This window comes from Balaenoptera musculus, chromosome 6 (genome assembly GCF_009873245.2).
Source record: "Balaenoptera musculus isolate JJ_BM4_2016_0621 chromosome 6, mBalMus1.pri.v3, whole genome shotgun sequence".
Lineage (NCBI taxonomy): Eukaryota > Metazoa > Chordata > Mammalia > Artiodactyla > Balaenopteridae > Balaenoptera > Balaenoptera musculus.
In genome coordinates, this window is record NC_045790.1 from 32208609 (window position 1) to 32496966 (window position 288358).

The window sequence follows — 288358 nt, forward strand, 5'->3', positions numbered from 1 at the left end:
AAAGTGTAGGGTAGGTATGAGGAAGATGACCTATTGTGTTTTTATTGTTCTTGAGAGATTGAGAGTCTATCAGGCAAAGGAATGGCTCATTATGTATCAAAATGTTGCCTAACTTAATCATCCAGTAGTTTAGGACTAGGATATGGTCTGCCCTTCTGCTCTCTTGTAAGATTGCCAGAAGAATCACGAGGTGACAGATAAACTACTGGCCAGGATCATTTTTTATTACTTCTTTCCCTCACCTCCTTCTTTTTAGTAAGGGAAGTTTTGAGTTAAAATGTGAATAAAAAAATAAAACCATAGACATTAATTTGCTGAATTCTGAACCAAATCAATGCACAAGATGATCTATTTTGGGTGTAAAACAAGGATTTCAAACTTTGATCCTTTAAAAATTATATTTTTGTGTGTATGTTTCTCTTTGTATATAAATATATACGGTAGTATAACATTAATCTATGAAAATAAATATTTGCTGTGCAATCAAAAGAATTTTAAAACTCTTTGGTCTGACTTTTGTAACTTTGTTCATTTCCATGAAATTTTATAACTTGAAGGTTTTTAATGGAAGAGTGCTGCATGTAAAAGTATTTAATGTCTTGACTCACATTCTGGATATGGATATAGATTGTTTTAATTTACTGTTGCCCTAAGGTCTATAGGTTCCCATGCCCTGACACTAAACACACATTATTATATGCCTAGTATTATTATTTTTCTCTCTTCTCCCTCACTTTTACATTAATCCTTATGTCTCTTGACAATTGCATTCCTCTGCCTGCCTCCATCAGTATTTCTAATTTATTTTGGGCAAGGAAACTAGATGAGCAGGTGTAATAGAACTGCATTTAAATGAACCCAATAGGCTCTAAGTAACAGGCCATCCTTCAATTATGTGAGTACAAGAGCTGAGAAGCAGGGCCTGAGGCACCTTCTGTGTTTCTTTCTAGAATAAGAATTTTGTTTTGGTGTGGATGTTTGCTCTTTGGATAAGTACATGTGACTGCAGTGATTAAAAAATGACTTTCTAAGAGTTACAGAACACATAGTACTCGTTTTAGAGAATTTGGAAAATACAGAAAGGTACAAAAAAGAAAATTAAAAACTTATAATTTCAGTTTGGAATAACCAGTATAAACATTTACATGTATTTCTTCCTTTCTTATTTGCATATATATGTCATATATTTATTTTGTGCATGTTTTACAAAATTTGGTTTATACTGCATTACGAGTTTTGTATTACGGTTTTTCATGTGACATGTTAATAAGCATCTCCTATGTCATCACGTTTTTTTCAAAATCCACATCCATGTTAGTGTCTAAGTTCCTCAAGTGAATGCACAATACAGTAACTTATCTAACTATCCCCAGTTATTGGAAGTGTTTGATATTTTACAAAACACTATGATAAAAAAACTTGTAAATAAATATCTGTCTACATCGTAAATCATTTTTTAGGCTAAATTCTCAAATGAAAATACTGGATAAGAGATATGAAATGTGATGAGCATTCTTACAGCTAAATTGTTGTGCACGTCCTTAGTTATTTCTGTACACGAATTCTGTGAAGTGGAATTGCTGTTTAAAGAATATGCAGGTTTTGTTTAAGTATGTGTGTTTTGAAAATGGGACTAGGTCTTTCTGTCTTTTTTTTTCCCATTGTGAAAGAAACACATGCTCACTGTAAAAAATATTCAGACACAGAAAAGCATGAAGAAGAAAGTAAAAGTCACCTGTCTTTCCATAATTCCTGTTGACATTTGGATTCTGTGCCGACATACAGAAATATGTGCACCGATGTGAGAAGTCACGTATACCTCCATCATTACAAAAATGGGACCCATACTCTGCAAACTCTGTTATATACTGATATTTTAAGAAAACACATTAAAGCATGGCACACTTAGAAAAATATGCACAAAACAGAAGTGTACAGCTGGATGAATGTTCACAAATAAACACCTAGATTAAGAAAAAGAAAAAATGTGGAATACTTCACCAGGTTGTATGTTATCCTTAGCCAGGTGCCATGCTAACTCTGTATGATTCTAGTCTTAGTTTATGTGCTCCTGAAAGGAACACTTAAAATGTATCAGGGATACATTTTCTTGTTAACATTTGACTATAAGACATCATTGATTGTTAGTGTCCCATTGTTTTAGGTACTACAGAGAAAGAAAGAGAGAGAGAGAGAGAGTGAAAGGAAGGAAGGAAGAAAGGAAGGAAGGGAGGGAGAAAGAAGGAAGAAGAGGGAGTAAGAAAAAGGAAGAAAACAAGCAACAGCCGCCACCTAAACTATAGCATAACACTTTGTTGATAGGACAGTCCTGTGTCATAAGCAGCTTCTTTTTTAAAAAATTGAGATATAATTGACATAAACATTATATTAGTTTTGGGTGTACAACGTAATGATTCAGTATTTGTATATTGCAAAATGATCACCACAATAAGTCTAGTTAGTATCCATCACCACACATAGCACATTTTTTTCTTGTGATGAGAACTTTTAAGATCTACTCTCTCAGCAACTTTCAAGTGTACAATACGATATTATTAACTATAGTCACCATGCTGTGCATTACATCCCAGGACTTACTCATCTTATAACTGGAAGTTCATACCTTTGGGTCCCCTTCCCCCATTTTGCCCACCCTCTATCCCCATCTCTGGCAACCATCAATTTGTTTTCTGAATCCATGAGTCTGTTTTTTGTTTGTTCATTTGTTTGTTTTAGATTCCACCTATAAATGAGATCATACATTATTTGTCTTTGTCTGTCTGATACAACCAGCTTCTTGATGCTTTGAAATTTCCTTCATCTATTCTGAAGTTTGCCAGTTTCTCCACCCTTCAAGCTGGATTGTACGGTGTGTGAAGGCAATCTCTGCATTCTCTTATCTTTAGTCACTTTGGGTATCTTCTTTCTTGGGTCCCATCAAGCACTGGTTGTTTCTTCCCCAGAAAATATGAAATTATGGTCATTCTTCTCATGAAGATTATTTGCTTCAGTAATATTACATTTGTACTCTGCTTTTCTGTTTCCATATCTTTCTGCATACATTATATGATTTTGTTTCAATGCTGGCTATGCTGAAATCTTTTGAAAGACATTTTAAATAACAATTAAACTCAACATGCGTGGTACCAATGAAGTGCATAACTCAATTTGAAATGACAACTATATAAAATCTTTGCTGGCATTCATGCATGACCAAGCAGTTAGGAGGATAGCAGAACCTATGTGAAAAATGTAGGTCTAAGAGTCAATGAAATATAATATATACACACCATCACTTTTCTTATAATTGAGATTTTATTGGTTTAGCGTCTGGTCTGTTCACAGATGATATAAATAATCTATACACAATTTTTATGCAAGTCCTAACAAATCTAAAAAAAATGTGGTTGCAGTCCTATTCTAACAAGTTACCCAGTCACTTCAGTTAAAATTTGGAGGCAAATTGTCCTTTGGAAGAGGATATCAAGTACTCATATGATAAAATATTGATAAATTGTTAGGTTAAAATCCCACTAATTCATGACTTAATAACATACTTACAACATACTAAAAAAAAGTCCAATCTTTCACAGTGTATGATTAAAGCTGGAGTATAAACTGGGCTACTGCTACCAAAGATGTCACAGATGGCACTCAAGTCTGACCAAGAGCACCAAGATCAAGGAGCAGTTTGCTTAGAAAACTATTCTACCAAAGAGCAGCATGAAGTATAGAAGATCAGCAATGAAATGTTTGAGACATGCTAAATGCATGATTATGACTGTGAATTGCATTTAATTATGCTTCATGTTAAAGGATATAATCCTCCCTACCCCCAGCCTATGGAATGGTAAGTTGGAGCACAAGATGTCAAAGATTTCCTTAACTCAATATTCTTTGAATTCCAGGTTGTGCAGAAAAATAAACAACAGCACCTGATTTTACCTTTTAAGGAGAAGCATTTACACTTATCTAAATAGATTAAAAAATTCGTAATTATTTTTAGGGTGTCTAAAAAGCATGCCTTTACAAGACAGTTGAACAGTAAGGGGAGAATGGAGACCACGGACAAGAGTTGGAATAGGATATTCATCATCAGACTTGGCTTCTTTTGCTTCTGCTTCGCCACAGGGTGGACTCTCCTCTTTGTTCTGTTTTCTGCAGTTACATCTTCTTTAGTGTCATCCTGACCCACTTTGGCCTGTTCCTTTTGCTCCTCTTTCACTTTTTTTGGTTTCCACTCTGAAGATCGATTCTTCCCTGTTGCCTTTTTGTAGCTTAGTTTCAACGTTTGCAGATACAGTTTGGTGGACCATTTCGCTCATCCCTCGGGGTTTCTTTGCTGCCCCTTGGGCTGAATTGCTCTGCCTCCTGGGCATCTTGGAGGACTGCTGCCACTCCTGTTGCTGCATTGCTGGAAACTGCATCATCGTTTTTCATGGTTGCACAATAGTCCATCTCATGGGAGTGCCGTACTTTATTCATTAATCCTGAAAATGATGGAAATTCAAGTCTTCTCTAATTTTTCACTGTTTGTAAAAGTCAAGACAGTAATTCTTTTACTCGGATCATTATACTTTTTTGTATAACTATTACCTTGTACTACATTGGTCCCAAAAGTCCACTGGTCCTGAAAGAAGGACCAATAACCCAAATGTTATTGTGCATTTTATGGATTTTATGTGTACTTTTAAAAAATTATTCAGATTGACAACTACTGATGGTGTCTGAGAATGCGTAATTCCTGAATCCTCGAGAATACTTTCCTGGGTAATACTTCATGTTTTACTGGCCTTATTTTATTGATTAAAAACACCTCTTCCAATATATCAACTTTTTTTCTGATTTGTATGTTGTAAATTTATTTTAGATTATCATTTACCTTTTCACTTAAAAATTTTTTTTCATAGCCTTTTTTTTGCCATTCAGAAATTCTAAATTTTTCTGAGTTCATTCTATTGATATTTTCCTAGACGGTTTTTGGATTTTATTCTCTTCTTCTGGGGCCTTCTTCTCTATGAGATAATATAAGTACTTTATTAGTCTATTTATTTGTATTGTTTCAAATTTAAAAATCCAATTGTGAATTTGATTAGAGTTTCATTCCATTAGATGTTAATTTGTGGATAATTGTCATATTTACAATACAAAATCTTTTAATCTGGGCTACAGTATATCTCTCCACTTTTTGTACCTTTCAGGTACCTCAGTAAAGTTTTGTAATTCTTTTCATATGAATCCTGTGCATTTGGTTTTGATTTTACTTTCAGTTATTTTGTCTTGGTTGCTGTGTGAAAGGAAAATATTTCCTTAATATTTCTAACAAATTAATGCTGATATGTAGAAAAAATGTAAATGAGGTGAAGAATATTCTAGCATCTCAGCAGTTGATATTAACTTTTGTTTGTATGAAGACCTTGGTTTTACTGCAAAAAGACCGTAATAGTTGTGAAGGATAGAAATGATCATGTGGCTGACATTTAGGTTTCATGAAATGAAAAAGAAGCTTTAAAAAAGAAGAGAGTAGGTGAGGGACAAAAGAAAAGTTCTAGAATGTGGGCTCTGGAGAGCACAGCTCCTTGACCCCACTGACCCCAAATCATAGGTGTGTATTCAGCTGGAAGAAGTCAGAATTGGGCCTTTTAATTCTGGGGCCAAGAGCTGGGGTCCTGACTGCCCATGTTGGTACTGTTGGCAAGAGCCACTTAGGGAGGAATTGTCTGATGGAAATAACGTGTGCTATTTTGTGTCAACTTTTCAATTTGGCTACATGGTTAGCAAATTCTGTTCTCTTAATTAATAAAATTTAGTTTTAGGATCACAGTAAAATTGAGTGCAAAGTACAGAGAGTTCCCATATTCCCCCGTCCTTCAACTTCTCCCAATGTCAACATCCTAGCAAATTCTAGTTTTTTTCAATATTTGTGGTGCTAGAGGATTATTTGTTGGGAAGTGGGATTTGTAGCGGTTTGAATTTTACATCAAGCTTGGCATGAAGCAAAAGCAGAATCTGCAAACGGGTATAATTGGATATCAAGGTTTTATTTATAATGGTGTTAGAATACATATGCATTTGATGTACATGAATTCAGATGTCTGCTCTGACAGGAAAGAAAAAATGAGGAAGAGAGAAAAGCAAAGAGATAATGATGTGAATGTTAGAAAATTCCATCCCCTATTCCATTTAATAAAGTTATATACAAGAGTGAACATCACAAAGGGGATATTGGACAAATTGTCTTTGCTGTACACATGGACAAGTGGTATGTATATCTGTCTCCTTTCTGTTGAAATTTTTCAATGGTAATTTTACAATACTAGATTTTTAGTCTTTTGTTATCTAGGTGAAAAATCATCTCCAAATCATATCATCTCCAAATAATTTTTCTCCTTTCTAATTTTTGTCTCTTTTATAATATTTGTAACTCACTTTCTCTTTCTTAATACATAGATTAGAAATTCCAGTTTGAATAATGGATGTGAAAGCAAGTTATCTATTCTTGTTCCTAATTTAGTTACTGAGGCTATTTTTCATCATGTTAAGAATCTATTTTTCTAGTGTTGATTCATAAGGGTTTTTTTTAAAAAGAAAAATAGATTCTGAATATTATCAAGTATCTTTTCAATACTGATTGAGATGATCATATACTTTCATGCTCTGACTAATTTTATAAATTATATGCATTTTTTTTCTTAACATTTAATCATGCTTGCATTCATGGAGTAAAGTCAACTTGGTAATGATATATTACTACTTTGGACTTTTAGATTTGAATTGCTTATATTTTATTTATAATTTTCACATCTATATTCCTAAATGAGATTGGTCTGTGTTTTTTTTTTTTCTCTATCTTTGTCAGATTTTGGATTAAGTGATTTTTATCTCATCTTTTCTGTCTTGTTTCAAGTCTGTGATTTCGATATCTAAAAAGTTCCTTTTAATACTATTATTATTTTTTTAAAATATAATTTTCATAAAGTTGAACATAAACATACCCTATAATTCAGCAATTCTTCTATTAGGTAGAAACTGTTTCAAGTCTAAGCCTATTCCAATTCAGGTCGCTATATTCCCAAACAGTGCACATGTGTATTAGGAGACATATAAAGAATGTTCATGGTACTATTGTTTATAATGGAAAAATATTGGGAAGTAGTGTGATTAGTTGTAAAATGAAAAAATGTATTGTACAGGCAATATTACACATCATCATGAATTACTTTCAAAAACAAAATACTGTGTAAAAAACACATAAAGAACAATATGTAAAGTATAACTCAATTTACATAAAAGCTCAAAAGAAGCAAAACTAAACAATATATTGTTTGGGGATTTATCCATATGTATGTATAAAGAAATTACAAATAAAAGGAAAAAAAGCTTAATATAAAATCCAGATAGTAGAGACAAGGAGTGGGGGCTGTGAGTTGGGAGGGGCGCTCTAGGGGTTTCAAAATTACAAGTAACGTTTCTTTCTTAAGTTAGATTGTGGATAAATGGGTGTTTATTTTATTGTTATTGATTATGAACTGTCCATTTACATATATATACACCCTTTTGTATATCTCACAGTATTAGTTTCCCAGGGCTACTATAACAAATTGTCACAAAGGAGGCATCTTAAAACAACAGAAATTTATTCTCTGTTGTATGAAATTTAGTTCTGGCAACTAAATCAAGGGGTCAACAGGGCCAGGTTTCTTCTGACGGCTCTAGGGAAGAAGACTTCCTTGCCTCGTCTTAGCTTCTAGTGGCTCCCAGCTATCCTTGGCTTGTAGGTGCATCCTTCCAATCTCTGCCCTCATCTTCACATGGCCTTCTTCCCTGTGTGGGTCTCTGTGTGTCTCTTTTTCCTTTAAGGACACCACCCTATAAGGCCTTTCTATAAGGCCCACCCTAATCCAGTATGACTTCATCTTAATTTAACTAATTACATCTGCCAAGATCCTATTTCCAAGGTGACCAGTTCTGAGGTCCTGGGTGGACATGAGTTTTGGGGGAACACTATTTAACATACTACCCTTATTTATTTCATTTTTTAAGGAAATAAAAAAATTTTTTAAAAGCAGAGTAGTATAGGGCTACGAGTTTTGGGAATAACTTTGCAGCTTAAGTTGAGTGTTTCTCATTCTTTTTTAAAAATAAATATAATGGATTTTAGCTCTTAAAAAAAGTGTGTTTTTCCTCTGCAACCTGAGTTTACTGTTTCCATTTTCTCCAGTTACGTTACATTGTTTCCTAGGCTCTGTGTTGCTTTTTCCTATTTATTGACATTGAAGCAATGGAGGGCTAGTCAGGCTTGGTTCACCTGGCTAGGGACAGGGGTTGGCCTCAGTCCCCCTCATTGTCACCAGAATGCTGTCAGTGTACTCTCAGATCTTAAGGGATGAGGGTGAGTGCTTGTGCATCACACCTGGCTAACTGTGCAGGCATTTTCTCTCCTTGTAAGGACTGTTGAATAACTGGATGCAAATGTAGTTCTTTTGAAACAATCTATCATTGTTTCTGCATCAGAAACAGTCAAGAAAAAATTGCAGTCTCTTCAGGACACTACTCCAGTGGCCATTCCTGACTCCGTCCCTCTCTCCTCCAAACCTCACACCTTGGAAGAGATCATTTTCTGCCTTGTCTAATTCAGCTCCTAGCCAGATTGCTTTCCATGTAGTTACAACCTCAGAATGGTGCAGGAAGCCAACTGACAATGCAGTTTAGGGAAGGGATGCCAGGGCCTAGTATGAAAAAAATAGTCTGATATTTTTCCTTCTTGTTTATTAAATTTTAAAAAATATTAAAAGAAAAGTTATAAAAACATTTGCCTTGATCATTTGAAATTTTCTTGGCCTCAGTTTTCAGAAAGCTTCATGGTTAAAGCTGGAACATAATGCAATTCTAAAACTGCTAGAAATGTGTCCTAAGGATGTAAAATTGTCCCTTTGCATTTATTTTTGTCATTGTTTACTTTATATACATATTCAAATACACACATGTACATTTTAAGCTATTGGGTAACAAAAATTTTAAATCTGTGTTATTGTGCAGCAGTAGTTTCTTCATTTTCGTTGTTATATATTATTACATTATATAGAATATATCCAATTTGTCCATTTTACTCTTAAAATTTTGTTTATATTTATATATATTTTTTCTTGTGGGATTGCTTTCTTTTTCCCTTCCTTCTTTCTTTCCTTCCTTTCTTCTTCCCTTCCCTCCCCCCTCCCTCCCTCTCTCTCTCTCTCTCCCTTTCTTTCTTTCTTTCTTTCTTCTTTTCAGTTTTACTGAGCTATAATTGACATACAGCACTGTTTGTTTAAGGTGCACAGCATAAGGATTTGACTTACGTCATGAAATGATTATCACAATAAGTTCGGTGAACATCCATCATCTTGTACAGACACAAAATTAAAGAAATAGAAAAAAAATTTTTTCTTGTGAACAGAACTCTTAGGGTTTACTCTCTTTCATATATAACATATAGTGGTGTTAAATATATTTATCATGTTGTATATTACATCTTTAATACTTATTTATCTGATAACAGGAAGTTTGTACCTTTGACTGCCTTCATCCACTTCCCCCTCCCCCACCTCCCGCCTCTGGTAACCACAAAGCTGATCTCTTTTTCTATGAGTTTGTTTGTTTTTGAAGTATAATTGACCTACAACACTATGTTAGTTCCTGTTACACAACATAGTAGTTGGATATTTCTATATATTTCAAAACGATCACCATGATAAGTCTAGCTACAGTATGTCTCCATACTAGGATATTACTTAGTTATTGACTATATTTTCCACATTTCATACCCATGACCCATTTATTTTGCAACTGGAACTTTGTACCTCTTAGTCTCCCACAACTATTTCTTTCCTCCCCTCACCCCTCTCCCCTCTGACACCACCTGTTTGTTCTCTGTATCTGTAACTCTGTTTCTGTTTTTTTACCTTTGTTCATTTGTTTTTTAGATTCCGCATATAAGTGAAATCATACAGTATTTGTTTTTCTCTGTCTGACTTATTTAGCATAATATCCTCTAGGTCCATCCATGTTATAACAAATGGCAAGATTGCATTCTTTTTTTTTATAACTGAGTAATATTCCATTGTATATATATACCACATCTTCTTTAGCCATTCACCTATTGATGGGCACTTAAGTAGCTTCCATACCTTGGCTATTGTAAATAATGCTACAATGAACTTAGGGGTGCACGTATCTTTTCTAATTCATGTTTTTGTTTTCTTTGGAGAAGTACCTAGAAGTGGAATTGCTGGATCATATAGTAGTTATATTTTTAATTATTTGAGCGATCTCCATACTGTTTTCCTTAGTGGCTGTACCAATTTAATTTCCACCAACAGTGCACGATGTTTCCTTTTTCTCTACATCCTTGCCAACATTTGTTATTTGTTGTCTTTTTGTTGATAGCCATTCTGACAGGTGTGAGATGATATCTCATTGTGGTTTTGATTTGCATTTCCCTGATGATTAGTGATGTTGAGCATCTTTTCATGTGCCTGTTAGCCATCTGTATGTCTTCTTTGAAAAAATGTCTATTCAGATCCACTGCCCATTTTTAATTGGGTTGTTTGTTTTTTTGATGTTGAGCTGAATGAGTTCTTTGTATATTTTGGATATTAACCCTTTATTGGATATATCGTTTGCAAATATCTTCTCCCATTCAGTAGGGGGCCTTGTTGTTTTGTTGATAGCTTCCTTCACTGTGCAAGAGCATTTTAGTTTGATGTAGTCCCATTTGTTTACTTTGCTTTTGTTTTCCTTGACTGAGGAGGCATAGTCAAAAAAATATTACTAAGACTGATGTCAAAGACCATACTCCCTATGGTTTCTTCTAGAAGTTTTATGGTTCAGGTCTTACAATTAAGTCTTTGATCCATTTTGAATTTATTTTTGGGTATGGTGTGAGAGAGTAATCCAGTTTGATTCTTTTGCATGTAGCTGTTCAGTTTTCCCAACACCATTTATTGAAGAGGCTATCTTTCACTCTATGAATATATCACAATTTATCCATTTTACTCTTAAAATTTTTTATTGTGGTAAAATATACATAACGTAAAATTTACCATTTTAATCATTTTAAAGTGTACAGTTCAGTGGCATTAAGCACATTTATACTGTTGTGCAACCATCACCACCATCTATCTCCAGAAATTTTCATCATCCCAAACTGAAACTTCATACCCATTAAACAATAATTCCCCATTCCCCCTTTTCCCAACTCCTGCCAACCACTGTTCTACTTTCTGCCTCTGTGAGTTTGACTACTATAGGGACTTCATATAAGTGGAATCGTATAATATTTGTCCTTTTGTGTCTGGCTTATTTCACTGAGCATAATGTTTTCAAGGTTCATATATGCTGTAGTATGTATCAGACTTTCCTTCCTTTTAAGGCTGAATAATATTCTATTGTATAGATATACAGCATCTTGTTTATCCATTCATCTATTAATGGACACTTGGCTTGCTTCCACACTTTGGCTATTGTGAATATTGTTCATGGGAACATGGGTGTACCGATATCCACTCAAATTTCTGCTTTCTGTTCTTTTGAGTATATATCCAGAAGTGGAATTGCTGGACCTTGAGATAATTCTATGTTTAATTTTTTGAGGAATCACCATACCATTTTCCACAGTGGCTGCATCATTTCACATTTCTACCCCTCCATTCTACTCTTGATGGACATTTGGGGGTTGTTTCTAGTTTGGGCCACTATGAATGATACCAAAAGCATGTTTATACATGTCTGTTGGTACACTTATGTACACGTTTTCATCAAGTATATGCCAGGAATATGTATGTATGCATATGTTCACCTCTCACAGAGAATCCCAGACTTTTTCCAAAGTACCAGTACCAACTGACACTACTGCCAGCACTGTGAGAGTTCCATTTGTTTCCATTCTTGCCAACTTAGCATTGTCAGTTGTTAAAATGATAGCCATTCTGATGAGTACGTAGTGCATCTCATCGGGACTAATGATGCTGAGTATCTTTCATATGCTTATTGATTTGGGATAGCCTCTTTCATGAAGTGTCTGGTTTAAATCTTTTGCTTAAAAAAAAACTGGATTGTCTGTCTTTTTCTTATTGATTTGAAAGAATTTTTTATATATTCTGGATATAAGGGTTTTTTGTTGGATATTTGCTTTGCAAATAGCTTTTCCTACTTGGTGGCTTGCCTTTTCACTTACGTACTATAGCTTAAAGAAACATACTTGTTCCTGGAACTTCCCTGGTGGTGCAGTGGTTAAGAATCCGCCTGCCAATGCAGGTGACAAGGGTTCGAGCCCTGGTCTGGGAAGATCCCACATGCTGTGGAGCAACTAAGCCTGTGCACCACAACTACTGAGCCCACGTGCCACAACTACTGAAGCCCATGTGCCTAGAGCCCAGGCTCCGCAACAAGAGAAGCCACCTCAATGAGAAGCTCGCACACCGCAACAAAGAGTAGCCCCCGCTCACCTCAGCTAGAGAAAGCCCATGTGCAGCAACAAAGACCCAACACAGCCAAAAATAAATAACTAAATAAATTTATATTTGAAAAACCATACTTCTTCCTATATATTATACAGTTTTGATCACAACTTAGAATTTTTTTCACTTACATTTCTGATTGGTTATCGTGAATCTGGATAAAAGATGTTAATTTATATATATTTATTTTGTAATTAGCCTCTTTACCAAATTAATTGTGTGTTTTATTAAATCTTAAGTTCTCTAGGAATTTAATAATGTCACCTATAAGGAAAGAAAGATATTTATCTTCTTTTTCATATTCTGTTTATTTTGCTTTTGTGCATTAGCTAAATGTTTCTAAACATTATTGAGAAGTAGTGGTCATAGTATACATTCCTATCTTGGTCCTGATTTTAATGGAAATGACTTCAGTAATTCACTGTTTAGCATATAATTTGCTGTGGTCTTTTCCATTTTTAAATAATGTCTTTCTATTTTACATTATGTGTAGTTATGGTCTCAGAATGATGCAGAAAGTAAAGTGCTAATTACAATTTGTAGAAGGGTCCAGTGTTAAACTAGAGCCAAATATTTGATTCCTCTGTTTCTATTAAAATAAACTTCCTTTAAGGCAGTGGCTCTCAAAAATTTTTAATAATTTCTTTTTTTTTAACATCTTTATTGGAGTATAATTCCTCTACAATGGTGTGTTAGTTTCTGCTTTATAACAAAGTTAATCAGCCATACATATACAATTTTTAATAATTTCAACATCACATTTCAGTCTCTGTTTTTCCCATATATATTTGTGACACAATGTTTACCTTTTTATGTATGAGACAATCTGATGTTTTCTATTCTATTTTTCGTTTAAAATATATTGGTTGAGACCTACTTAATTGATTTTGTGATCCATTAATGGCTTGCAATCCATTGTTGGAAACATTCCTTCCTAAGTTAATAGGAGTCTCTTTTCTAGCCCTTGGGCTGAGAAAAGGTCCTAGGGGTAATAATTCATTGAAACACAGGGAATAGTTGAGGACACATATGTTAGTACTTCAAAATGCTATCCTTTCATGTGTTTGTTGGCAATCTGTATATCTTCTTTGGAGAAATGTCTATTTAGTTCTTCTGCCCATTTTTGGATTGGGTTGTTTGTTTTTTTGATATTGAGCTGCATGAGCTCCTTGTATATTTTGGAGATTAATCCTTTGTCAGTTTCATTGCAGCACTATTTACAATAGCCAGGACATGGAAGCAACCTAAGTGTCCATCGACAGATGAGTGGATAAAGAAGATGTGGCACATATATATAATAGAATATTACTCAACCATAAAAAGAAACAAAATTGAGTTATTTGTAGTGAGGTGGATGGACCTAGAGTCTGTCATACAGAGTGAAGTAAGTCAGAAAGAGAAAAACAAATACCGTATGCTAATACATATATATATATGGAATCTAAAAAAAGAAAAAAGGTTCTGACGAACCTAGGGGCAGGACAGGAATAAAGACGCAGATGTAGAGAATGGAGTTGAGGACACGGGGAGTGGGAAGGGTAAGCTGGCATGAAGTGAGAGAGTGGCATGGACTTATATATACTACCAAACGTAAAATAGATAGCTAGTGGGAGGCAGCCGCATAGCACAGGGAGATCAGCTCAGTGCTTTGTGACCACCTAGAGGGGTGGGATAGGGAAGGTGGGAGGGAGATGCAAGAGGGAGGAGATATGGGGACATATGTATACCTATAGCTGATTCACTTTGTTATACAGCAGAAACTAGCACAACATTGTAAAGCAATTATACTCCAATAAAGATGTTAAAAAGAAAAAATACTGTCTTGCTGCGCTATTTAAAAATTAGAAAAGTTCAGAGGTTTTTGAAAATGGTTATGTGAAATTATTAGGCTTAATCACACTTGATGGCTCAGTTTCTTGAGTGAGTTGAAACATTTTTACTGAACTAATGACTATTTATTTACAAATTATAATTTTTCATATGGCATTGTGAAAACATTTTTTGGATTAAGTAATAAAAAATGGTCAATAATAGCTGTATTAGTCAACTATTGATGTGATAATACGGCATAACGAACAACTTCAGAATCTCAATGGTGTACAACAACAAACATTAATTTCCTCACCCACAGATCTGCAGGTTAGTTGGAATGGTTCAATTTTAGGCTAAGAGTTGGGTTCAAGTCTGTTCCTTGTTTTTGGACATCACAGAGAGCAGCTGCAAATCACCTGTTTTCCTCATGGAAGATGGCAGAAGTGCAAGATGGGGAAGCAAACTTATGAGAGGTCATTAAAGGCCTCTGCTCTGAAATGCCACACTGTCGTTTTGTTGACATTCCATTGGCCAAAGCAAGTCACATGGCTGAGCCCACCATCAATGGGATGGAGAGGTAAACTGTGGAGTCTGTTGACAGGATGAGGGAGAAAGAAAGAACTCTGAGCCAGTAATTCACCCTCCTACAATAGGCAACAGTTCCAGAACCATGTCTATTCTGTTCACTTATATGTGTACTCATAACAGTCACTGCTCAAAATAAGAAATAAATTGGCCCTTTATTTCATTATGAGAAAATTTAATTCCTTGATATGAGAAATTGCTTTTTGAAAACAGGGTTACCTCTGCATTGTACAAGCAATTGTTTTCCAGTATATTTATTGAACATTTAAAAAAGAAGTTTTAAATATTTATGCAAGGTAGCCAGGGAAATGGGTCCTTTGGATAGTTTGTATATTGCATTTTTGTAACCTCAGTGCATGCTGCATTTCTAGTAATAAATATCCAACCATGGATGAAATCAGAAAAATTTAATGACTCTCACATAGGAAAAAAGAAGGCCTCTTTCCTAATTCCCTTTATGATGAAGTTCTCACTTTAACTATATATTTCTTTCCCTGTGGGGCCACACAGTTATTTAATTAATAGAAGCTCTAAAATTGTGAAAATTAACTTCTCCTGCTTTGATTCCTGTCCTGAATGCAGTTGTAGAAAGATTTCTCAGTGTAATGAACAATGTGTAAGTCAATAAATGGAGCTGAATGATGGGAGAAGCCAGTGTAAAGTCGATTCTGTTCCCTCTTCAATGCTCTCTACCAGGGGTTGGCAGAACCATGGCCTGTGGACCAAATGTGGCCAACCATGTGTTTTTGTAAGTGAAGTCTTATTGAGACACAACCATTGGCATTCACTTAAATGTTGTCTATGACTACTTTTGTGAGACATTGGCAGGGTTGAGTACTTGTGACAAAGACCATATGGCCCACAAAGGCTAAGATATTTGCTATCTGGTCCTGTACAGAAAAATTTGCCAACTCCTGCTCTATATAGTTATTATAGTTAAAAGAACAGTTTTTAAAATGTAAATATTACAAAATATAAATGCTTTTGATTTCTTAAAAAACAAAATGCATAGCTTTTTAACATCTTTATTGGATTATAATTGCTTTGCAATGGTGTGTTAGTTTCTGCTGCATAACAAAGTGAATCAGCTATATGTATAAATATATCCCCATATCCCCTCCATCTTGAGCCTCCCTCCCACCCTCCCTATCCCACCCCTCTAGGTTGTCACAAAGCATTGAGTTGATCTCCCTGTGCTATGCAGCAGCTTCTCACTAGCTATCTATTTTACATTTGGTAGTGTATATATGTCAATGCTAGTCTCTCATTTCATCCCAGCTTCCCCTTCTACATCTGCGTCTTTATTCCTGCCCTGCCACTAGGTTCATCAGTACCATTTTTTTTAGATTCCATATATAAAATGCATAATTTTCACCCTTGCATCCACTGAGATTCTGATATTTGTAAGGAATATCTGACAACCCTTTTTTAGGGTAGATGAGTAGAAGTCAGCATGGTGAGGTCATGCTTCAGTAACAAACAACTGCATTAACACAGTAGGTTTGTTTTCTACTCCTGCTGAATACTCATCATGGGGCAGCAGGGCTCATCCAGGATCCAGACTGTTGGAGCAGCCACTATCTGGAGAGCTTCTGGTCACCTTTGCTGAGGCAAAAGGAGTGTGGCTACTTGTGCACTGGGTGTTAAAGTTTCCATCCAGAAGTGGCACACATCACTTTTCTCAGGCCAAAGCGACTCATATGGCTATATCTAATCTCAAGGGATTGGGGAAGCGCAATCCTATCATATACCCAGGAAAGAGAGAGAAATACTTGGTAGGCAGCACCAGTGACTGCTACTGTATGAAACAAACAATGGTCATTTCAGAAACTGGTTTCTTTACGTAGGAAAGTGGCTACTAGCTTCATGGGCAGCAAAGGCCTAATGTCTCTGAGGTGGAGGTTTGCAAGGAAATGGTGGGGGCGGGGCAGGGGGGGCGAGTAACATAAATTCCTTTTTACTTCCTTTCTCTGCTCTTCTGTTCCAGGGCTTCACCTATGCTTTGGTTAGTGTAAATTTTGTCTGGAGAACATTGGATTATTAATTTCCTTTGTTTCCGGTTTTATAGCAACTTTGCATCTTTTAGCCGTCATAAGTTTTTTTTTTAAATTAATTAATTAATTTATTTTTGGCTGCGTTGGGTCTTCATTGCTGCACGCGGGCTTTCTCTAGTTGTGGTGAGCGGGGGCTACTCTTCGTTGCAGTGCGAGGGCTTCTCGTTGCGGTGGCTTCTCTTGTTGTGGAGCACCGGCTCTAGGTGCGTGGGCTGCAGTAGTTGTGGCTCATGGGCTTAGTTGCTCCGTGGCATGTGGGATCTTCCTGGACCAGGGCTCGAACCCGTGTGCCCTGCGTTGGCAGGCGGATTCCTAACCACTGCGCCACCAGGGAAGCCCCGTCATAATTATTTGATGTGCTGTTGGGACATTGAGATCTGGAGTCACTAGCTGGCCTGCACTTACCTTGAAAACTTTGCTACTCTTTTTAAACTCTACATTGTGCCAAACAAAAACATTTTAAAGTACATGAAAAAGCAAGCCAACGAAACCCACCACCTAGTGGCTAATTTTCAAACTGGTACTGGAAAAGAAGCTATTTATTTTTTAACCTCAAAGTATTGTTCAGGGACAGAGATAAAACATCAAAATGGCCAGAAATTGAACACAAGTAAATTTGGTGTTTCAATTACTTGGAACTTCTGTTTTGAAGAAGGTACTTTGTTTTCTCTTCCTTAACCTTCTAAATGGTTCCAGAGAGAACAGCCCTGTGTGGCATAATGAACACATCCAAGACAGTTTTCGAGGGAAAGGGATCCAGCCCAGTGTCTCAGTCTAGAAGAGGATGTCAAAAGGATCTGAGGTTACCTTGACCATTTTCTGTTGAGAGTCCATGGAAGGAGGCTGACGGGAACTGAAATGCCTATGTTTTAAGGGTTTGTGTGCCAGTTATAGATAACTGGGTTTTATTGAACCTGGTTTCTAGAAAGTTCCATGTGACGTTTATGTTCAATTTCTCCTTTTCTTGATGATGGAATTAACATCTGAGTCCCAAGGGGATAAACCATGCCAGGTCCAGACAAGTCAGAACCCATTAGAGGAAATTAAGATTCTAACATGAGGAATCAGGACTAAACTGGACCATGAGCCCCGGGAGGCCCCAGGTTTTTGATGGTTTTGTTCAAGGTGAACAAGCAGTGCCGGGCACATGGTAGGAACCCAAACATTCTGAATAAATAAGTCTCCAAGTCCAGAGGCAAGATTGAAGTTGGAATTAAAGACCCAGGAGATCAGTGACAGGCAGGGATGAGATTTGGAGGAGAGAAAGCAGGTGAAAGAGAATTTCAGAGTATTTCCTGTGGCTGAATGGGGTGTCGGCAGCTCACCTGAGTGTTGTGTGTCCTCAGCTCAAAGATGTGTCAGGTTGGTTTCAAAGGCCAGAGGTAAGGCAGACAAAGCAGGTTTTCAAAAAACTGAAGTGAAATGGATTTTATTTTGAGAATTTATACATTAGGAGTAAGCAGCATTGATGTAACGGGTTTTTTAATATCATACCTTCATTTTTTTAAACAAAAAAGTGCATGTTTAATTCATAAATGGAGATGGCTCGGCCCTTGCAGGAGCTTAGGGAAGGAGCTTCTCCAGGAAGAGAATAAAGAAGACAGGAAATGGAGATCCTACTCTGGCCCCATTTCTGATGACTGATCTGCAGTTTTTACTGACATTAGCAATTGTTATTGTCTCTTTGCATAATCTGCCGGTATGCATTTCTTCATTTCAACAAGTATGTCTTTAATCCCTGTGTTTATGCTGCCAGAGAATTCAGCACACTTCATTTTATCTGCAGATAAAAACCTACAGTTTCAAAGGACTTTCATATACCAATATCTAATCCTTGAGGGAGGTATTATCCTTGTTTGGTGGTCAGCAAGGATGAGAAAGGTTACGTGACTTTGGTTCTCATGGAAAGTCATGAAGCTGTGGCTTGAACCCTAAACTTCTACAATTCAGTATTGTTTCCACGGTGCTAACCGCCATGACACCCCCCAGTGGAGGAAGACTCCGGGGTTAGCTCCTGAAGACCACGTTGCACAGCCTGGGCGAGCCGTCCAGGGCAGGGCTCAGTTCCTGGAGTGCACAGAGGTGAGTGCCTCACCGGTAACCTCTGCTTTTCTCTTGCTGCTCTGACAGGGAGGTGGCCATTGGGAGACTGCTGTCCTGTGGCCTGAGGAACAGCAGCAAAGTTTGTCTAAAGGGAGCCACTGAGAGGAAAGTAGGGATAGTCTAGCAATAGCTATGAATATGGCTTCATGATGAATGCTTTGGTGACTGAATTGGTATGTTTAGTCTTTTTGTTTTTCTCACTCTTGAGAAAAGCTGAAGAAAAAATGATGGAAGATGAGATCCTAAGTGTACAGGAGATGCTGAGAACTTATCTAAAAATGATCCTGGGACTTCCCTGGTGGTGCAGTGGTTAAGAATCTGCCTGCCAGTGCAGAGGACATGGGTTCGAGCCCTGGTCTGGGAAAATCCCACGTGCTGTGGAGCAGCTAAGCCCGTGCACCACAACTACTGAGCCTGCACTCTAGAGCCCGCGAGCCACAACTACTGAGCCCACATGCCACAACTACTGAAGCCCGTGCGCCTAGAGCCCGTGCTCTGCAACAAAGAGAAGTCACCGCAATGAGAAGCCCACGCACAGCAACGAAGACACAATGCAGCCAAAAATAAATAAATAAATTTATAAAATAAATAAATAAAAATGATCCTGACCAGCGTGACCTCAGGGGTGCCCATTTAATGCAGTATATCGAGACAGTAGCTATGGGACAGTATCTTTCCTGGCAAGGGATACATTAAAAATTAAAAAAAAAAATTTTGTGGGTGTTTAATTTGACCTGCTTCTGGTGATTCTGGGCTGTTGAATGGTAAGGTGGAAATGCAGAAGATTCTCAGAGTACCTTCAGGGGCTTAAACATCCTGAGATGTGTAAGTGCTCAGGGACCACTTCCTCCTGGGTAGATGTAATTGTATTTGTGCTCACTTTTTAAGAAGCCTCCTTCCGGTGTCTGTTTTAAAATTTATGGTGGGGGACAAAATAATCTAGTCTGTCTGATGCCCCACTGATTTGGAGGTGTACCCTTCACTGGGCAAGGCCTGGAAGGGCTCACATGTCTGCCGTTTGGAGCTGTGGGCAGAGAGCCTATTTCTTCAGGGAAGAAGGAGGAAAAAAGGGGCGCCTTGGGGCTCTGGAAACCTGGTGGGCAGAGCCATGTGAAAGAGTACTCAGTGACAACTGCTCTGTGGCTGTTTCCCAGAGAATTCTGACCTGTTGTGGAAATCGATCATTGGAAAATGACTGTTGCCATGGATACTTACTGGTTTAATCTATCCAGTAAGCTACCTGTTTACAGGAACCACCTTTCTCTCGTCCTGTCCACGTGGTTCAGCTGGCCCTGCCCGCCTGGACATACCTGATTATCCCAGTGTCAACATCTGACTAAGCCAGACCAATGAATTTCTTCCTGGTGTTTCCTGACTCTGAACCAGAGGGAACATCTGGTCACTCTCTCTCTTAGGTTGCTGAAGCGGCCAAGTGGAAAGCTCAGAAGCTGTTGGCAGCCCCCTTATCCTCTCCATGAAAAGAGCAGGCCATCAACAAGAAAGATACACATGCTGAGAGAACGGGAGACTGCACGGCTTTGCAGGGCCTGCTCCTAGTCCTCCGGAGGTCCAGACACATTCTCCCGTCCTAGACATCGATGAGATCATCTATGATCTTTCTAGTAAGTCCCTGTTTTTGCTTAGACCAGTTGGGTTGGGTTTCTGGCTGTCGTCAACCATGGGCTTTGGGGTTGTAGTGGCTTCTCATGAGAAATGAAGAGGAGAACCACAGAAGAAGGTAAGCTCCTGAGTCTAGGAGTGTGGTTCGAACTACTCCTCCAGGCCTTTAATGTGGCCGTACATCCAGGAGCATGAGATGTGTTTGTTGGATAACTTACCACAAGGGCCTCTGGTTAGCTCAGGCCTTCCAGAAACTTCCTGGCTCCATGTAGTTGAACCTGTAATTGAGGACAATTCCAAATGTGTCACCTGGCAAAAGTGATGTGGAAGCAGAGTCAAAGTGTAAAAGACATGGGTGCAGAGTGCTGGTTTTCCCTAAAATATACCTTTCCTGCTTCTAGAACCCCAGACTTTAAGCTGGGAACCTAGTGGCCCAGCATAAAGACTTCATTTTCCAGCCTCCCTTGTTGGTTATATGAGCAGAATTGTTGTATGGAAGCTCCTAGCAATCTTCTTTAAAAGGCAGGCAACTAGCACTCTCTGTCTCCCTATTCTTTGTCCCTTCTCCACCTAGCTCTGGGGAATGTGGTTGTGAGAGCCAGTGCTTTAGCTGCCCCGGTGGACCATGAGGATGAGGCCAGGCCATGAAGATGGCAGAGTGGTGAGCTGGGTCCTTGAGGACACCATGAGCAGAGCGCCTGTACCAGCTTGTGCTGTCTACCTCTGGAACTTTACTTGAGGGATAAATCCATTTTTACCTCATTTTAGCCATTGTTCATTTGGGATTCTATTACTTGAAATGTTACACAACCCTAACTGATGGTAGATACTGAGCAGTGGACACTCTTCCCCTATTTCCAGAATTGATGGGTGATCCATGGGAGTTATATGCAGTAGGGGAGCAATGTAAGAGTGATAGTTCTCCCCAAATATGTCTTTGGACTTTAAAGAATATGAATTCAGGACAGTGGCTGACTATGGCCATGAATTGAATAAAGCATTTTCCTCTATTATTCTCACCCATTTCCTGCTTTTAGAGGGCAATGGATGAAGTCTTTAGAGTTTGAATAGCTTTAGAAAAAACTCCTGGTGATTTTATTGACTCAGTGCCCTTCCCATAGACAGCCATACTCGAAGCCGCTAGGCTTCCATTTTTAATGGCCATGACCCATTCTAAAAAGGGAAGGCCTTTGAGAAAAGAAGCTTTCCAAACTGCCTGGGCTTCCTTATAAATGAATCAACACAGGCAGGGCTCTCTCCATTAAGGCAGCATACAACCGCAATAAAATAGGGTGAAAACACTTTTAGGCTATAAAATAACATACAAATGGAAGGTATGATTATGATTAAGTTTATGATTATGATTATTATTGGGCATTCCTGTTATTAATATCTTCTGTGGATTATTGACAAAATCATTCAACTTGAAGATAGGGGGTTTGATTTTTATTTAATTTAATTAATTTATTTATTTTTTGTTATATTTTATTTTTGGCTGTTGGGTCTTTGTTGCTGTGCGCGGGCTTTCTCTAGTTGTGGTGAGTGGGGGCTACTCTTTGTTGCGGTGCGCGGGCTTCTCTTGCTGCGGAGCACGGGCTCTAGGCGCACGGGCTTCAGGAGTTGTGGCATGTGGGCTCAGGAGTTGTGGCACATGGGCCTAGCTGCTCCGTGGCATGTGGGACCTTCCCAGACCAGGGCGCGAACCCATGTCCCCTGCATTGGCAGGCAGATTCTTCCCTGCACCACCAGGGAAGTCCCAAAGTGGGTTTGGGTCCGTTCTTCAGAGAGTCCAGCTGTGTGTGACAGACTTTACAGTTTGCCAAACATGTTCCCTTCATTGTCATTCTTTCGTTTAATCCTCTTAACAATTTTTCATTGCAAAAGAACGGAGGTTCAGAAAGCTTAAGAAATTTGCTGAAGCTCAAGCCCCATGGTTGGGATGGCTGTGATTGCGCTTCGACATGAAGTCTGGGAGTGAGGGGTAGGTGGGAAGAAGGAGGGAGGAGACCTGCAGGCTTTAGAGGAGTGGGTGGCATGGGCAGCCCACCCTCAGACAGCGGGTACAGTCCATCCCACCGAGCCCGAATGGACCTTTTCAGCCCAAAGCCACATTTCCACCCCGTTTGCCTGGACACACCCCTCTCCTCTGAGGGCACTTTGCATCCTGACCAACCCCTGGCATTCTGGGCACATCTGCAGAGCTTGCAGGCAGAGCCTCTCCAGGCAGCTGAAGTGCAGCCGCCTCTTAGCAGATGCTGGTTAATAAAAGGCTTTGTTCTCCAGGTTCTTCTATTTTCAGCCACTGAATACAATCTATAAAGAAAAAAACCACACACACACACCCCCCAGCCCTTATCAGATCTCTTATAATTATAGAATAAGGTGCCTGCCAACTCCCAGGGAGCTGGTTTCCATGGCGATGACAAGCTATTATATTCTAAAGGCCAAGCTAGAGCTCCGCCCCCTCGTCCTCCAGTGCTGTGTGTCTTGTTATTGCAGTGTTCCAAAATAAACTTGCTGCCTAATCGTAAATCCCATATAATTAGAGATGAGCTAATCGTTGCCCCACTACCTCTGTGCGGCCCACTCATCATGCCAGCAGTTTCTGGAACAGAGATGCTGACAGACTGTTTGATGTCAGAACAGACCTTCCCCCTGCAGGAAATGGGTGCAGCATAAATCCATGTATGGCTGGATTTGGTTCTCCACCCGGAAAGGCGCTCCGAGCTCTGTAAGCTGTCCCCATGCTTCAGCAGACGAGAGAGAGACCATGTAGGTAGTGGCTGGGCTGCCAGATTGGAGACTCTCTTCAGCTCTCCATGAAGGATGGCAGAGAAAGCCCTTTGGAGGTGACAGAGAGCCCCAACTCTCATACTTTTTGGCCACCTGCTGTGACCAGGGCAGAACACTTGACCATGTGACATTTGGCAGGAAAGAAGTTTTCCCTACTCTCCCTCCCATTTCCTGCCCTGCTCCCTAGCTCCTTCGTAGACTTGAGTTTGCTCTTAGCACAATTTATGTCTTGGGCTTGTATGTTTTGTTCTTGTTCATGAGTGATCATTGTCTAGGTTTCAGCAGGTGGGGACCCCGACAGGCATTGTTCTCAGTGAGAACAGTGACAAACAAGAGAAGTTCTCGGGAAAGCTAATTCTCCTGGGGGCAGACAATAAAAGACCACAAAGGGAACAGGATAATTTCAGATGAGAGCTGCGAGGGAAATAAAACAGGGTTGATGTGTTAGAATGTGTTTGGGGTTTGGGGGCCTCATTTAATATCTGAGCAGAGACCTGGGGGACAAGAAGACCGATTGCAGTTCACCTGTTCATTTAGCCTAAATGCCCATCATGTCCAACCTGAGTTGCTACAGGACTTGGTGCCACTGCTTCCAGGTGATTCTTTGCTGGCTCTCTCTCCCCTGTGCCCCTCCTGAGTTGCTCTCTGCCCCCCCTCCATCCAGGTGTCTGCTGGTTATCTTTAGAGCCACCGACGGGTTCTCTGGTACCTGTGTGGTCTCAGCCAGTGCTCAGCACGAGACTGGAGCATGGCAGGTGGCAACTGGTCAGGCTGGGCCTTCCCCGGCTCCCTCCCTGTGGGATCTCTTGGGGCGGGACTGGCTCCCCCTACAAAGACTGCAGGTGTCACCAGGTGGCCCCCTGCAGAGAGTTGCCCTCTCTGGGTCCAGGTATGGGCTCTCTCCCCTTGTTCCTCTAGGGTCAGGGCTTACAACAGCTTCCCACCATTGCTGGTGCAAGGAGACCTCGCCACCCTTGTGGTTTCTTACATCTGCCATCACCTGTGCAAACCGCGCAGTTGATAAACCTTGTTCTCCATCCTTGAGCAGGTTGGCCTCTGCCTTCCTGGCCCCTCATTCTGCCTCCCCGCCCCCCAAGCCCTTATCCCAGCCTCCTTTCTATCATTTCTCTAATTGCTCACCCACTACCCAAGATGCTTTCCTGTTCCCCTCTGCCTGTTTTTAATCCTGCTCATTCAAGGACCAGCTCAAGTCTCACCTCCTCCAGATGCCGCCTCCGACCCGCCTTCACTTCTCCAAGAATCAGCCCCCAGGAGCTTAGCAGCTACTTCCTTGTTCCCTCCCTGTTTCCTGTCTGTGGGTTTTACTTCTCCAGCTAGACTTTCACCTTGTGCCAAGGACAGGACCATGTCAGGATGCCCTTCTTCAAGACTCACAGAGTGCCAGGTGCATCTTTCTGCTTGAGGAATTCTCCCTGGGGGCTGTGTTAGTCTGCTGCTGCCTGGGCCCCACCTCAGTGTGGTGGGTTGTCGGCTTGTGAGTGTCAGGGCAGGGAAATAGATTTAGCTATTTCATCTGGTGTCCTGCTGGGTGGGATCTCGGAGAAATAGCACTACCTGGGGGTTGCACTTCTTTTTTATTTCCTAAGACATGGTAGGTAATTCCAAATACTTCATCTGTTTTCCTCCTGAAAATAGGAAACAAAAGCATGAAAGCTGTTTAGGAAAATTCATTGCAAACCCTGTCTACACAGAAAGGAGCAATTAATAGGGTGAAGAACAGTGGGACTGGAAATCCCAGAATGAAAGTGTGCATGGTAACTGGGTAGTAGGGAAAATGAGGAAGTGAAGATAAAGAAATGCTTCCAACAGATCATAATACCTGGTAGCAGGATCACGTAGGGCTTGCATTCAATATTTTTAGACTCTTTAGAACCCCGGGAGATGTCAATGAAATCAACAGATTTTTGTTGCTTCTTTGGACTGAGTAAAAAATGTGAGGCTGTTTTTTTAAAATGCTACTAGAGAATAATCTTTTGAAAAAGCAATACTTAGAGGATTGCCCAGGATTAAAGTCAGGGGAGGAAAAAACAAAAGACAAAACCCCTAAATCCATTCAGATCAACAAGGAGTATGGCTTCCCAGCATGCTAATACATGGATATTTTTTAAAAAAATTAATTGACGCAATTGTCTGTTAATTGACTTTTGGGAATACCTTTGCTGCTTTATTATGATAAGGAGCTTTGCAGCATTCTGTCCTGTTCTGATACCTGCCCTGCGCTTGGGTTATCTAAAGCAAAGTGGGATTAATTTCTCTGGCCTCTGGCAGCCAGGGCAACTTGAGGTTTTGCTGGGGTGGGTCCGGTCACTACAGGTTGAGTTATAAAAGCAGGCTCCAGTGTGATTTTGCTCTAGGTGACATACAGCAAAGAGCTTGGATGATTTGTCCATCAGGATTAAAAATGGTGCATTGGTGATATTTCCTTTTATGAAAGGCAGGCACTTTGTTTGGTGGTCCTTCCAGGTAGAAGGTCTTGTTCAGACAACATCCTTGGATTTAATTCTGGATTTCCTTCCATGGGGTGTGGGGAGGAAGGCAGGACTGATTTGAGACTTTCTTAACAATGTAGCACATGAGAAGGGAAAAGAGAACTCTCCCACTTCAACCTAGAACAGCACACAGCTCTGGCCCTCTGAGTCCTCCGTGTACCCACAAAGATGCCTGGGTGGGCCGCCGTGTCCAGAGGACACATAAGTATCCGTCAAGAGCAGAGTGCCATTTGGTAAAGGAATGACACAGTGGGAGTGGTGATCTGTAACAAAATGGTGATTGTATGGCAAGGATGAGGTATATCTGATGGAGGGGCTTGGAGCAGCAGAAGATAAAAATGGCAGATGCCATGTGACATCTCAGATGTGACCTCTCAGCTTCATGCTCCAAGAACTGATAAGTCATAATCTCTGGAATTCCCCAGAAGTACTTGGAGTTGGAGGACTCTATGAGCGGCTGAGACCTATATTAGCAGATGGGATCAGGTGCCAGAGAAACATGGATGACAAGCACAGTTAGGAAAGTTAGAACGGGGAGATACTTGACCAATTGGAGATATGATAATAATGGGTTTAGATTTTGCTTGCTGATTTTGACGTAACTTGGACATCCAAGTGAAGTGGTCTGTTTTGTTCCTCAGCACAGAGGGCATGATTGAATATTTGGAGTTTTAAAATTTCATATTTCCTTCAGAAGGGAGACCCTTTAAACATAAATCAGACATTTACACATTAGTATAAACAAAAGTTCTGCAAATAGGTTTTGGTAGGAAGGTAAAAATAAACAGCCATATATAAACACTACTGGAAAAGTGGTTATCACTGAGTAGAAAAATTCAGCCACAGAGGAAGCCTGAAGTAAGCAAGTCTATCTTCATGATAAAGCCCCGGACCTGCTCTGCTGTGGGCAATTATCTCTCCATCAGGACTACCCTTAATTTTATTTCCAAGCTTATGGGAAAACAAATCTATCCAAATGTATCTCCCTTAGACTCATATTCTATTATTATTATCATTCTACTTTTGGTTTCAATATATTATTCTTTTTTACATTATATCTTTATTTGCTTTATTAAAGTATAGTTTATATATCACAAGCTTTACTCATTTTAAGTGTACAAGACAATGATTTTTAGTAAGTTTACTAAGTTGTACAACTATCACCACAATCCAGTTTTAGAACATTTTTATTACCCCTATGAGATAACTCATGCCCATTTAATGTTAATCCCCATTCCCAGGATTATTTTTTTGTGTGTGGAAAATGGAGTTTCAAGACATGTTTCAGGTTCTTCAGAGAAGTGAGTATCAGAGATTACCCTTGAATGTTGGAGTCTGAGTCCTAATCCTACCTCTTTCACTAAGTACTGGTGAGTTTTTTTTTTTTTTAACTATTTTGAAGATCAGTTGCTCATCTGAAAAGTATGATTCATAATATCTAACTTGTAGAAGTTTTCAGATGATTAGAGATAATATATATGAATGGCCTGATATATAGTAGGTGTTCAAATTATGAAATTATCTTATCATGAATACACAGATGCTTGCAATCAATAGAAATTGATTGGGCACAGGGACTGAACTACGGGGTTCATTATTTTCTATTTTGTAATTTAATCAGTGAGACGGGGTAGGGAGGAGAAAACACAATTTATTTGTCATAGATATTGGCTGCTTTGTGAAATCAAATGCATTTTAAAAAATCTTAATTTCTTTTGATTTGCTCAAAAGTTTTCCCTCTTAAAACTACACAGAGGTTTTCTTTCCAAATGTCTTCAGTCCCCCTGACCTCACCCCAACTCAACCCTGTGTTCTACGCGTCTGTCTTGCTTTCTTCTGAAATGGATTTGAAAAAAAATAAGACCCTGGCTTTAGCTCTTCAGAGCCCGTTAGGGATTTTCTCTTCTGGTATGAAATTTAAGATCCATAAGATTCAGTTGCCGTTTCCTGCGGATGTTCCGTTTTTATGTTCCGATTTCATATTTATTGCCATGTGAGTCAAGATCACAATAAGTTGCTCCATTGCCCTGTGTTATCAATATAGTGCCATCCATTTATGTGGGGCTGGTTAGCTACTGGCTGGGTGTCAGTTGCTCGTTACCCGGAAAATTAAACATGGCCACCAGGGGGCACCTTTCTCCCAGAGTCTAGTCCAGGGTCCTAATTTGGAAAAGGTGAGAGAGGGCCAGGGGTGAGGCTGCTTCAGCCTTGCTCCTCTCCTTCCTCGAGGGATGCCACAGGTGAGGAGCATCCTTACGCCCAAACTCTCCCACTTGAGCCAATCCCCACACTGGGACAGCTTCCCAAGTGGGCAGGGGAGGAATGGGGACCTCCTTGCCAACTTTGAATTTCGGGGTCCCTCCATGGTTGCTTCTGCGGAAGGGTTTTTCTATTTGCTTCTCCAGAATCACTAGAAGGTGCTTATTCAAGATACAGGTTCTTGGATTTTGTTCTCTAGACAAAGTGAATCAAAATCTCTAAGGATGGGGTTCAGAAGTCTTGACTCTCTACATGATTTGAATGCACACCAGTTAGGGCCCTGAAAACGTAGGCTGTTCTTGGAAAAACCTTCTAAAAAAATCAGGCTTTTCCCTTCCAAACCAAAGCAGAAGTCTTCAGAGAATATGCCGTCACCCTAAGTCTCCATGTTCACCTTGGTCCCCGCTGTGGCAGAGAACAATGCTTCCATGTCTGCCTGAGTTTGAGGGGCCCTCCAGGACTACTTTGAATTTCAGAAGTGGGATGAAGAAAAACAGTGTTGAAATCATTATCAATATTAATTAGGAAATGTAACTACTATCTTTGAAAAAGAAATGGACTTTGTGGTATTAGTTACCTGTGGCAACCGTAACAAAGTACTACAAACTGGGTGGTTTTAAACAAGAGAAATTTATTCCCTCAGAATTCTGGAGGCTGGAAGTTGAAATCCAAGTGTCAGCAGGGTCAAGCTTGGCCTCTAGGGCTTTCCTCCCAGGCTCTGTGCCTTTCTCTTCGCTTCTGAATTGCAGGCAATCCTGGGCTCCTTGGTTTGCAGCCACATAATTTCAATCTCTGCCCCTGTCATCACATGATCATCTTCTCCTGCGTGTCAATGTCTTCTTCTCTTCTTATAAGGACACAGCCACATTGGATTAGGGCTCACCCTAATGACCTTATATTAATTTGATTACATCTGCAAAGACCGTATTTCCAAATAAGGTCACATTCACAGGTACCCAGGGTTAGGATTTCAGTCTATTTTGGGGGGGGGACATAATTCTACATATGTTGTTTCCTACAACGATCTATCATCCTTTTAACTTTCCAGCCCACTGAGTCACAAGGAAAAACTAATTTAGTCCAATCCAGTAATATCAGTACAATCAAATAATTTAAAATGGCCTATTCATTCTCTGTAGGTATGACTCAGATAAATGCCCAGCCTTTCTTTTCTTCTTCCTTCCTTTCTTTCATTCCTTTCCTCCCTCCCTCCCTCCCTCCCTCCCTCCCTCCCTCCCTTCCTTCCTTCCTTCCTTCCTTCCTCCCTCCCTCCCTCCCTTCCTTCCTTCCTTCCTTCCTTCCTTCCTTCTCCATAGCATGCTATCTGGAGCTGTAGGTGATTGGGGTACCTGACTTCATGGTCCTAGGGGAAGGGACAGACTTACTCTGTCCCCGGCTCCTGGCTGATCTCTGCTGCAGGAGGACTTCTCTGTTCTGCTCCAGCAATAGATCCCACTGAGTTAAGACAGGTCTTATCTGACTTTTTGGGTCTTATCCGGCACGCTCTTCTGGAACCCCATAATTTTGACCATTAGTCCCTGAAATTTAGAAATCTTCCTCATCATAAAGACCGGCTTTCAGGCTATTGTTTTATTAAAGAAACTGAGAAAATAAGCTTTGAGATTCCAAGTTGATCTATGGTCTTTTTGTTTCCAATAGCAGCCAACCTCTTCATCTGGTAGGCAATGACCCTGATGGTTTTAGATCTCTGTCTGCAATGGGAACAAGAATAAGACCACACAAAACCCATGTGGTGTGTTAATTATTACTGGTGTAACAAACCACCCCAAAACTCTGTGGCTTAAGACAAGGGTTGGCAAAACTATGGCCCATGGGCCAAATCCGGCCCATGGCATGTTTTTGTATGACTTACAAAGGTAGTGAATGGTTTTTCTATATTTTATTATTTTACCTTGAAGTTTTTAAAAAAAAAAATACATAAAAAGAATACGCAACAGAGACCATATGTGGCCTCTAAAAACCTAGAATAGTTACTATCTTGTGCCCTTCCATGGACAAAGTTTGCTGACCCTGGATTAAAACAATAAGCATTTATTATTGCCCACAAGATTATGGGTTCTTTAGCTCCTGGACAGACTCTTTCATGTCTCTGAGGTCAGCTGTGGGTCAGACGGGCAACTCTGCTGATCTTGGCTGGTCTTTCTCACATGGTTGGAGGTTGGCTGGCTGTAAGTTGATCTAGGCTGGCTTTGGCTGAGATAAATGGGCTGTTGTCTATGAGCTCTCTTATCCTCTATCAGGCTAGCCAGGCCTTGTTTACTCCACAGTGGTAATGTTCTGAAAGAGACCAGAAATGAGCAAGACTTGGACTTGACACATTGTCACTCCTGCCACATTCTATTGGTCAGAAGTGCTGGCCCAGATCCAGGCTGGAGAAATAAACTCCATCTTGATAGAAGGAGCTGCAAAGGCACATGATAAAGGATGTGGGTACAGAAAGTGGTGAATAATTGAAGCCATTTCTGTAATCAATCTACCACATATGGGCTATTATTATTATTATTATTTTTTTAACTTTTCAACCTAATTTATAGGCAAAAAATATAAAAAGTTTCATAATACATATGAAGGAACACTTTTATAGATTGCTGGTAAAACCTTATATTGGTACAACTTCAGGAAGAATAGAAATTCTTATTAATTAAAAACCCAAATAAATTATGACTCAGCATTTCAGTTTTAGGAAGTTACTCTACAGATAAACTTTCACATATGGTCAACAATATTCAATGCTGCTTTTTTTTTTTAACATCCTTTATTGAATATAATTGCTTTACAATGGTGTGTTAGTTTCTGCTTTATAACAAAGTGAATCAGTTATACATATACATATGTCCCCATATCTCTTCCCTCTTGCATTTCCCTCCCTCCCACCCTCCCCTAATCCCACCCCTCTAGGTGGTCACAAGCACCGAGCTGATCTCCCTGTGCTATGGCGCTGCTTCCCACTAGCTATCTATTTTACATTTGGTAGTGTATATATGTCCATGCCACTATCTCACTTTGTCCCAGCTTACCCTTATTATTATTTCTAAATATTCTTCTAGTAGCAAAAAATTACATTTATCTATCTTCCCAAATACTCCTTGTGATCTCAAGGACTCACCTGTGTAGAAGTAGGTTTGATTTGATTTAGAGCATGGTAGAAACTTGTGCACCTTCCTCATAGGACTTGTAGGTTCTAAAACTCTAGGATTAAGATTTTTAAAATTTTATGCTAAGGATGTTCTCTTTTACCTACAGTAATGTCTTCTCTTTCCAGTCCCAGATTCCCGCACCTGAAGGAGAGGAGGATTAGTTTAATATTGTTAGTTTTATAATTAACAATAGTTACAAATTTCCTATCCCTTCTGTTTATCACTTCTGAAATCTGAGCTGGTTTGGGGAAGCCCTCCAGAGACAATCACCAGATACCTATCACCCTCATGAAAGTTGCTGTGAGGTACCTCTTCTCAGGAGATTTTTAAGAAAAATTCTAAATTGGTGCCCAGGAGAACCATCTAGAATTTCATCCCAGTCAACCACAAGATGAGTTTACCCTCAAACTTCCCTTAACCCAGTTTTGAAACTCTGTGACTCATCTTTCCCTTTGTCTGGAGCCCCACAATTTTTGCTTGATGCTACTTGAAGAGGGAAAATAAAACAAACCACAAAGAGCCGAAGCACTGAGTTTTGGAGCCAGAGGGAATGTCCAATCTTTGTCTGAGACACGCACACTCTGCTGCCTTGAAGAAGTGGCTGGCCAACTTCTTGGCTGTTTCTCATATCAGGGAGCTCACTACCTACTAAGACAGCTTTAATTAGACTAGGTTAATGTAGACTCTGCATATGGCTCCCAGATACCTGAAGAAATATCTAGGTCATGGTAGCCATTTTGTCTGTGGAACATGACTTAGAGGTCAGCATCTGGTTGGCAAAATAAAACTAAGCAAACCCAGGGACCTGCCTGAGGGAATGGTGGCCCCTACTCAGTCAGAGAAATGCTGTGATCTTGAGCATTCTTTCTAAATTCCAGTCGTAAAAATCAAGCCCTCACCGAAACTCTAAAAATGAGGCCTGGGAGGTAAATTCCTTGGTGGTTTCCCTAAAGGCTGACAGCTAGTGGAGGGAGTGAGGGGTGTGCTGAGGACAGAGACCTGTGTTTGTTTAGTGCACCATTGTGAGAGCAAGAGAGAGAGGCTGGGGCCAGAGAGAGAGAGCTCTGCTTGCCGGGAAGAGGCTGGTGTGTGTGGAACAGGCTGCCTAAAATCATGCGGGTCCTGGTGGGTTTGAAAACTCTTTTCAAGGTTGCCGTGTGTGAGAGACACTGCTGATTACCTGTCCAATTACCCACTATCCAATGTTCCCTTCTTCCTTCCTAGCAGAACCCCGTTTTTGTTTGGGGCAGCTCTGTGCCCAGCTACGAACGCTCACCTTCCCCAATTCCCTGGCAGCTAATGGTGACTATGTGATGTCGTGAGTGAGGGCCAGCGAAGGTGTTGAGAGGATGTCTGCTGGGAATGTGGGGGGAAGACTTTGCTTCCTGTTACAGGTTCTGCTACCCCCCCATTTCCTTTTCCCCTTCCTTCTTCCTTCTGCCTGTCCCGTGGAGGGGACACCAGGAGGTGCAGCATGGATGGAAATCGACACCCTCAGGATTCACCCCACAGCAGCTGTGCCAGCTCAGGACTGCATCCCTGGACTGCATCCCTGGACTGCATCCCTGCTTTCTTTGTGAAAAATAAACCCCTGTGTGTCTAAGCCAACATCAGTTGGGCTTTTCTGTTACTTTCAGCCCAGTTCTCACTGATGTAGAACTTATACAGCATAACTCTTTGAAAGTTTTTCTCTCTTTGGGTGATACCTGAGGGTCAAGTGTTGGCATCAGGCCTGGGTGACCTCAGAGATAGTCTTCTTCACAGTGTTGCTGGGTGGAAACTACAGAGACGAGACAAACAAGAACTGCTGTGTCTATGATCTGGGAGACTTCGTCTGGGCAGGGGGAGCTGTGAGTTGGCATGCGCGCACTGAGCCTACAGGAGGAGTGTGGTGTAAAATGTTGGTGGGAAACCAAGGTGTTCTGTGCTACTGTATCTAGATGACCCCACACACCCAACTCCCACCCTTGGTGCCATGCATGTCCCATGTGGGTGAGGGGGCAAAGGAAGCTGCGCCCTTGAGTGGCTGCTGGGTCTGCTGATGAACTGAAAAGGCCATACCTGCTGTATTCCTGGTTCTGCTTCCTCCCACAAAGCTGAGTGAACATGGTACAAGGTTGAAATCTCTCTGTGTTTTGTGAGTCTGAATTGCCAACCCGGACCCATGACCACTTCTGGGCCAGACCAAGACCCTGCTGATTTCGTTAAGACTAATTAGCCACATCTTTCTCCCCCATTAACAATAATTATTTTATTAACCTTTTATGTAGTTTTCTGTATTGCCTCAAATATATTTTTTGGATGGGCCGGGGTATAAATGATTTTAATAAGTACAACTAAAAAACTTTTCTAATCAATGGTGATCACCTCCTGTTAGAATTGAAAATGTTGGCTCTTCAGGAAGAGTTGATGTGATGGTAAAAGGGCCATTCCACCTGTCGTGGGTGGGAAGGTGGCACTGAGAGATGAAAGGGGTCTGGGCCTGGAGGTCAGGGAGACTGGAAATGAAGTTCAGATGCTACCTTTACAGCTGCAAGGTCTTGGGAGATTTATTTAGCCTTGTTGAGTCTCAGTTGCTGTATCCATACATTGGGAATAAGTCTCTGCATAGATGAAATGAAACAATATAGATAAAATTGTCAAACAAAGTCCTGATCCAGGCACAGACATAGGCTTCCCACCAATGTTAGCTCCCTCCTTTCTTTCAAGTCTATAATAATAATAATAACAACACCATCTGTGTCATGCTTTCCTCTTACAGTGGAGTGGGGTTAAGTGCCTGGATTCTGGTGTCAGACTTCTGGGTTCGAATCCTTGGTCTGCTCTTTGTAGCTGAATAACTACAGCTACATATGGTGAGATATTTGACTTTCTGGTGGTTCATGTGCTTCATTTGTAAAATGGGGATAACAATAGTACCTACTTATAGGGTTGTTGAGAAGGTTAGAGAAATTGAATAAAGTGTCTGGCACAATGCGTGGCACATGTTAAGAGTTCAATAAGTGGTTACAAAAAAGAGAATGTTTACAAGAGCTCAGGTTTTGTCCCTTGGTTAGTACCACTTGCATGAAGCTGGCAGAGCTGGGGCTCAAAGCCTGGACCCTTGACATTGAGCTTGTTCTGTGCCTGGCGCTGTGCTCAGCATGAGGCATATTGACCATGAATAAGACACAACTTCAGCTTCTGTTTTCAAGAAGTTCAGGGTCTACAGACAGTGGTGTTTAGGAAATGAGAAAGTCATGGTTCCTAGTGCTTTACTACCTTAAACTGTTTGGATTTCCCTCTCCCTAGGAACAGGGAAGGTGCCCTGGAATCTGAATAAATGGTCACCCGTGACAAGATGGTGGAGGCTAGAGGCAAATCCAGGAGATCCAGCTTGTTGTTTTCCCATCTCTGCTGCATCCGTGTGCGCTGGCGAGGTTCTTTCCCTCACAGATTTATGTAACTTATCATCACAGTCATGTCTGTGTGTTTTGCTGATGCCATTTAAATTCTGTTACTATTTAATACCAAGAACATCGAAAAAGAACATTTTGAGGGACTTGAAAAATCCAATTGGTCTCTTAGTAATTTGATTTGTAGGAAATTGGAGAAGATCGTATTCTGAATAGAGTGCTTTTAAATGAATCATCATGGCTTTCCTGCACAGGCACTAGATGGGCTCAGATGGGGAGCCCTGCTAAATCTCTCATTAGGTGGAGGATGCAGTCTGTGTTGGTTAGGAAAGGCTCAGCTCCATGTGGCAGAAAATCCAAAATAATAACAGCTTAAACAAGATGGATGTTATTTGTCTCTCGTGAAAAAGAGCTCTGGAGGAGGCAGTTTGTGGCTGACAGGTGTCTTCATGGAATCACCAGGGAGCCAGACTCCTTCCATCTCCTCATTCTGCCGCGCTTAGAACGTGGCTTCCTCCTGATGGACAAAGAAACCATTCAGACTCCACCATCACCACTTATGCCTGCATTCCAGGCACAGGCAGGGGGGAGGGATAAGAAGGGAGTGCAATCTTCTTTTAGGGCATTTCCCAAGAGTCATAAATTATACTTTTGCTCACACACTATTGGTCAACACATAGTGACATGGCCACATCTACCTGCCAGGAAGGCTGGGTGGCTTATAAACAACAGAATTTTATTTCTCATAGTCTTGGAGGCTGGAAGTCTGAGATAGGGTACAAGCATGGTCAGGTTCTGGTGGGGACCTTCTTCCAGGTTCCCAGCTTCCTGTTGTGTCCTCACATGCAGGAGAGCAGAGAGGGGAAGCAAGGTCTCTCATGACTCTGACAAGGGCACTAATTCCATTCACAAGGGCTTCACCCTCATGACCTCATCTAATCCTAATTACTTTCCAAAGATTGTACCTCCTAATCCCATCACATGGAGAGGTAAGGTTTCAACATATACATTTTCAGAAGACACAAATATTCAGTCCATATCAGCTGGGAAATTTACTCTTTATTCCGGGTACCCAGGTACCCAGATAAAATAGGTGCTATGACTAGGGAACGAGGGGAGAATAGATACTGGGGCTTAGCCAGCAGGCTTTGCAACAAATTCTTTTGGAGAACGGACAATACCTCTTTCTCTGCCAGCTAAGGTTTATTTGTTTGAGAGGAATAGCAGGGACCAGCAGCAGAGAAATCCCTCGTGCAGATGGAACTGCAAAAAGGACGCATGGGACTAGAAAAACAAAGATACAGTTATGAAGTAGGGTGTAAGACAGAGTTGGAGAACCCTTGGAAATCATGGACGGCTGCAGGTCAGTTCCTTCATGTAACACATGAAGATGCCGAGGGCCAGAGGGGTGAGTTGGCTGGTGTGTTGGGGTCACTAAGTTCACACTGTGGCTCCACAATTCACTAGAAGGACTCACAGGACTTGGAAAAACTATTATACTCATAGTTTCAGTCTACTACAGTGAAAGCATACAGATTAAAGTCAGCAAAAGAAGAAAAATAGACTCAGGATAGAGTCCAGGAAAAACCAGGTGCGAGCTTTTAGTTGTTGTGTCCTTGTGTGGTCAATGGACAGGGCTTCATTTGCCTGGCTACGAGATGTGACAACATATACAGAGTTTTGCTAACCAGGGATACTCACCTGAGCCTGGGTGTCCAGGGCTTCTACTGGGGAGTTAGTCCCATAGGCAGGCAGTGCCTACGTGGCTGACCCCAGTTATTCAGTCTCCAGCCCACTTCTCAGGTCAAACTGATAAAGAGTGGCAAAGACCCCCACCATAAATCACATTGTTAACAAAAACTCTCTGGTGTGGCCCCAGGCATTCAGAGACACTCTTATCAAGCAGGACTGTCCCATGACTCAGAGGTTATCGCCCAGGAGCTGGTCAAGGGCCAGTCTTGAAGACCTTTACAATATGCAGGGTTTGGGCAGCCCAGGCCTGCTGAGCTAATCCCTTACTGCACACTTGCCCACGGTCATACGCCTATGGCAGAGCCAGGTCTAGAATATTCATCTCCTTGGAGGACAGTCAAGGGAGTTGGCTTGCCCATGGCAGAAGCAGGTCTAGAGTGCACATCTCCTGACCCGCATGCAGTACACCAACAGGGTTGAAAGCATGATCGGGACAATCTCCATTCAAATTGGCTCTGACACTTAGTGGCTGTTTGATTTACTCAGATTGCTTATCTGCAGATGTGGTGAGGAGAGAAACGGCTACTCAGCATTTCTGTGAGGGCTAAATACATTCATTAACACAAGGTTCTCAGAACAGTGCCTGGCATAGGATATGTGCTCAACAAGTGAAAGCTAGTATTGTTATTACCATTCACATCACGTTGCTATTCCTCAGTCTCCTCTTATGTATGCAGAAAGCCCCGGAGCTGGTTCAGAACCTGGCTCTTGACAAACACCTGCTTGGCCAAGGCAGGATCTATTCCTGGAAGGTCAGCCACTGAGCAGCAAGCTGCCCAGGACATTCCGGGCCCTCTGCATCACTGAAGACTGAAGTCTCATCCATACTTGGCATTGCCCATGTTGCAAAGATTCCCTCAACATTCACTCTAATCCTGTTTTCTATAAGGTAAACCTGCTGTGTATACATTCTAAAAAATCTGTTTTTAAAGTGGGTGCTCCCTGATCTTTTTTCATTTTCAGAATCATCTCAGATAAACTTTTTCCTTCTGAGGTGATTCTCTGCAATGCTTCAATGTTCTCTGTGTTTCTGTAGAGAAAGCATGCCTGATTAGTTTCTGTTGTTTGGTCAAACTCAGCCCCAAAGACAGGAGCAAAGGATTCTGGGATCCCTTCCCTTATTTGCCACTATCAGGCTTGCAGTTCTGGGAAAGTCACTTCTCTGGGCTTCAGTTTGCTCATTCCTAAATTGAGGGGGAGGGGAGAGAGGGATGCTAAGGGTCTTCCTCTTCTGTGCTCAGATGCTGAATGTGAACATGCTTAATCTATCTTGGGCCATTTAGTCATCACAAGTATACATAAATCATGTGTGTGTGTGCGCGCGTGCACACACATTCCTGGAAGACAGGGACACAGCAGGGACTCAGCTAATGCTGTTTATTCCCCCATGTTCTCTGTTGCTGAGCAATCCTGAATCACAGGCCTGTCAAAGGTGTGGCTGTTTGTGCTGGGGTAAGAAACTCTCAGCTGTGCTCCACCCCCTCTCTCCATGCTGTAAATGTCAATGCACTTGGAAGGGCTGGACGAGAGAATCTCCAATTTTTTCAGAAGCTATGAAGTCGCCTTGGAACAAAGACCCTCAAGTTGGTGGGCACCCCCCTACAATCCTGACAATGAAAAGCTGCATTTTACCCAGGGCCATTAAGCTGGATTTGCAAAGATGTGTGCTGGGTGGTGTTTAAGAAGAGAAGGACCCCAGAAAGGAGAAGACAAGACTCCCGTTGGTGCCTTCCCTCTCCCTCCCTCTCTCTCAAGGCTGTTCTTTTCAGAACCCAGGCCCCTGCCCCACTGGCTTCCTAAATTCTAGAGGAAGTGCCAGCCCTAGCAGGTACGGAGCGTGCCTGCATGCCTTAGCACCCCTCACTGCCCTGCGTAGCAGGCACCTTGCTCACTTCATTTTCAAGAGATTTAAAAAAGGAAACAGATGCTCCCCATGAAGCCTGAATAGCAGCATTTCTATCACTGGTTGTCATGACATGGGCTGACATGGGAGCAGCCTTGGAAACGGGGCTGACAGTTTGATGGGTTTTATTTCGGTGCAGATTTCTGCAAAGAGGCAGCTGCTAGAAATGCACCCCTGGTGGCTGGGGAGGCTGAAGGGGAAACAGGCAGGCGGTGGGAATCTAATGCTGCAGCCCATCTTGACAGCAGCAGCCCAGTGGGGCTGCCCGTAAGGGCTTTGCCCAGCACCAGCACCAGCACCACTGATGGCTGATTTCGGGATCTCAGTGCACCTCATACTCACTCAGCATTCTCCCTGCTCACCACTCTCCCTCTGGAGGGGCCCATCTTTGGTATCTGTCTGAGAAATGGAGGCAGACATCAAATAAATTACCCTGAGATGAGGCTGGTCGAGGCAGCAGAGGAATCTGCAATCCCTATTCTTGGTCCTTGGTGCCAATCACTCTGAAGCAGAAAGAGAAGACAAAGTAGCATCATTTCCTCTTCCATTCTTAACCCCACTTGATGTTCTAACATGAGGTACCTGTGCATGTGACAGAGGACTTATTGACAAGGAAAGCAAAACGAGGCAGGATTCCTTCCTCCCAGCTCTGTGCTTCTATTCCCTTGTACCCTCTCCCGCCAGGGTCTGTGAGATCTAACTTGGCAACAGATGGAATCAACCAACCATCCGCTACCCTTCTCTCTTTCACACTCTGGCATCCTATTTTGTTCCCTCTGAGCCTTGAGGATTGGGAAGCCCATGAACTACCATCACATATTCATTCCACCCACATTAGTTGGTCCTGTGTGCTAGATACACCCTGCTACATGCTGGAGCCACCAAGCTGAATGATGCATGCTTCCTGCCTTTCAGGATCTGAACATCTGGTAGGGAGGACTGACATGCAAAGAAGTACTCTTAGGAAATACAAATTAAAGACCAGTCTGTGATGCCATTTTACACACCCCAGATTGGTAACATTTAGAAAGTCTGAACATATTAAGTGCTGCTGAGGGTGTAAAGCAACCTCTCTCATACCTTGCTGGTGAGAGAGTAAATTAATACAAGTACTTGGAAAATCATTTCATATTATTTAATAAATGGGAAGATGAATATATGCTATGTCTAGGCAAGTGTATGATTAAGTATGTACCCAGGAGAAATTCTTGTGCACATACTCACAGTAGCAATGTTTCAAACAGTAAAACACTGGAGACAACCCAAATGCCTATCAAGAGTAGGATGAATAAAACCATTTTGGAATATTATTCAGCAGTGAAAATTAATGCACTACTACTACACACGTCAGCATGCATGAGTGTTACTAACAAACTGTAGAACAAGAAAAGCAAGTCACAGAAGAATATATTGAACATGATGTTATATAAAGGTCAAACATGGACAGAATTAAGCTACATATATAATAAATGTATTTTTAAAAACAACAAGGGAATGATAACCACAAAACACAGGAGAGTGCTTACCTCTGGAGTTGGTGGGGTTCAGAGGGGCACAGTCATAAATGAGTTCATGGCCGAGCCTTTGCACAAGCCTACATCTAGAATGTTCATGATATCCACATGGAGATTTCCCTCATTAAAAAAAAGTTTTATGCAGCTGCTTCCAACTAGCTATCTATTTTACATTTGGTAGTGTGTATGTCAATGATACTCTCTCACTTCATCCCAGTTTACCCTTACCCCTCCTCGTGTCCTCAAGTCCATTCTCTACCTCTGCCACTAGGTTCATCAGAACCATTTTTTTTCTTTTTTTAGAGTCCATATATATGTGTTAGCATACAGTATTTGTTTTTCTCTTTCTGACTTACTTCACTCTGTAAGACAGACACTAGGTCCATCCACCTCACTACAGATAACTCAATTTCATTTCCTTTTATGGCTGAATAATATTCCATTGTATATATGTGCCACATCTTCTTTTTTCTTTTTAACATCTTTATTGGAGCATAATTGCTTTACAATGGTATGTTAGTTTCTGCTTTATAACAAAGTGAATCAGCTATACATATACATATATCCCCATATCTCTTCCTTCTTGCATCTCCCTCACTCCCACCCTCCCTATCCCACCCCTCTAGGTGGTCACAAAGCACTGAGCTGGTCTCCCTGTGCTATGCGGCTGCTTCCCAATAGCTAAGAGTTTTACATTTGGTAGTGTATATATGTGTCCATGCCACTATCTCACTTTGTCCCAGCTTACCCTTCCCCCTCCCTGTGTCCTCAAGTCCATCTGCGTCTTTATTCCTGTCCTGCCCCTAGGTTCTTCATGACCATTTTTTTTCTAGATTCCATATATATGTGTTAGCATACAGTATTTGTTTTTCTCTTTCTGACTTACTTCACTCTGTATGACAGACTCTAACTCCATCCACCTCACTACAAATTACTCAATTTCGTTTCTTTTTATGGCTGAGTAATATTCCATTGTATATATGTGCCACATCTTCTTTATCCATTCATCTGTCGATGGACACTTAGGTTGCGTCCATGTCCTGGCTATTGTAAATAGAGCTGCAGTGAACATTGTGGTACATGACTCTTTTTGAATTATGGTTTTCTCAGGGTATATGCCCAGTAGTGGGATTGCTGGGTCATATGGCAGTTCTATTTTTAGTTTTTTAAGGAACCTCCATACTGTCCTCCATAGTGGCTGTATCAATTTACATTCCCACCAACAGTGCAAGAGTGTTCCCTTTTCTCCACACCCTCTCCAGCATTTATTGTTTGTAGATTTTTTGATGATGGCCAGTCTGACCAGTGTGAGATGATATCTCACTGTAGTTTTGATTTGCATTTCTCTAATGATTAATGATGTTGAGCATTCTTTCATGTGTTTGTTGGCAATCTGTATATCTTCTTTAGAGAAATGTCTATTTAGGTTTTCTGCCCATTTTTGGATTGGGTTGTTTGTATTTTTGATATTGAGCTGCATGAGCTGCTTGTAAATTTTGGAGATTGATCCTTTGTCAGTTGCTTCATTTGCAAATATTTTCTCCCATTCTGAGGGTTGTATTTTCATCTTGTTTATGGTTTCCTTTGCTGTGCAAAAGCTTTTAAGTTTCATTAGGTTCCATTTGTTTATTTTTGTTTTTCTTTCCATTTCTCTAGGAGGTGGGTCAAAAAGGATCTTGCTGTGATTTATGTCATAGAGTGTTCTGCCTATGGTTTCCTCTAAGAGTTTGATAGTGTCTGGCCTTACATTTAGGCCTTTAATCCATTTTGAGTTTATTTTTGTGTATGGTGTTAGGGAATGTTCTAATTGCATTCTTTTACATGTAACTGTCCAGTTTTCCCAGCACCACTTATTGAAGAGGCTGTCTTTTCTCCATTGTATATTCTTGCCTCCTTTGCCAAAAGTAAGGTGACCATATGTGCATGCGTTTATCTCTGGGCTTTCTATCCTGTTCCATTGATCTATATTTCTGTTTTTGTGGCAGTACCATACTGTCTTGATTACTGTAGCTTTGTAGTATAGTCTGAAGTCCAGGAGCCTGATTCTTCCAGTTCCGTTTTTCTTTCTCAAGATGGCTTTGGCTATTCTGGGTCTTTTGTGTTTCCATACAAATTGTGAAATTTTTTGTTCTAGTTCGGTGAAAAATGCCATTGGTAGTTTGATAGGGATGGCATTGAATCTTTAGATTGCTTTGGGTAGTATAATCATTTTCACAAAGTTGATCCTTCCAATCCAAGAACATGGTCTATCTCTCCATCTGTGTGTATCATCTTTAATTTCTTTAATCAGTGTCTTATAGTTTTCTGCATACAGGTCTTTTGTCTCCTTAGCTAGGTTTATTCTAGACATTTTATTCTTTTTGTTGCAATGGTAAATGGGAGCATTTCCTTAATTTCACTTTCATATTTTTCATCATTAGTGTATAGGAATGCAAGAGATTTCTGTGCATTAATTTTGTATCCTGCTACTTTATCAGATTCATTGAGTAGCTCTAGAGGTTTTCTGGTAGCATCTTTAGGATTCTCTATGTATAGTATCATGTCATCTGCAAACAGTGACAGCTTTATTTCTTCTTTTCCAATTTGGATTCCTTTTATTTCATTTTCTTCCCTGATGCTGTGGCTAAAACTTCCAAAACAATGTTGAATAATAGTGATGAGAGTGGGCAACCTTGTCTTGTTCCTGATCTTAGTGGAAATGGTTTCAGTTTTTCACCATTGAGGACAAAGTTGGCTGTGAGTTTGTCATATATGGCCTTTATTATGTTGAGGTAAGTTCCCTCTATGCCTATTTTCTGGACGGTTTTTATTCTAAATGGGTGTTCAATTTTGTTGAAAGATTTTTCTGCTACTATTTAGATGATCATATGGATTTATTCTTCAATTTGTTAATATGTTGTATCATTGATTGATTTGCATATATTGAAGAATCCTTGCATTCCTGAGATAAAACCCACTTGATCATGGTGTATGATCCTTTTAATGTGCTGTTGGATTCTGTTTGCTAGTGTTTTGTTGCAGATTTTGCATCTATGTCCATCAGTGATATTGGGCTGCAGTTGTCTTTCTTTGTGACACCTTTGTCTGGTTTTGGTATCAGGGTGAGGGTGACCTCGTAGAATGAGTTTTGGAGTGTTCCTCCCTCTGCTATATTTTGGAAGAGTTTGAGAAGGATAGGTGTTAGCTCTTCTCTATATATTTGATTGAATTAGCCTGTGAAGCCATCTGGTTCTGGGCTTTTGTTTGTTGGAAGATTTTTAATCACAGTTTCAATTTCAGTGCTTGTGATTAGTCTGTTTATATTTTCTATTTTTTCCTGGTTCAGTCTCGGGAGGTTTTGCTTTTCTACGAATTTGTCCAATTCTTCCAGGTTGTCCATCTTATTGGCATAGAGTTGCTTGTAGGAATCTCTCATGATCCTTTGTATTTCTGCAGTGTCAGTTATTACTTCTCTTTTTTCATTTCTAATTCTATTGATTTGAGTCTTCTCCCTTTTTTTCTTGGTGAGTCTGGCTAATGGTTTATCAATTTTGTTTCTCTTCTCAAAGAACCAGCTTTTAGTTTTATTGATCTTTGCTATTGTTTCCTTCATTTCTTTTTCATTTATTTCTCATCTGATCTTTATGATTTCTTTCCTGCTAAATTTGGGGTTTTTTTGTTCTTCTTTCTCTAATTGCTTTAGGTGTAAGGTTAGGTTGTTTATTTGAGATGTTTCTTGTTTCTTAAGGTAGGATTTTATTGCTATAAACTTCCGTCCTAGAACTGCTTTTGCTGCATCCCATAGGTTTTGGGTTGCTGTGTTTTCATTGTCATTTGTTTCTAGGTATTTTTTGATTCTCTCTTTGATTTCCTCAGTGATCTCTTGGTTATTAAGTAGTGTATTGTTTAGGCTCCACGTGTTTGTATTTTTTACAGATTTTTTTCCTGTAATTGATATCTAGTCTCATAGCATTCGGGTCGGAAAAGATACTTGATACAATTTCAATTTTCTTAAATTTACCAAGGCTTGATTTGTGACCCAAGGTATGATCTATCCTGGAGAATGTTCCATGAGCACTTGAGAAGAAAATGTATTCTGTTGTTTTTGGATGGAATGTCCTATAAATATCAATTAAGCCCATCTTGTTTAATGTATCATTTAAAGCTTGTGTTTCCTTATTTGTTTTCATTTTGGATGATCTGTCCATTGGTGAAAGTGGGGTGTTAAAGTCCCATACTATGATTGTGTTACTGTCTATTTTCCCATTTATGGCTGTTAGCATTTGCTTTATGCATTGAGGTGCTCCTATGTTGGGTGCATAAATATTTACAATTGTTATATCTTCTTCTTGGATTGATCCCTTGATCATTATGTAGTGTCCTTCTTTGTCTGTTGTAATTGTCTTTATTTTTAAGTCTATTTTGTCTGATATGAGAATTGCTACTCCAGCTTTCTTTTGATTTCCATTTGCATGGAATATCTTTTTCCATCCCCTCACTTTCAGTCTGTATGTGTCCTTAGGTCTGAAGTGGGTCTCTTGTAGACAGCATATGTACAGGTCTTGTTTTTGTATCCATTCAGACAGTCTATGTCTTCTGGTTGGAGCATTTAAGGTGATTATCGATATGTATGTTCCTATTACCATTTTCTTAATTGTTTTGGGTTTGTTATTGTAGGTCTTTTCCTTCTCTAGTGTTTCCTGCCTAGAGAAGTTCCTTTAGCATTTGTTGTAAAGCTGGTTTGGTGGTGCTGAATTGTCTTAGCTTTTGCTTGTCTGTAGAGGTTTTAATTTCTCTGTTGAATCTTAATGAGATCCTTGTTGGGTAGCGTAATCTCGGTTGTAGGTTTTTCCTTTTCATCACTTTAAATATGTCCTGCCTCTCCCTTTTGGCTTGCAGAGTTTCTGCTGAAAGATCAGCTGTTAACCTTATGGGGATTCCCTTGTATTTTATTTGTTGTTTTTGCCTTGCTGCTTCTAGTATTTTTTCTTTGTATTTAATTTTTGATAGTTTGATTAATATGTGTCTTGGCGTGTTTCTCTTTGGATTTATCTTGTATGGGACTCTCTGCTCTTCCTGGACTTGATTAATTATTTCCTTTCCCATATTAGGGAAGTTTTCAACTATAATCTCTTCAAATATTGTCTCAGTTCCTTTCTTTATGTCTTATTCTTTCTCTTCTTCTTCTGGGACCCCTATAATTCGAATGTTGGTGCATTTAATGTTGTCCCAGAGGTCTCTGAGACTGTCCTCAACTCTTTTCATTCTTTTTTCTTTATTCCACTCTGGAGTAGTTATTTCCACTATTTTATCGTCCAGGTCACTTATCCGTTCCTCTGCATCAGTTATTCTGCTATTGATTCCTTCTAGAGAATTTTTAATTTCATTTATTTTGGTGTTCATCATTGTTTGTTTGCTCTTTAGTTCTTCTTGGTCCTTGTTAAAAGTTACTTGTATCTTCTTCATTCTATTTCCAGGAATTTGGATCATCTTTACTATCATTATTGTGAATTCTTTTTCAGGGAGACTGCCTATTTCCTCTTCATTTGTTTGGTCTGGTGGGTTTTTACCTTGCTCCTTTATCTGATGTGATTTTCTGTGTCTTCTCATTTTGCTTAATTTACTGTGTTTGGGGTCTCCTTTTCACAGGCTGCAGGTTCGTAGTTCCTGTTGTTTTTGGTGTCTGCCCCCAGTGGCTAAGGTTGGTTCACTGGGTTGTGTAGGCCACATCTTCTTTATCTATTCATCTGTCGAGGGACACTTAAGTTGCTTCCATGTCCTGGCTATTGTAAATTGTGCTTCAGTGAACATTGCGGTACATGCCTCTTTTTGAATTATGTTTTTCTAGGGGTATATGCCCAGTAGTGGGATTGATGGGTCATATGGTAGTTCAGGGAGATCAGCTTGGTGCTTTTTGTCCACCTAGAGGAGTGAAATAGGGAGGGTGGGAGGGAGACACAAGAGGGAGGGGATATGGGGATATATGTATACGTATAGCTGATTCACTTTGTAATACAGCAGAAACTAACACAACATTGTAAAGCAATTATACTCCAATAAAGATGTTAAAAAAATGTTTTATTGAAACATAATTGAAATAAAATGAGCTACACATATTTAAACATTTCAATTTGATATATTTGATCTATTTTTCAAATTTGTTTTGGTTATTCTAACTCCTTTGCACTTCTATACAAATTTTAGTTTTAAATGCTTGAGGACTGAGCACACGTTAAAGTTTCTTTTATAGGGTGCTTCCAAGTACAATGATATTTATTTGGTGAGAGAGGCGGTGGTGCAAAAGAGGAAGCAGAGGATCCCAATGCTAAGTAGGTATGAGGACCTGATGCCTGATGCCATCAATCAGAGGAGGGACAAATTCCCTGCACTCCTGAGCCATCATGGCAGTGGTGTCCATCCACAAAACTTTGGGAAACTCCCTATGCATCCCTAGGCACTGAATGGCACCGTTGTCCTGAATATTATCCTAAACATTCTCTCTGTTAGCCTCTTTGAGGATGTGGTGGTGACAATACAGTGAGAGCCAGATAGAGCCAGAAAGGGGATCTCAGTCTGTACTTCTAGATTCTTGAGTAGCTTCTTCATGGCTCTGTCTCTTGTGAGAACATTATGGAAAATGAAGTCAAAAGCAATTGATCCGCTAGTATGAGAGACCCCTTGGATTCAACTTCTCTCTGCCTCAGCCAGAATCATTAGTGAACAGGATGAAGGTTATGGTTCCTCTCTTGCCCTCAAATGCATGTATGCAGTCATGCACTGTGTGTCAGAGAATCCAGGAAGGCAGCTGTGGAGGATATGTGTCATCTTTTGGGTGTCTAACATCCAAATCCCTCTCTTCCTTTAATACCCTTTAATACCCTGATTTCCTAACAAATGCTGGAGAGGGTAAGGAGAAAAGGGAACGTTCCTACACTGTTGGTGGGAATGTAAATTGGTGTAGCCATTATGGAGAATAGTATGGACGTTTCTTAAAAAACTAAAAATGGAGTTGCCATATTATCCAGCAATCCCACTCCTGGGCATATATCCAGAGATACATACACCTTAATGTTCATAGCAGCACTATTCACAATAGCCAAGACATGGAAACAACCTAAATGTCCATGGGCAGATGAATGGATAAAGAAGATGTGGTATATATACACAGTGGAATACTACTCAGCCATAAAAAAAGAATGAAATAATGCCATTTGCAGCAACATGGGTGGACCTGGAGATTATCACACTAAGTGAAATAAGTCAGACAGAGAAAGAAAATATCATATGATATCACTAATATGTAGAATCTAAAATATGACACAAATGAACTTATTTATGAAACAGAAACAGACTCACAGACATAGAAAACAAACTTATGGTTACCAAAGGGCACAGGGTGGGAGGGATAAATTAGAAGTTTGGGATTAGCAGATACACACTACTATATATAAAATAGGTAAACAACAAGGTCCTACTGTATAGCACAGGGAACTATATTCAACATCCTATAATAAACCAAAATGGAAAAGAATATGTAAAGAATATGTATGTATATGTATAACCAAATTTCTTTGCTGTACACCAGAAACTAATACAACATAGTAAATCAACTATATACTTTAAAAAAGAAAGAAAGAAAGAAATAACCTGATTTCCTACTGGAGCAACTCACTACTATGTGTCATCTTGGTGGTGGGCAATTCCTGGTGACAACTACTCCCTTAGCTTACCTCCATGAAAGTCAACAGAGGCCAGATTCTTTCTCTACTTTGTTGGAGAGCCTGGGGACAAGCATATGACCTAAGCTTGACCTGGAGGACATGGGTTCCTGGGACACTGGATCTGGAGCAAATGAAGCCAAGATGAAGAGAAGTGTGAGGTGAGAACCCGAGCTGTGGCAGAGGCTGGGGCAGGCCTGTCTATTCATGCATGGTCACATTTTGGTGTCCCTTACGCACTGCTTGCTGCATAGAGGATGCTCAGTGAATGTTAAGTGAATCATTGCATAGATAATAATACTGTCAGCAGATCCCATTTCTCCAAAACAAAAACACTGTCTAGAATCACAGACTTGTCAAGCTGGAACAGAGCTTTGTTTTTCATTCTCATGTAATTCAAGCCCTTCATTTTGCTGGTAAGTAAAGAGATACCCAGGAAGTCCGAGGGACGTGGCCAAAATTGCAACCCTACAACTGTTCCCCAGGTACAGGCAGAGCTGGGCTCTAAACATTCAGACTCCCAGTTCATTTTTCTTTCAACTACTCTATCTCCAAGCCTTTAAAACTATATTTAGATATTGCCTATTTAACTAGCATACCCAGACATAAACATATTTATAGCAGAATCATTGAAAATGGGGCCAGTGGAGGGCAGTCTTGATACCAGCTGAGGTTCAGAGAGGAGTGACTCAAGATATTAATTAATAGGACTTGAGCTGGTTATTAGTCTAGGTGGGTTATATTTAGCATGAGTTACAGGATCCCAAAGCATCTTCACTTTCTTCATTTTCAGATCAGAGTGTGTTATAAGTTGACTTTCCTGAGTCACTTAGGGGGCTTCCTGAAACTGGCCAACACCTTGACTCTTTTGATGAGACCACTGGGTTTGTGGGTTCAGGATGAGCTTCTAGAACCTAGAACACAAGTATGGCAGTTTTCTAAAGACATATGTGCTGAATGCAGATTTGCTTCAGCAAATGTAGCCTGTATGAAAAAGGCTTTATAGTTGGTTGTTAAACAAACAGCCTAGTGACCAAATGTCCATACTTGTTACCAGGTAAATAGGATAGAAGGTTTAGAAATGTCCAAGACTGTATTTACCCAAAAGTGTTGTCATCAGTCTTAAACAAATTGTATTGTGTTAAATCTCTGTGAAGTTTGTAGCAGCTTCTTTTTGAGTTTGGTATTGATTAGGGAAGGTAAAATCAGCTGTGAGAGAACAGGCCCTGGAATCTGCACACAGATATCCTCAGTGTGAGCATCTGAATTTGGGTCCCTCCAAATATAGACCCTGAGACAAGGAATTGGGTCCAAGTGGTTTATTTGGGAGATGGAAAGAAGGAGAGGGGAGAGAGAGACAGGAAGGAAGGAAGAGCCAATAAAAAGTGTGACCATGGGCAGATTAGTGCTGCAGGCAACCGAGGTTCAATCCTGCTGGGGACCCTTTGAGAGATGGTGCAGATTACACCTCAAGTTCATCCCACAGCCTGGGAGGAAGATGCTGGAAGATGGAAGATGCCATAGCCAGCAACTCTTGTGCTTCCTTGCTAGAGGGTTGCTCCTCAGGGGGTCAACTTTCTGGCATTCTGCCTGAAGGTGACCTCTGAGGTTGGCCAATCCTGGAGGTAGGGAACCAATGGCCTATGCTACACTAAGGAAATACTATTCCAGTGGCTTGGAGAACATAGGATCTTTGTATAGCACTTTACAATTCTCCTTTTCTTTAAACATCACCATGACGACCACCACAAAATAGAACACCTAAAGTTAGTAATAATTTAAAATTTCAGGGAACGTGGACTATACAGGAGATTTGCATTTCCATTCAATAAGAAAGCTTTACAGGAAAAATTTGATACTCTAAGTTGATTCTGGCTCTTTATAGTCCATATATGTGCTATTAGTATTGATTTCTCTCTCTTAACATCTTGCATAATTATAGTAAATATCAAAACCAGGAAATTGATATTGATGATACTGACACAATCCAGTTACCTTATTTGGATTTTACCAGTTTTACATGCACTCATCTGTGTATAGCTAGTCCTATGTAATTTTATCAGCTGGGTAGATTTGTGTGACCACCACCACATTGAAGGTACAAGATAGTTCCATTCCAAGTATCCCTTTATAGCCACAACAACGTCCTTCTCCTCCCCCTCCCCACTGATCAGTGCTGGCAACCCTTAATCTGTTGTCCATCTCTATAATTTCGTCCTTTTGAGAATGTTGTATAAAAGGAATCATACAGACCTAGAATGGAAGAGAATATGAATCACTTTGCTGTACACCTGAGACTAACACAATATTATAAATCAACTATAGTCCAATAAAATTTTTTTTAAAAAAGGAATCATACAGGTGTAACCTTTGAGATTTTTTCTCACTCAGTATATCTCCCTTCAGATCCATCCAAGTTGTCATATGCATCAATAGTTTGTTCTTTTTTATTGCAGAGTAGTATTTCATGGTTTGGATATTTCACAGTCTCTAGCCATTTACCCGTTGAAGGACACTTCAGTTGGTTCTCGTTTTGGGACACTGTGGATAAAGCTGCTCTGACCTTTCGTGTACAGGTTTTGTGTGAACATCAGTTTCCATTTCTCTGGCATAAGTGCCCAAGAGTGCACTAGTCAGGCCGTGTTAAGTGCGGATTTAGTTTTGTGAGAAACCGCCTCACTCTTTTGCAGAGTGGCTGTGCCATTGCACATTCCCACCAGTGATGTACAGATGAGATGAGTGGTCCACACCCTCTCCAGTATGCAGAGTTAGTATTGATCTCTTTTGTCTTGGATCAGGGGGTCAGGAGAGTCTTATTTTGGTTTGAGAACAGTGTTGTGTTTGCAAACTTTACAGGAAATTAGGCCAATTCTTGGGCCACCTAGGTGATATCTCTTATCATTCTTGCTCTTCTGTTTTCTGACTGCCTCTCTTTTTACTTTGAAATAACAACATATGTGATAAGTTGTAATAAATCAAAACATTTCCAATGACTAACTTCCCTCAGGTTAAAAAAAATAATGGACCCATCCCCAGTCTGCAGAGGTAAATAAGTGACTCCCATGTAGCTTGAATCAATGAGGGATGGATGGAACAGGGGAGAAAAATGAAGGACGGAGAGAACAGAGGAAAAGGACCATCTATTATCATAGGACATAATGAATATGGAATTGTTGAGAAGTAGGCTGAATATCTTCGGTATACACAGCAACAAAGAGAAATATATTTGTAGTGATACTGGGCTGTGAGCTACTTTAAGGGGGATTGGCTGATTATACAGAGTTAAAGGATTTGTTACAGTAACACAATTTGGGTTAAAAGGACATGAAAGCCCATCAGTTTAGATTCACCTTAGAAATGATGCCATAGTTTTAGAAATGATGTAACTGATGCATGAAGCAATTAAACTGCTTGTCCAGAGTCACACAGGGAGCTGACTGCAGACAGGGGTCAGAGCCCTACAAGGCGTGGGGTTGCAGTATGCTTCCTATACAACAGTGTGAGGTGATGCATTTTTTCTTTTTAACATCTTTTTGGAGTACAATTGCTTTACAATGTTGTGTTAATTTCTGCTGTACAACAAACTAAATCAGCTATATGTATACATATCCCCTCCCTCTTGTGTCTCCCTCCCACCCCTCTGGGTGGTCACAAAGCACCGAGCTGATCTCCCTGTGCTATGCAGCTGCTTCCCACTAGTTATCTATTATACACTTGGTAGTGTATATATGTCAATGCTACCTTGACCTGTGTCAGGTATTTTCATACCCTACCAGGGCATGCCCTGCTTTCCTGGGCACACCACTGCTCTGGGTTGGAAGCTTCTAAGTTGTTCCATTTTGCTTTACACACCTATCAGACTCTAGAGAATGGGAACAGAACAATGGAGTGACGTTGACAAAGATCCCCTTGTTCTCAGAGATGTCTGAAGGCTCAGAAGTAAAAAGAAGCGTTGGCCGTTTAAAAAAAACAGATTAGCTAGAGCAGGTTTTTAAAATAGCAAGACTTAAAGTGATTCAATGTTAATTGAATATTGAGTAAGGAAGAGGTACAGAGTTAATTGAATGAGTGAGCTTGGGGTTTTGGATAATTTTTTCATGATGTGAAGGAAATTATTACAGAGTTGGATGCAGATCAGGGCAGAGAGAGAGAGGTAGCATGATCTTTGGAAGCAGTAAATGAAAGCCATTTAGTTTGGTGGGAGACACAATCTTGCTGGATTGTTGATTTTTCCTTTAAGCTCGTAAAATTCTGCTTAAAAAACTTTTTTTTTGTTATAAAAAGTTACATGTTATTTGAAAAAAATGTAGAAACTATGAAAAAGCAAAAAGAACAAAATAAATATCATTCATGATCTCATTATAGATACACACAATTGACATTTTAGTTATATCCTTTTAGTCTTTTTCTATGAATATATATCATCTATGTATTTATACATGTACTAAATGCTTTTAAATAATGGATCATATTGTTTAATAACCTACCTTAAAACTTAACAGTCCATAAACACCTTTCCAATGTAATTTTAAACCACTGCCTAGTATTCTATTGTATAGGTGTTCTTTGGTTGATATTCCCAACATTATATCCCTCTTACAAACAACACTGTGACAGGTGTTGTAGCTTCATTTTTGTGTTTATCCACAATTATTTCCTTAGGTTAAGTTTGGAATTCCAATGTCAAATGAAATGTAAATTTTAGGACTTTCAATTCCTAGTGCAAAATTATGAACCTGGAAAAAACTGTATCAATTGCCATTCCCAGCCACAGTTTATAGGATTCCCCACATTCTTCTCCAAAATGAGTTCCATTATTTCTTTTTAAATTGCCAATTTGATACATGAAAAATTATATATATTTACATTTTTTATTTCTTTGATTACTAAGGACGTTATACTTAAAAAAACTCCAAATATTTGGGTTCTGTGTTTGTAAATTATCTGAACATGTCCTTTGACTATTATTTTTTCTATTGGGTTGCTCATCTTTTTCTCATTAATTTTTTAAAACTTTCAATTAGATTAAAACTTCAATTTAAGAAATAAAATAAAATAAAACAAAATAAAACAATTCTTCCCCCAAAACAGAGATTAGTAAAAATAAAGATGTCATTATCTCACTCAAAAAAAAAAAAAAAAGGACAGCCAGATATCTACTGTTACAAAAATGAGATTAGGTGGAAAACTTTAACAAACTGTTTAAGCTATTTTCTTAAAAGAGACTTCTTCCACACCTAGAGATCTTGAATAGCCTCCTGGTCAGTCATCCAGAAGAAATCCTTCATATAATTGATGAACTTGGCTTCCACTTTGGGAAGAGAACCACCCTTTTCTATACTTGCTTGCATTCTTGCTTTAATGTCTTCTATAGAACTAGCTCCTTTTGGTGTTTTAGGAGTTTTTCTATGTTTTTCGGATTCTCGACCTTTTGATCTTTATGTTGATGTTTTTGAGTCTTTGTCATTCTGATTTGGTTTTTGTGTATTTTTGGCTGGAGTATCTCATATGGATTCCTTTACTGGAGATTTTTCTTCAGCTTCCTCATTATCTTCATCATCACCATCATCCAGTTCACAGCAAGTTTGACTTTTTTCTGTGGAAGCTTGCCACCACTTCCAGGGGCAGATCACTTTCCAGATATACTTAGGAGTTTCAGCTCCCCTTCATATTCTGACTCTGCATCTTCCCTCACACCAACCAAGTGCTGTCCACTAATATGCATGGGCCCTGAACCACCCTTCAACTCTAAGCCACAGTTGGTGTTATTTCAAAGCCCCCAAGGGAAACCATTGGGTATACAGATATTTTCAAATTTGCCAGTGTTCCTTGAATAGGACTGCCTGCATAATTCATTGCTACTGTTTCAATGATGTGCAATTCATCCTTTGTATCAGCCCTTAAACTGACTGTTCTTAAAGATAACTGGAGCTCATCTTCCATTATTATCCATTTTAAAATGACAATTTTTGTCAGCCCTTGGTTTACAACTGAAAAGATAGTTCTGGGGCCTCAGGGGCTCATGTTCGTGTCCATCAAATTGTCCATGGGGTGGTGACTAGTACTTGGGTAAGAGAGAAAGTGGATGGAGATACACGGCTACTCTTCTAGGGAACAGCTGTGCAGGAGGGAATCACATTAGGGTTTTTACTGATTTATTTTTTTTTCAGAAGTGGTGGCTGAGCACACATGCATTTATTCATCCATTTTTCAAATACTGATGGAGCATTATTACGGGTTAAATTGTGTTTCTCAAAAGAGATGTCATGTCTGAACCCCTGGTACCTGTGAATGTCACCAATTTAGAAATAAGGTCTTTGCAGGCACAATCAAGTTAAGATGAGGTCATTAGGATAAGCCATAGTCCACTATGAGCAGTGCCTGTATAAGAAGAGGGAAATTAGGACATACATACAGACACAGAGGGAATATGGTCTACTGAAGACAGAGGCAGAGACTGGAGTTCTGCTCCCACAAGCCACAGAATGGCTGTGGCTACCAGAAAGTAGAAGAGGAATGGAAGGGTCATCTCCTAGAGGTTTCAGAAGGGACCTGGTCCTGTCAACACCTTGATTTTTTTGTTTGTTTTTTTAAAATTAAATTAAATTAATTAATTAATTTTTATACAGCAGGTTCTTATTAGTTATCTATTTTATATGTATTAGTGTATATATGTCAGTCCAATCTCCCAATGCATCCTACCACCACCACCACCACCCCCCACCCCAGGTTCTTACTGACTTTTTAATTACTTTGTGTACATTAAGTACACTCACTCTTTATCTGTTTTCTTTGTTGTCCACATTTTTTTCTCTGTTTGTTTTAGGCTTTCAACTTTGTTGATGTACTTTTCTATGTTAGTAATTTTTGTTGCTGTTACTTTTTTTTCTTTTATTTGTTTGATTGCTTTTAGATTTTAGACAGCTAAATCTATTACTGTTATGATTTCTGTTATTAGTATCATACTTAGAAAGGCCACCCCCATCCTTAGATTATACAATACTTCTCTACATTTTCTTCTAGTCCTTTGTCATTTCACTTTAAGTCTGAAAGGTCTTATTTCAGGAAACAACTTCAGAATATTACATTCTAATTTAAGTTTGTATACAGCCATTAGGATGGTTACTGACCAACACTGTTATATTTCTATTGTGAATGCGTTTGTATGCATTATGTCTATACCTGCTAAATGCTGTTATCCACACCTGGGCCCGGGGCCCCACTGTTACCATCACCTTTTCATTGCTTGAAGGTCAGGATAGGTCTTGGGTTCCACATATACTAAGTAAGAGGGCCATCACTGTAATGTTGGTTGGCAAACTCAAATCTCTTTTTTTTTGGCTTCTCAAACACTTAAAATTATGGTCATGTTGTGTTTTCCTTGAGATCTGTGAGAATAGCTGTTATATTTCAGTCATTGGTCAGAGTCCATGGGTTGTGAGAAAAGCTCTCCTGGAGGATGGTGAAGAGGAGGGAGTGGCCGGTCCTCTCAGGATTCCACGATTCAGCGTCCACACGAAGGCACTCCAAGCTGGGTGGATTGCAGCGCCGCAGGCACCTCTGAGCACAAACAACATCATTCCATGCAGCCCAGTTCTGAATGCTTCCAGCTGCAGAATGGATTGTTTCCTACTTTAGAATTAAACTTTGTCTTTTCTTTCTTTTTCTTTTGCAGAACTTCAGATGTGAGAACACATGCCAGTTGTTGGATCAGAGGACTCTTCCTACAGCACAAAAATGCATGCACTATACCAGATTTGCAAATATACAAATGATGGCACATCTCGTTATTTCTGTTTTTGAGGTTCCTAAGCTCAAGTCTAGTAAAATGCTGGTTGCCAGTAGACAGGGGCATTTTGCAGGTAGGTGACCCAGGCGAGGTGAAATAAGTGGGAAGAGAGAGGCATGAGGAATTCCACAGATTTGGGAAATGCTTCCATTAATATTTTGTATTTGTGTTTTAAATTTTGGGAGTGACTCACAGGCACTGAGGAAAACTAACTGATTAAATTAACCTTGCCAGTAATGAGGTTGCCTGGCCTCTGTGTTAGCAGACACTCAGCTCATGGGCTGGTATTTAATTGGCTGCTTGGCGGCTGGTGAAAACAATGTGGGTTGAGTCCCACTTTAACAAGTGTTACAGTACATCAACCTTGTCATATTATATCCAGACGTTATTAAAATTAGGAAGTGATACACCGAATTGTTTGTTTTCCTTATTCACACAAAACAGATGTTCAGGACTCACTTTACTTAGATACAGTAAATTAGGGGTGGATGTGTTGAGTGAAGTAAATACTTTGTCTGTTCTAGAAGGATAAATGTTGTAGCCATTGTCCTGCTCTGGCGGCATTTGAAAACAACAAGTGATATTTTTAAAACAATTTGATATTCTTCAAATGCCTAGTTGGAGGTCAGGGGTTATAAAATCAGCTTCTTGAGTAGTGAGAAAGTGCTATGGACAGAATCGTGTCCCCCCCATCCCCCTCCAAATTCATATGTTGAAGTCATAACCCCTATGTGATTGTATTTGGAAATAGGGCTTTTAGCAGGTAATCAATGTTAAATGAGGTTGGATCCTTATCTGATAGAATTAGTGGCATTACAAGAAGAGGGAAGATCTCTCTCTCTCTCTCTCTTTCTCTCTCCCCTTCTCTCCACATGCACACACAGAGGCAAGACCATAGGAGAAGACAACCAACTGCAACTCAAGGAGAGAGCTCTCACCAGACACCAATGCTGCTGGCACCTTGATCTTGGAATCCTAGGCTCCAGAACTGTGAGAAAATAATTTTCTGTTGTTTAAGCCACCTGGTCTATGATATTTTGTTATGGCAGCACAAGCAGACAGAAAGAAAGGAGATATTGCTCCTAAGGAGACCTGTGGAAGCTAAAGACTGAAAGCAGTGAGTGCTTCTTTGTGAATGACCCTTAACAACCGTACTCGGTGAACCTAGTGTGATCCAGTGGGAAGAGGACCTGCTAGAAATATGAGGCTGGGTTTACCTCTCAGCATTGCATCTTTCTGGGTCTCAGATTTCCTCACCTGTAGGAGAGGTCATTGTGTTAACTTTTTTTTAGGTCCATTCTATCATGTTGAAAAGTCCAAGGGGTGTTGTATTTTAATTATTGGAATATTCTGGTAGACCTCAGATGATTTAGTTTTCTCTCATGAATGGATTCTTGAGTTTTTTTCAAATGAGGGATACTAGCCAATGGGAAGATATTGTTTCACTCCTCATCCTCAAACTCAAAGTTCATTTTGGGATGGGAAATGGCAAGATTGGGAAAGATCCTCCCACCACCACACCTCTGAATTAGGAGTCTTCTCAATCAATACAGATGATCAAATAGCGAAATTTTTGGATATCAACCTCTGTGACTTGTGGCAGCTGGGTAATCAAAACACAACTCTATCTTCATCTCTACCATCCCTTTAAAATTTTTTCAGTGGGGATCTCCAATAATTAAAACCATTACCATCCTTTCTTTAGAATGAGAAATTGAACACTTTGCAAAACTAGTTAATGCCAATAAAATTTCAACAAACTGCAAATGCTCTAATACATCACACACACAAACTTATACACAATCACTTATCACATAGTTGTTTTTCTTTTTAAGCACCTTGTGGGCAAACATGAACACTTTCAACAATATCCGTGAGTTACCAGGTTGTTGGTGGTGAGGATTTGGGGCTAGTTCCAGGTGCACTGGGAGTTGTCTTACATGGGGTGTATGTCACAACTGCAGAGGCCACATCCTTCACGGAGATTGGGGGCCTCAAACACAGATTTGCACACAAGATGTCCTGACCTCCTACCCAAAGGTCAGTACATCTCTCCCAGCCACACTTAGCTTTGTGTGAAAGCTCCTGGAGGTCATATGATAAGCAGCTAGTGCCTGTGAGTAGAACCTGTAATTTACTTCTGAGGGTAGTCTGAGGTCTTCTTGTTTCCCAAGACACCATTGAATGGGGTCAGGGGAAGACAGTTCCATGAGCGGCTTAAAGGAATGTCATATGAAAGAGAGGCAAACCAACAGAGAAGGTATGGAGTTTCAGAAAAGCTGACTAGTGCTCAAGGTGTGGCCCTTGAGAGGATTATCTTCTTTCATCAGGGGTGAAAAAACATATACCTCTGTGGTGTCTAAATATGGTAAGGAGAGTTTGGGGAATGAGAAGTCCAAATAAATGAGCTAATGTGGATATAAGCCTTGCAATGCATAAATGGAGTTCACATACATGACCTTATTGATTCTTGGCACAATTCTGCATGGGGTTCCATCTTTATTTACCAACTGGGTTCCATGTTCTGGTTGCCAATGGGAAAAATGTGATTCAGAGAGGCTAAATTACCACCTGTGTCACAAAACTCATATGCGGCAGATTGGAGGCTTAAATCCATGGCTTCTGACCCCAAAAATTTGGCTCTTGGAAGGAATAGAATAAAATGGAGTTCAGCTGGTTTGGGTAGAAGTGGAGGGAAATGTTACATGTTATTCACCCTGTTTTCTCTCCACTCCATCCTGATTACCTTTTGTCACTAGACAAAGATCCTTTTCCAGATTCTAGGCTGAAAGATGTCCCCAACTCACAAGCACCTATTTATTCTCCCACTCCCACAAAACACAGTCTGTCTCCACTCCCTGATTCTTTTGGTTGAATCACATGATTTAGATGTGAATGTGGGAACAGATAAATCCTTGTGACCCAATGACTGAGAGAACCATTAAGAAAGGAAGAGCACCTTTCCCTTGAGGAAAGACTTGACCTTTTCAAACTGAGACCCTCTAGATCAAGACACGTTTTCTGCTGGTTCTTTTCCTTCTTTTCAATTTTATCCATTTACCATTTTTCTAAGTCATATGATGAGGGGGGTGTGAACTGTGAGGGCAAGTTCCCACGCAGCCTCTTTGTCAGTTGGTGGCTTGACTCAGTATCCACAACCCATGTTTGGGTAGTGCCTGTTAGGGATGTCTCAGATGGAAGGTTATTTGGAATAAAGGACTCCCACACCTTCGCTCTCCAATTGGATCATATCCCCAACACAGGCTGTAAGTCTGGATTAAGTTCTAGTCAGGGCCACCATCTCATAGCTTGGCCTCAGCAGTTCAGACTGTGTGCCCACTCCACACCACTGCCTAACCCAGGCCACCCAGGCCTCAGAGGAAGTAGATCCTGAAATAAATACCATGAGTGAGATGGTAAAGTTTTGTGATTCATCAAATATTTATGGCCCAGTAAAGCTCAATAAATTTTTGATATTATCTCAATCATATTATTATATAGTTCTATTTTGTTTAGATAATATAATGTTTTTTTTTTTTAATTTTTTTTTTTTTAGCAGTTTGGTTTTTTTTTTTTAATTTTATTTATTTTATTTTTGGCTGTGTTGGGTCTTCGTTTCTGTGTGAGGGCTTTCTCTAGTTGCGGCAAGCGGGGGCCACTCTTCATTGCGGTGCGCGGGCCTTTCACTATCACGGCCTCTCTCGTTGCAGAGCACAGGCTCCAGACGCGCAGGCTCAATAGTTGTGGCTCACAGGCCCCAGGCGCAGGCTCAGTAATTGTGACACACGGGCCCAGTTGCTCCGCGGCATGTGGGATCCTCCCAGACCAGGGCTCAAACCCGTGTCCCCTGCACTGGCAGGCAGATTCTCAACCACTGCGCCACCAGGGAAGCCCCTAGATAATATAATGTTAATCATCAATTATTTAGGGCCTGGCTGATTGAATGGGCTATTTGCCTTTCTTCCATTCAATCCTTGTTCAACAAATATTTATTAAGAACCTACTATGTGCTGGGCATAGTGTCAGGCATGGAGAATGCTATGCAAAGACAAAACAAAAAATCAGAGAACCTGCTCTCAAGGACTTACCATTAAAGAACTAATCCCACTAAGGATGCATAATTACAACTAGAGATTCTGAAAAAGGGAAGCTGGTTGTGTGGCAGTGTTAAAACAAAGGATCTTGTACTCCTGAGCTGAGTCACAGAAGAGTTCTCTGAGATTGAGAAGCCAGGACTGTGTTCTGGATGAAGAAGAGGAACTTGCCAGTAGTCAAGTTGCAAAGGGTAGGGGCAAAAAAGAACTTTCCGGCCAGAGGAAAGTCTGTGCAAAGACCTCATAGAGGAGGGAGTAGGGTGCTTTCTTACAAATGAAGGTCTGGGAAGCTGAAACTCAGAGGAAGGCTAGCACGAGCTGAGGCTGGAGAGAAGAGCTGGGATAAATCCCAAAGGGCTTTTTAAGCCATATTAAATATTTGGATCATGATCACAGGATATATGGAAAGCCACTGAAGGCTTTCAAGCAGGGGTGTGTGTGTATGTGTGTGTGTGTGTGTGTGTGTGTGTATGAATGAATGATTACATTTGTATTTTGAAAAGGAAAGTGAATACAGTGAGGACCTCATGTTGAAAGGAGACAAGCAAGGAGGCTGTCATAGGCACTCTGATGAGGGACAGTGGTATCTGGAAAGATGGTGATTGTGGTTGGACATTTAGGCAGTGATAGGTTGGATATGGACATGAAGGAGGGAACAGTGTCAAGAATAACTCCTAGATTTCTGGCCTATGTGTTCAGGAGGATGGAAGTGTTATTTACTGTGATAAAGATACTGGAAAAGGGGCCAGGTGAGAAGGGGTTTCATGAGTTCAGTCCCTGTCTTTATATTAGTGATCAGCTACAAAGAACAGAAGGACTCACTGGAATGGCTGAACCAGCTAGGGGTGTGTGTGATTTGCAGGACAGAGAGTCCATGGCTATACAATCTAGGATTTATAAAGCAGCTCAACAATTCAGGGATAGTAGAGTTCTTTTCAGCTTTCTGGTCTACCTACTGTGGTGTGTAGCCCTTTACCCTTTTGCTTATCTCCTTATGGTTCAAGATGACTGCTGTGACCCTCCCCTTGTACCTGCTTTATAAGTATAAAATTGGATGAAGGGCCAAGAGGTGAAGGGCTGTATCCTAGCAAAATTTTCCCTTTTATTTGGGAAGGGACCTCTCCCCAGGAACTTTTCCTACATCATATTGGTCTGAACTAAGTTTCATGGCCACCCGTAGCTAAATGGAGGCTTGGAAATCCAGTATTTTAGTTTTCTAGCCTCTATGGGTAGAGGAAGACCAAGGAGAGGGGCATGTGAATAGCTTTTAGGACTTGCATATGTGGTGTGGAGTTTGGGTGCTTTGTGTCATTCAAGTAGAGATTTCAAGAAGAGAGGAGGTATATTGGCCCAGAGCTATTCTTTCTTCTCCTCTTCTTCCTCCTAAAGGGAAGTAGGTGATTTGGTGACAGTTTTAAAATATGGCAGTTAAGGCATGTATCCCATCTCCTCAAAATAAAAGGAAAGCAGAAAAGCTCTGTAAGAAATTTGATCAGCCAAAAGGATGATTCCTTAATATTAACTACTATTATTGGAAGTAGGTGGCTAAAACGACCTTAAAATATGGACCCAATAATTCTGTGTGGGTCATGCTTGAAAATGACATCTTGCATCAACCCAGCCAGTCTCTTTGATGGTGCATGAATCTGTAGCATTAGCTTTTAATAACCTGGTCAATCTGGGCCACATTATAAACTTTAATGCACCATTTATAATGACAGTAATAACCTTCCTGCTTCATCGGCCAAATATCATTCTTCCCCATACATTTTTTCATTGAAAGGAGATGATGAGAGCAAGGGTAATGTCATTTCATAGGGGATTGTCACTGAGGAGGTGACAACTGAGCAGAATCCTGAAGGAAGTGAGGGAGGGTACCATGAGGACCTGTAGGGAAAGGAATTCAGGCAGAGGTGGAAGCAGGCCTAAGGGCCCAAGCTGGGTTAAGGAGTTTGTTACTGCATAGAGAGGGTCTGTAGGGGAGTATCCAAGGAGGGAAATGGAATATTAACATCAGTCTCTTTCATTTTAAACGTTTTAAGTGACCTATGAAAATGATATACAGGAAAAGTATAATATGGGACTTTCTATTTCCACTGATATTTTGAATCCTTTTCCTTGCAAACCATCTTTCCTCATTGAACTGGTTTCTAGAATTGCATCGGTATCAATCAGGATAAACTGGGTGTAGGTAACAGAAATCTTGACAAATATTTATCTTACATAAATGAAGTCTGGATGTAGGAAGTTCTAGGGTTGGTTGAGCAATGCAACAACCTTTCTTTCATGGGGATAAGATGACTACAATAACTCCAGGCATTCCCCCAGTGGTGCCCCAAACAGGAAAGAAGGTGAAGGCCAAAAAAGAAGCTCTTTACCTTTCCAGCTCTCTGTGTATCCATGAGAAAAAGAGCTCCTCAGCACATTTCTGCTTATGCCTCATGGGCACTCAGTCAACTGCTCTCCCCTAAAGATAATCAACAAATGGGAATGGAGCAATCATGCTTGACCTGCACGGAGCTTGGCTCATCCTCAGGGGCCAAGGGAGGGGTTTAGCTACTCTGAGCTTGTTGTGGCCAAACCAAGTTGATTTATATTGACTACGGAGGGAGGAACAATTGCTGTAGTGTAGGTAACCCGCAGTGTCTGTCACACCAGCACATCCATGAATCTTTTCAAGCTTAGTCACAGAAGAGTTGACTATTTTCCTCTCTTTATTCTGTCTGGATGTGGACCCTCACTGATGCATTTCCTGACCAATCTAGAGGGTGGACTCACCTTGTCCTAATTTGGGTTACCTCCAGAAGCTGACCTGAAGCAAAGATTCAAGTGCAAAGAACTACTTTGGGAAGTGCAGGGAACACTGACAAGGATGTGGAAAGTGATACAGGGATGGGAAGGCAGTCAAAAAAGGGTGAATTTGTACATAGTTATCAAGGTGAGCAACTGGAGCTTAATCTTGGGGAAACTGGGAAATAGAAAGTACAGGCCTCAGAATAATTCCACTTGAGAGATGAAGGAGCTGAGGAATTTATCCTCCAACTCCCATTGGTCACTGGTTGAGGGCTGCTCCTGAGATGTGCTGATTTCCCAGCACTCCTGGCCTGCACACACTGGCAGGGTAGTCTATGGCTCTGGAAAAAGCTCTCAAGTCCAGAAATGCAGATAATTGCTGGTGGAGGTCATCGAAAACACAAAGAGATGGTAGGGTCTAAGGCAGCCGTCCTCAACCTTTTTGACAACAGGGACTGGTTTTCTGGAGGACAATTTTTCCACAGATGGGGCGGAGGATGGTTCATGCGGTAATGTGAGCGATGGGGAGCGATGCCCGCCACTCACCTCCTGCTGTTCGGCCCGGTTCTTAACAGGCTGCGGACCAGTACTGGTCCTCGGTACTGGAGTTGGGGATCCCTGGCCTAAGGGGCATGGGAAGGGCTCTCACAGCACTTGCTACACACCCTACCTCTAACTGTCATGAGCCTCTTCCTTGATATGCACTAAAATGCTTTGGTGGAGTGTTACTAACTTATGTCTGTAACTTTATCAGTGTTCAACAGAAATTGCATGCTCCTCAAAATAAGGATGGACCAGACTTGTATAATTTTATTGACACAGTATCCTGCTCAGTACTGTGTATAAGTAACTACTCTCTTACATGTATTTTGTTGGTGTCATGTTGAGGATTAGAATGACTTCATATACATCACAACATTTGGGCCAGCAGTTATCATCATGACTAGTTTATATGTTGATACAACTTTTCCAGTCAGGCAAATGAGTCAAGTGATAAAGTCCTTAAGGAGCATAACTTATGTAATATGGGGTGAACCTACACCACACCAAGGAAATGGAGACTGGATGGATCCATATTAATTTGATTACGGTAGTCAGCCCAGTGAAAAAATTCAGTACTCCAAATTCCAGAACCATAGTCACATTTTACACCTAGAGATTTCCTTGTGTCTCCTTTTCAAACAAAAAGAACCATAACAATTTTTAAAGTCTACATGGAGCATAAGCTGTTTTTATAAATGTGGAATAATTCATTGAGGATATAAGTAATGTTGAAGAGGCATCCCAAAGAAACCTTGCTTTTGATGTAATCTAGTCAAATGGACTTTTTTTTCTTCCTGCTCCCCCCCCACCTTCCCTAGTTCATTTTTGCCCAAGTGAGTTTCCATATGTTTCATCTAAATGAGTCACATTCAGAGAAATCATTCAAATTATCTGTGGGCACAGATACTCTTCTTTCATTTGTGGCTTGAAGGTGGGTGGTTATAAGGAGTGGAAATGATGGTGGGCTTTTCTCCAAACCCCAAATCTTTGGCTTGCTGTGATTCTCTGAGCTCTCTGCATCTCCAACTTTATTCTATACCAGAGGGAAATAGCCAAGGTAAATTGCAAAGATTATTCAATTTCAGTCCACTTTAAGTGCCCTCATAGGGAGACTGCACTCATGACTTCTCAGGGGATAGGCGATGCATCTTGCCACGAGTAAAGTGCTGGCTGAGAGGTTTTAAATCACATTTGTAGCTTGGGAGACTAATATTAGAGGCAGTCCTCTTCCTAAAAAGTAATGCCATCTGTGTCCTGACTGTATAGAGCACAAAGAGGTAGGGTGGGGGACACCAGAGCTAACTTGTTTAAAGAATGATAGAACCATTCAAAGGGTGTCTTTCAAGGGACATAAATGCCTTACCCAGGTTAATAAAGACTGCCATTGCATTTCACACTTTTAGCCTCAGGGATGCAATTGTTCTCTGGGTCTCCCTAAGTCACCTTATATTAGTCAACCTGAAATATACACAAATCTGAATACAAATGAAGCAATGCATTTGATCTATGCTTGAAAAAGAAATCTCTGTCGACTGTATTTATTTAATACTTTGTTTGATTTTCACCCTTCTCATCAAAGGTCATCGTTATGAGTGACCATTTATGGAGCACTCACATCTGAATGGCCTAGGTACGGAATTATTCTTGACTTTTCCCCCCATTTGGTTGATATTTTCAAATGAATGGGTACATCGAATGTTTTGTAGATTTCATTGCCATTTGGGTTCCATAATCTCTATGGTCTCTTGGAAAAAACTCGATTCAATCCCACACACCCTTGCTGAGTGCAGACTGTGCCTGACACTGGGGTAGTAAGCCAGCCAGCCCGTCTGGAATCCTGCACAGCTGCCAACCTCTCATGTAGACCACCCACAGCCTATTCTCACAGATACTTGGCTCTGTCCCAGGAAAGACAGAGAGGAGCAGGGAAGGAAGGAAGGGAAAAAAAGAAGGAAGGAAGGAAGGAAGGAAAGAAAGAAGGTAGGAAGGAATCAGGCCTCTAAAAATTTCAGATTGTTCCAAGCAGAGATTATCGTGTGTGTGATAGGAGTGCAGCCGAGCTGGAGGCAAGATCTTGTCTTTCCCTTTTGCATCTGTGAACATTACTCTGTTGGACACATTCCACATTGTGGGCAGTGTGATACACCCGGACTCCTTCAACTTCAGCTCTTTAAATGTTTCTGAAATCGGTGAATCTGAAATCCTTCCATGCAGTTGAGGTGGCTCATGTCCAACCCTGGCTGTTCCCTTTCTGCTTCAACAGCCAACCTTGGCTTGGGTGGAAATCTGTGCTGCTCTCCCTTCCTTTTCACTCACTCCCCTTGCTGGCTGAGCAGGATTCCTGCAGCAACCAGCTAGCTAGCCCTGTTAGATTGACTTATTTCAAGGGCCAACGTGTGTGGAGCTGATTGTAACCTGCACAAACAACAGAGTCTGGAAGTAAGCTGGGGTTAATGTGTCTCTTAGGTCATCCTTATTAATTTTTTAATGTATTTATTATTTAGACTCTACCTATTTCTAAAGCACCTTTGAGATGACCAACAATAAAAGAAAGAAAAGTAAATAGACTCATATAACAAGGATAAAAATGAAAACTTATATATAAAATGATAAACCTAGGCTAAAAATAGTTACTATTATTATAACACTAATTTTAGTAATGGGTTCCTAGGCAATCAAAATTTAAAATATAGTGAGGGACTAAACTTTAATTACCTGATGATAAAAAGGATACATACTAATTCACCAGGAGGTGAGTTTTCTCCTTAGATCACTAACTCTTAATTGAAATTTATTACATGGACCCTTGAATACAGGAAGGGACTAACAACATTTTTAATGGTGATATTTTTCAAGTTGCAGAAATATTCTTAATGTGTCTGTCTCTCATAGAGTGAAGAAAGTTGATTGGTCCATACAGAAGAATGAGAATCCTTTTTAGTTTTTCAGTTTTACTTCATCTGAGCTGTATCTTATCTATGCCAGAAACATGGACATGAGCTTTTTTGGTAGGAAGCATGACAGTTGGCCCACTCTGTCTTGAGCCAACGTGGTTTACATTCCAGGCTCTTAAAGAGTTCACCACATGCTTTCCCTGCAAGGGTATCTTGCCATGCTTACATAGTTACTTGTTTACACAGTAAAGCCTTCATCAGGAATTCTTTTTTATTTCCTAAAGGAAATTCTTCTTTATTTTTTCCTTTTTAAATTTTTTTCTCTTTATTGAGATATAATTGACGTATAACATTGTATGAGTTTAAGGTGTAGAACATGATGATTTGATACACCTATATATTGGGAAATGATTATCACAATAAGGTTAGTTAACACCTCCATCACCCCACATAATTACCTTTTTTTTTTTTTGGTGGTGAGAACATTTAATATCTACTCTTTTAGCAACTTTCAAGTATATAAGACAGTATTGTTAACTATAGTCACCAGTTAGCTTATAACTGGACGTTTGTACTCTTTGACTTATATCTTCCCATATTCCTCACCCCCCAGCCCTTGACAATCACCACTTTACTCATGTTTCCATGAGTTTGGCATCTTTAGATTCCACCTGTAAATGAAATCATACAGTATTTGTCTTTCTCTGTCTGGCTTATTTCACTCAGCATAATGCCCTCAAGTCTATCCAAATGGACAGCATCCAATGTTGTCACAAATGGCAAGATTTCCTTCTTTTTTGTGGCTGAATATTAATCCTTTGTTCATGCATTTTCTTTATTCATCTATTGATGAACACTTAAGATTTTTCCATGTCTTGACTATTGTGAATAACACTGCAATGAACATGGGAGTGGGGATATTTCTCTGAGGTAGTGATTTCAATTAGAGATTCTTGAAATTTCCTCTTTTGGCTCACCCTCAGAGGTCATTTGAGTAAGAATTGGTGGCCTCTTTAGTGTTTAGGTCTGTTCCTAAAAGTCTCTGTTTCAGGGAAACTCTGGGCCTGCTTAACATCTTTTGCATCCTGCTAAGAGCACAATACTCTGTTACCCAAGGGGTCACCTCTGATGTGTGCCGATACTGAGCGCTGGTGCTCCAATCACTCGGGAGATGACAACCAAGCTTTTGGACTGATCCTCAGAATTAGGTATCACTTCATTTCAGCAGTCAGTGCCACAACTAATTTTGGTTATCTTTAGTATTTGACAAAAATGTTCTTCATCATGAATAGAGTATTTAACTTCTAAAATTCTGCCTAGTGCATTGACATCACAAATGAGTAATACTGCATGTCCCAACTTCAAAGGGTGACAAATAGTTTGATGAAAGCAGCAAATCAAGTCTGGCTCAGAGCCATTTATGCAGCAGACATAGATCCCAGATGTCAAATGTCAAATATCATTTAAGAACATCAGAACACTAAAGCAGCAGAACATTTTACCAGGGTAGGTGATACTGTCCCAGTCAGCAGAGAACACAAGAAGGAAATGATATCAGGGATAAAAACACATGAATAACGTTTAATAACCCTCAGAACATATGGAAATTAATGATATTCAGAGCTTGCAGAATACTAAGATTTTTCAGCTTAAAATAATCTTCCTGCCGATGCGCAGTTACTGGAGGGCTCCCAAAACGCCACAGAGAAAATTAGATGCAAGCAAAAAAAAGCAAATCTTTGAGATTCAGGGAAGGGTTAGAAATAAAGCAGAATTATTTTTGACTAGTTGAAGAGACAGTGATACGGAGACAGCACCAGATTGAGACCTGGGTCCATGCCCGTTTTCTCCTTACCCATTCTAATTGGTCTTGGACAAGATTCTTGTCCTTAATTTCTTTATTTGTAAGGTGGAATTTTGTTTTATTAACATTTAAGGTCCTTTGTGTCTTTAAAACTGTATAATCTATGCATATGACAAAGACCCAGTAGCCAGAATAACTTCTATCTGTATTAAATCTGTACTGAAGTAGATAAAGTTTTCCCCCGACCACCCAGTGCTTGGAAATCTGATAGAATTTGTAGCAGAAGGAAGGACTGCTCCACTTCCAAGCTCAACTACCACTATATCATGCTGCCCCAAGAATAGAGCATGGTGTGGGGAAAAGACGGGTGAAGAAAACGGAGGGCTAGTTCACCGGAAGCCTGTATGTAACCACATTATCCATTCATTCTCAGCTATTGCTGCTTGAAATGGGGATTAAATTGAGTAAAAGGGTCTGTACAACCCTAAATCCCAGGAGTGAGGTTTCTCCAATGACAGAGTTCTTCAGCTGAAAAAAAAAAGATGTCCCCAAGGGCTGGGTGAATGCCCTCAATGGAGACATATCTGAATCTCTTACACTCATTTAGTATAATTGAATCAGAGCTTCAAAATCCTTGAACTCTGTCTTCCTTTTAACCCCAGCACCTTATTGGCAAGCAGGATGCCTTCTAGAGAGTAGACCAAACCAGAAAGCTTTTAACTGACTCTGGATTCAAGAGTGACAGACTTTCAAAGAGCTCTGAGGCCTGCAAAGATCACAAGAGTGTGGGGAGGTCAACAGCAGATTTTTGAATTATTAACGCATGTTTAACAATTAAAGAAAGACATATTGCTAGGCTATCAAGGCAATTAATTATTTAGTTGTACAAGGTAAAGAGTGGAAAAAAAGATTAAGTACAGTGAATATGACTCTTAGGCTGTGAAGGCAGATATGCATGAAATGCCTGTCAAAAAATTTACTTATTTGAAATCAAATCACATCTGATTGCACGCCTCCATTCCACAGGGCTGGTGCAAAGTTTAATCTCAGGTGAGATTATTAGCCTTCTTTTCCCACCTATTTCCAGAGTCATGCATAAGTCTTTATTGAGAAAGGGTAGGTCTTATATAGAGCTGATGATCAGAATCCAACACTACATAGTGGGTCTGGCTTCCAGGGGCTTTGCACGAATTCTGAGATATGCTTGGGGACAGAACAGATCTTGTTCAAGGCTTGGACTTCTTAGGTGTACCCCTCCCTTCCATCATCTCTCAAGGGAAGTGAGGGAGCCAGCTGTGGGTGGATACACAGCAGCCCTCCAGTCAACTCAGGGCCATCTCTTTTCTTCTCTGCTGCACTTTTTTTCCTGCAGAAGCATTAAGTTCTCTCCAATTCCATTTGGAATACCTGCATACCTGCCACCTTCCCCTCTGAACTGCTTACCACAATCTCCTCAAAACTAAGGCTTTCATAAGAGGATGAAGGAGAGGCTGTCTTCCAGAAGGTTTTTTTTTTTTGCCTAGCAATACAAATTTCTCTAGATTCAGGAAGCACAAAAACCCAGCTACCTGCATGGAATTGGAAGTGGGAGATGGATGTGAAGGAAAAGACATTATAAGAACAAGCCCAAATTGGTGCATCAACAAGTCATCCCATACCCTTCCACGCCTCCAACCCCCATAAATCTTTGTGTTCTTTTAGCTCAGTTGTCCAGGGATCTTTCCTAAGTAACTCTCCCACACAAAGCTGCAGGGGTGTGATACTTCCCCAGACTTTTCAAGGGTCAGGTATGTGGGCCCAGGTTCAAGGCAGCACTTTTGTCTTTTGACATGAGGAGGCAGCTCTGTGTAACAATTAAAAGCAGATGTATTGATAGGGTATCAGGACGACCAGTGATTCATAAGTACAACGGCGTGAGATGAAGGAAGACTACAGTTCCAAGTCTCCTGGATGAGGAGGACTCTTCATAAAAGAGTTTGTAACTAGCACTCAGGATTAATTGATGCAGAACGTTGCAGCGCCATGGCGGCCATCTGGGAAGTGACCGAGGACTCCCTGTTTGCTGTGTAACTGAGAGGATTGAGGTTATGACAATTAAGTACAAGATAAACTGCCTACCTGAATCCCTAAGCTAGGAATGACCTCCTCTTTTTTTACTCCTCTAATGAAATTCCCTCTGACTTCAAGGGTTTTTTTTCTTTAATTTGAGCCGTTAGTAAAATAGCAATTAAATAATTCTTATATTTATTTATATAAGGTTTGTCTTCCTTGCTAGCTCTACGAGCACAAGGACCAGTATTTGACTTGTTCTTCTGTGTATTTCCAGCACCTAGCACAGTGCTTGGGGCACAGTAGGTGCTCAATAAATAGTTTGGTTGAATGAATGAATGATCAAGGTAAAGGGCATTTGTATTCTAAAGATGTCCGTAGCCATTTCGCCCAGAGAGCAATCTCTTTCTTCCTTTGAGTGCCCAGAGCACTAATTACTTGTGTGACTGAGTTGTCACAGAACATAAAAAGCCTTGTATCACACATTTGCCCAGCACAAGTACCTGCAAGCCCCCAATGGCAGTTTGTAAGGTTGTAGAGGGCAGAGTCGATGACTCGCAATGCTCTGATTCTCTCTGGCAGTAGCACTGAGCTTTGAGCTCAGTGGGAACCTGATATATAGTATTTACAGATAATTGTTCTGTTTAGAAGTAAATATTTGGCACTCAGCCTTTTCTTGCAAATGGTGTTGTTCATATAATGAAAATCCTTTTGCTGGAAATCAGTTGTAGATCCTTCTGCTACAAAACGATATATGCATTTCTGGAAAAAAATGCATTTTGTGTATTAAACATAAGAGGGTTTATGGAGAAATTAGGATTGGGAGTAGGCAGTTCAAAACCTTTGCAACTCTGTAACCACAGGCCTCACGAAAACAAGAATTGCTACCTTGAGAGAGAATTTAGCAGGGGTGGTGGTAGCTGGAGAAGGCCCCATGGATACTAAAATGCATGTAACCAGTAGGGCGCAGATGGATGGTCTGGGTGGCACTGAGACGATGTATTGGAAGTGAGCCCCGAGTGCACCTGTCACCAGCAGAGAGCGCTGTGAGGCTCGGGTGGTGGGAGGGGAGCCCTCACTGCAGGCACACATCTTAAGTTACTTAAAATTGAGCTAAAAGGCTCTGCTTATGCAACAGCCAAACTTCAGGCTCTTTCCTTTGGTGCTGGAGGTTTCTTTCTGTTCTGTCTCCCATTCCCAAGAAAACTCACCTGTGAACCGACAAAACTCACTCATTATATAGACATCATTCACTATTTAACAACCATGTGTGAGCTACCTGTTGTCAAGATAGACTGTACTTGTGTTTGAATCTCCATCTGCTTCTGATGTTCTAGGATGTAGTCCTACTCAGGACTATGGGTTTAAATGGTTACTTTCACACCCTTTCCTAAAAATAATAACAATGACAATAATAACCACAACCATACCTTTCCACACCTGCAGCCTTTGGGATAAGCCATTTATGGCCAGAGTGTGGTCTGTCTTGGTGAATGCTCCCTGTGAGTTTTTGAAGAATGTGTATTTCTGCTGCTTGGACAAGTAGTCTATAGATGTCAATTATACCCATTGATTGATGGAGGTGTTGAATTGTGACTGTGTCCTTACAGATTTTCTGCCTGCTGATCCATCCATTTCTGAGTAGGCTGTCGATATTCCAACTATGATAGTGAATCCATCTATCTTCTCCTTGCAGTTCTATCAGTTTTTCCCTCTGTATTTTGATGCTCTGTTGTTAGGTGTATACTCCTTAAGAATTGTGATGCCTTCTGGAGAATTGACCCCTTTATCATGATTTAAAGCTCCTCTTTATCCCTACATAACTTTCTTTGCTCTGAAGTCTGATCTGTATGAAATGATACTCTGCTTTCTTTAGATTACTATTGAGGACCAAGATGGCTGAGGAGTAGGAGGATGTGCAGTCATCTCTCTCCACAAATGCATCAAGAATACATTATACATGTACATATCCATATTCTCACAGAACACCAGCTGAACATTAGCAGAAGGACCTTGGACACTGGAAAGGACTAGACAGATCCTTGCATAACCTGGTAGGATGAAAGAAAGAAGCAAAAAGAAGAGGAGAGGAAGAGGGATGGGATCTGTGCTCCTTGTGGGGAGGTGAAAAGTTCCTGCACCTGGGGAAGCCCCATCACTGATGGGAAATCAGTTGGGACAGAAGGGGAATATCTGTGGCTGTCAGAGGAGGGTGAAATGGCTGGTCTGTGGCAGACAGGACAGAGTGAGACCTACACAGACAGTCCGTGACACAGCCTTGCATGCCCCAGACTGGGACATGTGTCCACTGGGGCTGAGAGCTTGAACGTGAGGACTAGAGAGAAAACCCAAGGGTGGAAATGCTGTTGGTTGTGAGGAGACAGCCTGAGGGGACAAGAGGGAGGAAATCTACAACTGGAAATGCTTGTGGAAGAAACCCAGACTGCCATAGAAGCAAGGTGCCACTGTTGAGTGACACACAGGGGTGGAGCCACCATTGCAGCCTCTCTCTCCAAGCACTGGCCCCCTGCCCTGCCAGGAGCTAATAAAAGGCTGACCTTCTCACACCTGCTGCCAGGTGTTAAGACAAGCCCCCACCAGGGCTGATCTTCTTGTGACGGCTGCCAGGTGCTAGGGCTGGATCTCTCACACCCATGGCCACCAGCTTTCCTGCACAACTGTTGCTGCCAGGGCCCCCACGACCCAGGCAGTCATGCCACCTCCATGCCCTATAATCACTGGGGCAGACCCTAGTACTCCAGGACAGCCTGGGGAACAGACTCCTGTGGGTGGCCCACATGCAGAGGTGGGGCCAAAACCACAGCTGAGCCCCAGGGGCAGGGTGACTAAGGAAGAGGGAAAAAATTTTTCTGTGCAGCTGCACAAGTCGCAGATTAAATCCCTGTGATCAGCTTGGTAAACCCTGCATCTAAGGAATATCTGAATGGACGAGTGTTCCCACAAATGACACCAGTCTAGCTCTAGCAGCTGTGGACTTTGGGGACTAGTACCCATGGGAGTTGGGCCAGGGCAGAGTCTGAGCTGTCCCCACAGTGTCCACAGAGGGACCAGAGACCTACCTAGAGATTTTGGAGGGCCTCCTGGGGAGGTGGAGGTTGGCTGTGACTCATGGTTGGGGCAAGGGACACTTGACAGCTGAGACCCCAGGAAAATATAATTATTACTATTTTTTAATGTTTTGGTTTGCTCTGTTGCTTTTTTTTATTATTATATGGTTTTTATTTTTATTTAGTTTTTAAAAAATTTTTAATACATTAAAATTTTTCATATTTCTATTTCTATATTACTTTTTTTTTTTTTCTTCGGTGTTTTTTCCTGTTTTTTTTCTTTCCTTTGCTCTGTTTGTTTCTATCTCTTTTCCTTGTTCTATTGTCTTATCTTTTTTAAATCTTTTTAAATCGTTTTTGTGTGTTTGTTTTGTTTGCTTTTTCCTTCGGTTTGCAGTCTGCTTTTGGTTTGTTTGTACTTTTTGTTTTTGTTAGTTTTGTTTATAATTGTTTGATTTCATTTGGGGGTTCTTTTGTTTGTCTGGTTCTTCTTTTGTTTTTTTGTATTCCCTGTTTTTGTTTTTGGTTTTGGTATGTGTGTGTGTTTCTTTGTTTTGTTTTGTTTTTGTTTGCTTGGTTTTGCTTTTACCATTTGTCTGGGGTTTTGTCTGTCTGTTCGGTTGTTTGTTTTTAATTGTTCTTGTTGCTGTTTGCTTGTTTTTGTCTTTGCTTTTATCTTGGGGTTTTTTGGTCTATTCATTTTCATTTTTTTTCTTCCTGCTCCCTTTTTCTTTCTTTCTTTCTTTTTTTCCCCCTTTTTTGCCAGGCCATGTGACTCGTAGGGTCTTGGTTCCCAAGCCAGGAGTTGGGCCTGAGCCTCTGGGGTAGCAGCACAGAGTCCAGGACACTGGAATGCCAGAGTATTCCCTGCCCCAGGGAATATTAAATGGTGAGAGCTCTCCCAGAGGTCTCCATCTCAACTCCAAGACCCAGCTCCACCCAACTGCCTGCAGACTCCAGTGCTGAATGACCCATGCCAAACAACAAGCAGGATAGGAACACAAACCCACCCATCAGCAGACAGGCTCCCTAAGTCATACTAAGCCCACCCCAAAACACACCACCTGATGTGGCCCTACCCATCAGAGTAACAAGATCCAGCTCTACCCACAAGAACACAGGAACAAGTCCCTTCCACCAGGAAGCCAACACAAGCCACTGGACCAACCTCTGGTGTCTGGTGGGGTCAGACACCAGAAGCAAGAGGAACAACGACCCTCCAACCTGCAGAAAGGAGACCTCAAATACAGTGAGTTAGACAAAATGAGAAGACAGAGAAATATGTTGCAAATGAAGGATCAAGATAAAAACCCACAAGACCAAATAAATGAAGAGGAAATAGACAGTCTACCTGAAAAATTATTCAGAGTAATGATAGTAAAGATGATCCAAAATCTTGAAAACAGAATGGAGAAAATACAAGAAACGTTTAGCAAGGACCTAGAAGAACTAAAGAACAAACAGTGATGAACAACACAACAACTGAAATTAAAAACACACTAGAAGGAATCAATAGCAGGATAATTGAGGCAGAAGCATGGATGAGTGAGCTGGAAGATAGAATGGTGGAAATAACTGCCACAGAGCAGAATAAAGAAAAAAGAATGAAAAGAATTGAGGACAGTCTGAGAGACCTCTGGGACAACATTAAATGCACCAATATTCCAATTATAGGGGTCCCAGAAGAAGAGAGAGAGAAAGGGTCTGAGAAAATATTTGAAGGGATTATAGTTGAAAACTGCAATAACATGGGAAAGGAAATAGTCAATCAAGTCTAGGAAGCACACAGAGTCCCATAGAGGATAAGCCCAAGGGGAAACACACCAAGACACATATTAATCAAACTAAAAAAAATTAAATACAAAGAAAAAACATTCAACAGCAGCAGGGAACAAGCAACCAAATACCATACAAGGGAATCCACATAAGGTTAACAGCTGATTTTTCAGCAGAAACTCTGCAGGCCAGAAGGGAGTGGCAGGATATATTTAAACTGATGAAAGGGAAGAAACTACAACCAAGAATATCTACCCAGGAAGGATCAGATTTGATGGAGAAATCAAAGGCTTTACAGACAAGCAAAAAGTAAGAGAATTCAACACCACCACTAGACTGGCTTTTTGCAACAAATGTTAAAAGAACTTCTGGTACAAAAACAGAAATATAGATAAATGGAATGGATAGAAAGTCCAGAGATAAACCCACGCACATACGGTCACCTTATCTTTGATAAAGGAGGCAAGAATATACAATGGAGAAAAGAAAGGCTCTTCAACAAGTGGTGCTGGGAAAACTGGACAGCTACATGTAAAAGAATGAAATTAGAACACTTCCTAACACCATACACAAAAATAAACTCAAAATGGATTAAAGACCTAAACATAAGGCCAGACACTATCAAACTCTTAGAGGAAAACATAGGCAGAAGACTCTGTGATATAAATCATAGCAAGATCCTTTTTGACCCACCTCCTAGGGAAATGGAAATAAAAACAAAAATAAACAAATGGGACCTATTGAAACTTCAAAGCTTTTGCACTGCAAAGGAAACCATAAACAAGACCAAAAGACAACCCTCAGAATGGGGAGAAAACATTTTACAAAACGAATCAATGGACAAAGGATTAATCTCCAAAACATACAAGCAGCTCATGCAGCTCAATATCAAAAAAACAAACAACCCAATCCAAAAATGGGCAGAAGACCTAATAGACATTTCTCCAAAGAAGATTTACAGATTGCCAACAAACACATGAAAGGATGCTCACATCACTAATCATTAGAGAACGCAAATCAAACTACAATGAGGTATAACCTCACACACCGGTCAGAATGGCCATCATCAAAAAATCTACAAATAATAAATGTTGGCAAGGATGTGGAGAAAAGGGAACCCTCTTGCAGTGTTGGTGGGAATGTAAATTGATACAGCTACTATGGAGAACAGTATGGAGGTTCCTAAAAAACTAAAAATGAACTACCATACGACCCAGCAATCCCACTACTGGGCATATACCTGAGAAAAACCACAATTCAGAAAGAGTCATGAACCACAATGTTCATTGCAGCGCAATTTACAGTAGCCAGGACACAGAAGCAACCTAAGGGTCCATTGACAGATGAATGGATAAAGAAGATGTGACACATATATACAATGGAATATTACTGAGCCATAAAAAGATATGAAATTATTTGTAGTGAGGTGGATGGACCTAGAGTCTGTCATACAGTGAAGTAAGTCAGAAAGAGAAAAACAAATACCGTATGCTAACACATATACATGGAATCTAAGAAAAAAATGGTTCTGATGAACCTAGGGACAGGACAGGAATAAAGACGCAGACGTAGAGAATGGACTTGAGGACATGGGGAGGGAGAAGGGTAAGCTGGGACGAAGTGAGAGAGTAGCACTGACATATATACACTACCAAATGTAAAATAAATAGCTAGTGGAAAGCATCTGCATAGCACAGGGAGATCAGCTGGGTGCTTTATGACCATCAAGAGGGGTGGGATTGGGAGGGTGGGAGGGAGATGTAAGAGGGAGGGTATATGGGGATATATGTATACATATAGCTGATTCACTTTGTTGTGTAGGAGAGACTGACACAACATTGTAAAGCAATTATACTCCAATAAAGATGTTTAAAAAAAATAACTTCTCTAGGCAGGAAATACAAGGGAAGAAAAAGACCTACAAAAACAAACCCAAACACTTGAAAAATGGTAATAGGAACATACTTATTGGTAATTACCATAAATGGGATTATATGCTCCAACCAAAAGAACAGACTTGCTGAATGGATACAAAAACAAGAGCTGTATATATGTGTCTATAAGAGACCCACTTCAGACCTAGGGACAAATACAGACTGAAAGGAGGGGATGGACAAAGATAGTCCATGCAAAACGGAAATCAAAAGAAAGCTGGAGGGGCTTCCCTGGTGGCGCAGTGGTTGAGAATCTGCCTGCCATGCAGGGGACACGGGTTCGAGCCATGGTCTGGGAAGATCCCACATGCCGAAGAGCAGCTAGGCCCGTGAGCCACAATTACTGAGGCCTGCACGTCTGGAGCCTGTGCTCCACAACAAGAGAGGCCGCGATAGAGAGGCCGCGCACCGCGATGAAGAGTGTGCCCCCACTTGCCACAACTAGAGAAAGCCCTCGCACAGAAACGAAGACCCAACACAAGCCATAAATAAATAATAAAATTAAAAAAAAAAAAAAAGAAATTCTGGAGTAGCAATAGTCATATCAGACAAAGAGACTTGAAAATAAAGACTGTCCACAAGAGACAAGGAAGGACACTACATAATGATCAAGGGATCAATCCAAAAGAAGATATAAAGAATTGTAAATATTTATGCACCTATCACAGAAGCACCTCAATACATAAGGCAAATGCTAACAGCCATAAAAGGGGAAATTGACAGTAACGCAATAATGGTGGGGACTTTACCACTCCACTTACACAATGGAGATCATCCAGACAGAAAATTAATAAGGAAACACAACCCTTAAATGATACATCAGACCAGATAGACTTAATTGGTATCTGTAGGACATTCCATCTGAAAGCAGCAGAATACACTTTCTTCTCAAGTGCACATGGAACATTCTGCAGGATAGATCACGTGGTGGGTCACAAATCAAGCCTTGGTAAATTTAAGAAAATTGAAATCTTATCAAGCATCTTTTCTGACCACAATGCTATGAAATTAGAAATCAATTACAGGAAGAAAAAAAACTACAAAACACACAAACACATGGAGGCTAAACAATATGCTACCAAATAACCAAAAGATCACTGAGGAAATAAAAAAATACCTAGAAACAAATGACAATGAAAACACAATGACCCAAAACCTATGGGATGCACCAAAAGCAGTTCTAAGAGAGAAGTCTATAGTGATACAATCCCACCTCAAGAACCAAGAAAAATCTCAAATAAAAAACCTAACCTTACACCTAAGGCAACTAGAGAAAGAAGAACAAACAAAACTCAAAGTTAATAGAAGGAAAGAAATCATAAAGATCAGAGCAGAAATAAATAAAATAGAAATGAAAAAAACAATACCAAAGATCAATAAAACTAAAAGTTTGTTCTTTGAGAAGATAAACAAAGTTGATAAACCTTTAGCCCTACTCATCAAGAAAAAAAGGGAGAGGACTCAAATAAATAAAATTAGAAATGATAAAGGAGAAGTTACAACTGACACTGCAGAAATACAAAGGATCATAAGAGACTACAAGCAACTATATGCCAATAAAATGGACAACCTGGAAGAAATGGACAAATTCTTAAAAAAGTACAACCTTCCATGACTGAACCAGGAAGAAATAGAAAGTATGAACAGACCCATCACAAGCACTGAAATTGAAACTGTGATTAAAAATCTTCCAACAAACACAAGCCCAGGGTAGATGGCTTCACAGGCAAATTCTATCAAACATTTAGAGAAGAGCTAACACCTATCTTTCTCAAACTCCTTCAAAAAATTTCAGAAGGAGGAACACTCCCAAACTCATTCTATGAGGCCACCATCACCCTGATACCAAAACCAGACAAAGATATCCCCAAAAAAGAAAATTAGAAGCCTATATCACTGATGAACATAGATGCAAAAATCCTCAATAAAATACTAGCAAATCCAACAACACATTAAAGAGATCATACACCATGATCAAGTGGGATTATCCTAGAGATACAAGGATTCCTCAATATATGCATATCGATCAACGTGATACACCATATTAACAAACTGAAGAATAAAAACCATATGATCATCTCAATAGATGTAGAAAAAGCTTTCAAAAAATTCACACCGATTATGATAAAAACTCTTCAGAAAGTAAGCATAGTGGGAACCTACCTCAACATAATACATGCCATATATGACAAGCCCACAGCAAACATTATTCTCAATCATGAAATATTGAAAGCATTTCCTCTAAAATCAGGAACAAGACAAGGGTGCCCACTCTCACCACTATTATTCAACATTGTTTTGGAAGTCCTAACCATGGCAATCAGAGAAGAAAAAGAAATAAAAGGAATCCAAATTGGAAAAGAAGTAAAACACTAACTGTTTGCAGATGACATGATACTATACATAGAAAATCCTAAAGATGCCACCAGAAAACTACTAGAGCTAATCAATGAATTTACTAAAGTCACAGGATACAAAATTAATACACAGAAATCTCTTGCATTCCTACACACTAAAAATGAAAGATCAGAAAGAGAAATTAAGGAAGCAATCCCATTTATCACTGCAACAAAAATAATAAAATACCTAAGAATAAACCTAACTAAGGAGGCAAAAGACCTGTATGCAGAAAACTATAAGATACTGATGAAAGAAATTAAAGATGACACAAACAGATGGAGAGATATACTATGTTCCTGGATTGGAAGAATCAATACTGTGAAAATGACTACCTAAAGCAATCTACATATTCAAAGCTATCCCTATGAAATTACCAATGGCATTTTTCCCAGAACTAGAACAAAAATTTTTACAATTTGTATGGAAACACAGAAGACCCCGAATAGCCAAAGCAATCTTGGGAAAAAAATGGAGCTGGAGGAATCAGGCTCCCTGACTTCAGACTATACTACAAAGCTATAGTAATCAAGATAGTATGGTACTGGCACAAAAACAGAAATATAGATCAATGGGACAGAATAGAAAGCCCAGAGATAAACCCACACAACTATGGTCACCTAATCTATGACAAAGGAGGCCAGAATATACAATGGAGCAAAGATAGCCTTTTCAATAAGTGGTGCTGGGAAAACTGGACAGCTACGTGTAAAAGAATGAAATTAGAACACTCCCTAACACCATACACAAAAATAAACTCAAAATGGATTAAAGACCTACATGTAAGACCGGACACTATAAAACTCTTAGAGGAAAACATAAGCAGAACATTCTGACGTAAATCACAGCAAGATCTAAAAACGAAAATAAACAAATGGGACCTAATTAAACTTAAAATCTTTTGCATAGCAAAGGAAATCATAAACAAGATGAAAAGAGAGCCCTCAGAATGGGAGAAAATATTTGCAAATGAAGCAACTGCCAAAGGATTAATCTCCAAAATATAGAAAGAGCTCATGCAGCTCAATATGAAAAAAACAAACAACTCAATCAAAAATGTCGACCTAAACAGACATTTCTCCAAAGAAGACATACAGATGGCCAAGAAGCACATGAAAATATGCTCAACATCACTAATTATTAGAGAAATGCAAATCAAAACTACAATGAGGTATCACCTCACACCGGTCAGAATGGCCATCATCAAAATATATATAAACAATAAATGCTGGAGAGGGTGTGGAGAAAAAGGAACTCTCACACATTGTTGGTGGGAATGTAAATTAATACAGCCAATATGGAGAACCATATGGAGTTTCCTTAAAAAACTAAAAATAGAACTACCATACGACCCAGCAATCCCACTACTGGGCATATACCCTGAGAAAACCATAATTCAAAAAGACACATGCTTCCCAATATTCAGTGCAGCATTATTTACAATAGCCAAGACTTGGAAGCAACCTAGATGTCCATCAACAGATGAATGGATAAAGGAGATGTGGCACATATAGAGTACTGTTAGCACAGTGTATCTTTCTCCATCCCTTAACTTTTTACCTATGGTGTTTTTCAATTTAAAATGGGTTTCATGTAGATAATATACAGCTGGATCTTGTTTTTTTTTTTTTAAATTAATTAATTAATTTATCTTTGGCTGTGTTAGGTCTTCATTTCTGTGCCAGGGCTTTCTCCAGTTGTGGCAAGCGGGGTCCACTCTTCATTGCGGTGCGCGGGCCTATCACTCTCGTGGCCTCTCCCGTTGCGGAGCACAGGCTCCAGATGCGCAAGCTCAGTAGTTGTGGCTCACGGGTTTAGTTGCTCCGCGGCATGTGGGATCCTCCCAGACTAGGGCTTGAACCTGTGTCCCCTGCATTGGCAGGCGGATTCCTAACCACTGCGCCACCAGGGAAGCCCTGGATCTTGTTTTTTGATCCACTCTGACAACATCTGTCTTTCGATTGGTGCATTTAGATCATTGACACTCAGAGTAATTATTGATATAATTGGATTAATATCTTCCATATTTTTACTGTTTTCTATTTGTTGCCCTTGTTCTTTGTTCCTTATAGTCTTTTTTTGCCTTTCCTGGTTTTCACTGAGAATTTTGTATGATTCCATTTTCTCTCCTTTGTAAGCATATCAGTTAAAGTTCCTTTCATTAAAGTTTTTAGTGGTTTCCCTAGAGTTTGCAATATATATTTACAACTAATCCAAGTCCACTTTCAAATAACACTATACCCTTAGTGTTATGTGTACATAAGCATACATAATTGAATACACACTTACCATTGTTATTTTGCACAAATTGTTATCTGTTAGATCAATTAAGGATAAAGAAAATGAAGGGTTTTTGTTTTACCTTCACTTGTTCCTTCTTTAATGTTCTTTCTTTATGTAGACCTGAGTTTCTGTCTCTATTGGTTCCTTTCTCTGTAAAGAACTTTTGTTAACATTTCTTGCAAGGAAGATCTACTGGCTACAAATTCTCTGAAATTTTGTTTGCCTGAGAAGGTCTTTATTTCTCCTCACTTTTGAAGGATAATTTCAGAGAGTACTGAATTCTAGGTTGGTGGGTTGTTTTACTCTCAACACTTTAGATATTTGACTCCATTCTCTTCTTGCTTCCATGATTTCTGAGGAGAAGTCAGGTATAATTCTTATCCTTGTTCCTCTATAGGTAAGGTGCTTTTTCCCCTCTGGTTTCTTTCAGGGTATTTTCTTTTTGTTGTTGTTGTTGTTTTTCCTGCTTTTTTTTTCTTTCTTTCTTTTTTAACATCTTTATTGGAGTATAATTGCTTTACAATGGTGTGTTAGTTTCTGCTTTATAACAAACTGAATCAGTTATACATATACATATGTCAGGGTATTTTTTTAATCTTTAATTTTCTGTGGTTTGAATATGCAATACCTGGGTGTAGTTCTTTTCTTGGCATTTATCCTACTTGGTGTTCTGAAAGCTTCCTGGATCTGTGATTTGGTGTCTGACTTTAATTGGGGAAATTCTCATTCATTATTGCTTCAAATATTTCTTTTGTTCTTTTCTCTTTTCTCCTTCTGGTATTTCCATTACATGTATTTTGCACCTTTTGTAGTTGTCCCACAGTTCTTAGATATTCTGTTCTTTTTTTTTTTTCCTTTTCAGTTTTTGTTGTTTCAGTTTTGAGGATTCTATTGACATATCCTAAAGCTCAGAGATTCTTTCCTCAGCTGTGTCCATCAAGAGCATATTTTTTTTGTTATTTCTTTTTGGTTCTTTCTTAGGATTTCCATCTCTCTGATTACATTGTCTATGTCTTCTTGCATTCTGTCTACTTTACCTATTAGAGTCCTTAGCATATTAATCATAGTTGTTTGAAGTGCCTGGTTTGATAATTCCAGTATTCCTGGCATGTCTGGTTCCATTGTTTGTTCTGTCTCTTCAAACTGCTTTTTTTGCCTTTTGGTATGCCTTGTAATTTTTTCTCGATAGTTGGACATGATATACTATGTAAAAGGAACTGCTATAAAAAGACTTTAGCAGTGTGGTAGTAAGGCATGCAGGGGAATTCTGTGTATGTGTGTGGTAATCACTGTCCTGTGATTAGGTCTCAGTCTTTTAGTGAGCCTGTGCCTCTGGATCGTGAACTACACAAGTGCGTCTCAGTTTGTTTCCCACCCCTTAGATAGACTGACTAGAGTTTGCTGGATTTGGATTTTTATTTCCCCCCAGGTCAGTTAGGCTCTGATAAAATCCCAGCTGGTTAAGCTCTTGTTAAATAGTTTCTCCTTGCTAAGAAGAACAGAGTACTCTGGTATATTTGAAATGGTTCATTTTTCTTTCCTCCTTCCAGAAGCATGAGGTAATTTTTCTCTGATATTTACATGGGAACCTAGTGGAGCCCCAGGAGGTAATACAAAAGTGACTAGGTTTTTATCTCTGCAACTTGTCCACACTGAGCCTTGAGCAATTCATCATTTACAATTCTGGTTTTCTTACCTGGCCCTGGTTCCCAGAGATATTTCAGCTCCTGAGTTTTTGCTCCAGTAAGTTGTGATTTTTCTGTTTACCTGTTGGTCCCTTCAGTTTTGGGGGTAGCAGGTTGCCTTGTAACCTCACTTCTTTATGTATCCAGGAAGAGTTGTTGATTTTTCAGTCTGTTTAGCTTTTTACTTGTTAGTATGGAGTGGTGACTTCCACACTTCTTATATGCAGAACCAGAAACCAAAACTACCTGATAAGCATTTTACAGATTTTGTCTATTTAATGCTCAAAGCAACCTTACAATGAAGATATCCTTGTGCTCTTGTTACTGATGAATAGACTTCCCCTTGGAGCAGACCACGGTCTCATGGGGGGTTAGGGATGGTGCCTGGATATTAAGCTGGTCCACTGGCCCTCAAGCCAAGCTGTGTAGTGAAGAAGGTCTGGAAAAGCATCCTAAAAGCTCTGACCTTTCTCCTCTCCTGGTCTCAGTGAGGTTACACTAACTTTCAAAGGGAAGAGTGGCTGGTCATTTCTTTTTTTTAAAATTAATTAATTAATTAATTAATTAATTAATGGCTGTGTTGGGTCTTCGTTTCTGTGTGAGGGCTTTCTCTAGTTGTGGCAAGTGGGGGCCACTCTTCATCGCGGTGTGCAGGCCTCTCACTATCGCGGCCTCTCTTGTTGTGGAGCACAGGCTCCAGACGCGCAGGCTCAGCAATTGTGGCTCACGGGCCGAGTCGCTCCACGGCATGTGGGATCTTCCCAGACCAGGGCTCGAACCTGTGTCCCCTGCATTGGCAGGCAGATTCTCAACCACTGCACCACCAGGGAAGCCCCTGGTCATTTCTTTTTGTTCACCATCCATAGGTAACTGACTTATCTGGTATCTGGCTTAACAGGCAAATGGTGAAAGTCTTTTTAGATTGGCAAGATGAATCATTTGTTTTCAAGCTGACGTTTTCTCTCCTTGAAGCTTCCCAACCCCTTGTTTTATAGTCAGTCAATTCTGCTGAGAATTTTCAAGAAAGATTTCTTCCTTTATTATTCTGGAAATACTGTATCAGTCTCTCCCCCTAAGCACTTCTGAACTCACCAGGGGCTGACAAAAATTAAACTTCTTGAAGACAGAAGGTAATTAAGTTTCTCCTCTAGTGCCAAAAATGTAATTGAAGACTTTAGACAACGACTTACATTTTTTTCTTTTCAGTCTACCTACAACATCTATAGAAACATAGCTTGTTTTTAAATAGATTATCACATGACGCCAACCACTTCTAGTACTTTAATGGAAAAACATTCTAGATTAATATGCTTAAGATTGTTGGCTATGGTATTTACTGAAGGGTGTACTGATAGAGTAAATGTGTTAAGTCAATAGCATCAACCAGAAGTATGAAAAAAAAATTTGTAAAAATCTAATGGTGTTATTGTTTATAAATTGATCAGGTACTGGAGCAGGGATCTCCAGAAAAGAGCTCTCAAACTTACTTAAAATAAGTTTTATGCCCATTAGCTAAATCAAAATACAGTGGAGAAAGAAATGGTTGAGGTCAAGTATCAATCAATTGCTTATAAAATCCTAAGCCTGTTGAAGGAGATACTTTTAGTTTCTCACATTATAAAAAAGGGAAGCTTGGAACACAGCAGAGATGAGCAATGTGACCTTAGTAAAACAATGAGGTGAGAGACCAGGAGCAGAGATATAGTGTGTAGTTTTCTGAATTAGTGAGCTAGCATGGGAACAAGCTAGTGATACGCACCAAAATGCCTTCTGTGCACATTGGGGTCAGTGTCTCTCTGGTCCCTCTTCTGAATTCCAACAAAGATGTTAATGCAAGATATTTAGTTGGTTTAAACTTGAAGCTGTCATCTTCCTCTGTGTCTTATTATAAAATAATTCTTATGGGCAAAGAGAAGCCCATAAATAACCCCTCAAAATCTCACTATATTTCATCCATCTTTTCTAGATCAAATTTGACTCCTACTGCTTTTTCCATGGGTCTGTTTGGTATGTATGATGGCAAGCAGAGCATGTTGTCTTCTGGGCTATCACACTGGAACTGGGTTGTAGATTGCACTACAGGAAGGAAAATAAAATACATTTTATGGTGGCAATACGGTGCCCTTTTGGTCTGGCTATTGGGACAAATCAGGGCACGTCTATGTGGCTTTACTTCTGAAAGACATCTTAAATTCGTTATATGGATTGATAAATTATTTAACTTACAACATGAACTGACTACTATCAATTTTTATGGCTGAGGTGCTCTGGAGTGACATATGTCTGAAGTCTGAAAAACGTGAAGTCATTAACTGGCAACCTGAAAACTGTAAAGGTATGTTCTCAGCCCCAAGAGAGCCTGAACTCTTCATAAGATGCAACTTTACTTTGCTCTCCTTGATATTCGGTGTGGCAAAGGAAAATGGCACATATAATTCACACAGTGCTGTAAAAATTCCCACCTTATTATTTTTATTTTTTTATTTTGTTTATTTTTATTTTTTAAGAAGGCACGCTTCAAGGCAGTTTTCTCAGCATTTGAAAAGGTTGGTCAGCATACCATTTCTCCTTTACAACCGAGTGAAATATATTAAGATTTGTTCCACAGCATGAGAGACAGGGTAGCATAATGGGTAAAAACATGGATTCTGGAGTCAGCCAACTGAGGTTCAAATTCCGGCTCCATCAGGCACTATCTCTGTAACTTTGGGCAAGTTCCTTTACTTCTCTGTGTCTCAGATTAAATGAGTGTGTGTGTGTGTGTGTGTGTGTGTGTGTGTGTGTGTGTGTGTGTGTGTGTGTGTGTGTGTGTAGTAGTCAGCTCATGATAAATACTATGTGTTTGCTATATATTTCATAAGCCAAAGTAAAGTTTTGCATGTTTAGTTCAGAAATTTTAAAGACTGACTTTGAGTTACTGTACATAAATTTCTGAGCAAAATCAGTGATCATAAATGAAACATAAATGACTCTTAACTGGAAGATAAACAAACATCGGAGAAAGAATTTCAATGTCCTATGTATGTTGGCAATTCACTTCTGATTCCTTGAAGAGATCTGCTCATTTCTGATATATTTATCTTCTAGAGGAGTTAAATCTTTTCTAAGTATAGATTCAGCGAACTCAATTATAACATATAAAAACTTTGCTATAATAAACAAGTTTATCTTCTCTTCCAATTGCTACTCATATTTCTTCTCCCACTTCAGCAAATTAACAGATCTTAAAATTTCATCATGTTTCTCTAACTTTGTTTCTTAACTTTGCAAACACAGAACTACTAAAAAAACAAAACAAAACAAAACAAAACAAAGAAACAACACATTGCCACAAAACAAAAACAAATGAACTTTTAGTGCTTTCCATTCACAAAACTGTATTTTTCTCTTTCTCCATTCACTCTCTTTGGTGTGTTAAACACCTAGCATGTTGCAGATGTTGACCAAGAAGCTACTACAAATGTTTCTCATGAGGCTTCTTATAGAGCTCGCAAGCTGAGAGATTACCTTAGGAAAAGAAATATGGGATTTGATTTCTCCAAGAAGCCTCAATTCCTGGAGCATACGGTAAGACACCAAACAATTGATATCTAGTCTCATAGCATTGTGGTCAGAAAAGATACTTGATACGATTTCAATTTTCTTAAATTTACCAAGGCTTGGTTTGTGACCCAAGATATGATCTATCCTGGAGAATGTTCCATGAACACTTGAGAAGAGAATACATTCTGTTGTTTTTGGATGGAATGTCCTATAAATATCAATTAAGTCCATCTTGTTTAATGTATCATTTAAAGCTTGTGTTTCCTTATTTATTTTCATTTTGGATGATCTGTTCATTGGTAAAAGTGGGGTGTTAAAGTCCCCTACTATGGTTGTGTTACTGTCGATTTCCCCTTTTATGGCTGTTAGTATTTGCCTTATGTATTTAGGCGCTCCTATGTTGGGTGCATAAATATTTACAATTGTTATATATTCTTCTTGGATTGATCCCCTGATCATTATGTAGTGTCCTTCTTTGTCTCTTGTAATAGTCTTTATTTTAAAGTCTCTTTTGTCTGATATGAGTATTGCTACTGCAGCTTTCTTTTGATTTCCATTTGCATGGAATATCTTTTTCCATCCCCTCACTTTCAGTCTGTATGTGTCCCTAGGTCTGAAGTGAGTCTCTTGTGGACAGCATATATATGGGTCTTGTTTTTGTATACATTCAGCCAGTCTATGTCTTTTGGTTGGAACATTTAATCCATTTACATTTAAGATAGTTAAAGATATGTATGTTTCTATTACCATTTTCTTAATTGTTTTGAGTTTGTTATTGCAGGTCTTTTCCTTCTTTTGTTTTTCCTGCCTAGAGAAGTTCCTTTAGCCTTTGTTGTAAAGCTGGTTTGGTGGTGCTGAATTCTCTTAGCTTTTGCTTGTCTATAAAGGTTTTAATTTCTCCATCAAATCTGAATGAGATCCTTGCTGGGTAGAGTAATCTTGGTTATAGTTTTTTCCCTTTCATCACTTTAAATATGTCCTGCCACTCCCTTCTGGCTTGCAGAGTTTCTGCTGAAAGATCAGCTGTTAACGTTATGGGGATTCCCTTGTATGTAATTTGTTGTTTTTCCTTTGCTGTTTTTAGTATTTTTTCTTTGTATTTAATTTTTGATAGTTTGATTAATATGTGTCTTGTACGTGTTTCTCCTTGGATTTATCCTGTATGGGACTCGCTGTGCTTCCTTGACTTAATTAACTATTTCCTTTCCCATATTAGGGAAGTTTTCAACTGTAATGTCTTTTAATATTGTCTCAGTCCCTTTCTTTCTCTCTTCTTCTTCTGGGACCCCTATAATTCAAATGTTGGTGCATTTAATGTTGTGTCAGAGGTCTCTAAGACTGTCCTCAATTCTTTTCAGTTTTTTTTCTTTATTCTGCTCTGCAGTAGTTATTTCCCCTATTTTATCTTCCAGGTCACTTATCTGTTCTTCTGCTATTGATTCCTTCTGGAGAATTTTTTATTTCGTTTTTTGTGTTGTTCCTCATTGTTTGTTTGCTCTTTAGTTCTTCTAGGTCCTTGTTAAACATTTCTTGTATTTTCTCCACTCTATTTCCAAGATTTTGGATCATCTTTACTATCATTACTCTGAATTCTTTTTCAGGTAGACTGCCTATTTCCTCTTCGTTTGTTTGGTCTGGTGCGTTTTTACCTTAATCTGCTCTGTGTTTCTCTGTCTTCTCCTTTTGGTTGACTTACTGCATTTGGGGTCTCCTTTTTGCAGCTGCCGGTTTGTAGTTCCCGTTGTTTTTGGTGTCTGCCCCCAGTGGCTAAGGTTGGTTTAGTGGGTTGCGTAGGCTTCCTGGTGGAGGGGACTAGTGCCTGTGTTCTGGTGGATGAGGCTGGATCTTGTCTTTCTGGTGGGCAGGACCGCACCTTGTGGTGTGTTTTGGGGTGTCTGTGACCTTATTATGATTTTAGGCAGCCTCTCTGGTAATGGGTTGGGCTGTGTTCCTGTCTTGCTAGCTGTTTGGCATAGGATGTCCAGCATTGTAGCTTGCTGTTTGTTGGGTGGAGCTGGGTCTTAGAGTTGAGATGGACATCTCTGGGAGACCTTTCACCATTTGATATTACATGGAGCCGGGAGGTCTCTGGTGGACCTATGTCCTGAACTTGGCTCTTCCATCTCAGAGGCACAGACCTGACACCCAGCCCGAGCACCAAGACTGTCAGCCACACAGCTCAGAAGAAAAGGGAGAAAAAAAGAAAGAAAGAAAAATAAAATAAAATAAAGTTATTAAAATAAAATAATTATTAAAAATAAAAAATTAAAAAGTAATAAAGAAAGAAATAGAAAGAAGGAAGAGAGCAACCAAACCAAAAAACAAATCCACCAATGATAACAAGCGCTAAGAACTATCGTATAAAAAACCAACCAACCAAACAAACAAAAAATGGACAGACAGAACCCTAGGACAAATGCTAAAAGCAAAGCTATACAGACAAAATCTCACAAAGAAGCATACAGATACACAGTCACAAAAAGAGAAAAAGCAAAAAAAAAAAAAAAAAAAATTTGTATATTAAAATAAAAAGGAGGAAGACAGGAACCAAATCAATAAACAAATCTACCAATGATAATAAACTCTGAATACTAAACTAAGGTAACCATAACACGAGAAACAAATTAGATGCAGAAAGCAAACCCCAAACCTACAGTTGCTCCCAAAGTCCACCGCCTCTATCTTGGGATGATTTGTTTTCTATTCAGGTATTCCAGAGATGTAGGGTACAATAAGTTGACTGTGGAGATTTAATCTGCTGCTCCTGAGGCTGCTGGGAGAGATTTCCCTTTCTCTGCTTTGTTCACACAGCTCCTGGGGTTCAGCTTTGGATTTGGCCCTGCCTCTGCTTGTAGGTCTCCTGAGGGCGTCTGTTCCTCGCTCAGACAGGATGGGGTTAAAGGAGCGGCTGATTAGGGGGCTCCAGCCCACTCAGGCCGGGGGGAGGGAGGGGTACTGAATGCGGGGCGAGCCTGCAGCAGCAAAGGCCAGCATGATGCTGCAGCAGCCTGAGGTGCGCCATGTGTTCTCCTGGGGAAGTTGTCCCTGGATCACGGGAGCCTGGCAGTGGAGGGCTGCACAGGCTCCTGGGAGGGGAGATGTGGATAGTGACCTGTGCTTGCACACAGGCTTCTTGGTGGTTGCAGCAGCAGCTTTAAAGTTTCATGCCTGTCTCTTGTGTCTGCACTGGTAGCCGCGGCTCATGCCTATCTCTGGAGCTCGTTTAAGAGGTGCTCTGAATCCCTGCTCCTCTTGCACCGTGAAACGATGGTCTCTTGCCCTTAGGCAGGTCCAGACATTTTCCTGGACTCCCTCCCAGGTAGCCGTGGTGCATTAGCCCCCTTCAGGCTGTGTTCGTGAAGCCAACCCCCCCACTCCTCTCCCTGTGATCTGACTTCCGAAGCCCAAGCCTCAGCTCCCAGCCCCCACCCGCCGCAGCGTGTGAGCAGACAAACCTCTCAGGCTGGTGAGTGCTGATCGGCACCGATCCTCTGTGTGGGAATCTCTCCACTTTGCCCTCTCCACCCCAATTTTTGTGCTCTCCCCCGTGGCTCCGAAGTTTCCCCCACCACCCCCGTCTCTGCCAGTGAAGGGGCTTCCTAGTGTGTGGAAACTTTCCCTCCTTCATAGCTCCCTCCCAGAGGTGCAGGCCCTGTCCCTATTCTTTTGTCTCTGTTTTTTCTTTTTTCTTTTGCCCTACCCAGGTACGTGGGGAGTTTCTTGTCTTTTGGGAAGTCTGAGGTCTTCTGCTGGTGTTCAGTAGGTGTTCTGTAGGAGCTGTTCCACGTGTAGATGTATTTCTGATGTATTTGTGGGGAGGAAGGTGATCTCCACATCTTACTCCTCCGCCATCTTGTAGGTCTCCCCTCTATGCTCAATATCTTGTAATAATCGATAATAGAAAATAATCTGAAAAAGAATATATATTTATATGTGTAACTGAATCACTTTTCTGTACACTTGAAACTATGACAGCATTGTAAATTAACTATACTTCAATAAAAGCACACACACACACACATACACACAAAATCCAGTGCTTCTAGTGTAATAGGCATTCAGGATTGACTAAAAGTCCTATAAAAACTGGAGATGAATATATTAAAAATAGTTTTTAGTATTACTTTCCAACATAGGTTTGAAGCAGTTTATGAGGTATTGACAATCTGGTGGGATTCCACAGAGGATGACCAGCAAAGACTGAAGTTTGGAATCTTGTCACCTGAATGGTTAGAGGGAGGCAGAGATGTTAAGCCTGGTGAAGAGGAGGGGAAATCAAAGCTGTCTTGTTATATTGGAAGTGATGATTTGGAAAAGAGGAAGTACATTTGTTCAGTGTTACTTAAAGAGCATAATTAGCATACAGGTGGAAGTTATAGAAAATTAAATTTCAACTCAGTATAAGAAAGAACCAAGTAACAATTAGAAGTACCCAGAAAGTAGATTTGTGTTGCTTTGGGACATAGTTAATGTTCTTGTCAAATTAGCTAATCTGACTGACATTGTTTAGTCATTTACCAGGGATTCTTTACTAGATCACATTGAATGGAAGTTAAGTCTTGCTAATCTCTCAATTCCCTTGCAACTATAACATTCTGTGCATTAAAAAATCATATTAAAAAAATCAAGATTCTAAGTCAGGAACAAACACATTGCAGCCCAAGTTGCACAGAGGAAAAAAAAATGCATATGGCTCTCCAAAAGAAGAATAGAAAGAAAGAAGTTGAGTGTATTTTCCCGGACTTCACTGGGAATGTGTAGACTTCCTCTATGACCACTTATTAGACATGTGTTACATCATAGCACCATGCTAGACTCTGTACAAAACCTCCTGCAGGGGTCAGGAGTCATGCTTTTTGGGTGACCCCGCATCTGAACTCCTTCTGTATGTTTTGGAGGATTCCTTCACTTTATAAGCCTGGGAGAGAGGTAGATCTCATTTCTTTTTACATAATCTGTTTTCAAGTATTTTCAGGCTTACCTGTGACTAAGTCATGGGGATCCATAAATTCGAGGCATCTGTTGGACTTGCAAGGGTTGTGAGGATTCTCCTCCAGGGGAGTAATAGTTTTGGGAAGAGGTACTGGAGCAGCAGAAGCTGTGGTGCTCAAGGTAGCATCCAGGATCCAGGCTGGAGATCTCCATGGGGCATGATTTAGCCTCTAATGTCTGGTGGCCATGGCCGGGGCATCCTCACCAGCAGTTCTACAACATGATGTCAGGCATTGTTCCTGATCACATATTCCTAAACCTTGTTCTCTAGCCTTCTTAAAAATCCTATGAAATGTGTAATATCTTTTTTTAAATTTATTTTTGTTTTTTTAAACATCTTTATTGGAGTATAATTGCTTTACAATGGTGTGTTAGTTTCTGCTTTATAACAAAGTGAATCAGTTATACATATACATATGTTCCCATATCTCTTCCCTCTTGCATCACCCTCCCTCCCACCCTCCCTATCCCACCCCTCTAGGTGGTCACAAAGCACCGAGCTGATCTCGCTGTGCTATGCAGCTGCTTCCCACTAGCTAGCTATTTTACATTTAGTAGTGTATATATGTCCATGACACTCTCTCACCCTGTCACATCTCACCCCTCCCCCTCCCCATATCCTCAAGTCCATTCTCTAGTAGGTCTGTGTCTTTATTCCCATCTTGCCACTAGGTTCTTCATGACTTTTTTTTTTTTCCTTAGATTCCATATATATGTGTTAGCATACTGTATTTGTTTTTCTCTTTCTGACTTACTTCACTCTGTATGACAGACTCTAACTCCATCCACCTCATTACAAATACCTCCATTTCATTTCTTTTTATGGCTGAGTAATATTCCATTGTATATATGTGCCACATCTTCTTTATCCATTCATCCGATGATGGACACTTAGGTTGCTTCCATGTCCTGGCTATTGTAAATAGAGCTGCAATGAACATTTTGGTACATGACTCTTTTTGAATTATGGTTTTCTCAGGGTATATGCCCAGTAGTGGGATTGCTGGGTCGTATGGTAGTTCTATTTGTAGTTTTTTAAGGAACCTCCATACTGTTCTCCATAGTGGCTGTATCAATTTACATTCCCACCAACAGTGCAACAGTGTTCCCTTTTCTCCACACCCTCTCCAGCATTTATTGTTTGTAGATTTTTTGATGATGGCCATTCTGACCGGTGTGAGATGATACCTCATAGAAGTTTTGATTTGCATTTCTCTAATGATTAAGGATGTTGAGCATTCTTTCATGTGTCTGTTGGCCATCTGTATATCTTCTTTGGAGAAATGTCTATTTAGGTCTTCTGCCCATTCTTGGATTGGGTTGTTTGTTTTTTTGTTATTGAGCTGCATGAGCTGCTTGTAAATCTTGGAGATTAATCCTTTGTCAGTTGCTTCATTTGCAAATATTTTCTCCCATTCTGAGGGTTGTCTTTTGGTCTTGTTTATGGTTTCCTTTGCTGTGCAAAAGCTTTTAAGTTTCATTAGGTCCCATTTGTTTATTTGTGTTTTTATTTCCATTTCTCTAGGGGCTGGGTCAAAAAGGATCTTGCTGTGATTTATGTCATAGAGTGTTCTGCCTGTGTTTTCCTCTAAGAGTTTGATAGTGTCTGCCCTTACACTTAGGTCTTTAATCCATTTTGAGTTTATTTTTGTGTATGGTGTCAGGGAGTGTTCTAATTTCATACTTTTACATGTAGCTGTCCAATTTTCCCAGCACCACTTATTGAAGAGGCTGTCTTTTCTCCACTGTATATGCTTGCCTCCTTTATCAAAGATAAGGTGACCGTATGTGCATGGGTTTATCTCTGGGCTTTCTATCCTGTTCCATTGATCTATATTTCTGTTTTTGTGCCAGTACCAAACTGTCTTGATTACTGAAGCTTTGTAATATAGTCTGAAGTCAGGGAGCCTGATTCCCCCAGCTCCATTTTTTGTTCTCAAGATTGCTTTGGCTATTCGGGGTCTTTTGTGTCTCCATACAAATTGTGAAATTTTTGGTTCTAGTTCTGTGAAAAATGCCAGTGGTAGTTTGATAGGGATTGCATTGAATCTGTAGATTGCTTTGGGTAGTAGAGTCATTTTCACAATGTTGATTCTTCCAATCCAAGAACATGGTATATCTCTCCATCTATTTGTATCCTCTTTAGTTTCTTTCATCAATGTCCTATAATTTTCTGCATACAGGTCTTTTGTCTCCTTAGGTAGGTTTATTCCTAGATATTTTATTCTTTTTGTTGCAATGGTAAATGGGAGTGTTTTCTTAATTTCACTTTCAGATTTTTCATCGTTAGTGTATAGGAATGCAAGAGATTTCTGTGCATTAATTTTGTATCCTGCTACTTTACCAAATTCATTGATTAGCTCTAGTAGTTTTCTGGTAGCATCTTTAGGATTCTCTATGTATAGTATCATGTCATCTGCAAACAGTGACAGCTTTACTTCTTCTTTTCCGATTTGGATTCCTTTTATTTCTTTTTCTTCTCTGATTGCTGTGGCTAACACTTCCAAAACTATGTTGAATAATAGTGGTGAGAGCGGGCAACCTTGTCTTGTTCCTGATCTTAGTGGAAATGGTTTTAGTTTTTCACCATTGAGGACAATGTTGGCTGTGGGTTTGTCATATATGGCCTTTATTATGTTGAGGAAAGTTCCCTCTATGCCTACTTTCTGCAGGGCTTTTATCATAAATGGGTGTTGAATTTTGTTGAAAGCTTTCTCTGCATCTATTGAGATGATCATATGGTTTTTCTCCTTCAGTTTGTTAATATGATGTATCACGTTAATTGATTTGCGTATATTGAAGAATCCTTGCATTCCTGGAATAAACCCCACTTGATCATGGTGTATAATCCTTTTAATGTGCTGTTGGATTCTGTTTGCTAGTATTTTGTTGAGGATTTTTGCATCTATGTTCATCAGTGATATTGGCCTGTAGTTTTCTTTCTTTGTGACATCTTTGTCTGGTTTTGGTATCAGGGTGATGGTGGCCTCGTAGAATGAGTTGGGGAGTGTTCCTCCTTCTGCAAAATTTTGGAAGAGTTTGAGAAGGATTGGTGTTAGTTCTTCTCTAAATGTTTGATAGAATTCGCCTGTGAAGCCATCTGGTCCTGGGCTTTTGTTTGTTGGAAGATTTTTAATCACAGTTTCAATTTCAGTGCTTGTGATTGGTCTGTTCATATTTTCTATTTCTTCCTGGTTCAGTCTCGGCAGGTTGTGCATTTCTAAGAATCTGTCCATTTCTTCCAGGTTGTCCATTTTATTGGCATAGAGTTGCTTGTAGTAATCTCTCATGATCGTTTGTATTTCTGCAGTGTCAGTGGTTACTTCTCCTTTTTCATTTCTAAATCTATTGATTTGAGTCTTCTCCCTTTTTTTCTTGGTGAGTCTGGCTAATGGTTTATCAATTTTGTTTATCTTCTCGAAGAACCAGCTTTTAGTTTCATTGATTTTTGCTATTGTTTCCTTCATTTCTTTTTCATTTATTTCTGATCTGATCTTTATGATTTCTTTCCTTCTGCTAGCTTTGGGGTTTTTTTGCTCTTCTTTCTCTAATTGCTTTAGGTGCAAGGTTAGGTTGTTTATTTGAGATGTTTCCTGTTTCTTGATGTAGGCTTGTTTTGCTATAAACTTCACTCTTAGAACTGCTTTTGCTGCATCCCATAGGTTTTGGGTCATCGTGTCTCCATTGTCATTTGTTTCTAGGTATTTTTTGATTTCCCCTTTGATTTCTTCAGTGATCACTTCGTTATTAAGTAGTGTATTGTTTAGCCTCCATGTGGTTGTAGTTTTTACAGATCTTTTCCTGTAATTGATATCTAGTCTCATAGCGTTGTGGTCGGAAAAGATACTTGATACGATTTCAATTTTCTTAAATTTACTAAGGCTTGATATGTGACCCAAGATATGATCTATCCTGGAAAATGTTCCATGAGCACTTGAGAAAAATGTGTATTCTGTTGTTTTTGGGTGGAATGTCCTATAAATATCAATTAAGTCCATCTTGTTTAATGTATCATTTAAAGGTTGTGTTTCCTTATTTATTTTCATTTTGGATGATCTGTCCATTGGTGAAAGTGGGGTGTTAACGTCCCCTACTAGATTGTGTTACTGTCGATTTCCCCTTTTATGGCTGTTAGTATTTGCCTTATGTATTGAGGTGCTCCTATGTTGGGTGCATAAATATTTACAATTGTTATACCTTCCTCTTGGATCGATCCCTTGATCATTATATAGTGTCCTTCTTTGTCTCTTGTAATAGTCTTTATTTTAAAGTCTATTTTGTCTGATATGAGAAATGCTACCCCAGCTTTCTTTTGATTTCCATTTGCATGGAATATCTTTTTCCATCCCCTCACTTTCAGTCTGTATGTGTCTCTAGGTCTGAAGTGGGTCTCTTGTAGACAGCATATATATGGGTCTTGTTTTTGTATCCATTCAGCCAGTCTGTGTCTTTTGGTGGGAGCATTTAATCCATTTACATTTAAGGTAATTATCGATATGTATGTTCCTATTCCCATTTTCTTAAATATTTTGGGTTTGTTATTGTAGGTGTTTTCCTTCTCTTGTGTTTCTTGCCTAGAGAAGTTCCTTTAGCATTTGTTGTAAAGCTGGTTTGGTGGTGCTGAACTCTCTCAGCTTTTGCTTGTCTATAAAGGTTTTAATTTCTCCATCAAATCTGAATGAGATCCTTGCTAGGTAGAGTAACCTTGGTTGTAGGTTTTTCTCCTTCATGACTTTAAGTATATCCTGCCACTCCCTTCTGGCTTGCAGAGTTTCTGCTGAAAGATCAGCTGTTAACCTTATGGGGATTCCCTTGTGTGTTATTTGTTGTTTTTCCCTTGCTGCTTTTAATATGTTTTCTTTATATTTAATTTTTGATAGTTTGATTAATATGTGTCTTGGCGTGTTTTACCTTGGATTTATCCTGTATGGGACTCTCTGTGCTTCCAGGACTTGATTAACTATTTCCTTTCCCATATTAGGGAAGTTTTCAACTCTAATCTATTCAAATATTTTCTCAGTCCCTTTCTTTTTCTCTTCTTCTTCTGGGACCCCTATAATTCGAATGTTGGTGCATTTAATGTTGTCCCAGAGGTCTCTGAGACTGTCCTCAGTTCTTTTCATTCTTTTTTCTTTATTCTGATCTGCAGTAGTAATTTCCACTATTTTATCTTCCAGGTCACTTATCCGTTCTTCTGCCTCAGTTATTCTGCTATTGATCCCGTCTAGAGTATTTTTAATTTCATTTATTGTGTTTTTCATCGTTGCTTGGTTCCACTTTAGTTCTTCTATGTCCTTGTTAAATGTTTCTTGCATTTTGTCTATTCTATTTCCAAGATTTTGGATCATCTTTACTATCATTACTCTGAATTCTTTTTCAGGTAGACTGCCTATTTCCTCTTCATTTGTTAGGTCTGGTGTGTTTTGACCCTGCTCCTTCACCTGCTGTGTGTTTTTTTGTCTTCTCATTTTGCTTATCTTACTTTGTTTGGGGTCTCCTTTTCACAGGCTGCAGGTTCGTAGTTCCCGTTGTTTTTGGTATCTATCCCCAGTGACTAAGGTTCGTTTAGTGGGTTGTGTAGGCTTCCTGGTGGCGGCGACTAGTGCCTGTGTTCTGGTGGATGAGGTTGGATCTTGTCTTTCTGGTGGGCACGTCCACGTCTGGTGGTGTGTTTTGGGGTGTCTGTGGCCTTATTATGATTTTAGGCAGCCTCTCTGCTAATGGATGGGGCTGTGTTCCTGTCTTGCTAGTTGTTTGGCATAGGGTGTCCAGCACTGTAGCTTGCTGGTCGTTGAGTGAAGCTGGGTCTTGATGTTGAGATGGAGATCTCTGAGAGATTTTTGCTGTTTGGTATTACGTGGAGCCGGAAGGTCTCTTGTGGACCAGTGTTCTGAAGTTGGCTCTCCCACCTCAGAGGCACAGCCCTCTTGCCTGGCTGGAGCACCAAGAGCCTTTCATCCACACGGCTCAGAATAAAAGGGAGAAAAAATAGAAAGAAAGAAAGAAAGAGGATAAAATAAAATAAAATATAACTATTATAATAAAAAATAAGAAAAAAAATTAAGAATAAATTTATTAAGAAAAAAATTTTTAATTTTTAAAAATAAATTTATTAATTTTTTATAATAAAAAATAAGAAAAAAATTAAGAAAAAATTTATTAAGAAAAAAATTTTTTTAATTTTTTAAAAATAAAAAATATGAAAAAACTTATAAAAATTTTTTTTAATTTCTAAAAATAGGAAATGAGGAAAAAATTATTAAGAAAACATTTATTAGGAAATAAAAAATTTTTTAAGTAAAAAAAGAAAAAAAAGAAAACAACGGACGGACCTAACCCTAGGACTAATGGTGAAAGCAAAGCTATACCGACAAAATCTCACCCAGAATCATACACATATACACTCACAAAAAAAGGAAAAGGGGAAAAATTAATATATCCTGCTCCCAAAGTCCACCTCCTGAATTTGGGATGATTCGTTGTCTATTCAGGTATTCAACAGATGTAGGCACATCAAGTTGTTTGTGGAGCTTTAATCCTCTGCTTCTGAGGCTGCTGGGAGAGATTTCCCTTTCTCTTCTTTGTTCATACAGCTCCCAGGGTTCAGCTTTGGATTTGGACCCGCCTCTGCATGTAGGTCGCCTGAGGGCGTCTGTTCCCTGCCCAGACAGAACGGGGTTAAAGGAGCAGCTGCTTCGGGGGCTCTGGCTCACTCAGGACGGTGGGAGGGAGGGGTACGGATGTGAGGTGAGCCTGTGGCGACAGAGGCCGGCGTGGTGTTGCAGCAGCCTGAGGCGCGCCGTGTGTTCTCCCAGGGAAGTTGTCCCTGGATCACGGGAGCCTGGCGGTGTCGGGCTGCACCAGCTCCCGGGAGGGGCGGTGTGGAGAGTGACCTGTGCTCGCACACAGGCTTCTTGGTGGTGGCAGCAGCAGCCTTAGTGTCTCCTGCCTGTCTCTGGGGTCCACGCTGATAGCCACGTCTCATGCCCGCCTCTGGGGTCCGCGCTGATAGCTGCGGCTCGCGCCCGTCTCTGGAGTTCGTTTAGGCGGCGCTCTGAATCCTCTCTCTTTGTGCACCGCGAAACAAAGAGGCAAGAAAAACGTCTCTTGCCTCTTCGGCAGCTGCAGACTTTTTTCTGGACTCCCTCCCGGCTAGCACCGAAGCCGGAGCCTCAGCTCCCAGCCCCCACCCGCCCTGGCGGCTGAGCAGACAAGCCTCTCGGGCTGGTGAGTGCTGCTCGGCGCCGAGCCTCTGTGTGGGAATCTCTCCATTTTTCCCTCTGCGCCCCTGTTGCTGTGGGATCCGCGCTGATAGCCGCGGCTCGAGCCCGTCTCTGGAGCTCGTTTAGGCGGCGCTCTGAATCCCCTCTCCTTGTGGGCCGTGAAACAAAGAGGCAAGAAAAAGTCTCTTGCCTCTTCGGCAGCTGCAGACTTTTTCCCGGACTCCCTCCCAGCTAGCACCGAAGCCGGAGCTTCAGCTCCCAGCCCCGCCCGCCCCGGCGGGTGAGCAGACAAGCCTCTCGGGCTGGTGAGTGCTGCTCAGCGCCGAGCCTCCATGCGGGAATCTCTCCGCTTTGCCCTCCGCACCCCTGTGGCTGCGCTCTCCTCCGTGGCTCCGAAGCTCCCCCCCTCCGCCACCCGCAGTCTCTGCCCACGAAGGGGCTTCCTAGTGTGTGGAAACCTTTCCTCCTTCACAGCTCCCTCCCACTGGTGCAGGTCCCGTCCCTATTCTTTTGTCTCTGTTATTTCTTTTTTTCTTTTGCCCTAACCAAGTACGTGGGGATTTTCTTGCCTTTTGGGAGGTTTGACGTCTTCTGCCAGCGTTCAGTGGGTGTTCTGTAGGAGCAGTTCCACGTGTAGATGTATTTCTACTGTATCTGTGGGAAGGAAGGTGATCTCTGCGTCTTACTCTTCCGCCATCTTGCCTCGTCCGTAATATCTTTTAATAATTTTCTTTTCTACCTATATCAGTCAGAGTTGATACTGTTTCTTTCATATGAGAACCCTGAATGATACCTGAACTGGTACCAGGAATGATTGAAAGCAACTGACTTTACAGGAAATGGAAGAGTCTGGAATTTTTTATATGCTCTGGTTGGGGCTGAAGATTGTGAAAATCCAGCTAAATATTAAGGCCTAGACTCTTGCAACTAATGACACATAGTTGTAAAACAGTTTTGAAACAATTGTGAATCATGTAATATCTGGGAAAAGCACTGAAAGACTTTGCCAAGTTATAGATCTTCCAAAGTCTGAAAATGCAGGAGTGCATTTTTAGGTAGTTAGATAAAGGAAGAAAGAATATAATATTAAATAAAGTTAAATCTATTAATATGGGAGCTCTGAGCAAGTATTCTTGATTTAATGTGCTAGCTCAAGTGGTGGGGACTAGTTCCAATTGGTTGCTTGTTTTAGTGTCTGGATTCTGATTAAGCGGTAGCCATGTTAAATGAAGTTGAGATGCCAAAATTCCATGGGTACTATGTAGAGGAAGAAATCCCAACTCTTGCAAGATGAGGATGTTGGAGTGGATTTATCATGTTTAATCTGCAAATGCTAATTATGTACCATTGATAAATACATTGGTAAAGGAAGCATCAACACTTTTATCAAGTCCTTTACTGTCTGTTCTCCATAGGCTGAAGATTTAGAACAAGATGTAGAAGTGTAAATGAATCCTCTGTTTTGAATGTGGAAACCAGAAGGTGGTCATGTAGGTACCACACTAGACAACAGACATGGCATTGGAACTAGAATTTTCTGATCCACAAGAATATTTGATGGTAGTTAATTGATCCTGGGGCAGTAGGATAGAAATGGATGGGTAGCCCACTGAAATAGAATTTGATTTGTAGTACTGATAAAACAGTAAACCTGGAGAAAGGAGGTTTGAATTGAGCTACCAGAATGAGGCATAGCCCTGTTCTGTGCCTGGGTCTTAATTTAAAAAGCTGACTGTGTGATGGCACAGAGAAGTCAGCACCATTGAGAGATTTTCATCCCATAACATTTCCTGATAGAAGGGGATGCCACGCAAAGCCATGGGGGAAGCATGAGGCTGTTTTTCTTTTTTTCCTTTTAAAAATTTTTAAAATTGAAGTATAGTTGATTTACAATGTTGTATTAGTTTTTGGGGTACTGCAAAGTGATTCAGTTATATATATATATATATATATATATATATATTCCTTTCCATTATGGTTTATTATAGGATATTGATCAGGAGGCAGAAGCTGGGGTAAGGGGGAGGCCCAGACCGTGGCCTTTATTGGGGTTTCTGTGGGAAGGGAAAGGCAGGCAGGGTAAACAGTTTGAATAATGTCATCATTATTCAATGGCTCTGGACTGTAGGGGTGGTCTCTAGTTGTCTGGTAACCTGCCCTGTGTTGGTTGGGGTGATTTAGGGCAGAAGAAATCTTGGTTTGGTTTGTGAGATTTAAAGGGCTAGGAAGGGGTATAGACTCACTGGGATTAGCTGTTTTGCATATGAAAGACTACTCCAGGCTGAGCCCTTTGCTATTTCTTTCTTTTTTTTTTTTTTTAAACATCTTTATTGAAGTATAATTGCCTTACAATGGTGTGTTAGCTTCTGCTTTATAACAAAGTGAATCAGTTATACATATACAATATGTTCCCATTTCTCTTCCCTCTTGCATCTCCCTCCCTCCCACCCTCCCCATCCCACCCCTCTAGGTGGTCACAAAGCACCGAGCTGATCTCCCTGTGCTATGCGGCTGCTTCCCACTAGCTATCTATTTTACATTTGGTAGTGTATATATGTCCATGACACTCTCTTACCCTGTCACATCTCACCCCACCCCCTCCCCATATCCTCAAGTCCATTCTCTAGTAGGTCTGTGTCTTTATTCCCGTCTTGCCACTAGGTTCTTCATGCCCTTTTTTTTTTTTCCTTATATTCCGTATATATGTGTTAGCATACTGTATTTGTTTTTCTCTTTCTGACTTACTTCACTCTGTATGACAGACTCTAACTCCATCCACCTCATTACAAATACCTCCATTTCATTTCTTTTTATGGCTGAGTAATATTCCATTGTATATATGTGCCACATCTTCTTTATCCATTCATCTGTCGATGGACATTTAGGTTGCTTCCATGTCCTGGCTATTGTAAATAGAGCTGCAATGAACATTTTGGTACATGACTCCTTTTGAATTATGGTTTTCTCAGGGTATATGCCCAGTAGTGGGATTGCTGGGTCGTATGGTAGTTCTATTTGTAGTTTTTTAAGGAACCTCCATACTGTTCTCCATAGTGGCTGTATCAATTTACATTCCCACCAACAGTGCAAGAGTGTTCCCTTTCCTCCACACCCTCTCCAGCGTTTATTGTTCCTAGATTTTTTGATGATGGCCATTCTGACTGGTGTGAGATGATATCTCATTGTAGTTTTGATTTGCATTTCTCTAATGATTAATGATGTTGAGCATTCTTTCATGTGTCTGTAGGCCATCTGTATATCTTCTTTGGAGAAATGTCTATTTAGGTCTTCTGCCCATTTTTGGATTGGGTTGTTCATTTTTTTGTTATTGAGCTGCATGAGCTGCTTGTAAATCTTGGAGATTAATCCTTTGTCAGTTGCTTCATTTGCAAATATTTTCTCCCATTCTGAGGGTTGTCTTTTGGTCTTGTTTATGGTTTCCTTTGCTGTGCAAAAGCTTTTAAGTTTCATTAGGTCCCATTTGTTTATTTGTGTTCTTATTTCCATTTCTCTGGGAGCTGGGTCAAAAAGAATCTTGCTGTGATGTATGTCATAGAGTGTTCTGCCTATGTTTTCCTCTAAGAGTTTGATAGTGTCTGCCCTTACACTTAGGTCTTTAATCCATTTTGAGTTTATTTTTGTGTATGGTGTCAGGGAGTGTTCTAATTTCATACTTTTACATGTAGCTGTCCAATTTTCCCAGCACCACTTATTGAAGAGGCTGTCTTTTCTCCACTGTATATGCTTGCCTCCTTTATCAAAGATAAGGTGACCATATGTGTGTGGGTTTATCTCTGGGCTTTCTATCCTGTTCCATTGATCTATATTTCTGTTTTTGTGCCAGTACCAAACTGTCTTGATTACTGAAGCTTTGTAATATAGTCTGAAGTCAGGGAGCCTGATTCCCCCAGCTCCATTTTTTGTTCTCAAGATTGCTTTGGCTATTCGGGGTCTTTTGTGTCTCCATACAAATTGTGAAATTTTTTGTTCTAGTTCTGTGAAAAATGCCAGTGGTAGTTTGATAGGGATTGCATTGAATCTGTAGATTGCTTTGGGTAGTAGAGTCATTTTCACAATCGGAAAAGAAGAAGTAAAGCTGTCACTATTTGCAGATGACATGATACTATACATAGAGAATCCTAAAGATGCTACCAGAAAACTCCTAGAGCTAATCAATGAATTTGGTAAAGTAGCAGGATACAAAATTAATGCACAGAAATCTCTTGCATTTCTATACACTAATGACGAAAAAACTGAAAGTGAAATTAAGAAAACACTCCCGTTTACCATTGCAACAAAAAGAATAAAATATCTAGGAATAAACCTACCTAAGGAGACAAAAGACCTGTATACAGAAAATTATAAGACACTGATGAAAGAAATTAAAGATGATACAAATAGATGGAGAGATATACCATGTTCCTGGATTGGAAGAATCAACATTGTGAAAATGGCCCTTTGCTATTTCTAACAACCTGGGTATCCCTGGAAAGGGCAGTCTCTCCAGGCCAGCCAAATATTTTAAGATCTCAAAACAACAGAAAATACAGAAAAAGAAAAAACAAAACCTTGATTAATGTAAGCCCCTTATCCAGTTTTCAGACTTGAGTCTGTGCACAGACATAGAGATTGCAGAGTAAAAGGGGGACAGCTGCTCTAAGGGAAGAACCTGCTAGAGTTTGTAGCGTGATGCTTCTTCCGAGACTTCAGTGAAGGCACCAGCAGATATTTATTGGGGCAAATGGATTGTGTAAATGAAAATACCCTAACACTTTGTGGGTTATTGGACACTGGACAAAGCCAACACTGATTCCTGGGGACAAACCATGGTCAAAATAGGGCTTAGGGGGAGGTGGAAAATAAGGAGAGCTCCTGTCCTAGTTCTTCTCTGTTGTACACTTGTTGAGACCTCAAACACACTTGGTGGTTATGTACCCAGTTATATCTGTAATACACATGTCTGTTGGCAGAATTTCTATAATGGCCTTTTGTCCTGGAGCAGTGGCTATGCGGTAGAAAGAGCAGAAAGGAAATCCTTACAACTCCCTCTCCCTGCCCAAATAGCAAACCAATACACTACCTCTGGAGTAAATTAGAGTTGAAGGCCATCATAAAATCCTAAAAAGTACAGAGATAATAATTCTATTACATACCCACCTAACTAACTAATTTGGTTTCTGCTGAAGATGGTTTGTTGATTAAGAATAGTCACTTGCAGCTCTGTCCCAGATGAGGTCTCCTAATATAATCAATCAATGCATCTTCTAATTATAGATATGCAATTATTAATACAGTGCAATCATTTTTTCTCACAGAACACAGCAAACTTTTTCTTAAAGAACCAGATAGCAAATACTTTAGGCATGTGGTGCCTTACGATATTTATGGCAACCACTCTCATCTCTGACACTATTGTGCAAAAGCCACTGTAAACAGTGCATAAGTGAATGGGTATAGCTGTTTCCAATAAAGCTTTATTTATAAAAACTGATAGCCAGACCCTGACCACAGTTTGCCAACCACTACTCTATCTCAATAGCCAGGGAACACCAAAAATAATTTGCTCTAATCAGGATAAGACAGTGGTACATTATTACCAGTGAGGCTAGGACAGGGGGTGTTTCAGTAATAGATGCACTGAAACCAGAGCAAATCTCCTCCAAGATAAATTTGGCCCTAAGAGTCCATGAGTCTTACACAAATATTTCTACCCCTTTTTCATCATATCCCAAGGGTGAAGAAAGAGACACTACAATACCTCATTTGCTTACTAAGAGTCTCAAGCTTCCATCACAAGCTAAAAAAGTCCAATTACTGACTTATCTCACATTATTGGGTGAAAGTTACATTGCATCAATATAATTAAAAGATTCAGTGACTTTCCCAAACAAAAAATTAACCTGATATGAGGTGACTCAGTAAGTTCATATCTAGAAACAAACTTTTAGCAACTCATTCTCCTAAAATTAAAATAATAAAGTTAGCACTTCACACCACATCCACAATTCTTTTTCTGTGCTTTTCAATAGGGTAAAGATAGATCATAGTCATTCTGATATTTCCTCGGAGGACATCAGATATGCTTTCTTATTAGTAGACCTCAAGACTCAGGTTTGAATGGGGATAAAGTGGAGTTTTTATTTAGCTATGCATTTCTATTGATAAATTTCAGATATGAGAGTTTTGCTCTGTAAAGGAATGCCCAGGCTATCACTGCCTTCCTAATAACTTTTGTCTGTTGAAATCTGATCTCTCCCCACACAGACATGCCACGGGTTCTGAATTACCGTGTGGCAATCCTATCAGTCACCGTAAAACTGCTAATGTGCCCCATTTAAACAGGCACAGTGGGTTTCAGAGCGGCACAGTGATAGAAAGCAGAGCTGACAGCTGTGCCGTCAATCATTTTTCTAGGCTGTGCCCTGCAGCTGTTTACCATTATCACTTATTTACTGTTTAAAATAGATGCTTTATAACCATAACTCAAAAGCCAACATAGCCACAAAGGGGAGAAAACTGTCCCTTGAGATCTGGGGAAACTTTGTGGTTGGATATATATTTAAGCTTATGTTGTTTGAGTACATCTCATTTCTCACTCCGAGTGACCCTTAGTCGGCCACATTAAAGTGATCAAGCTCACCGCAGAGTGACTAAATGGAAATATACACCGCATTTTGCCTTCAAACTCTTCTCATGAAACTAAAGTGCTTAAATACCTAAGAGAGATTTCCCGGATTCCAGAACTCAATGGCTATAGCTTAACTGGTTTAGCGTTCAGTCTTGGTCTTTATATCTTAATTAAGTTTGCTGAATGCTGGATCCTTCCACAAGAAGTGTTGTGTCAACCCAGTAAATTTTTCTCTTAAGCCAGTTTGTGGCAAAATGCAGCAAGTAAATTATACACAGAGAGAATGAGAGAGAGACAGAGTGCTGACAATGACAATAATTAAGGTTTGGTTTATGTATAAGCTGGCTTAGGAAATTCGAGCATTTCAGTCATTGTCATGACTGCTATAAGTCAACATGGGTGAATAGGTGGTAGTGAGATCCATTTTTCTCATTAAAATCGCTCTGCCCTAGTCCAGCATTTTCTGAATATAAACTGGACCTCATATATGAATTGTTTTTGCAGGCAGACTTGTTAATGATGTAAACTGCAACTAGGTTATGGAACCTCAAATAAGATATTCTAAAGATAACTTCCCATTCATTGACCAAGGTAGGGCAAAGGGAAACGTAATGGAAGAAAAATAGAGAGAAAATCTTCTCTTAATCTGCTCCAGAGCCAGAGAGCTTTGCCTGGTTTCTTTCAACGACAGGACTAGAAATGAAAGTGCACAAAAATTAAGGGAAATTCCATGGCATTATCAGGCAGTCACCCTTGCTCAATCTATGTGAACTATAAGAATAAAATAGAGATTTGTGAATTTTACATATAAAAGTCAGCTGTTTGTCATCTGAAAAATTATTTGTGAATGGGTCAGACAAGGATTTATGGTATCTATTATCTATGAAATGTGGTTTAAATTACCTTCTCTTTACACTTCAATGAGATATCTGTTTTGTTTTTCTCAGTGGATTTAGTTGTCATCAGATGGTTTTCTTTTGTACTCTGAAACTTGAACTTAAAAAAAATGTAAAGATCCTCAAGAAATCTCTTGAAAGTTGAATATTTTTCAAATTAAACCTATGAATATTTTCAGAAAGAGGAAATTTACTTTGAAAAAAAACTCAAATGAAATAAACATGTATAAATATCCAGGGTTTTAAAACACATTCTCATTTGATGACAATCTAACATACAATTAGATGAATATTCAAGCTCTTTTGGGTGGGGTTTTGGGAAGCCATGGAAGAGGGAGGACTAGGGGATGGGAAGTTTTGTGCTCACTTCCCGGAGCCTTGTCAACACACTTCCTCTCATACTTCCTATTGTCTCGGGAGTAGAACTATCGGTGGCTAAGGAAAAGAGTATAGTTGCCACCCCTGTACTGAAAACAAACTTAAATGTGTGGCCAAGGGCAATTAGGACTGTTGAGGGTGAGAGAGAACAGCAAGATGAGAGAGTAGTGGGGTCACAGCAAAAAGGAAGTCTCTGCCCCAAATTCAGCCTTTCTGTGAGCCAGGCCCCTCACACAGTTACCAAGTTCAAGTTCATACTGCTTGCAGCACGAAGGTCAATAAATTGAGAGATGAGTTGTTGGGGGCAAGGAATAGCAACTTTATTCGGAAAGCCAGCAGATGGAGAAGATGGTGGACTAGTGTCCCAAAGAACCATCTTACCTCAGTTCGAATTCAGGATTCTTTTACACTAAAAAGGGGAAGGGATGTGATTGGTTGCTGCAAATTTCTTGGTGTTGGAATCCTTTATACTTGCAGCTTTCCACCTAGGTCAGGTCACGATGTTCCTGTAAACCTCCAACAAGACAGTTATTCTTTGTTTTGCAACGTTTTATCTCTATATGAATGGAAAAATCTTATACCTTTAAAGGTCAGAGCCTTGAGAATGGGCTATCCTGTATATTTCAGGCTATAGGCAACATTCTTAACTTGTAGCAAACCAATAAAATGCAAATATTAAAGTAAAAGAAACAGACCCATTATGGAGTCAGATTTGTTCTTCCCTATTACAGCACATCAGATGTGCAGCTTTAGTGCTCCAGTGAGGACCGAAGTGATCACATGGCATGTTCAGGACTCATGGATCCCATGGTCATGTGATCTACGACCTCTGTGCACAGAGGGTCAGAACCACTCTCGAGCCCATTTGTCTGCCTCCACACAGAGAGGTTCTTGGTTAGGCTGCAAAAATGGACCCAGGAAAACATCTCCATCCTTGAGTGCCTTGGAAAGGTGGCAGGACTCTCCCCTTTCACAGGCAAGAAAATTAAGGCCCAGAAAAATGGCACACACCAACCTAGCCAATGGAGATGAAGAGGACTATTTGGGGATTCTGAGTCCTAGCCAGAGATGGCTGGCAGGGGGCAGGGGCACATGGGGTGGCCCAGACTGTCTGTTGCCCTGGATTGGCTAAGACTCTTTGAATCTGTTTCCCTCTCTGGAAGTGGCTGGAGCTTGTCATTCTAGGAAGCCCAGAGAAAATAGCCTCAGAAAAGGCCTTGGATGAGGTTGGGAAGGTCCAGACCTGGGTCGAATTGCCTGATATTCTATCTCCAGATTCACTTCAGATCTCTCCCTCTCTGCTTCTGAAAATGACTTTGACTGCAAATGGCTCTTCTGAGGTGCAAGGAGGTGTGCAGTTCCCTCTAGAACGTGACTGAGGTTTGGGCCATCCCTAATGTTTGTGGGGTCCCAGGCTAGAGTGCAAATGGCAGCCCAGCAACCTAATACCTGTGTGCTCACAATGGAAACATGAAGCTACAAACTATAAAGTAAAAGACTGAAATTAAAATGAGTCAGGGAAAGATCTGGCTGTGGTCTATCTCTCGTTGGTGCTGTACTCCTGGGAAAGACATATCCTTCACATCTGCAGTGTGTAGATTAGCATTCCTCCACCCTGATTGCAAATAAGAATTACCTGGGGGCACTTTAAAAATTACTGTTGCCTGGGCACCAATCCAGAACAATTAAATACAAATATTGTGGGTAGAGTTTGTGTAAGACACTTAAAAAAAAAGACTTAGGGGATTCTAAGGTGCAACCAAGAGTGATAACCTTTGATCCATGAAAGAAGGTATTTGTTTGTTCTCTCAGAACACTTTTGGATTATAATATGTCAGATTCTATGAAAATTTCATTTCACTGTATCAAAGCTTGATTTGTTCATATGCTTCTCCCTGTAGCTAAATCATTCTGTATTTTAGGGCCACCTTCGTACTCTAAAGGCCTTACAATTCTTTTGGAAGAAATACTGTAGCCTGATGCTCTGTTCATCTAGTTTCACAGAATCTGTGTATACTTTTCTTGCCAAAATTCACTTCATCTACTTAAAATCCAGCCTCTCTTAAGTCAATCAATATATTTTTTCCTCTCTAAAGTTTTTTTCTCATTCTGCCCTAAAATGCATTCCTCACTCCTGTCTGGCCAGGCTCCTCCTTGTTAAGCTTAATCAATAAAATTAATTCATTTGTTTATTTGTGCATTGAACATATATTTAGACAGGGTCCCATCTATGTTCATAGTTGTCTCTGAGGGTGATTTCAAATGCTTGATACACATATACATACACTTCATACCTGTCCTTCTAATTGCCTAGGATGTTAGTCTGCCAACTTCTGTAAGCAGGAAAATGGCCGTTATTCTCAGCTCAGAGATGTAGGGGTGGTGTTTTGGCAAAAGAACAAGAGCAAAGAAGTATTACTCTTCTGGATTCTTCTATGTTTTGTGTTAATTGGAAATAACTTCCTAACTTCCATTCCCCTCTTGCTTTCTAAGAACTGGAGGAACAGTTTATCACAGGTCCATGCAGATTAATAAATAAGGGTCCAGGTGTCTTTGGAATGGCAGCCTTTTGATTCTTCTGAAACCAAAAAACTGGTTAATTCAAAGAAAGTGTTGCTTAATTCAAAGAATTAAGATCAAGGGTGAGTTTGCTCCCCTACCCATCTCAGCAAAGCACCTTGAAATCCCAGTTTGGCTGTGCTCTACCAGATGGGTCTTGGGCTTTCAGTGATTGTATAGCAAAAGCAGGAAGCAGCAGGAGCTTGGAGTGGCTCTGAATCTGCCAATACTGGGACCTAAGCTTTGATGATGCACGGTATTCTTGTTGGAAGAAGTGTTTTTATGGTTAAAGACAATACATCTCTTCTTCCTTAAGTGGCAGTTTGTTGGCATTACTTCCTTTGATTTTTATTAAATTCATAAGAAGAAAAGCAAATCCACGTGGTCTAGAGAAGAGAAACTTGGTTAACTGCTCAGACTTAGAGTGAGAATCTTGAAAGGTACATAAGAATTAGGAATTGAATACAACCTCTCCTACCATAATATAATGTTAGCAACTGTCTACAGAGATGATGCAAGACAGTGAGACATAGTTCCCAGACAGTGAGCAACTTCACGTTGAGTGGGTGAAAAAAAGAATACTGTTAGCAGATCATCTCAGAACATGGGAAGGGAGAAAATGAGGTGCACAGGGTACTTAGAGATCAAAGGGCTGGGCACTTAGTCTGTTGTGTGTCTTGAAGGATTAAGTGGATAGGTGAAGTGGTGGCAGTTGGGGGACAGCAAGGGTACCCATTCCTACTGAGTGCTCAATGTTGTTGCTTCTAGGACCTCTCAGCTGACAGAGCAAGGCAATATATATGTGTATATATACTTATGTATATACACGCATCTGCAAATATTTTTAATGTAAACATCTATATCCATTTTAAACTAAACATGAGTTCCTAATGATGTCACCAACTCTAATTGACTGATACATGGATCAATCTATTCTTCTTCCCTCGTTTGTCCATAACCTCCCACTCTAAAAGGGAGAAACCTGGCTCCCACCATCTGCCAATCATTTACTTAACTGTCCAATCCAGTACACATGTATAGTACTTTCAGGATTGTTAACCCATATCCTCATGAGAAACAACCTTGTCTACTAGAGTACAGTGCTGATGTACAGTTCTTTTGCCTTTTGTGTCTTAAAGACACTACTCTTTTCCAAAGTGACTTAGGTCAGCATTTTCTCCCCATCTCTTTTGGTGAGGTTGTTTCATACATTTTTAACACAGATTATTTTGTCACATTTGGTAATCCATCCTGGTATCCTCTGACAACCTAAATGATTTTTTTAATATTTTCATATATTAAGACTCACTCTTTATACTATAAAGCTCTATGCATTTTAACAAGTTCATAGAGTCATGTATCTGTCATTGCAATATCATATGGAGTAGTTTCACCAGCCTAAAAATTCCCTGTATTTTATGTATTCAACCCTCTCTTACCCGCCTCCCCTCCAGGAAACTTGGCAACCACTGATCTATTTACTGTCTCTGTAGTTTTGTCTTTTCCAGAATGTCCTAGAAATGGAATCATATAATATATAGCCTTTTCAGGCTATTTCCTTTCACTTAGCAATAAGCATTTAAGATTCATCTATGCCTTTGCATAGCTCGATAACTTATTCTTTTTTATTGCTAAATAGTAGTCCGTTACATGGATGTACTAGCTTGCTTATCCATTCCCTATTGAAGGACATCTTGGTTGTTTCCAATTTTTGTAAAGTATGAATAACACCGCTACAAACATTCACATGCTGGTTTTTGTGTGGCTATAAATTTTCAAATCAATTAGGTAAATAACTAAGAGTGTGATTGCTGGAATTCATGGTTAGGTTATGTTTAGCTTTGAAAGAAACTGCCAAGCTGTTTTCCAAAGTAGCTGTTTTGAATTCTTACCAGCAATGAATGTGAGTTCCTGTTGCTCTACATCCTTACCAGCAATTAATGTTTTTTTTTTGATTTTAGTTTTTTTAATAGATGTGTAGTTGTATCTCATTGTTGTTTTAAGTTGCAATTCCTAATTACAAATGATGTTGAACTGTTTTTCACATACTTTATTTACCAGCCGTATATCTTCTTTGGTGAGGTTTCTGTTCAGATCTTTTGCCCTTTTTTAATTGTATTGTTTGTTCTCTTATTGTTGAGATTTAGGAGTTCTTTAATTATTTTGGATATGAGTTCTTATCAGATATGTGTTTGCAAATATTTGTCACAATATTTTTTCAAAGTTTTGTCCTTTCATTATCTAAGTAGTGTCTTTCTTGGAGTGACAGTTTTGAATTTTAATAAAATTTACTTACCACTTTTTTTCTTTCATGGATTGTGCTTTTGATGTTGTATATAAAAATAAGGTCACATATATTTTTCCATCTTCTAGAAGTTTTATAGCTTTGCATTTTAAAGTTAGATCTATGATCTAAGTTGAGTAATTCTATTTTGTGGAACATGTGAAGTCTGTCTAATTTTACAGTTTTTACATATGGACATCTAATTTTTGTAGCACCATTTGTTGAGAAGATTATCTGTTCTCCAAACAATTGCCTTTGCTCATTTGTCAAAGATCACCTGACTATATTTATGGCAGCCTGGTTCTAGGCTCTCTATTCTGTTGTATTGATCTATGTGTCTATTATTTTGAGAATAGAATGCTATCTTGATTGCTGTCTCTTATAATAAGACTTGATATCAGGTAGTGTCAGTCCTCCAGTTTTATTTTTCTTTTTCAATATTATGTTGGTTATTCTAGGTCTTTTGCCTTTCCATACAAACTTTAGAACCAGTTTGTCAGTATCTACAAAATAATTTACAGAGATTTGGTCGGGATTATGTTGAATTATAGTTAATTTGGTAAGAATTGAATTTTAACAATATTATGTCTTCCAATCCATGAACGTAGGATATATTTCCATTTATTTATATCTTCTTTGATTTCTTTCATCAATGCTCTATAGTTATCTGTACATAGAATCTTATAATATTTTGTTAGATTCATGTCTATTTCATTTCTTTGTCCTAGTATAAACGGTATTCTGTTTTTAATTTCAAATTTCTTATTTAATTTTAGTAAATTGTGTCTTTCAAGGAATTTGTTCATTTAACTAATTTGTCAAATTTATTGGCATGCAGTTGTTCACAACTGTTTTTACTATTTTTAAAAATGTCTGTGGAATCTGGAATGATGTACTCTCTTTCTTTCATGAATGAAATTTGTAATTTGTATTTTCTCTCTTTTTTATTGATAAATCTAGATAGAGGCCTATATTTTAATAATCCTATCAAGAGACCTATTCTCAGTTTTGTTGATTTTCTATCATTTGTCTATTTTTTATTTCACTGATTTCTACTTTGCTTCTATTTTATTGTTTTGTTCCTTTGGCTTTAATTTCCTCTTCTTTTACTAGCTTCTTAAGATGAAAGTTTAGATCAGTGCTTTTAAATTTTTCTTTTGTCTTTTCTAGGTATTTCCCTTTAAGCATTGCTTTAGCTGCATTCCACAAAGTTTTGATGTATTTTGCTTCCATTATCATTCAGTTCAAAATATTTTCTAATTTCCTTTGGAATTTCTTTTTTGATCCATGAGCTATTTAGAACTTTGTTGGTTAGCTTCCAAATGTTTAGGGATTTTCCTGACATCTTTTTGTTATTGACTTGTTGTGTGAAAGATCATATTTTTATTTGTTTTATTATTTTTAGAGAATATGCTTTGTATGAATTCAGTTCTTTAAAATGGATTGAGACCTTTCATGGCTCAGCAGCTGATCTATCTCATGTATATTCCACATACACTTGGAAAATATGTGAATTCCACAGTTGTTATGTGTAGTGTTCTATAAATGTCAATAAGGTTAAAATTGGCTAATAGTGTTGTTCAAGTTTTCTATATATTTATTAATTTTTAACTTTTTGTGGTTCTATAACTTTATTTGACAATCAACAGTTAGTTCTCATCCACATTAAGTGTCTGTAGATTTTTGAAAGTGGTGACAGGTATATAGGTGACCAAGGTATAGAGCTCGTTTGGTGAATCTTCATGTTCATTACGATTTCTGCACATGGGCATGAGATGGGACATTCCTTATTCCTTTGGCCCAGACAGCTTTGCTAAGCTTGGTGTCAATGCATACATCTGGAGTTCTCATCTCCTTCATGGCAAATTTCAGGATTTCTTTGAGTGCCTGAGGGACACGTTTCTTGAAACCCACTCCATGGATGCTCTTGTAAATGTTGATAGTGTATTCTCTGGTCACCACCTCATTGATGGCGGACCGGCCCTTCTTCTTCTCTCCACCCTTCTTTGTGGGAGTCATTCTGCCGGGCTCTGGTTGGAAAACAATCTTTAATATATATGTTTTAATCAATTACTGGAAAAGAAATATTAAAATCTCCAATTTTAATTGGAATTTGTCTTTTTCTCCCTTAGCTCTGTCAGTTTTTGCATTATTTTGAAGCTTTGTATTAGATGCATGCACATTTAAGATTGTTATGTTTTCTTAATAAATTGTTTATTGCATCGTTATGAAATGCCTACCATTATCTCTGGGAATACTCCTTATCATGAATTCTACTTCTTGTGATATTAATGTAGCCCCTACAATTTTCTTCTGATTAGCTGTTTGCATGGTATAATTTTCCCAACCTTTTATTTTTTAAGCTGTGTCTATACTTGAAGGCCATTTCTTGAAAGCAACATATAATGTGTGTTTCCTACTTGTCTAGTTTGACAATCTTTACCTTTTAATTGTAGTTTTAGTCCACTCACAGTTGAAATAATTATTGATATGTTTGAATTTAAGACCACCACTGCCTTGTCTGTTCTTTGTTCCTCTTTTCATCATTTCCTTCTTTTTAAATTAACCAAGTATTTGAAAAACTTATTCCATCTTAACTCATCCATTGGTTTTTAGCTATTTTAGTGATTGTCATAGGGATTACAATACGTGTCCTTATATTACCATAGTCTTCCTTGAATTAACATTATACTTCTTTAAGTATAATATAAAAAACTTATTATAGCATATTTTAAACGATCTCTCCCATTCTTAGTGCTATTATTGTCTTTCATTTTACCTCTGCATTTTTATAAACCCCACAGTACATTTTTATGTACTTTGAATAGTAAATTGTATTTTTAAAAAAGAAATGAAGGCTTCCCTGGTGGCACAGTGGTTAAGAATCCACCTGCCAATGCACGGACACAGATTCGAGTCCTGGTCCGGGAAGACCCCACATGTCGCTGAGCAACTAAACCTGTGTGCCACAACTACTGAGCCTGTGCTCTAGAGCTCATGAGCCACAACTGCTGAGCCCATGTGCCACACTACTGAAGCCATGTGCCTACAGCCCATGCTCTGCAAAAGGAGAAGCCACTGCAATGAAGAGCAGCCCTCGCTCGCCGCAACTAGAAGAAAGCCCATGCGCAGCAATGAAGACCCAATGCAGCCAAAAATAAATAAATAAAAATAAAAATAAAAAAAGAAATGAGAAAAATACTTTCAGTTTACCTGCATATACATACTTCCTGACATGCTTCATTTCTTTATTTATGTTACTGTTTCTATCTGATATCATTTCCCTTCAGCACAAAGAGTTTTCTCTTATATTTCTTTCTGCTGGGGAAAATTCTCTTGGCAATTGTTTTTGTCATTTTTCCCCATTATTTTTAGAGAATATTTTCACTTGATATAGAATTCTAGGTCAACAGACTCTCTTTTTCCCTTTAGCACTTTAAAGATGTCTTGTCATTTTCTTCTGGCTTGTACTGCTACGGGTGAGCTGTCTGCTCTCATTCTTCTCATTGCTCCACTTTAGAGAACATGTCTTTATTTTCTGGTTGCTTTTAAGATTTTTCTCTTTGTCTTTGGTTTTCAACAAGTTGAATATGATTTGCTTAGGATTTGTTAAGCTTCTTGGGTCTGTCCACTGGTATTTTTCATCAAATTTGGAAAAAAAATTTAGTCATTATTTCTCCAAAATTAGTTTTACTCCCATGCTTCCTCTCATTTTGGATCACCTGTCTTACATATGTTAGACCACTTGATATAGTTTTACCATCACCGGTACTTCTACTTTTTTCTTTTTCTCACCCAATCACTGAGGCTTGGAATATTCTGCACTGGCAGCAAAAGCTTGCACAGTTAGAGTCAGGACCTAAAACACTGGAAAAGCTAACACATAGATTTGGAGTCTCATCAAGGTATAAGTAACCCCAGATGTTTTTATGAGGGTAAGCTATTGTGGAGAAGGATGAAGATGAGCTGAAGCTATTTTAGAGAGGAGGTAGAAAGAGAAAAGGCAGGGAGTAAAGGAAAAGACCCTATGATTAGCAAAGATAAGCTTTGAGGATGTCACAAATTGGCTTCCTAGTGTTTATTTTCTGAGTGGTAAAGGAAGGAGTAGAAATATTTGACAAACAATCTTTTATATTGTCCACCCATTTCTGGTGAATAAATTCAAAGAGGCAACTGAGCAAAGTTTGAGAGAGAAAGTGTATTTTCCACCTCCAATGCTCTCGTTTGGCTAACATAGGTTAGAAAAAGAGTTACCAGAGGAACTGATACCCTGACTTATTGTATCAGATGGGGACTTCTCTGGGTCTCCCAAGATTCACTCCTCTGTCAAGTCTCCTGACTGGAGTCTCTTCAAAAATCTGTGAAAGACCTCCAGCAAGTCAGGTAGCAATGACTTTTAAAGTTAAACAACATGTAGTCTATTTACATTCTCTTATCAGGGGTAAATCAGAGCAATTAATGAAATCAATAGATTATTTTTTTAACATCTTTATTGGAGTATAATTGCTTTACAATGGTGTGTTAGTTTCTGCTTTCTAACAAAGTGAATCAGCTATACATATACATATATCCCCATATCTCCTCCCTCTTGCATCTGATTATTAACTAATTAACTAGCTTAAGTTAATTAATTAAAATTAAATTGGAATGTAATTAAAATTTTCTCCTTGGAGGGAAATTAAAAAAAGAAAACACAAAAACGTTGAGAAACTTTGCCTTGAGCCTCCTCAGATGACCCATAAGAAGGCTTGTTCGATGATGCTCCACAATTAATTTTAAAGAACTCCCAACCATGTTTTTGTCTTATTTTAAAGTAGTAGATACTTTTTCTTAAACTAAGAGAGCCATAGAGTAGAAATGGCTGTCCAGCACATCTATATAGAGAGGGCCAGAGGCATCTAGCTTCAGACTCCCTGGAAAGGGTGGGAGCAGAAACATATCTTCTGCAGAATTCAAAGACCCCAGTATTCAGCTGAGGGGTAGTCAGACCTGGGGTAGACCAGAAGCTGGAAGTGAGAGATGCAGTGACAGCAACCATACTCAGCCTAATGTATGCCAGAGCAGATGGACCACGTCCAGTCCAGCCATGTAGAGCATCCCAGCATTCTCACATCCTTTTGGACTGTACCTGCACCCGTAGTGGTAGGGTCAGAACTGGCTGTGAATTGAATTCGATTACATTTCCAGCAGACGGCCCAGTGGGAACTCAAAGTGGAAATAAAGTTCAGGTAAAGAAGAATATAGCACATCACATTTCTTATATCCCTGCATTTTTGGCCTGGGATTTTTTCTACTATGTGAACTTATGAAGAAACGCACATCCGATAATGTGATGCGGACAGAATGCTGGATCCCCTATATTTCTTGAGAACCTAAAACAGCTGATGAGCAGAGCCGCAGAAGAACATACACTGGGTATAGGTGGAAATTCTTACACGTGATATGGGTTCATAGGAATTGTTAACTTCTTCAAGCAAAAGCTAAAAATTCTAGTGTTGAATTGGCAGAGATGGTGGTCTTTCTCCAGAAATTTCTGCTGGCTGCCTCTTCTCTTTTCCCCACTTGTCATATTTCCAGGTGGTAAAATCCTGTCTGAATTTTAGTGCTTAGCATTTTCCTTCATGAGCTGCTTGAATCCCAGAAAAAAAGCCCTGAGCACTGTAAAGTGAGCTCCCATGAATAATCCTGCAAAATTTTATTGCCAAATAAGATATTCAGTTCTGTGGGTGAGTTAACCAGCTCTGCATAGATGACAACGATGGCCCAGGGCCCGTGTCAGCCCCTGCTGCCCTCAGTTTCTTACCCCCAGGAAGTTCCACTGGAGTCTTTGTAGTGTCAAAGTGTAATTTTTGAAAAGTTGAAAATCTACCTCTCATAGAAATATAGAGGAAGCTTGTATCAAAGATTTACTCAACTCATTAGTGAGGAAGCCAGTAAGAAAGAAGCTGGTTCAAGGAGAATTTGAGGAACTGAGTATTTACACGCATTTTAAAAATGTTAGAATGAATTGCCAGGTTAGATACAAGACTTGTTGATACCCTACAGGACAAATAAAGCCAAATCTTTGGGGTTATTTTATATCACAAACAGAAATCATTAATAGTTTTCTTGGACAGAAATCTATAAGTTATGAAACTTCACAGGACCTAATTACTAGACAACAAAATCAAACACAGGTATGTTCTCCTGGATAACTGAATAATCTTTTGGTCAGCTTATTAAGCCATGTCCCAGTATGACATTGAAAGGACATGATTCCTCCCCCTTTGCCTTATTTCCATGTTTTAGATAGTATATCTTAACAGCAGCTCTTTGAAATGCTGGTGACAGTGTCTAGAACTTATCTCTGAGCTATGAGCCCTGCTTAATCAGCATTTTGGGACATGAATATATATACATCAGAATTGAAGAAAACAAGCACATTGCAGGAGGGCTCTGGCTTGGAGAGGAGAAGGGGACAAAATGGGTGGTGTGGGGAATTAATTTTTTAAAAATATTTTCTGTTGTTAAACATTTTTTTAGTCACTGAGCTTCATGTGATTAGTACTTTGGATTCAAAAAAAGATTTTGGCTCTGTTCAGGTTAGGATGTGGAGAAAAGGGAATCCTCTTGCACCACTGGTAGGAATGTAAATAGACACAGCCACTATAGAGAACAGTATGGAGGTTCCTTAAAAAACTAAAAATAAGATTACCATATGACCCAGCAATCTCACTACTGGGCATATACTCAGAGAAAACCATAATTCAAAAAGGCACATGCACCACAGTGTTCATTGCAGCACTATTTACAATAGCCAGGTCATGGAAACAACCTAAATGCCCATCAACAGATAAATGGGTAAAGAAGATGTGGTACATATATTCAATGGAATATTACTCAGCCATAAAAAGGAACGAAATTGGGTCATTTGTAGAGCATGCATGGACTTAGAGACTGTCATTCAGAGTGAAGTAAGTCAGAAAGAGAAAAACAAATATCATATATTAATGCATATATGTGGAATCTAGAAAAATGGTACAGATGAACCTGTTTGCAAGGCAGAAATAGAGGCACAGATGTAGAGAACAAACGTATGGATACCAAGGGGGGAAGAAGGGGTGGGATGAATTGGGAGATTGGGACTGATGTATATAAATTAATATGTATAAAATAGATAACTAATGAGAACATGCTGTATAGCACAGGGAACTCTATTTCATTTGGCTGTACAGTAGAAACTAACACAACATTGTAAAACAACTATACCCCAATTAAAAAAAGAATAAAAAGGGAAAAGAGAGTGAAGAAAACAGGTTGCTTGAATTCTGGTTCAGCCACTGACTAAATGCATGACTTGGTCAAGTCACCTAAGATTGCTGTAGGTGACAGCTGGTCTCCAAAGATGGCCCCCAGTGAACTCTGCTTCCACTTTAATACCCTTGTGCAATCCCCTTCCAGGGTGGCTTGGACTGGCCCTATGCCTCCTTTTTAAGCAATAGAACATGGGCTAAGTGACACCGCCTAAGCCTTGGGAAGTCCTGACAGCCTCTGCTTTTGTGGTCTTTTAGAAGTCAGTCTGTACATAAGAAGTCTGACTGTCCCACCGGAATGAGAGGCCATGCGAAGGGGCCCTGGAGGATGAGGGGCACGTGGGGAGGGAGATCTCAGTGGGAAGCTCTCTGGTTCTGGACATGTGATTGATGACAGCATCCTGGACACTCCAGCCTACATGATGTTGAAAGCACTGGAGTTAAATGCCTTAAAAACAAGTAAACAAAAAACCATTTAAAACAAAGCTAAAGATGACATTGCCAAGCAAAGGTAGACTGTGTGTGGGGCTTCCTGGTGGGAGGTGAACCTAATGAGAAAGGAGGGGTTTAGGGAGGAAAGTAAGCTTAATTGCAATGTTCAAAAGTTGTGGCATATTCTTTTAAAAGAAGCCAAAGATGCGCCATTTTTGAGTTATTGCAAAGTTGTACAAATCACTGGAGAAGATGTCTTAGGGAAGAATCCTGTGTGATAGGTAGGGAGAGAAAGGGAGACCCCAGATAACCAAATAGGTCTTTTTCATCCGATATGAATGGTTTTATAGATGCATAGCTGGGAGCTTGGAGTAAACCTCAAAATGAAAGAATTACTTAAGGATGAGATTTACTATAGCAACAGAATATTTGTCATCTAAGGAGACCTAGTTGAAAACAAGGTTTACAAGACTTTAAACAGAAACATACTTTATTTTCAATAGTTTCATGATTGTTTTAAAACATTTGAGCCTACCCTAAGATAAACCATACCCTCCATAAGTCTTGTCTTCAGAGTAATTTTTGAATTCAGAAGAGCTAACCTTTGAAAATGTGTAATTCAATGTAAAGGAAAACTTAGCTTTCTTTACCTTGAATTCTTTAGAATAGTGAATTTTAGTATATACTGACTTTGTAAATACTGAGGGTTTTCAAGTTCTCCAATATGATGTCAATAAAGAACATAAGTATCAAATGCAGCCTTAGATGTGGTTCTTAGTTTTTCCCCCCAAACTTGAAAATGTCCAACCTCAAGTGGTTTCTTTATGTACACTACTCGTTTCTGTGTTAGGGACTCCGTTTATGTCCTATGAGCATCTGCAGATCCCATGGGGTGCATGTTGTATCTCTCTTTTCTTGAGATCCAGGAGCAAGGCAGGAAAAGATTTCAACAAGTCCTGAAATAGGGACTGTTTTATATTACAGGGATATAGAAAATGAGAACAGAAGGTCATGGAACTGCATACAAGAAGAACAGCTGTTGCAAAAGAGATGCAAACACAAACTCTATTCTGAGCTGACTCTTCTTCTCAGCTCTCAGCACTTTTAATCTGGAAAGCTCTTCAGAAATCATTAAATCTCCATTCTGATAGCCAAAGACAAAGATGGAAATAATATCCGATGTTGGAAGGAATCTTTTAAAACTGTCTAACATTATAGGTAAGGACTCTAAGGCTCATAGAAGTGAAGCAACTGGTCTAATGACCCATGATGGATTAATGGTAGAATTTGGAAAAGGGTGTGAATAATGTTCGGGTAACACTTAAGAAAATATTTTTCGGGCAGGGACATCATGGACAATGTTTACGTCATGGCATTATTTGTTTCTGTATATTTGCCTAACTGCAAAATGTTTTGTACAAAAAAGCATTTAGGTGCTTTCAAACTATTAGGATTTTTTGACTCTGAGTTGAGAAAATAGACATAAAAGGACTTCTGTACATATGAAAACTAGTACATGGGTGTCTCTTTTATAGCTAATTTTATTATATGATAGATTTATACACATAGTTCATAACAATAAAAAAATATTCTCTGTCTTACTTATCACCATGTCATTTTTTTCCCTAAAGGAACCAGTTTGCTTCTATTTCTTCCACAATTTACACCAATGTTTCTATATAATATGCTATTTTATATCAATAGAAGCAGCACTATAAGCTAACTCTCATTGATTTTAGACATTATTTATTAACTTTCTATTGTGGCATTAGAGGATTTAGCTTAGTCCAAATGTTACTTATAACAGAACCTGAGATTGAATTTTTCAACCCCTGGTGAGTAGGAACCTGGGATCAGATTTATTAGTTTTGAAAAATCAATGACATTTCTTTCAACCATGACATTTCTTGCAACTAAGTGTTGTGAGGAAGGTTCATGTCTGTCCCACTATTATGTGCACAGGTTGGAGTTCTTTACAGATGCAAAGTCACTTATGACCCACATCTTTTGAGATATGTATTATTCCTGTTTTCCAACATTCTATAATGAGCCTAATCCAAGGTTATATCCCGTGTAATTAGAAAAGCCAGGATTTAAACTCAATTCTCTTCGATTTCAAAGACCAATCTTTTCCTAATGTTTCATACTCTCCCTAAAAGAAAGTTTCCTTCCAACAGAACTTTCTCTGTACCTTTAGGTGCTGTGACTGCTGCTACCTTCTTCTTGTACAGGAAACCTTCGAAAAAAGAGTTCTGTGGGTCTTGAGGAGAAATATAGTGTCATGAAGAGGTATGAGTGGAATAGAAGGGGGCACCTGGCATCTGGTGATTGGAGGAAAGGATCAGGCTCCCAAGTTGATTTTGTGAGAGACGAGGACAAAGCTGAGTCCAGTAGGCAGCAGATCTCAAGCATTTTGCTCCTGGTGCAGGTTGATTTTCTCCCCAAAATCCTTTGAATCCAGCTGATTGGGGAGAACTCCAGATATAAGAGAGGTTTCTCCAATAAAGGAGAGAAAAATTCTTTTCGTGTTGTCCTGTATTTTCAGTAGCAAGGATGAGGAAATGTTATGATGGGCATTTGTTAGTGTTAGTGTAACTGGAAGAATGAAAGTCACTTCTACTCTTCCCTTCTTTCCCAGACTGGAGAGGAAGATGGCCCTTGACTAAGAACATGATTGCATTCCTTAAAAGAGCTATTTCAAAGTTTTGGCAGCATCTTTGGTCAGCTAAGGGAAGGGCGATTGTGAAGTGTCTCTCTCAGTGACAGGCTGTTTTCAGCACCAGCAGGTCTGTGTGTGTGTGTGTGTGTGTGTGTGTGTGTGTGTGTGTGTGTGTTTTGGTCTGTTTGATTGACTTAACAGTTACTTCTTGGGCAATCAGAAGAACACAGAAGCAAACCTGCAGCTCATATGGTGGAAAGACTTGGAAGAGCATGGTGCTTTGGGCACTTCTACCCACCAAACACTGAATATACATTTGTTCTTGGTTCTGCTGGAAACCTCATAGTTTATGCTAACATAAATATTTGAGCATTGAAGAAATGTAGCTCTGTGAGGCCACTGGAAAAATTGATTGCTTTGGGTAGAGTGTGAGGTTTTCTATAATGTTAGTGGAAATTCACATGAGGATTAGAAGAAGTTACTTTTGTAAAAAGGTACAAAATAGCAAAGTTAGGAACCGGAAGTATCCATGGAAGCTCTTTGTGAAGTTTTGACTTCTTGGGTGCTGTTTTCTTTTGACCAACAGAAAAACCTTAATTAGGATACTGTTCTGTAATTCCCTTGGTAGTTCAATTCTTCAGCCCTGTGTGTGATGTTGGTGGAGAAAAGAGGGTCAGAACAGTGAAGGTGGGTGTGTTGTCCCCTCATTCAGCCCTTTTGTGGAGTCCTGCTGAGGAAGGAGGCATTCTGGGAACTGACAGGCCACGGGGTTGGAGGTAGCAGGGTGAAGGACAGAAAGGACTGATTGCCAAGTGAGCAACTCAGAAGAGAGCCACATAAATCTCCTTCCTTTCCTTTCTTACACTGTGTTAAAGGAAGGTGAAGGGAAGAGAAAAGAGAAAAAAGAAGAGGACAGGAAAGAAAGGAGGGAGAAGAGAGGAGAAGACAAAAAAAGAGAGTTAATAATGAACTGTGGCTTTCCCTTGAAGAACCAGAGTTAGGCAAGCACCCTACTGTGGGTTTGTTAATGTCAATATCTCCAAATCAATCATTGTGATACACCACATTAACCAACTGAAGAATAAAAACCATACGATCATCTCAATAGATGCAGAAAAAGCTTCTGATAAAATTCAACATCCATTTATGACAAAAATTCTCCATAAAGTGGGCATAGAGGGAACATACTTCAACATAATAAAGGCCATATATGACAAACCCACAGCTAACATTATTCTCAATGGTGAAAAGCTGAAAGCATTTCCTCTAAGATCAGGAAAAAAACAAAGATACCCACTCTTGCTACTTTTATTCAGCATAGTATTGGAAATCCTAGCCAGAGCAATCAGACAAGAAAAAGAAATAAAAGAAATCCAAATTGGAAAGGAAGAAGTAAAACTGTCACTGTTTGCAGATGACATAATACTATACATAGAAAATCCTAAAGATGCGACCAGAAAACTACTAGAGCTCCTCAATGAATCTGGTAAAGTTGCAGGATACAAAATTAATATACAGAAATCCATTGCATTTCTATAAACTAACAATGGAGTATCAGAAGGAGTAATTAAGGAAACCATCCCATTTACCATTGCATCAAAAAGAATAAACCTACCTAAGGAGGTAAAAGACCTGTACTCAGAAAATTATGAGACACTGATGAAATAAATGAAGACAACACAAATAGATGGAAAGATATACTGTGTTCTTGGACTGGAAGAATTAATATTGTTAAAATGACCATACTACCAAAGGCAATCTACAGATTCAATACATTTCCTATCAAATACCAATGGCATTTTCCACTGAACTAGAACAAATAATTTTAAAATTTGTGCAGAAACACAAAAGACCCTGAATGGCCAAAACAATCTTGAGGAAGAAGAACAGAGCTGGAGGTATCATGCTCCCTGACTTCACATTATATACAACTCTACAGTAATTGAAACAGCAGTACTGGCACAAAAATAGACACATAGATCAATGGAACAAAATAGAGAGCCCAGAAATAAACCCATGCACTTATGCTCAATTAATCTACAACAAAGGAGGCAAGAATACACAATGGAGAAAAGACAGTCTTTTTTTTTTCATTTTTCTTTTATTTTTTGGCCACACAGTGCAGCATGTGGGATCTTAGTTCCCTGAACAAGGATCGAACACATGCCCCCTGCACTGGAAGCATGGAGTCTTAACCACTGGACCACCAGGGAAGTCCTGAGGCAGTATTTTCAATAAGTGGTGCTGGGAAAACTGGATAGCTACATGTAAAAGAATAGAATTAGAACATTCTCTAATGCTATACAAAAATAAACTCAAAATGGATTAAAGACCTAAATGTAAGGTCAGAAACCATAAAACTCCTAGAGGAAAACACAGGCAGAACACTCTTTGACATAAATCACAGCAATACTTTTTTGGATCCCTCTCCTAAAGCAAAGGCAATAAAAACAAAAATAAACAAATAGGACCTAATTAAACTTAAAAGCTTTTGTACAACAAAGGAAACCACTGACAACTTGAAAAGACAACCTACTGAATGGGAGAAAATATTTGAAATTGAGATAACAGATAAGGGCTTAATATCCAAAATATATAAACAGCTCATACAACTCAACATCAAAAACCAAAACCAAAACCAAAACAAACAACCCAATTAAAAAAAGGGCAGAAAACCTAAATAGGCATTTTTTCCAAAGAGGAAATGCAGATGGCCAACAGGCACATGAAAACACGCCCACCATCACTAATTATCAGGGAAATGCACATCAAAAACACAATGAGATATCACTTCACACCAATCAGAATGGCTATCATCAAAAGGAGCACAAATAACAAATGTTGGTGAGGATGTGGAGAAAAGTGAGCCCTACCACACTGTTGGTGGGAATGTAAATTGGTTCAGACACTGTGGGAAACAGTATGGAGGTTTCTCAAAAAACTAAAACTAGAACTACCACATGACCCAGCAGTTCCACTCCTGGGTATATATCTGAAAAAAACAAAACCACTAATTTGTAAAGATACATGCACCCCAATGTTCATAGAAAAGTTATTTACATTTGCCAAGATATGGAAGTAACATAAGTATCTATTAACAGATGAATAGATAAAGAAGATATGATATATATATGTAACATTTTACATATATATAAAATGAAATACTCCTCAGCCATGAAAAAGAATGAAATTTTGCCATTTGCAGCAACATGGATGTCTTGGAGGACATTATGTTAAATGAAATAAGTCAGACAGAGAAAGACAAATACTGTATGATATCACTTATATGTGGAATCTGAAAAATACAACAAATAAGTGAATATGACAAAAAAGAAGCAGACACAGATATAAAGAACAAATAGGTGGTTACCAGTGGGGAGAGGGAAGGGGGGAGGGGCAATATAGGGGTGGGGGAGTAAGAGGTACATACTATTATGTATAGAATAAGCTACAAGGACAAAACAGAGAATATAACAAATATTTTATAACTATAAATGGAGTATAACCTTTAAAAGTTGTGAATCACTATATTGTACACCTGTAACATATAATATTGTACATCAACTATAACTCAATAAAAATAAATAAATAAAATGCATTGCTCCATTAAAAAAAATGTGTGTTGCCTCTTGGTCTCAGGTCAGTCTTCAAATTGCTTCCTTATAGTGCTGACTTGGTGAGATAGCAAATCTTCTCTTCATGTCACCATGACCCCATGATCTATATTCTGGTAGTTGTACTCATAAGACAGGAGAGGGACCTGGGGAAGGGTTTCTTAAGGCTGAGACAGTCTTCATTTCCATGTGGACCCCCAGTGGGGACAGATTGGTGACCCTGCATGCACAGCTATGAGAGGGTCAATTCAGGGCTGAATATGCTTCTGCTTGGCTCCCTACTACACTCAAGAAGATTATTTCCCTTAAGAATTCAAGTTCCTGCATTTCTATCTTCCCTGTTATTGATGTCCTGACCACTCATCTTGTCTCCTTTAAAATCTTTGATGTTTTTGTCGTTTCTGTGAGTAAAAAACTAATTCTGGACTCTTCCTGTCTCATGTTATTCCTGACCATTGTTTGTGTTTTCTCAGTGGATGACTCACATCTGTTCAGTTACAGGGAGGAAATAATTCCTCAGGATATAATTGAAAGAATTTGGTGGGTACAGAGTGGGGTTGAAACACAGATTAATATTTAGAAAGATTGCCCCACTGCCCTGACATTATACAGACAGGGTCTTTGCTCCATCACTTCTTTACAAGTGGGAGCCATTTACAATTCTCGATAAGAGAAGGTGATAGCATCACCTTGATAAACTGAAGATGGATCTAGAAAAACAAAGGAAGCCAAAAAATATGTAACAAGAAGGTACATCTGGGAAAATTCCCCATATATGTGCAATACCTTTGCTAAGTGTGCACAAGAGATCCAAATTTGTGATGTTGGCAGAACCCACATCTTGACCTCTGAGGCTAACATGTTTGGGTTACTACAGAGTTTGCAAATCTAAGTTGCTCTAAGTTGGTACACTCTGGCTGCTGGCCAACCTAAGGTCTCAAGTCCAGACCTCCCAGTGACTGAGTACAGAAAACTCTTAATGCTTTGGAAGTGTTTCAAATCTTTCAGGCCATTAGGGGACTATTTGGTATTCTAAGAAGGACAATTTACTAAAACAAATTGTGATAGTATGAAATAGCTAATGCAGCTCTCCCAGGCAGTTTTTAATTTCTTATTCCCTAGCAGGCTAAGGGCACCCCAGGTGGCATTCATCTCTTCCCACCAACTCTCACATTGTCCTTTGAGTGTTACTGTATTGTCACACTTGGACCAATCTGCCTTGTGTTAAAGTTGTTTGGTACTGAAGGAAAATAAGACTGTGTCATAAGGGTGTCATATGAAGAAGGCTGAGCTGGAGGAGGAGGTGGGCCCAAGGAGACAGCGAGACAGAAATGGGCTCCCTGGTTGAGGCAGGAAGAACAATTGAGGGAAGGGAAGTTAGATGGTACCTGCTACCTAAAGTATTTCAGCTCCTCTCTTTTTTAGTAATACCCAGCAGAGTTTGGCATCATGTGTACACTAGGTAGCAAATAGCTTAGACAAGCAACAGCTAACACCTGACATTGGGATTTCAGGAAGGAGGGCAATGAGGAAACTGGTGTCATAACAAATAGGGAAGGGACAGAGAGGAGGGATGATGGTGTGGCAGGGGTTGAATTAAGAAATACTTTTCTAAAAATTTCAAGAGTCATGACACACTGTTGAGCCAAGAAGCCTGGGAATCTAACTAAGAGCACGTCTCAGGGTCTCCCATGTCCCTTCTAGAAAACTCTGAAGAGACTTGTCTAGCATACACATTTACCCCAACACTTTGGAGAAGTCTCTAAATCTGGATTGATTTCTGGCGGTTTCCCAACCTTGTTGCTGTTTACATTTTGGGTCAAAAATTTCTTTGTTGTTGGCTGATATGAGCACTGAAGGATGTTTAGCAGCCTCCCTGGCCTCTACTCACTACACACCAGTAGCACCTCCCCATTGAGCTGGGCTACTGCTGTTCCTTCCTCCTGCAGGCCCTTGAGATGTCCAGGTGAGGCTGTGGCCTCTGGACACCAAGTTTGGAAGCCACAGTGCTCTGGACAGGAGTGGAAATGCTGCGCCTCCTTCTTTTTTATACCTTATCATCTGAGGCATAAAGCATATTGTGGTACCTTATATTTTTCAGAAGAGTTCAAGAAATATTGCACAGAGTCCAATAAGTTCATTATCTCTCCTTGATCTGGAATACAACTTGAGCCAATTGGGGCTGCCCCATAGGACCACTTTCAGTGACAGACACCATTTTGTTCTTCTGATCTCCTTCCCCTCTAAGGATCTTGTACTAGACCATACTCTTTCTGTTATTCTCCCCACCCTTCCTTCTCAATCTCAAGAAAACAGACCTTGGTGTTCCCAGGTCTCAGGGGGTTGCAGAGCAGGAAAACAAGTTTCATGAAAACAACCTTCTTCCTGATTTTTTAAATTAATTTTTATTGGAGTATAGTTGATTTACAATGTTGTGTTAGTTTCTGCTGTATAGCACAGTGAATCAGTTATAAATATACATATATTCACTCTTTTTTAGATTCTATTCCCATATAGGTCATCACAGAGTATTGAGTAGAGTTCCCTGTGCTATATAGTAGGTTCTTATTAGTTATCTATTTTATACATAGTAGTGTGTATATGTCAATCGCAATCTCGCAGTTTATCCCTCCAGCCTCCCCTTTCCTCCTTGGTAACCATAAGTTTGTTTTCTACACCTGTGATTCTATTTCTGTTTTGTAAATAGGTTCATTTGTACCATTTTTTTAGAATCCACATATAAGCAACATCATATGATATTTGTCTTTCTCTGTCTGACTTACTTCACTCAGTATGACAATCTCTAGGTCCATCCATGTTGCTGCAAATGGAATTATTTCATTCTTTTTTTATGGCTGAGTAATATTCCATTGTACATATATACCACATCTTCCTTATCCATTCCTCTGTTGATGGACATTTAGGTTGCTTCCATGCCCTAGATATTGTAAATTGTGCTGCAATGAACATTGGGGTGCATGTTTCTTTTTGAATTATGCTCTTCAAAAATCTCAACCCATGGAAGAGAATATGCTGGGTCCTCTTGAGAGAAGGGAGAAATATTTCCCAAGCCAGAAGAGCAGTAGAGATCTGTGGTTTCCAGGGGCATTCTTTTCCCTGGCAATGCCCCCAGGGAGGTTGGAGAATCTCAGAAAGGAGGTGTGCCAGGTGTACCTAAAGAGTTTTAGATTCTACACACCAGGATTCCTGCCTTGACAGTGATTTCCATGCAAGTGTAGCGCCACCTGCCTTCAGAACTCTGGCCATGTGACCTTCAGGGGCAGATTTTATATTCCAAAGATGGTCACAATGATATCTTCTATCTTGCACACTCTTCTACAATGTGGCCTTGCCTATGCCCTATCAAAAAGTGGGATCGATTTCCTCGCCCCTTGAATCTTGGCTGGCCATATGACTCTACTGTAACCAACAAAATGTGGCTGAAGTGATGCTGCCTGATATCCAGAGTTAGGTCAGAATAGGCTGTGCAGCTTCTACCTGGTTGCCTTGTTCAGTGCGAAGTTCGTGTAGAACGCCCAACTACCTTGTGATTTCCATACATGGAAAGACACATGTAGATGTTCCAGTGGACATCCCTGCTGAGCTCCCCGCCACAACTGCCTGCGGCATCTTGGAAGTCCAGCTTGGAAGTCCATGCTGTGGCATCTTGGGAGTCCAGCCCAGTGGAGTCTTCAGATGCCCAAAGCCCAAGTCAACGTTTGACAGCAGCCACGTGAGAGAAGAAGAAAGAATGGCCCATCTTAGCCCTTCCCAAATACCTGAACCACAGAATCATGAGCAAGAGAAAATGGCTGTGTTAAGCCATGAAGTTTTGGGGTCATTCATTATGCAGCTATAATAACTGGAGTAACCTCCCTGAATTTCCAGCTCTCTTCAACAACCCTAGAGTTTCCCCATGGCCCTTAGGGTGGGAAACAGGAACCTCTTTATAACTCACTGGCGTTTCCCAGCAGCCCATGTAGGACAGAAGTCTGAGTCAGATTGATAAGATTTTTACTTTTGATGTAATAATGGACCTCTCCCTGCATACATAAGCTTGTGAAGAAGAATTCATACTTGCTATATTTACTCAACTCTCTTTTCCTTTAAGATGAGTTCTTCCCTTGCATCTCCTCATCCTTTCTGTGTATGGGCTGCTGGATGGCAGACATATCTGAAATATGCACTCAACACCACTGAGACTCCAGCTGGAACCTCACCTGCTCTCTCCACTCATGGGTTAAATAAAGAACTGGCACAGTTAGTCTATCTTGGGATGCCAGAACCTGCGTGCCCAGTGGGTCACTGAACCAGACCACAACAGGGTCTCTGGCCATCATCACCCTGTCCACTGAGTGTTGTCTGCCCCTGGCACAATGTCTAACGCTTAGTCGCTACTCAGTAAATATTAGTTGAATGCATAAACTAATGTTGAGAAAGAGAGCAGAAAACATGGAATAAGGAATTTAGGTTAAATTGAGGATTTAGAAGTGAGGGCAAGAGAGTTAACAAATGCTATATTTTTTAACTTGCAATTGCTTTAGCACAAAAAAAAGTTTTAGATCTCTGTACTTCAGCCTAGAAGAACTTTAGTCTTCATCTGAAAGGGAAAAAAATGAATCCTTCAGCCTCTAGGATTAGTCATCAGTTGAGTGATCCAGAAGTTACTTCAGATTTGTACTTCCATTTCTATTTCTATTTCTCCCTCTGTAAAGCTGATTGCTTTACCAGGTCCTTTCAACTGAAAGATCACGTTTCCCTTTAGAAATTGCCCTTGGTCTTCATATTTATTATCAAACTTAATTGAAAAATAATACACCAGGCTTCTGAAGAGTTCTTGTTCCTACTTGTATGAAATTTAAATGAAATATTTAAGTTTTCTCTATATAAATTTCCTGCTTAGCGAATAAGTCTGGGTCAGTCATGTGCTGCATTCAGATCAGGTTCCTTTCAGAGTGTTGATTCTAGGTCTGGAAATAAAAGTTAGCATTTATGCAATGAAATGTTATTCACCTAATTGCTCAGAGTTTCCTAAACAATTCTGTACAAACTTTTTACAATCATGGCTTTCATCACTTCTATTATTGTCAACAATAGTTCAGTTGGAATTCCTACTATTGCCTCTTTATTTTCTTTCTTTTTTAAAAAATAAATTTATTGGGCTTCCCTGGTGGCGCAGTAGTTAAGAATCCACCTGCCAATGCAGGAGATACGGGTTCGAGCCCTCATCCAGGAAGATCCCACATGCTGCGGAGCAACTAAGCCCGTGTGCCTCAACCACTGAGCCTGCGCTCTAGAGCCCACGAGCCACAACTACTGAGCCCGTGTGCCACAACTTCTGAAGCCTGTGTGCCTAGAGCCCGTGCTCCACAACAAGAGAAGCCACTGCAATAAGAAGCCCGTGCACCACAACGAAGAGTAGTTCTCGCTCGCCACAACTAGAGAAAAGCCCATGCGCAGCACTAAAGACCCAACACAGCCAAAAATAAATAAATAAATAAAAGAACCACTGCTATTAAAAAAATATATTTATTTATTTATGGCTGAGTTGGGTCTTTGTTGCCGTGCGCGGGCTTCTCATTGCAGTGGCTTGTCTTTGTTGCAGAGCACGGGCTCTAGGTGTGCGGGCTTCAGTAGTTGTGGCACGGGGGCTCAGTAGTTGTGGCTCACAGGCTTAGTTGCTCTGTGGCCTGTGGGATCTTCCCAGACCAGGGCTCGAAGCCGTGTCTCCTGCACTGACAGGTGGATTCATAACTACTGTGCCACCAGGGAAGTCCCCTCTTTATTTTCAAGTTGAAAGTAAATTAAGTAAGTCAAGGACAGGTTTAAGACAATAGCTACAGGGATGCCCTCTGTATGAGTAGAATTTGCATTATAGTATTTTCATACTTGATATTTTGTGTATATTCTATCAAGAATGGGGATAATAATACCTCATTCATAGGGTTGTGATATTTGTGTATAGAAGTTAATTTCTTGATATTCTCTGGCCAATGTGCCAGATAAATCAAATTTCTGTCCTTTGAGTTCTTTGCATTTTCCTGTCCTCATTGGTCTTACGCAATGCATTTATAGCCAGCATTGCACCATTCTATGCTTAATTAGATACCATTTTGTATTGTTTGTAATATTTTAACTTCGTCCATCTTATTTTTGCAACTAGATTATAAAGTTTTAGACTTCTATAGTCTCAGGATGGCCGGTACATTGATGAGCAATGTCAGGCCTCAATAAATACTTGCTGGTTTTTTTTTTTTCTATCTTTTCGCTTTCCAATCTGTAGGCTTGAAATCAAAAGATATTCTTGAATTAACCAATGACTCACTTAATCAGACCATCTTTTATTTTGGTAAGCCTGGGGGAGGCTGTGCCTTGTCTCCTAGCTCTTAAACACATGTTAAAGAGAGGACATTTTCCAGTGGAGTCATTGGTATGCTTCACAAAACAAACAGAATTTTCATTAGGAAGGTGTTTATTAAATGAACATGTTTTGAAGAAAGCTGAGGAGACATATGAGCTAACTCTCATCATTAGTAACAAAACCTCTGGCCCTGGAAGGGAGGAGCCAGAGCCTTCAGCCTGCCAAGAAGTGCTGAAAGTCAGCTCCAGAGCAAAAAGTTAGAAAGGAAATGTGTGAACAGTGTGTGCAGCCAGACCCATTTCCAGATGACGAGACTTCTGAGGAAAACACGTGTGGTGAATTTAAGCACATCTTGACATAAAGAAACAGACCTTTCACTTGCTGTCTGATGGCGGGGACTCTCTCATAGGGATGGTCTCGGGGACATGGTGGCAGTGGTGAGTACTGAAATCAGTGTTGTTACACTGCTGCATTTTCACTTGGGCATATCACCTTGTGATATGATATGATATTCTCCCCAGAATATCATGTCTGATTTGAGACCTGTTCCCATGGCACAAATCAGTTTTCTCACGCAGTGTCTCCAGTCATCAATCATCAATTTTTTTTTTAATCAGTCATCAATTTTATACACATCAGTGTATACATGTCAATCCCAATCGCCCAATTCAGCACACCACCATCCCCACCCCACCGCGGTTTTCCCCCCTTGGTGTCCATACGTTTGTTCTCTACATCTGTGTCTCAACTTAATTTCAATTTCTTATTCAGACTTTATTACCCAGAACACCTGCATGGAAATAAGCATTTGAGTTTTAAAAGATGGGAGCATTTAGTCACTAAAGCATTTAGTCACTCCCACTCAGCCTCCATGGAACCACAGATATAACTCCTTGGAGGGAAATCCCATCTCTTCTTAATTCCCAGGCAGTTTAGCAGGACAAAATGGTGCCCTCCTTTTCTCTGAGTTTCAAATATAAGCTCCCTGTTTTCCTTTTCATCAGTCTACAGAGATCATGGGCAAGCAGGTGCTGGGTACACTCTCTGGGGAGATACTGGAAGTCTTGGTAATGGGTAGACTAAACCCCAAGTTTGTAGGGCCCTGGGAGGGGGAAGAAAGGAGGCTTTCTGTCTATGCAGACTCCTTGTCTTTGGTAGGTATACCCTATGGAGTTTCAGGCAGGGTGAAACCACATTAACTTCTTTAGAAAATGAGGAGGATGCCATTAGAGCAGGATGACTTCAGAGTGAGAAGATGTGGGGAGAGTAATGGGCCAGTGGAGGCTATGGGTCATTCTGTGTGTACTCTGGAGGCCCTCCTAAGGCATTCTGGAGAACGTTTTATTGTGCTTCATGAAAGCAGCATCAGTTATTGATTCCTGCTTTCTCTTGGGTAGAGAAGACCCGCCATCTTGGCTCACATTATTTTGTTTTCAGCCTTTGCTCAAGTGTAAAAAGCCCTGGATGTCTCTTTGCTCTTCTGTCTCTTTCTTACTAACTCCACAAGCCTCCTTATGCTTCTCTGTCCCAGGTATTCAGGGGTCTATAAGAGACATTGACTGGGGGAGTGGTCATCTCAGAAAGCATTTATGAAAGAAACAAAGCCTCCCCAGGACAAGGCAGGAGGAACCCGGAGCTTCCCTGACTGGGACTCAGATTGTAGAGCATCTTGGGTCCTCTGACCCAGCCCAAGCTCTTCTTCCAGCTAAAACATAGTCACTGACCTATTGATTATTGAGATATGTTTTTAAAAGCATCTGGAATCGGGCAATTAGTTCCTGCTTAATGCAGAATGTTAAGTCAGAGCCTCTGATTCTTTCTTTAATTGATCGAGGATTCATTATTTCCCTTACATAGTTGTATGTAGACTCGGGCCAATGGGAAAAATAAAGTAGAAGAAAAAGTTGAGAAAGTGAATCCAAAGATTTATTAGCCCCACAAAGAAATGCATTGTTTATCCATTTCCCAGTAATTGCTTGTTTATTAAGGTGACCACTCAAACAGAAAGCCAATAGCAGAGATTGTCAATAATAAAGAGGGGTTATGTGTTTACTGTAAGTAGATGGTGTTGTGTTTCAGATATTAGAGCTCCCGGATCAGGAAAAAAACACAGTGAGAGTGCTTACGCTACAAAACTAAAGGTGGGCTATAGTCCATTATGAAAGGGAATTTCACTAGAGCCTATGGGCTTTCAGAGAAAGCTGCTCTGGGTAAGGGGGGTTACCAAATATGACAGTTATTTTCTGGAACTTGAGAGATAGTGTGTTGCACTGCAAAGAGTGCAGGCTTTTAGGTCAGTCAACCATGGTTTCAAACATAAGTGTGTCATGTATGAATTGCATTAATAGTTGTGTAACCTTGGACTTATTTTTTATTCTTATCTGAGAGGTAAAATAGCATCCTAGTTAAGAATGTGGATTTTGCAGCTAGGATGCTGAGTAGGACTCCTAGCTGCAAAAAGCTCTAAAATCCTGGAACACTCTGCCCCTTTCCAGCTATGTGATCTTGAGCAAGTTATTTTACTTCTCTGTGCTTCTGTTTCCTCCTCTGGTCAAATAAGGGTGACGGTGGGTAGCAGAATTGATACACAGACCCAGATTGCCCTGGCTGACCTAAGTTTACCTGCTGGTGAGCTTCCTGTGCACAACTTCCCATCTCAAGCACCTGGTCTTTCTTCCCTAGAAGGCTGAGGGCTTTTTTCTGGTACCAGGCAACATGCTCCACTGGCCTTGTTGGAGCTGATGACCTTCGGGCAACCTTCATGCAATGGGAATGGGAGTCTTGGATAAATATTCCAGCTGCCTCGCTCTCTGGTGGAACAATTCTAAGAGCATCTTACTAGGTTTCTCCGAGGGTCCCCAGGAAGATTGAGCCCACTTTCCCACAGCAGTGACATTTCCTTTGTTGAGCAATCTCCCATTTGTTTGTTCACCTCCCTAAATCAACTCCCTCCACCCAAGCCCTCGTCTCCAGTACTGTTTTCTAAGGTAACTGTACCAGTTTATATTCATACCAACAGTGTACAAGGGTTTCCTTTTCTCCACAAGCTCACTGGCATTTCTTATCTCTTATCTTCTTGATAGTAGACATCCTAATAGGTGTGAGGTGATATCTTGTTGTGGCTTTGATTTGCATTTCCTTGATGATAAGTAATATTGAGCACTTTTTCATGTACCTATTGGCCATTTGTATGTCTTCTTTGGAAAAACGTCTATTCAGGTCCTTGGCCCCAAATTGGGTTATTTGTCATGTCATCTACAAACAAAGAACATTTTATTTTTTCTTTCTGATTTGGATGCCTTTTGTTTTATTTTTTTCTTGTCTATTTGCTCTGGCTAGGATTACTGGTACCATATTGAATAAAAGTGATGAGAGTGGAGTGGGCATGCTTGTCTTGTTCCTGATCTTAGAGGAAAAGCTTTCAGTTTTCATCATTGAGTATGATGTTAGCTGTGAGCTTGTCATATATGGCCTTTATTATGTTGAGGTAATTTACATCTATACCTAATTTGTTGAGAGTTTTTATCATGAAAGAATGTTGAATTTTGTCAAAGTGTTTTTCTGCGTCTATTGAGATGATAATATTACCCTTCATTTTGTTTATGTGGTGTATCACATTTATTAATTTGTGTATGTTGTGCCATCCTTGCAAAACAGGAATAGATCCTACTTGATCATGGTGTATGATCCTTTTAATATATCACTGAGTTCAGTTTGATAACATTTTGTAAAGGATTTTTGCATATGTTCATCAGGAATAGTGGCCTGTAATTTTCTTTTCTTGTAGTGCTCTTACCTGGCTTTGATATCTGGGTAATTCTAGCCTTGTAAAATTAGTTTGGATGTGTTCCCTCCTCTTCAACTTTGGTAATAGTTTGAGAAATATTTATATAAATCTTCTTTAAAGGTTTGGTAGAATTCACTAGGAAATTATCTGGCCCTGGACTTTTCTTTGTTGGGAAGTTTTTGATTACTGAATCAATCTCCTTACTCATTATTGGTCTGTCCAGCTTTTCTACTTATTTATGATTCAGTTTGATAGTTTGTATGTTTCAAAGAATATATCCAGTTCCTCTAGATTATCAAATTTGTTGCCATATACTTGTACACAGTAGTCTCTTATGATCCTTTATATTTCTGTGACATCAATTGTAATGTCTCATCTTTCATTTCTGATTTTATTTATTTTAGTCTTCTCTTTTTTTCTTAGTCTAGCAAATAGTTTGTCAATTTTGCTTATCCTTTCAGAAAACCAGCTCTCAGTTTCATTGATCTTTTGTCTTCCCAGTTGCTATTCATTTATTTCTGCTCTGCTCTTCATTATTTCCTTCCTTTGATAACTTTGGATTTAGTTTGTTTTACTTCTTCTAGTTCCTTGAATTGTAAGTTAGGTTGTTTATTTATGATCTTTCTTCTTTCTTGATGTTGGCATTTATTACTATAAACATCCCTGTTAAAGCTGCTTTTGCTGCATCCCATAAGTTTTATTGTGCTTCAATTTTCATTTGTTTCAAGATATTTTTTATTTCTCTTTTGATATCTTCTTTGACCCATTGGTTGTTAAGGAGCGTGCTGTTTAATTTCTACATATTTGTGTATTTTCCAGTTTTCCTCCCGTTATTGATTTCTATTTTCACACCAATATGGTCAGAAAAGATATTTGGTCTAATTTCAATCTTCTTAAATTTGCTAAGATTTGTTTTGTAACATATCATATGATCTTCCCTGGAGAATGTTCCATTTGCACTTGAAAAGAATGTATATTCTGCTGTTGTTGGATATATATGTCTGTTAGGTCCATTTTATTTATTTATTTATTTATTTTTATTTATTTTAAAAAATTTTTGTCTGCATTGGGTCTTCGTTGCTGCACGGGCTTTCTCTAGTTGCAGTGAGCAGGGACTACTCTTCGTTGTAGTGCATGGGTTTCTCACTGTGGTGGCTTCTCTTGTTGTGGAGCATGGGCTCTAGGTGCACGGGCTTCAGTAATTGTGGCATGGCAGGCTCAATAGTTGTGGCTTGTGGGCTCTAGAGCACAGGCTCAGTAGTTGTGGCACACAGGCTTAGTTGCTCCACGGCATGTGGGACCTTCCCGGACCAGGGCTCGAACCTGTGTCCCCTGCATTGGCAGGCAGTTTCTTAACCACTGAGCCACCAGGGAAGTTCTAGGTCCATTTGATTTAAAGTATAGTCCAAATCCAAAGTTTTCTCATTGATTTTCTGTCTGGATGATTTATCCATTGTTGAAAGTGAGGTATTTTAGTTTCCTATTACTATTGTATTGTTGTCTATTTTTCCCTTCAGATCTACTAGTATTGCTTAGTATGTTTAGGTGTTTCAATGTTGCGCGCATGTATATTTATGATCATTATATCTTCTTGGTGAATTACCTCTTTATCACTATATAAAAACCTTCTTTGCCTCTTGTTACAGTTTTGGACTTAAAGTCTATTTTGTCGTATATAAGTATAACTACCCTTGTTCTCTTTTGGTTTCCACTTGCATAAGATATATTTTTCCATCCTTTCACTTGGAGCCTATGTATGTCCTTAGAGCTGAAGTGAGTCTCTTACAGGCAGCATATAGTTGGGTCCTGTTTTTTAAGCCATTCAGCTACTCTGTGCATTTTGACTGGAGAATTTAAATCCATTTACATTTAGAGTAGTTATTGATAGGTGAGGATTTACTAATGCCATCTTATTAATTGTTTTCTGACTGTTTTGTAGTTCTCTTTTTCTAATGAGATATTTTTCATTTGTTTTCATACTAGTGTTTGAAAATCGATAAGCTTTACAGTATGTCTCAATTCACAGTAGCCACATTTCAAGTACTCAATAGCTACAGGTGGCTGGTGACTATTGTATTGCATGATTATATTGCAGATCGCTACCTTTGTATGTGTTGTTCCCTCTTCCAGTAATACCTGTCCCCTCTATGTCTGCTCAATGAGCTTCTTTTGTCCTTCAAGAGAAAGTTCAAGTTTGTTCTCTCTAATTTATTCATTAATTGACTTAAGAAACAGAATCAAGAGTGTATTCTTTGGTACCAGACCACCAGATTCCAATACCCTGGGAGAGTTACATTAGTGTCTCTGTGTTTTATCTGAGGAATCTAGATTGCAATGGCACCCACTTAAATAAGTGAGTTATGTAAATACAGAACATACAAATAAATGCCTAGTAAGTGTCAGCAGTTATTTCCATCATTGTTATTTACAAGACTCCATGTTAGATACTACACTGATAAGGACTAGTAAGACCCATGACCTTCACTTAATGAGCTTTGAACTAAAGGCGGTATGACATAGGAAGAAGTGTGAGGAAGTTTGCAGGCTCTTTTTACTTATTCCCCCCACCCAGCATTGTGTCTGGCACATAGCAAATCTTCAATATATATTTGAGGAATTAGTGGATCCACTAAACAAAAGATTTTCAACTGTGAAAAATATGATTTCTTTGTCACTTGTTCCCTCTTCTTTCTAGGAAGAATAAACAAATTCAGATATCAGGAAGCATGTTTAACTTCAATTTTGTATTCTTGGCTAGAACATCTCTATTTTTTGTTTTGCACATATGCAGTAAAAATCACATATTTCATAGAGGTTTTCATGATAAATGACAGTGATGCATTTACTAATAGAAAGCATTATCTCCAAAAATTAATAGTAAGAGAGTTCTTACTATTCCAAGAATTAACTTTTAAAAAATTAAAAGGACTATCTCCACTTAATTATTGCCGGCCTGTTTGCTCTTAGGCTAAGCAATTGCCCAGCAACTCATATTTATTTCTGGTTAAAACACACTTCAATAGTAGCAGCTTGTTCCTGACTGGAGACCAAATGGCTATGCTGTATGTATGTAGCTAACAGGTGACTCTCAGAGAATAAATATGCAGAGTGTGTTTGGAGGGAGGGAATGGAGGAAAAGAGGAACTGGCTTAAGCCAATTATAGAGAAAACATTTTGCTGGTTCAGAGACACATCTGCCTGTGGCTGTTAACAAGTAAGCTGTGACCCTGTTTAGTCTTCAGTGAGACTTCTGCCTCAGTTCCCCTTCTAGAACAGGCCAGGTGAGTCTGAGAAGGAGATTAGGAACAAGGATTGTACACAATCATGAAAATATTTCTGGAGCCCACACCTGCTGTCTTGCAATGCTTTACTCACTAGTCTTGCAATACAAGCACAGTTTCCTGGTTGTTGTCAGAGATGACTAACATGTGGTTTTAGTAGCCCTCCCCCTGGTCATTTGTGTCATATTCCTTAGAAGGAAGCTATTTAACATATGGAAATACTTCCTCCCTTTGACACTCTGTAGGGTTATTGAGTTCAGTTATCTTGAAGGCAAATAACTCCGACCATGGGGTAAAAAAATCTCATCATACTTCATTAAATGGCTTATGAGATAATTATTTAATGGTATGGAATTTTTTATAGCATGCATTCTTGCAAAATTGTCCCACGTTTTTGACTTAACTATAGATGATTATGGAAATACTATTCTTAAAAGTCAAGAGTTAGTACAGTAGATAATAAATTACAGTTTTTAAAGAGAGAAAAGACCTTTTTTCCCCCTATGTGGCTTGTTATAATTTATTGCATTTAGGTTGAGATAATCAACAATTATGACCAAGTTTACATCTTTACAGTGAGTTCCATTGAGTAGTAGCCATTTAAATATTTACAAAAAGCTATATGCTCCAAGGCAGTGTTCCTCAGGTATGTCTATGGTGGGCCATGAAAATCTGCCGATGGACCATAAAATGAATCAAAATATTATTATGTTTCCTGTGTAAGTCTTGTAAGTGAAAGTGTACAATTCCATTGATGTTTTTTTCTTTTCAATGGCAATTGGGAATAGATAAGTAAAGTAAGCCATTGAGGTCTTTTTCTTTATTATTTTGGCTCTGTTGATATGTGTTACAGTCTATATTATTTGAGAATCACTAGTCCGGGGTAGCATTTCCAACCAAAACCACAAATAAGTCTGGGAATGCTGCTCCATGTGTCCTTACTTGGAGATGCCTTATACATCTGAGACTCCAAATGGTCGAAACAAGGTTTTAACATCGTTTAATTAATCCTTTTCTCTCAATTACTTTGAAGCAAAGCCACTTTTGTTTTTTGTTCATAAAACATCTAATAATACCTTAGAGATTACTGTGGTTCCAAGGAAAGCAGTTTGGGAACTGGGTGCTTTAGGGGAACTGAAGAAAACACAATCTAAATCTGTGTATGATCACAGCCAACCAGTAACAGACCTGCAAACATGGCTACATTGACTGTAAAATGTGACTGCCCCCTTTTCAGTCTGTTGTTTGGTGATTTTAAACTATGATTATTTCGACTGTGGTTATTAAAGAATATGTACTGAAACCTCAGTACTATAGTGGAAGACCTATAAATGGCTATAATACACATGGCAATTTAAACACAGACACACACACATGCATGTGATTTCTCAGGGGAAAAATTCATGTTGTATTCTATGTGAAAGTCACCCCCTAGAGTAAGTCATATATGTGCAAGTGTGCATCAATTAACACATGTGTGCACATACACTAAAGGAATTAGGAATTAAAAGTGAATTGAATGAATATTCCTGACCAGAGTAGGGGTTGAAACAGAAGTACAGCTTCATCTTACCCCAACAGGTGAGGGTGAGGGAAAACATTTTCTCTCTGCCTCTTTCCACTTCAAAACTCTTTTCCATATGAAAAACCTCTTTCTGGTATGCAGCGCTGTTTAAAATAATTTAATAGATTTTTTTTGTATCTTTGGGAAATACACCTTTAAGATCCACTCCATTATTAAGGCAAGGAGAAGCTTCTGATGGTGGTAATCATGAATTTAAGATAGTCTTAGGTTTCAAGATTCCTTGAAAGAGGGTTTTAGAACCTGGAGTAATCTAAAGCATTTTTTTCACCTGGAGATAACCAATGCCCTGACTTTCATGTAATTTCTTTCTTGCTTTACTTTTATTATGCATCCCTAAAAAATAGAGTAGTTTTGCGACTTTGACTTTAATATAATTGGAATAATTCTATATGACTTCTTTATTTCTTGCTTATTGCGTACAACATTGTTTGTAAGATTCATCAAGATGTTGCATGTAGTTATAATTTGTTCATTTTCATTGCTATGTATTATTCCCAAGTATGAATTTACTATAATTTATTTACCCATTCTACTATTGATGCATATTTTGGTTTTTCCACTTTTTAAAAGCAGCCTGAATCAGGGAGTGGCAGCTTGGAGGGTAGCCATCAAAAAGATCTGCCCAGCCTGTATTCAAGTGTGATATGAGGGAGAAATAAGCCTTTGCTGTCTTATACCACTGAGACTTTGAATGTACTTGTTACTATAGAAGAGCCTATCTTATCATGAACAATATTACTAGTCATAAAAACACAAAAACATTTTCGCTAAGGAAATTCTAAACTCCTGTGGCTTTGCTGAAAGTTTCATCGAACATTCAAGGAAGGAAAAAAACATTAACAGTTTCAGAGACTAGAAGAAGAGAGTAAACTCCCTGGTTTACTGGTTGTAGTGGGCAGAATAATGGCTCCCCATGGATGTCCATGGCCTAATCCTTAGTATCTGGGAATATGTCACATACTTGGCAAAAGGGACTTTGCAGATATAATTAGGTTATGGTCCCTGAGAAAGGAGATTGTCCTAAATTATCCAAGTGGGCCCAATCTACTCACATGACTTTAAAAGCTAATAAGCTTTCCTGGCTGTTGACAGAGCAAGATGTGACCAGGAAGAAGGATCAGAGAGATGTGACAACAGAGGACTCTGATTGGCATTGAAAATGGAGCATGAAGGTTTCCAGAGGCTTCTAGAAGCCTCTAGAAGCTGGGACTGACTCTTTGTTTACAGCCAGCAAGAAAACAGGAATCTTAGTCCTACAACTTCAAGGAACCACATTCTGGCAACAATCTGAATGAGTAGGAACCAGACTCTTCCTTAGAGCCTTCAAAAAGGAACATAGCCTTGACTCCTTGATTTTCCTTTAGCCCAGTGAGATCTGTGTCAGAGTTTTGACCTCAAAACTGTAAGAGAATAGATTTGTGTTGTTTAAGCCACTAGATTTGTGGTGACTTGTTATGGCAGCAACAGAAAACTAGTACACTTGTATAACCTTGATATCAAAACCTGGCAAGGACATTATGAGAAAGAAAAATATCAGGCCAATCTCATTTATGAACATAAATGCTATACTAAAAATATTAGCAAACTAAATCCAAGAATATATAAAAAGAGAAAAGCATTATGACCAAGTTGTGTTTATGCCAGGAATGAGAGGTTGCCTGAAAAGCAATCAAATCATCACATTGACACATTTAAGGAATATATCATGTGATGTCCTCAGTGGATAAAAAACAGCGTCTGATATAATTTAACATTCATTTATAATTAACTTCTGAGGTATTAATGATGTGTTCTCCTACTAGAATTGCCACACTGAAGAAATGATGAAATTCTAAAAATGGAATTTCAAGGGGGAGGATGAGGTGATGTGGGGAAGGTGAGAAATTCTTACCGCGGATGCCCTTGAAATCTTACACGTCAGTGACCCAGACCTGTCCATACAGTTTGAGAATCAGTGCACACCTCTTTATTCTCCACTGTTCAAACACCACTGTACACCCTGGAACAGACCAGAACTCCTTTTATCAGGGCAATCTGTTGTTGACACCTGCAGCGGCCTGGATTCTATACCTCCTGTGATTTTAATCTTTTCAGAAGCCTGCAAAGTTCATTTCCAACTCTGAGTCTGACTCATTCTTGAGCCAACAGTTACAATTAGGAGCAGTGTTAGAATACACCCCCAGCCCCTCAAATTTCCATGCCATCTCACTTGTTTAAAAAACTAAAAAACAAAAAAGAAACTCCTTTCCTTTGTCTTGTCCAGTGCCTCCTTTTGACCTGTTTGCATGAGATGCTGTGGCATTGATCTTCCTTCTTTAACAGGCATCACTATTTCTTTTAGGATGGATAGATAGGCAAGCAGTTGGCCACTGACTTTCTTTCTAATTACACACCGTAGGGCATTATACATCATTCTGAGGGTGAGCAAGGCTGCCACTCTGCTTTTATACTTTATACTTTACTTTCAATGGAGTCGAAGACTTCCAATGTCTAATTCCTTTCTCTTTTCCTTATTAAGAAAATAATTGATGAATCAAGTTGGGTCCTTGGTCAAAACCTTAACTAACGAGTTCTTATAAAATTCGGGAGTAATTCCTTCTATTTATTTTGGACACACCATGGAATTTTGTAAAATTTTTTGTCTCTAGGTGTTTCCAATTTTCCTTGTCCTAAAATTCTGAAGTTATTTATTTCTTGCATTCTTTCCCTTTAGATAAAAAATATATGGTGCTGCCAAAAGGTGGGAGGGGGAGGCAGAAAGGGAATGGCTATTATACCTAACTTTGTCTTGATTTGGCTTTGACATGTCCTTTGGTCATTGGAATCCTTATTGCTTCCTTGTGGGTGAAGAGGCAGCAGGCCCCAGTGTCCACAGTGCTGGTTTTGGAGCTGGTTTGGGGGTCAGTCTGGATCTTATCCCAAATCTTCAGCTTCCTACCTTTGCACCTTGAGTAAGCACTTTATCTCTCTGATCCCCAGTTGCATCACCAGGGAGAAAAGTCCGTGTCCCCCAAGGGACTGATGTGAGGAGGGCCTATGTGGTGTCCTGGGTACAGAGTCTGGAAAAGTGTAGTCTCCATCAATGCTCACTCTCATCCCTTCCAGCTCCTGTCTCAGGGCTGGAAGTGAGGACACCTGCATTTCAGTCCTGGCAAACTCACCATCAGCCAGGGCTCTAGTAGGTCATTTTACTTCTCTGAACTTTTGTTTCTTCCTTGAGAAAATGGAGGGGAGGGCTGAGCTGTCAGGAAGGCCACTCCAGCTTTCAGAGACCCAGAACCACAGGCTACACTTCATTTCCTGTCTGCCTTTCTGCGTCTGTGATCCATGACTGTTTCCTTTGCACCTGGCACAACTACCTGTTAATCTCTTCTCCAACTTCTCTCCACCAAAGTCAGCCTTCTTCTTCCTCCTCAGCTACACCCACCTCTTCTTCAACCTCACCCCAACCCCTTAAAGTGATCTTTCTCTCTCCTTTTGATTCTCTCCTTGGTTGACCCATATGTACCAGGCAGAATTGACGGGACTGGAAGATCTAATTTTCCCCACTGTAAAGCATCTTAGTTCTCCTGGCAACTGAGACCAACAGAACGGTTTTCACAGGAGGACACTGAATGGAAGTGCTCTCTCTCCTTACCAGCCCCTTACCTAGAAGTTCCCTCAGGCATGTGTTCACCCTTGGCTCTTTATGTCCAAATAGCAGTGATCAGCCTCTAATTGTCACCTCTGATATTACAGGATCTGGCAACTAAGCAAACATCTTCCTTAGAGTCCCTATTAAAGTTTCAGTAAAAGGTTCTTATTTTGGCTTCTCTCTGAATTTTAAGATAAGATCTCTAAATACTTTCCCCCATCTGTAGTGTATTTTGGCATTTCCCCTCCCATCTGTCAGACAGTTTTAGTCCCTTCCCCTCTCTAAGGTGTGTGCAGGAAAAGGCCTCCTGTGTCCCCACCAACCATCTTTTTTCTTATCTTTTTTTTTTTTTTTTTTTGCTTACTTAGATTTATAGTAATTGTCATCATTTATGTGTTTGAATTTTAAAATCACAACTTTCCAACTAGGTCAAAGAGAGATAGGTAGGAGTTTTTCAACTAAACAAAAGATAGAGAGAATTCCAGACAAAGAGATCACAGTTAGAATTGGGGATACATCTCTGCTATTACTTAAATGTGATTTGATCCTGTACAAATTACAGGACATTTGGAGCTTTCATATCCTCATCTGTAAAATCTTTTCCATGTCTAAGCTGGGAAGAGTAAATGAGATAACATAAAAATATAATTTGGTAAACTTGAATATGGATTCAAATGCAGGCTCTTATAATTGTCACAAAGGAAATTGGAGATAGGCTGTATCTATAGTGAAGTAGGCCCTGAGGATTTCACTTCTAAACATTAATGTCTGCAAAAACCCTCCTTGCCTAAGAGCTTGTTTCTGGCTGCTGGACCATAACAAATAGGTGAGCAGGGAGACATATGAGTAAACCTAGCCCAGATTAGCAGAAACACCTGGTCAACCCACAGATGTGTGAGCTGAATTGTTGTTCTTTTAAGGCACCAAATTTTAAACCATTAAATATTATGCAGCAACAGATAATTAATGTACCATGTCTCTATTCTCTTGCTGCCTCTGACAGCCACAACACTAAGAGGTATGATCAGGGGCCCCTAGGTCTGTATATTTTCTCCTCTGAAGGCCCACAAAGCACTCCCTTCTCCAGAGCCACTCCTAATTGTGTATTAGGGAAGGAGATGATAAACAAAATGTTAGTAGAGGTTACTTTTCTTTTTGGAGTAAGCTCAGGCAGAAAATTGTGAAGCATCTGAGGGGTAAGGCATCATAGAATATTCCAATCTATCAGACAGGCTATAAATTTGCTTCCTATCACTCCAAAATGTTTTAAATAGGAAAAATTGGAAATTAAGTGAATTGTGGAGCCAAACGACTTGAATGGATCTGATGGAAATTTAACTTTTTGGTCCAACTAGAAACAGATAATTAATAGTTATAGTTGAGGCTAGTTGCAAACTCATAACCAGTTGCAAAAATCATAACCATATGGGTTCAATGTAAACAGAATCTAATTCAATGTCTGAGTGTGTTGGCCACTTACCTCTTCCCCATATGACAGGGTTGGGAGTGGGGGCAGCAAAATTTAAATGACCTCTGAGGACAACATGTGCATCAGAGAAAAATGGACATGGTTATTGAAGCAGGCTTTATCCCAGGAATGACCATTTCTCCTTCTTTCTGGTGAGCTATCCACTTTCGGGGCATAAACCAAGCTAGAATTTGTAGGAAGGAGTTATATTTTCTAAGCGCAAACCAGCCGGCATTCAGTGTTATTGTCACCATGGGATGAGGAGGTGTACGCATTTGTTGCTTTATCAAGTTCAGTCATGGCCTCTAATTCTACAGCAGGAAAAGTGTCAAGTTGTTTCCTCCCTTTTCATAGGCATGTCACAGATTCTCTCAGAGAGATGGAAACATCTTGCTCTATTGTACCTAACCAGATATATGCTTCAATTGGAGGTTAATACTTTCATAAACCTTATGATTCTTTTTATTAGTGTGATCTAATCTAGAGGCATTCTAATTTCTGAACAAGTAAGTATATTTAGTAGTTCCAATATGGTTTTCTTAAAGCAATAGGAAAAATCAGGCTGGACAAAACATTTTAAAAAACATTACAGGCAAAAGCTGGAATAGAGCTTGACAGATGAGCAGCAAACAACTTCTATTTCTCAGATTCCTCAACTATCCTTTGTTAATCCTTTGTAGTTATTCCAAAATACTTGGGAAAGAAAGGATAATGGTAAAAACATTGTCTTATTTTTAAATACTTGTCTACATTGACATTTAGTTTTCATTTGTAAACAACTGTTCATGATAATTGTCGAATCACTTATGATCAGCACTGGCAGAGAAAATCAAAGATTGTATAGATCAACCACGTAATGTTTAAATCCCTTCTGTAAATTCCAACTAAATTGTCATTCAATTTGTGCTTGCATGCCTGCCAAGACAGGGAGCATCCTACCCTGCATGAATCTCATTATCTCTTTGGACTTCCCTAACCATTTGGAAGGCCTTTTATATATTAAATGAAATAAGTTCCTAGAAATTTCCAAAGATCAATTACTGTTCACAGAATTATCAAAGGTCAGAATTGTAAAGGACTTTCTAGGTGTCATATTCCAATGGTTTCCAAACTGCAGAAACCACTAGTGGATTATAAAAAACAAGTTAGTAGGGTTCAACCAGCATTTTATAAAAGTGAAATAGAATAACATATCAGAGTACATCACCTGTAGCAAGGACACATTTTGTTTTGTAAAACTTTGTTATATATGTGTGTGTGTAGTGTGTGTGTGTGTGTCTGTTGGGTTGCAATGTAAAATTTATTTACCATTGATACTTTTAAAGACTTTAAAAGATACTGATATAGTTTACACTCATTTTGTAGATGGAAAAAGTTAGGCCCAGAAAAGCAAAATGACTTGTCCAAGATCCCACAACTGGCCAGCAGAGGAATCTAGCTGGAATTCTCTTGACCTATATCTAGTATTCTTTCTGCTATAACATCAATGCTTGAAAACTTGCTGAACAAATCTAGTTCCTTTTTCCATATATTGGTCCTTCAACTATAAGTAGCCCTCTTGCCTCCCCACTCAGTTTTCTCTTCTTCATGAGATACATTCCAATTTTTAAAAATAATGCCTCAAATTAAATCATTTTGAAGCCCTTAATCATCTTCATTTGCCTTCTTCTACAAATGCTTCAAATAGTTTCTATCCCATTTTAAGTATGGTACTTAGAACTGAAAAAAAATTCAGATGTGTTAGTGTGGCCATCATCTCCATTATTCCAGACATGCTGCTTCTATAAAGGCAATCTGAGTTTGCATTATTATTTTGGGAAGCTATATCATATTATTGAGTCTTACTGAGTTTATTTTCAATTCTACCACCTAATTCCTTTTACTCATGATGGGACAATAAGGAAGGAAAAAAGAAACTAGCATTTATTAAATGCCTACCATACCCCAGGTATGGTATTACATTTTCACAAGTGTAAATTCCTCTCAGAATAATTTTGTGAGATGTTCATTAGCATCATTTTTTAAATGAATAAACTGAAGTTATGGATGGAATATCAAGAACTTTCCAAGATCACTTAAATTGGCAGAACCAGGGATTGAGAACAGAGCTGAATGCGGTCTGTCATTCTACTGTAAATCTTAATTATCTCCACTGGGAACTTAGAAGGTCAGTTTCAGGAATAAACATCATGTCTTATTTTTCTCACTATACCGTGGTGGATGGGCTGGAGATGCCCCACCACTCAGTGTTCTGGTTAACGTTGGGTAGAATTCTAATTCTGTAACCTGGTACTGTCTTGATAACTCCTTAACAGTACTTTGCTTTCCTAGGCCCAGCTTAATCATGCTTTCTCCCACTATTGTATTCCCACACTGTGTGAACTATCACACTCTACCTGGGCCTTACAGACTACATAAATCAGGCTTTTCATTGGTTTAAACTAGAAATCCTCTCAGTGCATTTTATCACTATGGATATTTTAATGCTTTAATGTATATTAAAGTCCCCAGAGTGATAATAGGAAGGGTATATATGGTCTACATAGTCTTCTCCATTTCACTAGCTTTATTTCAGCTTCCCCCTTCCCTAGCACAATCTAAAAAAAATTACGATCTTTGCCATGTAAGGAGGTTCTACCCACAATCAGGTCCCTTGGGGACCTCAGCTTCTTTCTCATGGAATTTATTCTAAACAAATACAGCATTCTCCTTTCAAAATTTCTAGTGAATATAATTTTCTCCCTCTCATTAGGCCATCATTAAATTTTATATTATTATACAGTATTTAAAAGGAGACCTTTTTTGTTTCAGTTTTGGCCGAGTCTACAAAAGCTGTGAATAATAAAGTAGGCCCCAAACACCCAAATTTCCTAGACAGAGCGATTAGAGCACACATGCAGAATGCAGACTACCCTAAGGTATTATAGAAGTCTGGCCAGCACTAGCCTATCATCCATTACCTGGACACAAAAGAGGCAAGGTGGAGGAGTGTTGTTGCAATCCTTGGGCACTGACTTTCTGCCCCCATGGAGAGAGGTGTGGACTTATCTCTCTCAGTTCAAACTATGTGAGAGGAACTTTAAGGCATCCCATGGAGTTTGGGAACCCAAGGACTGGGGTTGGACTCTTGCCAGGAAAATTCTAAGGGCAGGAGGGCATGTGCAGATAAATGGGATGCAACAGAGCTACATGTGGAGAAAGCTACTCATTCAGTGAGCAAGGGCTAAGTCCATGTTTCCATGGCTCAGGTGTGGACCCTGCAATAGGAAATTGGTCTGGGTTGTCTTAAAAAGTGTCTTGTCCAATTGAAGTCCTAGAGGGTGAACAGAGGGACTAACACCAGAATGCCCTGGGGATGGGGGAGGAGTCTTAACAGATAAGCTGTGAGAAAGGCATTTCCTAGTCGAGGGACCTGCCAAGTGGAAGTCCCCAGCAGAGAATCTCTGAGGAACCCACAAAAGAGAATTAGCTTTGAACTTCCCTCATGCTCAGAGAGCAGCAATGACAATAACCAATTGCCAGTCACGACAGAACTCTTAGCCCACATTCCTCTTTTCATTCCACCTGCTCCATCCCCAGAGGGGCCAGAAACTAGAGGGACCATAGTCACTGAGTGGGAGTGAAGCTAGAAAATAGTGAAGAAGCTGACCCACTCACTCCCTCATTCTAGACTTCTAAACCCAAATCAGACCTGAGCTGGGTGGAGGTAGGGAAAAGCTTTAATTGGATAAGAATTCAAAGCTTTGACAATTACCCTGGATTGGACTGAGAATTTTGAGGTTATTAAACTGGGTTGGACATTTTCATACCCTAGTCAAGTAACTATTTGATTATTTTCTAAGAGCAATCTGAAATGCTACAGGACAGGTCCAAGATTTCATCCATAGACAGTAAAGAATGAGTTAATGGAACAAGTTTAGAAGGGAGTGGTGAGGACAATTTAAATTGTTTGTTTTTGTTATGCATGATCAATGCCAGTTGTTCAGTTAGTAATGAACATAATAGGAATATTATGATAGCCAATAAAGATCTTTCGTGGTTTTGTTTTTCCTCTTTCCACGTATTTGCTCTCCCATCTAGCTTCTTATCACTCACAAATTTGATAAGCCTTTTCCATTAGAGTTGCAAGGAGTTATTTCATGAGGCTGGCCATTGGCATTGCATGACATTGCATTCTGGTTGGGTTGTAAGGACAGGCTGCCTAGTGACAATGAATAAATTCCATTGGAGAGATCCTATGTTTGTGTAACATACTGGTCACAGAGGTCTACTTGTTAGAGAAAGTACTTGCTAAATTAAGAAATGCTGTAACAAATGTTAGTACTAATGTGATTTTTCTTGTCATTGCTGCCACCATCTGAATGTAATTTGAAAGGTATATAGTCATTACTTAGTCTGTTTTGGCTGCTATAACACAATACCAGAGATTGGATAGCTCATAAACAACAGAAATATATATCTCACAGTTCTGGAGGCTGAAAGTCCAGGATCAGGGTGCCAGAATGGTTGGGTGAGGGCCCTCTTCTGGGTCATAGACTTCTCATTGTATCCTCACCTGGAGGAAGGAACTGGGGAACCATGTGGATTTTCTTTTATATAGGCATTAATCACATTCATGAGGGCTTCACCCTCATGACGTAAGCACCTCTCAAAGGCTCCACTTCCTAATACCATCACATTGGACATTAGGATTTCAACATATGACTTCTGGGGGGACACAAACATCCAGAACACAGCACCAGGATGCATTTTTATGAACTCTCCATTCCTTTATGTGAAGCAGTAGTAGTGAAGTGACTAAGATACAATCTTGATTATTTTTTTAGCTGAAAGTATAAATTTGGAGGAATAAGTGGCTATTTTAAGTCTATTTTAGAGTGAGTATTATATGCCTATTTCTTCAACTACAAAACTATTTTGGCAAGAATCACAACTCTTATTTAACTACACTTAGTACTTGGCAGTGCTCTGGGCATGCCTTGAAGACGTTAACAGGAATTCTGCATTGAAATTAAACCCTTAGCTCCCAGCACTATCCTGCCTTACTCAGAAGTCTCTCAAGCTTGTGTGCCTATTTCCTTTAAATCATGTCAACATCCCATTCCAGACAAACTACAATATTTAAAACTGTTGGAAGTTCCATTACCAAGGGGTAAGAGTTCTTCTTTAAGGAAACATTATTACTGAATTTCAGAAGGGTGCTGTTCAACTTCAAAGACCAGTCTTGCACAAATACAGTATTAGAAGACATGATCCTAAGAAATTGCAAACATCACTGGAAATTGTAACAGAAGCTCAATTTTATTTATTTATATCTCGTTTATATATTTGTTGTCTTAGTTGGGTTCTCTCAAAAGTAGACACCAAGACAAGGACTCAGTCAGAAGTAGTTTATATGAAAGTAGACCCCAGGAGACACCAGAAGGTGGGGTGATGAGACTGGGAAGGGACAGCAATCGAACAAGACTGTGTGACTGAGCAGGTCCCTGGGGAGTTTAGGGAGTCAGTAAAGCACACCTCAGCCTGATCTCCACAAGCTGGTGTCACCAGGTGGGGTCTGCTCCTGGGACGCTAAGTCTCTGGCAGTTCTGGCCTGCCCTGGGTCGGCTGAGGGGACTCCCACTGTCAGAATAAAAGAGGCCCAAGTCAGTAGCAGGTCTTTGCTTTAAGCAGACTTCAGATTCTTCAGATAGGGGAAGGAAATGCCCAGGGAACATAGGCCAGACACTGACAGCATCTGCTATGCCTGGGCTAATAAGAAACGAAAAGCCACTGCTGAAATTGGCAGTGGTTCCCACTAGAAATCAAGAGACCAGGTTAGTTTCCTATCAGTATCACCTTTCTTGACGTGAATAGAATGGGCAAAGGTTATGTTCAGAAACTACTACATTTGGAATAATGGAGGTCATTGAGATCAGAGGGTACTGTGTGAGGACATTAAATCTGTGCAGTGAAACGTCACATGACCCCAAATTAAGGGAATAAAGGGGATAAAACCAGAACTAGGGTTAAGTATGGGCATGGAGGAAGATCTGTGAATGCCTGAGTGAGTGTGTCTGTTAACCCTACACTCAAAAGAGTTTGAAAAATCTGAAAGATTTTGTGTCCTATTGTGAAGAATTTTGGGAGAATATTTTTTATTTTAAATATACATTTAAGAATAGGACAAATTATAAACATGTTGGAAGTATTATGACCTGAGAATTTGAATCTTGACTACCTTTACAAACTAACAAATATCCACAAGCAATTGCTCATTCATTGCCAAGTTAACCTCTAGAAATCTCTGTTCTGTCCTCTGAACAACTGTAGCAACCCAAGAATCTAATTTGGTGCCTCATAAATGATTGTGTTCCATCTCCTGACATTTATTTTTAAATTCTACGAAAACACCAGCTCACAGGATGTTGTGTTTTTTTTTTCCTCCAGTATTTCTGCTGTTCCACAGATGTTTGAAACATGTTGTGGCTTTGACTTCTTCCAACTACCTCCTGTGATGAAGATTACCTTAATTGCTTGTTTGTGGAACATTCAGTCAGAGACAGAATATGCTGTAACAATTACCAATAGATGAAGGCTGACATTTCACATTCCTTGTTATTCCATTAACAGTTTCTTGTGAATTCTTGTTTGGCTTTTTTTTTTTTTTGCCTTGAAGCTAGAATATCCTTTGAAGTCTTGTGGTCACTGTTCATCATCCATCTACAGGGTGGGTCACATTATAGAGAAAAGGCTTGTTTCCTTTCAAACAGCATTCTACGAGCATTTATTGAGCACCTATTGTGTGCCAGACACTAGTTGTAGAGAATGCAGATGTGAATTTATCAGACTGAGTCTTGCCCCTCTGATGCCTACGTTCTAGTGGAGGAAACAGAAAATAAACACATAATTGAATCAATATGTGAGGTAATTTCATGTAATGACAATGCTATGAAGAAAATAAAGGAGCAACTAATGTTATCTTTTTCTGGTGTTTTCTCTCCCCACAGCTATTTTATGCACATATAAAAAGTGCAAATACATATTCTATTTTCTTTCTTTTTATGCAAAAATGGTAGCATACTATACATACGTTTTACTGCCTTACCTTTTTTTCTTTCTTAAAAAAACTGAGGTATAATTGACATATATTATATTGTTACAGGTGTGCAGCACAATTATTTGATATTTGTATATTTTATGAAGTGATAACCACAATAAGTCTAGTTAATATCCATCACCAAAATAGCTACAATTGTTTCTTGTGATGAGAACCTTTAAGATCTACTCTCTTAGCAACTTTCAAATATAAAATATAGTATATTATTGACTATAGTCACCTTTTCTACTTAGCCATGAGTCTTAGAGATCATTCCTCATCAGTTCTTAACGAATTTTCCCATTCTTGTTTACAAGGCTACACAGTATTTCACTGTGCAGTGGTACAGAATTTATTTCACCATACTCCTTTTGATGGATATTTAGATCATTTCTAGTCTTTTCCTTTTACAACAAATGCTGCAACAAATATTCTCTTACATGATTTTACATATGCAAATGTTAACTATTGGATCATTTCTGAGAGGTTGAATTGTTGAGTCAAAGATATGTATATCTATCATTTTTAAGAGAATGCGTTTTGTGTCACAACTTTTATGAATAGGTAACATGCACACATAGTAAATCTCTAAAAGGAACAAAATCATATAATGCAAATTAAGTCCTTCTCACACCTCTTTTCTCCTAGCACCAAATTTGTTTCTCCAGAGATAACAAATGTTACTTGCTTCTTGTTTATCATTCAGAATTATTGTATATATGTAAATGTATTATATAAATATAGTATGTGTATATATGTTATAATATATGTACTTATACTTTATTGCCTCATCATTGTATTTCAGCCATATAGCATCATCTCTTGGACATCATTAGTAAAAGTGATGGTTCCATTGATTCTCCTTATGCCTTTCTTTGTTCTAGGGGAAGGGCAGCTATAGGTATGAAGTCTTATATTGTCCTTGGTCACAATTTTTGAACTTGTTCCACTATGTCATTTCCTTTTGTGCTTGATGCATATCAACCATCCTGGGAACCTCTTTATCATCATCCTAAAGATTCCCCTAGCTCTTGTGTGTGTGTGTGTGTGTGTGTGTGTATGTATGTGTGTTGTTTCTTCTAACACCTGTGTTCTATGAATTCTTCTTTAGTGGTTTATTCTCACCTTTAGGTAATATACATTCTTCAATAGCTCCCTGAGAAAGAGTTTGCGGGAGGTAAATTTTTTGAGACGTTGAACACCTGAAAATGTTTTTATTCTATCTTCTCAAATCATTATCTGTTGACTGTTTGGGTAGGTGTAGAATTCTAGGATAGAAAATAATTTTCTTCAGGATTTTGAAGATATTCTTCCACTGTCTGTGAACTTCCAGTGTTGCTCTTGAAAATCCAACTCAGTTTTAATTACTAATACTTTTTAAGTGAATTTCTATGTCTTCTATTGAACTCTTAGGACTTCTTGTTGATCCCAGTGTTTTGTAATTTCACAATGATGTACCTTAGTGTGAGTCTGTTTTCATCTATTGTGCTAAGCATTAAGGGGCTCTCTTAATGTGAAAGAATATATTTTTCAGGTCTTCATAATATTCTTGAATTATTTTATTGAATATTTCCTCCCTACACTTTATTTATTCTTTCTGGATTTTCTATTATTCAGATGTTTCAGCTTCTGAACTAGTGATCTTCCAGTTTTGTTAACTTTTTATTCTTATTTTATATGCTTGATTTTTACGTAGGTTAAGGGAGATTTTCTTAATTTTACCTCCAAAGCTTTCCACTGATATTTTTCTCCTCTGCTCACATGTTTTTAATTTCAAAAACCTGTTTTTTTAAATTTCTGAATGCTTCTTTCTTATATCATTCTCTTCTTGCTTCATGACTGCCATGCAAACAGATATGCCACCATCTCTTTGCCCTCTCTACCCATGGAAAGATGAGTGTGACACAGTCTGAAACTATATATCTATAGTCTGAAACTTATATCTAAGAGGAAATTGAAGTAGGGGATTGTGATGGGAGACTGAGAGCTAGAAAGCTTGGAACTGTGATCAGTGACTGAGATTTTAACAAGCAAATTAAAAAATTACAAGGCTTGATTTAATTCACTGGAATAGAATAGACCAAATTTTTTCTCTAGTTGGGTTATTGGTTCAAAGTCAAGAAATTATATGCAATCATAAAACCAAATATAAGCCTAATATTTATACATATATGAGGAGTTATTCTCTGATCACACCTGTTTTTTATACTATCTGCCTATTTTGCAGGTTTTTGAGCGATGTTGAAGTTCTCACATCTCTATCATTGAGCAGAGGTGCTCCAAGAGAGTCCTTATTTATGGACAACTGTGACAGAAATAGGTAGTTGACCACCAAGTGTCACTGTTTTCCTTTCCAGTGGTTGCTCAGCCAGAGGATATATATCCCATCTCCCCCTTGCATCTAGGTAGGGTCATGTCATTAATTCTCTTCCAAAGTGTGTGAACAGAAGTGATACATGCCATTCCCACCTGAGATGTTAATATTGGGTGCATATTCTCCGTACTCATCCCTCTCTGTGAAATCTTAGCTACAGGAAGGAAGCAGCCTGGATCCCTGTGTCATCACTTGGAGGAAAACCTCATTGCAAACTGAGTCATCAGCAAGAAATAAATTTTCAAAACTGTGTTAAGCCATTGAAAAGTTAGGGTCCTTTGTTATAGTAGTGAATACTGATAAATACATATACAGACACATTTTGTCTACTTAGGTGAAGAGCTGAAGCTCATGGGAATGCTTTTTGTGTTACCAAGATTGCCACCTGTGACAAAGATCACAAATATTCTTACATCTAAGTGCACATTAAATCTTGGAGGCACTTTTTATGAAACCACTACATTAGAGCTTATTAGAGCTTCACCAAATCATTGATCTTATCATTTAAAAAAAATCAGGCTTCCTTAGAACATTTGGAAATATAATTTAACTTAACAAGATGAGTATTATTTCCATGCAAGGACCCCAACATCATGCTTCCCATGATCCATCCAGGTCATTTGGAATGTGGTATATCTGGGAAATATTTCCCCAGAAGTCCAGGAATGGCCATTCCTGCTCAGTTGAATTCCTTCCAAACACTCTTCACATTGGCAAGTAACACCAAGTGGAATACACTTCACATGAGTGCAAACTGGGAAGGACCAATGAAAATTCCTGGGCCATCTCAGGCTCAGAACAGCCTTTTACCTCCTGTGGGACTTTAGGCTCTAGATCCCTCCTCGGGATTGTCCCTGGAAGCCCTCTGATATATGTCACTTCAGTTCCCTTCAAGAGTCACCCAAGACACACTCGCTTAGCATTTGTGTCCACTCACTCCCATGGGCTTGCACTTTGTAGAGATAAGAGAAGTCTTTTAGAATCATCTCATCTCTCTTCTCTACTTTTTGACACTCATCTTGGGAGAGGCTGAAGAATTAAAAGGAATTTCCAAATTCCAGCGGGTCAGTGGACATTCCAACTTTTCTGAGCCTTAGCAACAGATCAAGGTATTTGAGGATAATGTTTGAGTCTCATGATATTTCTAGAAATATACCTAGTATAAAATATGTACAACTATTAATAGTAACAGCTAATATTTATTGAGTACTTACAATGTGCTAAGTACTGTTCTAGTGCTTTGACAAATATTAACTCTTTCAATCCTCACAATTATTCTCTATATGTTTAGAGAGCAATGATTAATTGCCAATAAGTGTTGACTGTTTTTTTTATCCAATCTACTTATCCAGATGGTCTCATCTTGTCATTGTGATTCTTCTGTCCTGGGGAATCCATCGCATTTCTGGGTTCCTGGCTTACAGGCCTTGTTCATCTGACCTCTGACTAAACCAGGTTTGTACAATTAATAATACATGTTTTGATTCTCTGTCTGCAGTCTCTACCATATTCTCTCCCACCCCACACCACCCCACTCTCTTCTACACATCTTTTCCCTCAGTTGTAATAAAATATATATATATCACATTCATGATTTGGTATTTGCAGAATAATTTTTAATATCATAGAATCATAAACTTTTGGAAGTGGGAAAAAAACCTCATAAAACTTTTTGCTTTCTGCAGATATGGAAACTGGGCCTAGATATATGAGGTTACTTGACCAGGATTATGGAATTGGTTTATTTGTTTAGCTGGTACTATTCTTCAGAAAGGCTGCTTTCAACTCCCTTCTCATCATTCTATGCCCAGTAAAAGTTTTTTTAAGGGAAAAATCTTTCATCTTAAATCTTGTTTCAAACCATGAAGTGGATAAAAGGAAAGTCTATCTCCTTCTCTTCCTCTTTTTCTATTCATCCATCTGTCTTTCCATCATCTAAATTTCCTAGGTAAGTTTTTTCAAAGTGCAGCTGGGCATAACTTTCATGTGATATACCTGTATATTGCCAATTAATAAGAAGGTATTCATTAGTCAAGTGAATACCCTGTCTGTTTACATATAAATGTTACAAATGATGGAAAATTCAGCGACTATTTGTAAGAATTGAATACATTTCTGTGCATGTGGTTATTTAATCACAGAATTTTATACATTTGGTGGACATTTATTCACCTTTTTGAAGGGTAAAAGTTTTAAGATATATGAAAATGGTTGAACTGTGTACAAGAACTCTAAGAAGCCATAGATGAAATGCTAATGAGGACAGATCAAAAGGACTATCAGACTGAAATTAGACTCAGTGTTGATGATGATGAAAATGGATAGAAAAATTGTATAATGAGAAATAATTAGAAACGTTAAGAAGAGTAAAGTGCAATGGGTTGGTCAAGAAATATACAAGCTTAAGAGCTTGTTGGAAATTTGTTAAAACAGAGAGCTTGAGAATGGAAGATTTTGGGAACAACTTTTAAATATATTGAATAAATTCCCTCAATGCTGTCAAGATGAAAAGTTTTCTCTGAGTCTACTGCCTGAGACAGCCACTCAATAATAAATTTGTATATATGTGAAGAAAATAACCCACAAAGTATATATTAAAGAGCACAACTCAGCAAAGACTTTCACGTTGCAGGATTCCAAGATGAAGTCACCACCTGGAAATGGTCCAGGCTATTTTCAAATATTTGGCCAGATAAACAAATGCATCAATATTTTATTAATAACTATTAAGTTCTGCTTAATGCATATGTTATACAGTGGATGGCTAAGTTATTGTTAACTCCCATATGGAGAAACAAAAACTCTGATAGGTGTTTGGCAGAGCTATCAACCTATTAGGGTCCTACATTCTGGAATTCTGACCAAGTCTGGAGAGACCTCAGAGTAAGAGGAGCTGAAAGAGGGATAGCTGGACCTGAAATACAGGTCACATACAATTTTAGATTTCTTTCCTATCATTATTTCCTCCATCTATTGACCTCAAGATCAAGGCTGAATTCAGGAGTCATGTTTTAGGTGGAATACTGATAAAAACCTGGGGCTATATAGGGTGGTAGTGGAGGGGAACAACCAGGATCGTGGATGATCTAGTGACCAAGTCATATGAGGAAAGACTGAAGAAGCTGGATTCATTATTTAACATAGAATAATGATATTCCTGAAATATACCAGGGACTGAACTATACTCTGGGGATACAGCAGTAAGCAAGGCAGTAGAATGCCCTTCTTCACAGAGCGACATTTTGGTGGTGGAGACAGACAAGTGAATAGATGATTTTAATGCAGTGCATTAATATTTAGAGTATGGATTAAGAGCAGAGTGCCATGGGAGGGGTGCCTGGTTCAGCTTTGTGAGGGGGATAGTGAGAGAGGAGCCTGAAAAGATGAGTAGGAATAGTCCACTTGACAGGTAAAGAGGACATTACAGGCAGAGGGCATGTATTAAGGACCATGTGGGAGAGCAAGTTGGGTTTGGGAACTCAAAGTCACTCAGAGTTTAATACATATTGTGTGAAAGGGAAGGAATGATGTGTGATGAGCCTGGAGAAAGAAGCAAGGAACAGACAATAAAAGGCTAACAGGGTTTAGAAACTGAGCTTTATCTTGAAGGCAGTAAGAAGCTATTTGAGTGTTTTTGTTTGTTTTAAAGGATGAAAATTTTGGAAACATTTTTCAGGTTCATGTATTAAGAATGGATTGCAGAATCAAAACCACAATGAGGTATCACCTCACACCAGTCAGAATGGCCATCATCAAAAAATCTGCAAACAATAAATTCTGGAGAGGGTGTGGAGAAAAGGAAACTCTCTTGCACTGTTGATGGGAATGTAGATTGATACAGCCACTGTGGAGAACAGTATGAAGGTTCCTTAAAAAACTAAAAATAGAACTACCATATGAGCCAGCAATCCCACTACTGGACATATACCCTGAGAAAACCATAATTCAAAAATAGTCATGGAGGAGAATTACTGGTGGAGATTAACCAAGATGGCGGAGTAGAAGGACGTGCTCTCACTCCCTCTTGCGAGAGCACCAGAATCACCACTGGCTGCTGGACAATCATTGACAGGAAGACCCTGGACTTCACCAAGGAGGATACCCCGCGTCCAAGGACAGAGGAGAAGCCACAGTGAGACGGTAGGAGGGGCGCAATCAGAGTAAAATCAAATCCCATAACTGCTGGGTGGGTGACTCACAGACTGGCGAACACTTATACCACAGAATTCCACCCACTGGAGTGAAGGTTCTGAGCCCCACGTCAGGCTTCCCAACCTGGGGGTCCGGCAACGGGAGGAGGAATTCCTAGAGAATCAGACTTTGAAGCCTAGAGGGAATTGATTGCAGGACTTTGACAGGACTGGGGGAAACAGAGACCCCACTCTTGGAGGGCACACACAAAGTAATGTGTGCATCGGGACCCAGGGGAAGGAGCAGTGACCCTGGGGGAGACTGAACCGGACCTACCTGCTGGTGTTGGGGGGTCTCCTGCAGAGGCGAGTGGTGGCTCTGTTTCACCGTGGGGATAAGGACACTGGCAGCAGAGGCTCTGGGAAGTTCTCCTTGGCGTGAGCCCTCCCAAAGTCTGCCATTGACCCCACCAAAGAGCACCGGTAGGCTCCAGTGTTGGGTTGCCTCAGGCAAAACAACCAACAGGGAGGGAACCCAGCCCCACCCATCAACAGTCAAGTGGATTAAGGTTTTACTGAGCTCTGACCGCCACAGCAACAGGGAGGGAACCCAGCCCCACCCATCAACAGTCAAGTGGATTAAGGTTTTACTGAGCTCTGACCGCCACAGCAACAGTCAGCTCTACCCACCACCAGAGCCTCCCATCAAGCCTCTTAGATAGCCTCAACCACCAGAGGGCAGACAACAGAAGCAAGAAAAACTACGATCCTGCAGCCTGTGGACCAAAAACCACAGTTACAGAAAGATAGAGAAGATGAAAAGGCAGAGGGCTATGCACCAGATGAAGGAACAAGAAAAAACCCCAGAAAAACAACTAAATGAAGTGGAGATAGGCAACCTTCCAGAAAAAGAATTCAGAATAATGATAGTGAAGATGATCCAGGACCTCAGAATAAGAATGGAGGCAAAGATTGAGAAGATGCAAGAAATGATTAACAAAGACCTAGAAGAATTAAAGAACAAACAAACAGAGATCACCAATACAATAACTGAAATGAAAACTACACTAGAAGGAATCAATAGCAGAATAACTGAGGCAGAAGAACGGATAAGTGACCTGGAAGACAGAATGGTGGAATTCACTGCTGCAGAACAGACTAAAGAAAAAAGAATGAAAAGAAATGAAGACAGCCTAAGAGACCTCTGGGACAACATTAAACGCAACAACATTCGCATTATAGGGGTCCCAGAAGGAGAAGAGAGAGAGAAAGGACCAGAGAAAATATTTGAAGAGATTATAGTCGAAAACTTCCCTAACATGGGAAAGGAAATAGCCACCCAAGTCCAGGAAGCGCAGAGAGTCCCATACAGAATAAACCCAAGGAGAAACACGCCGAGACACATAGTAATCAAAGTGGCAAAAATTAAAGACAAAGAAAAATTATTGAAAGCAGCAAGGGAAAAACGACAAATAACATACAAAGGAACTCCCATAAGGTTAACAGCTGATTTCTCAGCAGAAACTCTGCAAGCCAGAAGGGAGTGGCATGATATACTTAAAGTGATGAAAGGGAAGAACCTACAACCAAGATTACTCTACCCGGCAAGGATCTCATTTAGATTTGATGGAGAAATCAAAAGCTTTGCAGACAAGCAAAAGCTAAGAGAATTCAGCACCACCAAACCAGCTCTACAACAAATGCTAAAGGAACTTCTCTAAGTGGGAAACACAAGAGAAGAAAAGGACCTACAAAGACAAACCCAAAACAATTAAGAAAATGGTCATAGGAACATACATATCGATAATTACCTTAAACGTGAATGGATTAAATGCCCCAACCAAAAGACATAGACTGGCTGAATGGATACAAAAACAAGACCCATATATATGCTGTCTACAAGAGACCCACTTTAGACCTAGGGACACATACAGACTGAAAGTGAGGGGATGGAAAAAGATATTCCATGCAAATGGAAATCAAAAGAAAGCTGGAGTAGCTATACTCATATCAGATAAAATAGACTTTAAAATAAAGAATGTTACAAGAGACAAGGAAGGACACTACATAATGATCCAGGGATCAATCCAAGAAGAAGATATAACAATTATAAATATATATGCACCCAACATAGGAGCACCTCAATACATAAGGCAACTGCTAACAGCTATAAAAGAGGAAATCGACAGTAACACAATAATAGTGGGGGACTTTAACACCTCACTTACACCAATGGACAGATCATCCAAAATGAAAATAAATAAGGAAACAGAAGCTTTAAATGACACAATAGACCAGATAGATTTAATTGATATATATAGGACATTCCATCCAAAAACAGCAGATTACACGTTCTTCTCAAGTGCGCACGGAACATTCTCCAGGATAGATCACATCTTGGGTCACAAATCAAGCCTCAGTAAATTTAAGAAAATTGAAATCATATCAAGCATCTTTTCAGACCACAACGCTATGAGATTAGAAATGAATTACAGGGAAAAAAACGTAAAAAGGACAAACACATGGAGGCTAAACAATACGTTACTAAATAACCAAGAGATCACTGAAGAAATCAAAGAGGAAATCAAAAAATACCTAGAGACAAATGACAATGAAAACACGACGACCCAAAACCTATGGGATGCAGCAAAAGCGGTTCTAAGAGGGAAGTTTATAGCTATACAAGCCTACCTAAAGAAACAAGAAAAATCTCAAGTAAACAATCTAACCTTACACCTAAAGAAACTAGAGAAAGAAGAACAAACAAAACCCAAACTTAGCAGAAGGAAAGAAATCATAAAGATCAGAGCAGAAATAAATGAAATAGAAACAAAGAAAACAATAGCAAAGATCAATAAAACTAAAAGTTGGTTCTTTGAGAAGATAAACAAAATTGATAAGCCATTAGCCAGACTCATCAAGAAAAAGAGGGAGAGGACTCAAATCAATAAAATCAGAAATGAAAAAGGAGAAGTTACAACAGACACCACAGAAATACAAAGCATCCTAAGAGACTACTACAAGCAACTTTATGCCAATAAAATGGACAACCTGGAAGAAATGGACAAATTCTTAGAAAGGTATAACCTTCCCAGACTGAATCAGGAAGAAACAGAAAATATGAACAGACCAATCACAAGTAATGAAATTGAAACTGTGATTAAAAATCTTCCAACAAACAAAAGTCCAGGACCAGATGGCTTCACAGGTGAATTCTATCAAACATTTAGAGAAGAGCTAACGCCCATCCTTCTCAAACTCTTCCAAAAAATTGCAGAGGAAGGAACACTCCCAAACTCATTCTATGAGGCCACCATCACCCTGATACCAAAACCAGACAAAGACACTACAAAAAAAGAAAATTACAGACCAATATCACTGATGAATATAGATGCAAAAATCCTCAACAAAATACTAGCAAACAGAATCCAGCAACACATTAAAAGGATCATACACCACGATCAAGTGGGATTTATCCCAGGGATGCAAGGATTCTTCAATATACACAAATCAATCAATGTGATACACCATATTAACAAATTGAAGAATAAAAACCATATGATCATCTCAATAGATGCAGAAAAAGCTTTTGACAAAATTCAACACCCATTTCTGATAAAAACTCTCCAGAAAGTGGGCATAGAGGGAACCTACCTCAACATAATAAAGGCCATATATGACAAACCCACAGCAAACATCATTCTCAATGGTGAAAAACTGAAAGCATTTCCTCTAAGATCAGGAACGAGACAAGGATGTCCACTCTCACCACTATTATTCAACATAGTTCTGGAAGTCCTAGCCACGGCAATCAGAGAAGAAAAAGAAATAAAAGGAATACAAATTGGAAAAGAAGAAGTAAAACTGTCACTGTTTGCGGATGACATGATACTATACATAGAGAATCCTAAAACTGCCACCAGAAAACTGCTAGAGCTGATTAATGAATATGGTAAAGTTGCAGGATACAAAATTAATGCACAGAAATCTCTTGCATTCCTATACACTAATGATGAAAAATCTGAAAGAGAAATTATGGAAACACTCCCATTTACCATTGCAACAAAAAGAATAAAATACCTAGGAATAAACCTACCTAGGGAGACAAAAGACCTGTATGCAGAAAACTATAAGACACTGATGAAAGAAATTAAAGATGATACCAACAGATGGAGAGATATACCATGTTCTTGGATTGGAAGAATCAACATTGTGAAAATGAGTATACTACCCAAAGCAATCTACAGATTCAATGCAATCCCTATCAAATTACCAATGGCATTTTTTACGGAGCTAGAACAAATCATCTTAAAATTTGTATGGAGACACAAAAGACCCCGAATAGCCAAAGCAGTCTTGAGGGAAAAAAATGGAGCTGGAGGAATCAGACTCCCAGACTTCAGACTATACTACAAAGCTACAGTAATCAAGACAGTATGGTACTGGCACAAAAACAGAAACATAGATCAATGGAACAAGATAGAAAGCCCAGAGATTAACCCACGCACCTATGGTCAACTAATCTATGACAAAGGAGGCAAAGATATACAATGGAGAAAAGACAGTCTCTTCAATAAGTGGTGCTGGGAAAACTGGACAGCTACATGTAAAAGAATGAAATTAGAATACTCCCTAACACCATACACAAAAATAAACTCAAAATGGATTAGAGACCTAAATATAAGACTGGACACTATAAAACTCTTAGAGGAAAACATAGGAAGAACACTCTTTGACATAAATCACAGCAAGATCTTTTTTGATCCACCTCCTAGAGTAATGGAAATAAAAACAAAAATAAACAAATGGGACCTAATGAAACTTCAAAGCTTTTGCACAGCAAAGGAAACCATAAACAAGACGAAAAGACAACCCTCAGAATGGGAGAAAATATTTGCAAATGAATCAACGGACAAAGGATTAATCTCCAAAATATATAAACAGCTCATTCAGCTCAATATCAAAGAAACAAACACCCCAATCCAAAAATGGGCAGAAGACCTAAATAGACATTTCTCCAAAGAAGACATACAGATGGCCACGAAGCACATGAAAAGATGCTCAACATCACTAATTATTAGAGAAATGCAAATCAAAACTACAATGAGGTATCACCTCACTCCTGTTAGAATGGGCATCATCAGAAAATCTACAAACAACAAATGCTGGAGAGGGTGTGGAGAAAAGGGAACCCTCTTGCACTGTTGGTGGGAATGTAAATTGATACAGCCACTATGGAGAGCAGTATGGAGGTTCCTTAAAAAACTAAAAATAGAATTACCATATGACCCAGCAATCCCACTACTGGGCATATACCCAGAGAAAACCGTAATTCAAAAAGACACATGCACCCGAATGTTCATTGCAGCACTATTTACAATAGCCAGGTCATGGAAGCAACCTAAATGCCCATCAACAGACGAATGGATAAAGAAGTTGTGGTACATATATACAATGGAATATTACTCAGCCATAAAAAGGAACGAAATTGAGTCATTTGTTGAGATATGGATGGATCTAGAGACTGTCATACAGAGTGAAGTAAGTCAGAAAGAGAAAAACAAATATCGTATATTAATGCATGTATGCGGAACCTAGAAAAATGGTACAGATGAGCCAGTTTGCAGGGCAGAAGTTGAGACACAAATGTAGAGAATGGTCATATGGACACCAAGGGGGGAAAACTGCGGTGAGGTGGGGATGGTGGTGTGCTGGATTGGGCAATTGGGATTGACATGTATACACTGATGTGTATGAAACTGATGCCTAATAAGAACCTGCAGTATAAAAAAACAAACAAAACAAAACAAAACAAAAAAAAAAAAATAGTCATGGACCACAATGTTCACTGCAGCACTATTTACAATAGTCAGGACATGGAAGTAACCTAAGTGTCCATCGACAGATGAATGGATAAAGAAGATGTGGCACATATATACAATGGAATATTACTCAGCCATAAAAAGAAATGAAATTGAGTTATTTGTAGTTGAGATGGATGGACCTAGAGTCTGTCATACAGAGTGAAGTAAGTCAGAAAGAGAAAAACAAATACCGTATGCTAACGCATATATATGGAATCTAAAAAAGAAAAAAAAAAGTTCTGATGAACCTAGGGACAGGACAGGAATAAAGACGCAGACGTAGAGAATGGACTTGAGGACACGGGGATGGAGAAGGGTAAGCTGGGACGAAGTGAGAGAGTGGCATGGACATATATACACCACCAAATGTAAAATAGATAGCTAGTGGGAAGCAACAGCATAGCACAGCTTGGTGCTTTGTGACCACCTAGAGGGAGGGTGGGAGGGAGGCTCAGAGAGAGGGAATATGGAGATATATGTATACATATAGCTGATTCACTTTGTTATACAGCAGAAACTAACACATCAATGTAAAGCAATTATACTCCAATAAAGATGTTAAAAAAAAAAAAAAAAAGAATGGATTGCAAGAGGTAAGACTGGAGGCTGGAAGATTTCCCAGGACACTAGGAGTAATTCACAGGAGAGGTTATAATGGAAATGAGAATGGAGAGGAATGGGCAGTTACCAGATGTATTAAGGAGGTGGACTTGACACAACTTGATGTTTGATAAGATGACAGGCAGATATCTTCATATATTTGAAAGACCGTCATTAGGAGGTTCTTCTGACTCCAAGGCAGAAGTGAAACCATTGGGTGGAATCGAGATTTACAAGTAGAGAGCTCACACAGTGAGCATGATTCAACAACGGGTTGGGCTGATTAAGGAGACCATGGAGTCCTGGTAGTCACTGGGCTCCATGGAGGTTTCAAGTACATGTCGGGATAAATGCTTGTCAGGGATGTTGTAGAGGATATTCTCATATGGCACTTGGTCTAAATGACATTGAATGTCTCCTCACATTTTGAAATTCACTTGTCATGTTTGACATGACTCCATGTGGCATTCCTCAAGATTGTCTCCAGGAAAGCAGTTTTGTCCTGATATTTACTTATCACTATTGACTTCTTAGATCTGCACTTCTTGTTCTGAAATGCAGGTAACAAGGAGTGTAAAAAGGAGGGAATTAAGGAAACAAGGAGAGGAACAAAGAGGGAATTAAGATATTAAAACTTGTTTTTCTCTACCAAAGCCATTTCCAACTTAAATGTTCTAAGTCTGCCCACCATGGTGCAGTGATGCAGTGATGAGGTCAAGAATGACCTCTAAGCTTCTAATTCACTGTGCTTTGTCCACTGGATTTATTGGTTCCAAATGTTAAGATATGGTTGGAGCAGACATTAACAGCATATAATCCATGAAGTTTTTTAACTCTGGTATCCTCCAGGTATTGCTGAAACAACATAACATAAAGTAGATAAAACACTAAAGGAAATTCCACAACAGTCAAACCACAGTGTAGATACATCAGTTTAGGCAAAGAGTTCTGACCTGAGGAAAAGAAAGTGAGTTCATCCTTGCATTTAACGTGCATGTTTTATTTCTTCCCTAAAGAGTCTCAAGTCTCCAACTCATCAACTCTAGTTGGGCTTTCTTCATTATTAGAAAAATTAGGTTAAATTCTTTCCCATCCCCACCCCCCAGTTCATAACAGTTGCCTTGCCCAGTGCAAGGTCTTTGAAGGTATGAACTTCTCTGACATTTATTTTGACTTGGGTATAAATACACACAGATTTTGGGGATATATCAACAAACTTACCAAAATGGGAATATTCCATGGCAGAAACCTAAACTTTAGAGGATATTATAATCTTTAACAATTTTTAAGAAAATGTCACTATCTTTACTTCATGAGTCTTCATTGGAAGCAGAATTTGCCTTCCATGTCAGGCACCAAAATGGCTTTCTGAGTCACCTTTGCTGCTATTGTGCAGGCACAGGATGAAGTCTACCAGGAGAAGGGGCCCGAAACTTTGAAATGGGAGCTAGTGGAGGCCAGAAAATGCCCATTTTGGTGGCAGTAGCAGAGCAGCAAGACTGAATTTCCAGGGAAGTGGTGACAATGAGGGTCATAGTAGTCTACAGTACCCCTACCAGCAGGCTGGTGGTATAAATGCAGCATCTAGAACTTGAAGGCATTGACAGTGGTGACCTCACTGGTTCCTTGGCCTGATTTGAGGTGTTCCTGCCCACACTGTTGGAATTTTTTTTTTTTCATTCTCTTTTGGTGATTATGTGAACTGCTCAGTATTCTCATAGTAAATTCAATTTCTGCTTCAAATCACCCAGAGTTGATTTCTGTTGCTGCAACTAATAATCCTAATCAAAAGAGGACAATGTAAAGGAATATATTTATGCTCTAATGATCTAATTCTAGTAAACATAAAAAAAGTCACATGGACAAATGCTTTCTCTGTTCACTGTTAAACTCTCTCTAGTACAATAATTGTTCACATACTATATAGGAAACAAAATAAGAAGTGTTGAATATAACTGAGTTGCTTACTATTCTGTTATTCTAAGTGGGCAAAGGATTCAGGAAAAAATGCATGGTATAGAAACTAATTCATACTGAAGTATAAATTACTCTATGATTAATTATATTTGAAAATAGAAACTTGTATTTCCACCAAATATTTAATTAAGGCACAGTGAAAAGATTTTTAACAAGTTAATGGGCAAGCTAGCAAGTTATTTCATCGTACTTCAAAATCCTAGTTACCCAGAAAAGAATTCTACATAGGAACAGACATGAAGAAAGAAATGGTGAGGTAGGGAAGAGCCATCTCATTTCCTCCAGAGTTTCCTTTGTCAGAGCTTCTTCCAAAGAATAGAGTCCTTTGGTCGACTTTGGTCTATGGGATCAGAGTCAGGTGAAACATTTAAATATCCCAGGGTAAATTCTTGAAATGTCTATGGCCACAGGGAGCCTTATGCTATTACTACCTTGACTGCTTAGCATGAACTGTGGAGTTAAGGAAATAGTGTAATCACCATTCTTTTTTAGATTTAAGTATTTGTTTTTCATTGGTTTCATTTGCTTGCTTAATTAGTATCATCAGTTGCTGAAAAATATTGTAAGAATTATTGTCACATGTTCCTAGTCTTCTGGTCACAGGTCCATCATCTGTTTAAATAGAGGTTTTGGTCTTTATCAGAGTTGTTAATGTGTCAAAAGATACTGGCAGAATGGGGTTCCTGGGATGATATAAACACATTTTCAGGGTTTAATGGTTCGTCAGAAACTCTTAAACAAAGAGCCTTGAATAGAGCAAGGGACAAATTTGTAATTATATTTCTCCCATAGGGGTCATTAACCAAGATTTGGTCTTTAGTTTCTTCTAAGTGAAGTAATTAAAAGGAAAGCTTTGATTCCATTCATTCATGCATTCAGCAAAAACCATGTACTGAGCCCTTGCAATGTTCCAGGTTCTATGCTAGGACTTGAGGATTCAAAGAGGATGAAATTAATCCCATATCTTCAGGAGCTCAAGGTCCAATTCTGGAAAGGTGTTTAGGCTCACATGTGCTCCAAGGTAGTTGGTATTTTTAAATTACATACACTAGAATAGCTTTAAATTCTTGCTACTACTTTAGAAAGCACTGAAAGGACTTCAGGGGTTGTGTTCACTATGGGGAAATTACTCATGTAATTCTCATTAGTGCAAATGGGGAAGAAGTGTAAACCCACAGTGATCTAGCTGAGAAAACACTCCTTCTTTGAGTTCTGTTGTTTGTTTCTATTTGTTCCTGGTTGAGTCAGGGAAATAATCAGGAAAATTATACGTGTTCATTTGCCCGGTTGCTCCAGAACCCTTGGAGTATCTAATCACAGTTAATAATTAAAACAAAGCAAAGAGACTCACATGCTGGATTTAAGTACTATCAAGAGGGAAAGAAACCATTTGAAGGGGAAAGGATGAGGAGTGCTTTGTGGTAGATGGATTTTTACAGACAGAAACATAGGCTATTAAGGAGGAATATTCTTTCAGGATGGATGTGGATTATGGTGGATCAATAAATAAATATATACTAAGCTTCAACTGTTTCCCTAGCTCTGTGTTAGATCATACCGGGAACAAGGGATATGTTCCACATTTCATCAAGGAAGATACAATCAACAAACTGTGTGTGACTGACAGAGAAATTGGGACTTGTGGTTTAAAAATGGGACAGGATATTTGAAATAAGATACATTAACAGAAATTGCAGGACATGTGGTCATAGTTTCAGGTAATATCAGTTATCCTGATATTATTCAGGTAATACAAGCTATGCTGCAGTCAAATAACCACCAAATCTTAGTGGCTTGTAGCAAGACAGGTTGGGGACCCTTTTTATGTCTCTTGGCTCCAAGATCCAGGCTGATGGAGCAGCCACTGTCTTGAACATCACTATGAAGGGAAAGTCTGAGGCACCATGGCAAGTTTGTGGTCCCATTCAACCAAACGGGGGCCAGGAAATATAATCCCACTATGTGCCCAGAGAGCAGATAGCTAGAAATATTAGCTGAACAGCAAAATGACTATGCCTCTGACCTCAACAGGCAGAGTGTTCAAATGAGGACACACTAAAAGTGATATTCTACATAATGCTCCTCACCTGGGTGAAATTTTAAGAAGACCTAGTGGTCCTCATACTCGGGTGTGCATTGGAATCACCTGGAGGGCTTGGTAAACCATAGATTGCTGAGCCCCAGTCCCCCTTCAGATTTCTGGGTTCAGTAATGTAGGATGGGAACTAAACATTTGTATTCCCAGGGGATACTGATGCTGCTCAACTGGGAGCTGCACTTTGAGAACCACTGGTCTAATAAAATCCAATGAAAGGTTCCTCTCTCAAGCCTTCAGTGAAATCATATTAAATGTTAGAGCCTGACTTGTGTTCCGGGAAATGGATGGAAGGTTTGGATACTCCAGGTGGAGGGACGACTGTTTTCAGAACCCACAGGCTCTGGCCCAGGCTCAACAGGTGACTTTAGGTCTGCCTCTCTCTGTTTTCCCTTGGATGCCTCCTTGTGGCAGAAGCCATCGTTCCCTCACTGGCTGGAAGATTCCAGAAACATGCTTTCAGATTCCACAACCAACAAAATAAGGCTCAAAGAGAAGAAATTGTTCCTCTTCCTTCTAAGGTCAGTTTTCTAAGTCTTAATTTTCTCCTTTGGACCCTCCTTTTCCTGGGATCATTGACGATTTAAAAATATCTGTGTCCCTGTTGGGACACACTGACCCAAACTCACAAATGTGTGGTCCCCACAGCACAATCACAATAATGCCACATCCTTAAAAAAGATAAACAAAATGTCAGGATGAAAGGGGTGGGAAGTAATTTCCACTGCATCTCTCCCTACATATTACAAAGAAAGCATGATTCCTTTCATTTAAAATACTTTCTTGAATCTGGGTTGTTTAGAGTGAAGTAGGACCATATGTGGGTCATTAGCTCTTCAGTTCAGATTGAGCTCTACCAAGCCCACCCAAGATTTTTTTTTCCCCCTGCACTCTTCTGATTCTCAAACTTCTGATTTCCCATGAGCATCAATTAAAATGAGAGTGTTCTTCACTTCTGGGAAACAAGCAAGGATGAGGCATGGCACCATCTAGAAGAGACATCAGAGAACCTGTAGAAATGTCAAGTGCCTACAGCACACACCCTGCGTAATTACATGGAGCCCTCGGCTTTGCAGAGTCAGTATTTGACTGGTCTCTGCTTGATATTTGAGTTGACTTCCAGAAAAAGGAATACCTGCGTTGGAGGTGCCTTCAAAGCTCTACCTCCTGAAACTCAGAAAACTGTAGGTTAGAAGTGGCATTTTTTCCAGCTTCTGTCATTCCTGCTAAGATTTCAAAATCTTAAGGCTGTTTCAAGTCAGAGCTCAGGCTCAAGGTACAACGTGCCCCCTTTCTTAATAGTCTTTTCAAATATAATATATAATAAATATAATAAAATAAAATAAAAACAAAAACAGCTTTTATTCTGAACATAACTTAGAAATAGTAGCTCATTCCTGTGATGTCAGCAGGGAAAGGACCACTTATATTTTCTAGCATTTGATTAATTCTTTCTCCCAGGATTCCCACTAGCATGGTACATTCGTTAGAATTGATGAACCTACACTGACACCTCATTATCACCCAGAGTCCATAGTACATATTAGGGTTCACTCTTGGTGATGTACATTCTGTGGGTTTGGACAAATGTGTAATGACATGTACCCACCATTATAGTGTCATACAGAGGAGTTTCAATTGTTCCAAAAATCTTGTGTTCCACCTATTCATTCCTTCCTCCTCCTCCAACCCCTGGCGACCACTGACCTTTCTATTAATACTATCTACAGAGTTTTGTCTTTTCCAGAATGTCCTGTAGTTGGAATCATGCAGTATGTAGCCTTTTCATATTGGTTTCTTTCACTTAGTAATGTACATTTCACTTTCCTCCATGTCTTTTCATGGCTTGATAGCTCATTTCTTTTTAGCACTGAATAATAATAGTCCATTGTCTGGATGCACCAGAGTAAAATTATGCATTCACCTACTGAGAGACATCTTGTTGCTTCCAAGTTTTGGTAGTTATGAATAAAGCTGCTATAAACATCTGTGTGCATGTTTTTGTGTGGACATAGTTTTCAACTCCTTTGGGTAAATACCAAGGAGAGTGATTGCTTGATCATATGGTAAGAGTATGTTTAGTTTTGTAAGAAACTGCCAAATTGTCTTCTAAAGTGGCTGTGCCATTTTGCATTCCCAGCAGTAGTGAATGAAAGTGCCTATTGCCCCACATGTTCGTCAGCATTTGATATTGTCAGTATTTTGGATTTTTGCCATTCTGATAGGTGTATAGAATGTTATTCTAACATTTAAATTTTAATTGTTTTATTTTGAATTTCTCTGATGACATGTGATGTGAAGTGTCTTCATGTAAAGAGTGACAGTTTTGTTTGTTTCTTTCCAATTAGTATATGTTTATATTTCTTCTTTTTTCCTGCTGTGCTGGCAAGAGCCTCCAAGAAAATACTGAAGAGAAGTAGTCATCCTTGTCTTATTTCTGATAGAAAAGAGAATGCTTTTAATATTTCTCTATTGCATATGATATTTATGGTAGATACACTTTATCAGATTTGGGAAGATTCCCTCTTTTTCCACTTTAATGTTTCTCTCATGAATGAACATGGATTTTTGAATGCTTTTTCTTTGTCTATTGAGGTCATACTTTCTTCTTGTTTTCAATCTTTTGATGTGGTGCATTATAATATTGATTTGTATAATGTCAAATCAAACCTAAATTTCTGGAATAAATCAATTCATTCACAGTGTGTTATTTATAAATTATTGGATTCAGCTCAATAATACTTTCATTTAGAATTTTGTGTTGCTATTCTTGAATGAGATTGGCTTATAATTGTCCTTTCCTGTACTATCTGTGTCTTGTTTTGATATCAAAAGTATAAAAATTCACAAAAGTGAGTGTTTATGAAAGATATACATTGACTGTTAACAGTGATTATGACTGATTAATTGAATTAAAGATGATTTTGTTTTCTTCATAATTTTCTGCACTTTCAACTTTTCCACAATGAGAAAGGATTATATCTGATCACATGTTATTCATGCAAATACAGACGTAATCACAGACACACACATACAGCCTAACACAGGGTTTGACCATTGGTGCCAAGACACTGGATTGTCTACATTTTGTCCTGAATTTTAAGGTGCTCCCTGAGCACATAGAATAAAGAGAGGTGGGCAAAGTCCTTTGGGAATCCTCAAAACTAACATGGAATGTTAAGATGTACTACAATGAAATTCAGCAGACTTGGAGGCCCAGGTTTGAATATGTAGTAACAAGCTTTAATTTTCTCACTTGTAGAATGAGGAAAATAATTCATACTCATGTTTACCTGGTTGGTATTTTGTAAGTATAGTGAATCTGAAAGTGCTTTATAATTTTAACTTGTCTTTGTACGCATCACAAGTATATGAATATGTATATCTGCACATGCGTATGTAGATATACAGAGTCAAAAGAAAATGATTTAAGGGAGCCAAAGGAGTTTGGTAAGGCTTTATCCAGATAATTCCTAGATTCAGGGAACAGCTGAGGACCTGGAAGCTCCCCAAGGAAAGCAGGGGCAGAGTTTCACAACATAGGGGAAATGAAGGCCCTGTCTTAGCCATTTTGCCTTACAGTTTGCAACTATAACTGAAACTCATAGCTGGGAGTCATTCCTATTTTATGCTCCTCACTCAATAACTACCAGAACAGTATTCTCCAAGAACTGTTTATGCAAATCTTGCAGTTTATTGCCTATTCAACATTCATGAGATAGAAGAGGTATTTGGCAAAAAGAAAGAAAAGAGGGTGAAGGTAGAAGTCAAGAGGAAATGAGGAGCTCTCTATTATGTTTGTTTTAGTGCTTTTCCAATAGACAGATAGATATAGGTAGATACAGACTGATAGACAACAAACCAGTATTCACTCCCTTCCTTCCTTCATATGTACACCCTCCTCACTGCCCCTAGCACACACATATCTCACTATGACTCCTTGAGGGAAGAAAAGATGTTTCTGGATAGCATTTGTTGTAGAGATTACATGCAATAGAAAAAGGAACAACTACCAAAAAACCCCAAAATGATAAAGAGTCTTAATTGATCTTACAAAAAAAGGCAGGCAGTCAGGGTGAGGAGAGATACAAGTTGTGAGGACTGAAATTTGGAGAATTTTGAGGTATGGGAAATAAAGAGTGGGAAAAAAAGCTGTTGGGGAACAGCTATCATTCCTGCAAATGATACTGAGAAGGCAGAGATGGGGAGAGAAAATTATAAAAATGGTTTCCTGTGCACAAAGGTCCAAAGGACTCAGAAAAGATTTGAAGTGTTTTAAGTTACTTTTTGTCTGATCAGAACCAACTGTTTCTTTTAATATGACACCATCCCGAGACTGGACCACATGGGGCCCCAGTTAAATTTAGGTTACTCATAAATTTTTTTCCTTTAGGAATAGAAGCCTTAAGTAAAACATAGTGTGTAAATTAACTGATTTCTCTTTTTTTACCTGGGACATTAAGCAGGTATTTGTCAGTGATATGACAAGAAGAAACAAGTCTCACTGAATTATTCCCACTGGTCATTATTGTTAATCAAAGCAGAGTTATTTAGTACAAATACAAGACATGAATTTCTGCCTGAACTCCCACCAGTTCCCTTCCCTGTGGTCCAAACGTCATCAAAATAATTCTTATTCAGATCTTTTAATGTCACTACATGCTCAAGTGTTCTCCCCCATACTCTCCCCCCACACACAGAGTAAAAGATATCTAACTTTAAAATGTTTGGAGAAGGAGGGAGAGACATGCAGAGAACATGGTTTGGGAATGCTGAGCAAATACAAGATGGGATGGTGCAGCAGACTCTGTTCATATCCTATCCATATAACCGTGGCACAAACCATTCTAGTGCATACCCACAACCTCCTACTGCAAATCTGCAACTGTCCACATGAGGACTTTCTCTTGACCACCTTTGGGGAGGGCCAGAAAAGTTGGGTAGTTAATGCCTCTGGGAACAGCCCAGTCAATAGGGATGAGGTTGGTGGACAAATACCCCAGCTTCCTTGTTCTTTGCTGGGGGCGAGGGTTTCTGCTTCTGGGGGCAGTCATCCTGAGACAGGTGGGTATGGAGGGCATTTGAAAGGGAAGTAAGGTTATCAAAGACAAATGGCGCCTACTTCTTCACTGTGCCTCTGTTCAGATCTTCTCTTTCTCCCATATTCGTTTTCCATGGTGAGGTTTTGCAAGCACAGCACTGTTGTCCTGTAGAAGCAAGTTGAAATAAAAAGACAAATAATTGCATGATGAGCTTCTAATGGATGAGATGTCACATTTAAAAAGACAGAGACTTGGAGGGAAGTCTGTGCTTTCTCTAGCACTCTGAGAATAAAAATCCATTTCTGATTGATTTCTTTCTTAATGGTCTCCCCTCCTCCCACCCCACTCTCCAGTTGAATAATCTCGGCAGTTATCTACCTCATGTTTCGGGCAATGTGACTTTGACCTGGATTGTCTTCCAGAAACCTTGACAAGAGATGCATTTTTATAGATTTTGTACCATGTCAGCACTATATTTAGTGTTCCAATAGTCTGTCAGAGATTCTTTTACTAGGATATTGAAGATAGCAGTCAGAAAATGAATACTTAGCAGACTGCCCATGACAGTTAACATCCAATACTTTGAGACCCCAGAGATAGTAAAGAGTGATTTCTAATAATTGCTGGAAATTATGACGAAGTGGAATGTCTTTATATGTAAAATGAAAAATAATATCCTTTTGAACCTCCCTGATTTTGGGGTGTGCAATTTTATTTATTTATTTATTTATTTTAATTTTTTTTGGCTGTGTTGGGTCTTCGTTTCTGTGCGAGGGTTTTCTCTAGTTGTGGCAAGCGGGGGCCACTCTTCATCGCGGTGCGCGGGCCTCTCTCACTATCGCGGCCTCGTTTGTTGCGGAGCACAGGCTCCAGATGCGCAGGCCCAGTAACTGTGGCTCACGGGCCTAGTTGCTCCGCGACATGTGGGATCCTCCCGGACCAGGGCTCGAACCCATGTCCCCTGCATCGGCAGGCAGACTCTCAACCACTGCGCCACCAGGGAAGACCCGGGGTGTGCAATTTTTTAGAGGTACATTGGACCGAAGTTTACCTTCCTTGCATTTTCTAGAACAAACAAAAAGGAATATGCACATCTGGATTTCAGGATGCACAACCCACCATTAACTCTGTGTCTAGGTGGAATTTAAAAGTGGTACCATAATAATCATTTTCTGAGGATATCCACAGGTGCCCCTCTAGCACTCCCCTTTCTCTACCAGCCCCATCATCATTACCTGTACTCTTCGTTTCTGTATCTCTCTCCTTTTAGCAGTGAGCTTTTCTAAGGACATGGCTATATCTTTTAGATTTGAGACAGCAATGGATAAATAGTCTGTGCTCAGTAAATGGTTGTTAAGTCGAATTTTTAAGACTTTCATGCTCTCATTGGAAAGCAAATAATTAATACCAAATGATTCTCACCTTTTCATGAAAGCAACTGTCTATAGATCTTGGCTTTTGCAAACTTTGTTAATTTTTCGTTTGTGCAGTGGTTTAAAAAACTTGCAGCTCTTCAGTTCTTAGTAATTATTGTATAATTTGGACTTGTCACTATTTCATATTGTCCTTCCTCTATCTCTTTTCATATTTAATGGTATTTTACTGTACTTCCAAGGAAAGAAATGTTTGGAAGGCCAAAAGGAATTAAAATGAAGGATAAACTGATGATTAAAATTACAAAAGAAGAGAATTTCAAGGGCAACATATGTTTGTGAAAATTTGCATAAATTCAGTACCATATAGTCAACACTAATTTAACACTTACTTTTTACAAAGAACAAGTATTCTGAGGGATTAATAGGTTAATAATAGTTCTCAAGATGCAACAAAAACCTTTAAAAAAAATGATCATCTTTACATAGCACAATGATTGATGGGGGTGAATTGGATAGGGTTTTGGAAATACACCTGTTGCTCAGTATCCATGGGGAATTGGTTACAGGCTCCCCTGTGGATACCAAAATCCTTGGATGCTCAGGTCCTTTATATAAAATTGTGTAGTATTTGCATATAACCTATGCACATCCCTTTGTATAATTTAAATAATCTCTAGATTACTTATAATACCTAATATAATGTAAATGCTAGTGCGTGGCATATTCAAGTTTTGCTTTTTGGAACTTTCTGGAAATTTATTTTTCGAATATTTTCCATTCGAGGTTGCTTGAATTCACAGATGTGAAACCACAGATATGGAGGGCTAACTGTATAATGTTTAAAAAATGATATTATATTTGGAAAATATATTTTATATGTATTTATATGATGTAAAGAGGAGACAGGGAAAGAGAAGCTTAAGGAGACCCTGGCAATGGGAGGTGGGATTAGGAAGGAAGTTTACTTTGTATTTTATATCCCTCCCTTTGATACAGTTATAGTTTGCAATTTTTTTCTGTGTTAACATTATTTTTATAATAAGAATGTTTTAAAAAGTGGAATAAATAATTCTCAGTCCTCAGAGAACTTAAAATGACTTCCCAGAACATATGATTGTAGCATGATTACTTATAGTAGATCATTTCCAAATATGGCCGCATGATTTTCTACTATTCACCTATGTCCATGCCATCAAGAGCTGCATCAAGGGAGTATATCTTAGAAGCTCTCATCACAAGAAAAAAAGTTGTGACCATATATATTGATGGATGTTAACTAGACTTATTGTGGTGACCATTTCATAATATATACAAATATTGAATCATTATATTATATACCTGAAACTTATAATGTTATGTGTAAATTATATCTCAAAAAAAGAGAGATGGAGATGATTTCTCCTACACTTGTGACTTGCAATGAATATCATGTTGTTCTGGATGCTCAGTACATAGTAGGGTCTTAGTATATATTAATTCTCATCCACTCCTCCACTCCTTGTGTTACGGAACAGAGTAAACTTCCTGTTCATGCCAAGAAGCAGCAGGAATGGAAGAAAGAATGGGAATTAGCTGGAAAGAAAGGAGACTCAGAGGGACCTGAGAAATCTCAAAGCAGTGAACAAACCAGTGAAGCCTGGGTCCTGTGTTAAACACAGACGTGATGGTCCAGGGCATTCCTGGGCCCTACTTAGATTTTGGCATATTCCCTCCATACTTTTGTCCAGGATCTTGTTTTTCTGAGACTGCAAAGACTTAATATTCCCCTCACTCACCACCTCTCCCTTACATCTCTCCCTCTTTGATCCATTTCTTATCTATTCCCAGCCACCCAAGATGGGAAAGGAAATGACAGGGAGCCCACTGCATGCGTGTGTGCCCAGGCACGCATTCCAGAGCCTGAGGCTGGGGGCTCAAAGGACAGAACTGCTGCCTTATTTAGTTTTGTTGGGGTAAAGGGAGATCCTCAAATAAGATGTGTTGATTTTTTTCAAGTACATCTGACACACACAATGATCTGTAAATTTCCAAACACTTGCCTTTCAAGGGGAGGAGACTCATGTAGTATCTTCAGTGAGACTTGGAGCAGGGGAGTCATGCACATGAGGACAGTCTCTTATTCTGACTGAAAATGAAGTACATCACGAGGCATTCATGGAGATATTATTCAGGGACCGAAGCAAAAAAATATAAGAGCTCTTGGCCTGTAAACTACTGCAACAGGAGGTTTAGAATCCTGGGTCTACCCTTTTGAAGCTGTACAACCCCACTCAAAATATTTGATTTTTGGGCTTCCCTGGTGGTGCAGTGGCTAGGAATCCGCCTGCCAATGCAGGGGACACGGGTTCGAGCCCTGGTCTGGGAAGATCCCACATGCTGCAGAGCAGCTGGGCCCGTGTGCCACAACTACTGAGCCTGCACTCTACAGCCCGTGCGCCTAGAGCCGATGCTACGCGACGAGAGAGGCCCGTGCACGGCAAGGAAGAGTAGCCTCCCCCCTCACCGCAACTAAAAAGAAAGCCCACGTGCAGCAACGAAGACACAACGCAGCCAAAAATAAATTAATTAATTAATTAAAAAAATGATTTTTGAACTTTAATTTCCTCATCTGCAGAATGAGAATAATATCTACCCCACAGTGCTGCTCTGAGTGTTAAATTAAAACAAGTATGGAAAGCATCTGGCACATGGTAGGGGCTCTAAAAATATTTATAAGATAAAGTAATGGTGTGTGGGCGGCACTCAGTAAGTACTGTCCCCTCACTCACATCCAGGGAGGGCAGAAAGCAGAGAGGCGAGGGGAAGAGGAACAGGTGTTCCTATCACTGTTCATTCAGGCCCCAGGTATCTATATGCAAAAGTCTACAGGATCCAGGCAGCTCAAGTAAGACTCAAGTTCTTTGACACATCTCACCTTGAGAGGTGGTGTCTAGGTCCCTTCAAGGTGAATCTGGATGGGCTTATTAATGCTTCAGCCAACAGGATATGACTTCTGAGGCTACATCATAAAAGATCGTGCAGTTCTGCCTGGTTCTCTTAGGATGCTTGTTACAGGGGAAGCAGCCACTACAGAAGAAGTCCCACTCTCCTCACTCGCCACGCTGCAGAGGCTATGTATCGGTGTTTCAGTCCCCAGCTGGGCCCCCAGCCATCACCACCTGCATCACCTGCAGCCTCGTGAGTGGCCATCTTGGGCCTCCAGCCCCATCAAATCTTCAGATGACTGCAGCTTAGCCAACACCTGCCTGCAACACTACAAAACCATGAACAAAATAAAATGGTTGTTTTAAACCACTGACTTTTGGGGGCAATTTGTCACTCAGCTGTTGATGTCACAAGAACAGGAGAGTAACTGGGCCCATGTTGTAGTGGAGGATGTGCCTTATCTAAAGGGGCTCATGCAAGCATTGTGCTGGAGTGTTTCAGGTCCTGGACAGCCAGCTGTGATCTAACAAAGAGATGTTAGATCCAGACTTTTGTAAAATCTCCAAATGTTTTAGCTATCAGTTACTAATTAAAAAATTTTGAAAACACCGTGTGCATCACACAAAGCTGTCTATGTACCAGTAAAGCCTGTGAGCTGCCAGTTTGCCACCTCTGTTGTCTTTAGAAGTGAAGAGAGTCTGCTTGACCCACCCTAGCCAAGGCCTTCTTGTAAACTGGGGCTATCAGTCCCAGCTAGTGGCCTCCAGCCCAGCAGGAATGCTTCCCTATAATGTATTAGCATATGAAAACCTGCATTTAAGCAAGGTTTGTACATTCCCACATCTAAACCAAACAAACTGCCTCTTGTTTCACCAGTGATTGGAGCTCTGACCCATTTAAGCATGACAGCAAAATAGGGATTAGCAGGGGGTGTTGCTAGTGGTGTTTTGATTGGGAGGGGATGAAAGAAGTTGGAGGGAGAAGGGTGGGAGGAGGGACGATGAAGGAAAACTTCCTGGAGGACAAAAGTTCACCAGTTTTCCCTTGAAATTAATTTAAGGGCAATGACATCAATAAAAATTGCTGTGAATTGTTAAGTGTTTTTGAAAAAAACAGCCCTACTTATTGGTTTTGGCTTTTGCTGAGAATATTTGCTCTGGGCCCTAAAGGAGTTCACCTTTAACTGTGGAGGGTAGAATTGCATATCATTTTTTATCTACTTCTTGTGGAATTTCTTTAGGATGTGGGTGAGGCAAAAGACAGCGCAACTGAGCTGACACAGACATGCTCAGTGCCAAGGCCCAGGGGACATTTGTGGCCTATGGGTAGGGGACCTAAGAGGTGGGAACAGGTGAGCATTGCAAAGCCAAAATATGTGCAGTCATGCAGGGAGAAAGGCAGCACCAGGATAGGGGCAGCTTTACAAAGAATTGTGGAAGGGTCCCTGGCCATTGGGGTGTCTGTGGCCTCAGCCTTCATCAACGGAATGAATAACTATATGACTATTTCCCAAAGCTCTGATAACAAGAAAGTATTCTACAGTGTGTTTAAAAACTATTAATGTTTAATCTTTTATATTGAACTTATTTTTGAAATGGTCCAAAGGGTAAATAGTAAAATGTCTCTCTCCCATCCTAATACCCTCATATTGTTTTGTTCCCCCATATAATCAATATAATCTAGTGTTTGTGTATTTTTCCAGAGATACTTATGCATATACACAGTAGAAAAATTATTTTTTTCGCTCAAGTAGAGGCATACTATAAACACCGTCTTATGCTTATCTGTTTTCTCATGACTGTGTAACCTAAAGAACATTCCATATTTCCATAGCTGTTCATGGGTGTGCCCTCATTCTTTCCTACAGCTGCACAGTACTTTGTTTTACGGGTATATCATAATTTATTTAAATAGTTCTCTATTGATGGACAAGCATATTGTCTCTATTGTAATTTCCTTATGAAATAATTTAGAGTAAATTCTGTGATATGTGTATAAGTGAAAACTGATCTGTGACATGTGAGTCAGCCTTTGAAGTAGCCTGAGTAATAGCGCTTCAAGGGTAAATACTTAGAACTTCAAATATCCTTATTGTAACCTACCTCAGAGGGTTTGCTAATTAACATAAGGGCTGAAATGAGTGGAGTTGAAAATAGTTGGTTAGTTAGGAAGATCATATACTTCTCATGGTCTGACTGTCTGACTGTCTGCCTATCTGACTGACTGTTTGTCGACTGACTGACTGACTGACTGACTATCTGAATATCTGACTTAATGATGGGCTAGTTGACTGGTCTGGGTAACCACAGAAGGAATATGTTGCAAGGGACTTGAGGCATCTTATTGGGCTTGGAGTCTCCTTCCAGCTCCTATGCTGTCCATATATTGGAAGTTCTTTTTCTTTCAGTAAGAAGCCAATCGGCTCTGTGAAGAATAAACACCATCAAAGGAAAATAAGTTCCTAAATCATTGCTAACAGATCTATGGTGTTTGCAGAATCCTGAACAAACAAAAACAAAACAAACAATTTTTAAAACTCCCAAAACATCCCTAAACCAAATCTCAGAGCTCAGTCAGCTTCTGTTGCTGCCTCCCAACTGCCAAAAGGAATTCTCTGAGGCAAATCTGTGACGTAAGAAAATTTCTCTCCCATGAGCTTTCCTTCTGGTGGAGACCCTTTATTTCTTTCAGCTGACCAGGGCATTGCCCCCTTTACCTCCTTCCTCACTCAAAACAGAGAAAGATCTGATAACCAGTCATTGACCTTTGTTCACTGATGGATTATATTTTGACTGGAACTCATATTCATCAACACCTTGTCTGAAATAAGCTTGTGAAATTGAAGACTTTTAGCTGTAATTATGGGATGAAAAGTGTTTCACTCAAGTTAAAAGAATTTCAAGCGCTAGCAAACGGGAAGGGAGAGGTGAAGGTCTACTCAGCCACCTCTAAATGTGGTCCTGATTTGTCTTCTTTTGGTGGGTGTTTTTCCCCACAAGAAACCTCTGGCACCACTGTGGAGAATAATGCAGGGGCTAGCAGAGCTAAAGCTGCTAGAGGTCTAGCTCAAGGATTGTTTGGATTAGAACTGTCAGTGACTTCTTCTAGAATCTTCCAGATCTTGCTCCCACCTTCCCTACTTGACCAGGGACAGACTTGTTCCTTACTACCTCAGCCAAATTCCTAACCTTGGTCCATCTGTTCCCAGTCTCTAAGAGACATAATTTACCCATTCTGGGCATTTTGATTGTTTAGTGATTATTTAAATTTTTTTCCCTACATAAATCCTGTGTCCATCAATCTGAAAGCATTTGGCCAACAGTATCTCTCCTTCAGATTAGGAAGCTTCTAACCGCAACAGAAGACATGCCGTTAATATATAGTTTATTTATTAATTAGAGTTTGAGGACATGATTAGGAAAGGTGGGAATGAGGATTCTGAGTTTCAGTGTCCCTTTGGGGTCTCTATGTTTGAAAGAAGGGGTGTACTTTGAGTCCTAATAACAAAGGTGGGTATTATCTTCATTTTACCTGTGAGGAAATTCATACTCAACTCTGTCTACTAATTTTCCTAAGAATACCTAGCTGGTAAGCTATGGAGCCAATATTTGAGCCCAATTCTGACTAACTGCCACATCATGCTTGTTCCATTAGATCACAACAGTAAGAAATGGTTTTATTTCCTAAGACTTTTGTATCTGTAGCTACACAAACAGATAGCAATCAGTTCTAACACTGGGCTGAAATCTATAGGACTTGTTTAAAGGTAGGCAACGAGCATCACTATTTTTAACATCTTATTATTGTCTTCCAATTTTTTCACAGTCCAAAATTTTCTAAGGAAAGGATTTTCAATAGTTTCCTGATTATAATAGTTCTTACTCTTGCCAGAGCTGGCAAAAATAAATGCCCAGTGGACAGAGTAGGTTTTATTACTTTTAAAGCAGTGATTATTAGTGTAAAAACAAATGAGAGAGAGGTCTTTTATGAAATGAAAAACATGAACTCTTGTCCCTGTCTTGGTGGACTTATGTCTTAGGGAGTAGGTTAAAAGTTTACCATAATACACTAGGGTTATCTGTTCAATTTCAAATCCAAGATCGATAAGGCTTATCAGAGCATATTTATGACTTCAGGGAGGTTATCGCTATCTTAATATAGTGATGAAGACAAAAGCCAGACCTCAGGAGAGGTCAGAACTGAGCAATCAAATTAACATCTGTCAGGAATGACTTGGTTCAACCTTCAAGGTTAACATATTCACAGATGACAAAGTGTCTAAATGGAGAGATGATAATTATTGACCCTGAAACCTTCTGGGGCTTGGCAGGCAGCTGTGGGGGAGATAAGGAGATTTCAGTTGAGATACAAAATACATGTTTGAATGTAACTTCCTTATTTTCCTTTTGTGAAATTGGAGGAAATGCCAAAACCAAGTCTCAGTTAACCACGGTCCTGTTGGATGGAGATAAAGCAGATCATTGAGGGCCCTCTTCCCCACAACCACTTTCTCCAGAATTATAATTCAGGGTCCTTGACGGATATGAGTTCCATGGTCTTTCTTTTATTTATTAACCCCAAAGAGGAATGGGAAAGAGGTGGGCAGCCAGAAAAAGAAAGAGGAAAGAAGAAGCTTAGGTAAGGATAATCAATAGAGAACTAGGCAAAATTTGCAAAGAAAAGCTTCAAGTTTCATATAGTTTATTATGTCATCATTAACTAGTTAATTTCTTAACAAGGTCTATAAACTGAAAGATTTTCCCACTTCAGATCAGAAATTGAGTTCCTAATTTTAATGTGAACCTGGACTCAAATTTATTAAAAACAAACAAACTTAATAGAACTGACAACTGCGTTATTTACAGTTTACAATTTTGTGGCCTAAATGAATATTATCTACTAATAGTACAAACTCCTGAGGAAAGGAACATTATCTGCTTTGTTCCTCAATATATTGCCAACGCCTAGAGAAGTAGAGAGGTACAGTATCTCTGTCTCTATCTTAAAGTCTCCTGGTGCATTTTCTCTCACAAAGTGAAACAAAGAAGTCACCTGGAATGTGATAAACTTTCTTGATGGTAAGTAAGTATACTTTGACAAGGAGATAAATTGGACTGGAGGCTCTGGTCCTCATGGTGACTCCTTTAAAGAAGTTCTGATTTATTGCGTGTGAAAGTCAGGCCCAATGAAACTGTTTTTTGTAGAAGAATCAACCAATATTTTACTCATTCGTGAAATGTTGGTGTCAATCAAGACTGACTTGTAACTTGATATTATGCCAGTCAAGACTGACTTGACTTTCAACTGTGATGCATCACCCAAGGTTATGTAGCAATGGCCCCATCTACACATTGGCCACAAAACAATGAGAATTGTGGAATACAGTTAGACAAGACACTAAGACACTATTAGCTCAGCTACATGGCTGATAATAAAAAGTAGTGCTGCCTAGATATGAAAAGGACCCATAGCAAAGCAGAAAAAATAATTGCAATCAGCAAACAGTAATTGGCTGAGCCCATGAGACTTGGCCAGTCTTGCTGGTCTACCTGGGAGTGACAGCATGGAGTAGTGGAAAGAGCACTAGGATTGGATAGGATGTGAGACCTGGATTCAGGTGCTACCTCTGTCACTTACCAACTGTGTAACTGTGGGGAACTTGGTTAAACCCTCTAATTCTTGGTTATTTATCTCTGTAGCATTAATTCTCCCGAAGGGAGATATTGTTATCCAAAATAAGACTCTCAAGGAAAGATACTTGGGTCATCTCTCAGTTATTAACATATAAATTATCCATAAGGCAGACTTCCTAATATACTTTTCAATCCGAAATTGGCTTCTCCTGTTGCTACTGGGACACTTCCCAGCAAGCTTCCCCTGCCGAACAGCCAGTATGTTTATGGGAATAAATAGTTAGCTGAATTCTCATGCTCTTGCTCTTCAAGGAGAAAAAGCACACCTTCCAAACTGTGTCGGGAGAAACCCTCCCAGTGACCCTTCTTATCTTATCCTGAAGTTAAGCATTCCTGTTCCTACAAAAATCCATTAAAAGCCTCCTCCTGCCAACGCCTATCACCACAGCCTTTAATAATAATGAGGATAATGATAACGGTGTTCGTAATAATATCGTATTAGGTCTCTGGCCCTCCAGCAAACACAGACTTTTGATTTCATAGGGAGATACTGGCTTCCTTTAAACCCCGTTTTCCAAGATTACATAAAAGGCATTAACTGTCAGATTGATGAGATGGAGATCTGTTTCACGATGGAGTTAGGAGCTAACCCAAGATTTGATACAGTTAGTAATGTCTTTGGCAAACGTCCTTATTAGAAAAAGTCTCTGTGAACTTTCACTTACAAAAAAAAAAAATACTATAATTCTCGGTGTAAATGCCTTTTGTTAATTAGAAAACTAAGATTTTTCTTAAATTGCTGAATTAAACATCGGAATGGGATAAAAAATAAAATTGATCTCATACTCAAGAAATGGTAGTATTGGGTCATATTTTCCTCTCTACTTTTCATGTCATGCATTTCCCCACTTGCATATCAGTAGGCATTTGTACAGATTTCTTCTTAGAACATCTACTTTACTGCGTGAAATAGCAGAGTAAAGAGGGGACTAATCTACTGAACATTAACCATATGCCAGGTTCTTTGGTGTCAGGATCAATTTCCTCACCTGTAAAATATCTTAGGATAATAATATTTGTTGCATTTTTGAGTTAGTGTGAACATTAACTAAGATCATACTCATGAAACTAGTAAGTCAAGTTTATCCTGAGGGCAGACCCTCACCACTTGAACCATTCCCAGTATTCTGAGTTACCCAATCTCCTGAGGTCTGGTCAAAGGTCAAAGTCCCCTATTAAGGAAGAGCTGCATAAACTCTTTCTCACTAACTGGTAAATGACTCATAAGTTCTGAAAATGAATCATTTTAGGAAGATTCATATTTGGTTGGGATGGAAGCCTTAAAAATGATACTCAAACATGGTGATTTCAGGAGTGAGACATCTGGTAGGTAGAGATTTCTTTTTGCTGGGAATGGAAGAGTGGGCAGAGTCAGCTTCTCCTGACAGCCCCCCATGATCTTCCACATCTATGGAGGAGGGTGGTGGCTGAGAGGTGTTGTGTGTTGCGCTGGCTCCGTCTTGGAGAGAACTGGGGTGTGCATGTTCCCTTGGAGATGCTTCCCAGCTCATCCATGAGAGGGCACTGGCGCTCTAGATAGCCATGCTTAAGATTCTTGTCTGAAGAGAGACGTTTGTCCCACAACTTCAGGGGTGGTGAGCCACTTGTACCACATCTGTGGCTGCGTTTGATAGAAGTGATATACATAAATATATATGTATGTTCTGTCCTTTTACCCAGCTTAGTATATCTGTGGCCTTCTGACCCTGGCTACCAACTGTTAAACTTCTGCCCATGTGTGGAAGTGCTGATCACTGGGTGCAAAGTATATTTTAAAAGTTAGGGCAACAAGTCTATAATTCAGGATTACACTAGAAAGGGGGACCAGGACCCCCAGGAGGCCCTCCAAAGGAAGGAAAAGGGTCTCTCCCCGTGGAAAGAAAGACAGTATAGGAAGAAAAAGAAAAAGGAGGGAGCAGGTAATTTCCAGTGAAATGGATAATGTCCTGAACCCCTCACCCTGAATTGAGAAATGTCTTTTGACATAGGGTTCAAAGAAAAGATAACTAAAGGCCCTTACATACATAGCTTTTCAGATGGGTGCAAGCCGCATATCATTGTTCAAAACCGACCACCTAGTGAAACTTCTCCCATTCCTAGAGTCACTTTCTCTCATACCATCCTGTTATATTTTCTTCATAATGCTTAGTACTATCTGAAATAATCATAATTATTTATTTATCTATGTATTGCCTGTCATCTTTATTAGAGTATCAACTCTGTGAGGGCTGGAACTTTGACTATCTTGTTCACCACTATAGTTTCAGCTCCTGAAAGTATTGCCTGGCACAGTAGATGCCAATAAATGTTGGATGAATGATAATGCCCGAAGGTGTCAACATTTCACAAGTAGGGTCAAAGTGATTATGTTCAGTGAAAGGCTATGGCTTCAGAGGAACTGAAAAATGATTCCTAATGCAGCATGCCCCAGTGGGTTTTGAATGTAGACAAAGTGAATGGGTTGCTTTCTGACCAATGTGATCTCTGGTCACCTTAGTGGCCATATACCATCTACACACACATATGCACACCCATGCCTTTTCTATATTTTTATTAACTTCTAAATATGTAATTGTGGAAAGAGTGTCTGCATGTTGAGTAGTCCTAGAATTTGGAAGAAATGTATTATTCTACCAGGCAACATTCCATGAAACTAATTATTGGGGGAAGTTCATAGATTTGTACATATAACCCACCCACCTATGGAAAGAAGTTACCATATGGCCACAATTTTATAGGAAATCCCCATATGTCTTTATTTTGGGGTTCAGAAGATTTAACCACTTATAAAGAAAATATTAAATGACTTCAAAATAGAAATTTGATCTTTTAAGTCAATCTCAATTTGGATTGTGAGTTCTGAATAACCAGGTAATGAGGTAGGGATGACCAGCTTTAGGTAGGGTGTCAAAAATTCACAACCAGCCTGACTGGGGTAGCAACAGACTTACTGGAGCCACCAAGTGGGTTTGCCATGGTCATCATGAATTTATGCATACTTTCTAATTTCATTATCAAATGGAATAGAACGATTCAGAAAATCAGTGAAGAAACACATTTTTGAGTGGCTATCACATATTTGTACTAGGTTAAGTCTATGGGGAACACTCAGTAAGGTTTTCCTCTTGAGGAGGTTGAATTATGCTGAGGAAATATGACACACTTCTATCAGTCAGAATCTTTTCAGTTCCTTATTAGTCAGGGTTCTCCAGAGAAACAGAACCAATAAGATATACCTATATCTATCTATCTATCTATCTATCTATCTATCTATCTATCTATCTATCTATCTATCTATCTATCTATTTATCTATCTATCTATCATCTATCTGATTTATTATAGGAGTTGGCTCCCATGACTATGGAGGCCATCAAGTCCCATGATCTGCCTTCTGCAAGGTACAGAACCATGGAAGCTGGTAGTAATTCAGTCTGTGTCTGGAGGTCTGAGAACCAGGGGAGCTGATGGTATAAGTCTGAGTTCAAAGGCTGGAGAATTGGGAGGCTGATGGTGTTAAGTCCTGGTTTGAGTCTGAAGGCCTGAGAACCAGGAACACTGACGTTTGAAGGCAGAAGATGGATGTTGCAGCTCAAGCAAAAATACCAAATTCATCCTTCCTTCATCTTTTTGTTCTATTCAGGCCCTCAGTGGATAGGATGATGCCCACCTGCATTGGTGAGGACAACCTTACTCAGTCTACTGATTCAAATGCTAATCTCTTTTGGAAACACCCTCACAGACACAACCAGAAATAATAGTTTTACCAGTTATCTGGGGATCCCTTAGCCTAGTCAAGTTGACACATAAAAGTAACCATCACAATTTCCAAGTAAAGAAAACTGAACTCAAATTGGCTAAGGTAAAAAATAGGAATTTATTGTCTCATATAATTGGAAAGTTCAAGTTTCAGGTTGACTTTGGGCATTATTGGATTTAAGACTTAAACTAAGCTACAAGGTCCCCATATTTCTGTCTCTCAGCTGGGCTCTGCTTTCTTCCTGCACTGGCTTCATTCTCAGATTCCCTGTTGATCATTCCTCCAAGGCTCAAGCCTTGTGGAATAAGTGAGCACCTCTTTCCCATCTCTCAAGCCAAAGCCCTAAGATGAACTCTGATAATGCTGATCAGCATGACTTGCCCAGAGAACTGGGGGTCCTTGCCTGGGGGCTGTGAATGGATGTGGGTGACCAGAAAACTACTAACTATCACAGTATGAAGCAGTAAATGGCAAATGTCATGTAAATGACTCAGTTTGGAAATGATTTGAGGGTTCAGGGGAACGAGAGGTTAATGTGATTGGAGTCATGAAGATACACACCAAAGGATAAAGATACGCTTGGTAAGGGCCTTGCCGGACAATTTTGGGACATCTTCTCTGCCTAGACACTTTCTGGGCAGCTCAGTATGTGTGAAAGAATGAATGAGCTTTGTGGACAACAAGCCAATGACATAGCCATTGTCCAACATACAACTTGCCATCTTGAAAGTGCAGTAGAGAAATTTGCCTCCTGTAAATACCTCTAAGTGCAGTGCCATTTACTGAGCCCCAAATTGCCTAGTTGACTAGATTTTTCTTCACGTTAATGGGGCAAGTTCCATTTCAGGTTTTGGTCTGCTATTTGTTTCAAGCCTTGCCTAAGCACATGATCTGTGATCCCACCAAGCACATTCCCCAGGCTGGTCCTGTAACTGCAGGGTACAGGAAGCCTTCTGTCACTGCAGGAGCCAGCTTCTCTGCCAGATTGAACCTGCTCACTCAGTGTGGGAGAGACCCCAGTGATCCAGCAGCCCTGGTCTGGGTGGCAGACATTAAAGGTTTTGTGGAATAGTACTTCTGAAGGGAAGACTTCATATCCTCAGCTAATTTATTTTTATGCTGCCTTTTTTATTGACCTGCCACATGATAAAACATTGATAAAAGCATTCATTAGTAAATAGGGCTCTCTGATTGCATCATGGTGGTTCTTGTTTTATGAATTGTCACTAGGAAAACATATGTGGTTTTTTGTGTTGTCAGACTTGGATATAAACCATCTTTATCTTTTCTGTTGGAGCTCAGTAACAGCATATGTCAATATTGACCTAGGATTTAGGGCTCCATGTTGGGTTTATCTGGAGGCTGTGAGATTTGGGTTCTCATAGAACTTTTCAATACACTGAAATTGTTTTCCTGTGCAAAGTTTAAAAGAAAGACAATGAGAAAACATGGGAGATACATATATATATGTGTATATATATATATATATATATATATACACATACACACACACACACACACATATATATATATATATATACACATATGCATACATACACTCCTACACGTTGAAAGGATTGATCAATTGGATTCCTTGAAATAGTGTAAGGTTTTAAATATGTGTTCACTGGAAAGTTCCTGATAGGTAAATGACATGGATTTCTGTGTCCTCATATTTCACTACTAATATAGTGGAATCAAATCCATTGGTCTATTTTACTTTATATTGGTAAAATGAACTACTTTCTGCTTTTTCTTTCTGAGTATGCTGTATATTTTTTAAACCTCAGAGTAGTTCTCAAGACTACCTAAATGTCTTTTTTTCTAGAAATCTTTCTCTCCTTCCAGTGTTTTAGGACATATTTTTACTGGTACATATTAAAGCTTCAGGATATTTTACGCATGATTAATGTATCATTAAACACAACTAGAAGTCCAGTGGCTAAATGAAAGTTAATATTTTACATATTAGAATTCTGTTTTTAATCAGAGGGGATGATCAACAAATAGTTCATTTATTCAGCAAATACTGATTGAGAATATCTACAGGTCAAACACTTTGATTAAATGTTACTTCTATTATTAGTGTAAGACATCTCTGTGTCTACTTTAAAGGCATTTGTACTTGAGAGTATTGCCTCTTTATTCCAAATGTAAAAAATACTATAGAATATGCATATGGATACATATGCATATATAAACACATATATACACACACGAATACAAATTTATAGTTAGAAAAACTCAAGTCTACTATCACTTGCTGCAAAAACCCTGCTGATTTTAATGAAGGTAGAAGATCTTAGATAATTAACTTGTCAAATAAAAGAAAAATGTCAAAAATGAGTGACTTTGTAAAATATTAACAGTTAAGGAAAACAAATAGATGATAAAGATATTTTTATTTTATAACTGAGTTAGGATTTTCCTATAATCACATTTTGATTGCTGTTGATTTATGCTTATACCACACTCCAGCTGACCTTCTTCAGTCCTTAGATCTTTTTTCACTTAAGTGAAATCAGGTGAGAGTTCATTCAGGGCTGTAGGGGGAAGAGTGGTGTGACAAGAGTCCTGAATTGGGTTATACACTGCTGACCATTAGCTATTTAACCTTAGCTAGTTAAAAACTCTACTTGTTTTAGCAGGCACTAAAATCTACAAAACCAATCTGCATTGGGCTACAGAGGAAAGAAAGAGTCTGGCTTGAACTTCAAGTTGTACCACTTACTAGCTCTATAAACTTAAGCAAGCTACTGAACTTCTCAAAGCTGACTTTGAGGTTAATGACAGTGCAACACATACTACCTTTGTAACCTGGGGCATGTTATTTCATCTCCTTCATTCTTGGTTTTCTCAATGTAAAATCGTGGTAGTAATAGTACTTAACTCACTGGGTTAGGAGTGGGAGTGGTTTAAGTTAGCCTAGGGAGCTTCTTAGTACAGTGTGAGTGGATGGGACATAGTCAACTGATGAGAGTAATAACAGATGATGGATAGTCAACTGATGGAAGAATGGTGACATTAGTTTGTTCTCTGCTCTCCTATTTAGGAAAGTTGTATAAATAAGAATAACAGAGTCTCAGACAAATGGACAAGCCTGTGACAGAAGACAGACTCGACTGTGCCTCCTGTCTCAGTGTACCTCAGTGCAGCTAAGAATCACCCTGGGGGGCCCCACTTGCTATTTATGACCATCAAGTGTTCAGGTACCCAGAAGGGATATTGGCTGTGCAGCCTACACAACTTAAAAAGCACTTAGAGGAATGCAGTTCCATTAGACCAGGCATAATGGACCCACTCAGGGTCGTGCTTTGTAAATACATGGCTAATGTCATTCTGACATGTTTACAGGCCAGGACATGCTTCACATGGGTCAGGACCTTTGAGTGAATCTACTGGCTCTCAGGAGTCAGTTCCCTTACGTCTCACACCCAGGACTCTTTCACTTGAACACAAAATTTTTTTTAAACTGGCAGTAAACAAATTACTGTTTCAAAAGATTGTGGAATGACCTTGGAGGTACACATGTCAGACCATCACAAGGCAATTGCCCAGAGGTGAAGAAAAACCATTATCATACTTTGCAGCTGGTTAATTAAAGGCTATTTTTGTCATCTTCAATTCTACGAAAGTCAAGAGAGCTACAGTCCAACTTTTACAGGAGAAATTCCTGAAATAATGGGGTGGAAGGGGCAAAACAATCATAGGCTTTGTCTCTTTCAAATAAGAGTTAAGCATTTGTCCTTCTCACACCCTCCAAATTTTGCTTGGTGCAGTGTAAACCAAGATTTCAGTGCTTTTCTTTGAAGCTTCCTGGAGTCTAAATTACTTGGAGATGATCCTACAGGAGGAACTCACTGTTGCAGTTTATCTGATGCCTTTTCCATTTTGCAAGGTCACTGGCATTGCTGATGACAGAACGTAATAGGCCTTGATATTTTGTGTTAAAAGGTCATGAAAATATTTCTTAGAATTTCTCCTTTAAATTCTGGAGACAAATTATTTCATTTTTTGAAATACAGCAGTACCTCCTAACTCAGAGCAATTTTGAATTCATGCCTAATGTTTTAAAGCTGGCAGACTTCTGAAAAGTCATTTTATGGACGGGTGCATTTTTGGCACTCATTTACAAGGCCGAAATCATTTACAAGGACTACAGTAAAAATTTATATCATTTAAAACTCCATGGCAGGAAAAATTCAGCTCGTCAGTGACTTCCAGTGTTTAGGGAACACCTCTTATATTTCAGGGAGCCTGAGACCTACTCACTTCACCTCATTCCACTCTTAAATTCCCTATAAGAACACTGGATCTCCTTAGAATAAGAAGGGTGGTACCTTGTTCTTACTCTTTGCTTTTCTTTCCACTGACAGATAATGAGGCTTATGCACTTCAAAGTAAATAATCAACTTAATTTTCAAGTCAAGCGATAACACTTCCACATATCAGACTTTTACATTGAGTTTCCAAGTAGTCAATATTTAGATAGTCAATCTATCTTATTGCAAAATTGACCAATGCAAATGACTTATGACCTTCAAATGTCAAATTCCAGGAATGAAGCAAACTTCACCAATCACCGTGTTGGGGTTCCCCACTGGTGTGTGTCAAGGAGAATGAGCAGGCTTGTGAGGGGGAGACTGGGAGGGAGTTGACGACCAAGAAAAGAACAAAGGGCTTCTTTGGATTTCTGACCCATAGCTCTGCTAACCTTATTATCCCAAGTTAGTTACTGATCCTGGTCCTAGGATCATTGAAGTATTTTCAACAGGTAACTTTCCCCACCTTAGAAGAAACTTGCATATATAATGCTGCTAATGATACCAGGGCCAATATAGAGAGAGCACACTTGTGTACTTCTGGGTTTTGTGCAAGTTGCACTTCCTCGGCTAAATTCCTGTTCATCCTTTTGGCACCAACTTCAATGGCACTTCTTCTCTCTTAGTCCACAACCTAGGAATATTTGATCATCCCTTTCCTGTTTTTGCATTGCACATTGCAATAATCTTTATTGCATCTTATTGCAGTTGTTCATGTTTCTTTCTATCCATCTAGAATTTGAACCTAAAGAGCAGGAATCACATTGTGTTCACTAATTTAACCTCAGGATCTTATGCAGAGCTGAAAAGTTATAAGAGCACAATAGAAAGTCTTTGGATGCTGGACAAAGGACCCCAGATTCTCAGCTCTCTGCTCTCCCCTCCATCTCCCTGCCTGGCCTTCCTTCCATCCCTCACCTTCACCCCACTCCAGCTCCACGCTTGGCCCCTCAGTTTCCACAATGGTACTTGATACTCTCTGAGAGACAGCATAGGGGACTAGGTTTCCCATTTGGAGCACACCATCAATGCTAACTAAATCACATGATTGTGTGTGTGTTTGCTATCCATGGCTCCAGGTCAATGTCCTGAGGGCAGGAAGGATGCTTGTGCATAAAAATCATTAATCCAGATATTAACATTTGATGGGCCTGGGAGTTAGTGGTGACTAAGAAATGCCAGACAGATTGCTGCTTCTGCATGTGGCTTCAGAGGCCCTCTTCTTTAATGATTAACAGCTTATGTTTGGTTCCTCCCTTGATCTCTGAGCGTCTCCCCAATCTTTGCAGCATGAAGGTAGTGTCTAGTCGGCCACGTTTCATGTAATTCACAACTTGCTTCTAAATCTAGACCTGTCCAGTAGGTCAAGATAATTAGAGACCTAGACTGGGCCCTTAAAATTGACCACGAGGGTTCTTTTCTATCTTGGAGCTCACACATCACCAGCATAAGGCTATAGACAATCCATTGGTGTTGTCCTTTTTAGCTGATAGAAAAATAACCCATTGTCCTTTTTGGAAGCTAATGGATGGATAATGATGACAAGATTAGAATGGTTAAACCAAGAGATGTTTAAAAATATCTATTGCTTGGCTTTGAAATATACTAGATCTAACTGTTAATATGCTACTTGACCTTGATCCATTCTGGATCAAATTTGTAGACATCTTTGACACTCAAATGTCACATCCTCTTATTGCCATAATTGAATGAATTGGTCTCTACTCCATCCTCATAGCTCAGCTTTATCAGGTTGCGTGTAGCTAATTGTTTCCTTGTCTATCATCCCTTGTATGTGAGCTACTTGAGGAAGGCCTCACATATTACTCACTTCTTCCCAAATAACAACCCAGGGTTTGATGAATGGTAACTAATACTTCTTAAGAATATCCTATGTGCCATACTTTGGTAAGGACTTTACCTGCATGAAATCATTTTATGCCTACAGCTAGGTTGAAGGTTAGGGACTACTGTTACCCCTGTTCTACCATCTTGGAGAGTTAACTAACTAATTTGCCCAAAGCCTTACACCTTGTGGGATGGGGAGTCAGGATTTGAATCCCGTTGGTTTGTTTTCTGATCCCAGGCTCTTTATCATCATTGCCTTTCCATAGAGGGTGGTAAACTGTGTCCCAACAAACACAGGGAAAGGAAGGCTCTAACTGACTGAGGGGCAAAATCCACTTTCAGGAACTTGAGGCTGGACTATGTGAGAACTCTCCCTGCACAGCTTCTAGACATCTTACAGAAAGGATGGAGAATTGGAATTCACACGTGTCCTGGGATTTCCACAGCCTCCACACAGTTACAGCTCTAAATGCAGACATCCACTCACTTCTCCCCTGTTTCTGTGTTCTAACTCACATTTTCACATGTCTGTGCTTTCCCAATCAACTTATTAATCTCTTCCACTCAATGTATCTTGCATTTTCCATAAATCTTAGCAAAATCTCTTGCACATAGAAGACATTCACTAAAGGGGTGGAGTTTTTATTGAAGAATGGTTGATTTACAACTACAACTATATATATATAATACCACATCTTCTTTATCCATTCATCTGTTGATGGACACTTAGGTTGCTTCCATATTGGCAATTGCAAATAATGCTGCTATGAACATTGAGGTGCATGTATCTTTTCAAATTAGTGTTTTCATTTCCTTTGGATATATACCCAGGAGTGGGATTCCTGGATCATGTGGCAGTTCTATTTTTAGTTTTTTGAGGAATCTCCATACTGTTTTCTAGAGTGGTTATGCCAATTTACGAAGGAATGGTTATCTTTATAGATGTAGTTGACACATTTTTAATGAAGGATACATAAAAATGCACAGATCATAAGCATACAGCTCAATACATTTTTGCAAGGAGGCCAAACCCACTTAACAACCACCCAAATCAAGACATAGAACATTGCCACCACCTGAGAAGGTTTCCTCATGATGTCTCCCAGAAATCACTATCCCCAAACATAATCACTATTCTGACTTTCATCACCGTAGGTTTGTTTTGCCTTTTTAAAGCTTTATACAAGTGGAATTATGGAATATTTCCTTTTTGTGTGTGGCTTGCCTCATCCAGCATTTTATTTGTGGCATTCATCCATGTAGAAATGGGTGGTATATTTGCATGTTTGCATAATATTTCATTGTATCAATGCACCATAATTTATTTATCTGTTCTACTGTTGATAGACAAACAGGCTGTTTCCAGTTTTTGGTTATTGCAATGATGCTGTTGTAAGCATTTGTATACATCTTTTCTTTTTCTGGGAGGAGGATACAACATACATGTGCACTTCTATTGTGTATACATTTAGGAATAGAATTGCTGATTCATTGGATGTGGATATATTCAGCATCCTTAGATACTACTAATCAGTTTTGCAAGGTAGTTGTACAAATTTACAGCCCCAGAATTCTGCTTTATGTCATTGCCAACATTTCAGATAGTCATTTTTGTTCAGTTTTAGCAATTCTGATGGATATGTAATGGTATTTCATTGTGACTTTAATTTGTGTTCCACAATTGATTTTTGTACAGTGACCAGCTATTCAATAAACTTAATTTATTAATTCTAATAATAGTTTGTAGATTCTTTTTTTGTTCTACTTACACAATCATATCATCAGAAACTAATGACAGTTTTCCTTCTTCCTTTCAACACCATATGCCTTTATTTATTTCTCTTGCTAGGACCCCCAGTACAATGTTAAATGGAAGTGGTGATAGCTGACATTCTTGTCTCATTACCAATTGCAGAAGGAAAGCTTTTAATATTTCACCACAAAGTATGATGTGCATTGTGGGTTTTTTTGTAGATACTTTTGTTCAGATTAATAGTTTCATTTTATTCCTAGTTTCCAGTAGTTTGTTTTAAATCATGATTAGATGTTAAGTTTTTTCAAATGTACTTTCTACAGCTGACTCTTCTTTCTTTCTTTTTCTTTCTGTTAATGTGGGAATTGCATTGAGTGATTTTTGAATATTAACTACCTTTGCATTCTTGGAATAAAACCCACTTAGACATGATGTATTACCTTTTTTATGAGTAACTGGATATGCTACTATTTTGTTAAGCACAATTGCATCTATGTCCATGGGAAAGACTGATCATAATTTTCCTTACAATTTTTCTTATAATAATCTTATCATGCACCAACTTTATGCTGACTTCTATTTTTTTTTTTTTACTATTTTTTCTCATTTGTTAGATTTTTAGTTATATGTTCTTTTACTGTTATTTAGTGTTTACCCTAGAGATTACAAAATCCATCCATGATTTATTATCGTGTTACCTTTTTCCAAACAATGTTCGAATCTTCTAGCATTTTTTTTTTTTTAAGGGTAAGTCTTGTTTTGTGAAATTTTTATTTCAGTTTTTATGTATGCAGGTATATATTGGGTCACAATATAAAATGTCTTTTATTTTTTATTTTTTTAAACATCTTTATTGAAGTATAATTGCCTTACAATGGTGTGTTAGCTTCTGCTTTATAACAAAGTGAATCAGTTATACATATACAATATGTTCCCATTTCTCTTCCCTCTTGCATCTCCCTCCCTCCCACCCTCCCCATCCCACCCCTCTAGGTGGTCACAAAGCACCGAGCTGATCTCCCTGTGCTATGCGGCTGCTTCCCACTAGCTATCTATTTTACATTTGGTAGTGTATTTATGTCCATGACACTCTCTTACCCTGTCACATCTCACCCCACCCCCTCCCCATATCCTCAAGTCCATTCTCTAGTAGGTCTGTGTTTTTATTCCCGTCTTGCCACTAGGTTCTTCATGGCCTTTTTTTTTTTTTCCCTTAGATTCCGTATATATGTGTTAGCATACTGTATTTGTTTTTCTCTTTCTGACTTACTTCACTCTGTATGACAGACTCTAACTCCATCCACCTCATTACAAATACCTCCATTTCATTTCTTTTTATGGCTGAGTAATATTCCATTGTATATATGTGCCACATCTTCTTTATCCATTCATCTGTCGATGGACATTTAGGTTGCTTCCATGTCCTGGCTATTGTAAATAGAGCTGCAATGAACATTTTGGTACATGACTCTTTTTGAATTATGGTTTTCTCAGGGTATATGCCCAGTAGTGGGATTGCTGGGTCGTATGGTAGTTCTATTTGTAGTTTTTTAAGGAACCTCCATACTGTTCTCCATAGTGGCTGTATCAATTTACATTCCCACCAACAGTGCAAGAGAGTTCCCTTTCCTCCACACCCTCTCCAGCATTTATTGTTTCTAGATTTTTTGATGATGGCCATTCTGACCGGTGTGAGATGATATCTCATTGTAGTTTTGATTTGCATTTCTCTAATGATTAATGATGTTGAGCATTCTTTCATGTGTCTGTAGGCCATCTGTATATCTTCTTTGGAGAAATGTCTATTTAGGTCTTCTGCCCATTTTTGGATTGGGTTGTTCGTTTTTTTGTTATTGAGCTGCATGAGCTGCTTGTAAATCTTGGAGATTAATCCTTTGTCAGTTGCTTCATTTGCAAATATTTTCTCCCATTCTGATGGTTGTCTTTTGGTCTTGTTTATGGTTTCCTTTGCTGTGCAAAAGCTTTTAAGTTTCATTAGGTCCCATTTGTTTATTTGTGTTCTTATTTCCATTTCTCTGGGAGCTGGGTCAAAAAGAATCTTGCTGTGATTTATGTCATAGAGTGTTCTGCCTATGTTTTCCTCTAAGAGTTTGATAGTGTCTGCCCTTACACTTAGGTCTTTAATCCATTTTGAGTTTATTTTTGTGCATGGTGTCAGGGAGTGTTCTAATTTCATACTTTTACATGTACCTGTCCAATTTTCCCAGCACCACTTATTGAAGAGGCTGTCTTTTCTCCACTGTATATGCTTGCCTCCTTTATCAAAGATAAGGTGACCATATGTGTGTGGGTTTATCTCTGGGCTTTCTATCCTGTTCCATTGATCTATGTTTCTGTTTTTGTGCCAGTACCAAACTGTCTTGATTACTGAAGCTTTGTAATATAGTCTGAAGTCAGGGAGCCTGATTCCCCCAGCTCCATTTTTCTTTCTCAAGATTGCTTTGGCTATTCGGGGTCTTTTGTGTTTCCATACAAATTGTGAAATTTTTTGTTCTAGTTCTGTGAAAAATGCCAGTGGTAGTTTGATAGGGATTGCATTGAATCTGTAGATTGCTTTGGGTAGTAGAGTCATTTTCACAATGTTGATTCTTCCAATCCAGGAACATGGTATATCTCTCCATCTATTTGTATCCTCTTTAATTTCTTTCATCAGTGTCTTATAATTTTCTGCATACAGGTCTTTTGTCTCCTTAGGTAGGTTTATTCCTAGATATTTTATTCTTTTTGTTGCAATGGTAAACGGGAGTGTTTTCTTAATTTCACTTTCAGATTTTTCGTCATTAGTGTATAGAAATGCAAGAGATTTCTGTGCATTAATTTTGTATCCTGCTACTTTACCAAATTCATTGATTAGCTCTAGGAGTTTTCTGGTAGCATCTTTAGGATTCTCTATGTATAGTATCATGTCATCTGCAAATAGTGACAGCTTTACTTCTTCTTTTCCGATTTGGATTCCTTTTATTTCTTTTTCTTCTCTGATTGCTGTGGCTAACACTTCCAAAACTATGTTGAATAATAGTGGTGAGAGTGGGCAACCTTGTCTTGTTCCTGATCTTAGTGGAAATGGTTTCAGTTTTTCACCATTGAGGACAATGTTGGCTGTGGGTTTGTCATATATGGCCTTTATTATGTTGAGGAAAGTTCCCTCTGTGCCTTCTTTCTGCAGGGCTTTTATCATAAATGGGTGTTGAATTTTGTCGAAAGCTTTCTCTGCATCTATTGAGATGATCATATGGTTTTTCTCCTTCAATTTGTTAATATGGTGTATCACATTGATTGATTTGCGTATATTGAAGAATCCTTGCATTCCTGGGATAAACCCCACTTGATCATGGTGTATGATCCTTTTAATGTGCTGTTGGATTCTGTTTGCTAGTATTTTGTTGAGGATTTTTGCATCTATGTTCATCAGTGATATTGGCCTGTAGTTTTCCTTCTTTGTGACATCTTTGTCTGGTTTTGGTATCAGGGTGATGGTGGCCTCGTAGAATGAGTTTGGGAGTGTTCCTCCCTCTGCAATATTTTGGAAGAGTTTGAGAAGGATAGGTGTTAGCTCTTCTCTAAATGTTTGATAGAATTCACCTGTGAAGCCATCTGGTCCTGGGCTTTTGTTTGTTGGAAGGTTTTTAATCACAGTTTCAATTTCAGTGCTTGTGATTGGTCTGTTCATATTTTCTATTTCTTCCTGGTTCAGTCTCGGCAGTTTGTGCATTTCTAAGAATCTGTCTATTTCTTCCAGGTTGTCCATTTTATTGGCATAGAATTGCTTGTAGTAATCTCTCATTATCTTTTGTATTTCTGCAGTGTCAGTGGTTACTTCTCCTTTTTCATTTCTAATTCTATTGATTTGAGTCTTCTCCCTTTTTCTCTTGATGAGTCTGGCTAATGGTTTATCAATTTTGTTTATCTTCTCAAAGAACCAGCTTTTAGTTTCATTGATTTTTGCTATTGTTTCCTTCATTTCTTTTTCATTTATTTCTGACCTGATCTTTATAATTTCTTTCCTTCTGCTAGCTTTGGGGTTTTTTTGTTCTTCTTTCTCTAATTGCTTTAGGTGCAACGTTAGGTTGTTTATTCGAGATGTTTCCTGTTTCTTGAGGTAGGCTTGTATTGCTATAAACTTCCCTCTTAGCACTGCTTTTGCTGCGTCCCATAGGTTTTGGGTCGTCGTATCTCCATTGTCATTTGTTTCTAGGTATTTTTTGATTTCCCCTTTGATTTCTTCAGTGATCACTTCGTTATTAAGTAGTGTATTGTGTAGCCTCCATGTGTTTGTATTTTTTACAGATCTTTTCCTGTAATTGATATCTAGTCTCATAGCGTTGTGGTCGGAAAAGATACTTGATACGATTTCAATTTTCTTAAATTTACCAAGGCTTGATTTGTGACCCTAGATATGATCTATCCTGGAGAATGTTCCATGAGCACTTGAGAAAAATGTGTATTCTGTTGTTTTTGGGTGGAATGTCCTATAAATATCAATTAAGTCCATCTTGTTTAATGTATCATTTAAAGCTTGTGTTTCCTTATTTATTTTCATTTTGGATGATCTGTCCATTGGTGAAAGTGGGGTGTTAAAGTCCCCTACTATGATTGTGTTGCTGTCGATTTCCCCTTTTATGGCTGTTAGTATTTGCCTTATGTATTGAGGTGCTCCTATGTTGGGTGCATAAATATTTACAATTGTTATACCTTCCTCTTGGATCGATCCCTTGATCATTATATAGTGTCCTTCTTTGTCTGTTGTAATAGTCTTTATTTTAAAGTCTATTTTGTCTGATATGAGAATTGCTACTCCAGCTTTCTTTTGATTTCCATTTGCATGGAATATCTATTTCCATCCCCTCACTTTCAGTCTGTATGTGTCTCTAGGTCTGAAGTGGGTCTCTTGTAGACAGCATATATATGGGTCTTGTTTTTGTATCCATTCAGCCAGCCTGTGTCTTTTGGTGGGAGCATTTAATCCATTTACATTCAAGGTAATTATCGATATGTATGTTCCTATTCCCATTTTCTTAAATGTTTTGGGTTTGTTATTGTAGGTGTTTTCCTTCTCTTGTGTTTCTTGCCTAGAGAAGTTCCTTTAGCATTTGTTGTAAAGCTGGTTTGGTGGTGCTGAACTCTCTCAGCTTTTGCTTGTCTGTAAAGGTTTTAATTTCTCCATCACATCTGAATGAGATCCTTGTTGGGTAGAGTAATCTTGGTTGTAGGTTTTTCTCCTTCATCACTTTAAGTATATCCTGCCACTCTCTTCTGGCTTGCAGAGTTTCTGCTGAAAGATCAGATGTTAACCTTATGGGGATTCCCTTGTGTGTTATTTGTTTTTTTTCCCTTGCTGCCTTTAATATGTTTTCCTTATATTTAATTTTTGACAGTTTGATTAATATGTGTCTTGGCGTGTTTCTCCTTGGGTTTATCCTGTATGGGACTCTCTGTGCTTCCAGGACTTGATTAACTATTTCCTTTCCCATATTAGGGAAATTTTCAACTATAATCTCTTCAAATATTTTCTCAGTCCCTTTCTTTTTCTCTTCTTCTTCTGGGACCCCTATAATTCGAATGTTGGTGCGTTTAATGTTGTCCCAGAGGTCTCTGAGACTGTCCTCAGTTCTTTTCATTCTTTTTTCTTTATCCTGCTCTGCAGTAGTTATTTCCACCATTTTATCTTCCAGGTCACTTATCCTTTCTTCTGCCTCAGTTATTCTGCTATTGATCCCATCTAGAGTATTTTTAATTTCATTTATTGTGTTTTTCATCATTGCTTGGTTCCTCTTTAGTTCTTCTACGTCCTTGTTAAATGTTTCTTGCATTTTGTCTATTCTATTTCCAAGATTTTGGATCATCCTTACTATCATTATTCTGAATTCTTTTTCAGGTAGACTACCTATTTCCTCTTCATTTGTTAAGTCTAGTGTGTTTTGACCCTGCTCCTTCATCTGCTGTGTGTTTTTCTGTCGTCTCATTTTGCTTATCTTACTGTGTTTGGGGTCTCCTTATCACAGGTTGCAGGTTCGTAGTTCCTGTTGTTTTTGGTATCTGTCCCCAGTGGCTAAGGTTGGTTCAGTGGGTTGTGTAGGCTTCCTGGTGGAGGGAACTAGTGCCTGAGCTCTGGTGGATGAGGCTGGATCTTGTCTTTCTGGTGGGCACGTCCACGTCTGGTGGTGTATTTTGGGGTGTCTGTGGCCTTATTATGATTTTAGGCAGCCTCTCTGCTAATGGATGGGGCTGTGTTCCTGTCTTGCTAGTTGTTTGGCATAGGGTGTTCAGCACTGTAGCTTGCTGGTCATTGAGTGATGCTGGGTCTTGATGTTGAGATGGAGATCTCTGAGAGATTTTTGCCGTTTGGTATTACGTGGAGCTGGGAGGTCTCTTGTGGACCAGTGTCCTGAAGTTGGCTCTCCCACCTCCGAGGTACGGCCCTGATGCCTGGCTGAAGCACCAAGAGCCTTTCGTCCACACGGCTCAGAGTAAAAGGGAGAAAAAATAGAAAGAAAGAAAGAAAGAGGCTATAATATAGTGAAGTAAAATAAAGCTATTATAAAGCAAAGCTATACAGACAAAATCTCCCCCAGCAGCATATACATATACACTCACAAAAAAAAAGGAAAAGGGGAAAAATTAATATATCCTGCTCCCAAAGTCCACCTCCTGAATTTGGGATGATTCGTTGTCTATTCAGGTATTCAACAGATGCAGGCACATCAAGTTGTTTGTGGAGTTTTAATCCGCTGCTTCTGAGGCTGTTGGGAGAGATTTCCCCTCCTCGTCTCTGTTTGCACAGCTCCTGGGGATCAGCTTTGGATTTGGACCCGCCTCTGCGTGTAGGTCGCCTGAGGGCGTCTGTTCCCCGCCCAGACAGGACGGGGTTAAAGGAGCAGCTGCTTCGGGGGCTCTGGCTCACCCAGGCCGCGGGGAGGGAGGGGTACGGAGGAGGCGGGGCGAGCCTGCGGCGTCAGAGGCCGGCGTGACGTTGCACCAGCCTGAGGTGCGCAGTGCGTTCTCCCGGGGAAGTTGTCCCTGGATCACGGGACGCTGGCAGTGGCGGGCTGCACGGGCTCCCGGGAGGGGCGGTGTGGAGAGTGACCTGTGCTCGCACACAGGCTTTTTGGAGGCGGCAGCAGCAGCCCCAGCGTCTCACGCCCGTCTCTGGGGTCCGCGCTGATAGCCGCGGCTCGCGCCAGTCTCTGGAGTTCGTTTAGGCGGCGCTCTGAATCCCCTCTCCTTGCGCGCCGCGAAACAAAGAGGCAAGAAAAAGTCTCTTGCCTCTTCGGCAGCTGCAGACTTTTTCCCGGTCTCCCTCCCAGCCAGCTGTGGTGCGCCAACCCCTTCAGGCTGTGTTCACGCCGCCAATCCCAGTCCTCTCCCTGCGATCCGACCGAAGCCCGAGCCTCAGCTCCCAGCCCCGCCCGCCCCGGCGGGGGAGCAGACAAGCCTCTCGGGCTGGTGAGCGCTGCTCGGCGCCGAGCCTCTGTGCGGGAATCTCTCCGTTTTTCCCTCTGCGCCCCTGTTGCTGTGGGATCCGCGCTATTAGCCGCGGCTCGTGCCCGTCTCTGAAGTTCGTTTAGGCGGCGCTCTGAATCCCCTCTCCTCGCGCACCAGGAAACAGGGAAGAAAAAGTCTCTTGCCTCTTCGGCAGCTGCAGACTTTTTCCCTGACTCCCTCCCGGCTAGCTGTGGTGCACTAACCCCTTCAGGCTGTGTTCACGCCGCCAATCCCAGTCCTCTCCCTGCGATCCGACCGAAGCCCGAGCCTCAGCTCCCAGCCCCGCCCGCCCCGGCGGCTGAGCAGACAAGCCTCTCGGGCTGGTGAGTGCTGGTCAGCGCCGAGCCTCCGTGCGGGACGTGCGGGAATCTCTCCGCTTTGCCCTCCACACCCCTGTGGCTGCGCTCTCCTCCGTGGCTCCGAAGCTTCCCCCCTCTGCCACCCGCAGTCTCTGCCTGCGAAGGGGCTTCCTAGTGCGTGGAAATCTTTCCTCCTTCACGGCTCCCTCGCACTGGTGCAGGTGCTGTCCCTATTCTTTTGTCTCTGTTATTTCTTTTTTTTTCTTTTGCCCTACCCAAGTACGGGGGGAGTTTCTTGCCTTTTGGGAGGTCTGACGTTTTCTGCCAGCATTCAGTGGGTGTTCTGTAGGAGCAGTTCCACGTGTAGATGTATTTCTACTGTATCTGTGGGAAGGAAGGTGATCTCCGCGTCTTACTCTTCCGCCATCTTCTCTATAAAAAAATCCTTCTAGCATTTTAACTTCATTTACTTCCCTCTTTTGTATTATTATTGTCATAATAATATGACAATATTTATATTATATATAAATATAATTGATACATTTAAAAACAATATATGTATTATTATGTACATTTATAATATACATATTATACAAAATATATACTATTATATATGTAATATTTTATATAAATATTGTAAAATATATACATATAAACATGTTATATATGTGTAAATAATACATATTTTAAATATTATAAGCAATATTTGTATTGTGTGTAAAATACATGTTATATTTAAAATAAATATTATGCATATTTAAACTCCACAAGACATTATTAATGTTGATTTTATGTTAATGCTCATTCTTATTTTCTTAAATTTTTACCTTTTCTGATGTTTTTTATTCCTTCCTGCATTATGTCCTTGTTTCCATCTGGATTCTTTTTTTTCTTTCTGCCTAAGAATTCCCTTTATTAGTGCAGGTCTATTGGTGATTAGCACTCTCAATTTTTTGTCTGAAAAATCTTTTATTTTGTCTTCATTTTTGAAGGATATTTTCACAGTGTATGAATGTCTAGACTGGCAGTTATTTGTTGTCAGTACTTTAAAGGTAGTATTCCATTATTCTCTGGCTTCTACATTTTTCTACTGAAAACTCAACTCTCAGTCTTATTTTTACTCCTTTGAAGGTAAAGTGTCTTTTTTCTTCTGGCTCCTTTCAAGCTTTTCTCTTTCCCTTTGTTTTTCATCACTTTTACTCTAATGTGCCTAGTTGTGGTTTTAGTATGTTAATCTTGGCTGATGATTGTAGCACTTCTTGAAATTGTTTGCTATATTTTAGAAATTTTGGAACATTCTCAGCTATAATTTATTCAAAAATATTTTCTGTCACACTCTATCCTCCCCTTCTGGGACTCAGTTACAGATGTGTCCTACCTTTGCAAAGTCCACCATATTTTGCCAGTGCTCTTTTCTGTATTTTCCATCTCTCTTGCTCTCTGTGATTCAGCCTGTATATTTTATACTTACCAGTTTTTCAGCTCATCAATCCTCTCTTTTATTGTATTCAATCTACTGTGAACCTATCTACTGAGTTCTTAGTTTTAATCACTGTAATTTTTTAGTTCCACAATTTCTATTTGATGCTTTGCAAAAAATACATTACAGTGCTCTGGTGAAATTCCAATGTTGTCCCATATTTTAAAAAAATATATTAATATTAGTTGTTTCACAAATCTGTGTCTGGATAGTTTCAATAATTGAGCCATGTGTGAATTTGTTTCTATTTTCTGTTTTTTATAATCTTGTTTTTCTTTTTTGGTATGCCTGGTGGTTTTTGGTTGAATGCTAGACATTGTGCATGAAAACTACAAAAGCTCAGGATAATGATAACTTCTTCTAGATAGAGTTCACCATATTCTATGATAGGCAGCTTGAGTGGGGTTGTCCCAATTCCCTTAATCTAATCAGGCAGAGAGCTGACTCAAAGGCTGGATTGCAGGTTTGCTAAGGCTCCATCTATCCCCTTGCTCATCCCTGCTCCTAGGGATAAAAGTCTAGGTTGCTTACTATGGCCACCTTTAAGTGGGTTGTTCCTAAACTGTACTTTTTGTCTTATCAGCACATCAGATTGTTAAAAACTCTGATATGTTTTCAGCTGAATTTTTCAGCCTCTTGCTCTGAGAAATCTGAGAATTTGTCTCTGTGTTTCCCTCTTTCCAGATTTTTGGTCACTGTAGAACTGCCTACCAGGCAGCTCCCAACTGTAGTTTTTTTTCTCTTTATCCCTATGAAATTCCCAGTGTTCTAGTGGCTTTCTTATCTCTTAGCCATAACTCTCCTCCCAGTTTCTCAGATTCTAACTCATCATAAAGACAAGACTCAGCAAATGTCCCGGGGGAAAAGCAACCCACAGAAAGTCAGCTCACCTCCCTACATTTCCCTTCTCTGTAGACTCTTGCGCTCTCAAGTCCTGGTTACCTTGGCAGCTCTCCAATAACTTCAAGTAAATGTTTTAGGATTTTATCTGATTTCCTAGTTAGTTTTGGAATTATTACCATCATAATCTAAACCAGATGTCCATAGCTTTATTTTTTTTTAAGTTTGTAACTAGCATGTGGATTATACTTTTACTGTGGGCATTAAGACAACTTTTGGTAAAGAAAGATGCTAAGATAGTCATAAAGGCAGGTGGAAAAATGAGCTTTTTAATAGGTTTATGAGGTGCACACTATATATAATCCAAAACAAAATAGGGAAATAGCATCTTGAGTAGACAAACAGTGCTTGTGTTCTATCCTTTGACCATGGAATCTCTAAATACCTTTAAAATTTATTTTGTGGAGTGAAATAGATGGGGCTGGAGCAAGGGGTAGAGTAAACTATGTTTAGCATAAGCTCATATATTCAGAGATAAACTTATAAGGAGATGAAGAACAAAACTTCTGACTTAAGCCATTGAACCTTGAAATATATTCAATAGTTATGAGCTGCCAAGAGTGATGACTTTTGTAATTTTGCACATGGGCATGTGGCATAGTGTTATACTTCTCATGTGTTGCAAAACATGTATTAAATGACATCTCTCCTTGGAGATAAGTTATTTTTGCAAAAGACATGGGTTAAGAAGGTTAGATTATTTCTAGTTTTGAACTTGGGATGGCTCAGTGGGAGAATTCATCCGATTGTTATTTTCTGTTTCATGCTTTGGACCATGTAACGGAACAAGGATTTATCCAAATGCATAATGTGGTTTTCCTTTCTTTCACTAACATACTAAAAATCACTCTGTCTTCTGCAGACCCTGTATCAAAGGTTGTGTAATAAGTCGTGGGACACGTGTCAGGAGATAACAATGGTATTTTGGACAGCTCACTCAAACTTCCATTAACTGCCTTTGCCTTTTCTGTGAAAAGAGGAAGCCAAGGAATCAAAATTCTGAGAATGTGAGGTGATTTACTTTGAAGAAAAAGTTTGAAGACCAGCAGTTGAACTCAGCAGGAGTCAAACAACTGCTTCAGAATTGAAGTGCAGAGCAAATCTCATCAGACCCCTGTGCCCAGGGGTATTTCTGGTGAAGCTGGTCAAGGTGGGGAGGGGGTGATGTCTGGGGGAGATGAGACTTCTGGAAATGGGGCCTCTGGGGATCTGGGACATTTTTTTTGATGCCATTAGAGTTAAGGGTGAAGGAAGTGTTTGCCCTTTGACTTATTTTTAAACTTTGGAGAGTAAGCACTAGAAAGTGCCCCCAGGCATTTAGAAAAGCAGAAGGCCCTAGAAGATGGAAAAGTCCTCTTTCTGAAAGTCTTTTTGAAAAGGATAAGAATTCCTTGGAGACCTTCACTTTCATCCAAACATCCTTTGTTTTGCATCTCTGCACTCTGCCCATGGTCATCATTCCACTTATAATACTCTTTTCTAAATTCCACTTCTTTGACTATTTGAATCTGCTCAGCCTTCAAAACCAGTTCAAACACTACCTTCTCAATGAAGCCATCCCAAAAGCAGAACTGATGCTTAGAAAGAGAATGGGACTTGGAATGTGGCTCTGGGAATCTTCTCCGTAGCGCTGATAGATGGTGCAGGGAGGGCTGGATGCATTCCTCAAAGAATCGAGTAGAGAGATTTGTGCTTTGAGAGGATTTGCACATTTAGGAGGCAGGAGCGGGACAAGGAAGGTCTGAAGAGATGAGGAAAGTCTACAACCCAAGGAGGAAATGAGCACCAGTGAGAACAGCAGCATCAGCAAATCCTGAGAGGTCCAGAGGGTCAGAGAAGTAGCCATTAGGTTTTGTCACTGTGGGGTCACACAAGGCTTTCGAGATATTTACCTTGTGTGTTTGTGATAAAAGAGGGATACACAGCAGTACTCTGAAAATTAAAAGATTAAAAATTGTTCTGTTGCGTGCAGTTATAAAGTCATCATCATGGTTATTATAGTTATAGAGAATGCTCTACATCATTTTCTTCTACCCTCATGATATCTTTGGTTCAAAGAGGATTTCTCTGCTTCCAAGGGGATTTTAGATAAACATTTCTCTGCTTTCTTCTCTGTCTCTCTTTCTCATTAGTTGCCTCCAAAAACATCACACACAGGAGACTGCATTCTTGAAGTTTCCTTTTCCATCTAATTGCCATTTTCTCTCATATTGAAAACAAACTCAATCTTTGCCACTTAAACAACATTGTATTTGGAGACTGTCAAACTTAATTAAAGCTGAATATTTTTCCAGGTGGTGTATTAAGGACCAATGTAATAGACTGCGCTCAGGGACAGAGGCCAGCCATTTAAGAGGTTCTCTGGGCAGGGAGGTAGAGTTCTATTTACGGGTTATGTGTGGAGATAAGCCTTTCCTGACTGATTCAGAGAAAACAACTCCCTCTCCTTCACCACTGGTCCATTAGGATCGAACATGCTTCCAGTTAGCTTTCTCGAGGAAGAGAAAGAAAAATAGATCAATAATACTTACGATTTCTTGAAAAGAGGGTTCCTTGCTGCAGCATTGCTCCATTAAGGCTCTTTGCTATCAATAGAGTTGTGTTGGCCTCAGTGGGCAACATTAGCCACATTTCATTATATCAAGAGGGTTATGAAAATTGTCTTTGTGATGTCCAGCTGAAAATGGTCATAAACCTCATGTTAACTTGAGTACAAGTCTGACATGCTAAGAATAATAATTTTGTGATGGCATTCTTTTATGATAAAATAATAATAATTTAAAAATAATAAAAACAATAATAATACATATCTTTTATTGACTGCTTTTCATGTACTAGGACCTGTGCTAAGTGCTTTGTATATACAATACTATTTAATCTTCAAAGTAATATTGTGAAGGTGGCAATCTCGGGCTATTTTCAGATGAGGCATTTTAAGCACAGGCAGGTTAAGTAACTTCCTCAAGGTCACATAGAAGACTGAAATTTGAACCCCAACCTTCCTAACTCTACAGCTCAATTTCTCTTAACCAGATCATTTTGCTTTAATATAGTCAGTGATTTATGAATCTGCAACATATACTATTAATTCTACAGAATAAATTTCCCATTTAGAAATACATAACACTCTGCGTTTTGAAGAGTCACAAATGATTCATTTAATATGCATGCTTAAGTGTTCTATTAAGAAATTCTAACTCAGATCTTTTCATGGTTTAAGATGTCAGGTAAAATTACTCAAAGCATCTATTTTCAAAAAACTCTTCATGCTGCTCTTTATAATCACAACATTAAATCTACAAATTTACTCCACAGATAAATTAGGTTATTAATAATATTGTCTATAGCTTTTAATCTACTCTAGAACATCATACAAATCAGTACTGATCCCATCAGTAATACATATTCATCTGTGCTTCTTAATAGTTTTGGAAATGAGCTACAGAGGGCTTCATGTTTATGGATGTCTGCACGCATTTTGCAATAGTTAATGAGGCTTGCTTTGGGGCACTTGAATGTGTTTGACACATGATGAGATGCAGAACAGGTATGGAAATCTATTCCTCAGTTCCCAGATGCTCCTTTATCCCTGTTCCATTATTAATCACTCAATAAACAGTATCATTCAGTAACTCTGGGCTTAAGCATTGAGCTTTGCTTGAATATCAAGTGTAGACACAGTTCCTATCTTCAAGGGTTTTGCAATAATGTTGGACAGATAAGAATAAGTTTTGAAACACCATGTAATATGAATTATATGGTAAAGATGATAAGTGTTGGAGGAATTTGAAGAGATTGTGGAGAGCTGAGGAGGTCAGGAGAGGTGTTATGGGTTCAGAAGGTGGGCAAGAGTTGAAGACAGAGAGGAAGAGAGATGGTATCCCCAGTGCTTATGGAAACAGATGGAGATGGGGACTAGCTGGTGAGCAAGGTGACTGCTGTAGCAGATGTCATTTAGGATGTGATGAGGGATAAACTTGTCTGGATAATGTGGGACCGTGATAGGGAAGATAGGTAACAGGTCTGCCCAATGTAAAACAGAATAGCTGGAGTTAAATAAAGAATGCTTCATGCCCTTAACTTGGTGTCAGAGGGAGGTGACATGGGAAGGATAGGGAAACATAAAATTATGGCAAATACATTGAAAGAACTGTCTTGGGCAGTTACTAGTGGAGAATTTTGATTGATTCGTGTTGGACTTCCTAATGAAGTTTCCATAATATCTCTTATTGGTATTATTTACATGTTTATTATTAAAAACAGTATAACAACATTAAAAGATTTTTTTAAAGAGAAGTCTGTATTTCCACCACTCTGATGTAAGAGAAAAACTAGCCTTATTTTTGTATATTCTTTTCCAACTTGGCTTCCCATAATTGTACTTAGATGGTGACAGAATTTTGTGTTCTGATCTTTTCACATAACACCTAGCTTTCCATGTTTCCATGTAGTATTTATAATTATGATTTTTAACAGACACATAGTCTCCCATTGAGTCACTTTAACAGAGTTTGCTAATGCATTAGACTACTGTTGGATACTTACATTGTTTTCTACTCTCTGTCACTATAGATGACACTACAAAGGACACTGGCATACAGGTGACTTTTTTTGGCTCCTATTGAGTTACTACTTCCTAAGCACACATTCCTGGGAGGGTAACTACTAGTTCATAGACTAAGAACACATTGTGGCATTTTCTATGTAATATAAGGCTGCACTTTGAAGGCCCTTACTGATAGAAGATGCCACCAGCAGGAAATGAGGGTGTCATTGTCACCTCAAATTTGGAGCAGGAAAAAAAACACTGTTGTGGATGGTAAATTACCATTTCATTCATTGGATTTCTCTGTAACTATGACTTTTGTTTCTTTTACATTTACTTTCTAAATAGTAAGGAAAGAGAGGAGGCTGAAGTGGGTCAGAAAGAAAAGCAATTGATAGGTGATGAGGCAAGAAAAAGGAGAATGAGAAGAAAAGGAGAGGAAGCCATGGAGAGCTATGATGGGAAGATGAGTAAAGGGGGGAAACGTGGTACAACTGTACGATTGTTGATAAAGAGTGAAGGCGCCTGTTGGAACCCGTTTGTTTCTGGATGCTGTCAGCCTAATCTGTCCCAAAGGCTTGAGAGTTTCTGGGAGGGTCAGGTCTGGAAATTTCCACTCCATCTTCTCAGCTCTGGGCACCTCCTGAGGTTCTGTGTTTTTCATAAAGACTCATTCCACCAGGGCCTCCTGACTTTCTTCATGGCTTCTATCTGCAGGTGGTGCTAATGGCCTTGCTCTTGGCCAGCTGGGCATGGAGGTGGGATTGTTAGGAGGACCGGCTGTGTATCCAGGGGCTTCCTCCCTCCTCTCGTGCCCTTGCCTTTGGCCTCTCCTTGGGCAGGTGTTTGGGAGAGGCCTTGACTGTTAAGGTTGGTCTCTGGGTGTGCCCTCCCATTATCTTAGACCTCTGGGGATCACAGCTGTGGAGAGAGAGTGCACAAATACGGTTTTGATTTTTTTTTTTTTTAATTAAGTTTCAAAGACATTTATTCATGCAGAACTACAAGTAGGACCTTGTCTACATTGACTGGGAAACATTTAGAAAGAGAATGTGCAGGGGTGGCAGTTCCTCCCCTAAGACTTCACACATTTTCTAGTCTTATCATATTTTTGTCAATGTTTAATTAGCAAAAGTGTAAACTTCAAGAAATTTTAAAATAATTTTAGCCATCATGGAATGTTTGAAGAGCAGAAGAAATAGGGGCTATAAGAAATCAGTGTTTTCCTCCTGAGTGATTTTGCAGGTCTTAAGCAATGGAGACATTTCCTCTCCCTGGACTTCTCTTCCCTCGGATAGTCACATGACTTGTTCTCTCACTTCCTTTAGGCCTTTGTTCAAGTATCAGTTCCTCAGAGAAGCCCTCTCCAACCATCCTAGCTATGAGCCTGTCCTCCCTCACATTCAATTCTTGTATCTGCTTTATTTTTCTTTAAAGCGGTTGTCTGATACTATTGCTATTAACTTATTTTTTATAATCTCTTTCACCAGTCAAAACAAAAGTTCTTTTTTTTTTTTTAAGGAGATTGGTATAGACTTTTTTTTTAAAGGTCAGTGTGAACTTTTAAATTTAATTAATTAACTTATTAATTTATTTTGGCTTCATTGGGTCTACGTTGCTGCGTGCGGGCTTTTCTCTCGCTGTGGCAAGCGGGGGCTTCATTGCAGTGGGTGGGCTTCTCACTGCGAAAGCTTCTCTTGTTTCAGAGCACGAGGTCTAGGGTACACAGGCTTCAGTAGTTGTGGTGTGTGGGCTCAGTAGTTGTGGCTCGCGGGCTCTAGAGTGCAGGTTCAGTAATTGTGGTGCACAGGCTTTGTTGTTCCGTGGCATGTGGGATCTTCCCAGACTAGGGATCGAACCCGTGTCCCCTGCATTGGCAGGTGGATTCTTAACCACTGCATCACCTGGGAAGTCCCGAAACAAAAGTTCTTATAAGGCAGAGACTTTGGATCTCCCTAACCATTGTATCTCTGACACCTAGAAGAGTGCCTGACACATAGTAGGTGCTCAAAAAATATTGTGGAATGAATGAATAAACTAATGAGACAAATGTATTGGATCTTTTGACTTAAAACAGAAAAAAAGTTGTTCTAAAAATAATCAATCACACTTGGAACAATACTCAGGCATTTAGAAGAAATGTCTTGGTTACAGTAGAGACAGGATAAGAAATGAAGATGGCTTAGGGGACCAGAACATCCTTAATACTAGAAATTCAAATGCATATCCAGCTGACAAGCTGGCCTTCGTGTAGCTTGTTATCCTTATGTCAGTCTATGGGAACATGCATGTGGGAGCAGGGCCACATACGTGGAAGCTCTAGTTCCCAGGACTGAGTAATAGGGAGGATGGTGGTGGCTGACTGCTCAGAATCTGAGAAGAGTCAGGGTACAATTACCTTACCAAACATGGGTTGATGAAGATCGGAGTTAGAGAGTATAGGAAGTAGGTATCTCCTGTTCCCACCCCTCTCTCCTTCCAATACTATCATGCCATTCTCTTTTCCTAGAGAGTATCTGAGCTGGAAGTGGAGAGGGGTGTAGGGTGACAATCACCTCTCCTTTCACAAGTCATAGTGACCTCAGCCAGCTTTGGGAACTGAATGAAGCACAGTGCCCCAGGGTCCAGGTGAGGACACTGCAGAGATGTGGTCAGCATTAGGAAAGGGCACACTTGTCCACGGCTCTTTCTCACCTCACTGCTAGTGTGGCCCTCTTTCTCCCGTCCTGAGCTCCTCTGCGCCACAGGGCAACAGGTCTGAATTACCTGTTCAGACAGGTTCACCATTTTTTTCTGAAGGTTACTGGAATTTGCTTTAAAACTTAGGTATTGGAAGATGATTTCCTGAAAGAAATTTCACTCCTGGGACAACAAATGGGGTCAGGTCTCAGGAGAGAGAAGTTTTCCCCTGTACTGAGAAATCCTGAATGCCTAGTGGGACAGATTGTGTGCAAAAATGAGCCCGATTCTCCACTGACAGGGTATGCCTGTCCTTTTCTATGTGGATTTGCAGCTCTTCCCAATAAGGGGCACAGTTCATTTCCCCTTGAGTTCTGCACCAGCTGCAAGCCTAGGCCTCAGGAGACTTGCAAGAGAAAGCGATCTTCTATAGCTTTGTTGCCTGAAAGGGAGAGTGGAGGGCAAAGAGCATCTATTCCTTACCTTACCATTGAACATGCTAAACCCAAAAGATGGCAGCAGAGAAGAAATGTATTGATGAGGAAAAATTTGGTTTATTTTCTTTAATATGGTTGAAAATATAAGTATAGATCTCCATGTTTTGAGTGCTACACAACAAACTACCCCTGGACTTTCATTTGGAATCTTTCCACTGCCATATGAACCATCTTGGGCTAGCCTGTTGAGTGACATGGGGCATGAGACTCAGTCACTGCTGTCACTCCAGCTATCAGACAGTCAAGCCCCAGACACGTGGTGAGGCCATCGTAGGTCAGTCAGCTCCCAGACAACTGCCAGGTGACTTCAGGCTCATGAACGAGCCTGGCTAAGAGGGGCAGAGTCTGGCCCAGATCCACAGACCACACAGCTGACTCATGCACTTATAGGCAAAAACAAATGGTTTTTATTTTAAGCCACTTAGTTGTAGGGGATTTGTAACATTGCGATAGATACACCTAGACTCAGGGGAGGATGGATGGGGACCCAACATTTGGCTGAGTGTGGGAGCCCTTTCCCACTCAGCCATCCAGAGGGGAAAATGGCAGTGTGGGTGTCTGTACTGAAGTTTATTCATAGAACCAAAGAGCCGGAGCAGCTAGCCTCCAGGCACTGCAGTGGAATTCCTTCCATGGGAGTAGGTTTAAGCTCTGGCTTCAGTCATGAGGGTAAAGCAACCAGCCCTGGCCCTTTGGACACTACCCAATCTTCGATCTAACAATGATGGAGAAGGGCTATCCTTTTGAGGATTAGACCTCTTGAAAATTCAGGCAGGAGGTGTTCTCAAGCTGGGGGGTTATTTGCCTTCTAAACTATGGCACAGGGGACTACAGTTATGTGGATAAAATGATTATATTGGACTGCTGGTCTTGGCAACTTTTCATTTTAGTGTTAATCCCACCCACACCCTGCCAAGGGTCCTCCAGATCCCACACAGCTCCAGGTCATGAGAGGCAAGGATGTTGATGTTATTAGGATGCAGGAGTGATAGATACAGTAGAGAGAAGGATGAGCAAGATGATGTGAGCCCAGCACTTGGTGGTAACTAAGGGCGAAGTCATAGGAGGAGAAATGGAATAAAAAGCTCCTAAGCTGCAATCAATAAACCCAATTTAGAGCCATGCCCCTCCCTGCAGCCCCCAGCTGTGCTCTCCACTCTGTCTCATTCCTTCCACAACCCGTGTCAAGAATTTCAAGGCTTTGCTCAGTAGTAGAAATTTTCATGGATAAACACTGGAATTAGGACTTGACTTTCCTTTAGAGATAAAGACTCAGGACTAAACATGGCACCCTCCCTGTGGTGAAGTGGCTTTCTGGTACAATTCAAAGGGAATTCTGTATTGGCCTAGGATGGCAATGTAAGGAAGTTGATGTGTCAGTCAATACATCTTTCATGTTCCATAGAAGGTAGTAACTTAGTGACTAGCTGGAAAATGAAAAAGATCATCCCAGGTTTCTGAAGATGGCTGTGTGGCCTCTGTGGAGCCATTTGATGATGGTTGTTTACAGCTTTGTTTATTGTTTTCAGTTGTAATGTGGAAGTCTCAGTGGATATTGCTCAGAGCACTTTGCCGTGTGTGTAGTTAAATGTTCTTAAATGACTTGACAGAGATGACGGTATCTACTCTCAGCTGCTCCCTTTGCTTCAGCCTTTCTCTTTCTGGAAGCTTTGGTCATATCTTATTTCCTCTGTGGTTTGAGTTTCCGACGAGTGTTTTGAAAATATGTCGTGGAAAGAATCACAATTTCTAATATTTAAAATTTAGACTCTAATTTCTTTTAAAATATGAATGTTTTCTCAGTCAGATTAAGTCATTGCATACTTGCCTCCATATATTTACTTTGGTTCTTAGAAGTTTCAAACTTGGTTGAGTAGATTCAAATGCCAAGGGGATAAGGAAAAAAAATAATAATAGCAGGCCAGCCCTTCCCAGGTTATGGTACAAATGGCACCAACCCCAATCCTTCCCAGAGAGCATTGTCTGAACACCTACCCCCAGTAGGAAGTATAGGAACACTGATTCCCTGTAGGCTCCTGCTGCACCCTTGTTTGCTGCACTAAAGCTGGGGATTTATGAGGGTCTGGGGCGGGGGAACCTTGGTCCTATATTGCTGTGCAAACTACAGTGTAGGGCTGCAGCTGTTCAGATGGCAGAAGCCTCAGTCAGCTGTGCCCAACAATGCATGCAAAGTCCTTGACTTCCCAAATGGTCCAGGTGCTCAGGAGGCCTCACTTTCATGGTAACCAATCCTCACTGACCATCTCCCATCTCTCCAGAATTCTTCTGTGGAAGGATTCCTGGCTGAATTGCCAGGAATCTTTGGATTCAGACCTTTCAAACCTCTATTTCTTGCTGGTATGAGGCTGTGGAGATCCAGGCTGAAGGGCCAGCACCTCCAAGGAACCTAAGAGCCTAGGAGGATAGGAGATGTCTGAGGAATGTCACAGTGGACAACCTCTCCCTAGAGGTAGACCAGAAGCTTCTCAGTAACATGATGGCAGTGGTCTCTCCAAGGGTGGAGACATCAGGCTCCCCAGGTAGGTGAAGCAGGGCTGGGGGTAACTGCACATTCATTGCACACCCACATCTGAAACCAAAAATCGCTTAGCCATCACCTTTTTCAGCTCTTATGTAGAGTTACTTCCCAGGGACCAGTGGTCATGAGGAGTATTGAGTTAAGGGCAGTTCCAGGATCCAGTTATTGGGACGAGTGCTATGTCCCACCTCAGCCACAGCAAACACTACCTCTCTGGGAGGGCTCTTCCCTTCTCCAACGTCCTTAGACCATAGCCTCTGCACCTACCCTCTGTCCTAATCTGGATTCCCTGCAAGACCACGAGATAAGAATGTGGGTGTGAGTGGCTTATGTGGGAGGGGATTCTAAGAAGCACAGCTGGGAAGTGAGGCAGAGAAGAGAGGAAAGATAATGAAAGTTTTGTTATGAGCAGGTAACCAATAAGGGCAACGGGACTCAACCTGCCTGAGGACCCTCTGAGAGACCGTGCAGAGCCACATCTCGACTGTTGTGCTGGGGCACGATAGTTGCGATACCCACACCAACATCCCTTATTTGTTAAGGGTCAGGCCAACACCCTGGCCCTCTGCCCAGTCCTGCCTGTGGCAGAGCACCCACCTATGTGGGAAGATGCCCTCAAGCAGAGATGCAGGAAGCCCTTGTGAGGCAAAAGTGTGCAGGAGGATTCCGGAAGGGCTGAGGAGATATGGGAGTGATTTGGAGAGTGCCCACCACTCCTTCTAAGGCAGACCTCACCCAGTGTCTCCAGGTTAAACACTGTCCCCTCCTCTTCTGTGGAGTGGCTGGCAATTTTTCTTATCAAAAAGAAAACAAAAACACACACATGCATGAATTTAATCCCTCCCAGAGAAGACCACTGCATTCAGAACAGGAATTTGTGAAAATAGGCTAAGGACATATACAGTGAAAAACACCAGGGACTTCCCTGGCGGTCCAGTGGTTAAGACTATGCACTTCCAACGCAAGGGGCGCGGGTTTGATCTCTTGTCAGGGAACTAAGATCCCGCATGCTGCTCAGCCAAACAAAAAATTAATTAATTGAAAAAAAATTGTTTTTAATTAAAAAAAAAAAAAAAGGAAACCACACCGGATAGGTGGTTTCACCTTGAGGCATGGGGTCAGCGTTTTGTAATGACTCCCCATTCAGTCATTGCCTGGGGTTTCAGGGAGAGGGGTGTCATCGATTTCCTGAGAAGGGGGCCTCAGGGAGTTAGCAGTAGCTGGGAGATGGGTGCACTGGCAGTTAGAAGGGAGCAGGGTGGGAAGGAACAGCATCCATGACATTACTCTTTCCCATCACAGTTGTAGTGCTTCATAGCTGTTTAAAATTTTTCTGTGATTGTGGTTTAGCATGATGAAGACATCTAATGTGATGTTGGGGACATCTGACAATGATGAAATGTTGTTATTTTCCATCCTCTCCCTTTCCCTTAACATGATTTTCATTAAGGAAGCATGCAAGTCAGAAACATTTCAGGTGACTGTGTTGTTTATGGGTGGGACTAACACGCTGTCGTGCCTCATGGCATTTCCTCTGTCCTAATGTGTTGTAATGAGATAAAGATGTCTGCCTCATCCTCAGAGGGTTCCATGATATGTTCCCAAGTGGGTGGTTGTTGCTTTTCATGAGATGCCATATGGAGAATTTGAACAACCTTTACAGTATTAACTAGTTGAGGATGTATGGATAGATCCAGAATTTTGGATGGAATAAATAACCACTAGAGTTTATTTCCTCCCATTGAGATCCTAATGAACATAGGCAAACCTTCCGCCCAGGAGAATAATCTGCTAATGGCAGGGAAGACATTCTTGTGTGGTAGAAATTGAAACTAAGGTTTTCATAATGGAAGGAGTCTGTTGGATTTGCAACCCGCCGAGTCAAAAACAGAATTTACTACATGCTTCTGCTTGACCTTCAGGCTGATACAAATTGAAATGGCAGAATTGATCTCCTCCTTAATTTATGGCATTGCAAAGGGGGACAACAAACTCTTGCTTTCTTGCTTCTCAGAGAAACCTTGCCTTAATTCTCCTTGGAGAGGCATTTTTGTATTCTGAAGAAAATTCTTCTAAACTGTAACATTAATATCAGAAATCTTACTTGTCTTGCTAAAGGTGATTACTACTGTTGTTCATTTGCAGAAAAAAAAAGCAAGGCTTATTGCAAAAAGAAAAATCTGGAAGTTTTCTTATTCCTTGGATTTATAATGGTCATGAGAGAGGTTATGAGAAAGGGCTTTTCCAGACTGGGCTTTGAGTTACCTTTCTTGAAGTTAGAAACAAAAGATGAGACGGTATAGAAGATGCCTAAGTTAATTGTTGGCAGCCTGTTAAATTGACTTCACGCTCAGAAACCTTCCACTCCTTACCAATGACATAATCCTTGGTAATGTCTAAACCAAAACCTTAATTACTTCTACATTTGTTATTTTTGGCATAAAGGGAGTGATCCAAGAAAAATTTTATTTTTTGAACATACCAATATACCACGAAAATGTTTAGTTTGGAAGTCATATTTGTGAAATGCTTGTAAAATTGAAAAATCACTGTACAAATGAGAAGCATCATTATTGTTATTGGAGACAGACTTGGGAAGTATTTGCTAGGCACAGTTGGCCTTTGTGGAACATGCAGAGGTTCAAAAGGAGTGTGTGATGAGGCTCTGGTATTAAACACTGACCCCCCTCAAAAGCCTTGGAGAAACTCCCAGCTGGTCCTGGTATGGTGTGATCCCTCCCCCACTTTGGTCTCCTGGTTGGTGCTGTGTTGGTCAAAGCAGTCTACATCCCATAGCAGAATTTTAACCCTGGTTGCTTCCTTCTGCTTTGGTAAATCCTAAGGCATTCTTGGTCATGAATCTGCAATGACTCAATCTTCAAACTTAAAATGAGTATTCATCTTTCATGGTTCTTTCATGCCAGCTATTTTGGTTCCTTATTTTTCTATCCATAAATCCATAAAGTGCTTGAAGGGTGACTCTCCTCAGATCTAATATTCTCTGCAAATTCCTTCTGTGAATGCTGTTGTGGTAAAGTTTTACAGTGCTTACAGACTCTTTGAGAAAAGATAATAACTTTTGTGCTAAGTGGGTCCTGAGGACTTCCATCCCTTACTGAGGAGAAGCTGTCTACTTTCTGGCAGTTTCCTGTTTATCCTATCTTCCCTTCTGGCAGCTCAATGTCAATAAAAATAAATCTATTTGTTTCACTCTGGGGACAGAGAGGTTCTGTTTAATTGTGGTAGGTAAAATAATGTCCACTCCCACAAACGTACACAATTGCTGGAGCTTGTGAATGTGTTAAGTTACGTGGCAAAGGGGAATTAAGGTTGCCAATCAGCTGACCTTAAAATAGGGAGACTGTCCTGGACTACTTGGGTGAGCCCAATGTAATTGCAAGGGTCCTTAAAAGTGGGAGAGTGAGACAGGAGAGGAGGTCAGAGTGATGCCGTGTGAGAAGGTCTCAAGAGTCCGCTGATGACTTTGGAGATAGAGGAATGGATCTAAAGCCGATGAACGCTGGCCGCTTCCAGAAGCGGGAAAAGGCACGGATTCTTCTTAAAGCCTTTAGCAAAGAATACAGCCAAAACCTGGATTTTACCAGTGAGACCCAGGTTAGATTTCTAACCCTATAAAACTGTAAGATAATAAATTTGTGAAGATTCAGGCCACTAATTTTGTGGTAATTTGTTACAGCCACATTAGAACACTAATACAATTTTAAAAAAATTTATTTAATTTATTTAGTTTTGGCTGCGTTGGGTCTTTGTCACTGCGTGCAGGCTTTCTCTAGTTGCAGTGAGCAGGGGCTACTCTTTGTTGAGGTGCATGGGCTTATCATTGTGGTGGCTTCTCTTGTGGCAGAGCACGGGCTCTAGGCACACGGGCTTCAGTAGTTGTGGCACACAGGCTCAGTAGTTGTGGCTCACTGGCTTTGTTGCTCCACAGCATGTGGGATCTTCCCAGAGCAGGGCTTGAACCCATGTCCCCTGCATTGGCAGGTGGATTCTTAACCACTGCGCCATGAGGGAAGCCCCCTAGTACAATTGATTTATTTCAACTTTTATGTGGGGTTCCTGGGATGTGGACAATTTGTACTATAATTTTGTTGTTGCTACTTGGTAGTGGTTATGGTTCACTGAATCCTCACTGCAGACATAGGCGTTGCTCTAGATGCTTTGCAGAAATTAATTTATTTAACCTGTATGTAGAATCTATGATGTGAGTACATTAGCATCCTTGTTTTCCAGAGAGAAAACTCAGACTGAGCAGTCAGGTAACGTGCCCAAGTTCTCACAACTTGTTCTCGGTGGAATTGTGAGTTAGCACAGGCAGATTTCAAAAGCAGGTCAGGTTCTCCCGACTTCTGTGCTGGCTTGCTTTGCCGTGTAGGTAAGTAAGCGTATTTTGTGGTTGTGACATTTTAAGCCCTGAATCTCCTGATGAGATGGTGCTAAAGCCACAGCAACTCCCTCTGGGCATGTTGTCCCCAGGGTTGGGCTCATTAGTAAATCACTGGCCTTGTTGAGAAAGACAAACATCCCCCAGCCTGGACGGAGACAACTTCCCAGCTACATATTATAGAAGGGGTGGGACTGGGAAGCAGGGTGGGATCGGAAGAGGAGAAGGCATGGGATGTCAGGACAGAAGTCTTAGGCACCCAGCTGTGAACAGACTGTGGTCTCTATGACCTCTTTTAATAAGTATGATGTCTTTATCTTCTGGAGCCAAGAGTATGACTTGACATTGTAAGAGTCCATGCAGTTTGTCAAAAACTAAAGAATGTGGAATAAAAGCAGAAATGTAACATAAAAGCGTAGTTCCCAAAGCCATGATTCTCCTACTTTTTTGGGCTACAGACCTTCCACAGGACATAGCAACCCCTTAATCCATCTGTTTCCACTCAGCCTGCTAATTAAAAAAAAATTGAATCTCCACACTGAAATCAGCAAAAAAAAATCATGCTGCTCTTGATGAGAAAGCAATGAGGTATTTTGTTGGCTTTTACTCAAGACTACAAAGTAAAAGTATTCAATCATGCTTGAAAAAAAAATAACCATTGTCACATAAAGATAAAAATAAAGGATTCTTTCAGCCCCACACAACCCCCTCCACCACACTTTGAGGGCCTTGCTATAGGACATCTGCACACCACTGATTTGTAGAATGAGTGCATAGGGGTACAAAAATATGTTCTCCATTGTCCCAGGTCATTTCACGTTTATTTTTCAGAGTGCTGAGTTGATTTTTTTCTTGTTCTTTAGTCACTCCAAGCTTTAGTATTGTCCAATCAAATTAAAATTCATCTCAATAATTTAGATTAATGTAAGTATCTTCAATGGATACTAGTATAAGTTACATAAAAAAATGAGACCATTAAAAGACTACTCTGGCAGGTTTATATAGAAACACGAGCATGCAGTATAGTAGTCATATTAATAATATATTGTTTTATGTTCATTTCATCCCAAAGGATTTCAAAGAGCTTTACCAACTTTACAAATAATGTGTGTGTATACAAGTAATGCAGGCATGCGTTAAACCTGTAGATAATTCCTGATATTATTAGCTCTCTCCCCCCTAATTTGAGCCTTATATCTTTTTTGGCATTCTCCATATTTATATATTATACATCTTCTCCTCTTATCATTCAAGCAGTGAGAACCCAAACGTTTTTGTTTGTGTATTCCATCAGTAAATGTGTTGGAGCTTGTACCCCCACTACAAGTGTATGTTGTTACCTATAAATCATTCCCCCATACTGCGGTGCTGATGTGTGTATTATAAAACATACGTAGAAATATAGAAACTAAAGATGATGACATAAAAATGAAATACACAAAATTTTGAAAAGTGTTGCTACTTCTGAGGCTTTACACCTTCATTAGCTAATCTCTCAAGACACAATAAAAACCTAGAGAGAAATTTAGTGTTAATGGTCCTGGATGTAAGTCTACATTTCAAATAATGTTCTTGATGATTTCTTTTTAGCCAATTTTAAATGACAAAAACTTCTAATTATGAAAAAAAATTTAAAATACATAATAGTAGGGAGAATAGTATGATGAAACCCCACACTTTCATCACTCGGTTTCAATAATTATCAACATTTTGGATTATCATCATTTTTACCAGGTAATATGGCTAATGAAGAGTTCATAGTAGAGGCAAGGTCTCAACTCTGCCATTTTCTTTTTGCTTATTGTGCTTGCATTTTTAGTATTATCTTTAATCCATGATTTCATGGGAGAAATATATAAGTACAGTAGGCTCTCTGAATCTGCAGGTTTCTACATCTGAGGATTCAGCCAGCTGTAGATTGAGTACTGTGTTTATGATCTGAGGTTGGTTGAATTGGCGGATTTGGAACCAGGGATACTGAGGGCCAACTAAGGGACCTGAGCATCCTCGGATTTTGGTAATGGCTGGGGATCCTGAAACCAATCCCCCATGGATACAAAGCGATGACTGTATGCAAGATACTCTTTGTATTAATCTGCTCAGGCTTGCATAACAAAATATGACAGAGTGGGTGACTTCAACAACAGAAAATTATTTTCTCACAGTTCTGGAGGCTGGAAGTCTGAGATCAAGGTGCCAACAGAATTGATTTCTGGTGAGAGATCACTTCCTGGCTTGCAGATGGCCACCTTCTTGCTTGTGCTCACATGGTCTTCCCTCTGAGAGAGAGAATGAGCTCTCTGGTGTCCCTTTTTATAAGGGCACTATTCCCATTGAAAGGGTCCCCACCCTCATGATGGCATCTAACCATAATTACCTCCTAACAGCCCCATCTACAAATACCATCACATTGGGAGTTCAAATTCATCACACATGGATTTTGGGGGGACAAAATTTAGTCCATAGCTTTGGTCTAATTTTTGATAGCTAGTTTATGTAATACTGGGTAAATAATCGAAATTATAAATTTTTTTACTGACACACTTAACTACTGTATGTCACAATAGGTTGAAAATGAACAAATGAGGGAAGGAGCCACTGGCTGTGAACCCCCTTCTTCCCTTAGATGCTTGTCATCCTACAAACTCTATGAGATATATGGCCTGAGTGAGGACACTAGTGTCATTGAGTAAATGAAATACTAGTGAAGCTGATCTTTTCTTCTTATTTTTTAGGATAAAAATATATATCACCAGAGGTTTTAATATTTCTTTCCATGACTCTCTTGCACATTACTCTTCCATGTAACCACATTTCAATAAGTTCATGAAGACCAACATTCTGTTAGCTACCAGGTCTTTTGGGCAGTGTCTGTCTTGGTCAGGTGAAATAAACACAGATTTAAAGCACACAGGCCTTGTCTGATTCATCCAAAAATACAACCTTGATTTCAGATGAAAGAAAAAAAAAAAAAACCATAGTGTTTGTTTGGCTTTCTGCCCATAGAGCTCAGCCACATAAAGATTCACAGTGAAGGGGGCGGAGTCAAGATGGCATACTAGGAGGATGCGGAATTCGCATCTCCTCACAACTAGGGCACCTAACAGGCGCCAGTTGGAGACCATGGACACCTAAGGGGATGGGAGGAAACCCCAGTGACCAGCTTGTGGGATCTTGGTTCCCAGGCCAGAGGTTGGGCCTGAGCTCCTGTGGTGGGAGCTCCAACTCCAAACCACTGGACTAACAGAGAACCTCAGACACCAGGGAATATCAGTCAGAGTGAGGCCTCCCAGAGGTCCTCATTTTAGCACCAAGACCCAGCTCTGTCTAAATGCCTGCAAACTCCAGTGCTGGATGTTTCAGGACAAACAACCAGTAAGACAGGAATATAGCGCCACCCATCAAAACAAAAAAAGAATGAAAACAAAAAACATATGATGATGAAGGAGCAAGGTAAAAACCTACAAGACCAAATAAATGAAGATGAAATAGGCAACCTCCCTGAAAAAGAATTCAGAGTGGTAATATTAAGATGATCCAAAATCTCGGAAACAGAATGGAGAAAATACAAGAAACATTTAACAAGGATCTAGAAGAACTAAAGAGCAAACAAACAGTGATGAACAATAAAATTACTAAAATTAAAAATATTCTAGAAGGAATCAATAACAGAATAACTGAGGCAGAAGAATGGATATGTGACCTGGAAGATAAAATAGTGGAAATAATTACCACAGAGCGCAATAAAGAAAAAAGAAAGAAAAGAATTGAGGGCAGTCTCAGAGACCTCTGGGACAACATTAAATGCACCAACATTGAATTATAGGGGTCCCAGAAGAAGAAGAGGAAAAGAAAGGGACTGAGAAAATATTTGAAGAGATTATAGTTGAAAACTTCCCTAATATGGGAAAGGAAATAGTTAATCAAGTCCAGGAAGCACAGAGAGTCACATACAAAATAAATTCAAGGAGAAACACGCCAAGACACATATTAATCAAACTATCAAAAATTAAATACAAAGAAAAAATATTAAGAGCAGCAAAGGAAAAACAACAAATAACATACAAGGGAATCCCCATAAGCTTAACAGCTGATTTTTCAGCAGAAACACTGCAAGCCAGAAGGGAGTGGAAGGACATATTTAAAGTGATGAAAGGGAAATACCTACAGCCAAGATTACTCTACCCAGCAAGGATCTCATTCAGATTTGACTGAGAAATTAAAACCTTTACAGTCAAGCAAAAGCTAAGAGAAATCAGTACCACCAAACCAGTTTTACTACAAATGTTAAAGGAACTTCTCTAGGCAGGAAACACAAGAGAAGGAAAAGACCTACAATAACAAACCCAAAACAATTAAGAAAATGGTAACAGGAACATACATATCGATAATTACATTAAATGTAAATGAATTAAATGCTCCAACCAAAAGACATAGACTGGCTGAATGGATACAAAAACAAGACCTGTACATATGCTGTCTACTTTAGACCTAGGGACACATACAGACTGAAAGTGAGGGGGATGGAAAAAGATAATCCATGCAAATGGAAATCAAAGGAAAGCTGGTGTACCAATTCTCATATCAGACAAAATAGACTTTAAAATAAAGACAATTACAAGAGACAAACAAGGACACTACATAATGATCAAGGGATCAATCCAAGAAGAAGATATAACAATTGTAAATATTTATGCATCTAACATAGGAGCATCTCAACACAAAAGGCAAATACTAACAGACATAAAAGGGGAAATAGACAGTAACACAATAATAGTAGGGGACTTTAACACCCCACTTTCAACAATGGACAGGTCATCCAAAATGAAAATAAATAAGGAAACACAAGCTTTAAATGACACATTGAAGGAGATGGACTTAATTGATATTTATGGGACATAACATCCAAAAACAACAGAATACACTTTCTTCTCAAGTGCTCATGGAACATTCTCCAGGATAGATCATATCTTGGGTCACAAATCAAGCCTTGGTAAATTTAAGAAAACTGAAATTGTATCAAGTATCTTTTCTGACCACAACGCTATGAGACTAGATATCAATTACAAGAAAAAAATCTGTAAAAAATACACACACATGGAGGCTAAACAACACACTACTTAATAACCAAGAGATCACTGAATAAATCAAAGAGGAAATTTTAAAAAACGTAGAAACAAATGACAATGAAAACACGATGACCCGAAACCTATGGGATGCAGCAAAAGCAGTTCTAAGGGGGAAGTTTATAGCAATACAATCCTAACTCAAGAAACAAGAAACATCTCAAATAAACAACCTAACCTTACACTTAAAGCAATTAGAGAAAGAAGAACAAGAAAAACCCAAAGTTAGCAGAAGGAAAGAAATCATAAAGATCAGATGAGAAATAAATGAAGAAGAAATGAAGGAAACAATAGCAAAGATCAATTAAACGAAAATCTGGTTCTTTGAGAAGATAAACAACATTGATAAACCATTAGCCAGACTTATCAAGAAAAAAAGGGAGAAAACTCAAATCAATAGAATTAGAAATGAAAAAGGAGAAGTAACAACTGACACTGCAGAAATACAGAGGATCATGAGAGATTACTACAAGTGACAAATGCCAATAAAATGGACAGTCTGGAAGAAATGGACAAATTCTTAGAAAATCGCAACCTTCTGAGACTGAACCAGGAAGAAGTAGAAAATATGAAGAGACCAATCACAAGCACTGAAATTGAAACTGTGATTAAAAATCTTCCAACAAACAAAAGCCCAGGACCAGACGGCTTCACAGTCGAATTCTATCAAACATTTAGAGAAGAGCTAACACTTATCCTTCTCAAACTCTTCCAAAATATAGCAGAGGGAGGAACACTGCGAAACTCATTCTACGAGGCCACCATCACTCTTATACCAAAACCAGACAAAGATGTCACAAAGAAAGAAAACTACAGGCCAATATCACTGATAAGCATAGATGCAAAAATCCTCAACAAAATACTAGCAAACAGAATCCAACAGCACATTAAAAGGATCATACACCATGATCAAGTGGGGTTTATCCCAGGAATGCAGGGATTCTTCAATATACGCAAATCAATCAACATGATACACCATATTAACAAACTGAAGAATAAAAACCATATGATCATCTCAATAGATGCAGAAAGAGCTTTTAACAAAATTCAACACCCATTTATGATAAAAACTCTCCAGAAAATAGGCATAGAGGGAACCTATCTCAACAAAATAAAGGCCATATTTGACAAACCCACAGCCAACATCATTCTAAATGGTGAAAAACTAAAACCATTTCCTCTAAAATCAGGAACAAGACAAGGTTATCCACTCTCACCTCTATTATTCAACATAGTTTTGGAAGTTTTAGCCACAGCAATCAGAGAAGAAAAAGAAATAAAAGGAATCCAGATTGGAAAACTGTCACTGTTTGTAGATGACATGATACTATACATAGAGAATCCTAAAGATGCTATCAGAAAATTACTAGAGCTAATCAATGAATGTGGTAGTGTAGCAGGACACAAAATTAATGCACAGAAATCTCTTGCATTCCTATACACTAATGATGAAAAATCTGAAAGAGAAATTAAGGAAACACTCCCATTTATCACTGCAATAAATAGAATAAATAACCTAGGAATAAACCTATCTAAGGAGGTAAAAGACCTGTATGCAGAAAACTATAAGACACTGATGAAAGAAATGAAAGATGATACAAACAGATGGAAAGATATATTATGTTCTTGGATTGGAAGAATCAACATTGTGAAAATGACTATATTACCCAAAGTAATCTAAAGATTCAATGCAATCCATACCAAACTACCAACGGCATTTTTCACAGAACTAGAACAAGAAGTTGAACAATTTGCATGGAAACACAAAAGATCTCGAATAGCTGAAGCAATCTTGAGGGGGAAAAAAAAATGGAGCTGGAGGAATTCAAACTATACTACAAAGCTACAGTAATCAAGACAGTATGGTACTGGCACAGAAACAGAAATATAGATCAACGGAACAGGATAGAAAGCCCAGAGATAAACTCATGAACATATGGTCACCTTATCTTTGATAAAGGAGGCAAGAGTATACAATGGAGGAAAGACAGCCTCTTCAATAAGTGGTGCTGGGAAAACTGGACAGCTACATGTAAAAGAATGAAATTAGAACACTCCCTAACACCATACACAAAAGTAAACTCAAAATGGATTAAAGACCTAAATATAAGGCCAAACACTATAAAACTCTTAGAGGAACACATAGGCAGAACACTCTATGACATAAATCACAGCAAGATCCTTTTTGACCCACCTCCTAGAGAAATGGAAATAAATACAAAAATAAAGAAATGGGACCCAATGAAACTTAAAATCTTTTGCACTGCAAAGAAAACCATAAAAAAGATGAAAAGACAACCGTTAGAATGGGAGAAAATATTTGCAAATGAAGCAACTGACAAAGGATTAATCTCTAAAATATATAAGCAGCTCATGCAGCTCAATATCAAAAAAACAAACAACCTAATCCAAAAATGGGCAGAAGACAAAAATAGACATTTCTCCAAAGAAGATATACCGATCACCAACAAACACATGAAAAGATGCTCAACGTCACTAATCATTAGAGAAATGCAAATCAAAACTACAATGAGGTATCACTTCACACTGGTCAGAATAGCCATCATAAAAAATCTACAAAGACTAATTGCTGGAGAGGGTGTGGAGGAAAGGGAACCCTCTTGCACTGTTGGTGGTAATGTAAATTGATATAGTCACTATGGAGAACGGTATGGAGGTTCCTTAAAAAACTAAAAATAGAACTACCATATGACCCAGCAATCCCATTACTGGGCATATATCCTGAGAAAACCATAATTCAAAAAGTGTCAGGTACCACAATGTTCATTGCAGCACTATTTGCAATAGCCAGGGCATGGAAACAACCTAAGTGTCCATCGACAGATGAATGAATAAAGAAGATGTGACACGTATATAGAATGGAATATTATTCAGCCATAAAAAGAAACAAAATTGAGTTATTTGTAGTGAGATGGATGGATGTAGAGTCTGTCATACAGAGTGAAGTAAGTCAGAAAGAGAAAAATAAATACCGTATGCTAACACATATATATGGAATCTAAAAAAAAATGGTTATGAAGAACCTAGGGGCAGGACAGGAATAAAGATTCAGCCATAGAGAATGGACTTGAGGACATGGGGAGGAGGAAGGGTAAGCTAGGACGAAGTGAGAGAGTAGCACTGACATATATACACTACCAAATGTAAAATAGATAGCTATTGGGAAGCAGCTTCATGGCACAGGGAGATCAGCTCGGTGCTTTGAAACCACCTAGAGGGTTGGGATAAGGACGGTGGGAGGGAGATGCAAGAGGGAGGGGATATGGGGATATATGTATGCATATAGCTGATTCACTTTGTTATACAGCAGAAAGTAACACAACACTGTAGAGCAATTATACTCCAATAAAGATGTTAAAAAAAATGATTCACAGTGAACCAGTCTGAGACTATTTAACATCCAGTGTACATTGAATTTTATTCATAGCTTATTCATTCAACAAACACTTGTTGAGAATGTATTGTGTATCCTGCACTATCCTTTTCCCTTGGGCAGTATCAGTGAACTAAACATGGAGCATATATTCTAGTTAAGGGAGATAAAAAAACAATATAGATTTGTAAATTATGTAGAATGTCAGAAGAGGTGAAGCTATGGAGGAAATTTTTTTTAAAAGTATAAGGGAAAATGGGGTTGTGTGAAGTGGGGCTGGGTTGCAACTTTAAGTACAGGGGTCAGGGTAGGTCTCATTGTGAAGGTGAGATTTGAGAAAATATTTGAGAGGTGAGAAAGTTGGCTATGGGTCTGAATGTTTCAATCAGAGGGAACAGCATTGCAAAGGCCTAAGGTGGAAAGTACCTGGTATATTTGACCATTAGTTTGGGGGCCAGTGAATTTGGAGGAAAGCGAGAGAGACAGAGAGACAGAGATAGAGACAAGAAATAACAAGGACCCAGATTACGTGGAACCTTCCATGTAATTGTAAGACTTGGGCTTTTACTCTGAATGAAAAGGGGAGCCAGTGCAGGTTTGTGAGGGGAGGGACATGATATGACTTTGTTTTAAAAGGATCAAGCTGGCTGCCGTTATGTCCAGAGTGGAGGGCAAGGGCACACACAGGGAGGCCAAGTGGGAGAAACCTATCCCAGGAATCCAGATAAGAGATGGTAGTGGCTTGGATCAGGTTAGGGGCCATGCTGGTGGGAGAAGTGGTCAGATTTGGGATATATTTTGAAGAGACAATACTGCTTTATGGTAGATTGATGAGAGAAAAAGAGTCAAGAATGACTCCAAGGTTTTTGGCCTGAGCCAGTGGAAGGATGGAGTTGGCATCTACTGAGACGGGAAGGCTGCAGGTGGAGCTGGTTTTGTGGGGAAGATCTGAAGTTCAGTTTTGGAACTGCTGAGTTCAATATGCCCATGAACTTACCAAGTGAAGATGTCGAATGGGCTGTTAGATATGTGAGTCTGGAGTTTCAAAGAAAGACTTTAGTTGAAAATAGAAATTGGGAAACTGCTGACATAGAGAGCACCCACTATGTGCCAGGCACCATGCTAGGTGCTGGGAATACACAGTGAATAGGATGGACTCAAGGCCTAGTGCATCAGTTTCCAAATGGGGTTCTCTGAGCAACACTCTGGACAGGTTCATGAGTGTTCTGAGTAAAAAAGGCTTAGGGTCAAAAAATGAGAAATGTATCTCACTCTTTGGATTCATAATGCATTGTTACATTTTAAAGTCTCTGAGAAATCTTGCAGTAGTCTTTAAATAGACTTAACCCGGATTTTCTCCAAATTTATTTGATCATTGTATTTTTTATTCACTTTTTCTAAATTATTAGATATAAATTTGGGAAACGCCGAACTGGTGCGATTGATAATGCAAATAACTAATTAAAATGCAATGTGACAAGTGTTTCAATTGAGATGTTTTCTAAATTTTAGGGGAAAACAAACATGGAATATTTTTCTGCCTGGAAAGGCAAAAGGAGACTTTGATCGTATTTGTTGCGCCTCAGAACAGACTGAGGCCTTATGGATGAGGTCAGAATACAGCCCTGACAATAATGTCTTGATTCACTGAGTGAGCAGAGTAAGTTACTTTTCTGTTTTTCTTTCATCTAGAAAATTAAGATAGCAACATTGACTTATTCAACAAAGGTATCAGAAAAAGCAGTTATCTATTTTGCAAGTTACTGTATTTGACTAATTGTCACTCAGTTCTTGGGGAAAATAATTGTTAAAAGTCGGTTATCAATTGTTTATTAATAAATATCCTTTCCTTAGCCTACTTCCCCTGAATTCATGTATGTAATTAGCTCCCAAAATTAATTAATTAGAGGGTAAAGGTGAGAGACTTCATGGCAACTTAGGTTAGTTTGATCAGAGAATGTTGTTCGATCGAGAGATATTAGAAAACTCTTAAGTTTGCAGCAGTTGGATTGTATGGCATGCTTCCCAGGTGGGTTGTAGTTAGTTTTGTCCCCTTGATATTAACACGTGGGGTAAGCACAGAGGGGAAGTGTACTTACATTCTATTATCCACGTCCTCATAAACGCTCTCACCCACTAACTTCACGAGTGATCCCACAAGACTTTGCTGAATTCTTCATTGCTAGATGATATGCTGCTTTTTAAAAAATGATTTCCCAAGAAGTGTGAATTAACTACATTATGTAACACAGATTTCCAGTGTGACTAAAAGCACTGAATGGAAAGGGAGAAATGGGATGATGGAAAAGCAGATCTGGGCAATTGATGATTAAATTTGCACTTTAAATTTGGTCCCAAAGATAGTTGTTTTCCATCTGTTTCTTCTCCAGCGTTTATTACCCCAATCTTGCTCCTTGTTTCCAATGTTGAGAAATGCTGACAATTATGTCCTCTAATATGCAGATTTATCTTCCATCCCACCAGTTAATAATCAGAGATACTAGACTGAGGATTTTTGTTTTATTTCTTTTTTCCTTATTTTATAGGAAAATGTGATTTTTAAAAGAACTGCTTGTGTATTTTTATCTAATATGGTATTACTTTTTCTGTTTCCTTATACAATGTTTGGTCTGCCTACCTTTGCATCATCTATAATTTTGGAACACTTGTAGTCTTCTCACTAGGATGGGAATGTATGCTACATCTCTCAAATATATCTCGAAACTTGAGAAGTTGAGAAACAATGTCCAGACAACTGAATTGTAGCTCCAATAGCCAGTTTAAGTTGTTAATATTATTCTAATTGTACAATGTATAATGCAGTCTCAGGAAGGAAAAGTGAGAAATTGGAGGCAGAAGATGTCATGGGATGTCATAATGGAAACTGGAAGTTGGTGCATGAATGTGTATTTGGAAAAACAATCAAACTGCCTGACCATTGGGAGTACCAAGAACTGATTTATCTAAGAGTAATTTTTTCAAATTAGCCCAGTGGACTTATTATTTTTTTTAAAGATTTTTTTTGATGTGGACCATTTTTTAAAGTCTTTATTGAATTTGTTACAATATTGCTTCTGTGTTAAGTTTTGGTTTTTTGGCCACGAGGCAAGTAGGATCCCAGCTCCCTGACTAGGGATCTAACCCGCACCCCCTGCATTGGAAGGTGAAGCCTTAACCACTGGACCGCCAGGGAAGTCCCTGGACTTACTTTTGAGTTGACCAGTACTTTTCTCTTGGCTTAATCTCCTAACTCAAGATGTCTATAATTGATATCATCTATTTTCCTTATTGATATGAGGAAAATTGATATAATTGATATCCTTATTTTCAAGTGTATCTCTTCTTGGTGAATGGAGCCAACATCCATTTGGCAGTGCAAGACCAAAAGTTAAATGTTGTCTTTGATACCTCACTAAACTTCACCTCCAATAGCCAATGGAAAGATTAACTGATTCTACCCTCTAAATATCTCTCAGATACACTTATCTCTTTGTTCCATTGCCATCACTGTCCTAGCCCAAGCCACATCACCTCTTGTGTGGACTTCTGCAGCAGCCTGCTATGGTCTCCCTCACGTTCCACCTCCAATCTGTTCCCTACACCTCAGCCAGAAGGACCATATGTATCAAATGGTGCTCTGTGGACATCTCCCTTGCCCTCTCCATTTAAAGCACTTCAATGGCTTCCTATCACTTTTAGATTAAACAACAAATCTTTGGAACAAAGCCTCTAAGGGCTTGCACCATGGTGTGCCTACCTCCAGCTCTAACCTCAACTCACCCCTCACTCCTTTCCCCCTGATCTCTAGCCACACTGGCTTTTTCAGGCCCTCACACACACCTTCTTTCCTCCCAGCCTTTGCACTTGTTCTTGTCTCTGCCTATAACTTCTTTCTCCATCTTTGCCACAATCCTATGAACCCTTCAGGTCCCAGGTCAATCACTTGTAGCTTCCTTGCCCCCCAAAACCAGATCAGGTCTCCCCATTGCATGGTCTTATCCACCCGCCCCCTCCTTCACTTAATTATGATTTTGTAAGTATTTCTATGATTACTTCATTCATATTCATCTCTTATACTAGACTGTAAGTATTACCATTATGTCAAGAATCATTCATTCATCTATTTGTCTATCTAATCTATCTATATTCAAAATCAAAATAAATACAAAATCCAAAATAACAAAAGTTATCTGTTAGTATTTTTAACACAGATCCTGGTGCTAGAAGCTGCTCAATACATTTTTGTGAATGAATTAATTAATAACTCTGATTTCCTTCCTGATTTACAATGCTTTCCCAGAATAATTAACTCCACTCTGTCAAAGCAGGCAGCTCTCTAGTTCTTGCTCATTTGCTATTTTCTAAGAATTCTTAGTCTAAGACCTAAGACCTAAGACCTAAGCCTAAGACCATTGGTTGATTCTACTCTAAACTTCCCTTGTCCGTCTTTTCTCTGCAGTCTTTCTTTTTTTTTAAAACATTTTTAAAATTAATTAATTAATTAACTAATTTATTTTTGGCTGTGTTGGGTCTTCGTTGCTGCGCGTGGACTTTCTCTAGTTGCGGTGAGTAGGGGCTACTCTTCGTTTCAGTGCATGGGCTTCTCATTGCGGTGGTCTCTCTTGTTGCAGAGCACGGGATCTAGGCATGCGGGCTTCAATAGTTGTGTCACGCGGGCTCAGTATTTGTGACTCACGGGCTCTAGAGCACAGGCTCAGTAGTTGTGGCACACGGGCTTTGTTGCTCCACAGCATGTGAGATCTTCCCGGACCAGGGCTCAAACCCATCTCCCCTGCATTGGCAGGCAGATTCTTATCCACTGCACCACAAGGGAAGTCAGGCAGTCTTTCTTTAACTCTGTATTGTCTCTATTTTTTTTATTATTCATACTTTCTAACTTATGTTAAAATCCCATAAAGGGTATGCCTTTGGGTTTATTGCTCTTTTTATAATATAATGCACATCTCTGAGTAAGAAAAACAAAGCTGGCAGCATCACACTTCCTGATTTCATACAGGAATGCTTTAAGGAATAAGTAAGATAACAAACATGAACGGTTTTCTTTATTTTTGGATTTTACTTTATTTATTATTTATACAGCAGTTTCCTATTAGTTATCTATTTTATACATATTAGTGCATATATGCCAATCCCAATCTCCCAATTCATCCCACCTCCCCCCACCCACTCTTCCCCCTTAGTGTCCCTACGTTTGAGCTCTACATCTGTGTCTATTTCTGCCTTGCAAACCGGTTCATCTGTACCATTTTTCTAGAGTCCACATATATGCATTAATATACGATATTTGTTTTTCTCTTTCTGACTTACTTCACTCTGTATGACACTCTCTAGGTCCATCCACGTCTCTACAAATGACCCAATTTTGTTCTTTTTATGGCTGAGTAATATTCCATTGTATATATATGTACCACATCTTCTTTATCCATTTCTCTGGCGATGGGCATTTAGGTGGCTTCAGTGACCTGGCTATTGTAAATAGTGCTGCAGTGAACATTGGGGTGCATGTGTCTTTTTGAATTATGGTTTTGTCTGGGTATACGCCCAGGAGTGCGATTGCTGGGTCATATGGTAATTCTATTTTTAGTTTTTTAAGGAACCTCCATACTGTTCTCAATATGGCCGCATCAATTTACATTCCCACCAACAGTGCAAGAGGGTTCCCTTTTCTCCACACCCTCTCCAGCATTTATTGTTGGTAGATTTCCTGATGATGCCCATTCTAACTGGTGTGAGATGATACCTCATTGGAGTTTGATTTGCATTTCTCTAATAATTAATGATGTTGAGCAGCTTTTCATGTGTCTCTTGGCCTCCTGTATATCTTTTTTGGAGAAATGTCTATTTAGGTCTTCTGCCCACTTTTTGATTGGGTTGTTTGTTTTTTGAATATTGAGTTGCATGAGCTGTTTATATATTTTGGAGATTAATCCTTTGTCCATTGATTCATTTGCAAATATTTTCTCCCATTCTGAGGGTTGTCTTTTCATCTCGTTCATAGGTTCCTTTGCTGTGCAAAAGCTTTCAAGTTTCATTAGGTCCCATTTGTTTATTTTTGTTTTTATTTCCATTACTCTAGGAGGTGGGTCAAAAAAGATCTTGCTGTGATTTATGTCATAGAGTGTTCTGCCTATGTTTTCCCCTAAGAGTTTTATAGTGTATGGCCTTACATTTAAGTCTTTAATTCATTTTGAGTTTATTTTTGTGTATGGTATATGGGAGTGTTCTAATTTTCTTCTTTTACATGTAGCTGTCCAGTTTTCCCAGCACCATTATTGAAGAGGCGGTCTTTTCTCCATTGTATATGCTTCCCTCTTTCATCATAGATTAGTTGACCATAGGTGTGTGGGTTTATCTCTGGGCTTTCTATCCTGTTCCATTGAACTATATTTCTGTTTCTGTGCCAGTACCATACTGTCTTGATTACTGTAGCTTTGTAGTATAGTCTGAAGTCAGGGAGTCTGATTCTTCCAGCTCCATTTTTTTTCTCAAGATTTCTTTAGCTATTTGAGGTCTTTTGTGTTTCCATACAAACTGTAAAATTTCTTTTTCTAGTTCTGTGAAAAATGCCATTGGTAATTTGATACGGATTGCATTGAATCTGTAGATTGCTTTGGGTAATGTAGTCATTTTCACAATATTGATTCTTCCAATCCAAGAACATGGTATAACTCTCCATCTGTTTGTGTCATCTTTGATTTCTGTCATCCGTGTCTTATAGTTTTCTGAGTACAGGTCTTTTACCTCCTTAGGTAGGTTTATTCCTAGGTATTTATTCTTTTTGTTGCAATGGTGAATGGGATTGTTTCCTTAATTTCTCTTTCTGATCTTTTGTTGTTAATGTATAGGAACGCAAGAGAATTCTGTGCATTAATTTTGTACCCTGCAACTTTACCAAAACATTGATAAGCTCTAGTAGTTTTCTGGTGGCATCTTTAGGATTCTCTATGTATAGTGCCATGTCATCTGCAAGCAGTGACAGTTTTACTTCTTTTTTTCCAATTTGTGTTGCTTTTATTTCTTTTTCTTCTCTGATTGTCGTGGCTAGGACTTACAAAACTATGTTGAATAATTGTGGTGAGAGTGGACAACCTTGTCTTGTTCCTGATCTTAGAGGAAATGCTTTCAGTTTTTCACTATTGAGAATGATGTTTGCTGTGGGTTTGTCATATATGGTCTTTATTATGTTGAGGTAAGTTCCCTCTATGCCGACTTTCTGGAGAGTTTTTATCATAAATGGGTGTTGAATTTTGTCAAAAGCTTTTTCTGCATCTATTGAGATGATCATATTGTTTTTATTCTTCAATTTGTTAATATGGTGTATCACATTGATTTATTTGCATATATTGAAGAATCCTTGCATCTCTGGGATAAATCCGACTTGAGCATGGTGAATGATCCTTTCAATGTGTTGTTGGTTTCTGTTTGCTAGTATTTTGTTGAGGATTTTTGCATCCATATTCATCAGTGATATTGGTCTGTAATTTTCTTTTTTTGTAGTATCTTTGTCTGGTTTTGGTATCAGGGTGATGGTGGCCTCATAGAATGAGTTTGGGAATGTTCCTCCCTCTGAAATTTTTTGGAAGAGTTTGAGAAGGATGGTTTTAGCTCTTCTCTAAATGTTTGATAGAATTCACCTGTGAAGCCATCTAGTCCTGGGCTATTGTTTCTTGGAAAATTTTTAATCACAGTTTCAATTTCTGTACTTGTAATTGGTCCATTCATATTTTCTATTTCTTCCTGGTTCAGTCTTGGAAGGTTATACCTTTCTAAGAATTTGTCCATTTCTTCCAGGTTGTCTAATTTATTGGCATAGAGTTGCTTGTAGTAGTCTCTTATGATACTTTGTATTTCTGTGGTGTCTGTTGTAACTTCTCCTTTTTCATTTCTAATTTTATTGATTTGATTCCTCTCCCTCTTTTTCTTGATGAGTCTGCCTAAAGATTTATCAATTTTGTTTATCTTCTCAAAGAACCAGCTTTTATTTTTATTGATCTTTGCTATTGTTTTCTTTGTTTCTATTTCATTTATTTCTGCTCTGATCTTTATGATTTCTTTCCTTCTACTAACTTTGGATTTTGTTTGTACTTCTTTCTCTAGTTCCTTTAGGTGTAAGGTTTGATTGTTTATTTGAGATTTTTCTTGTTTCTTGAGTTAGGATTGTATTGCTATAAACTTCCCTCTTAGAACTGCTTTTGCTGCATCCCATAGGTTTTGGGTCATCGTGTTTTCATTGTCATTTGTTTCTAGGTATTTTTTGATTTCCTCTTTGATTTATTCAGTGATCTCTTTGTTATTTAGTAATGTATTGTTTAGCCTCCATATATTTGTGTTTTTTACGTTTCTTTCCCTGTAATTTATTTCTAAGCTCATAGCGCTGTGCTCAGAAAAGATGCTTGATATGATTTTAATTTTCTTAAATTTACTGAGGCTTGATTTATGACCTAAGATGTGACCTATCCTAGAGAATGTTCCATGTGCAGTTGAGAAGCAAGTGTAATCTGCTGTTTTTGGATGGAATGTCCTATAAATATCAATTAAATCTATCTGGTCTATTGCATCATTTAAATTTTCTGTCTGGATGATGTGTCCATTGGTGTAAGTAAGGTGTTAAAGTCCCCCACTATTGTGTTACTGTTGATTTCCTCTTTTATAGCTGATAGCATTTGCCTTATATATTGGGGTGCTCCTATGTTGCATGCATATATATTTATAATTGTTATATCTTCTTCTTGGATTGGTCCCTTGATCATTATGTAGTGTCCTTCCTTATCTCTTGTAACATTCTTTATTTTAAAGTCTATTTTATCTGATATGAGTATTGCTACTTCAGCTTTCTTTGATTTCCATTTGCATGGAATATCTTTTTTATTCCAGCAAGCCTGTGTCTTTTGGTTGGAGCACTTAATCCATTCACATTTAAGGTAATTATTGATATGTGTGTTCCTATTACCATTTTCTTAATTGTTTTGGGTTTGTTTTTGAAGGTCTTTCTCTTCTTTTGTGTTTCCCACTTACAGAAGTTCGTTTAGAATTTGTTGTAGAGCTTGTTTCGTTGTGCTGAATTCTCTTAGCTTTTGCTTGTCTTAAGGCTTTTGATTTCTCTGTCAAATCTGAATGAGATCCTTGCTGGGTACAGTAATCTTGGTTGTAGGTTCTTCCCTTTCATCACTTTAAATATATCATGCCACTCCCTTCTGGCTTGTAGAGTTTCTGCTGAGAAATCAGCTTTTAACCTGTTGGGAGTTCCCTTGTATGTTATTTGTCATTTTTCCCTTGTTGCTTTTAATAATTTTGCTTTGTCTTTAGTTTTTGTCAATTTGATTATTATGTGTCTTGGCCTGCCTGGGACTCTCTGTGCTTCCTGGACTTGGGTGGCTATTTCCTTTCCCATGTTAGGGACGTTTTTGGCTCTAATCTCTTCAAATATTTTCTTGGGTCCTTTCTTTCTCTCTTCTCCTTCTGGGACCCCTATAATGTAAATGTTGGTTCATTTAATGTTGTCCCAGAGGTCTCTTAGGCTGTCTTCATATCTTTTCATTCTTTTTTCTTTATTCTGTTTCACAGCAGTTAATTCCACCATAGTGTCTTCCAGGTCACTTATCCGTTCTTCTGCCTCAGTTATTCTGCTGTTGATTCTTTCTAGTGTATTTTTCATTTCAGTTATTGTATTGTTCATCTCTGTTTGTTTGTTCTTTAATTCTTCTAGGTCTTTGTTAAACATTTCTTGCATCTTCTTGATCTTTGCCTCCATTCTTTTTCCGAGGTCCTGGATCATCTTCACTCTCATTATTGTGAATTCTTTTTCTGGAAGGTTGCCTATCTCCACTTCATTTTGTTGTTTTTTACGGGTTTTACCTTGTTCCTTCACCTGGTACATAGTCCTCTGCCTTTTCATTTTGTCTGTCTTTCTGTGAATGTGGTTTTCATTCCACAGCCTGCAGGATTGCAGTTCTTCTTGCCTCTGCTTTCTGATCTCTGGTGGATGAGGCTATCTAAGAGGCTTGTGCGAGCTTCCTGATGGGAGGGACTGGTGATGGGTAGAGCTGGGTGTTGCTCTGGTGGGTAGAGCTCAGTTAAACTTTAATCCACTTGTCTTCTGATGAGTGGGGCTGAGTTCCCTCCCTGTTGGTTGTTTGGCCTGAGATGACCCAGCACTGGAGCCTACAGGCCTTTTGGTGGGGCTAAAGGCAGACTCCAGGAGGGCTTACACCAAGGAGTACTTTCAAGAACTTCTGCTGCCAGTGTCCTTGTCCCTGCAGTGAGCCACAGCCGCCCCCCAGCCTCTTCAGGAGACCCTCTAACACTAGCACGCAGGTCTGGTTCAGTCTCACTGCTCCTTCCCCCTGGGTTCTGATGCGCACACTACTTTGTGTGTGATCTCCAAGAGTGGAGTCTCTGTTTCCCCCAGAAACAGAGTCAAAGTCCTGCATTCAAGGCCCTGAATTCAAATCCTGCCATCCTTCAACGTCTGATTCTCTGGGAATTCCTCCTCCCATTGCTGGACCTCCAGGTTGGGAAGCCTGACATAGGGCTCAGAACCGTCACTCCAGTGGGTGGACTTCCATGGTATAATTGTTCTCCAGTTTGTGAGTCACCCACCTAGTGGTTATGGGATTTGATTTTATTGTGATTGCACCCCTCCTACCATCTCATTGTGGCTTCTCCTTTGTCTTTGGATGTAGGGTATCTTTTTTGGTGAGTTCCAGTGTCTTCCTGTCGATGACTGTTCAGCAGTTAGTTGTGATTCTGGTGCTCTTGCAAGAGGGAATGTTTGTTTGAAACATAAGACACCATACGATTAATGCTGCCATTTGAAAGCAATCTGGATGTCGTATGTCAAAATTTATAACCTCCAAGTGTGAGAATCTTTTTAAGAATAAAGGTGTCTCAGGAATCTACCTTTCTTTTAATAAATATCCAGTAAATCAACAAACTAGCCTGTGTGTATGTGTGTGCGCTCATGCGTATATGTGCGTGTGCATGCACATGTATGTATGCATGGGCTGCTAACTCACCTTGATCCCTGTCACAAGGTTAGATGTTACAAGAATATACCCTAAGTGCTCTGTTGGCTCAGGAAGAAGTAAATGCAGGCAACTAAAAAAGTCCACATAAAAAAAGCAGCCCACTGCAGCAAATATTGGAAACAACAAAATCTCTGCAATTGATTCTCAGTTAGAAAATGGAGAAAACCTTTTTTTTTCATATGCTGAAGCATCATTTAAAAAAATTTAAAGCCATGACTTATTCAAATATAGAATGAACAAGTGTCAAAATATATTGTCTTTACTAAGGGAACCAGTAAGATGATAAAGCTGCGAAGAACATTTAAGAAACTAGAGTTTATGTAGTCCAGTAGGGAGGACACACACAGAAATGTGCATGTGTGCATGTGCTGTGTGTGTGTGTGTGTGTGTATAAGTGAGAGATGAATCTGGTGAATATACTACAGGACAATACAATGGTAACCTTTGGAGCATCTCTTCTATTGAACAGAAGTAATTTGCATTTCTACCAGACAAAAATCTACGCGTTAACACATAACTTCACAGTGTCTGGGCTCTAGTCAATAGTAAATAGAAATGTCAACAGAGGTACATTCTCCTAGAGAAATAAATAACCCCTACTGGGCCAGAGGAGCAAGGTTTCAGTATGGCATTGAGTTTGCAGTCATCCTCTTGGCCTTGTTTCCCACTTTGGATACATTTTCTAACACAAGTTATGCTTTAATTCAAATTCCCAGTGTAGGGGAACTATTTCAGCAGCCTAATACCTCTCTTGCTCACAGACTGATTAGGAGTTCAGGGTTGCATCAGCCACATGACCAAGGCTGGGGCTTTTGTCAGGATGGCAGGCAGTCAATCCACCCCGAGCAATGCATAGGCTGGGGATTTTTCCAGTCGAGCCCTCACTTCAATGTGAAGAAACTGAGACCCAGAGAGGCAAAATGACTTTGCCTGATGTACCCTTTTCTGCCTTATCTTTAGAGGCTCACCTCAAAAGTTATATTCTTTCTAATGCTCAAACCCTGTCTACCTTGATAGATGATATGGTTTCCCTTGTCAGTGTGATTTCATAGTATTTTATTCATATCTCTAATATAATGGGTACCAAATTGTTTGATACCCATTTGTTTGTTTGCTTATCTCCCTGGCTAGGCTTTGGGTTATTCAAATGTAGGAATAGTATTATATTCATCGTTGTGTGTTAGTGTTGAGCTGTGTGCCTGATGTATAATAAATGCTTGATAAATATTTATTGACTTGAAATGAAATTGCCTGAGATCCAACAAATTTAGTGACAGAGTTGGGACCAAGATCCACCACTCCTATATCTTAGACAACAACTCTTTCTATGACATCCCAGTGCCCCTCAAAACTGCACTACTGTGCTTAAAAAACTAAAAATAGAGTTGTCATATGATCGAGCAATCCCACTCCTGGGCATATATCCAGAGAAAATTCTAACTCGAGAAGATACATGCACCACAGTGTTCATAGCAGCCCTATTTACAATAGCCAAGACATGGAAACAACCTAAATGTCCATCAACAGATAAGTAGATAAAGAAGATGTGGTATATATACATAATGGAATACTACTCAGCCATAAAAAAGAATGAAATAATGCCATGTGCAGCAACATGGATGGAAGTAGAGATTATCATACTAAGTGAAGTAAGTCAGAAAGAAAAGGACAGATACCATATGACATCACTTATATGTGGAATCGAAAATATGACACAAATGAACTTATTTACGAAACAGAAACAGACTTACAGACATAGAAAACAAACTTATGGTTACCAAAGGGCAAAGGGTAGGAGGGATAAATTAGAAGTTTGGGGTTAGCAGATACACACTACTAAATATAAAATAGATAAAGAGTAAGGTCCTGTATAGCACAGGGAGCTATTTTCAATATCCTGTAATAAAGCATAATGGAAAACAATATGAAAAAAAAATATATGTATAACTGTATCACTTTGCTGTACACCAGAAACTAACACAACATTGTAAATCAACTCTACTTCAATAAAAACTGCACTGCTGTGTTATTATAAATGATAGCCTAGTATAATATATAACATATATTAAAAATGGCATAAGCAGGAGTTCAAAGATGTGTAATCTTTCCTTCCTCAGACTTCCCTTCTGCTGTACTACTTAGGCAAGCAGCAAAAAAAGTGGTAGGAAAACCTTTTCCCCACTTCTCCCTCCCTTAGAGTAAGAGGCCCTCTTGCCTTGCAGGTCTCACTGGTCCTCTGGTGTGTGTGTGAGCACCCAGCTCTGGCGTCAGGGCTAACAGTCTGCATAGAACACACCTGGCATCTGGTATGTAGGTGCAGCTTCTCAGTGAAAGATTCTCTCTCTCCTGAATTATCCTATTTTCATAACAATTTACATATTTTAATTATCTGATAAACGTGTAGATTTTTTATTGGATAATATGTAAAAATATTAAAGAAGAAAAAATGAAAAATTAAAATCACCCCAATATTCACTGCAACACTGTTTACAATAGCCAAGACATGGAAGCAACCTAAATGTCCACTGACAGAGGAATGGATAAAGAAGATATAGCACATATATACAATGGAATATTACTCAGCCATTAAAAAGAATGAAATAGTGTCATTTGCAGCAACATGGATGGACATAGATATTGTCATACTGAGTGAAGTAAGTCAGACAGAGAAAGAGAAATATCGTATGATATTGCTTACATGTGGAATCTAAAAAGAAAATGATACAAATGAACTTATTTACAAAACAGAAACAGACTCACAGACTTAGAGAACAAAATTATGGTTACTGGTTGGAGGAGGGATAGTTAGGGAGTTTGGGATTGACATGTACACACTGCTATATTTAAAATAGGGCTTCCCTGGTGGCGCAGTGGTTGAGAATCTGCCTGCCAATGCAGGGGACACGGGTTCAAGCCCTGGTCTGGGAAGATCCCACATGCTGCGGAGCAACTGGGCCCGTGAGCCACAATTACTGAGCCTGTGCGTCTGGAACCTGTGCTCTGCAACAAGAGAGGCCACGATAGTGAGAGGCCCGTGCACCGCGATGAAGACTGGCTCCTGCTTGCCACAACTAGAGAAAGCCCTCGCACAGAAATGAAGACCCAACACAGCCATAAATAAATAAATTTAAAAATGGTCCACATCAAAAAAATCTTTAAAATAAATAACCATCAAGGAAAAAAAAATCTCATCCCTCAACAATAACTACTTGTAATGATTTGGTGTACATCCTTCCAGACATTTTTCTGCACATATGTATCTGAATATACATATATAACTTAGTTAACCCAATTTTGATCACATTGCCTATACATTTTATCATCTGCCTTTTTCCTGAGTTACCAATATAATACGTATTTACTGCTCTGTCAAAAAGTATATTTGCATATGTAATTTGTAATAGCTACATATCGTGTCATTGTCTTAATGACCATCATTTATTTAACCATTTAAAATACTGTTGGTCACTTAGGTTGTTTCTAATTTGTTGTAATTATAAACAATCCCAAGATAAATACTGTTGAGGCTAAATTTTGGCAGATTGTCATTTAAAATAATATTTATTATATGGGCATATTTTTTTCTACTTACAAAATTAAGGTTTCTTATTGGTGGTAGTTCTCTAATACTTCTTTCTTACTTCAGTTCTTTCTCCCTTGGTGTCTTGCTTTTTTCTTTTCCTGAATGCCTTGAGCCAATAATGTGCCCATCTCTGCCTCCTTTCCCCTCATTTGCTAGTTATTCTCTTTATTTGAAAAGTGATAACATCAAAATGAATAAGGAGAGATAGATTCTCTACCACTATTGCTTCCTGTCCTTTTTAATCTATTTATTTCACATTCTCTTTTCCTCCTTGCCTGTTTAATTCAAGGCTATCCTTTCACATGGCTGGCCACCTGGAGGACCAGCTAAGCAGTATGGTAACCGTGGCCAGTGGACAAGACACAACAATGCCACTGATCACCACCACCAAGATGTTTTATCTCCATTGATATCATTTGTGCTTCTGAAAGAAAAAAAAAAGAACGAAAAAGACTAAACAATCCAAAATTGGCTAAGAAAGAGTCATATGCTTTTAACTATTAATGAATCTTTGAAAATTATTATTTCAACGGTCTTCCTGGGAGTGAAATGTTTTCCATGTGTGGGATTGCCTAAGTCATCCTGGTAGTGCCTGCAATCTGGAATAGTTGTTTGGTATCTCTGGCTCCATGACTTTTCCAACTTTTTTCTAACATCTCCAGAAACCACTCAAGTCCTGAAATTTTATTTTTCTGAATTTTAATGAACAATGTGGCAGCTGATGAAAACTCTGCCCTGTGTGGACGGTCTGGTGTCATGCATGATTGCAAAGTTGCCCTCTTGCCTTCCTTTCTCTTCTTCTGGTTGTTTGTCTTGCCTAAGGCCCTCTCTTTTTCAGAAGGCATTAAGCTTATATCACATATGGGATGGCAACATCAAATTCATGCAGCTGTGAAAGATTATAAGTGAGAGAATGGTGGGGTGGGGGAAGGTGGGGAAACCACGACGCCTGGGTCATAGTTTCCTCAGGAATGTTTCAGCAAACAACAAGATGGTGGTCTTCCCTGCTTCCCTTTCTGCTGTCCTTACTTAGAAGATGAAGAAGTGAGTGTGTGTGTGGTGTGGGGTGTGTGTGTGTGTGTGAGAGAGAGAGAGACAGGATGCAGGCATGGGATTCTGTCTTAAAGTTCGTGAAGCTCTACGACAACAGGTGTTACCTCTGTCACATTCCAAAGTCAGGTGCTCCCTCAGCCTCCTAGGCTGCCATTTAAGTACTGATTTAGGGACCTTAGCTGACCACCTACTCCTGGTCTCCGAGAGGTCAGAAAGGCCACAAAAGAAGCTGACCATCAGAGGTAGGATTTCTCTGGTGGGAGCTATGCTGTGGTTCCCACTCCCAGCCCTCATGGAAGAGGGATGACGATGTCTCTCTTTCCCAGTAAGCTGAGTTTCAAGAGGCCTCTGGAGCCCTTGATATGTGACCCCTAAAGTCTGGGGGATGGTGTCTGACCCTCATTAGAGAATCTAAAGGGCTTTGGGCTGGCTGACGTGGTCTGTATTGCAGAGCCAAAGGAAGGTTGCAGTGAGGCGCGGGGACCTGCACAGCGAGAGAGATCATGGATGGGCCGAGCAGAGTAGGGAAGATGTGATACCACTGAGCCAGGGACCCGCAGGTTGGGGGCCCCGTGGAAGTGTATCCCCCAAAACTCCAGATAAGCATACCCTGATAGGACCTCTCCCACAGTCAGAAAACACCACTGCAAGATCAATGTCAGTGAAGTAAATGTTTTCTGCTCTTTACCTCCCCCATTCTCTTCCCCCCACCACCCGGCGGCTAGTCCCCAAAAGGGTAGAGGAAGCTCGGTGGGTGGAAGGTCAGGAGAAACTGAAAGTGAGGAAATTAAAGAAGCTAATCACAGCTCCCTTCCTCTCCAGGAGGTTCCTGCCTGAAGCTGGTCTGGACTGGCAAAGAGAGAAACAGCTTATAAATGAAATTTAGAGTCTGATTATTACTGGACACACTAAATACTGAAATGAGATAAATTTAGAGATTGAACTGAACAACAGTGGTTTTATTACCTGAGGATGGGCAGATAAACTTCTGTGCCCTACTGGAGATTATTTCTAGGGCAGGGGAAGAGCTAACCATGGAGCAAGTTTAATCCGCCAGTGGGAAAACAGTCACCTGTGATTTGACAAGGGTCAAATGGGAGCAAGGGTACAGAGGCAGGAAGTGATAAATAATTGGAGCCCCGAATCCCATAGATAGATCCCTGAAAAAAGATGAAGGTCTAGGATGAAACATTGCACATCGGGGGCCAGTGACACCTACTCTTTCTGCCTTGTTTGTACCTTCAGTCCAGACCTGTCTTGGGTGCAGTAGGTCATGAAAGGAGTGAGGGGGTATTTGTGGTGAGTCCGCCCACGGGGTGAAGGTACAACGATGTTTTCTTTGCCCTTTCAAAGGGGAGTTAGGACTCAGGAGCCAACTTTGTAATTCAGGTCAAAATGCCTTAACATTTCCTGTTTTGAAAGTCTTTATCTGTCCCCTTATTGTGATTATTAGAAAATCCCTGAAATAATAGTCCTAGGAGCTTATCTAGGGGCTGAGGGAACTGTACTTCATCCTCAGAAGAAGAACCTGAGAAGACTCAGTGGATGGTGGCAGCTTCTCAGGGGCAAGAAAAGCTGGCTGAGCCCCAGGACCCTCTCCAGGGAAGCAAAAAAAGGAAACTATTATTTCCTGATTCCCACTGCATTCCAGGAACTATGCTAGATGTTTTTGTGGAGCATCTGCTTTCATCTTCACCAAAAGAATACTGTATGTAGTCATTAATATCCCCACTTAATAAATGGGGGGCATTAATCATGGGGGGGAGAATAAATGTGGGAAGTGATGCAAAAAGAAGTGAGTGACCTTCCCAAGGTCAGACAGCTAGTGCCTGGCTGAGGCAAGTGGGTGAGGAGATCTCTGTTGCATCCATCATGGCAACTTGAACCTGAGATGAGGGATCCCTTGTAGAAAGGGTCCCTTACCACCCCCAGGGCTCCAGGCTTACACACTTACCCTACTTTCCACACTCTTACTGAGACCGAGGAGAGTGCCCAGTGGGACAGAGAAGGACCTTCTCAAGATGAGGCATGTGCTGGGGGTTGATTGGACCACCTGCCTGAGCCTCCTATGTAATGCTTCCAGAAATATCTAGCTTTCTAATCGTTATGAAATCTTGCCTTGTCTCTTAAACTAACGTTCCCTGCCTCCCAGAATGAAAAAGTCAAATCCATATCTGGTTTATTTTTCAGTGAGAGAGTAACTAACTCTGCCTTTCTAAGATGGCAAACAACTTTTCTATGTGATTCCTGCCTGTGGAAGGACCAGAGGTATGCTCCCCTTGGGCCCTAGCCTTCATTAGTTTCCAAGAAATAAAAACACATGCTCTGCATCTCACTGTCATCTTTTCCTAGGCTAAATGCAGGAGAGTGTTGCCATGGCAACTGAAGCAGAATTTAGGACATAGAGGATATTTTGGCCCTGCTGCATCATTGACCAAAAGCTATGCCATGTGACTGTGACAGTGTCATGTCTGCCCATTCAGGCTGTGGCTGCATGCCTCCCTCTCAAATTTAAGATCATTTGGGTTAATAATTTTCTCTTCTCTTATACTTATCCCTAACTCTTGGTACCTTGCTTCACATCCAACTCACCAATCTGGGTACAATTTTCTGTATTCAAATGTCTGGTTGCCAGGTCAGCAGCAGAGGAAAACATATATGGTCATCCCTCGGTATCTGAGGGGGATTGTTTTCAGGACCCCACAGTTACCCCATCTTAAACCTACTAAATCAGAACTTGCATTTTGGCAAGATTACCAGGAGATTCAAATGAATGCTAAAATTTGAGAAACTGCCCTCTGTACTACCTCTTGACCTGAGGATGTTTCATACCTCCCAGGCATTTGGGGGACCCCAGGAATTCTTGGTACAGCTCATACCCCAATCATACATAGCACTTCCTGTGAATGGGTAATTTTTCAACCAAATCCAGAATATGAAAAAAAAATGACTTGGACCCACATTTGGCTCTGCTGGTACTACAACCAGCACTTGTGTGACTTTACCGCTGCCTTGTGTGCTGTTACTTCTGTTACAAATGCCCCTTTGTATCAGTTATCATCGCTGCATACCAAATTACTGCAAAACATAGTGCCTGCAAACAGCAAGCATTTGTTTTCTCACAGTTTCTGGGGGTCAGGAAAAGCTAGTAGAGAGTAACTGGCTTGTGCCTCTCAGTCAAGGTCTAGGGTTGCTAGATTTAGCACATAAAAGTACAGGCTGCCCAGCTAAATTTGGATATTAGATGAACAATGGATAATCTTTTAGTTCCAGTCCCATTCAACATTTGAGACATACATAAAATTAAAAAAAGTCATTTGTGGCAAGTCTGTCTAGGTCTTGCTGGAGGTTACTGTCAATCTGTTGACCATGACTCTTGTCACCCAGAAGTATTGCAGCAATCAGTGAGGTGGTTAATTTTATGTGTCAACTTGACTGGGGCAGATACTTTGTCAATCATTATTCTGGGTGTGCCTATGAGGGTGTTTTTGAATGTGATTAAAGTCTAATGTGGGTGGGCCTCATCCAAACAGTTGAAGTCCTGAAAAGGCTGACCCTCCCATGAATGAGGGGGACTCCTTCTGCCTGATTGCTTTGAGCTGCTACAGCAGTCTTTTCCTGACATTAGACTTGAACCAAAATATTGGCCTTTCTTGGGTCAGCCTACTAGCTTTTGGACTAGAACTTAACATCATTTGTTCTCCTGGTTCTCAGGACTGGAAGTACAGGATCCATTCCTCTGGGTCTCCAGCTTGCTGATGGCAGATTTTGGGACTTCTCAGCCTCCATAATCACATGAGCTGATTCATTCAAGAAATCTCTCTACACACACACACACACACACACATTCTATTGGTTCTCTTTTGCTGGAGACCTCTGAGCAATCCACTCTAAGTGCTTCTAAGCACTCTCCCATGGTTGTTTGGTTGTAGTCTTTGGGACTTCACCAAGTGAAGCTGGCAGGCTGACCCAAGAACAGTCAATGTTTTAGTTCAAGTTTAAAGGCAGGAAAAGACTCCACAGGGCCTCCTCATGACATGGCAGCTGGCCTAGTACTGGGTGAGCCATCCATGAAAGAACAAGAGAGAGTACATCCAGTAGGGAAGCCAGTCTTCTTGTAACCTGATCTTGGAAGTGGTATCTCACATCCCAATACTTCTGCCATATTCTATTCACAAATCACTAAGTCCAGTCCACATGCAAAGGCAGAGATTACACAAGGATGTGAAAGCCAGGAGGCAGGAATCACTGGGGGCCATGTTAGAGGCCACCTACCCTATCCTTACATCTTCCCACCAGCATGGAAATAGGGTTAGAGGAGGACATAGACCCTCTAATTTGCAATTTGTATTTCAGAAGCTGATAAAAGTTACAAGCAGATGGTGAAGTCTGAACCTCACTCATAAAGATGATGGTCATTTCAATGATATGGAGATGGTGCAAAGATCACTAGGAAAATGGATTCAGCAGTTCAGCTTAATGTTGTCAGGAGGGTCCTGTGAGGTCTGGAGGCACCTGCCCAGGGGTCTGCTGCCTAGCAGCTCAGCCCCTGGCTTCACCTCTAGGAGTTTCTGTTGAGTTTCACTCAGATTTCTATATAGACTTCCTGGTTTTCTCAATCTTGCTAAAATTACATGCTAGAATTGAAAGAGAAATGTCCCAATAGTACTTTATTTAGCATTTTACAAACAAAGTGTCTTTAGAGAGTTGAAGAAGTAGGATCATGGATGGGGAGGAGGATGTATTCTAGAAAAATCATCCAGAAAGGATTCTTCTTTTAAAGGGCATTCCCAGAGCACACTCCCACAGAGAGAGAAGTGATTCCTTTCCTTCCATTCTGCCTGATCCCTCCCTGCTCACAGAGAGAGGAGTCACGGATGTTATTGCACCAGAGACCAGTTCAATTCTAAATCCAATCATGTTCGGAGCATTTTATGGTAGGGGAAAATGGGATCAAATATAAAGGGAAAGAAAATGGTAATAATGAAGGGCTTTGAGCCAAAAGCACCATTAAAATAAGAATATGAAATAAAATACATTTAACCATCTTAAGGCTTTTTTGTTTTTGTTGTTGTTGGTTTTTTAAAACTGTGTTATGCAAACATTAGGAAAATTATTTTCACAGAACTCAGCTTCATTTGAGGCAGCCATGTAGAGCCAACTCCTAATAATTATAAAGCAATCTCACAGAAATAAAGCTAATTCCATGGCAGCCTATCAACTTAAATTCTTGCAAAACAAAATGTCTTTCCAAAGTTTCCATTAAGCATGGGCTGGCCTTGTAAGCATATATGTATTAGATTTAAAAAAATAGAGTAGAAACAATTGAACTAAGTGGTTTTTACATTGAGTTCTCAGAGTATTTTCTACATAGTATAACATCATCTGTATCCCCAAAGTATGTCTATTCATTTAAGTTTAATAAGATAAAATTGGAACCAGGTTCAATATGAAGGTATCCCCAGCAATCTGAGAAGTTTCCTTTTACTTAGGTTACAAAATTTGGATAACGTCCCTTGTTTAAATTTATTGCAGAAACAAGGCTTATTGAAGACTTCTCTTCTAACCCCCTGCAATTCCTATACAGAGAAGACATTTTTGGGGGGTTAAGTGTATAGATGGTTAGGCTGAGCACACTAGCATTAGCAGTTTTGAAAGGGGCTTTGGTTCTTGAAAGGCAAGAAGAAAAAATAGGACTAGTTTTTCTCTGAGTTGTATGCAGCTTATCATGTTTTGTCAGTATCTCAGGATCTCTCTCTTTTAGCCCCGAGTCAACTTAGCAGTTTTTAAAAAATTAATTAAGCATTCAATTCAAAATATATTTATTGTGTTAGAGGCAGTGTTCTAGAAACAACAGAATAAGGAGATGACTATGAAGCCATGTTTGCCTTCTAGGAACTTTCCAGCAAGTGTGCCAGATGTGACCATCAATAACTTTGTTGACACACTCATTTATGTCCCAGACACTGTTCCTGGTGCTTTGTGGGAAATGACTCAGTTCATCCCTGCAACAATTGTAATTCCTACAACTTATATGAGGTAAATTCCACTATTGTCCTCATTTTATGGGCGAGGTAACCAGGGCTAATATAGATGTTAAGAAATTTTTCTAAGGTAAAACACATGGGTTTTGGTATAGACAGTGCTGTGGGCTGAACTGTATCCTTTCAAAACTCATATGTTGAAGTCCTGACCCCCAGTACCTCAGAATGTGACCGTAGTTGGAGATAGGGCCTTTTAAAAGATAGTTAAGTTAAAATGAGGTTATTATGTGGACCCTAATCTGATATGACTAGTGTCCTTATAAAGAGGAAGTTTGGACACAGACAGGTAAGAAAGGGAAGACCATGTGAGGGCATAGGGAGAAGATGGCCATCTACAAGCCAAGGAGAGAGGAGAAATCAATGCTGCTGACAGCTTGATCTCAGATTTCTAGCCCCTAGAACCATGAGGAGATAAATTTTTATTGTTTAAGCCACCGAGACTATGGTAACTTTTATGGCAGCCCTAGGAAATGAATGCAGACAGGATTCAGACCCAGACTGGCTAGTGTAAGTATACACACTCTTTACCATGCAGAGCTTGGCGATGTTGCCAAGCTTTTAATTTAAGAACAACATAGGAGAGGTGCAAGCACATGGCAGTAGAGATTCAAAGGACGGAGCCATCATCTCTCCGATGGCTGAAAAAAAAAATGCACCTATATGAAGAGGCACTTGAGGTGGTCCTTGAAGGTGGGCAGGATTTGGACAGATTGTGACAGCTGGGAGAAGGCGTCTTAAGTGGCACAAACAGATGGACCAAGAGTGCTGTAGTCAGAAAGCTTGGGGTACACTTGTCAAACCAGGAGCTGCTCTGGCCTCATGGAGTGTTGGGGACAATAAGTTTAGATCAAGTTGTTCTTAATCTTTTTTTTTTGGTACCTTGTACTTTGGCAATATGGCCAAGTCTATGGATTCCCTTTGCAGATTAATGTTTTTAATTGCATTAAAAAATACCAAAAATTGTGTTTAAAAACAGTTATCGAAATAAATATTAAAAAGTTAGGATATATGATAAAAAATACCTGTGCTTCTGGATTAATGCATTCAATGACTGGATCTACTGGCAAGTCTAAGAATTACCATAATTTTGAAGTAATCATGAGCATGTGTGATATTTTGAGATGTCTGTCATACTGGCAGTGTGTTTGGAAAAGATCTATAATTTCTACTGATAACAAAATCATAGGTACTGTAGCACTTACTGTGCTTTTTTGCCTACATTCACAATCAAAAGAGATGCCAAATTTCAGTTAGAGATTAGTAAAAATGAAGATTTACTTTTTTTCCATCCAGATGCACAGACCCCTGGCCTCGAGTAATGGTTTTTAAGCTCTCTGGGTTTCTTCACTCTTTCTAGAATTTGACACAAGTTGTAGGTCTTTCCACATGCTCTCTTCTGGAAAAAAAAAAAAAAGTACATCCACATGTAAACCCAATTTAGTCTACAATTTGAGGAGATAAGTGAACTGCAAGTCTAGAAGGGTACCAGACTAGAAAGACATGTTTGGACTATATTGTATATTGTAGAGGATCATGAATAACAAGACTTTCTACTGAAATTGGTAGCTAAAGGTAGATAATTGGAGGGTTTTCAGTATGAAAATAATGCAATTGGAGATGTGCTCTTGGAAGACTTATCAAACTATTTCTTGAAAAGTCAAATAATCTCTTCTTGATGGTCCCTTAATTAGATTTTACAAATGTACAAATCTTTTACTTTTAAATACCTGCTAATAATGCACTTTTCATATAATTCCTTAGTAATGCAATTTTCTTGCTTACTAACTTTGTGAAGGTGAATCAATAGTAGAAGAAGCTCCTGCAGAGCCTGCATCAAAAGCATTGGTGACCATCGTCTCAGGTGCTGCGTTCACGGTGATGGCTGAGCACTGAGCCATTGATCAACTGCCAAGTATTCAATCCAATTTAGTTGTTAAAACGCCTGGAACAACCAGGCAAGTGCCACTACAAATGCTTAACCACAGAGCTGGCTAAACCACTCATCCATCAATTGATTTTTTAGCCCATATGACAGCTGGGAAACCTAAGAATAATCTGACAGTTCATTCATTGGCATTCCACAGACGCAGCTGCTTAGGTGAGAGTGACTTCCTTTTCTCCCTGGTGTCATCTGTAGCACTGCTCAGGATCCATTGCAACACTCCTGGAGGAGGTAGTGGTCACAGACTCCAAGGGAGAGTGGTGGTCCACAGGGACCCTTCAAAACTCACGCTCCTAGGGTTCAGCCTTAGAGAGCACTAATGGTCAAAGAAACACAGTCTTGTGGCAATCAGCCAAACCCTTGACTTGCACTTTTCAAAAGCCAAATGCGGATCCATGGCAACTCGGGTAGGAAGCCTCTGACTTCTGTTTATGTCCACCACACTCTGCACAGATTCTTGTGTAAGTGTCCCCACCGTCTTTCACAAAAACTCTCTCAATTACCAGGCCAGCCCTGCTTTCATTCCCACTTTCCTCTTCCTCGTTCTTCATTTATTTATCATGTAGGTTAACTAAGCCTTTCTCTAGCAAAGAGGAATACTTCCTCTTTCAAAGGAGAATGAAAGGAAGGGAGATAGAATATGTGCTGGTGTTTGCAGGACTCTCTTTGGAGTTCTGGTGGATGAGGAGGCTGTGGACAAGCTGTGTTAATTGTTTTTGTCCTGCCTCACAGACAAAGTCTGAAGACTGCTTTAAGTTGAAGGAAGTCTTAGCCGCCATCAATTTACAGATGAGAGGGTTTCAGAGAGCTGAAGTGACTTCCCTGACTCTTTTGGCAGTAAATGACAAAACCTTAAACAGGCATGAGTCAGAGAAGGAAATGTGTTGGCTTTTGTAACTGGAAAACCCTGGGATAACATCATCTTCAGGAGCAGCTGGATTCAGTTGTTCACATGATATTGCCCAAATATCTTGTTTTATCTTTCTGTTCTCTGTTGACCTTATTCCTGGGTACCTTCTTCCTAAGTGGTAACAAATTTGCTTTGCAACAGCTCCAAGTTACAGCCTCAGCAGAGAGAATGTTTCATCCCTCACCGTTCCAGGTAAAGTTCCAGGGAGTATGAGTTGAGCCAGAGTAAGTCATGCGCTCATCTCTGAAGCAACTTCTCTGGCTGTGATTGGCTGTACCTAATTCTTGTTCTTAACACTGGAACTGGGGTGAACTGAGAGTGTGTGCTTTGGAAAGAGACGGGTAGTTCACCAAAGAAAACAAGATGCTCTTAGTAGACAAAGGGTTGAAAAATATTTGGAAATAAGGAAAAGAAAAATGCCCAAAGCTTGTAAAGGCTAGCTGCTGGCAGAGAATTGCCGCCAGAACAAGATGCTGCAAGCACCCTTTGGTACAGTTAGTTACTCTTCTCTTATGGTCTCTGATGGCCCCTGGCAAGATGGCTGAAGTAACTGAGGACTTCTGTAGAACTCTCAGGATTAACCCTTCCAAATGCTGAACCTCTGTGTGGTTCAGCCTGCCAGTCTGACCCCGTCTGCGACCAGAAGCCTAGCTGGGAACCTGGGATTCCTCTGTCCCCACCTGCATGACGTTGCTAGATCATCTGCCTGGGACCTATTTCCTGCCTTATTCTTTCCAGGCATCTCCCAGGTATTGGGTTTCACTTCATTGTTTTCCTGGACACAATGCTTGCTCTGTTTGGTGCTCCACCTATTCCATGCTTTGCTTCTAAAAACAGTGTCATCTGTCCTGCTTGAGCAGTTTGGTTCTCCTTATATTTCAACATCTGCCTGGAATTGAACTAGTTTTCTGCACTGTTGATTGAATTGAGATGTAATTTATCAAGATCATGGTGGCTGCCACTTTTGTCCCCAGAGTTGCCCCCACATAGCTTTCTACCTCTGGGAGCTAATGTCAACATCCGTCTGCTACACAGAACTCATTCATTTAACAAACACAATCGATTTTGCTTTAGAGCTCCATAATTGTGTTAAAAAACCCTCAAATTCTCAAAAATAAGAACTCCTTACTGTGACTTCCAAGGCGTCTGAGTATCTTTCTAATTTTATTTTGTACTAGTGTGTTAGTTACTGCTGTATAATATCCACCACATTTCAGTGATATACAATAATAAGCATTCATTCAACACATGTAGGTTGGCTGGAGCTTGCTGATCTAGGCTGGGCTTGGGTGAACTTAGCTCCAAGCTGTAGATTGTGTCTAGATCTACTCAATGTCTCGAATCTTCCTTAGACCAGCAGCCATCCTAAGCATGTTATTCTTATGGTGGAATGCTCGAGTATAAAAGGACAAGCTCAACTGCATGAGAAAATTTCAAATCTTTGGTCCTGTCATGTCAGCTAAATACCATTGGTTAAAAGCAAGTCATATGAACAAGATGTAAATCAAGTGACAGCAAAATATACTCCTCCCATGGAGATGGGGTAGGGGAAATCAATATTTTCTAAATACAATCTAATGTACTATACTACCCTTCTGCCTTCTGACTACACTCCAGCAATTCTGGCTCTCTTTCTGTTATTTGAACTCACTAAACTCATTCCTGCCTCAAGGCCTTTGCACTTATTTTCCCTTTGCCTTTTTAAAATGCTTGTTCTTTTTTTCCAGCCAGGACTTACTTCAAATGCTACCTGTTCAGAGAGAACTTCCCTGACTAGCTCCCTCTGTCAGCATTACTTTCTCTTAAATAACCCTTTTATATTTTTATCTTAGCACTTGCCATGTCTAAAATTACCTTTTAATTTCCTGTCTTCCCCTGCCCCAACCCTCTCCTCACCCCATCTCCTGGCTGCTGACATACACACAAAAATGTAAGCTCTCTGAATACAGTCTTGTTCATACTCTACTCCCAGTGCTAGTGTATCACCTGGTCCTTAGAAAGCTTGCAGTAAATATTTGTTGAATAAACAAATGACTGCTAAAAATAGTTGATCAAAACTGACAAAATCAAGCTTAAATTCTTCCTTCCCTGTTCTTTGTTTTGTACACTCAGATACTTCTATCTCTGTTACTTCTTTCAAACTTGACTTTGTGGGCCATTTCTGCTTATAGTTCAATCCACAACCACCAGAGTTAAGCAGAAGAGCATGATGACAGTTGAGCATCAGATCCTCAAACCAAGAAGCTGTGCACTCTATGATGCTCGAAGGACAACTAAGCTAGGGGTCTTGGTTTACAATCAAAATAGCTTTATAAAATAGACACAATACAGTGTCTATGTGTGAATTAGAAAAAGTACCACCTCTTGGCAGGCACAGCTATAGGATGGATGACATAGTAAGCTGATCATGTCTCTGAGCTGAAACAAAAGTGTCCCTTCCTCTGGTTAAAATTGCCTTGTACAAGGGCACACAGCTTGGCACATGGAGCATAAACTGGATTTCAGCTTTCCTTACCCTCCACTGCCTTTGTGCTGTGCCCAAACTGAGCAACTGTATTTAGTTGCTTGGAGTCCATGTATTTCAAGTCATATATATATATTTTTTTGGTTGCTAATGAAAATAGTATTATATTTTTAAAAATTTAAAATTCCACTTGTTCATTGCTGGTATTTAGGAAAGTGATTGACTTTTGTATATTAACTTTGTATCCTGCAAGCTTGCTATATTGTTTATGAATTTCAGAAGGTTTTGCCAATTCTTTTGGATTTTCTACATAGACAATCATGTCATCTGTGGAACAAAGACAAGTTTACATCTTTTTTCCAAATCTGTACACCTTTTATTTCTTGTTCTTGTCTTATTGCATTAGCCAGAACTTCTAGTATGAGTTTGGAAAGGAGTGGTGAGAGGGGACACCTTTGTGTTCTTCCTGATTTTAGTGGGAAAACTTCAAGTTTCTTACCATTAAGTATGATGTTAGAGGTAGATTGCTTACAGATATTTGTTACTAAGTTTAGGAAATTCCCTTCTATTCCTAGGTTACTGAGAGTTTTTATAGTGAATGGGTGTTGGATTTTGTCAAATGATTTTTCTGTATCTATTGTTATAATCATGTGATTTTTCTTTTTTAGCCTATTGATGTGATAGATTATATTAATTGATTTTTGAATGTTGAACTGGCCTTGCATACCTGGGATAAATCCCACTTGCCCATGGTGTGTAATTCACTTTATACATTGTTGGATTCATTTTGTTAATATTTTGTTGAGGATTTTTGTATCTGTGTTCATGAGAGATATTGGTCTATAGTTTTATTTTATTTGTAATATGTTTGTTTGGTTTTGGTATTAAGGTAATACTGGCCTCATAGAATGAGTTAGGATGTATTCTCTCTGATTCTATCCTCTGAAAGAGATTGTAGAGAGTTGGTACAATTTCTTCATTAAATGTTTGGTACAATTCACCAGCGAACCTATCTAGATCTGGTGCTTTCTGTTTTGGAAGATTATTAATTATTGATTCAATTTCTTAATAGATATCGGCGTGCTGCATAGATACTGGCAGTTCTGTTCTAGACAACTGCAATAAAGTGAATATCACAATAAAGGGAGTCACACAAATTGTTTGGTTTCCCAGTGCATATAAAAGTTTACACTATAGTCTATTAAGTGTGCAATAACATTATGTCTAAAAAAACAATGTACATATCTGAGTTTAAAAAATTTTATTGCTAAAAATGCTAACCATCATTTGAGTCTTCAATGAGTTCTAGTAATAACATCAAAGATCACTGATCACAGATCATCATAACAAATATAATAACAATGAAAAAGTTTGAAATATTGTGAGAATTACCAAACAGTGATACAGAGACACGAAGCGAGCAAATGCTGTTGGAAAAGTGGTGGTGATAGGTTGCCACAAACCTTCAATTTGGTAAAAAAACAAACAAAGCCCTACAATCTGTGAAGTGCAATAAAGCAAATCACAATTGGCCTGTATAAGCCTACTCAGATTGTCTATTCAAATCATATTTCTTAATTAATGAATTCCATTAAAACAAATCAAGGTAGGAAATTCCATGCTATAAGAAAATTTTCTGCATTTGTTGAGTTCTTACTATGTGCTAGACAGTGTGTTAAGTGCCATGCACACAGAAACTAGAAAGATCATGGTACTTGACCCAGGAATTTTAGAGTGTGTTGAAGAAAATGTGCAAGAAATTACTTATAATTAATTAATTATAGTTCTGACAGTACAATAGCACAATAGAAAAGCACAGAGTGCCTTAAGAAGGGGATTTAAATTAGACAAGATTAAAGGACTTTCAGAGGAATTTCCAATCTGCTTGATGGACCCTACTCACCCAGCCAGAGTCAGGCTACAAGTCCCCAGCACCTAGCACCATGGCCTCTGATTGCTAGCATCCTGGGATGCTCACCATGAAGACAAGACCCCATGCCACTTGCCTGCCCCAGCTCATCTCAGACATGTACACAAGATCTCCTAGAAAGCAGGCCAGTCTCTGCAGGCAGCTGGCTGCCTCCATTTAAGAACTCTGTTTCATTTCCTCTGGCCTGCATTGCATGGCTAAACCCCCCTGAGTAATGGTGTCATTGCACAGGTAAGAAAAGGCAGCACATGCCCTCTAATCAGAGCATAAGTCCTATGAGCAGGAATCATGTCATTTATTTCCTTTTTATCCCACATAGCAGTGGTATTTTCAAAGGTTGGACTACCTGTTGATTGGTGTTGAGGTCGTGCCCAAGGTTTGGGATCTTCGTTGGGTTGGTGGGCCTGTAAGTCATTGTTCTAAATCAGGTCTTAACAGTGATTCTGAGAAGATCCTCCTTTGGGTTCCCAAAGTACCTGTGAAATCTTCCTCTTTCTTATTCATTTTTGCATTTCCAGAATAAAGTACTTAGTGGATTGATACATGCCCAGACATTTCTACTCTGCTCTGTAATCCTGAGATGGGGAGACAGAGGGTTCCCTCTTCCAATCTCCTCAGTTTTGGATGTCCCATCTCCTCTCTTTTCTTCTCCCAGTCCTAGGGGTGGTAACTGTTTCCTGAAATTTCTAGTATCTGGTTACCCGAGCAACCTCTTTTTGTTCTTTCACTCTTCCAATAATTTCATAACCCAGTTTTTGTATTAAGTCCACTCTTTCAAACACTTAGCATGGTTTCTGCATTTCTAATTGGACCTTGACCAATAAAAAAAGCTAAAATATATGTGTTTCGATCTCAACTGAACTTGATCTCTCTATGTGAAGCAGCTGTTGTGTAAAGATGTTTTGGGGGGAGGAATGGATTCCGGTTGCAGCTCAGCCACTATTTCACAGTTTGACCTTAGGCCAACCACTTCACCTCTGTGGGTCTCCATTTATTTATCTGCAAAATGAGGAATTGTACTCCATCACATCCAGGGTTTCTTCTACCGTAATATTTTATGATTCTGTGGTTTAATCATTTCAACCTCACCCCAAATTTCATGTCAGCAATCCACTAGATCTTCCAATTCTATATTTGGTGGATCTCTTTATACCTCTTAACTAACTTTAGAAAATTCTCTCTTACAGACACTGCTTTCCTCTCTGAGAGCAACCTCCTTGTAGCTTAATTCCAATTAAGTTATCTCTTGGTTAGACTGATTTGCTCAAGAAAGGATAATTTAACTATCCTAGACAAAATTATGCATTTATTTATAAGGCAGCTTAAGGATGGCCTTGCCTCACATCTTGGCTCAATGAACTCCTAAACTATTCTCCGACCCTGAGTTTTGTGCTAAACAACTTTCGTAGTGTGAAGAGTGTGAAACTGCACGTTTTAGCTATTATCACTGGCAAGTCAATATTCAATCTGCATACTCTTCTTGACATGGAGCAATAATAACAATAATAAAAGGAATAGACCAAATGTGTAAGAGATGCCCAAGTGCAAATTGAGGTGAATGAGTGTGGGTAAGGAACTGTCATCACCTACATCACAAACATACACAGCTGGTATCTGAGACATAGTTTATATGGAAATGTGGAGCACACCCTGAACCTTGAGCATTGAAATGAAAGAAGTATTGTATTTTAATGTTGATGAAACCAACGATACACTCAGGGTAAGCCCACTCCAGTTTCAAGCACGTATCCCTTTTAGAACTTGGTTCATCTCTGTGCCAAATTGGCTTAGTTCTTATACTTAGGGAACAGTGCCAGAATCTTGAGCCAAAAAGGCTGAAATAGTTGGTTCTGTGGTCCTAATCAATGGACAACAAGCTTCAGTGAGATGACATGAGCCTTCCACTGGAGCCACAGCAACTGCTATGTTAGAGACTGAAATTATTGCCAAGGGGATGACAAAGAAGAGAACTACAGAATATAGCATTAGATAATATTGGTGATTTGTTTCCAGGCACTCTATAGTCATTCTTTTTCATTGATTGATGACTCTGATTTCTAGGAAATAACAATGGAAGAATGTCAGCTTTTTGGTGTCCAATGTAAGTCTCTCAAACTGTGTTTTAAGTGGGATCCATCCATTGTCCTGAGAGGCAATAGATGAGGATTTCCACATACTCACCAAGAAGCCTAATCTTTCTCATCTCTGGGCTGAGAATCAATACCACTAGCCTTTTAGGAGGTTCTTTAAGAGCCACTTGACTCCTTTGACAGTTATCATGGATTGGGGAAAGTGTCAAAAGGAAGGGGGACTTGCGTTTGGATGCCAAATACTGAGAGATATTTTCCAGCTTTTGATCCATGAGAAGAGACAATGCCTCATGTCATCATGTCTACTGTCAGTTTAGAGACAGACATCTTGATTCCTTCCATTTACGTGCTCATCTTACAATTATTTTCCTTTCAAACTTCTCAGAGAAGTTTCTATCTACCCAGCAAGTCCTTCCACAAGGCATTTTATTGGGAAAGATTCATTGACATCAAATACTGTGAAAGGCATTAATGGCATCAGTAGCCCTGGTTTTATTTAAATGGTGCACATCTGAGTGATTGTCTAGTGGCCCATGAGGTGGATCATAGTAACCCTCACTGGATCCCATTCTCAGGTCCAGACGATATTGTTCAGCAAGTAAAGTTTATCTTCTGTCTATTGGCCTTCTTTTCTTTTTTTCACTTAAGGGATCTCTTATCTCCTTTCCTTTTCTCTCAGCCTGGTATCCACATTTTCATTCTCTCTTTAAAAATCTCCTTTCCATAATGGATCTAGCAAACTCATTTACATTGAGTTATGTAGGGCAGGTGAGACTTATTTAATGTGTTCATTCTCATAATCAGTTAAGATAAAAGATAAGAAAGCATGACAGGAGGAAGTACCCACAGTAGTTCACTTTTAAAAGGAAATAAACTCATAAGTGGAAGAAGTAAATGTCTAACTGCAGAATTGAAGACATTAGTGAGTTGGTAGGAACTTTTTAAAACCCCAGAATTATTCTACCTTCGTGATCATCTATTCATGCTTAACCTTGCCCAACTCTGATAGCCCCAACTACAGACATCATAATGAACATCTCCAATTCTAGGAATTTGGTCTTTTGCATGTTCTCTACTCTGGCTTGACAATATGAAAACTGGCAACTCCAGTCAGATGGAGATGGTCCAGTTTTTTAGGGGAAGGTCACTGATCTCATTTTATATATAAATGAAATGCTAAACAAGCATGTAATGAAACAAGTTTTATTTTTTTCTTCCTCTTTAAAGTGTATTTTGTGGAGGAATCTTCTATAATGCCACTGGATGAAAACTTTTCAGGTCCCTGGACTTTTTCAATCAGTCTTAGGTAATAGACATCCTTACAATAACTTTAAGTCATGGAAACAATCTCAGTTCACTAAATCAAAATGTCAAGGAGATATTGATCAAAATTATGGAGCTGATTTAGAGTGAAATTAGCTCTGTATCTGCAACTGTAGAGAAAAGGTAATTATTTGAAGGTCTCCAAGTGGTCCCATGAAGGTCTACTCCCTGGGCTTTAGGGAAAGAAGGTAATACCCCTCCCCCTACTTTCTTGGGGAATTAGAGACTCAGAATGGCAACAGCTCTTTTTGAAGAAACATCCCCATTCCTTCACACTACGTCCAATTCTTATAGCCTTGATATTGCTGAAGGGGTCAAGAGTGATGGAACTTGTTTTCCATCATTTCTTTGAAAATTATGTATTTGAGTGTTTGTCCCACACTTACTTTGATAAGCTGAATCTATCTTAGCAATACTTTGGTTGAAATTAAGACAGGAATGGTCCCACTCTAACATCCCTTATATTAACAAACTGATATTTCCCCTAGTGTCTTTAATTTGTAAATTGGGGTTGGGTAGGGCCCCACTGATCAGAAATGTTAGATACTCTCTATTCTGTAGCTGCAAACACAGAACCAGTATTTTATGTCCAAACAATGGCTACATGGATTGAGAAAGGCAGTCATTGATTAGACAGCTGTTGGATATCACAGAGACTTCTGATTGCTGCTAATTTATATTTTCCTTTAAGCATTTATGTTCCATGGGGCAGTCTGTAAAGTCTTTATAATCATGTTTCTGTAAGTCATTTTCTTATTCCCTGGAAAACCAAATATAAGAACTATTTTAGTTATGATCTTGGAGACAGAAGGGTGAATCAAAGATACTCTTCCCACTGCACATGCCAATGAAAAAAGTGCTAAAATTAACCTTGGTCTCTTTCCACCAGTGCATTGTTTCACCAGCCTGTACCTCATTACATTCCATGTCAACATAAGCACATTACTATTCTACTTAACGGCTGCAGTGCTAGGGGTGGTGGTTTTGGTTGAGGGTGAGACAATCATGAAAACCTGCAGTGAATGCAAAATGGAATGCAGGAGCATAACTGCCATACTCCATCCTAGTATGTCATTGGTCAACATGAATGTTTCTCTTTCATTCCTCATATCATCTTTTCCCTTTGCAAAGGACCATTTTCTAGAATCTTGCAAATATGTGGCATGATTTTGTGGATTCTCTAAAAATTATTGCAACTTCTTTATGTTGTTTCATACATCTATTGATAAATCTTTTATTAAACTTAGCCTAAAGAAACTGACAAATTCAGTTAACCATCCGAAAGGCTAGATTAGATCATAAAGAAACCAGCATTTATACTCTTATTCAGCAGAACACTTGGTAAAGTCCTTTGTTGATAGTAATATTTGACTTTATCATTGATAAACATAGCCCACCTTAATATGGCTCTATTTTTTTTTTACATCTTTATTGAAATATAATTGCTTACAATGGTGTGTTACTTTCTGCTTTATAACAAAGTGAATCAGTTATACATATGTCCCCATGTCTCTTCCCTCTTGCAGCTCCCTCCCTCCCACCCTCCCTATCCCACCCCTCTAGGTGGTCACAGAGCACCGAGCTGATCTCCCTGTGCTATGCGGTTGCTTCCCACTAGCTATTTATTTTACGTTTGGTAGTGTATATATGTGCATTCCACTCTCTCATTTTCTCCCAGCTTACCCTTCCCCCTCCCAGTATCCTCAAGTCCATTCTCTAGTAAGTCTGCATCTTTATTCCCATCTTGCCTGTAGGTTCTTCACGACCATTTTTTTTTTTTTTTAGATTCCATATATATGTGTTAGCATACAGTATTTGTTTTTCTCTTTCTGACTTACTTCACTCTGTATGACACTCTCTAGGTCCATCCACCTCACTACAAATAACTCAGTTTCATTCCTTTTTATGGCTGAGTAATATTCCATTGTATATATGTGCCAGATCTTCTTTATCCATTCATCTGTTGATGGACACTTCAGTTGCTTCCATGTCCTGGCTATTGTAAATAGAGCTGCAATGAGCATTTTGGTACATGACTCCTTTTGAATTATGGTTTTCTCAGGGTATATGCCCAGTAGTGGGATTGCTGGGTCGTATGGTAGTTCTATTTGTAGTTTTTTAAGGAACGTCCATACTGTTCTCCATAGTGGCTGTATCAATTTACATTCCCAGCAACAGTGCAAGAGGGTTCCCTTTTCTCCACACCCTCTCCAGCATTTATTGTTTGTAGATTTTTTGATGATGGCCATTCTGACCGGTGTGAGATGATATCTCACTGTAGTTTTGATTTGCATTTCTCTAATGATTAATGATGTTGAGCATTCTTTCATGTGTCTGTTGGCAATCTGTATATCTTCTTTGGACAAATGTCTATTTAGGTCTTCTGCCCATTTTTGGATTGGGTTGTTTGTTTTTTTAATATTGAGCTGCATAAGCTGCTTGTAAATTTTGGAGATTAACCCTTTGTCATTTGCTTCATTTGCAAATATTTTCTCCATTCTGAGGGTTGTCTTTTCTTCTTGTTTATGGTTTCCTTTGCTATGCAAAAGCTCTTAAGTTTCATTAGGTCCCATTTGTTCATTTTTGTTTTTATTTCCATTTCTTTAGGAGGTGGGTCAAAAAGGATCTTGCTATGATTTTTGTCATAGAGTGTTCTGCCTATGTTTTCCTCTAAGAGTTTTATAGTGTATGGCCTTACATTTAGGTTTTTAATCCATTTTGAGTTTATTTTTGTGTATGGTGTTAGAGAGTGTTCTGATTTCATTTTTTTACATGTAGCTGTCCAGTTTTCCCAGCACCACTTATTGAAAAGGCCGTCTTTTATCCACTGTATATTCTTGCCTCCTTTATCAAAGATAAGGTGACCATATATGCATGGGTTTACCTCTGGGTTTTCTATCCTGTTTCATTGATCTATATTTCTGCTTCTGTGCCAGTACCATACTGTCTTGATTACTGTAGCTTTGTAGTATAATCTGAAGTCAGGGAGCCTGATTCCTCCAGCTCCGTTTTTCTTTCTCAAGATTGCTTTGGCTATTCGGGGTCTTTTGTTTTTCCATACAAATTGTGAATTTTTTTGTTCCAGTTCTGTGAAAATTGCCAGTGGTAGTTTCATAGGGATTGCATTGAATCTGTAGATTGCTTTGGGTAGTAGAGTCATTTTCACAATGTTGATTCTTCTGATCCAAGAACATGGTATGTCTCTCCATCTATTTGTATCATTAATTTCTTTCATCAGTGTCATATAATTTTCTGCATACCTGTCTTTGTCTCCTTAGGTAGGTTTACTCTTAGATATTTTATTCTTTTTGTTACAATGGTACATGGGAGTATTTCCTTAATTTCTCTTTCAGATTTTTCATCATTGTGTTGAGGAATGCAAGAGATTTCTGTGCATTAATTTTGTATCCTGCTACTTTATCAAATTCATTGATTAGCTCTAGCAGCTTTCTGGTAGCATCTTTAGGATTCTCTATGTATATTATCATGTCATCTGCAAACAGTGACAGCTTTAATTCTTCTTTTCCAATTTGGATTCCTTTTATCTCTTTTTCTTCTCTGATTGCTCTGGCTAAAAATTCCAAAACAGTGTTGAATAATAGTGGTGAGAGTGGGCAACCTTGTCTTGTTCCTGATCTTAGTGGAAATGGTTTTTTTTCACCATTGAGGATGATGTTTGCTGTGGGTTTGTCATATATGGCCTTTGTTATGTTGAGGAAAGTTCCCTCTATGCCTACTTTCTGGAGGGTTTTTATCATAAATGGGTTTTGAATTTTGTCAAAGGCTTTCTGTGCATCGATTGAGATGATCATATGGCTTTTTCCCTTCAATTTGTTTATATGGTGTATGACATTGTTTGATTTGCGTATATTGAAGAATCCTTGCATTCCTGGGATAAACCCCACTTGATCATGGTGTATGATCCTTTTAATGTGCTGTTGAATTCTGTTTGCTAGCATTTTGTTGAGTATTTTTGCATCTATGTTCATCAGTGATATTGGCCTGTAGTTTTCTTTCTTTATTACATCTTTGTCTGGTTTTGGTATCAGAATGATGTTGGCCTCGTAGAATGAGTTTGGGAGTGTTCCTCCCTCTACTATATTTTGGAAGAGTTTGAGAAGGATAGGTGTTAGCGCTTCTCTAAATGTTTGATAGAATTTGCCTGTGAAGCCATCTGGTCCTGGGCTTTTGTTTGTTGGAAGATTTTTAATCACAGTTTCAGTTTCAGTGCTTGCGATTGTTCTGTTCATATTTTCTATTTCTTCCTGGTTCAGTCTCGGTAGGTTGTGCATTTTTAAGAATTTGTTTATTTCTTCCAGGTTGTCCATTTTATTGGCATATTGTTTCTTGTAGTAATCTCTCATGATCCTATGTAAGTCTGCAGTGTCAGTTATTACTTCTCCTTTGTCATTTCTAATTCTATTGATTTGAGAATTCTCCCTTTTTTTTTTTGATATGTCTAGGTCATGTTTTATCAATTTTGTTTATCTTCTCAAAGAACCAGCCTTTAGTTTTATTGATCTTTGCTATCGTTTCCTTCGTTTCTTTTTCATTTATTTCTGACCTGATCTTAATGATTTCTTTCCTTCTGCTAACTTCCGGGTTTTTTTTGTTCTTCTTTCTCTAATTGATTTAGGTGTAAGGTTAGGTTGTTTCTTTGAGATGTTTCTTGTTTCTTAAGGTAGGATTGTATTGCTATAAACTTCCCTCTTAGAACTGCTTTTGCTGCATCCCATAGGTTTTGGGTCGTCGTGTTTTCATTGCCATTTGTTTCTAGGTATTTTTTGATTTCCTCTTTGATTTCTTCAGTGATCTCTTGGTATATAAGTAGTGTGATGTTTAGCCTCCATGTGTTTGTATTTCTTACAGATTTTTTCCTGTAATTGATATCTAGTCTCATAGCATTGTGGTCAGAAAAGATACTTGATACAACTTCAACTTTCTTAAATTTACCAAAGCTTGATTTGTGACCCAAGATATGAAATATCCAGGAGAATGTTCCATGAGCACTTGAGAAGAATGTGTATTCTGTTGTTTTTGGATGGAATGTTCTATAAATATCAATTAAGTCCATCCTGTTTAATGTATCATTTAAAGCTTGTGTTTCCTTCTTTATTTTCATTTTGGATGATCTTACCATTGGTGAAACTGGGTTGTTAAATTCCCCTACTATGATTGTGTTACTGCTGATTTCCCCTTTTATGGCTGTTAGTATTTGCCTTATGTATTGAGGTGCTCCTATGTTGGGTTCATAAATATTTACAATTGTTATATCTTCTTCTTGGATTGATCCCCTGATCATTATGTAGTGTCCTTCCTTGTCTCTTGTAATAGTCTTTGTTTTAAAGTCTATTTTGTCTGATATGAGAATTGCTACTCCAGCTTTCTTTTGATTTCCATTAGCATGGAATATCTTTTTCCATCCCCTCACTTTCAGTCTGTATGTGTCCCTAGGTCTGAAGTGGGTCCCTTGTAGACAGCATATATACGGGTCTTGTTTTTGTATCCATTCAGGCAATCCAAGTCTTTTGGTTGGAGCATTTAATCCATTTACATTTAAGGTAATTATCGATATGTGTGTTCCTATTACCATTTTCTTAATTGTTTTGGGTTTGTTATTGTAGGCCTTCTCCTTCTTATGTTTTTCCTGCCTAGAGAAGTTCCTTTAGCATTTGTTGTAATGCTGGTTTGGTGGTGCTGAATTCTCTTAGCTTTTGCTTGTCTGTAAATGTTTTAATTTCTCCGTCAAATCTTAATGAGATCCTTGCTGGGTAGAGTAATCTCGGTTGTAGGTTTTTCCCTTTCACCGCTTTAAATATGTCCTGCCACTCCTTTCTGGCTTGCAGACTTTCTGCTGAAAGATCAGCTGTTAACCTTATGGGGATTCCCTTATGTGTTCTTTGTTGTTTTTCCCTTGCTGCTTTTAATATTTGTTCTTTGTATTTAATTTTTGATAGTTTGATTAATATGTGTCTTGACGTGTTTCTCCTTAGATTTATCCTGTATGTGACTCTCTGTGCTTCCTGGACTTGATTAACTATTTCCTTTCCCATATTAGGGAAGTTTTCAACTATAATCTCTTCAAATATTTTCTCAGTCCCTATCTTTTTCTCTTCTTCTTCTGAGACTGCTATAATTCAAATGTTGGTGCATTTAATATTGTCCCTGAGATCTCTGAGACTGCCCTCAATTCTTTTCATTCTATTTTCTTTATTCTGCTCTGCAGTAGTTATTTCCACTATTTTATCTTCCAGGTCACTTATGCGTTCTTCTGCCTCAGTTAGTCTCCTATTGATCCCTTCTAGAGAATTTTTAATTTCACTTATTGTGTTGTTCATCACCATTTGCTCTTTAGTTCTTCTAGGTCCTTGTTAAACGTTTCTTGTATTTTCTCCATTCTATTTCCAAGATTTTGGATCATTTTTACTCTCATTATTCTGAATTCTTTTTCAGGTAGACTGCCTATTTCCTCTTCACTTGTTAGGTCTGGTGGGTTTTTGCCTTACTCCTTCATCTGCTATGTGTTTCTCTGTCTTCTCATTTTGCTTAACTTACTGTGTTTGGGGTCTCCTTTTCGCAGGCTGCAGGTTCGTAGTTCCTGTTGTTTTTGGTGTCCGTCCCCAGTGGCTAAGGTTGGTTCAGTGGGTTGTGTAGGCTTCCTGTTGGAGGGGACTAGTGCCTGTGTTCTGGTGGATGAAGCTGGATCTTGTCTTTCTGGTGGGCAGGTCCACGTCTGGTGATGTGTTTTGGGAAGTCTGTGGCCTTATTATGATTTTAGGCAGCCTCTGTGCTAATGGATGGGGTTGTGTTCCTGTCTTGCTAGTTTTTTGGCATAGGGTGTCCAACACTGTAGCTTGCTGGTTGTTGAGTGGAGCTGGGTCTTGACGTTGCAATGGAGATCTCTGGGAGATTTTCACCATTTGTTATTACGTGGAGCTGTGAGGTCTCTTGTGGACCAGTGTCCTGAACTTGGCTCTCCCACCTCAGTGGCACAGCCATGACGCCTGGCTGGAGCACCAAGAGCCTGTCCTCCACACGGCTCAGAATAAAAGGGAGGAAAAAAATAAAGAAAGAAAGAAGATAAAATAAAATAAAATAAAACAAAGTAAAATAAAATAAAATAAAGTTATTAAAATAAAAAAATAATTATTAAAAAAATATTTTTTTAAGTAATAAAAAAAAGCAAAAAATAAAAAAATGGACAGACAGAACCCTAGGACAATGGTAAAAGCAATACTATACAGACAACATCACACAGAGAAGCATACACATACACACTCACAAAAAGAGAAAAAGGGGGAAAAATATATATATCTTTGTTCCCAAAGTCCACCTCCTCTATTTGGGATGATTCGTTGTCTATTCAGGTATTCCACAGATGCGGGTACATTAAGTTGATTGTGGAGATTTTTTTTTTTTTAAAGGAACTCCTTTATTTATTTATTTATTTATTTATTTATTTATTTATTTATTTATTTATTTATTTTTGGCTGTGTTGGGTCTTCATTTCTGTGCGAGGGGTTTCTGTAGTTGCGGCAAGCGGGGGCCACTCTTCAACGCGGTGCGCAGGCCTCTCATTATCACAGCCTCTCTTGTTGTGGAGCACAGGCTCCAGACGCGCAGGCTCATTAGTTGTGGCGCATGGGCTTAGTTGCTCCGTGGCATGTGGGATCTTCCCAGACCAGGGCTCGAACACGTGTCCCCTGCATGGCAGGCAGATTCTCAACCACTGCGCCACCAGGGAAGCCCAACTGTGGAGATTTAATCTGCTGCTCCTGAGGCTGCTGGGAGAGATTTCCCTTTCTCTTCTTTGTTCGCACAGCTCCCGGGGTTCAGCTTTGGATTTGTCCCCGCCTCTGCCTGTATGTCGCCTGAGGGTGTCTGCTCTTCGCTCAGACAGGCCGGGGTTAAAGGAGCAGCTGATTCGGGGGCTCTGGCTCACTCAGGCCGGGGGGAGGGAGGGGTACGGATGTGGGGCGAGCCTGCGGCAACAGAGGCCCGCGTGACGTTGCACCAGCCTGAGGCACACCGTGCGTTCTCCCAGGGAAGTTGTCCCTGGATCAAGGAACCCTGGCAGTGGCGGGCTGCACAGGCTCCCGGGAGGGGAGGTGTGGATAGTGCCCTGTGCTCACACACAGGCTTCTTGGTGGCGGCATCAGCAGCCTTAGCATCTCATGCCCATCTCTGGGGTCCATGCTGATAGCCGCGGCTCGCGCCCGTCTCTGGAGCTCCTTTAGGCAGCACTCTTAATCCCCTCTCCTTGCGCACCAGGAAACAAAGAGGCAAGAAAACGTCTCTTGCTTCTTAGGCAGCTGCAGACTTTTCCCCCCGGACTCCCTCCTGGCAGCTGTGTTGCGCTAACCCCTTCAGGCTGTGTTCATGCAGCCAACCCCAGTCCTCTCCCTGGGATCCGACCTCCGAAGCCCGAGCCTCAGCTCCCAACCCCCACCCGCCCCGGCGGGTGAGCAGACAAGCCTCTCGGACTGGTGAGTGCGGGTCGGCGTCGAGCCTCTGTGCGGGAATCTCTCCGCTTTGCCCTCTGCACCCCTGTTGCTGTGCTCTCCTCCGTGGCTCCGAAGCTCCCCCCCTCCACCACCCGCGAAGGGGCTTCCTAGTGTGTGGAAACCTTTCCTCCTTCACAGCTCCCTCCCACTGGTTCAGATCCCGTCCCTGTTCTTTTGTCTCTGTGTTTTCTTTTTTCTTTTGCCCTACCCAGGTACGTGGGGAGTTTCTTGCCTTTTGGGAGGTCTGAGGTCTTCTGCCAGCGTTCAGTAGGTGTTCTGTAAGAGTTGTTCCACATGTAGATGTATTTCTGATGTATTTGTGGGGAGGAAGGTGATCTCCGTGTCTTACTCTTCCGCCATCTCTCTCACTCTCTCTTACTCTAACGCCATAGAAGCTCTCTCTATGGCTCTATTTTTATTCGTTTGCTTCTATGTACTTTCTCAGTATGAATGATATTCCTCTAGTAATGACCAAAGACCACCAAGGCTGGTGGTGAAGAGACTGGCACAAGGCCAGTGCAATTAGTTGAAATTAAGAGATAATATAATGGACTGACTTATAAGACAGAAAATCTTTTGATTTAATGGTGCATGAATAGTGAACCCATGCACATATGGCGATGGCTTTAAACTGTGTCTGCAAATTCTATGATACTTCTCCCTTCAAGAAGTGGAGTTTAAGTCTCCTCTTCATGAGTGTGAGAACTTAGTGATTAGCATATAATTATGTGATGGTATAGAACTTTGTAAAAGGCACTAGAACTTCAGCCTTTCTCTCTCGGGTTATTCACCCTGAAGGAAGACAGCATGATGGCATAAGGGCACATCAAGCAGCCCACAGAGAGGCCTCCACTGCAAAGAACTGAGGCTTCCTGTCAACAGCCATGTGAGTGAGTCATCTTGGATGCAGATCCTCCAGCTCCAGTCAAACCTTCAGATTATTGCAGCCTGAGCTGACATGTTAACTATAGCATCATGAGAGATTCAGAGCCAGAACTATTCAACTAAACATTTCTTGAATTCCTGACTCATAGAAACAGTGAGATAATAATTGTTAAAAATCTCTAAGTTTTGAGGGTAATTTGTTATGCAGCAACAGATAAATTATACACCCCTGAAAGCAATACTTTCTGCGTGTCTCTGAAATGGAGACACATTGAAGTTGAATTGAGTTGAAGATTCATGCAGGTTCTATTGATAAAATGGAAGAGAGGTGTTCACTGCAAGCAATAGATGATTTGATAATTTTAAGAAGAGAATAGTTGGCATAAAAGTGGAGCCTTTGGGAAAGCTGCAAATAGTATAAAAAGCATTGAAGAATTTTCCAGTAAAGGTAACTGAAATCACTGAAGGCTACTGTTAACAAGAGGTTTTTGATGTTCATAGAAAAGGGCACAAGGGAAAAATGAGACACATTTTCATAAGGGCATTTTCATTTACCAAAAATAGAATCTTAGGGACATTCACACACTAGATTTGGCAGTGAATATTTTCAAAATAGAAAAGCTTATGCAAACCCAGTTTGAACATCCTAGCAGAAATGAGAAATGCCTGTACTTGCTATTAAGAAGATTATTCTTCACTAGTACACCAGAGTCCTGCACTATCCCTTGCGATTTCCCTATATCCTGCCTACACCTAAATAATAATAAAGGACCTCCACAGGTACTTTATTAATCTCTCCTTGAATTGCTTAATTTGAGAGTATCATTTCTTTCTTGCTGGTAGGGTCCTTGGAGATCTTCCCAAAGCCCACAATGTTGCCCTTTTGCCGTTAGGTGAGGGTACAGCTTTATCGAGGGCAGGGCCACCTTATTTTCATTTGTGGCCCCAGCAGAGCGTCCAGCCCACAGTAAGTAGGCAATACAAGTTTAAAAAACATGTGAACAAACACACTCAGAGGAAGTGGAATTAAAACATATAATAAGAAGCAAGGGTGTGAGAGAAAACCTATTCAACAAAGAAGTATATTTTGTATGAACCAGAAAAGTAATATATTCCATCCCCAATATTATGTAACTTGAGAATAATATAGGAAGCTGCATATTTTAAAATTCGTTTCAGATAAAACTGAACCTCTAAGTAAAAACTTGACCTGTAAGTGTAAGTTTTGTGTTTAAGAGCCAAATGCTTTGCAATCAGATAGGCCTCACTGAATCCTCATTCTCCTTTTCTAGTTTTACAACGTTAAGAAAGTCATTTAAACTTTGGTAGACTCAGTTTCCTCATCTGTAAAATGGGAATAACAATACCTACCTTTAAGTGTTGTTGTAAAAGTTTAGTGAGATCATGTTTGTAAAGCCCTTAGTGTAGGGTTGCACACTGGTACAGAACTCAACTAATGAAAGTTTTGGTGTTTTTGTGTTTTTTCCCAAGGCATTATGATTTCCTAAAAGATATACAAAGCTAAAAAAGAGTCAAAACAAAAGCTAAAGGTAACATATGCTATGGATAATCTTTCCCCCTTTATTACAAAATGTAAATCTTGTACTTGAAATATGCTAGTCCTTTCTGAGTCCCTTACACTTGGCCTGATCACTCAATCAATAATTATGTATTGAGCATTTCCATCTTGTCCTCCTTCCTATGTCAACTATGCTTCTGCTTTAGTGCCTTTGCACTTACTGTTTTCTCTGCTTCAAAAGCTCTTCTCTCAGATATTTACATGTCTCCATGATTCACTTTGTTCAGATTACTATGCAAATACAACATTTCACAGAGATCTTCTCCTTACCTGGCTTTACTTTTCTTTATAGCCCTTATTACTATCTGGTATGTATGTATACACTCAGCCCTCCATATCTGCGAGTTCTGCATCCACGGATTCAACCAACTGTGGATTGAAAATACTTTTTTTTGAGTTATAAAAAATTCCAAAAAGCAAAACTTGAATTTGCCATGCACCAGCAAATATTTACATAGCATTTACATTGTGTTTACAACGATTTACATGCAATTACATTGTATTAGGTATTACAAGTAATCCAGAGATGATTTTAAGTATACAAGAGATGTGCATAGGTTATATGCAAATACCTTGCCATTTTATATAAGGGACTTGAGCATCCACGGATTTTGGTATCTGCGGGGTGTGCTAGAACTAATTCTCTGTTGATACTGAGGGACAACTGTACTTACCTCTTCATGTATTTTCCATCTTTTTCATCCCAATATGACTCAGGAAGGCAGCGACTTTGCCTTATTCACTGCTGAGTCCCAGTTTATTGAACAGTGCCTAACACCTAATGAGTATTCAATAAATACTTGAAGAATGAATAATTGAATAAAATTCTAAGAGTTACAAAGATAACAGTGTATGATGTTATATCCTAATTAGAGCTTACAGACTATCTACCTGCATTTGTCCATTTTTTCTTCCCACCTGGAATATCCTAGTTCCATATTTCTAAATCAAGTTAAACTTCAACTCCCAGTCCCAACTCTCAACTGTTCCCCAAAAGATTTGTTCAGTCAGTACAACTGACATTACTATATCCCTTCTCTGACTCCCTTAAGACAGATCCTGATTAATGAGAAGAAATTGAACAAGAGAAGTCATGTGACTGATTTCCTATGGTTAAGAAAGATAATTTGTGCTTTAGTGAAGGTAATCTCTATTTAACGTCTTTAACCTAATTGTTTTGTAAATAGTACATACAAACTCACCTGGTGTTTGTACCTCTATCTTCCTCTTAGAGCCTCTTGTGGTAGGTATGGGGGCATATGAACTGGACAACTCAATTTCGGCTGGTACCTGAATCCTGTAGAAGTCATTCCAAATGCATGGACTGACCAGTTAACATAAATCTGCCCAGCCCTTGAGATAAATGCATTAGCTTTCTGATCAGATAAGAGAAAGCATATTCAAGTTATCATAATTCTATTCCAGACCCTGAAGAGCTAGGAAATTACTCAGTCATCATGCCAGGAGAGATGAAGGAAACAGGAGGCATTTCCCAAGAGCCATGGAGTAGATGGAAAATTGGTTCTAGGATCAATCTAGTTTCAAATACAAGCTCTGTGTTCTTGAGCAAATTGTTTAATTTTTCTGAAACTCAGTTTTCTCCTCTGGAAATGGGAATAATATTTGGCCAACTTATCACACAAAGATGATCTAAGAATCAAATGACTTCCTATATGGAAAATGGCTTCATAAGCTATAAAGAGCTTTATATATTTAAGTGAAATTTACAAAGTGCTGTGGTCTTAGCAGATAGCTATCGTGTACTAAGACAATGATTGTGGATGTGATAAGTGCTACAACAAACCTTGGGCTACTGAATTAGTTTTCCAGGGCTGCTATAACAAAGTACCACAAACTGGGAAGCTTAAACAACAGAAATTTATTGTCTCATAGTTTTGAAGCTAAAGTCTGAGATCAAGGTATTGGTTCCTTCTAAGAGCTGTGAGAGAGAATGTGATCCATGCCTCTCTCCTAGTTTCTGGGGGTTTTCTGGCAACCTTTGGCATTCCTTGGCTTTAGAAACATCCCCTCGATGTCTGCCTTTATCTTCACATGACGTTCTCCCTGTGCGTGTGTCTTTGTGTCCAAATTTCCCCTTTGTGTAAGGACATCAGACATAATGTCCTAGGACTCATCCTTATGACCTCATCTGAATTTAACTGATTACATCTGCAATGACTCTATTTCCAAATAAGGTTACACTGTGAGATATTGGGGGATAGGACATCAGCATATGAATTTTGGGGAGACAATTGTGTACCCAGAATACCTTGCCAGATCAGATTATTGAGAGGCAAAGGTTTGTTTCTGAGTTAATCTAACTTATCTTCCCTTGGGATATGTTCTCTTTCCTCTAGCCCACTGCCAGTACGCTTCTATGACACCTTCCCATTGGTGCCCAGACATAAGTGCCATACCAAGGAGGAGAGAGGCAGGAGTGGTCTGCCCCAGTGGAGATGAGTATTTTATCACTCATGTTGTTTAGAATTGTTGGTGCAAGGTGATAATCAAAAGCAGATGAACTTTTAGTTGGTTTTATTATTGTTGTTAAATTCTCTACAGACAATGCATCCCTTTATTGCCAGCACCCAGGGAGGATTGCTCCCACTGCCCTGCCCTTGACACGTCACTGCCGGACCTGCCCAGACATAGCTCAGTTCACCAGTGGGAATGGCATAAATGATTTCCCAGGAGGTTCCTCAATCCCTATGCAAATAGAATTTCACCAGACTTCATCCACGCATGCGTACACATGCCCAGATATGCTCGTTAAGAAAAATTATCCAAAACTTGTATAGGGCCAAGACAGTACAAAATGACCTTCTAAAAACATACTGGGGTATGGTTTAACGAGCCCATTTGTCTGTGGAAATACATTTTATGGCTCTGTTATCTATTGCTTTTTTTTGGAAATGGGTGTTCACTTTATTTTATTTTATTTTTTGGAAATGGGTATTCACTTTATTATTTTTGTAATAGATCTTTATTGGAGTATAATTTCTTCACAATACTGTGTTAGTTTCTGTTGTACACCAAAGTGAATCAGCCACATGCATACATATGTCTTCATATCCCCTCCCTTTTGAGCCTTCCTCCCACCCTCCCTAACCCACCCCTCTAGGTCGTCACAAAGCAACAAGCTGATCTCCCTGTGCTATGCTGCTGCTTCCCACTAGCTAACTATTTTACATTCGGTAGTGTATATATGTCCATGCCACTCTCACTTCGCCTCAGCTTCCCCCTCCCACCCCGTGTCCTGGAGAGCTACATGTGAAAGAATGAAATTAGAACACGACCTAACATCATACACAAAAATAAACTCAAAATGGATTAAAGGCCTAAATGTAAGACCAGACACTATAAAACTCTTAGAGTAGAACATAGGGAAAACACACTTTGACATAAACCACAGTAAAATCTTTTTTGACCCACCTCCTAGAGTAAAGGAAATAAAAACAAAAATAAACAAATGGGACTTAATTAAACTTAAAAGCTTTTGCACAGCAAAAGAAACCATAAACAAGATGAAAAGACAGCCCTTAGAATGGGAGAAAATATTTGCAAATGAAACAACAGACAAAGGATTAATCTCCAAAATATATAAACAGCTCATGGAGCTCAATATCAAAAAAACAAGCAATTCAATTAAAAAATGGGTGGAAGACCTAAATAGACATTTCACCAAGGAAGACATACAGATGGCCAAGAGGCATATGAAAAGATGCTTAACATCACTAATTATTAGAGAAATGCAAATCAAAACTACAATGAGATATCACCTCATGCCAGTCAGAATGGCCGTTGTAAAAAAATTTAGGAACAATAAATGCTGGAAAGGGTGTGGTGAAAAGGGAACCCTCCTGCACTGTTGGTGGGAATGTAAGTTGATACAGCCACTATGGAGAACAGTGTGGAGGTTCCTTAAAAAATCTATTGATAATTAAAGACTCAGATTCTGTGAAGTTACATGTTAACTTCATGTAGGTCTTGTCCAGCAGAGATGCAAATAATTTTTCCAGTTGAAAAGATAAACCCTGTAAGGCATTCACCTAGCAATCTTATTGTTACTTTTTTTCTTAAATGCCTATAAATATCCAGTTCCTCAAAATATTTTTTGATCAAATTTATCATCTTAGTGGGTCCATTATTAATTAGTTAGTATATCTTTGATACCAGTCAAAATGTATCAGTCAGCAGTAGAAAGATATGCTTAGGCTGCATCCCAATTTTTATAGTTTGTGGCTTATTCCACAAGAACTACTTAATGTTCTGAAGTATGGTTAATGAAGACACTGATATTTCTTCTGTTTAAAATATTTCTGCCTCTTCTTCCCTTTGACTCCTGTCAGTGCTTCACCCTTTTTCACTCAATGTGGGAAAAAGCCACCAATAAAAGGAGAGGGAAATTTTGTTCTAATACACGTACAAGAGCATTTAGAAGGAAACTTTTGAGTAGAAAATAGAGTGAAATGTGTATCGGTTGAACTGTATACTTACCGCACAATTATAGTTAATCTCTGGGCAGATGATGTCTGAAGAGAGAGGCAACATAATTTCTCACTGGTGGGAAAACCGGGAAAGATACTGGAAATTCATTCTCTCTAGGACTCTTTCCATGTTTCCTGAGTATGCAGCTTCTGTTTTTTCAAAAACCTAACCAATAGGTGATTGATTATGAAGAGAGATGGCAAATTCCCTGTTTCACTGAAGTTAAAATTTATTTTTCAAGCTCCCAAGCTGGTCACTGCTGTGTATATTCCCAGGTTTTGGTTGTAGAAGAGTATGTTAAAATGGAAGGTGTGTGGTAGAGACCTTTATGCACTAATATTAGACATTAAAGTGAGTTGCAAATCATCACCTTGTAGGATTTCCAAGAAGGAAATCAGAAGTCAATTACTCCCCTAACATTCATGAGGATTATAAAAAATGTCTAGATAGGTGGAGATGAAGGGAGGATTTGTGGCAAGGATTTCTTTGAAGAGAGCTATGCTGAGTCCCATCCACCATCTTTTCCCTAAGATAAGGGGCAAGGAGTACTTTGTCTTTAGAGAGAGATGGCAACAGAGCTACTCTGAGAGCTTGTCTTATGTCCCTTGAACTTGGAAGACACAGTGGTTCTCGGATGTGGAAGATTAGTTTATCATTAAAACATGGTTTTTCCCTCTCCATCTCCATGAGTAAAGTGTACCTCACCTGCCCCTTGACTCATCACTGTACTATGTGGCTTGATTTGTCAATGGGATGTTAACAGCTGATTCAGGCAGGGACTTAGAATATGCTTGCGTGGTTGGGCATGGCTCTTGGTGCCTCTGCCTTTGTCATGAGAAGAACATGCCTGGCTAGCCCCTGGTCCAAGGAGAATGAAAGATTCGTGGAACAGGCCTGCTGCTCCAATCAATCCACACATGTAAGAATCAACTATTATTTTAAGCCACTGAGATTTGAAGTTGTTTGCTCTGCAGCATCCTTGTGGTCTTGGCTGATTGCTATCTTGTCTTACTGCTTTGATGGTAAAGAAAAAGAGAGCTGCTGCTTGCTGCATTAGAATCAGCCCCCACTGTCAGTGCATCCAAAGACATGCTTGAGTGTTTCCTATGGACTGGATGTGCACTCTGTGTTGGAAAGAGACTTAGCATGTGAATTGTGTCAGGCAAGGCTGACAGATTTGGTGAGTAAAGAAACAATGATCTCTTAGTCAAATAGCTTATTACTCATATAGACAGCAAAATCAAGAGTAGCAAATGTACTAGTTTTCTGTGTTCCTTGTTCCACAGGACAACACCAGAACAAAAGGGGCTAGATACTACAACATGAATAATGGAACATCCTGGCCTTGAAAAGCCCATGCCTTGCTGCAGGTAAGCCATTTTACAGCCTGCAGATCTACCCTAAGTGGGAGTGAGACAGAAAGCCTCCGACCTTGTCAGAATCCAGGAGGCACCGAAGAACCATCTGGTGACAGCCTCCCAGGAAGACAGAGAGGCAAGTGAGAGATGGCCTTGTAGCAGCTCCTTTCACACTATATATCATCATTAGTCCTTCAGCTCAAAGGAGTGTTTGAAAAGACTGCTGCCAGAAGTATTTTCAGATTCCAAAATTGCAAGCAGATTTTCAAGTGCCAAGAAGAAATCTACAGTAATATTTATTAAAAATGTTCTAGCTCCATTTATAATTATAGAGATTATCAGAGATCTTTTTAAGGCGTAGCCATGGATGCAAGTAATCACAACGCAGAAAAATTTTCCTTTGTGCAATACTGTATATATATGTATATATATAGTATATATTATATAACATATATACATATAGGATAATACATGTATTATCCTAAAAAGACTTGCTTGTAAGGCTATTGTGAATAAAATCCCTTCTAAACGAGAGTTCAAAATAATAGCAAATTTTTGCGAAGACTCTCAAGTTGAGTTAGAATTTAGAAAATTTTTACTGCCTTTAGGGAGGTAATACAAATACAAATTTTAGTAAATATTTGCAGAAAAGCACAGAAAATATATAGTCAGAGTTGAAGCAAAGAATAGATGATTTTATGGAAAGTGCTGGCTGACCTGCCCATACTCTGTGTAATGCTGCTCAAGCAGCATTTGATGTCCTTTCTATTGGCATTGAGGTAATTGTCATGAAATTCTTGTACTTTGGCATTTGTATTGTCGGAATTGAGCAATTAAAGGATTTTTGTGATTTTGTTGACATTTAGTATTTTTCAATCTTCTCACATTCCGAAAGCCCATTGTCTCTCTTTGACAAATGCAACTGAGAGAATCCTCAGTTTATCTGAAGCATTGAAATCATATTTTTATTCTGAAGGGAAGCCCCCTCCCAAATTCTTATTGACTTTTAAAGTAATCTATTGAGGGAAGTCTACTTATTTCTTATCACTCACAGTTTTCAATATCTCTTTAGCAATAGGATTATGCAAATTAAAAGAAAAGCAAACAGTGTTATTGAAGACTCTATTGCTTAAAGAAACTCATCAAATGTGTTAAAGAAAAATGAAAGAAAATTTTATCCTTTTAAGTGTCAAGGCTGTTCTTAAAAGGACAAACTTACTTATGAACAGAAAAAGAAAATCTGACATGAAGTGGATAATTATTACAATACTTGCCATGACTATCTTTTGAAATGGATTTCATCCCATAAAGAATTCAATTATGTTATATGGATGTTACTAAATACTCTTGTAGTATGTGTAGTGTTGAAGAAGGGATTGAAATTTGATGATCATGCTCTTTCTTTTCTGTCAGTGGACAACATTTAAAAAATTGTTGATCAAGAGATTCATTGTAATCCTGAAGAACGGAAAAGCAAGCTATGCCATGAAAGATAGCATTGTGTGTTGCAAAAAATCAAATTTGAAGAGAAGTCTTAGAGTTGTTAATTTTATGCAAGTACAAGTTCAGTGTACTGGCTCATAATGCTAATATGACCATAGCATCTCATTAATGAATGTTCAATGGACAACAGAACAAAATAAGTTGGATGTGACCAACCAAAATAAGTTGGATGTACAAGCTACGTTACAATGTGATGGGAAACTAGACTGTAACTGTAAAAAATTTCATAAGCAAATTCTGCAAAATAAGTAACTTGTCAGGAAAGCCAAATCAGCAGAGAAATATTATTAAAGAAAGAGGTATGTAATTTAGATACTTATCAGCTATTTCAGATAGACAACAAGTAATTTTTTTAGTATCATATATGTCATGCAGTATTCTTCTTTTGTATCAATCTACAATGCATGGGCAATTTGAAATAATTAACATTTACCTGAGTATGCCATATCTTTATTTGCTTAATCCTACAGCCCTGGTCAAATGGAGCATGTCTCGGGGCTCTCTTAAGCTATCTAATTTACTTAGGAACCAATCTTTGACACAAACAGATCATGAAAGAAAAAGGAAAAAATCCATGATAATTATATGGTCTTCAGGTAGACCTAGAACTCTGGAAATTGTCTGGTCCAACAGGAGAAGAAATCCGATCACTAAAGATGGCCTTTCAGCTCTGCCTCAATAGCCTAACAGCTGGAAAGATGCAAGTAGACAGCCGATACACTTGTATAAATTTTCATTACTTTGTAGACTTTTTAAAAGTCACAGTTTACATAAAAATAACTTGTGACTCTTTCTGACTGTAGACAAAGCTAACGTTGAACCCTGGAAGATGCTTCCCTTGAAGGAGTTTGAGCACAGAGGAATGTGTAATCTGTCTGCCCGAGGCTTGCCCATCCCTGGGGGCAGCTGGGAGTCTCTGGGTTGCATTTTTAGTGTTTCTTAAGTAGCAGCAGCACTTCCATTAACATATTCCCTGGTTAGAAAGTAAACTTCATTCATAGAAATGTTCTCTAGGGTTTTCCTTTCTTTCTATAATGCTTCTCCTAATGGCCTCTCAAAACATTACATTTTCTGTCCTTGTTTCAATTTTACACCAAGAAGCATGTTGCTGTCTCCTGGTTTGAGTGTAGGGTTTAGCAAAATCCTCATGCCATTCTATTGCTTGCAGGTTACTGTTAGGAGAGGTGATGAGGAACAGCAGAAGAGCCAGCAAGTGGGATTCACAGAAAAGTAAGGCAGCACTTCGGGTAACAGAGATTCTTCAACAATGGGATGGTGACGGAGGGAGGATGCACAGGGGTGCTAGCTGGGCATCCAGGACATGCCCGAGAGGCAACTCACCAACCTGAGGTCAGCCTTAAAAGGTGAAAGTGGAATTCAGGATACACTAGTATTTAAAAATAAAAGGAAGGCTTTGGTGGAAAGAGCAGTGGATTCACACTCTTATAGATTTATATAGTGATAGGTCCGAGTTCAAGTTTTTGCCAGAAAAAAATCAGTCCCTCGCACTGTTTCCTATTTTGAAAAAACATATGGGTGGGATGACTTTCTCACAAAATTGTTGTGAGGAACGCACACAACAGGGACTGAGTAACTGTTATTTGTCTTTCCCCTTCATTTATTCATGACTCTATAGAGTCATTCAATCTACAGATATTTATTGAGCACCTACTGTGTGATTGTACTCTGGCGGGTGTTAGAGATATAATGAGGACCAAACTCCCTCCCTCCAAAAAAGCCCAAAGCCCATGATTCTGACCCTTTATGGTTATTACACTGGTAGAGGAGACAGAGCTTAATAAGACATTAGACATCAGACTATAACTGGAATGCTTGATATGAAGGGGAGATTTTGGTGTTATTAAGAATACACATTATCGGGCTTTAGGTAAGGCTTCCCGAGAAAATTAAAATTGAGTATAGATCTGGGAGTTCCATGGTGACCTAATTTTTAGGATTCCGAGCTTTCACTGCCGGGGCCCGGATTCAACCTGGTCAGGGAACTGAGATCCTGCAAGCTGTGTGGTGCAGCCAAAAAAAAAAAAAAAAGGAGTGTAGATTCAAAGGATGAGTAGGAAATAACTGGGCTAACAGGGACTAGCATGTGCAAAGTTGGGAGGGAGCATGGGGCACCCCAGGAAAGGATAAAGGCCATCAAAGATAAAGCATATTGGAAACCATAAAGGAAAGTGGAGAGGGTTAGCACATGGTTTAGTCTTATTTGCAAAGTTGAAGGAAATGATGTCAGAACACTCCTATTAGCCCTAAAATTCAGTACATATAACTTCATATTCCATATTGTGGACTGACTCAGTGCAGAGCAATGGATTAGATTTTCCTTAATGTTCACTCACTTCAATTATTTATTGACCAAAGTAACCAGATCATAAACAATTATTTCAGTTTTCTTAATAACACATTAGCTTGATTACAGCAATAATTGTGAAAGATGACCCCGTTAATTGGTTTAGGGGAAAATGGGTTTTCCCATATATGTAGGACTTAATGTAACCTAATATGGTTTGGTTACAATCCAGTTGGAAATGGAAAGATGTGTTCATGACAAGCTAGTTTAGGCTTTAAAAATATGTCTTTGTTTATGATCTTGTAGTGCTGATCTCATATTGAACTGACATGACCTGATATATTATGTGTGGCTTCTAGGGCCCAAGGATATGTCCATATATATGTCAGACAGCCCACATCAGTAACGCAAACCTTGAGTGTTTAGCAGAACAAGATACTGCACTATAGTGTGAGAGGGCTAAGACGCATGACAGATCATATCTATAGTGTTTATCCCCAGATATAGGTTGGGGGATCAAGCCTGAGATTTGGAATCACCCAACCTGGGGTTTGAATCTAAGCTTGACCATGAGCTGTGTGACTTTGGGCAAATGACCTAAGTTGTGTGGGGCCTCAGGTTCGTCATCTGTAAAATGGGAATTATAATGCTTATTTCTCAAGATTAAGTGAAATCAAATACACAAAGGTAGATGTCCAACGAATATTTATTACTTTATCACCTTTCTTTATAAGTTAATTGAGGCGCCTGGACACACACAACGAGGAAACTGATGACCCCAAATAGCAGTTCCCGAGGACAGAAAGGAGGTCCACGAGGAATGACAGTAGAGTCCAGTGGAGAGGATGTCAGGACAGAACTCAAGAAGAGAGGACAGTCTCTGGCCTCAGAGGATTCATCACCCAGAGATGGGAAGTCAATAGTGGTGACTACTGGACCTATTAGACCCATCTGCAAAGGGGCTGGTGTGTTTGAGAATCACGGAATAACTTGGGAATATCTGTAGCTAAAAAGACTAATATGCAAACAGCTGTCCTTTGCTCTCCATGCAGAAAAACCACTGCTCTAAATGAATTCTTTTATTTCTTCAGCTCAAAAGACACAGACTCAAAAGGCCTGAGGGGAACTGATATGTCATAACTAGTGTGAAGTCATTGTTTTTCTCAGGAGATCTACACAGAGGACCTGGCTACACTTATTATTATCAACTCAGAAAGAAATAGAACTCTCATTCTGAGGAAGCCAGTTTCAGTTTTCCAAGATCCTAGGGATCCCTCAGCCTGCAAGAGAATTCTGTTGGCGTTCGCTTGGAGTTGGCTGCAATTTGTGTTAAAATCACCATCCCATTAGCCGTAGAACTATTAATCTTCTTATAGACTGTTAGACAGAAAACCACAGGCAGTGAAATAACAGCTGGTTGGGAGTGATGAAACTTTAAAGGGCACAGTTGAGAGGCCTGGTGTGAAACCACACCAAAGCCCAGCGTTCCAGCAGCAAACTCGATTGCCGTCCCAGATAGGCTGGCTGAAACACATTCTTAGCTGGAAAGATCCACAAGGTGGGTGTGAGGAGCCTGGGATGCCCTGTTACTCATGTCACTCGCTACATAAGCCTTGGAAGAGGAAGCCAAAAACTAAAATCTCTGAGCTCACACAAATTCTGACCAGCCTACAGCACATTTCTCTCTCTCCACTTCCCACACTTACCCTTGTCAGCCACGGCACAGGCACTGGCAAACTGCCCGGAGAAAGGTCTGGACATAGGTTGGGGAATTTATTATTCTATTAGGACTCATATTTGCTCTCAGAGCAATTTTCTCAGTACCCAGCCTGGGCTTTTGCTCTGTGCTGGTTTAAAGAGCTATGTTATTTAAGCAAAATTTAGTCCTAAGATTCCCAAGACTTAAAATGAGGATAACGGTAGCCAATCGGGTCAGCCACAGGAGGATTATGGCTTTAAGGACAGGACCTCTGCCACATCTCAGAGCTCCCAATGGCTCTCACTAGTCTCCAGGTCTGGATATGTTAAATTGGACTTGGTACAGTTATAAAATCACCCAGCCTCGTCCCATGAGCCAAGCAAAAATATCAATGAGAAACAGCAAATGCTGATACTAAGCTGGAAATTGTCACAGTTGGGGCTGCAGAGTGTAGGGGAAAGAGTGCTCCCCTTGAGAAAGAGCCAGTGGAGCCCAGCATCTTTGGTGCAGGATGGCATTTTCCTAGGTGCCTGTGAGATGTGCATCATGGTAACTACTCAAGAGTTACCTTAGCTACTTTTCAGGGCTTTGCTTTCTCAGATGTTTTTCTTTCACTATTTGCAAAAAGAAACCTCCTCCATGAGGATGTGGAGAAATTGGAAACTTCCTATTGTTGCAGGCAGGGCAGCCACTTTGGAAAAAAGCCTGGCAGTTCCTCAAAAAGTTAAACATAGAGTTACATTATGACCCAGCAATTTCACTCCTAGGTATACACACAAGAGAACTGAAAACATATGTCCACAAAAAACTTATATTCAAAGGCTCATAACACCATCATTCATAATAGCCAAAAAATGAAAACAACCCACGTGTCCATCAACAGCTGAATGCATAAACAAAATGTGGTATATCCACACAATGGGATATTATTCAGCCATGAAAAGGAATGCAGTACTGATATATTCTACAACATGGATGAAATTTGAAAACATAATGCTAAGTGATAGAGAAGTTGGATGCAAATTATGATTCCATTTAAATGAAATGTTCAGATAGAGACAGAAAGTAGATCAGTGGTTGCCTGGGACTGGGGCGGGGGCCATAGGGAGTGACTGCTAATGCATATGGGGATTCTTTTTGGGGTGATAAAATTGATCTGGAATTAGATAGTGGTGATGGTTGCACAACGTAAATATACTAAAACCCAATGAGTTGTGTAATTTATAAGGTGAATTTCATGGTATGTAAAAATATCTGAATTTGAAAAATCTCCTCCAAAGTGAAAAGACACTCTAGAAACTTATAGCTAAGAGACAGAATCTAGATTTGAGTTTGGAGGTTCGCATGCTTACTTTGGGCCTTGCATAGACACGTTTCATTTTGAGCACTTTATAATGTCTATAAAAAGATACTTTTTTTGAAAAGGTAAAATCATGAATTTCAAATATCAATAAATCTAAATAAAACAAATATAAAATGAACCCATATCAGAGGCTTTAATTATTAATTAATGAGCAAATTAGTAAGATATAACAGCAGGTTCAAGGAGTATTCAAAGAATGAGAAATAGATGAGCAGTAAGGGGTAATGAAATGAACCTTAAAATAAATATAAAACTAGCTTACCCACAGGGCAATAATCAATTGTGTTCCACAGGACATAATGTATTTGCATTTCTATGGACAAGACTCATATGCATTATTATCAGTATTCTTCAATTTACAAATTTGTGAAATAGCTCAAAGTCAATAAAAGGCAGAGGAAAAACCCCAGAAAGATGTGCTAGAGAGGCAATATAGTAAACAAAACTTTTTGCTCATTTTAAAGTTCATAATTTTTCTTGGCTTATTTAAGATATTGTAGGTACTTTGAAGGTTGAATGGAAGAGTGAATGAATACGATTGTTTTTTAAAATGTATTTTGTTTTAGTCAGGAGTATTCAGACTTAAATATTCCATAATAAATGTCAGTCATGTCAATCATTATCCAGTTGACACATATTTATTTAGAAGCTACCCAGTGCCAGGTCAGGAACTTACAATTTAGTTGGGGTAGGCTGGATGGGCTGAACAAAAAACACCTGAATATGGAAGAGATTCCCCTCTTAATGCGAAACACAGCACAGAAGGGAGTCCAGAGGAAGGAGAAATCACTATGGGTTGAAACAACCTGAGAAAGGAAGTGGTATTTTGAGCTGAACCTTCAACACACAACAAATAGTTAATGATCAATCACTAAAGGTAATATACTAAGATATATTATACTAAGTATAATAATAGTATAATAGTATAGTATAATAGTATAATTATACTAAGATATTATATTATCTTATACTAAGATAAGTGCTTGTGTTCAGATGACACTCAACCCGGACCTAATCTCAACTTTACTCTCTGTGTAAAGTAAGTTGGGCAAGCTACATAACCTTTCTGCACCTCAGTTTTCTCTTTTTCAAAATGGGACTAATAAATAAAACCTATCCCATGAATTTCTCGTGAGGATTAAGTGAGCTAGGAAAGGTAAAGTGCTGGAAGCAGCATGTTGCATATAGTAAACTCACAATAAATAATACTTATGTCCGTTAAACTGTTACTGAGTTCCATTTCTTGCCCTGTAATAGCACAAAGTCAGGAGGCAAGATAGCTGTGTACAGGGAAGGGGAGCCGATTTCTTAAAATGCCTATAAAGTGAAGGCGCTCCCTGACACTTTTATATACATCATTTCCTCTAATTCTTACAATAAACTTGTGAGTTAAATATCATCACACCCTTCTTAAAGGTTAGGAAAGGGGGCCCACAGTGTTGATTAAAATCCTGGTTCATCTTGGGTTGAGAATCAGTGTTTGCCATATATATGCCCTGTGCTCAGAGCAGGAATATATGTGCATTGTGCTGAGAGAACACAGAGGGGGAATCCTTCCCTATCAAGGGAAATATTTTGGCAGGGGGAGAGGCTTCCAGGTTGGGAAATGGCTTAGATGGAGACACGAAGGCAAATGGGAAATGGGAAATGAGAGGTAGGTTCTATAAACAATGGCAATAACACATGTAGCAATGACAAGACAAGAGGAAAGACTAATAATATCTTTATGTTTGGAAGAAAACACAGAAGGAGAAGGAAAGAAGGCTGAGAGTGGTGCTCTCAGCAGGAGCATGTAGAATAGATTTAACTCCTTCAAGCCTTGCCATTACCCTTAGATCAGTGTTGTCAAGCATTTCATTGTAGCATCAGGATCCTTTTGTTCAAACACAACCTAAAATAATTCAGTTAAAAATGGACCTCTGATTGAGACTGAGGCTAGTTGGGGGCTTAGAGTCTTGCACGCTTGGCCTTCTCTGCCTCCATTTGCCAAAAGACAGAACTTGAGGAAAATCTTTGGGGCCACAAAATTTTCCATAGCTCCCTGGTTCATGGAACACTGTGCAGAAAAACTGAGCTGGATAGAAATGACAGTCCACCTAAGCAACGTAGAATTCTACACACAGTGGGCAGCTGTCAGAGGTCAGAAATAGGTGATGTCAATAGTGATGAGGGCAATGATTCAGGCCAGTGGGGAGGAGTGAGGTAATTCACAAGAATAAAATATCTGGGTCAGATCCACAAAATCATGGTAGTAGACTGGAACTCAATAGTGTAAAATGTAGATCAGAGAGCAGAAGCACGTAAGAGGGAGGCAAAACTTCCAGTATCTTTGAGGTAAAACAGCTGTTTGTGGACTTCTGGTGACTTTTATACACATGAGAGCTTGACCGTCTGGCCTAGTCACTTTCTCTGAACATCTGTATCCAAATATGTATTCTACTGTCCATATAAAAGACAGAGTCACATCTTGTGGTTGGCCAGGAGAAATAGCAGGAGGGTTATCAATCCCAGGTGCTTCTTCATATCCAACTAGGAGGGTGGTTTAAGCTTGAGGTTTTGTGCCAAGACCTCTTCATCATCTGAACCACTGTTTTCTGAGACACTTGATGGGGGATTCTATTGGCTGAAAGTCACTAGGTGTCTGAGGGTTCAACTTACACAAATCAATAGAGAGTTACCAATATATTTGATGGATCTTGTCTCTGAACCT

At 39.5% G+C, this 288358-nt stretch overlaps 1 non-coding gene and 2 pseudogenes across 1 annotated transcript; all 3 read right to left on the reverse strand.

Moving 5' to 3' along the window:
• Positions 1-1981: 1981 nt before the first annotated feature.
• Positions 1982-2084, reverse strand: LOC118897569. Its single transcript, XR_005020463.1, has one exon. It is a non-coding gene; the product is annotated as a U6 spliceosomal RNA (small nuclear RNA).
• Positions 2085-52814: 50730 nt separating this feature from the next.
• On the reverse strand, positions 52815-53665 carry LOC118897378 (annotated as a pseudogene).
• Positions 53666-112913: 59248 nt separating this feature from the next.
• Positions 112914-113283, reverse strand: LOC118897356 (annotated as a pseudogene).
• Positions 113284-288358: the final 175075 nt, after the last annotated feature.